The sequence below is a fragment of the Chrysemys picta genome, chromosome 5 (genome assembly GCF_011386835.1).
Source record: "Chrysemys picta bellii isolate R12L10 chromosome 5, ASM1138683v2, whole genome shotgun sequence".
Lineage (NCBI taxonomy): Eukaryota > Metazoa > Chordata > Testudines > Emydidae > Chrysemys > Chrysemys picta.
In genome coordinates this window covers 90694477-90975903 of record NC_088795.1, presented here as the reverse complement: position 1 = coordinate 90975903, position 281427 = coordinate 90694477, and the positions used below count along the sequence as shown (strand labels likewise).

Genomic DNA, 281427 nt, shown 5'->3' with positions numbered 1-281427 from the left:
GGAGGGGGGGCCACAGGCATGGCGGGATCAAGGCATACCCCCCTACACACACATTTGGACCCTCTCTTTAACGGATTTTTTTTCCATGAAAAACCACCCCAAGCTGTGTTTGTGCAGGGTGGCACACAACGCCCTTCGTGTGCTCTGCTGTGCAAGCTCTGCCTGTTTTGTTGAGGGTCGTTTGTATTTGGTTAAAGTACTGTATTTTGCATTGTAGGATGTTGCATTTGGAATGGAGTATTTTGGTTAAAATGACAATTTTTTAAGAAATAGGACCCGGTTAACCCAAAATAAGTGGGTTAGATTTGCACCCAAGTAACTAACGATGGGAATGAAAATCAATGTAGTTATGTGGGTTCCAGTTTCTGGGCAACCAAGACGTAAAACAACTGGGGGAGAGGTATGGAAAATAAGGCAAAATTCTGGTGTCAGATGCATCCATTTATGTTATTTCTAAAGCACTGACCCCTGCAGTAGCTACGCGACTCTTGCCTTCCATTCTTCCCTACAGAGAATGGAAAAGCAGCACGGGGGAGTTAAGATCTTTAGCCCCCCAATTCAGGAAGCTACTTAAGCATGTGCCTAACTCTAAGTATTGTCTTGTGTCCTGCCAAAATTTGTGGGAAAGGCACCTGCTCTCAGGGCCGGCTTTAGGAAGTGTGGGGCCCAATTCGAACATTTTCGGCGAGGCCCCGGCAGGGATGACTAAAAAAAAAAAAAAAACCCTTTCATTTCTTCCATGTATTATTTACTTTCCATAATTATATAAATAATAAAATTATATATTATGTACATTGCGTCATATATGCTGTTGATCGGTTATTAATGAGCTCCGTTTCACATGTGTGGGTCCCTGCCACTCTCTAGGGGTGTGCTAGGGTGACCAGATGTTCCGATTTTATAGGGACAGTCCCAATTTTTGGGTCTTTTTCTTATATAGGATCCTATTACCCCCCACCCCCTGTCCCAATTTTTCACACTTGCTGTCTGGTCACCCTGTTGTGCACATGTGTGGATCCCAGCTGCTCCCTGCCCCCCTTAATGAAGCAGGTGTGCAGGGTTACTGCCCTGGGAACTGCAGGGCACCACTGGACATGGGGCTGGCTGGAGGCAGGGCAGGGGCTGACTGGAGGTAGGGTCTGGCTGCAGGCAGGGCAAGGGGTGGGGGACTGGCTGGAGACAGGGGTGTGTGGGGCGGGCTGGCTTCAAGCAGGGCCACAGGGGGGTGCGGCATGGGTTGGCAGGGCTGGAGACAGAGGAGTGCGGGACTGGCTGGCTTCAGGCAGGGGGGTGCGGCAGTGGTTCGCTGGGGACAGGGCAGGGGGTGCGGCAGGACTGGCTGCAGGCAGGGAAGGGGGTGCAGGGCTGGTGTGGGCAGGGGTGTGCCTCTACCGCCCCAGCCCTTTAAATAGCCGCAGGAGCCCAGGGGAAGTGGCGGGGCTCCGGCGGCTATTTAAAGGGCCGAGGCAGTAGAGGCAGCGGGAGCCACAGACTTTTTAAATAGCCCCCAGAGCCCCGCAGCCCTACCCCAGGACTCCAGCAGTGGGGCTCTGGTGGCAATTTAAAGGGCCTGGGCCCTTTAAATTGCCCCCTGGGGAAGCTGGGCCATCCCGGTACGGCGCACTGCTCTTGCTGGTACGCCGTACCGGGACTTGGGCGCGTGGCCCTCTTAGGCGCGGGGCCCGATTCAGGGGAATTGGTTGAATTGGCCTAAAGCCGGCCCTGCCTGCTCTAACATGTTTTTTTCACACTTGTGCACTTCTAAAAGGACTAAAGGGATTTATCTCAAGAATCACCTTTGAGAAGAGAGCAGTGGTGGTCAATTTCATCTCTAAAGTTTATGGTGCAGAAACGTTTTAATTAGAACAATTAGGAGGATGGAAGTTCTGCTTCATGAAAAAGTTCAAGATTTTGAAGTGTGGCTTCATTCCAAACTAGAGGGAAAACACAATTTTGAAATTCTGGGTGAAGAAAAAGTATACAAAATGTTTCCAGTTGATTAGAATCTTTCATTTAAATGTTGACTTTTTAAAGTCAATTTAAATGTTGACTTTTAAAAAAAATACATTTTATGGTGTATTATAACATTTTTTTCTTCCAAATAAAAATTCTGGTGAAATTGGACTGATTTTGTGAAGCATTTTGACTTCCGTGGAATATGGTTCTGTCACAGTTTATCTGACCAGCTCTAGTTTTAAGCAACTAAAAATAGATTTTCAAAATGGAAACCATTTTAACAACTTCAATGAAATGATAGATTATTAAATATAACACATGCAAATTGCAGTGTTTGTGGATTAAAATCACATTGATTCTGGTCTGCAAGGTTTTCCCTGAAACGTCACTTCTTATCCTGTATATACTCTTATTTATTATCTGTGATGCTCATCCATATTGCAGACTTCCAGTAGAACTTCAGGGTGAGATTTTCAAAAGCACTCACTGTTAACCTAACTCTGCTCCCATCAAAGTAAATGAGAGTTTTAACTTGTGCACAGGGACATACAAGGAACTTTCCTTCTCCCCAGCTCTTGTATGTTGGGGAGTACGGGGTTGATCAATCATGCCTCTAAGGGAACATGATGCTGGGAAGGGGAGGAGATGGCAAGGCTACAGCACACAGCAAGGCTGATGTATCTGGGGTCATAATCTAAAGGATGAAACAAATTACTCACCTCACCACCTGCATGCATGCATGGAAAGATTGTGTTCCAGTGAGTTGCACCTCCTGGGATGGCACAGCTTCACACTGTTCCCTATTCAGGGCAGTGTCTTCAAATCCACAATCTTGCCCTAAATTTCTGGAATTTTCTATCAGTCCTTAATACTTTATGTGTGAAATCTTGTTTGTTTCTATTGCAACATTGTATAATGCTTAAGCAATGACAGAATTGTGGACAATATACATGAGCTAGGTACCCTCAAATAGATCATACTGTTATGTTTTATTGAGAAATTCTAACTGCTGATTATTTGACAGGTGAGGAACAGTAAATGATGGAGTAAGGCTGCTTGATAAGAGTTGGTTATACTGTGAAACAAAGAGCTGATTATACCTGCAACAACAATTTCATCAAGTGTCCAATCTTCGCCCTTAGTACCAGTCACTCTGCCCTACCTGTGGCAGATTAGGTATGTCACTAATTGTCCTCTACCGCCCGGAAGAGCCTCAGAAGCCATAAAACCTGTATTCTTTGATCAATCTACCAACCACTGTACTAAAACAATACAAAATTCTCTGTCATAGCAGTCCTTTTCCTGTTCCCACTGGAGCCAATGACAAAGCTCTCACTCACTTCATTGGAAACAGAATTGGGTCCAGTGTCAATAGACTATCAGTCATCAGAGCATTAAATTAAGTGAATCTGTATTTTAAATATCATATTACTGTGTTTATCTTTGCTTAATGAAAAGTGTTTGTTTTAAATCAATATAGATCATGACTGTGTTTCTGTCCTGGTTTCTGTTAAGAAGTCAGACTTGCCATTTCAAAGAGATTAGCCTAAATTAGTAGGCATCATCTCTGCAAAATATGTCCTTAATCTTTAATTTTGGTCCAAATTAATGAATCAGTGTCCTGTGGTTTGGTCAAAGGAAGGATTTAATTTACTACGTATGTTGTTAATTAATACACATGTTAAATATTGAATGCACCATACAGCAATATAAACAAATCTGATGTTGACATAGCTATGACTCTTCCAGACATATTAAACAATGCTACAAAATGTTTTAAGAAACTTGACCTAAAGCTTGAATTAAACTCAATCTTTTGTTTGAAAAAGATATTATTTGATAACTGAGTTTCATCTGATATCTGTTTTAACATTATAATCTAAAATCTTAAGAGCATATTAAATGAGATTTCTACAATGAGGACAAAATTCTCCAGTAGGATGAGCCACCCACTCATCTCTCCATTTCCTATGGATCTGCAGTAGAACCTTTATTAATCTTCCTATGCCTAACACTTGATTTGTGTGTTGCCTCCCAAATCTTCAATCCCAGCCCCAGGTTTGGTTAACAGTTGAATTCTATGGATGAGAAAGATCAATAATAATTAAACATGAAATCTGGTTTGTACCCTGAAGTAATGCTGCTGTCCAAACAATGGTCCTCCTCTCCCCCCCCCCCACTTCTTTTCTGAATTCTCATGAGGTGAATTCTTCCAGTATTTCTGGGGACAGAAAATGTCAAAAGTTGATTACTCAGAAAAAGTTCCATCCACAAATTTTAGCCTATATATTCTTACTAATTTTAAAGAACATCAATGCATTATTGTTCTTTCCTGATGGCAAAGTAATGTGAATAGGTTTGGGGGAAAAGGATAATCATTCTGGTCATGTCACCAGAGAGCAAATACAATTAATAATGAAAAGGCATGTTACCATTAGGCCAAATCTGAAGTCTGCACTGAGACGAAATTTCTACAGAAGTCAATGGGAGTCTTACAGAATAAGCATAGTAAGCCAAGCTCCACTCTGGGTTTTCAGTGTGCTGTAGCAGAGTTCACAAGGGATATTACTGCATATCAAGTTTGTGTGCTGTAAATTCACACGTCGGCTTGCAAAGCGGTAACTTGCCATATAAAAAGCCCCAAATATTTAGAAATTCACCCTTAGTTTTCATAAAGCTTTCATAGTTGATGATGATTAACTTTGTCCTGAAAAACTATAACAGTAATTTGCATAATTGCAAGTAATACAACATCCTTAATAGGAGGAGGAGAAAATATGGCATGCTGTATCTGTTCTTGTTTGGGTTAATTGCTTGATGAAATTGATGTTACCCAGCTTGCAGGAATAAGGCACATCCTTATTAAAAGGATATTTCCAGTTTAGGATGTTTTGGAGTTCATTCCTTTCTGTGCTCTGATGACTGTAATTAGTTTCACTGGAATATTTGCATTCTTCCTATTGTTGATTGACTAAACACTAATTATGGCTAATGGAGAGGAAATCAAACAGCTGAGGATGTAAGGCACCATTGTTTCTGTCACCAAAAGAGTCAAGGTCAAGGGATCCATCTCTGAATCTATCTAGCTTTAGTGTACATATAAGGAGCCTGTAAGAATTCAGTCCATGCTAGTGGTTCTGTCACTTCATTTGTACTCATATAGTAGGGAATTATTACACCCATACTGGAACGTAAACACAAAGAAGTGGTATCTACACTTGGGATTATTTTACCAAAAAATTCCCATCATTGCTACCACCAGTCCAGCTACAGCAATAGTAACAACAGCAGGGGGCAATGGTGGAGACCAGCCTCCAGTGACATTAGCTCCATGCCTAATCCTTCAAGAGCAGGTCTACACTCCATGATGCTTAAAACACAGACACCCTGTCTACACTAGAATTCCTACACAATTTTGGGGAAATAAATCTAGGCTAGGCAAGGCCGTGATGGTCAGTCAATCCCTACTCAGAAGACAGTTGGGTCTGATGTACTTTCTTAATATCTTACTGACAGCATACTCATAGTAAGAGTATGAAGGGGCCAGAGGCAGAACCATGAAGTTCACCAGAGGGTTGGATATGAACAATCAGCATCTCTGATTGAGCTTTTGTTGCAACCCAAACTGACTCCAGTTTGACAAAAGCCTTTAGTTGCATCTCCTTATAAGCAATACATTCAAAACCAAAGTACAGACAATGCAGGGTACAATACTTCCTAAGTTTCCCTAAAACAGTGGTTCTCAAACTTTTGTACTGGTGACCCCTTTCACACAGCAAGCCTCTGAGTGCGACTCCCACCCCTTATAAATTAAAACCACTTTTTAACATATTTAACACCATTATAAATGCTGGAGGCAAAGCGGGGTTTGGAGTGGAGGCTGACTGCTCACAAACCCCATGTAATAACCTCATGACCCCCTGAGAGGTTCTGACCCCCAGTTCGAGAACACCTGTCCTAAAACATCCTACCCTTGATCTGATCAACAGAACTCCTCACCCTTCCTTCTGAGAGTAGTATCCTTAAATGTGTGGAGCTTGGATACACCCTACAGTTTCTAATTAGCTCCTAACTAGGAGTGCCTCCCTGAGCTGATTTGGAATCCTGGCTGGAAATTAACCCTGTGACAGCTGTTGTCTGATCCAGTGAGGTCTACTTCTGGGAACACTGGCATGGGGTGCACCAGACATTCAGGGATGTTTCCAGGTACTTCCATAAGAAAGATGTGGTTAAACCCACAGGTAGGTGAAATAAATCTGTGTAACAATATACACGATGAGCCAAATTCAGCCAGCTTATAAATGGGTACAATTCTTCTAAAGTCAGTGGATTTATAATCACTAAAGAGCTGTATTTGACCCATTGTGCACATCTGAATCCGACATCCTCTATCCACAGAACATGTACAGCATGGGCACTGTCCACCCGTGTCCCTCAATCCAATCTTGAGGGGACCCTTTAGACTGAAGGAGGTCATAGAGTCACAGAACTGGAAGGGACCTTGAGAGGTCATCTAGTCCAGTCCCCTGCACTCATGGCAGGATTAAGTATTACCTAGACCATTCCTGACAGGTGTTTGTCTAATCTGCTATTAAAAATCTCCAATGATGGCAATTCCACAACCTCCCTAGGCAATTTATTACACTGCTTAACCACCCTGACAGTTAGGAAGTTTTTCCTAATGTCCAACCTAAACCGCCCTTACTGCGATTTAAGCCCTTGCTTCTTGTACTATCCTCAGTGGTTAAGAAAAACAATTTTTCTCCCTCCTCCTTGTAACAGCCTTTTATGTACTTGAAAACTGTTATCATGTCCCCTCTCTTTTCCAGACGTCTCTTTTACAGACTAAACAAACCCAGTTTTTTTCAATCTTCCCTCATAGGTCATGTTTTCTAGGCCTTTAATCATTTTTGTTGCTCTTCTCTGGACTTTCTCCAATTTGTCCACATCCTTCCTGAAATGTGGCACCCAGAACTGGACACAATACTCCAGTTGAGGCCTAATCAGCGTGGAGTAGAGCAGAAGAATTGCTTCTCATGTCTTGCTTACAACACTCCTGCTACTACATCCCAGAATGATGTTCGCATTTTTTTGCAACAGTGTTACACTGTTGATTCATATTTAGCTTGTGGTCCACTATGACCCCCATATCCCTTTCCACAATACTCCTTCTGTGGCAGTCATTTCTCATTTTGTATGTGTGCAACTGATTGTTCCTTCCTAAATGGAGAACTTCACATTTGTCCTTACTGAATTTCATCCTATTTACTTCAGACCATTTCTCCAGTTTGTCCAGATCATTTTGAATTTTAATCCAATCCTCCCAGCTTGGTATCGTCTGCAAACTTTATAAGTGTACTCTCTATGCCAGTATCTAAATCATTGATGAAGATATTGAACAGAACCAGACCCAGAACTGATTCCTGCAGGACCCCACTTGTTTTGCCCTTCCAGTGTGACTGTGAACCACTGATAATTACTCTCTGGGAATGGTTTTCCAACCAGTTATGCACCCATCCTTACAGTAGCTCCATCAAAGTTGCATTTCTCTAGTTTGTTTATGAAAAGGTCATGCAAGACAGTATCAGAAGCTTTACTAAAGTCAAGATATACCACATCTACTGCTTCCCATTTATCCACAAGGCTTGTTACCCTGTCAAAGAAAGCTATCAGGTTGGTTTGACACAATTTGTTTTTGACAAATCCATGCTGACTGTTACTTATCACCTTATTATCTTCTAGATGTTTGCAAATTGATTGCTTAATTATTTGCTCCATTATCCTTCTGGGCACAGTAATTCCCTGAGTTGTCCTTATTTCCCTTTTTATAGATTGGCACTATATTTGCCCTTTTCCAGTCTTCTGGAATCTCCCCCATCTTCCATGACTTTTCAAAGATAATAGCTAATGGCTCAGATATCTCCTCAGTCAGCTCCTTGAGTATTCTAGGATGCATTTCATCAGGCCCTGGTGACTTGAAGACATCTAATTTGTCTAAGTAATTTTTAACTTGTTCTTTCCCTATTTTACCCTCTTCTGATCCTACCTCATTTTCACTGGCATTCACAATGTTAGACATCCAATCACCACCAGCCTTCTTGGTGAAAACCAAAACAAGTCATTAAGCACCTCTGCCATTTCCACATTTTATGTTATTATTTCCCCCTCTCCCCCCATTGAGTAATGGGCCCACCCTGTCCTTGGTCTTCCTCTTGCTTCCAATGTATTTGTAGAATGTTTTCTTGTTAACCTTAATGTCTCTAGTTAGTTTGATCTCATTTTGAGCCTTAGGAAATTAATCACTGACCTCTTTGCTGAGACTACAAAAAGAGTGCCATTTCCTAGTGGCTGATTTTATGAAGAAGATACCTGTGCAATAGGACTAAACTGAAAACCACTAAAATGACTTTATAGAGGCCACTAAGCAGTTTCAGTCACTATTTCCTGGGTGGATTTAAATCAATCATTTAAAAGTGAAAAGCTTTGCATCCCATTAATAATCCCTTGAACCATCCCAATGGCAATATACAAAAACCTGTAGGAGAACACTTCAACCTCCCTGGCCACACAATAGCAGATGTAAAGGTTGCCATCTTACAGCAAAAAAACTTCAGGACCAGACTCCAAAGAGAAACTGCTGAGCTCCAATTCATTTGCAAATTTGACACCATCAGATCAGGATTAAACAAAGACTGTGAATGGCTATCCAACTACAGAAACAGTTTCTCCTCCCTTGGTGTTCACACCTCAATTGCTAGCAGAGCAACTCATCCTCCCTGATTGAACTAACCTCGTTATCTCCACACTGATATATACCTGCCTCTGGAGATTTCCATTACTTGCATCTGAAGAAGTGAGGTTCTTACCCACGAAAGCTTATGCTCCCAGTACTTCTGTTAGTCTCAAAGGTGCCACAGGACCCTCTGTTGCTTTTTACAGATTCAGACTAACACGGCTACCCCTCTGATACTTGAACCATCCCGTCCATCAAAAGCAATCACCATCTTTAGAGCAGGCAGACTTCATGAGAAATATACTCAATAAAAATATATAATTTTCATAGCCTGGCATTCAGTTTAAAAGTAGAATTGGTCATGGACCATAAACTTTTCTCACCCCATTGATACCATGCAATGCTTCAGTTTTCCCCCAACATTCCTCATTAATTCCACATGCCAAACAGGACATGGAACAGAATGATTGATTTGCTTTATGAAGTTCTGATGATAAAAACAAAAAGTTGTAAATATATTCAGCCAGAGAAAGATAATGAACATCTACAATCATTTATGAATCAGGTGTGGTCTGATGAAATGTATGAAAAATAGCTAATATTCCAAAATACTGAAATCTCTCAGACACAGCCTGCAGAGGAAAGAAACATACTGTGGTCTAACACAATCCAAGGCACATCAGCAGCAGTGAGCCTTTAAAAAGATTAGTGACTAGCTTTGCCCTGGAGAAACAAGTGGTTAAGCACACTGTCAGTGACTAATGCATAATTAATAAAATAATAACAATCTCAAATTGATCTGTAGTTTTCAGACTTTATAACTAAGAAGATGTTAAGCAGGAAAAGAAAAGAAATTCAGAAGTGTGACCATTCAGTCTATAAAGAACTGTCCTGTCTTCCAGATGATCATGAGTTTGGAACTTCAGAGTTGGAACTAAAGAGAACTTTAGAACTACTATTTCCCTTTGGAAAAGAAATAAATGATAAAGAGAATTCTTGTCTATTTTACTCACAATACATGCACAAATCTTGTTCACCAGGAACAAACCTGGCACACAAGAAATTCTGCTTTCAGAACTCTAGAACATTTTTGGCAAAAGGCAAAAGTCTGCCACCCCCATTGACTTAATTGAAAGCTACAACTGTAACTGAATTTGATGCACTGTCTAAGAGCAGAGATCTTATTGAAATTGGTAAGTAAGGTAAAATGCAATCCTGCCCCTTGGTTTTTAACCTCTACTTCAGATAGTGCTCAATCCTGAAAGATGCTGAGCACTCTGGCCTCCATCCAGCAAAGCACTTAAACACATGCTTAACTTTAAACATGAGTACTCCTACTAACTTCAATGGAACTACTCGCAAGTTTAAATGCTTTTTATAACACTCAGAACCTTGCAGGATTGAATCCATAGAGAGGCTCCATACCCAGCAGGGGGAATGACCCACCTGCAGTTCCCAAAACTACAACTGGAGCACATGACAAGGATAGGACAAACAAGGAGTATTTGGACAGAAACAATTAAAATGTCACTGGAGTTGAAGACGATTGATTTTTGGAGTCTGAGTTTTGAATGAGCTAACAGTTGGTGTTACAAAATTGCTACTGCAGATTTGTAAATAAACATAGGCTGTGCTGGATTTGCTTTTTAATAACCACTTGTGTGAAAAAGTATTTGAATTAGGCCTGATCTGCACTAGGAAATTAGGGTGGTATAACTATGTTGCTCAGGGGTGTGAAAAATTTACACCTCGAGCAACACAGTTAAACCAACCAAACCCCACTTGAGGTCAATGGGAGAATTAGGTAGGCAGTGCTAGATCGATGGGAAAATTCTGTTAACCTAGCTACCACCTCTCAGGAAGGTGGATTATCTACGCTGATGAAAGAACTCCTTTCGTTGGCATAAGTAGTGTCTTCACTGAAGTGCTACAGCGACGCAGTTGCACCGCTGCAGCACTTTAAGTGTAGACCAGCTCTTATTGCTTAGATTGTAGTTTGCAGTGTTGTAGCTGTGTTGGTCCCAGGATATTAGAGAGACAAAGTGAGTCAGGTAATATATTTTATTGGACTAACTTCTGTGGGTGAAAGACCCAGAGCTCTTCTTCTATCTGGGAAAGGTACTGAGAGTATCACAGATAAATACAAGGTGGAACAGATTGTTTAGCGTAAGTAGTTAACACATCTGGTGCACTAAATGTCCTAATGACAACTATGGGGGTGAAACAAGACAAATCACTACACTCTTGAATGAACTCGTGGAGAAAAATGATAAAAGGAAAATGCACCATATCACCCCTGGGCGAACACTTTTCTCAAAGTGTTGCACCTTGTATTTAGCTGTGACACGCAGGTTACATCTACTGTGATTAAAAAAAACCTGCAGCCCCATGTCTCAGAGACCAGGTCAATTGATTTAGGCTCCTGGGGCTTGGGCAAAGGTGCTAAAAATTGCAGTGCAGACATTGGGGCTTGGGCTGGAGCCTGGGCTTTGAAATCCAGGCCCCTCATGATGTTTCAGACACTGGGCTCCAGCCCAAGCCCAAATGTCTACACTACAATTTTTAGCCCTGAAGTCTGAACCCCGTGAGCCCAAGTCAGCTGACCTGGGCCAGCCATCACCATGCCGTGGGACTTTTGTTGTAGTGTAGATGTACCCTCTGTGTACCTTTCCCAGACTTGAAGAAGAGTGCTATGTAAGCTTGAAAACTTGTCTCTTTCACCAAGAGACGTTGGTCCATTAAAATATATTTTTTCACCACCTTATCTTGCTTAGAGTGTAAGCTTTTGGGGGTATGGACCATCTTTCCATTAGAGTGTCTAGCACAATGGAATCTTGATCCTTGTTGGATTCAAGGTGTAACACAACACCCACAGACTCCGGATGTCGGTGGGCGGGATTGAACCTGGGGCCTCTGTAGCTTAGTGCATGAGCCTCTACAGTGTAAGCTAAAAGTCAACTGGCTGTTAGCTAAGGCTGTAGAGCAGACTTATTTAACTCTCTCTAAGTGGTCTTGGTTCCACTAGGTGGGACAGAACATCACACCCAGGAGGTGTGTGGGTTAAAGGCACTATCACAATACAAATAAATAAATAATATTTCATCAGGAAACTATGACAATATTGCACATAAATAATAAATGTTCCCAATCTTCTTTATGTGTCTAAATGACTGATGCTTTTGTGGAACACACGAAGAACAATGTGTTATACACACTTGCCTGGGATTGCAGTATCTGTTAACTGTGTTTGCCACTATTCCTAGAGGTGTGATGCAATTGATTATTTTAGTGTGCAAACAATTATATTTTGACAAGAGAAGTGCAATGAAAGTTAAAGGTGTTAAAGAAAAGCTGCTATTGTTAACGTCAACGCCTGCCGAAACTCAGTGAAGCAAAAATCAATAGTTGCCAAATGGAAAAAGTCAAAATCAGTGGGAAAGAAAATTTTATTTTCAGACTTCTACGGCTGTTTTACAAAACAAACAAACAAACAAACAAACAAAAACAACCCGGAGAGTAGGGGGGAAATGAAAAATATAAAATACTTGACAGCTTATTTTTTAAATAAAGAAAAAACTCCAGGGCAGAAATGGTACTTTTCAATGTCTTTTAGTGCTATATTCTTTTCTATCCAGTAAATAGCATAAATGTTGATATTACCTAGGGAGTTTTAATGTATTTTCTAAATAAAGTGCAAAAGTTTTCACTTTCTTTTCATAAAAGCAAGCATAGTTAATGACAGCAGTGCATAAATATCTTCTAGAAACTGAGAACTGTCTACACATCAGATCCCACACAGAAGCTGCATTATAAAAGAGAAACAATCTTAACAATACATCATTCAGAGGTTTACTTTTTTACCTTAAATTTGCTACACACATGAGCTGCAGCAAAATAATCTGCATTAGAATGCACACTCTCCGTCAGTCCACAGTATTGTAGTGTCATGGCTCCCAACCTTTTCAATCAGCTGCACCAGTTTGCCAGGCTATGGGCCTAATTTTCCAAGATGCTGACTGCCATTCAGGGTCGCCAACACCCCTATAGGCTCAGGCCCTACTACCTCTACTATATTAGTTAGTGGTTGCCACCTCCCATTCAATTAGACCAGATCCTGCACCATTTAAGTCAACGGGTGTTTTTCTTATTAACATCAATGGGAGAAAGATCAGGGTTTTACTGTGCTCCTAAACACAATAGATCATTGGTATCATAACAGACAAGTTTGGAGTGGCTTAAGCTGCACTGCTGGTTAGAATATGGAAAACTGAATACTAGGTGGGAAGAAGCAGTATTCAGAGACTCAGCATTAGGGGCGCAAAGCTGCAGGCTTTACTCAGGTAGCTACCAATGGACTTTTCATGGAAGCCATGCTTGAGTAAAGATATCAGGTTCAAGGTTAGGGAGAAACAGAGAATAGCAGTCCCAAATGGTACTATGAGCCATATATCAGTGGCTAAAAACCAGTGGTGGTATCATTGGACTTTTATAAATCTTGTCTCTTTCACTAGAGTGACAGGGTACCAACTGATTATTTGCTGTAAACCCAATGAGCAGCCATTTTCTTGCTGAAGAACAGTAAAGGTGACATCGCTGAGTTGCTGCAGTCAGATAAAACTGAGAAATAAATAACCAGTAAAGAGGAAGAGAAATATTTTGTATGTGGATAAACGATTCAAGAACAGGACAGCCATGAAAATCATGACAGATTCTTTTCTGTGTTTCTCAAAATGCAATTAAAAATTTAAGATATGTCAACAAAATTTCATTTTTTCTGTCAGGTACAGCATAATAATATCACATCTTATGTGGAAAAAAAATCACTCTGACCTTCACCAATATGAATATCCTGCCTACGTTATTTTCCATTTGCAATGTCTTTTTGATGTAACATTACTTTCGTCTCACACAAGATGACGGTACAGAAAGTTAAATAATCTGTTTAAGAAAACAGATTTACTTATAATTTCAGTTATTATTAAAGTTGCTAGAGTTTGTTTCTTTCAGTGACTAACAACAATTAAGGAGGACTGCAAAAAAAGAAAGAATAAATGAATGACATATTCATATTAGGCAGTAGGATAGATGAAATGCAGGATAGTGCATATTTAGAAATACAGGCTAAATTACTTTTTAAATGGGATCAGAACTGATCTCCCAAAGAAAAGAACTAGATGGCATTGTTTATCATACAATAATGATGCATTACATAAGGGACAGAATATATTATAGGGTCAAATTGTTTCTCTTATGCTTGAAAATCCACAGGAGGGTATTTTCCCATGAAACTGTCCACAAAGATTCCCTGGCAGGGGGTACTCCAGCAGCATACTATTAGAGGAGGTCAGATTTTGCCTCCCCATGAGAAAGGCCATCTGGCCTGCCCCACACACTGATACCAAGACCAGGCTTACTTTTAGAATTGCAAACTAGACCTGGGCTTAGTATCTGATTTTTTCAACGTATTTTTACAAAGTAGCATGTTGCAGTCTTCACCCCTGTCTGCATCTCATGCAGTAATTTGCATAGTAATGTAAGATACTACACACTCAGAATGGAAGCATTTTATACCTTCTTTTTACTGAGGTAAACGTCCATACAAAATGCAGGGCAACTTGAATTAGACCCATATACTTCAAATTATCATGCCACACATTTTTCTTTCTACAGGTGATGTGAATGAATGACATGTGAGTGAAGTTGATTAAAATGGGGGAGTCGTTGCACTGGGACAATCCCATTCTCTCAGTTGCTAAAGCTTGGCCCAGTGGCACAAAGATTGTTACAACTGGAGATTTCTTTAGCTGCAGTGGATTGCCATGACTTCCGTAGTGCCCCAGCATGCCTTTCACCTTCTACAATATGTTGCTGCACTGCTTTTCAAGCCGTTGGACTAATATATGGTCTCTTCTGCCTTGACTACCAGAACAGTCTTTGTATGCTTGGGAAGGCAATCCCTAAATCACTGTCAGTTTCCACACTTCTGGTTCTCCTCACTTGGTTTAGCCCATCTGCCGAGGCGGTTTACCGGGATGTGGCCGCTGTCACATACTTACCGCTACATGGAGCCACACGTGACAGATGGATGTACAGTGAGGACCAGAGAGGAAAAGAACCACTCTGGGAGTGTGGCAGTTCAAATCACTCAAAGGTACTACCTCTCCCATACACCGCCTTTCTACAGATACCACCAGTGAAATCTAGCCATCTCTAGGGTGAAAGTCATTGTTATTTTTCTGAGCCATATAATCCAAAAGAATGACCTGAAAATTTCAGTCAGGAAAAGTTCCAACTAATACATACAACAAGAATCTATTTAGAATTACTAAAGGGCTGAAAAACAACAGTGCACTTTCTAGGGCTATTAGGAAGGAAAGTTTCCTTAAGTTTGAATCACCATGTAACATTAACACGAAGGTTGAAAATACTATAGAGGTTAAAAGAATAACACTAGGTGACACATAGTCATGTTTTTTTGTCCCCTTGGGCAATTTTCCAATAATGTTCAGAAAGTGAATAGCCATTACACTGTCATAAGCTACTGAGGGTAGATGCTTTTTTGCTTTGCTTTTGCTGTATTTCTTTTCCACTCATTGCATATTGTCACTGACAGATCAGCTGCATCTCATTACCTCAAGGATTCAGGCTTCATAACAGTACTAAAGAAAGTGAACACCCTGAAATGTTATGACCTTTTCCAAGCGAGAAAAAATGCCACAGAAAAAAAGAAAGGAAAAAGAATTGAAGAAAACAAAAAGAAAGCAAAACACAGGATTACAATGATTTAAAGGAAGTTTTATTTTACAATATATGCTCACATAACAATTATATAGACGTTAATAAGCCTACATAAAATTCAGTGCATAAATGGCTACCTGAATATGTACAGATGTATAACAGAAAAGTTTACAAGTCAGTTCAGGGGGAAAATATACAAACACAACCTAATCGCTAACAAAACACATACTTGAGAACTTGAATATACCAAGGAAAAGAAATGTGCATCCCATTACAAGTACTAAAATCCTACAGACTATATTCAATGTAGCCAGACAGAAGGAAAAACAGAAACACAGGGTTTTTCAGTACCTTTAGCACAAAGACCTTTCTAAAGCATATTTTAAAACATTTAGTTAGATTGGCATCAGCCCCTTAAGAAATTTTTAAAAATACATATTAGTTGCAGTTCCACAGGCCTGATTCTCTGCTCTATTACCTCTGTTACTGGTGAAATTCCATTGAAATTAATGAATCTACACTGGCATAAAGCTGGTATAACAGAGTGGAGGATCAGTCTTCATTGTGTACTGTCTCTGTTTTAGAAGTTTTTAATTTATATAAAAATATAAAGATTAGAAAGTTTTTCTATTTTCATAACTCATGTACAGTATGAAAGCTCCTAAAATCCAGTCAGATGTGATGAACACCCTGGATTCAGGAGTTCAAGCCACTAAAAGGGTTCCTGACTTTTAACAGTATAAAGGAGAAAAATGGGCCAGATCCTGAGCTGGTGTAAATCAGGGCTGCTCCACTAAGGAATGACTTCAGTGGAGCTACCCTGATTTACACCAGCTCAGGATGTGGCCCAAGGAATTCAGAGACTATCCTAAAATCTAGTGGCTCGTGAGTTTGGCTTTATTACGCTACTGAACATCACACAAAAACTTTTGACCCTAATTCTTTTCTTAGTTACTCTGGAGTTAGTGGGATTACAATGGTATAAAAGACAAAACAATTGGCTCCTTGCTAAGTTAGTTTTCACTTGCTAAATATCACAATAGTTAAAAAACATGAATGGGCTGTAGTCTCAGTGTGATTACCTACGCAACTATCAAGTCTCATTAATGTATTGTTAATTTGGAAATTTAACAAGTTAATTAGTATATGCTGAACTATTATAGTTCTTGTAATGATCTTGGGATTCATTAAATAACAAACCAGTGAGTGAGAAAGGAATAAAATTTTAATAAAACAAAGTGGAGAGCTTCTATAGCGAGCTGCTGCACACAGCCCTGTGGTGTCCCCAACCCCCTTTATAGATTTGGGTAAGGGTTAGGCAGGAAAGGGCTCAGAGCATTGTGGGAACAGGGCTGGTGGACTATTGAACTTGTGACATTGTACAAGTCCTTTACCCCTGTCCACACTACAAACACGCATAGGTACAGGGCCATGCCATAGCCCAAGGCATTTTCATCCCCACACCTCTCAGGCATGCAGGCATTCTTGACCCATATACACTTTTTGAAACCTGTGTTTCTGGGGTTTAGAACGGGAGGGGGGGGGGGAGCCTGGCACAACCATGTGAATGGACCTGTGTCCAATCGCTAGTGTAGACATAGCCTATGACACTCTTGTACAATATTGCCTAGTCATAGTCAAAACACCTCACTCACCTACATCTGATTGGTCACCCAGTGACATTCTTGTCATCTGTGGCAGCTGAAACAAACAAACAAAGCTAGTTCAATTTTCTGGAACAAGTCATTTTCACCCCTCACTAAACAGAGCAAGCTTGCATAGTAAAGAAGACCCACTAAATTCTACTTTAAAACTTGATATCTTTTTGCCATATCTGAGCGGTCTGACTACCAGCACTTGAGGAAGGCCTGTTAGAGTTTTCATTATTGAAAGTCATATCTAATATATATTTACGTCTCCCTGTTGGGTTTGTTCACTGCCAATATGCATATAAGGGCAAAGGCCCTGAACTTTGTTCCACTAAACATTAAATAAGCCTAAACCCACTTCTTTTTCTTTTTTAAAGAGAACATAAAAGTTAACCCTCTTGAGCGTTACACTGGGTTGAGTACACCCACTCCTTTTCCTCACTGAACTTATCTTTTGAAGAAAGACTGTGGGGCACTTTCCCTCCTTCTTAATAGATTAAGTAATTTTAACTTTATTATTTGCACTAAGAAAGGCAATGAGGAAAAGAAATACAAATATCTAAACCTGTGTACACTTCCCTCCTCACTTTGAGCAGAGCTTAAAGTCACCAATATATTATTTGAGAAGGTGACTTAAAGCCTGGTGCATTTACGTTACAACTATCCTGGCAACAAATTCAGATTTGTACAGCTAAGCACAGAAACCAGTCTACAACGTGCAAATGCACAAACATCTGCATCTATCTTCATATATTTCTTTATGTATACAATGTACTACTTCCTCTCTTTTATTATTAGGCCTTCAGTTGAGTATTATTGATATTTGTATCATTCAGTTGGGTTTGTGCTTTGTCCCCTGTATCTTGCTCCTCTTGATTTTAAGATTTCTCCTGATGGTTTCCAGCAGCAGAAGACAGCTCTATCGCTACTACTACTTTACTCATGGACTCTAATAATTTGTCAGGATTGATGAACATTACATTGCTTTTCTCCCAGGTTATTTGAAAGGGGGCTGGGTATGTTCTGACATTTTACAACCTTATCATTAAGGATCTGACTGCCACTGCTAATAATTCTCTCTTGCACTGCACTGGAGCAGAATAGTCCTGGAAAAACAAAACTTTGCCTTTATTATGTTCTTTCTTTTTGATGGCTGTTACTGCTAATTTCATTTGGTTGTTCCCATAGTTGTGGGCACAGATGTATATAATATCTTTTAAATAGAATAGCTATTGCCTAGCTAAATGCCTTCCTAGATCTTTGTCTATTTTTTCTAACACAAAGCTGAGTTGAATGTAATGTGTTTTCATGATGTGGAGCATAAAATTCATTTCACACTCTACTGTATTTTTTTTTTCTGGTGCCTGATCAAATCTGCTTGGAGGAAAGCTCAAATCAACTTCTAAGTTCAAGATGAAAAAAGGCTAGTAATAAATCCTCTGAGCTCTCCTCTCTGGTATGTATATGAGCTTTCGGTCTGACTATTGGATAGACACTCAGGCTTCAATTAAACCTTAACTAAGATGAGTATTATAAGGGAACTTGACAGCTCTGGGGATTATTGGTTCTAAGATACTGAGGCTTTCACTTCTAAGTGACAGGTTCAAATTAAATTTAAGATGGTAGTGACTAAAAGTTGTTGTCATCTGACATAAGCTTAAGTGAAAGAGTAAATGAGCTATTGGTTTCAGACTAGTTGCTAGTAGACAGGTGTCCTCATATCCTATAGTAATCTTTGGGTCTAACCCAGTTCCCATCAAAGTCACCGGCAAAATTCATTGAATTCAATGATCCAGAATCCAGTTCCTTTTTAGGTATCCCACACAGAAAAATAAAACGATTTGGTAAACATGGAGGCCAAACAAAACAAAAGTTGTTTGTCCTTCCAGGTAAGGATTGAAGCACAGAGGGGAAAAAGTGTGGGGAAATTTTCACTGCTGCTACTCACACTGTTCCTGTTCTGTGAACAGAGGATACAGTTTCCATTACTGTCTGTCTAGCATCCTCATGGTCTCACTTTTGTAAGTTCAACACATATTGCATACACACAAGTGAGGAATAATCCTGTATTTATTTACATAGCCAATACACCTGTTGTTACCCTTGCATTAATATGTCTGTACATTACTGTACAAAAAGAAATTAGCTGGTCTTAATCATGGCCACAAACAGGCTTCAAAGCTCAGACACAAGTGAGGTGAATGGAATGGGAGAGGAGGGTGTTCCTACCTTTGCTGCTGTATTCAGCTTTGACATGTTCCCGCAGAACGTTTCAACATTGGCGAATTGGCTTTTTCCAACAGAACAGGGTTCTGTCCAAAAATATCCAACCAGCTCTGCTTTGAATGGCTAAATGTCTAATTGTGCCAGGTACAAGAAAAAAGTACAGCAACATAGATAACAAAAAGAACACTGAGCATCTATCTGTAGAATTTTGCAGAACGCAACAAAAATTGCAAAGGGACGCTGAAGTCTTGGGATCTATTTTTTTTCTTGTGCCCAGGATTTTTTTTGTTAGTCCCTGATAGCAAAGGCAGGTTTGGGGGTTAGTTTAGGTAGGGTTGCTTCCTGTTGTGTGTGGTGGTAGTTTTTGTTTGTTTTCTTTTAGGATTTTGCTGTGTGCATCCCTATGAGGCAGTTACAATCAACCTCATATAAATTGTCCCAGAAACATCCTGCTAAGAAGCAACCCCATGGCGTGTTAAACTGGGCATGAAGCCTGTGGAGTGAAGTCACAAAGTGGTGGGCTTCATTAGAGGAGCCTGAAAGAATTTTCAGAAAATTATCAGCAGGCCAGGTCCTAGGTGTGGTAGAACACGAAGAAAACAACATTTTAATTTTTGTTTCCAGCCTCTATCCAGCATCAACAAAGTAGGTCGGTCAATGGTTACAGGGCTAGAAGCAACTTTGACCCCTCTCTAATCTCTCTGGATGCACCCTTTCAGGTTCTCTGATCTGCCAAGACTTTTCTGGTTTATAATTATTCCTCTTAGGTCCTAATTATTCAAACTGTGGATGAGCAAACTGAAGGATATATATATATATGGCTAGGTCTACACTACCCGCCTGAATCGGCAGGTAGAAATCGACCTCTCGGGGATCGAATTATCGCGTCCCGTCGGGACACGACAATCGATCCCCGAATCGACACTCTTACTCCACCAGCGGAGGTGGGAGTAAGCGCCGTCGACAGGAAGCCGCAGAGGTCGATTTTGCCGCCGTCCTCACAGCGGGGTAAGTTGGCTGCGATACGTCGAATTCAGCTACGCTATTCACGTAGCTGAATTTGCGTATCTTAAATCGACTCCCCCCTGTAGTGTAGATGTAGCCTATGAGAAATATAAGGTGCTCATGCTCTTATCCTGAAACATTTATACAATTTTACATCACTGGTTAGTCCTTGAGGCTTTCAACCCTATAAACTGTCATTATAATTCATGGAGTTTAAGGCCAGAAGGGACCCTCAGATCCTCTAGAATGACCTCCTGAATATCACAGACCATTCAGCTTCACCCAGCTGCCCCTATATTAAGCCCAAAGACTAGTTAGACCAAAACATTCCAGCCCTTAGGAAACTAAACTATGTGCTCCAGGCAGAGAACAAGAGAGAGCCAGGGGCCACCAATTCCTGAGGCCCCTGCAGTGGCAGGGAAGTGATTAAGTGAGATATGGCCAGATGATTCCAGCAAGCAAACCAGAACCTCTGCTGCAGAAGGCAAAAGCACCACAAGGTCCTTACTGAAAACCCAGTCTCTTAGGGTCTGTCTACACTATGAAATTAGGTTGATTTTTAGAAATCGATTTTATACAGTCAATTGTGTATGTCCCCACTAAGCGCATTAATTCGGCGGAATGCATCCTCACTACCGTGGCTAGCATCGACTCCCGGAGCGGTGAGTCTGCCCATTGGAATTCTGGGTTAAGCTCCCAATGCCTGATGGGGCAAAAACATTGTTGCGGGTGGTTTTGGGTATATGTTGTCAGTCTCCCCTCTCTCCCTCCCTCCCTCTATAAAAGCAACTGCAGACAATCATTTCATGCCTTTTTTTCTGGGTTACCCATGCAGACGCCATAGCATGGCAAGCATGGAGCCTGCTCAGCTCACCGCTGCTGTTGCGAGCATTGTAAACACCTCGCACTTTATACTTCAGTATGTGCAGAACCTGGCTAAGAGACAGCAGCACAAGGACGATTGTGAGGAAGACCTGGACACAGACGTTCCTGAAAGCACGGGATGTGGCAATTGGGACATCATGGCGGCAGTGGGGCTGGTTGATACAGTGGAAAGCTGATTCTGGGCCTGGCAAACAAGCACAGACTGGTGGGACCGCATAGTGTTGCGGGTATGGGATGATTCCCATTGGCTGCGAAACTTTCGCATGCGTAAGGCCACTTTCCTGGAACTCTGTGAGTTCATAGAATCATAGAATCATTGAATAGCAGGGTTGGGACCTCAGGAGGTCATCTAGTCCAACCCCCTGCTCAAAGCAGGACCAATTCCCAACTAAATCATCCCAGCCAGGGCTTTGTCAAGCCTGACCTTAAAAACCTCTAAGGAAGGAGATTCCACCACCTCCCTAGGTAACCCATTCCAGTGCTTCACCCCCTCCTAGTGAAAAAGTTTTTCCTAATATCCAACCCAAACCTCCCCCACTGCAACTTGAGACCATTACTCCTTGTTCTGTCATGAGGTACCACTGAGACAGTCTAGATCCATCCTCTTTGGAACCCCCTTTCAGGTAGTTGAAAGCAGCTATCAAATCCCCCCTCATTCTTCTCTTCTGCATACTAAATAATCCCAGTTCCCTCAGCCTCTCCTCATAAGTCATGTGCTCCAGCCCCCTAATCATTTTTGTTGCCCTCCACTGGACTCTTTCCAATTTTTCCACATCCTTCTTGTAGTGTGGAGCCCAAAACTGGACACAGTACTCCAGATGAGGCCTCACCAATGCCAAATAGAGGGGAACAATCACCTCCCTCGATCTGCTGGCAATGCTCCTATTTATACAGCCCAAAATGCCATTAGCCTTCTTGGCAATAAGGGCAGACTGTTGACTCATATCCAGCTTCTCGTCCACTGTAACCCCTAGGTCATTTTCTGCAGAACTGATTCCTAGCCATTCGGTCCCTAGTCTGTTACAGTGAATGGGATTCTTCCGTCCTAAGTGCAGGACTCTGCACTTGTCCTTGTTGAACCTCATCAGGTTTCTTTTGGCCCAATCCTCTAATTTGTCTAGGTCCCTCTGTATCCTATATCCCTACCCTCCAGCATATTTACCACTCCTCTGGATTCTCCTTCTTCCCTTTTTTAAAGCTGGGCACTATATTTGCCTTTTTTCTAATTGTCCGGGACCTCCCCTGATCACCACGAGTTTTCAAAGATAATGGCCAATGGCTCTGCAATCAGATCAGCCAACTCCCTCAGCACCCTTGGATATGTTGCATCTGGACCCATGGACTTGTGCATGTGTCAGTTTTCTATAACTTATTCTTTTCCTTAACCTATTCTTTCACCACTGAGGGCTGCTCACCTTTTCCCCATATTGTGCTGCCCAGTGCAGCAGTCTGGAAGCTGACCTTGTCTGTGAAGACGGAGGGAAAAAAAGCATTGGGTACTTCAGCTTTTTCCACATCATCATGTCACTAGGTTGCCTCCTCCATTCAGTAAGGGTCCCACACTTTTCCTGACCACCTTCTTGTTGCTAGCAAACCTGTAGAAACCCTTCTTGTTATCCTTCACATACCTTGCTAGCTGCAACTCCAATTGTGCTTTGGCCTTCCTGATTACATCCCTGCATGCTCAAGCAATATTTTTATACTCCTCCCTGGTCATCTGTCCAAGTTTCCACTTCTTGTAAGCTTCCTTTTTGTGTTTAAGCTCACCAGAGATTTCTCTGTTAAACCAAGCTTGTCACCTGCCATATTTGCTATTCTTTCTGCACATGGAGATGGTTTGTTCCTGTGCCCTCAATAAGGCTTCTTTAAAATACAGCCAACATTCCTGGACTCCTTTCCCCCTCATATTAGCCTCTCAGGGGATCATGCCTGTCAGTTCCCTGAAGGAGTCAAAGTCTGCTTTTCTGAAGTCCAGGGTCTGTATTCTGCTACTCTTTCTTCCTTTTGTCAGGATCCTAAACTCAACCATCTCATGATCACTGCTGCCCAGGTTGCCACCCACTACTTCCCCTACCAATTTTTCCCTGTTTGTGAGCAACAGGTCAAGAGGAGCTCGGCCCCTACCATTATGTTAAACCATTTTGTTTGAGGAATGTACGTTAAGATTTTTTCAGTATTTATCTTGGGGAGCTCAGACACTTCCTTCATAAATCTGGACACAAAATTATTTATGTGTTCCATCAAGATCTCATGTGACTTCCATACCTGGAGAAACACTTAGTAGGCCAATAATCTGGAGAGAGCTCTCTCTTCCCCCAATTTGTCAAAAGATGGACTAGAATGGGACAATCAAAAGAATTCAAGGCTGTATGGAGGAACTAAGAAGAAACTTAGTGTCTCACTCTATTGTCTGCTCTTCTGGGCAAGCTGTAGTTTTCAGGCCTCTGGGACCCGGTTCCTTCCAGACCTACAAGAGAACTACTCCTTCTTCGAAAGCAGCCAGCCCCAGTATCCTTCTTCCTTCCTTTTATTTCTTGTACCTCTCCTTTTTATTTCCTCCAGCTGGAAGACCCTCCTTCCCGCCTTGACACTTGGGGCAGAGGTTGTTGGGTATGTGGGATTAAGAACTGTATCCTTAAGAGTTTTAGCTTCCCAGACAGGAAGTGTGGGGAAGAGATGCTGTAAAAGCAGTTAGAACTATGTTACTAAGGCTTGGTCTACACTACCCCCCTAATTCGAACTAAGGTACGCAACTTCAGCTACGTGAATAACGTAGCTGAAGTCGAAGTACCTTAGTTCGAACTTACCTTGGTCCACACTCGGCAGGCAGGCTCCCCCGTCGACTCCGCGGTACTCCTCTCGCCGAGCTGGAGTACCGCAGTCGACGGCGAGCACTTCCGGGTTCGACTTATCGCGTCCAGACTAGACGCGATAAGTCGAACCCAGAAGTTCGATTGCCAGCCGCCGAACTAGCGGGTAAGTGTAGCCAAGGCCTAAGTAAAGAGGATCTCTAGTAATACCAAAGTGATTCCTGAACACTGTGTATTACCAGGAATAAGTAGAAATTAAAGAAAATAACCTGAGTGGAAGAACAGCGCAGCTACAAGCTACACCAGAGCTGAAACTCTCTGGAGATGGGGAAGACAACGGTGTCTGCAAGCAATGGGTGCCAGTGACAAGGAAGATAATCAGAAGGCAGTCTGACAATACCTGTGTGATGAGGTGTTGAAATGCGTTAAAGTGGCCAGGCAGGCCAGTTAGCTCCACCTGGAGTGCACTTGGAGGAGGAACCGGGGAGCATGCCACTAATTAGAAGTAGTCTCAGCTGGGTAGAAACAGGCGGGGCCTATATAAAGCCCAGGAGCAGTGAGCTATAAGAGGGCTGCAAGAAGGCAGAGAATTAGGCTGTAGTTAGTCCTGAGTGGAGGGATTTGGGAGATTAGCAAATCCAGAGAGGGGGGAAGCCTAGGGAAACAGGAGCAAGGGATAGGACCGCGCAGAGACTTTGTCGGCTTGTTATAGGGTCCCTGGGCTGAAACTTTAGGGAAGTGGCTGGGCTGAAACTTTAGGGAAGTGGCAAGGGTGTTGGAGATGCTGGCCAGACAGTGGGTCTGGAAGGACTTTAAATTCTCTGGAAGGGGATGACCTTAGTGACCTGGCTGGAGAGCCAAGCCATGAAGAGGAGACTGCAGATCTGAGACTGAACGCGGCTCCAGAGCAAGACTGGAGGGGGAAGATACCAGCGGAGGGAGAGAGCAAGCCTGGTGGAGCTAATTCTCAGGATGGCCAGCAGGAGGCACTGCTAGTGGTGAGTGAACCCTGTGACAAGCTGATTCTGACACACTTGACATGTTTAAGAGGTTTTTTTAGTTAACTCAGGCAGAGGATGTTAACTAAGAAACTGCATTGAAATTTGGGTTTAGACTTGTAACCGCTAGTCCACATTATTCCCAATCAAATCAGTTGGGGGAAAATGATAAAGCAGCAACTGAAAAAGATTGCAGAGTCAGCCTCTGACCCATACTTAACATTGTTTGGTGCCATCCTGTCATTTATAAAACATGGTTTGTTTCCTGCAGAAGTCTTCTTTAAACTGAAAACTAGAATCCCTGTAATGGTAGAAGCTACTGTCAGAGGAAATGGGGATTTGTAGAAGTGTAAAGAAACAGATACAGCTAAACAAAAGTAGTAATGTGATTTGGGATCCTGGGAGCTACCCCCATTTCATGAACACTATGCAGTGCACATCTATAGTGGAAATCGGTGGTTGCAAAAAGCAATGGTGTCACCTGGGGGTGCGCCACAATTTCATGAAGTTATCACTCCAATAGATGTATACTGAGGAGGAATATGCGGCACCTTCTTGAGCGTCAGGAAGGATGGGAGATATGGAGCACTGTGTTTGCCGTTTTGCCTGAGGAGGGCTTGGGGAACAACCACAGCAGGTCAAGACAACCAAGCCCCAGGCCATAACACTGCCAGAGCAAATGGACTCACTGCCCACTGACAGTAGTACTGATATTTCAAAGGAGACCCACAAGTTCATGCAACAATGCAAGACTCCTCAGAGATTAAACAAACATTGTTAGTAAATTTAGTTAACAGGCTGGTTATAAGTATTTAGAATTGTGTGTTATATAAATGATGTTTAAGTGTTATTGTTATTAAGTTTTGGCTGGGAAAGAAAGATGTGGTATTGGGAACTGAATCTTTACAGGGTATAGCTTCCCAGATAGGAAGCGTGGGAGAGGGGCACCGCAGAAGTCCATGATTTGTTATGCGGGGCAGTTGGTAGTGAATAAAGAGGATCTCTTGGGCCCAGGGTGACTTCTGAGTGCCAGAGAGAGGTGCTGAGAGTAGCTCCTGTCCGCAAACCACACCCCTAACGCCTTCTTTCTTTGGCTGAGTGTAGGATTTGTACATGTGGATTTTGCTCACCCTCAAAAGTACAGCAGTTCTTTGGGATAGAAATCAAAGAGATCACACATATTTAAGATGATATTGGCTCATAACAGCATCACTTCTGTATCCAGATGCAAGTATTTGTCTCCCAGTTGCTAATCTGAAATTTGCTCTTAACGCTGAGATAGTAAAGGTCAATTTAGAGCCCTACTTCACATCACAAGCCTCAGGATCTAATCTTTTAAATAGTGAACACAACATTTTGTAATGTTCCTCTCATTGTATATAGATTTTTTTAATACCACACCTTTCTACTCCAGTCAGGCTAAGAGATTTAAGAAGTGTCTGAGTGTTGCACTAAAGTAACAGCTGCAGGCTAAGCATCAAAGCTTCAAGTTGTTTTCTTATATAAAACAGTTCAAAAGCTCAGACCTGCCAGGAGAAGAGATGTCAAACAAACAGTTGACTTTTGGGATCAGTTGAGTCCAGAGGCATTATGTTGTTGTGGTCTGTTTTTTTTTTTTTATTTTTTTTTTTTAAGTTTCTTTGTTTGTCTGACTTAGGTGGTGCACAAATAATTAGATAACTATGTGCCTACAGAGGTATAACAAACTTAAACCTTGTCTTGTCTACCATTGTTCAAGAAATGCCCATGAGAAATCTAAGATACTGAGTGAGTGATAAAGTTGATGGAAAACCTTAGCCTAGTATTTCAGATTACTGGGCACACTTATTTCTAAGGTTATTGGTTCTTTTAGAAAGCTTGTTCTCAGTAGGCAAAATTAATCTCATATAATGCCTTTGCAGTGAGTCGCAATACACCAGGGATGAATTTGGACCAATATGTGTTTAAACCGTTATAGAAGAATTAGTAGTATTTATGGCAGGAACCCATTGCAAATCCATTAAAAGTTACTTATGAAAATAGTTTGCAACAACAGAAAGCTGCTGTAGTGTGAGTTGTAGGAAACTGCAGGACTAGAACCTGGAACTACAGGGGTGTGGGGCTGCCACACTTCTATATCACTACTGGAGGTCTAGGTTGGACATTAGGAAAAAGTTCTTAACTGTCAGGGTGGTTAAACACTGGAATAAATTGCTTAGGGAGGTTGTGGAATCTCCATCTCTGGAGATATTTAAGAGTAGGTTAGATAAACGTCTATCAGGGATGGTCTAGACAGTATTTGGTCCTGCCATGCGGGCAGGGGACTGGACTCTATGACCTCTCGAGGTCCCTTCCAGTCCTAGAATCTATGAATCTATGGAGGTTCAAGTCAGGTTTCTCCTGAAGAAGCCTGTGATGCTAGACATTACAGGAAGTCCCACCCAGTTAAGCCTGAGTGGCAGCCCTCCACAGCTCACTGACTGATTGGCTCATGTAAGTATATAAACCAAGAAGCCAGCATGGTGAGCTGTCTGAGCAATGATGTAGACAGTTTGTTTACTTCTGCCCAAGAACTTACCTTGCTGTGAACCCTAGACTACACTTCTGACCCCAGTTCATTTCTGACTCCACTATTTGCCTATTGTCTGTAACTTGGTACCTGACCCTGACTTCCTGGTATCCTGATCTGGCTTGACACTGACTCTGCAACTTACCTCCTACCTGCCGCTTTGTGCCTGACTCTGATTTCCTGGTGCCCTTACCCATCCTGGGCCTAATCCTGCTACTTGTCTCTTGCCTGCAACTTGGTAACTGACTGGTGCACACAGTCCACCCATGGCCTGGCCCTGACAGTTTGGATGTATGTGGCTTGTGTTCTCTGAGACAGAGAACTTATCAAGGTATTGCGGGGAGGAGAGAACACTGGGAGACATCATTAATGTGGGTAGAAAGATGTGTTACCTGAGTTACACAAAACTTAAGCTTTTTGTGACTGATTCATTTTACCTGCTACACCTTTACTAAGTCATCACTGGTAGATAAAGATCTTGCAGAAACTAGTATTTTTAATTATCTTATTGGTGAAAGACTAGGGAAGACGTGTACAGCTGTCATTAGTGTCACTAATACTTGAAACTATCTGCAGGGTGAGAGCTACACTGGATAACAACAGGAATCACTGATTGAGATCTGTGTAACTAAAATGACAGAGTAAAGGTGTGCACATGCAACAGTACAAGACCTGGCACCTGTCCCAAGAATTCTTGAGGCCAGCTTCTAATAGGTTAGAGAACCTTCAATTATCAGTGTAATTCCAACTTTTTCCTTCCCAGGGAACAATGATAGGATCTGGTGGTGTTACCAGGGGCAGCTCCAGGCACCAGCGCAGCAAGTGCTTGCCTGGGGCGGCGTGCCAGTCATCATGAGGGTGGCAGTCAGGCAGCCTTCAGCGGCATGCCTGCGGGAGATCCACTGGTCCCGTGGCTTCGGCGGCAATTTGGCGGCAGGTACGCCGAAGGCGCGGGACTGACAGATCACCCGCAGAAACGCTGCTGAATCCGCGTGACCAGTGGACCGCCCGCAGGCGTGCCGCCGAAGGCCACCTGACTGCCATGCTTGGGGTGGCAAAAAACAGAGCCACCCCTGGTGTTACCCCAGAATTTGATCAAGCAAATTGCAACCATATTGTGTGCATTCACATTTTGATATAGAAGTTTATTATGACTAAGATTGTTAGGAATGTTTTGTTAAGTAGCTTATTGAAGTTAAGAGAAGTGATGACCAAATAGGGTGTCACTATGAGCTATGTGTTTTGTAAAAGTTAATTATAAAAAGACTTGATAATGGAGTGTATTTTGGAGCAGATCTCTGAAGCTGTCCTGAGAGACTTTTTCCTGACCCCTAATCCCTGCAGGGGAAGTGACCAGCATCACCAACCTGCTGCTAATTATTCAATACCATCTCAGATTCTAGGTAATTATTTGGGATGTTCTAAACCTATTGCTCATGTCTCTGTGAGCTTAAATCTAATAAATTGCCATTTTAGATAAGAGCATGCTTACTTGTATCAGTCTGTCATCAGCTGGAAGCACTGTGTTCCCATTGATTTATTCCTGACACCACCTGAAGTGAAGTATCAGAGGGGTAGCCGTGTTAGTCTGAATCTGTAAAAAGCAACAGAGGGTCCTGTGGCACCTTTGAGACTAACAGAAGTACTGGGAGCATAAGCTTTCGTGGGTAAGAACCTCACTTCTTCAGATGCAAGTCTGAAGTGAAACAGTTAAGTTACCACTGCTTTGGGTTCTGAAAACCCCGGGCTAACAGTGGAAGAATCATGCACAATTAATAATCTAAGGCTATATTCTGATCTCAGTTTTCAATTCAATGGATTTAACCTGGATTTACACTCGCTTATTTTAGTGACCACTCTCATTTACCCAAGTATGACTTTGGGCTTGATTCTTGTTTGCATTGATTGAGGCCACTGTATGCTACCAGAGCAAAGGGCCCTTAAATTACATTCATGTTCACTTTATGCTCACTTTGAGGTCACTTTGCAGTGTCAGAGGAGTGTAAAGGGCTCTTATTGCAAATAAAAACCAGGTTGTTACAAGCCTAGAAGGAAGTTAGACTGGAACATGAGCACTATAGCACACCCATCATAGTGCAGTATTTGCTGGACTAGCACAGAGCCTTGCTCGATGTTTTTCTAAAACTACAAACCTACAAGACCTTTTGTATGGTGTGAATGCTCAGTTGTATTTGGAGGATTGAAAAGAGTGTTTGTACTAAGCCCAGAGCCTGTGATACTTAGCTTTTATGTAGTCCTTAGTCAAGCAAAATTCCACTGCTTTTATAAAGCTGTAAAGACTTCATGATTTGATCCAGTGACTTATTTGGGAAGTGCAGATGCTTGGTGCCCATCAGGATTTAGCCTAACAATACACTTCAGTGGAATTTCTGAGTGAATAATAAACTCAGTGAAGACTTTAGGTTTTGTCCCAATTGTTTTGACTAAATGAATTTTTTTAAATACCATTCTTGGGCCTGATCCTGTGAGGTGCTGAACTCTCACTTCTCCCATCATCACAGGAAAATCTCACTGAGTCTCCAAATTTTCACTTGTTCGCTTACTGAAATATATATATACACATATATTTTTAATGGGAGAAGGTTGTGAACAGGCCCACTGACAGCAATTCCGGGCCCCAGGGCAGAACAGTCAATGGGCCCCCATGCACACACAAGCTGTGCCCACGTGGATGCAGTCTACCTGACATTTGGGCGGTGCTGCACCTGCGCTGGCTGGTACCCAGCAAGCTCTTCCGGAATGGTGAGAGCTTCTACATGCCTGCCCGGTGGGGTTTCCAACTGTCTAATTATGCAAATCCAAAGACCCTTGTCCTACCCCCTCTCTCAGTCCCCACCCCTGCTAACTCCATCCCCCCACCTCTGTTCCTCGCTCTCCCCCACCCTCACTCACTTTCACCAAGCTGGGGCAGGGGGTTGGGGCATGGGAGGAGGTGCAGGACAGGCTCTGGGAGGTAGTTTGGGTGCGGGGGTGGGCTGGGCTCTGGGAGGGAGTTTGGGTGCGGGCTCTAGGCTGGGCTAGGGGTGCGGGAGAGGGTCAGTGATTACCTCAGGTGGCTCCCGAAAGCAACCGGCACACCCCTCTGGCAGTGGCTTCTAGGCAGGGGGCCCAGGGGGTCTCTGCATGTCACTGCCTGCAGGCACCACCCCCGCAGCTCCCATTGGCTGCCATTCCCGGTGAATGGGAGCTCTGGAGTCGTTGCTGGGGCCAGGGGCAGCGCACAGAGACCCCCTGCTCCTCCCCAGGGGCCATAGGGCTGTTCTGGCCTCTTCTGAGAGCGGCCCAGAGTGAGGGCGGGCAGGAAGCCTGCCTTAGCTCTGCTGCATGACTGGGGGCTCCTGGGCCCTTTTAAATCACCCAGGCCCCTGCACAATTGCCCCCTTTGCCCCCCCCCCCTTGTTGGCAGGCCTGGTTGTGAATCTGTTAAATCCTTTACATTATCACTTTTCCTATGCTCAAGGGAATTTTTTGATTTTGTTTCCTGTGGTTTGTGTACACATGAGTCACATCCACCTATGTCACCTTAAATCCCATGGTAAAGAAAGATTACACTGCTCCTCCAATTAGTGCATCCTCTCCTGTAGTTATGAGGGAGGATACAAAAAGTGCTCCATCCTCTGATCTTAGAAGCCCAAACATGGAAGGCAGAGAAGAGACTTATCTTGTTTCATGGCTGACTCAGAAGAAACTTTTACTTCAAGTCTGCAGCTTCATGATGTGGAGTGAAGGAATCTAGATACTGAACTTTGTAGTCAACATTAGTACACAAATCCAAACTACTCCAGCTCACCCATTCCTAGCTGCAAGTTTATAGCCAATATCTTGTCCACTTTCACCGTTTAAAATGGGATGTCTCTTCTGCTTTCCACATATCTTCCAATTATATGCTAGATAGAGTAGTGGAAGTGCATAGTGTGTCACAATTTCCAGACAAGACTGAATTATTTAATTGTCCAATTTAAACTAACTGGACTCAATATAAATGAAATTAACATGATAAAACGTATAAGGCAGATAAATAGCAATTGTGTTGAATATCTGGTCACCATTAGCCTTTTAGTGAAAACGGAAGCAAAATAGGCATTAAACACCTCAGCCTTCTTGATGTCAGTTACTAGCTCTCCTTTCCCTCTGTGTAGAGGATCTACACTTTCCTTTGTGTTTCTCTTGCTCCTAATGTATTTAAAGAACCTCTTTTTATTGCCTTTAATGTCTCTTGCTAGATGGGATATTTTGTACCTTAGCCTTTCTGATTTTTGTCCTTTCATCCTTGTGCTAGTCTTTTTGTACTCATCCATAGCTTTGTTTCCACTTTTTGTAAGATTCCTTTTTAATTTTCAGGTCATTAAAGAGTTCCTGAGGGAGTCATATTGGCCTTTTACTATTCTTCCTATTGTTCCTACTTCACATCATGATAGTTTGCAGTTGCACCTTTAATATTGTTTCTTTGAGAAACTGCCAGAAAATGCTGAGAGAAATGCCACTACACTTTCTCCATGGGCTGATGCGCTCTACAAAACTACATTACTGTGGATGAACAATGAAACAACACACATGGTACATCAAGCTCACAATAACAAACTATATCTGTGCAGGCACTGAAATAACTAGACATAATGTAATTATTTGTTTTTTTCTCTCTTCAGCCCACAGTTCACTGCCTCTGTGCACCCTCTCTAAGAAAGGTGGCAAACAACTACCTCAGCAGCTGCCAGCTAGCAGGGATATGGTTTGCTTATCTACCTGTAGGTGTGCGTGTGTGGGGGAAACTACTTTTCTTGCTTGTGTAACACTTCTGGCAGTTAGAGCTGGCAATAACAAGGGTCAGGTTCAATATCTAGGGGTTCCTTTTCAACAATACAACACAAAACCAGCTCGAGCCCCCACCTAGTGACCTGGGATACCTACACACCACCCCTGGGCGTCTCTGAGTGGCAATACTTCCCCTCTCACAAGCACCGCATCTCAGTGTAGCAAAAACTTTTAACTCAGCATTAATTTGGTAAAACATTGTAACTGGGGTTCATAAACAAACCCTGAGCAAAAGACCCACCCGAGCAAGTTGGGCAGTGTCCTTTTCCCCTCACGTTCTTAAGTCAGCAATAAAAAAGTCCCTTTAATGTGCCTGTCCCTTCTCTGCACCCCACTCCAGTTGCTGTCCTTGGTCAATGCAGCACCAGAGTTCAGAGAGTCATCTGCAGAGTTCACCTCTTTCCACCCAGGGTTGGGCGGGGGGGGGGGAGGGAGAGAATAAGGAGGCACCTTACATGCTCTGCTGCTCAGACAATCGCTCACCGCCCTACCAGCCAGTTGCTGCTCCTCTCTGTGGGGCCCTGCTGGCCACTCACCAAGATTCTGCAGCACCCATCACTTAACACAGCTCTTAGTGATTTCAGCTGTTAGTGGGGAAGTCTCATTGCTACTGCACACTGGGCAGTCTCTTGCACCAGAGACACTGTCTTAAAAGTATGAGTGATTTCAGCTCTTCAGTGTGTAACAAGACTTTCAACTGAGTCTAAATTAGCACTTTTATTATACTGTGGGGAGAGGAAGGGTGACATGGTATCTAGGACCCTTAAACAGTACCTACACCACCAGGTACAAGTACCTATACCAACTCTCTCTCCACTTATTGGGCTTTTGAACCCATATTCCCTGCCTAGCGCATGCCATTCAGTTGAGGGTGAGTCCCTCCACCAGGGTATGCCAGGTACAGTTCTGCTGCCCTGGATTCACACAACAAGGATAACAACCCCTTATTACTCCTGGCCCAATAACAAAGAGACTGGGGATCCAACACCAGCCACAAGTGATCATTTGGGCAAGCAATCCCATCATGCTGAGCACCTAGGCAGGGTGGATGTGCCCATGCAAACAAGATCAAGTCCTTTTCCACAGCTCACCTCTAGATGTCAGGGGAGAGCTCATTCAGACTCAGTTTACACTTGTTTGATGCTTTCATTGTGCCATGAACTGGAAAGTAACTGCATCACTGAGCCAAATGGATTCTTCTGTTTATTTTCCCCAGTTTTATATCACTCTGTGAGATGCTCCCAAGCATACAGATACATGTGAATGTTTCTTAGCAGCTGTTTGTAAGTCCCCTACACTCAGATGTATGTCTAAAGAAGAATTTGTCCTAAAACAGAATTTTCTATCAAATAAGAAACTAAATAAATTTGAAGAAAAAAAATACAGTCATCAACATTATACTGAGGAAATGGTATCCCTACCAGTGGGAATTAAAATTAGTTATCCCAGAATCCTTAGTTTTCAGCTGTTCAGCAGTCCAGATTGGACAGTGACAGTGAAATCATGCTTTGTGAACATAGCTTTCGCTAGCATTTAAACTGCTTTCAGTTTTGACTCAGGGAGAACGAGTATTGAACATGGATTTCAGCAAGTCAGTTTCCTAATGTGGAGCAGACTCTTGAATACATTGCTGTAAAGAAAGGCACAATTCATAGGCATATGCAAGGGTAGTTACTGTGTTTGATTTTAAAAGAAAGATTAGTGGTAATTAAACATTACAATCCTAAATACACCTATCAAACAAAATGAACCTGGATAAGTTGGTTGTACCTGTCAGACATAAGATGGACATAAAAACATACAGCAGCCCTGAAGCATCTCCCCTGACAGAGATTAGTAGAATAGGTCCCTTTGGAGAACGCCAAGTAGGTAAAGAAGCTTAGCGGTAAAATCCTGGCCCCATGGGCAAAACTCTTACTGATCTCAATTGGGTCAGGATTTCACTTTACAAGTCTTCAGTAAATCTTCAGCCTTCCCTTTAGGGTACGTTGGGATGCTTGAACTGCTAAAATGATGGCTGCCAAAGTAGGGGAAAGGTGAGAATAAGAAGTCAAACTAAAGAATACTTCAATTGTTAGAAAGTTATATGTTTATAAAATTGTAATCCTATTAGTATAGGCTCTATCAATTCTACAGGTAGCTGTACTCCTAAGGATCAAATAAACATACAGTAACTTTGTAATGGTCATTTTGCACTGACATTAGTATATATAATTAGAAATAACAATGAATACGAGTTCTAGTCATTCAGAATAGGCATAATTAAACTTGTCCAAGAATTTATAATGTCTAAAGGCCTTCAGCTGGGAAGAGATCAGGATTGTGGGACTTTCCTGAGCAATTTCCATTTACAGAAGTACTTACATTTTAGCAGTACTTCACTCAGAGTGTTTGTGAGTCTGAGCATGCCCAGTGGAATTCAAATCAATTCAGAATGACTGGAGTGTGTCAATTTTGTGGAAGTTATAGAAGTGACACTCAGGACATGATCTAATTTAAAAATTAACATTAAAAAAGTAACACTTCAACCCTAAAACAGGCCTAAAGAGTAAGATTCACTGTCATGAAATTATGCCCTCCAAAAGGGGAAATTGCAATCTACAGTGATCAATCAACCTGGGTGAACAAGATGAGGGCATTATCCACTTGATGTTCTGAGACATTTGCTACAACTGGTGTGTGCCACTGGAATCTATTTGGAAGCAAGAGAGAGGGTGGCTGGCTCCACCTACCTAGTATGTTGCCATCTGAATTTGCTACTGTACCCTGTCCACAGTGAAAACAAAACACTTTTACCTCTTCATGCCCCTTTTTGTTTGCCACCAGACTACAGCTGTAAACTAACAATCCTGGTGATTTTCTTGCTTTCAAGAATATGGTGTTATTTTTATTTTTAACAGCTACCCTTACATTTGTTTAACATACCATCTCTGAGCAATATCTGCAAGTGGGGAAGGATGGGCTCTCAGAGGACTAGGAGACAGGACTTCCTGAGTTCTAAACCTAGCTGTGACATTGACTCCTTCTGTGGCCTTTGGAAAGTCACCTAACCTTTTGGCCGGTTTTCCCCATTTATAAAATGGGGATAATATATACTTGCCTACCTTCCTCACAGGACAATGTAAGGGATAATTAGTTAATATTTGTAACATATTACAATTATTATTACTATGAAAATACTATTGTACAACCCCATTTACATGAAGGTTTGGAGGACATCCAAAATCTTCAGAGGAGTGAGCAAATGTGTGTGGTGAGAAAGATTTTCAGTTATGGGGTCTTTAGGCTAATATGGTTTCACTATCTAAGTAGTACATTATTAAGAATAACATTTAAAATGAAAATAAACCCTTTTGGTTCCCTCGAAAGTAACTATTGCATAGCAATTGTAAAGAAAATAAAAACACTGAACAAGCAACACAACCTCTACATTAGTCCATTTACAATAATCATGGAATAATGTTTCATTACAACTGAGTTCTGCTGCCATTGAGGCTAATGGGAGTTTTTCTATTGACCTCAATGGGTGCATAACTAGGTCCCCAGTGGCTCACTGAAGGCTTGGCAGTTCATGCTACGATGCTTCAGGCATAGGGTTGGCAGGTGTATGGTTTTCGACCAAAACGCCTGGCCGAAAAAGCCAGGTCAGCTGGGCCGGCAAAAGTCCGGTCAGCGGCACAGCGGGGCTAAGGCAGGCTCCTTGCCTACTCTGGTTCCATGCAGCTCCCGGAAGTAGCGGCATGTCCCCCATCCAGCTCCTAGGCTTGGGGGAAGCCAGCCAGGACTGGCTCTAGGCACCAGCAAACCAAGCATGTGCTTGGGGTGGCACAATTCCAGAGGCGGCATTCTGGGAGATTTTTTTTTTTTTTTGCTTTGGCAGTTGTGCTCGGAGGTTTTTTTGTTTTGTTTTGCTTGGGGCGGCAAAAAACCTAGAGCCGGACCTGCACCAACGGCCTTGGTACGCTACCCCCGCCCCCAGCACCGGCTTCAGAGCTTCCATTGGCTGGGAACCGCAGCCAGTGGGAGCTGCGGGGGTGGTGCCTGAGGGACCAGAGGGGGGACATGCCACTGCTTCCAGGAGCTGCCTGAGGTAAACACCGCCCGGAGCCTGCACCCTGACTCCCTCTTGTGCCTAAACACCCTGCCCCAACCCTGATCCCCCTTCTACCCTGTGAGCCCTTCGATCCCATCCTGGAGCACCCTCCTACAGCCCAAACCCTCAGCCCCACCCCAGAGTCTGCAACACCAGCTGGAACCCTCACATCCCCTTCCACCTTAACCCTCTGCCCCAGCCCAGTGCCCCCTCCTGCACCCCAAATCCCTCATTCCCAGCCCCATGCTAGAGCCCTCACCTTCCCACACCCGTGCCCCTGCCCCAGCCCTGATCCCCCTCCCACCCTCCAAACCCCTCGGTCCCAGCCCGGACCACCCTCCTACACCTCAAACCCCTCAGCCCCAGACCCACCCCACAGTCTGCACCCCCAGCCTGGAGCTCCCTCCTGCACCCTGAACCCCTCATTTCTGGCCCCACCCCAGAGCTGCACTCCCAACCAGAGCCCTCACCCCATCCCACACCCCAACCCCCTGAGCTAGCGTGGTGAAAATAAGCGAGTGAGTGAGGATGGGAAGAGCGAGAGACGGGGGGGGGGGGGTGGGGGGATGAAGTGAGTGGAGGCGGGGCCTTGGAGAAGGGGCAGGGCCTCGGAGGAGGGTTGAGGCACGATGTTTGGTTTTGTGTGGGTAGAAAGTTGGCAACCCTATTCAGGCACCATTGCTATCCAACTGAACCGAGAATGAATTTACAGTGCAGTATTTGAATGTGCTTTAGTTAAACAAGATGTACTGTATAGAAATATAAAAAGCTACAATAGGGGGGTTTATAAAGGGCTGTTCAAGGCCCTCTATATTCCTTAAGGCCTTAAGAGGAGCCTAAGTGTTTATGAGGCTGTTGTTTGAGCCCTGAGCATTTGGATAAGTTCCTCTGTCTGATTTAGCAACAGTGTAAAAACTAATGTGAGTTCAGTTAAATACTCCCATGAAGTGTAAAGGGAACAGAAAGCTACGCAGACATGCAGGGCTATGATTGGAACAGTGAGAACAAGGCCTTGTTTTCACCCATTTACTGTGTCTTATACTACAACTATTGCAAATAATGGCCCAATCTTGCAAATTCCTTACTCTTGTGAATTCTCTCAGTGAAGTCATTCTGTTATTGCACAGGATGCTTTGTCATCTGCTTTGGCAGAGGAAAACAGCTCTTAGTTTTTGCTCCTCAGGGCCTAATGCAGTCCTTACAGATGTGAATGAGCCTCTCTCATACAAGCAGAATCCTGCTAAAGTCAGTGAAGTACTTGCATGAGCAAGATTGGCTGGATCAGAGCAAGGTCCTGTACTAACCTTGGTTAGGAATTAACATGACTGTAAATGGTAAGAGGGAGAAGGGAGGAATTGGCTGCTTCAATTTAAAATTCACATTAGCATTAAGAGTGACAGATAAAGAATCAGAAAAAACACAGTGAGGCAAATTCTTCCATGGGACACTTCCACCTACTTCATTCAATTTGGCTGCCTCCTTTATGCCAGAGTAGAGACAACAAAATATTGTTATATCAAAGTAAGTTGCATCAGTTCTTGTAGTCACATTCCTAATCACTGTTAGGAGTGAAAGTAGCTTCCATGGAAATCCTCTATCATTTATCTAAAATGTGTTATTTTTCCAGTTCAACTAGATCAGTATGGGTCAGATTGTCCCTCTACTTCCAAGAGCAGAGAGGACCTACATCTAGAGAATAAGGGGGAGTGCAAGCTGTGTCGTATTGTCCCACCCTTCTCCAATCCCCGCTCTGCAGGCATCTGGTTCCGTGATTAGAAATTGGTTGGTTAGGGGCAGGAGGAAATGGCTCCAACAGCAATGCCTACTGTTTGTGACATCCTTTGAGGAATACCCCCTGTAAGAGAAAGCGAACCCAGCAACCGCTGCCCTACACAGTCTGGGCCACTGCACATGAATCCCACATCAATCATCCATGAATACAGTCAGTCTTTTTATGTGAGTAAATTGAGAGGCATTTGGCTTACTGACTTCAATGAGAGATGTGTGACAGTCAGAACCTCAAAGAGGAGGATCAGCTAAAATTACAATTGACCAAAATTTCATGAGAGGGAGATTGACACAGAGCTATATACAGTTGTAATTTTAAATGTGCTCCATATAGCATGTAATAGGAATCTGAAACACCTACACTTGTGCCTATGTATTTACAGAATATTAAACAAGATTAATGTACACACAAGCAGAGCATACAATAACTATTAAAAGCCATCACGGTACTTATTGTGTACAAATGCTTCTCTTAAATGTTAATTATGGATCTAAATAGAAAGAACAATTGGTAAAGGCAGAAGTAAGTTATTGCTACTAGAATTCATGAATAAAGTGACTAGAAATTGAGTCATAAGGGACAATAACCAAGACAAAACAATCCCCATTATTTTTGGTTTCATTTCTCAGACAGAAGCTGGAGTTAAAATGACTGTAAAGAATTCCAATTTTTGTCTATAGAAAGATCCCTCTTTTTTCATGCTGATTGTGGCTCAATGCTGCCAAGTTTGAGTTGACAACTCATCTCTGTTTATTGCCTTCAGTCTTGGTATGACTAGTGGGGCCATAATCAGCAATCCGTATCTTAGATGTCTGTATACTAATGCGACAAGTATGGGGAATAAGCATGAAGAACTTGAAATGCTGGTAAATAAACACAACTATGACATAGTTGGCATCACAGAGACCTGGTAGGATAATACACATGACTGGAATATTGGTATAGAAGGGTACACTTGCTCAGGAAGGACAGGCAGTGAAAAATGGGAGGAGGTGTTGCTTTGTATATTAAAAAAGTATACACTTGGACTGAGATTGAGATGGAAATAGGAGACAGACTAGTTGAAAGTCTCTGGGTAAGGATAAAAGGGGTAAAAAACAAGTGTGATGTTATGATAAGGGTCTACTACAGACCACCTAACCAGGAAGAAGAGGTGGATGAGGCTTTTTAAAAAAAAAAAAAAATCACCCAAAGCACAGTACTTGGTGGTGATGGGAGACTTCAACTACTCTGACATCTGTTGGGAAAATAACACAGCAGGGCACAGATTATCCAATAAGTTCTTGGAATGTATTGGAGACAATTTTTTATTTCAGAAGCTGGAGAAAGCTACTAGGGGAGAGGCTGTTCTAGATTTGATTTTGACAAATAGGGAGGAACTGGTTGAGAATTTGGAAATGGAAGGCAGTTTGTGTGAAACTGATCATGAAATGATAAGAGTTCATGATTCTAAGGAATGGTAGGAGGGAGAACAGCAAAATAAAGACAGTGGATTTCAAGAAGGTGGACTTTAGCAAACTCAGGGAGTTGGTAGGTAAGATCCCGTGGGAAGCAAGTCTAAGGGGAAAAACAATTGAAGACAGTTGGCAGTTTTTCAAAGAGACATTATTAAGGGCACAAGAGCAACTATCCCACTGCATAGGAAAGATAGGAAGTATGGCAAGAGACCACTCTGGCTTAACCAGGAGATCTTCAATGATCTAAAAATCAAAAGAGTCCTACAAAAAGTGGAAACAAGGTCAAATTACAAAGGATGAATATAAACAAATAACACAAGTATGTAGGAACAAAATTAGAAAGGCCAAGGCACAAAACAAGATCAAACTAGCTAGAGATATAAAGGGTAACAAGAAAACATTCTACAAATACATTAGAAGCAAGAGGAAGACCAAAGACAGGGTAGGCCCGTTACTCAATGAGGTGGGGGGTGGGAAATAATAACAGAAAATGTGGAAATGGCAGAGGTGCTTAATGACTTCTTTGTTTCGGTTTTCACCAAGAAGGTTGGTGGTGATTGGACGTCTAACATAGTGAATACCAATGAAAAGGCTAAAATAGGGAAAGAACAAGTTAAAAATTGGGCTGCATTAATAGGAGCACTGCCAGCAGATCAAGGGAAGTGATTATTCCCCTCTATTTGGCACTGGTGAGGCCACATCTGGAGTATTGTGTCCAGTTTTGGGGCCCCCACTACAGAAAGGACATGGACAAATTGGAGAGAGTCCAGCAGAGGACAACAAAAATGATTAGGGGGCTGGGGCACATGACATATGAGAAGAGGCTGAGGGAACTGGGCTTATTTAGTGTGCAGAAAAGAAGAGTGAAGGGGGATTTGATAACAGCCTTCAACTACTTGAAGGGGGGTTCCAAAGAGAATGGAGCTAGGCTGTACTCAGTGGTGGCAGTGACAGAACAAGGAGCAATGGTCTCAAGTTGCAGTGGGGGAGGTCTAGGTTGGATATTAGGAAAAAACAATTTTACTAAGAGGGTGGTGAAGCACTGGAATGGGTTACCTAGGGAGGTGGTAGAATCTCCATCCTTAGAGGTTTTTAAGGCCCGGCTTGACAAAGCCCTGACTGGAATGATGTAGTTGGGGTTAATCCTGCTCTGAGCAGGGGGTTGGACTAGATGACCTGCTGAGGTCTCTTCCAACCCTAGTCTTCTATGATTCTATGGTTCAATAAGACTCTGGATGCTCTAACTGTTCAATATCATTGCTCCACCAGTGGAACCAGCTTGTTCAGCCCTCCTTTTTGATATCCAGAATGTTCCTCAGTCATCTACTAGCTTCTTTCCCTTAGCTCCCAAATAATGTCATGGCATGTAATCATACACTCCTCTTTCCAAGTGAAGCTCAACATAGAGTGGCTCACCACAATGTGGAATTCCTCTTCTAGGAAGGAAGTAATATAGCATTTACTAGATGGGCCCATGGCTTGCTGTGATGGGGTGAAATCTCCTCCACCTCCAGTAATGATCAAGAAAGGGTTAAAAAGACCCAGTTAGTCACATTCACTTCACCTGGAAGCAGACAGGAAGGCTGTCTCCTGTGAAGGGCTGAAGTGCTAGAGATTGTTGGAGTGTAGAGGCCTCAGCAGGACTTTCATTGGGCAGGACAGTGCTCAGAACCAGAGCTGGGGAAATGCAGTGAAACCCCAGGAAAGGGTTGAACAGATAGCCCAGAAGATTAAATTGATTCTTCAGGACTACACCTAGACATTTGGTTACCCCTGAAGGGATTTGAACTAACCACTTCTCAGCCAGAGGGCTGAGTGGCATGCAAAGACAACCAGATTGCAGGGTGCACCAGAGATGAAAACCTCTGTAATATTGCAGTGTAAGACAAATGGGTGCACTTGCAGTGAGCACAGGTCATTACACTTGCTCATGAGGATGATTGAGTGTGATGGGATATTCAAATCACAAACTGGGCTGGGATAGGAAAGGGTTAATAGTCTTCTCTGCAGAGTGGTGCTGCAGTTGGTGCTGCTGTGCAACATCTGTCATAAGTGTCAAGTCTGAAGGGATGAAATAAGCAGAGGTGGAAGAAGGGAGGCTATTTGCCATGGTAGAAGGAGGAGGTCTCTGGTAGTCCTAGGAAGGACTGGATCCTAGAGCCCTGAGAACTACAGTAGGGCTGGAAGACAGTGAAAGAGCAATAGGGCTTCCCTGAGGGGAAGAAGAATAGTCTGTAGCCTGAGTTTATCTCCACTGTACATGGAATAACTGGCCAAGTTTCCTACAACAACTGGGAAAGTCTGAGGACCAGATGTACATGCTGTTTTTCCTGAGATAAGTTCACACATTTGAAATCCCAGAGAATGGGAGAGACTTTCCGGGTCAAAGGAAAGCCTGGGAATGGACGAGAGGGATCACACTGATTCTTGTGTGTCTACAGCTAGCCCCAGTCTATACCCAGCCCCTGGAACTGACCTTTTGTTGAATGCTCAGATTATCATTTGATAAAATAGGTTTCTCCTTTAAAACTCCTCTGTGGCATGTTTTCCTTTCGGCTTCTGCTGTGGCTTTTCTTTCAAACACCACAGTTACCATTGGGCTGGAGAGATCAGTGTGTAGCTGCTAACAAAAGGTCCATCAAAGTATTATTTGGAATCACTAAGGCTATTTGTGGGGTAGTGGAAGAGGATATAACCTAATATCCATATCTAATTTTGGGAGGTGGACTGAGTAAAACGTAGAAAGTCATCTGAATTGGAGTCAAACTTTTTTGCCATTCTCTTCCATGTATCCTACTGCCTCAGTAATGAATACAAAGACTTTATAGGGAACACATTGCTTCATCTTCTGTAAAAATGTAAAAGGAGCTCTGGTCACTCACACTCTCTTTCTCTCTCTCTTCCTTCCTGGAGATACAAAACCCATTCAGGTGAGGGAGACATTCTACAACTTGACACAGAGATAACCAGCGGTTTGATCTTGCCATGTGCGATTGTTCAGGTATCTAAACTATACTGTGAAAGAGAGGTTGAGAGCCTGCTTAGCAGGGCTGTCTATGCTGTCAAGGCAAGTGAATATTTTGCTTATCTTTTATTTCAGGATTTCTTCTCTCCTACTGTAATTTGCCAGGATTTGAATTATGACAACGTGACCAAGGGCTTGGCCACTGTTAGTGAGGGACAGTGAGTAACTGACACACTCTGGGCCTGATCGACTCCCATGGAAGACAATGGAGGGGAATGACAAATTGCAATTTCCATCCAATAGTAATGCAGCAAGCAAGATGGTATGCACTGCCCATGGCATTGAGAATTGACTGGCCAAAAGGAAAGAAGGCTGATGGTGTTGCTATTTGTGCCCTTTATAGTTAATAGTCAGCATTATAGCTATGTGAGTTTTCCCTTTATGTTCTCAGTATAGTCTTGAGGAAACAGTTCCATGAACTTCCCAAAGATCATGTGGCTGATGAGGACTTTTGAGAATACTTAGCTCAAGCTTTTGTTTAGCTAGAAAAACTCATTAATTTATAAAATGTGAATTGTGGTAGAGGATGGGGAGGGAGGAACACTGCTGTGAACTATATTTTGCAAAGGGTGGTGAACTCAGATTTATTTCACAAACCCAACAGAACAGACAGAGGGTTGGAAAATCTTCAGGTGTTGCCCATCTTTAGCCTGCTTATATTAATTACTGAAGGCAATCTCAACTCACGAACAAGCTGAGTTAACTGCTAAGTGAGTTAGGATACTAGGATAATTGTACCTTCATATCTAAGAGTTTAAATAACAATATTTGAGTTATTATTGGGGTGTGAAAGTCCACTGACGTCAGTGAAGTTGCACTGTCCTCACTAAGAGAATTCAACCATTGGTTTAAATTCACACATGGTGTAAGAGGGTGCATCCTCGATTATTTCCGCTAAGTCACACCTACTTACATCAGATCTGAATTGAGCTCATGGTCTTTAATAACAGAGAACCTTGTGAACAAGGAGTTGAGAGCTTTGGCATCTTACTAAATGATATCTGTTCATATTGTATCATCATGTCAGATAGAACCTATCCTGATTGAAGTCCTTGAAACCTAAGCCACATGATCAGACACACGCCAAGGATAGGGGGAAAAGCAGTTGCTCTGGTTTGAAGAGACTGTTAAAGTAAACTGGACTTTACTGATTCTTGCAATTTTATTTTTTTGTTGGCTGAGAACACTGGCAGTTTGTACTAAGAGTTGCAGCATCTTTGTGAATAAATTAGGGTATTTACTATTTATGAGCCATCTATAGTCAATGTTATATATACAGGGGCAACTATAGGTATATTTTGTACATAAAATAGAGTAGTATAATTTTGTGGACACACATCTCTGCTAACAGATACATTGCTTAGATTACTAATAAAAAGATCACTATCAGCTCTGCTATGCTGTGGTATCTTAGATATCTCAGTGATTTCCTGATATTTCAGTGTGGTAGCAGTTGCCAGTTGTTCATTTGTTTTAAAATGGTAGTTCCCGAGTTGTGTGAAGTCATGACAGTAACATCTGTGCTGATAAAATAAGCAGACCTGAAAAGAGGAAGCAATTCTGCATTACTAGAATGAGCTTTCCACTACGCCTGCAAACCTGTTTCTTTCTCTCTTCTCCAGTCAAAGTCTCTAAAGAGATTATCAGTGATAAACAGATATTAATTTCCACAGGGTTTCATGTTATTTCCAATAAGCTTTAGTGAAAGCAAAGCTACAGGGGGAAAATACCTCTCTTGTGTAGAAGAGATTTCCAAAATAGCCATAGAAGTACAAACATATGTATCACTGTCACACTTTGGCTTTTTGTGGAATTTGTAATATCAATCATGGACCTAAATGGAATAACCATTTTAAGCATGGTTTGAATGCCTTTCCTTTATAATATTAATAACCCATTTACATTTTTAACAATTTAAGTTGTTCTATTCGGCATGGTAGGATACTAAAGAATATCTCAGATTTATAGTCTTGACTCCACAGACTAATATTCATCCCTTTTTTGATACTTTGCTTTTTTGGCACAACTGGTAAATATTTAACAATATACTGGCTAAGGGGTTGTATTGTATGATGCAATTTATTTTCCCTTCACACTGCTTATATGGCTTTTTTGTTGTGCTCTGTGTAGATACTACATACACAAATGTACAGTATTAATTTGTCAAAGTTCCTGATGTCTGGCAAGAGCTGGTGGAGCAGATGTGCATAAATAATTTGGGAACATCCACACTGGACAGCTATAACAAAGCAGGCCTCATTAGTCTTTAAATAATATTTACTGACCCTCTGTGAAAGGCCTGGAAAACCTACAGCAAGTTTTCTCAGAGCCAGAAGCATTATAAGGAAAACACAGCAATGATTTGTCCTTATTACACCCAGTCCTGACCCAGAGTGGCCTTTTCTGACAGCAAGCGCAGAGATATTTTTCAGACAGCATTAAAAACCCAAAACTCCTCTCTTTAATTGATACCATTTGTTTTTAACCTTATGCCTCTTCTGGAACATGGACAATCAAAATCCACCAGGCTTGTGTTGCATCTTTTGCATGGGGAAAGAGCATATTTTAGCTTCCAGGACTATCCCGCCCCATCACTTTCTCTCCATACTACACTCCCTTTTAAGAGATAAAGTAAAAAACCCCAAGTCTGTCCTGTTTGAAATCTTTACCCTCTCTTAACAAACAAAGTAAGTTGAGGTGTCTCTTACACTTCCTTTCCTGGTCTCCACTGCCTTATTTCCCTCATGTCAATCCCTTTTATGGCCCCTTTCCCTTTCCTTATCTTTCTGTTTAGTGAACACCCTCCTAACTAAACCCCACTCAAAGAACTAAAAATAATTGTGGAACTAATGTAATATTTCCAAACCATCTGCCTATTTGTAAGTTCTTTCCCTTTCCCCTACCCTCTGTCTGTCTTGTCTATTTTAATTGTAAAGTCTTAGGGGCAGAGATGGTCTATTGTTCGATATTAGTAAATGCATACTGCAATGGAGTCTCATTCTCAATATGCCCATCGGCACTATAAGTAGAGCCCCACCAATTTCACGGCCCTAACAAACATGTTACGGACCGTGAAATTAGCCCTGCCTCGTGAAATCTGATCTCCCCCTTGCTGCTGGGAGTGCCCCAGCCGGGGGCTCCTAGCTGCAAGTCGCCGCCAGGCTGGGGAGAGACAGGACTTGTTCTTCCCCTGAAAGGCTGGGGGTGGGGAGAAGGAGATCAGACCCACCTCTGAGTACCTTTTAGGTTGGAACCATCTCAGTGACAACACTATGAAATGTCAGATGTAAACATTTGAAAATGTGAAATTGACCAATTCTAAAACCCTCTGGCTGTGAAACTGATCAAAACGGACCATGAGTTTGGTAGGACCCTACCTATAAATAAATAATAATGAAATTGGGAGTAGCAGATTCAATAAGATCTCAAGGAAAATAGTAAATATTTCAATCTTCATCCTCCTTATATTGCTAGAACACATGTAAGCTCTGTGACCTGAAGCCCTCGGGGAGCTCTCTGCTCCCACCTGTCGGTGAACAGGGAGAATGACCACAGAGCTGCTTCATCTGCATAAGTGATTTTACCCAGAATGCATTCTGTAAGTGAACAGCAGATGAGGAAGAGGGAAGTGATGTTTTAAAAGGATATTTGCCTATCGGACATTCACATGGGCAGGTGGGGAACAAAATTAATCAACTGCCGGAGTTAGTGTGTGTGTATGTATGGTGACAACTCCCTGTCATTTGCAGGCTCTGAACTAGAGGCAACTGCAGGCCCTATGCTTGGGAGCCCACATCTACTGCTCCCTTTGTGTTCTTTCATGTCTTCTCCTTGCCTTGGCCTTCAGGTTAGGTCAGGCATACAGGGGAAGCAAGTTGCACTATCCTACAAGGTGGTACAAGCTCAAAACTCCCCTAGCACCTTAGAAGGAATTGTTCTTCCCCACATTTCCCTGGGACAGGGTATCTTCATACTATCCCTTATTCAAGGCAGTACCTAAGTGACAATCTAATGCTTACTGTCTAAACGTTATTTATATACGAAATAATTGCTAGTGTAGAAATTACTGGAATTTCTAGACTATTAGGAGAACATATACAGGATCAGTGGCATTTCTAATCTACATAGTTCCATGTAGAGTCCCCATGCTTCACATCTGCCCAGCAAGCCATAGTATTATCTGTCCATGTGTCTGCCCAAGGGGCTGCTGGTAGAATGTGGCATAGAACTGGCATTGCTGACTCTATCCAGCCAGGGATTCTCTCACACTAGGTGAATCCCCAGCTGTGAAAGCAATACAAAGAAATTTCATCACAGGCCAATTTGGTCTTGAGAGCTGGGGCATTTCCACAGATCCATTATTTTGAAGTTTGTTATAAATACAGTACAGATACATTTCCACATGAGAGAATAAATACAAACTTTGCTTTGAAACATTAACCTACACATTTGTCAGATGCAAGATTACACCTCTCCACATGGCAGCAGTTAGAAGTTGTAGGGCTAAAACCTGCTACCACAGGGCCACTGATACCTCTGCATCAACACAAGAGGGTGAGGCTGGATTCCTGTGGGAGGATGCTGTGAAGCTGGGCTCAGCAGAAAGTACCATCCAGCAGGACTGGAGTGGTGGCCTCAGACAGGTCCCTGATTGGCCAATACCAATGTATAAACCAGGAAGTCATGAAGGGGAGCTGTCTGAGGAACAATATAACTGCCTGCCTCTGCTGCAGACCATGCTTGTGAGACACCCTAGATTCTGGCTTCTGACCGTGCCTGCCTCCTGATGCCTGGCACTTGGTTTTCCCTTTGGCCTACTGGGACTCTGACCTCCTGGTACCTGACTCCCGACTCTTGCTCCAACCACTAGGTCTGACCACCTACATCCTGGTTGTGACAGCAGCAGTCTATTTGACTCCAAGTGTACAAAACATTTAGCCACACCTGGGAAGTTTCATACTGTAAAAAAATTTTAACTTGAGGTCTTAAGGACTCCTGATCCATATTTCATCTCAGAGTTCTCTCTGGATAGGGCAAGTAATTAAAATGGAATAGAAATTAGACAATTAATTTTATGATAAAAATGTACAGAATTTGCCATCTTACAAATACGATCCCACACTGGAGATTGTAAATAACTTATGCCACATTCAGACTTTTTTTTAATATTGTAGAAATCTTCTAAAATTTTGATGATGAAATGAATTGAGACTTACATGTAGAATAATGTGTAATAAAATCTCCTCCCCTGTGGACTTGGGGAAGACTTGATGTACTGTATGAGAGGGCATTTCAGAGATAGAGCACCTTCTGGACAGCCTGGGATGTTTTATGAGATCTTACCACTTTCCCTCATCTTACTTTTTCTGTCATAGACGAGTCCAATAAATCATTCCCACTAAAATATGGGAAGTCTAGTGCTTTTGGTGCTAAATCACTGACATCAGAAAGTGAAAGCAATTCTCATGTTGCAATGACATTGGTCTGACCAACTATCAAAACTGATTTTGAAGTGTTCAGAAACCTTTTCATCTCTTTCTATAATTTTTCTTGTATATTTGTATTTCAACTTCTCCTCAGGCTTTAGAGGCTAATTGAATTCTATCATCTCTAATCCTCTTTTGAAACCTACTTTGTTCCCTATCAGTATATACATTTAAGAAGAAAATGTTAACAAGAACTCTGTAATGCAGCTGCTTTACTTCACTCTGCTATTTCACTAAATAATAATATAATGCAAGTAAATAAATCAAGGAGACAGACATCGCCAATTGGTGTATATCACAGATTAATGGGCCTAATGTTTATATTTAATTTCACTGAATTGTTCAAAGGAGGCAATTATTTTTCCCAGCATCTTGTCTTGAGGAAACTGGACTAAGAGTAATAAGAGGTCAACTAAAAGAAGAACAGGAGGACTTGTGGCACCTTAGAGACTAACAAATTTATTAGAGCATAAGCTTTCGTGGACTACAGCCCACTTCTTCGGATGCATATAGAATGGAACATAAGGTCCATAAGAGGTCAACTAACATTTACCAAAAACACTATAACTTATGATCCAGGAAGGAGAAGCCACCAGCTGGAATCTTGTATGTGAAAGAAATATTGGTGGAAGGCCTTTAAGGACTCAAGAATAGCTTCTGAGGGTAGATGGGGAGAACTTTACTAACCACTTATCTAATGTGAAAGAACAGATAATTATGCAGTAACTATGAAATTGTAAGCTCCTAAAAGGGCAGAATTTGTAGAATAATTTAATTCCTAGAGATTGGGGGATAGCTTGTGTGTATCCAAACCAGTGAAGGAATGTAATGGGTGACAGAACTAAGACCACCAGTCAGAAATGGGGTCCAAAGAAAGGATAACTGTTAATGTAGAGGAGGAAAGGTTATTGATACTAAATTGCAACATTCATACACTCTGATTTTAATATTGGGGACTAAAATTTAAAACTTTTGATAAACCTTTTGAAAAACTTCAAAGCAATAAGAATTCGATGACTTACCAGCCCTGGACGTTTCCCATTTAAACATTAATTAGGGGTGAGTAATTGACCTATTTTTGTGTGTGGAGGGAGCTTCTCTACGACTTTAATAGTTCACAGATTTTTATTTTCCATTGCAGTGATATAAATCACCCACGCATTACATAAAGTTGAAGCCGGTGACAGCTAAGATTTACACACGAATTGATATTTGGTCCGAAATGTGTACTGTATCCCAAGGTATTTAACAGTAGATCAAGTTTTTTCCAAAAAAACTATTTTTTCATAAGTTAGTTCTACAGAAATATAGCATAAAGTAGAAGTAAGTGAAGGGTTGCATAAACATACATGTATACAAAGGTATCCTGATGTCACATGCTTGACCAACGTATAGATGTAATTTTGCTGAGTGACTGAGATTTAATCAGGTGTGTCCATGTAGCATCAGACTAGCTATACAAGAGGTGTGGAATATATCCACTGGGTATGGTCAGAGGCACTGTGGAGACACCCTAAGAACAGCCAGATTCAGGGAGAAAGCTTAGCTTTTTTTGCTATAGTTTGTGTTGCCAATGAAGTCAAACTCCAAGAACGGACTGAGTTTGGGCTATATACAGTATGTGTATTCAATTGGGAGCAGTGTGGAAATTTCATCTTCTTACAGTAACATGAGTATTACATCAGATTTATACAGTAGAACCTCAGTTATGAACATCTCTGGAATGGTAACTCTGAAATGTTTGTAACTCTGAACAAAATGTTAGGGTTGTTCTTTCAAAAGTTTACAACTCAACATTGACTTAATACAGCTTTGAAACTTTACTATGCAGAAGAAAAATGCTGCTTTTGCCCATATTAATTTAAATGAAACAAGCACAGAAACAGTCTCCTTACCTTGTCAATTTTTTAAAAAAACTTTCCCTTTATTTTTTTTAGCAATTTACAGTTAACACAGTAATGTACTAGATTTGCTTTGTGTGTGTATGTGCGCGCGCATGGGAGGTGTCTCTGCTGCTGTCTGAGCGCGTACTTCCGGTTCCAAATGAGGTGTGTTGTTGACCGGCCAATTCATAATGCTGAAGTTCTGTATGTGTATAACATGCCTACACAGATGAACCATGTATTCAATAGATTTCATATCTATATTCTATTGAGTGTATGGTTCATCTGTATACAGGTATATACACGCTCATACTGCTTGCACAAGGGCAAGTTTTATATAAGCTTTAAATATTTAAATTACACTGACCACCAACAAAATATATATATTTTCTTTCACATGGGAAATTAAAGAAGCTAAAAAACTAGATTTGGACATCAAATCTGAAGATAAATGGCTGTTATTCAATATCATTGACCTGACTGATCTGGATGATTTAGTTGGTGTCGGTCCTGCTTTGAACAGGGAATTGTACTAGATGACCTCCTGAGGTCTCTTCCAACCCTAATATTCTATGATTCTATGACTGAAATTGGGCTACTTAGCTGTCACCCACTGGTGCTTAGCACATTAAAACTGTGATGACAAATGCAAGGAAAATCCAATATTGCAGGAGCCCTTCTACATACCCCAGCAGAAAATGCAACACCAAGAGAAAAATCAGAGGCAAAAGAACCTTGATAGTGAAACTGAAGTTAAAGGGAATGAATAGGATGGTTTGGTTGCTCCAAAGGAGATGGGAACCTTAGAAACTTCTGACTGATAGCAAGCCTCCTTTACATCAGTATCCACAACTGCCACATTGCATTCACCTCCCTCTCCAAAGAAAGGATTCTTGAGAAACTGTACAATAACGGTGTACTCTTGGGCACAGTGTGAGAGACTACATTATCTCACCACATAGGAGGGTGACTTGGATTGAAGGCTTCCAGAACCTGAAAAACCAGGAAACCAAGCGATCTTTGCTTTTTCCATATATCTTTCATTCTATGGGACTGTCCAAAAATACCCAAAACAAAAACAACAAAATATGAAATGCTGATGTTATGATTTCTTTATGGTTTTATGCCATGTACCTGTGTATACTTTTTTGGTACATTGTATCTGATTAAATCTTAGAGCTATAAAGGTCAATAGTTAGCAGAGGTACCTAGCACAGAACTTTGTAACTACCTGGGTCACTAAAGACTCAAGGGAAAAAACAAATGTGTATACATAGTGAGGATAATTGCTGTAATGATGTAGCTTGCAGCTAAGTTTTGGTATCAGATTAATTCAAAACAGTAATATGGAAAGACCAAATGACTTACTCAGTACTGCACATGGTTATATTTTGTTATTAAACTTGCATCCTAGGAGGCTGTAAGGGACAAATAGCACTCACTAGATAAAGCAGGGTTACAATCAATGCACTGTGAGGATACATTGTCATTCTTGACACTTTTATGGATTTCTTTAGAGTGCAAAAAAAAATGGGTGGTAGAAAACATACTCTGGTCTGATTCTGATCTTACTGAACACTAACAATGCCACAGAATTCAGTGGAGTTACACTAGGGTAACACCAGCATGAGATCAGAATCAGGCCCTTTATGTTAATTTGCCAATATAGTATACAATATTTATGGTTCAATAATTATATACAAAGTACATTCATTTCATAAATGTCAGCAGCCAGTGTGTGTTAAATATTTCTGTTAGCTCCCCTGACCTTTGCCTTCCTTCTTCACCTCCCAGCTCAGACTGCATCTTTAATGTTCTGTTGTGACTCATCTTAGAACTCTGCTTGCTAGCTGGGTGCTATTGTATTTGAGTTTGCCTAATAAGAGTATGACATACTGAGTTTAAACAAATGTGTATGTTGAGCTTACATGCATAAGACATGACCAGTATCATCATTTATTTAATTAAATAAATCAAAGCTTTTTAAAAGGTTGCCTGGTACTTGCCATTATAATTAAGGTTACATTGGGATGTCGTATAAATCTCTACTGCCCCACGCTGATACTGTCTGAAAAATTCTCCTTTAGGGCTGAAATTTTCTATGCCTCTTCTCAGGCCAGAGGTAAATGGGTTTGGAAAGTTAGAGGAAGTTCCCTTTAGAGGTATCTAAATGATTAGAGAGTGATATGTCATGGGAGGACGTGGTAGTGACTGTTTAGTTAAGATTGCCTAACCCATCATAACCATCTATTTTCAGTTGTTTATAGCTTTAATGTACTCTAATAATTCAGGCTGAAGTGTTAATGGAAGTAGTGACATAGTTTCAATTATTCCAGACCTTCATCAGTGTAGCTAAGAGCAGACTCTGCCCTGGAGTCTATTGGATAATACAGCTGAAAATAACAAGGGAGAGGAGGAGAGTTATATTTGTATAAAAGTCTGAAAAAGTCATCCTGGAGTATTTCTGCTTCCAGCTCTTCCCTCATGCAGCCAGAAGTTCTCCTACAGTTGCTCAAAAAAAACCTTACAGAGAATCAACAGCACAACCTTAAAGAGCTACACTAAATGATTCCAGCAGAGAAGAGTTCAAGCTATAGCTGTATCAGTGTCAAACATTGTCCTCATGAGCTCTCTATGCTTCAGTGTTATCCAGCAGCCTCTCTCCTGCTTCAGCATCCTGGAAGACATATATTTTGCATTCACTGTGAGCCCTCCACTTGCCATTATTAGTATGCAAAGGCTGCTTCGCCTTTATTATGAAATCTTTTCTTTGCTGGTTGCAAAGCACATCTGTTTGCTCACATGCCTCGGACCAACATCATGGCAAATTGTAATTACAATCATTATTGTAACATTTCCCCCATCTTCTCTCCTGCAGCCAATACTCAAGCTTTGTCCCGGAGGATAAAAAGCCTCATCATTGTTGCTCACAATACCAGGGCTCCCACCATCAAGTCTGTTTGACCATTGATCAGTCTTCATTTTTCAAATGGAATCATTTTCTGCCAACACATACACAGAAGCACAGCAAAAGGGTGGGGGGTTGTCTTATTTCTGTCGTATCTTAAATCCATTTTGCTTTTTTTAACAAAAATGGACTGCTTTGTAATAACTATTCTGAAGTCATACCATAAAGCCCCGTCTTAGTTTTGTCTGAGTAAAAACTATCCTAAGCTTATACAAGAGTTTTGCCTAAGCAAAGACTTAAGATCCTGAAATATGGTTTGATCTTTTATGAGTTATGTACATGACTAACTTCATAAACTGTGTCTTTAAAATAGGATTAACTGTATGCTGCAAGATGCATGCCTTATTTGTAGTAAACATTCTACTTCTAGTTAATAGTGACTGTAACTCATAAAACTCTTATCCTCTCACTGTCAGTGTATTTTGATGCATGTTTAAAGCTCCTACAATGTTAATATTCATTACTTAGTACATACCGGCAAAAAATATCTAAGTTATAAGCCACTTCAAACAGGACCCTGTAAAGCCAGGGATGTAGGTACTGGTAGGGCATGGCAACATATGACTTTTCATTTCTTGGAAGTAACATTTCCTATGGCAACTGGAATTGATTTTATTCTTCCTCAAGCCTTTTACTCAGTCCAAGTGCATAGAAACATGTGTAGCCTGGAAGATTATGGGTTCAACTGCACCTGGCTTTTTGCAGGTGCAAACATGGGAGGTGAGGAGAAGGCCCAAGGAGCCACCTCCCCCATCTTACGCCACTGTTCAGAGAGCACAGTCACTCCCTTATGTTTAACAGAGACAGAATCCCCTGAGGTGTTAGGGAGAGACAAGGAAAGGGCAAAGAGAGTCACATAGGGGGTGGGGATCCCTATAGAGCAGGCAGCAGCATTGGCACTATGCAGGGTGTGGAAGACAGGTGCTCTTGCCATATCCTGGCAGAGTGATTGAGACAGTACTTCCCATGCTCTCCTAGACGTATTATGGCTCACACGATGCATACTGCCTCCAGGAGCATTGCCCCCTGCTGAAGGCTGTACTTTAAAGGCACTTGGGTATTTCTAGGGCATGTTGTGCAGAGTCCTTTACTCCAAGTTGTCCAAGGTAACACAAGTCCAACTCAGTCTGTGACATGAAATTGCTTGTAAAAGTTAAAGGCAGACACTGAATTAATCCAAACAAAAATGTCTGCTGATACCACCCAAGATTGTTAAGATTGTGTTTGGCAAACAAAATAAGAATGGAATCAGAAATGAATGGGCCAAACTTGGTGTGTTCAAACAGGGTTCAAAAAATAACTAGATAAATTCATGGCGTATAGGTCCATCAATTGCTATTATCAGAATGGGCAGGGATGGTGTCCCTAGCCTCTGTTTGCCAGAAGCTGGGAATGGGCAACAGGATGGATCACTTGATGATTACCTGTTCTGTTTGTTCTCTCTGGGGCACCTGACGTTGGCCACTTTTGGAAGACAGGATACTGGGCTAGATGGACCTTTGGTCTGATCCAGTATGGCTGTTCTTATGTGTGTTGAAATTAGGCCTAATTGATGGGTAAAATAATGAGATGGACTATTTCACCCATCATCCCCTTTTGGGGTCTGTAACAGGGTTCACTCACCACTCTGGTGCCTCCTCCAGCCGATATGGAAATTAGCTCTGGCAGCCAGTGCACCATGCTCTGGTGGTGGTCTTCCTGTCACCTCTTCTGCTCCTGGAAGCATGTCCCTCCAAGGACCATAGTGTCCTCTTTAGTGACACAGCCCTCCAGCCATGCCACACTCTGTGTTCCCCCCCTTCTGGGGGATGTCTCTGCAATCCCTGTCCAGCCACTTTACTCAGTGGTGACTGCATTATACTGTCTAGCCATATCTGCAGTGGCAAGGGGAGGACCTGGGCCCACCCACTACTCTGGGTCACAGCCCAGGGACCCTATAGAAGGCTGCTTCTTGCTGCACCCCCTTTGACTCCTCAGTAGATTTCCCTGGGCCACTTCCCCACTGCCCTACAACCCTCTTTGCCCTTGCCTCAGGGCCTCAGCCTGCAGCCAACCAGGAGCTGCCTTTAGCTCCAAGTCTCTGCCTGCCGCACTGCTCTGTCAAGGGTGCTAGCTGCCTTCAGCCTACAAGGCAATCAGTCCTCCTCCCTCCCCAAGCTCCAGGATATGACTAAAGCTGCTCTGCCCTGCAGCTCTTCTTATAGAGGCCTGCCAGGCCCTGATTGGCTGCTCCCCTCAGCCCTTCTCTAATTGGCTGCTTCTTGTGCAGCCTCTCTATGGCTCTATTAACCCTTTAGAGCCCAGTGTGGGGTAGATGCCCCATCACAGGGTCCTTTAAAGAGAGACTTTGTGGAGAATCAAAATGACCAGGCAATGGGTAGACTGAAAGGAGTATTTCCTGGATCCTTGAGATCCACCATGATACTACTGGGCCTTTGTCATGCTGAACCAGAAAGGCATCCTGACCAGACTGAGCCAGAGAGAAGGAATTCATGACATCACCACTGCCACTGGCTTTGGCTAGAACCATAACACGGCCTGGGATATGAAACTTTAGTTCCTGCTGCTGCCCCCACTCATTTATCCCATGGAAATTAACGAAACAAGCACCTGTCAAAGTATCTGATTTAGCTACAGTGTGAGTGAAAGGTAGTGTCTGGCAGGGTGATTAATACTTTGCATTTGTAGGCCACCTTCTATTCAAGGATCTCAGTGGCCTTCACATACACTAATGACTTCAATGGACTTAAGTTTTACTCATCTGCAATATTGAGAATACTGAAGATACATTCAGTGACTTAAGGTGAATTTGGTGAAGGAGAGAAGATTAATTTATCAATGGAACATCCAGGAACAGATGTTGAAGGCAGTTGCACATGTGAGACCAAATACATTAGGAGCAGTTAGGGGTGAGGAGGTAGAATTCAAAGTCATCTGTAGAGAAGTGGTAATTGGAGCCACGAGAACAGATGAGATAGTATAGGGATAAAGCAAGAGGGAGAAGAAGGGACCAGGAACAGACCCTGGAGACACTGAAATTGAGAGGGGAAGAAGTGGAACTACCAAGGGAGACACTGAAGCAGCAGGCCAAGAGGTAGGAAGGGAACCAGTAAGCATGGAATAGTGAAAACCCAGGGAGAAGAGTGTGTGTTAAGGAAGCTGCACTGGTGAAGGATGACATAGTGCAGTGTTCTTCAATTGGCAGATTCAGCCCACGAGTGCCTTCCATTTGGCCTACCATGCATCAACTGTTTCTTCGTGCTCCCTGCTGGGGGCTCCGCTGTAAGGGTAGCCCTGCTACCTAGCTCCAGCTGCACCCCAGGCTCCCAGCTGCTCTGGCCTCTTAAAGGCAGCCCCCTTCCCTTACTGGCTGCAGAGCATCCTCTGAGCTGACAGGTACTGGGTCCAGGTACTGGGGATGCTCAGAGGTGGTCAGCACAGGGATGCTGCAGCTAAAACTGGGAAAGTGAGCATAGGGCTAAAGCTGCTAGGAGTCTAGGGCAGAGCTGGAGTTCTGGCCAAGATATGGACACCACCTTATCCAGGCTGCAAGAAAATATAACTGGACACTGCTGACATAGTGGTTAGCATTACTGTGCACCACTGAAGTAACTGTGTATGCTTCCTCCAGTGTCTGCATCAGCTGCTACTGCCAGACCTCATGACTCAGTCTCCACCACCGAGGGGAGCGAGAGAGGGGATGGCTCACACTGCTGTCCTCCTTCCACACCCCCTCACTCTGCCTGGTTCTGTTGTTCTTCCTGTTCCACTATGAAATTTGCTGGAGTCACCATGCCCCACAATTCCTGTCCTTCTGCCCCGAGTCCTGTGACTGTTACTGCTCTACAATGCTTCACCTTTTCCTGGGTGTCCTTCCCCAACCTCTCCACACTGCTGCTCCTCTTCAACCCCAATATCCTCCCCTGCCCCCTCAGTCCTGCTCACTGCTCTCAGGAGTCCTCTGGTTTACTGGTTGCAAGAATGGCCCCTGGTGGGACAAGGTCCTGGGAGATGCCCTTCTGCCCAACCCCAGGCTTGAGAGGCAGCCAGACCCCATTTTCCCTGCCCCAGCCCTCCTGGGTAACAACCACTCCCAATACCTCCTCCTGTCCTCCCTTCAGCCTCCAACAGCTGCTGCTTCTTCTCCTCCTCTACCACTTCCCTCCCCTTGAATGAAAGCCTTTCAGGAGGGAATCAGATCTGGCTCTCCTGCATATCCCTTGGTCTCTGTCCTAGAGCTACAGAGCAGCTGCAGGCCTTCCTGACTCAGCAACCATCTTGCACTTCTCATCAAAGTCCCCAGCTGACCCTTTGAGGCTCCATGAGGGGGAATGAGACAGCATAACTGGGAGGCGGGTAATTAGGCAGGGAAGCATCTGGGCAAAGGCTAGAGACATCAGTTAGAGGGAGTCTCTTGAGGAGAAAGAAAATTCCCGAGCAGTAGAGTTCTCAGATCTCTGAACTAGGCAAGAGCTGTGTGCCTAGGATAAGAAGCCTGATTCAGGCAGGAGACATGCTCCTGATGCAGGGAGATTGAGCTAGGCAGAATCTGTGCTCCTGAGACTGGAAGCCTGAGCTAAACAGAAACTGTGCTTCCAGGGCAGGAATCTGGGTTAAGCAGAAAGTAAGTTCCTAGGGTAGAGAGCCTAAGGGGGATGCTGGAAACAGAGAGCTTCTTGGGGAACCTACCAGACCAGGGAGCCTGGAAAAAATAATTCAGTCCAGGGGAGTGCTCTAGTGGGAGAGTCACGGTGGGCAGACAGCCCAGAGGCCCCTGCCTAGTATTTGGGGTGGCCCCTGTGAGAGACCTCCATGGACCCCAATGTCAGAGGGAGACTCCACCCAGGGAGCATCAGGAGCCTTGAGGTGAGAACAACCAGATGAAGTACCTGGCTGGAGGTGACTACTAAACTCAAGACAGGTACAGACAGACTGGGACTGACTGAGTCCCTCAGCCAGAAAGCTGAGATAGAACAGTGTCCTGTATGCCTGTGGGGGACACTGTTAAATAAAGAGAGATCCTCCAGGAAGGGTGCTCTTTAATACCAAAAGCTGGTCCGCACTTGTTCGTGTTCTGCATAAAGAGAAATCAAGGCACGACTTATCTGCAGGGCCATGCCTAATTGCATGGGCATGTGCTGCTGTATGCTGTCATGTTTGAAATTTCATCCATAGCTATAGTACTCATAAAGTAGACTTATCTTATTCCAGTCATGATACCGTAGGGTTTTCTGAGTAGTGAGACTAATTTTAAAAATTATATCAAGTCTCAAGAGGCATCGTCTATTTCTAGAGCCACATTGTAAAAGAATTAGACTCCTTAAGTCTGTTTCTTCAAGTGGCTCTTTAAAGGGCTCAGTGGAAAAAAATAATTTGGCTTTATTTAGTTCTCTCTTCTTTAGTTTTGCTGTTCTATTTAGAGGGACATTAGAGTATCTTGAATGTGACTTTTCTTTTTGGCCTGGCTCTTACAATGGCTTTGCATAAATACTAAATCTGTTTATCAATGCTCTATGACTGTGAAACACTTGGAAAAATAAATCTGACTTGCTAACCCCAATAGTGCACGTTTTGTTATATCAAATGTGACTGGAGAGTAGCTTCTGGTGGCTATACATTGTAAAGAGTCAGTTTCACTTGCCTTTTTCATGGAGCAAAGGCACATTATAGATTCATTGTGAAGAAAACTGAATTTCACTCTTCCCTTGGTCTGTCCTTCTTTTCATAGGAAAGTCTGTTTTGCTCTATTCTGGTCTCCAGGGTTGCAGCAAATTGCTCTTCGTTTTAAAGGAGAAAACCAGAAGTTTCATGTATTTCTTAATCAATGAACAGTGTGTATGTGTGTCTCTAGCTTATAGCCCCGGGGCTACTTGTCACCTTTGAAGCTCAAAACTGGCCCTTGAGGGTAACTGTGTTTAGAAGAAGACTTTAATGCATTATTGCCAACTCCCAGCGTTCAAAATGATGAGCTGGGGCCCCCAGAAGTCATAGTACTGGCTTAAAATCATGAAACTTAAAAAAAAATTATTTACCCTCACATTGTCAAGCTTTTCTCTGCAACCATTAGGCCTAGAAACCTGCACTGGGTTTTAATGAATGCTAAGATTCTTGCATGTTCACAGGACTTCAGGAGCCAGGGCTTTAAGAAACACTCCAAATATCACAAGAGTTGGCAGTACTGATTATGACTTGAAATGTGTTCCTTGAGCCAGGCTCTGTGATTTTAAATCAGGCTCTATGTCACCCCCAGCTGGGGTTTACCAGCTCCTGTAGCTCTGGACTCATCCTCTAGCTCTCTTCCCCCCCCCCCCCCCCACACACACTCAAAAGGACACAAACTATAATGTATGCAGTGTTGTTGTAGCCATTTGGTCCCAGGATAATAGAGAGAGAAGGTGGGTGAGATAATATCTTTGATTAGACCAACTTCTGGTGGTGAGAGAAAAGCTTTCAAGCTTACACAGGTTCCACTCTTCTTCAGGTCTGGGAAATGTATCCATAGCTAAATACATGTTGGAACAGATTGTTTAGCATAAGCAGCTTGCACATTTCAAGGCATCATTCAAGGTGAAGTGGCCTGTTAACACCTCTCCGGTCATGGTGGGGAAGGAAAAGGGGGCATTAATGAGTTATAGACTGTTGTAATAAGCCATAAATCCAGTGTGTCTATTCAATCCATAGCTTTTAGTGTCTAACAAAGTTATGACTTTACACTCCCAGACTTGTCTTTTGAAGGTGTTGTGCAAGTTTCCTTTGAGGATGAGCACCGAAAGGTCAGATATAGTGTGATCACTTTGTGAAAAGTGTTCACTCCCCGGTGATAAAGTGTTTTTGTCTTTTAGAATTTTTCTGTGAATTCAAGAGTGTCGCGAGTGTCTGTTTTCCCCCACATAGTTATTGGGGCATTTAGTGCACAGGATGAGGTACACCACATGTTGATAGTTATGTGTAGGACTCGTGGATCTTGGACAGGTGTGTTATGAGGGGTGTTGATTGTTAGGGGAGATTTTGACAGCCCAGCAAAATGCCTAGGCCACTGCCAGTGCTGGAGTATTGATTATTATGCTTATTTCCAAAAGCAGCTGTAAGGCCTTTGTAGCAGCCTTAGCATAACTCAGCAGGCCAGGAGGGGCGGGGGAGTGACCACGAGAACTGAGCATGATCCTGTGCCATCCTATCTTGCTACTTTCAAACTGGTGAAGTATGTGGTTTTGGAAAGACTGGAAATTTGTCTATATTTGACTTCTGGTGTATGTGTGTCAGGGCCCAGGAGACTGGGGACTTTCCAAAAACACATCTGTATAACTAATAGTTTGAAACTTCTTGCTTAACAAACCGTTTGCTCAGTGATTATTGGTGATTGACAAGCTGTGACACTGAGCATAAAAAGGGAAAGAGATCTGAGTGATTTGGATTTGACCTTCTGTATATCTCTTGGAATCTCCAGCGAGAGGCAGATAGCTGGCCCCTTGAACCTTATCGTTTGACCATGTGAGGCCCTTCCAGACCACGGGTAACTATTGTTTAGTGGTGCTGTAATACTTTTGCATATCTGTGTGTGCTAGAAATCTAATAAAACAGTAATTTTGGATAAAAGCACTTTGGGTTTGTGCCAATCTTAAATCAATGGGGACACAGCCCATCTGTCTGATTTAATTTCCTATACCACCTTGCAAAGAATAAAGTTACCAAGAGTTTTGGGTTGAGAGAACCCTGGATAATATTGAGCAGTGCTAGGGTTACCATATCTAATAAATAAAAAAAGAGAACCCTCCACGGGCACTGGCCCCGCCCATTTCCCCACCCCTAGCCCTGCCCCAACTCTGCCCCTTCCCCGCCCTAACTCCGCCCCCTCTTCCCTCCCACTCCCAGCCACGGGGAAAGGGCTGTCCGAGGCTACCGGCTTCACGGTTTGCCGGGCATCCCCCAGACCCTGCGCCCCCAGCCGGCGCTTCCCCAGCACAGCTGGAGCCCGGGAGGGGAAGTGCCCAGCCGGGGGCGCAGGGTCTGGAGGCTGCCCGGCAAACCGTGAAGCCGGTAGCGCTCGGGCTTTGGGCAGCCCCTATGCCTCCGGACCCTGCGCCCCCAGCTGGGCACTTCCCCTCCCAGGCTCCGGCGGCGCAGGGTCTGGAGGCACGGGGGCTGCCCGAAGCTGGTAGCGCTCAGGCAGCCCGGCTCTGAAACAGAGCCGAAGAGTCGGGGAGGAGCAGAGCCGCCGTGGCTGGAGGCTCTGCTCCTCCCCTGACTCTTTGGCTCTGTTTAAGAGCCGAGCTGCCTGAGCGCTACCGGCTTTGGGCAGCCCCCATGCCTCCGGACCCTGCGCCGCCTGAGCCCGGGAGGGGAAGTGCCCGGCCGGCGCCTGGGGTCCGGAGGCAAGGGGGCTGCCTGAAGCCCATAGCGCTCGGGCAGCTCGGCTCTTAAACAGAGCCGAAGAGTCAGGGGAGGAGCAGAGCCGCCATTTTCCCAGACATGTTCGGCTTTTTGGCAATTCCCCCTGGACGGGGGTTTGACTGCCGAAAAGCCGAACATGTTCGGGAAAAAGAGGACGTATGGTAACCCTAAGCAGTGCAGATATGTCTACAGGTTTTGCATCTGTTCTGGCAGGGTGTGGTGCTGCTTGGAGTTGGTGGGTCCTGGTCTGTGGGGATCTTGCTTCTGATGGTGTTTAGGGATTGTTTGAAGGCCAGCAGAGGGGATTCAGAAAAGGATTCCTTTCAGGATGTGGTCCTCATTGAGTTTGGGTTGTAATTATTTGATCATAAACCATATGGATTCCAGTGTGGGGTGCTAGGTGACAACTAGAGGCGCGTCGGCAAAGGGGGTTTTATTTCTGTATTTTCTTGGGATATTTGGGTGGTCTGTTCCACCATGCAATCTACCTCTCTGGTGGAATGTTCTTATCTAGTGAAAGCAGGTTTACATGTGTTAAGATGTATATCCCAGACTTTCTCCTCAGAGCATATTCTCTGGTATCTGAATGCCTGGCTGTAGAGAACAGATTTCTCAGTGTGTTTGGGGTGGTTACTGGGTCTGTGAAGGTAGGTGTGGTGATCTATGGGTTTCATGTATATAGTTGTCTGTAAGGTTCCATTGTTGAAGCTGATTGAGTGTCCAGGAAGCTGATGCTAGCATGGGATTGTTCTAATGAGAGTTAAATGAATGGTGGCAGTGATTGAAGTTATGGTGGAAATCTAAGGAAGTTTAGGTCATCTGTCCAGAGCATGAAAATTCAGGAAGTTGATGCTAGTGTGAGGATGAAAAAAAACCCATCTTCTAGGCAGATGACCTAAACTCCCTTATAGATTTCCACCACAACTTCAACCCCTGCCACCCATCCATTAAACTCTCCCTAGAACACTCCCACTCCCACTAGGCAGGCCCTGGTTTTATACCAGAGAGTCCTCTTCTTGGCTGGTTTGTCCCCCATCCAGTACTAGGACAAAATTGGACATGATTGGACAAAATTGGATAGATGGGGGACCCCATTTTGAATAGTGAGCCACTCTGCCCCCACTGCTGTGACATGATACACACGCTGCATTCGAGATTATACTGGTAGGGACAGGGCAGGGCACTCTTGACAATAGCATTGTAGCAGGGTGGTCACCCGCTCCTGCCTGGGGAGGGTTAAAGCCAGCCCTGCAGAGGGCTGGGGCTGTGGAAAGAAAGAGCTGGGCTGATTGGGGGAAGCAGCTGCAAGCTGGGCCACGCCCCAGTCAGAGCCCAGCTGGCCCTATAAAGGCTTGAGCCAGGGGGCAAGGAGACAGTCTCTCTCTGCACTCAGAGAGAGAAGGGCCTGGCTGCAGGGAGCTGAGATAGAGTACCTGGGTGGAGCAGGGCTGGGGAAAGGCTGAGGAGCTGGGGAGCTCTGGCCTGGAAAGCCCCAGGCTGTGGCCTAGTAGAAGGCCAAGGGGTACTTGGGGTTGCAGAGGGCAACCCAGGGGTAGGCCAAGGCAGCAGGTCCAAACCCACCCTTGCCAGTGATGAGTAGGCTGATACTGCAGTCTGCCCTGGGCATGGGGCTAGATGAAGACTGGTAGTAGCCTGATACTGAGGCAAGGTGGGGATAGTGGGTGGGGGTTCCCCTGTGAGGGGGAGACCCAATTAAAGGGGCACCAAGGTCCTGGGAGGGACACGGGGGCCAGTAGCAGTAAGGTGGATCACCGGCCTGCAGAGGGGGCTCCAGGCTGGATTGAGCTAATTCCCAGGATAACCAGCAGGAGGCGTAGCAGGGGTGAGTCCAACACTGTTACAAGCATCCCCCGTGATATTGCACACACTGTGCATACAAGGTGACACTGGCAGGGGTGGGCCCATGCTATTCCCAAAAGTGCCAGAATATATATAAATAATATAGAATACTGGTAAATTTGCAGATGAGACAAAGCTGGGGTGGGGTTGCCAATACTTTGGAGGATAAAGTTTAAAATTTACAGGGATCTTGATAAATTGGAGAACTGAACTATAGACAACAAAATGAAATTCACCGAAGACAAATGTAAGATCCTGCACTTAGGAAAGAAAAAACAAATGCACAAATACAGAATGGGGCAAAACTGGCTTGACAGCAGCACTGCTGAGAAGTCTCTGGGAGTTGTGGTGAATCATAACCTCTGCATAAGTCAGCAATGCGCTGCTGCTGCAAAAAAAGCAAATCACGGGAGGTGATAGTACTGCTCTACTCAGCGCTGGTTAGGCCTCAGTTGGAGTACTGTGTCCAAATTTGGTCACCAATGTATAGAAAGGATGTAGCAAAACTGGAAAGGATGCAGAGGCAAGGAACAAAGATGATCAAAGGGATGGAATGCAAGCCATCTGAGCAAAGGTTGAAGGAACTGGGTATGTTTCATTTGGAAAAGAGTAGATTAAGGGGGGATATGATAGTGGTTTTCAAATACAGAAAGGCTGCCATAAAAAAAAATGGAGGAAAAAACTGTTCTCTCTTGCCACAGAGGGCAAGACAAGAGGCAATGAGTTCAAACTACAGCACAGCAGATTTAGATTAATTTCAGGAAAAATTTCCTAACTGTAAGAATAGGACAATGGAACAGGCTGTCTCGGGAGGTTGTGGAAGCTCCTTCACTGGAGGTTTTCAAAAGGAGGCTGGATAGCCATCTGTCTTGAATGGTTTAGACACAACAAATCGTGTATCTTGGCAGGGGGTTAGACTAGATGATCCTTGCGGTCCCTTCAAACCTTATGAGTCTATGATTCTAAGTTGGTTACAAATAAAGTACCATTCATGTCTCAAATGTTTGTGATGGGCAAGTCTGCAGCTGGGCCCACTGGGTAAAAGGTTTGCAGTGCAATAACGTCCTGCAGGGCTGTAAGAGTTTGATCTAAAATATCCCTGATAAGAAAAGGGAGGGTTTTAATGTGAATGGAGCTTCCCCAACTGCAGTGAAGCTATTGAAGGAATTGTTTTTTTCCAAGTCCCTACCCACTACAGGCAAATATCAGCTTGAAAGGCTACTACTCCACTATAATGAAAGCCCTAATGGATTACAGAGCCCAACTCCTGGATAGTTGCATCAACTTCCCTGGAAAAGCACATGACAGAGGTTTTCAAGAGCTCTGGCTTGTACGAGAAGGGACAGAAATGAAAACTTTTTTCTTCTTTCCCTACACAACATAGCTACTAACAGAGAACCCATGAGGAATGGGAGTGATGGTGAGGGTAAGCATTGGAGCTGGTGAGGATGGGAACATGAGACAGTGTCATTACAGAAAGATTGGGATTCAGAAGAAAGAAGAGGGGGAAGATGGTAGGAGGCAACTGGTGGAGGCAGTGTTAGCTCATGTTTAATGCTTGTACAACTAGAATTGTTGGGAGAAAAACTCTTAACAAGGAAGCAACTGCCCCACTTTCCAGTTCACAGTTGAGAAAGCTCCTAATGCTATAGAGAAACAAACAGCAAGATAAGGATATGCCCTGGGATTGCATGTGCGGGCGTTGTTGAGAGGAGTTGTGCTGCTGGATCAGGAAAACAGCAGAGTGGAAGTAGGAGAGAGCTGACTTGTAGTGGACATCGTCTTAATAGTCATGGGACTCTCTCCATAGTGTCAGAGTGAAACAAACAGAAGTTGGGGGTAAGGCAGGGTTGGTGAGATGGTCCTTTCAGGGAGAGGAGTGAAAGAGTCAGGTCGATGAAGAACATTATTTTCCCTCTTTAACAGGGGTGATGGGAGGCTAAATTCATTGATGACTGTCAGTCATTCAGCTACTACAAGGATGGGGCCAAAGAAAAGCCAATAAGTAAATTCTATCCCCTTCTCCCCCTCAAATAAGTCCTCCAATAATAGCAAGGAACATCAGACTTGACACTGCTGGGGGAGTGAACACAGATTTCAGGCTTTGTGTGTAAGACAGTAGAAAAAAAATGCACAAGTCCAGGCTGATTTTCTCTATTAACATCACAACACAGGCTGAGAGTTAAGTGCCAGAACTCTGTTTCTGCTGGGTCTCTTTAAACCCTGCTTTCAAGATAATGAGCTCCAGCTAATAACACTTAACTGACTATTGGATTTCTTCAACATGCACTTCAGCAAAACAGTAAATGCTTCATGGGGGAGAGGGCACTGCAGAAATAAACAGCTTCTTATGCATCAGTCACAGCTAAACTGAAAACACTCAAGTGCACTTTGTTTCAAGGCTTACCTCTGAAGAGACGGGACTCCTGTCAAATTCATGGGGAGCACGCAAGGAGCAAGGTTCCGTGTCTGTCAGAAACTCATTGTTCAGTGCCATGTTCTGACACTTTTCAAACCAATTACACAGCCTAATTTCTGGAATACATGACATGCTGAAACTGTTAATCCCTTTTTCATTGCCTCTGACTACCCTTTGGCTTATTTGTCATGTGTCCGAATCACAAATTAATCATTTGGAAAAGCACAAGACAAAGCAGCCTGAATGAGCAGGAGAATGCTTTAATGGAACCTCATTTGGTGGCCTCACTGCTGGCATTCTAGAGAAATGGAAATTTGCTCTCTCCCCCTGAGATGCTTACACGATTGATCAGTCTGGACAACATGAATGCATGTTATTTTCCTAAGGATTTGTGGGATGTCCTTCAAATATTTTTTTAAACTTTCTTTAAAACTTAAACTTTCTTGCTCCTGAACTCCCTTTTAACTTCAGACCCAATGACCATGAAAGCTTAATTTATACTCAGGCTGGTATTTATTATATCATTACTATAATCAGATGTGTTTGACTACAATGGAAAGCTCTAATGGCACTGAAGTGTTGTATCTCTTTGGGGATAGACATCTTCTCTGTAAAGTTGCTAGGAAGTGGTCACATCCGTGGCTATTGGTACTGGCTAACATTGCGCCAGCAAGTATCCAACGAGATGTTGGACAATTAGAGAGTACATAAAGATCATGGCAAATACCACACTACTGCTCCTCCGTGACCTAGAATACCCCCCTCGTCACTGACTAAAATAAAGAGAATCCTTCTGGTCTCATGACACAGCCCTCTTTGTAGAAGAAAAGGATGTTTGCAGAAGATAGTCTGAAGCCTTCGTCAGCTGCCAGCGTACCAAAACAAAAACTCTGCAAGTCCCAGGCTTCTTCTCCACATGGCATATATGGACAGCTCTTAACTTGTACCCGCACTCAACATGGAAGATGTATATACTTACTCCATAGATGGAAAGTGAGGAAATCAATGAACTGCAACTCTAGTGTGGTGCTCTGGGCTGGATAAGAGACCTTAAGATCCACCTCTAGTCACACCGTTGTGTTTACTATTCCGCTATTGCCATACAAAAAAAGAAGGTGGCACTGGTCGCACCTGTGGCTCAGCACAAATAAGAAATAAGTAACTGCAGTTTTCTAGTTAAAGCAAGGGTATGAGTCCAATGTCTCTACAAGTGTATGCTCAAAGCTATCGAGGAGTTCCCCGTTGGATCATGTCATGGTTCACATTTATCCCTGGTAAAAAACTCCATTGATTTAGTTGAAGTTATACAAGGCATCCATGTAGCACAATATGTTTAAATAATCCCTCTTCATAATTTCAGTATGCTGAACAGTAAAGTGAGTGCAAGTGTTAATGGTTCTCTCATTGTTCTACTTCTTGGTTACTCAAATTAGGAAGCATTTAAATCTATCTGTTGCAAGAGCTCCACCGTGTACAAATACAAATCTGCAAAATCTGCCAAAATCCTTCAATACGCAGTTCAGCCAGAGACAGAGCTACCTCTTCCACTTTCCAGCTCTAAGAATGTCTTCTCAGGAGAAGTGACTGAGAGTTTGGCCTGTTTTCATTTGTTGTAACTTCTTTTCTTGAGTCACTGCCAGTTCCAATAACTTTCAGCTTTCTTCCCATGTGAAATGCTTGTTTCTGGTATTCCCCCCCCCGTTCTCCCCTTCTTTTGCTCCATATTCACCAAAAAGGCAATAGTAAAGTTTCCCAGCAACATGCACTTGTTTTGTTGCAAGAACTCCCTGCCATTGGTAAGGTATTTTAATATCTTTACAGTAATGCAGACATGCTGGGACGAAATTCACCGTTTCTGCTCCTGAATAACCCACCGAAAATTTCTACTAGTTTCAGCGCAACATTTCTGATCAAAATTCTGATTCATTTGAAATGCACCACACACTTCAGTGAGCGAGACTCACCTCAGAGTGTGATGGCAATGGAGCTGAGCCCCTGCTTTTTTAGGACTGCTTCACTGAGCCCATGAAACTGAAACACAAATTGTCGGACAATTCTCGTTGAGGTGACGTCTCAGCATGGAAAGTCAGAGCCCAGAAGAAGAATGTTTGAGTGAGTGAAGACGGGGCTGTAATACACTTGAATTACAGGCTTAAAAACAGCAAATCAATAGAACAATTGTAAACTGCCTTGCCTCTGGTAAACAGCAAATATGCAGAGACACCCCCTATGTAGTTCACAACTACACAAAACATCAGCTGGGCATGTTAGGAATTATACATTTTTTAAAAACCTATACAATAAAACTAAAATCATTGTGTTACCTTGCTTAAGTGCACATATTTTGGTGAGGAAAGTTACACAGTCCTCTATCTATCAAGTGAGGCAAAACTAGTACCAGGAAACAGGGCCGGCTCTGGCTTTTTGGCCGCCCCAAGCAAAAAAACCCCCCAAAAACGGGGCGGCCAGAATGGCAAAGCAAAAAAAAAAACACTTGCGGCGCGGCCGGAGCCCAGGTGCAGGGGGACTCCCTGTGCTGCAGATGTCCCCCTAGCGGGGGGGAGGGGGAGGGAGCGGAGTGGGGAGAGAGAGAAGGGGGGTGGACAGGGCTTCAGCGGGGAGCTGCCATGCGGCCCCACCACCTGCCGGGAGGGCTCTGCGCTGCTCCAGTGGGTTGGGAGGGAAGGACGCAGGCTGCCCTGCCGGGCTTGCTGCAGGGCACTCCCGTCCTCTGCGCCGCCGCCCCCTACAGGGCGGCTGGAGCGGAACACCACCACCAAAAAAAAAAAAAAAAAAGCGGCCGTGCCGCCCTAGGTTTGGGTGCAATGCCGCCTCCTACAAGCTGCCACCCCAAGCACCAGTTTGCTTGGCTGGTGCCTGGAGCCGGCCCTGCCAGGAAAAAGGTAATTCCACAAGTTTCTAGTTCTCATGGTTTTCCTTCCATTAAAAATGTCCACTGAACTGAGAAAATAAAAGCATTTTTCACAAACAAGTTCCTAAGTCATGTACAAGGATAATAAACCTTAATATTGGGCACTCTTATATTGACTTCTACCTGGACAGGTCACAGTAATTTACAAAAATTAGTGAACTAAGCCTGACAAAGCTCTTGTGAAGTAGGTAAGTGATGGTTTTCCCATTTACAGATGAGGAAACTGAGTCTTAAAGAAGGTGACATACCCGAACGCACACAGTAAATTGTAGAGTCATGATTAGGACCTAGAACTCATGACTCTGAGTCCTGCTTTTTAGCTGCTAGGCAGTGTGTCCTCTCAGAAAAGTACAGTATAGTCAGCTTGAATGTTCTAAACAGAGGGACAAGAGTACACTCAAGATCCCAAGCTAGCCTCATAACATCCAAACACTCTCCTGTCCCCAGGGCCACCCGGGGGGGGGGGGGGGAGGGGCGGGGAAGTGGGGCAATTTGCCCCAGGCCCCGGGCTCCACAGGGGCCCCACCAAGCACTGGCCGAGAATCCCTTTCCTGGCTAGAGGCACCTTTTTAATTTTTACTCACCCAGCGGCGCTCCGGGTTTTCGGCAGCACGGGGTCCTTCAGCTCGCTCCGGGACTTCAGTGGCACTTCGGCGGCAGGGGGTCCTTCAGTGCCACGGAAGTCCCGGAGTGAGGTGAAGGACCTCCCACCGCTGAAGTGCCGCCCGGTGAGTACAAGCGCCGCAGCAGGTGGCACCTTTTTTTATGTCCGTTCCCCTGCTTTGCCCCAGGCCCCCTGAATCCTCTGGGCGGCCCTGCCCGTCCCTATTCCTGGCACAATAAGAACATAAGACCGGCCATACTGGGTCAGACCAAAGGTCCATCAAGACCAGTATCCTGTCCTCTGACAGTGGCCAATGGCAGGTGCCCTAAAGGGAATAAACAGACAGGTTATCATCAAGTGATCCATGCCCTGTCACCCAATCCCAGCTTCTGGCAAACAGAGGCTAGGGACACCATTCTTTCCCATCCTGGCTAATAGCCATTGATGGACCTATCCTCCATGAATCTATCTAGCTCCCTTTTGAACCCCATTATAGTATTGGCCTGCACAACACCCTCTGGCAAGAAGTTCCAAAGGTTCACAGTGCGTTGTGTGAAAAAATACTTCTTTGTGTTTGTTTTAAACCTGCTCCTATTAATTTCATTTGGTGACCCCTTGTTCTTGTATTATGAGAAGGAGTAAATAACACTTCTTTATTTACTTTCTCTATACCACTCATGATTTTATAGACCTCTATCATATCCCCCTTTAGTCGCCTCTTTTCCAAGCTGAAAAGTCCCAGTCTTATTAATCTCTCCTCATATGGAAGCCATTCTATACCCCTAATCATTTTTGTTGCTCTTTTCTGAACCTTTTCCAATTCCATAGATCTTTTTTGAGATGGGGCAGCCACATCTGCACGCAGTATTCAAGGTGTGCATGTACCATGGATTTATATAGAGGCAATATGGTATTTTCTGTCTTATTATCTACCCCTTTCTTAATGATTCCCAACATTCTGTTCGCTTTTTTGACTGCTGCTGCACATTGAGTGGATGATTTCAGAGAACTATCCACAATGACTCCAAGATCTTTCTTGAGTGGTAACAGCTAATTTAGACCCCATCATTGTATATGTATAGTTAGGATTATGTTTTCCAATATGCATTACTTGCATTTATCAACATTAAATTTCATCTGCCATTTTCTTGCCCAGTCACCCAGTTTTGTGAGATCCTTTTGTAACTCTTCGCAGTCTGCCTGGGACTTAACTATCTTGAGTAATTTTGTATCATCTGCAAATTTTACCACCTCACTGCTTACCCCTTTTTCCAAATCGTTTATGAATATGTTAAATAGGACTGGGCCCAGTACAGGTCCCTGAGGGACACCACTATTTACCTCTCTCCATTCTGAAAACTGACCATTTATTCCTACCCTTTGTTTCCTATCTTTTAACCAGTTACCAATCCATGAGAGAACCTTTCCTCTTATCCCATGACTGCTTATTTTGCTTAAGAGCCTTTGGTGAGGGACCTTGTCAAAGGCTTTTTGAAAATCTAAATACACTATATCCACAGGACCTCCTTTGTCCACATGCTTGTTGACCCCCTCAAAGAATCCTAGTAGATTGGTGAGGCATCATTTCCCTTTACAAAAACCATGTTGACTATTTCCCAACAAATTATGTTCATCTATGTGTCTGACAATTTTGTTCTTTACAATAGTTTCAACCAATTTGCCCGGTACTGAAGTCAGGCTTACTGGCCTGTAGTTGCCAGGTCACCTCTGGAGCCCTTTTAAAAAATTGGCATCACATTAGCTAGAGTCATTTGGTACAGAAGCTGATTTAAATGATAGGTTACAGATGACAGTTAGTCCTGCAATTTCACATTTGAGTTCCTTCAGAGCTCTTGGGTGAATACCATCAGGTCCTGGAGACTTATTACTGTTTAGTTTATCAATTTGTTCCAAAACCTCCTCTAATGACACCTCAATTGGGGACAGTTCCTCAGATCTGTCACCCAGAAAGAATTGCTCAGGTCTGGGAATCTCCCTCACATCCTCCACAGTGAAGACCAATGCAAAGAATTCATTTAGTTTCTCCGCAATGGTCTTATCGTCTTTGAGTGCTCCTTAGCATCTCGATCATCCAGTGGCCCCACTGGTTGTTTAACACGCTTTCTGCGTCTGATGTATTTTAAAAAAAAATTTGCTATTACTTTTGGAGTCTTTGGCTAGCTGTTCTTCAAATTCTTTTTTTGGTCTTTCTAATTATATTTTTACACTTCATTTGCCAGAGTTTATGCTCTTTTCTATTTTCCTTCTTAGGATTTATCTTCCACTTTTTAAAGGATGCCTTTTTGCCTCTCACTGTTTCTTTTACTTAGTTGTTTAACCACGGTGGCTCTTTTTTGGTTCTCTTACTATGTTTTTTAAATTGGGGTATATATTTAAGTTGAGCCTCTATTATGGTGTCTTTAAAAAGTTTCCATGCAGCTTGCAGGGATTTCACTTTTGGTACCGTATCTTTTAATTTCTGTTTCACTAACCTCCTCACTTTTGTGTAGTCCCCCTTTCTGAAATTAAATGATACAGTGTTGGACCGCTGTGGAATTTTCCTCATCACAGGGATGTTAAATTTGATTATATTATGGTCACCATTACCAAGCGGTCCAGCTATATTCACATTCACCTCTTGGACCTGATCCTGTGCTCCACTTAGGACTAAATCAAGAATTGCCTCTCCTCTTGTGTGTTCCAGGACTAGCTGCTCCAAGATGCAATCATTTAAGGTGTCAAGAAACTTTATCTCAGCATCCCTTCCTGAAGTGATATGTACTCAGTTAATATGGGGATAGTTGAAATCCCCCATTATTATTATTGAGTTTTTTATTTTAATAGCCTCTCTAATCTCCCTGAGCATTTCAGAGTCACTAATACCATCCTGGTCAGGTGGTCTGTAATATAGCCCTACTGCTATGTTCTTATTTTTCAAGCATGGAATTACTATCCATAGAGATTCTATAGTACAATTTAGTTCATTTAAGATTTTTACTTCATTTGATTCTACGCTGTCTTTCACATATAGTGCCACTCCCCCACCAGCACGACCTGTTCTGTCCTTCCGATATATTTTGTACCCTGATATTACTGTGTCCCATTGATTATCCTCATTCCGCCAGGTTTCTGTGATGCCTATTATAGCAATATCCTCATTTAATACCAGGCACTCTAGTTCATCCATCTTTATTATTTAGACTTTTAGCATTGGTATATAAGCATTTTAAAAACTTGTCATTTTTTGGCTGTCCCCTATTGCATAGTGTAATTGAATCGGACTTTTTTTCATTTGTCCTCTTCTCATCAGATTCTCACATTATTTTATCATTTTCCATCCTCTCCTCCTTATTAGGACATAGGGAATCTCCATTTATAGATCCTCCCCTAAGGGATGTCCGAACCACATGCTCCTCCGCACCTGTCGGCTTTCCCCCAGCCCTTAGTTTAAAAACTGTTCTACGACCTTTTTAATTTTAAGCGCCAGCAATCTGGTTCCGTTTTGGTTTAGGTGGAGCCCATCCTTCCTGTATAGGCTCCCCCTCTCCCAAAAGCTTCCCCAGTTCCTAATAAATCTAAACCCCTCCTCCCTATACCATCGTCTCACCCACATATTAAGACCCTGCAGTTCTGCCTGTCTAACTGGCCCTGCGTGTAGAACTGGAAGCATTTCAGAGAATGCTACCATGGAGGTCCTGGACTTCAATCTCTTACCTAGCAGCCTAAATTTGGCCTCCAGGACCTCTCTCCTATCCTTCCCCATGTCTACATGTACCACGACCACTGGCTCCTCCCCAGCACTACACTAAACACTGCCTCTAGTGCTCCTTTTTATACTTTAACACTTCGCTATGTGGCCTCTCACACAAAGTAAAGTAAAAAGCAACCAGCATGTGCTGGCTTCATCTTATCTGTTTCAGACCATCCACTGGGCAATTAGTAATTGAAGAGAATTAGCCTTCACTTATCACTGGGTATATTTTCGCTGGTTCTATTTGCAAATCTCTGGAACTTGTCACTTATTCAATTTTGGCCCATCTTTCCCCAGATGGTATCTACTAGGAAGTTAACACTTCCTTTGCCAAGGGTTCTGCTTGTGTATGACCACCAGCAAAAGTACATTTATTCCATACACAACCCACAGAGACTATTAATAGCACTCAACAGACGTATCACATTTCATATCTTTGAAGCAGTGTACAAAGGCTACATAATCACCTCACAACCTTGTGAGGTGATTAAATACGATTATACTTTCCGGTGCAGATGGGGAAGCTGAGGCAGAGGAGCAAAGAAACTTGCCCACAGCATCATTAGAAGACCCAGGATTAGAACTTTTGTTCTCCAGACTCTTAACCCTATGCTCATCCCTTCACACCTTGCTGCCGCCCTAAAGTACTAAATACACTGTTATACTTCCTTGTCTGGGATGGTTGTTTCTTGCAGTGGGGCACACACACAATGCTACAAGCCCTTAAAAGTACAAGGCCTGTGTATAGTCATTCATCTCTTTCTGCTATGTTTTACTGCCCATAAAATCTTTATAATTTAACTTGTGATAATTCAGTAATAATTTCAATTATGCATAATTTATTCTTAATTTAATAGTTACCTCTCTAGACAAAATCCATATTAAAACATTTCGTGTATTAAACTTGTATTTTAAAACTGTCATGTGCTAATTTGTTGAGAAGATCTGCTATACTTCATAATGCATTAAATTAGTTTTTAATCCAAATAAACCTACTCTGAGATCATGATATACATTTCTTTTTATCTTGACTATAGGGTATGCAAGCACACAATTTTAAACAAATCCTGGTCCATATGGACATGTTCTTTTATTGTATATGTACAATGTCATTAAAATTTGAGATGCAGCATCTTAATCCAGTCTCATCCTACTGCAATGATAGATCACTAAAGTACAGAAAAAAATCAAGTTGTTTGCCTCCGAGTATGGAGAACTTGGGGTTTCTCTGCAATCTGTCACAAAAAATAACCCTCTCTAGTGGTTTGATGTAATGTATTAACTTTGTTTTACTACAGCTATCTTCATTTCCAAAAGGAATAATACATCAACAATTATGTAGTGTGCTCCCACATCTCAACAGTTTCTGATCCAAAGAACTCACAATGGAAAGTTTTGATCCTGCAAGTTGTTCTGCATGGGTGGACCCCTGCACTTATGCTGACCCCTATTGATGTCAATGGGGCTCTGCAACAGCAGAGATGTCCAGCTGTACAGAGCAGATAGCAGGATCAGGACCTAGGACACCCAAACCCTTAACTCAGAAGGTATGAGATCCAGAACTTCAGATACTTGATATTGGCTTACTCTTCTTCCAAGAAGCTAAACCAAACTTCCAGATCTGAGCAGCCCTGAATTCTGGGAAATTTGAGATCCAGATTAAAATGTAGTGGCTATGGCTCTAACAATAAGTTTTTACTTTGTAAGCCAGTGAGAAAAATGCAGAGTGGTTGCTACCAGGGACATAGTAGGACAGATCTTCAGGTTCAGACCCTATGTCTGGAAAAGGCACTGGTGCTTTTAAATGCTGCTAATAAAGATCTAATGGGGGGTCCACAGAAAATGAAACCATTAGGCCTAGAAGAGTAGCAGGAGGCCCAAATGGATGTTGATGTTCTAGGCTGCCGCCTTCCAGCACTTTACAGTCCTGCCCTAGTGAGCCAACACAGAGTTGGCAGGCTGTTGGCACCTGTGGGAGAAGAGGCTTGCCAAAGGTGGAAACAAGCCTCAAGGAGACACAAGGTCACAGGGCAGGTCTAACTCCAATTTCCCTTCGTATGGGGAGGAGGATTAAAAGTGCAGCAGGCAGCAATATAACCTGCTCTGGCCTGCCCTACTAGAAATACTCAGCTTGCCTGCAGGCTAGCTACATCTTCTTCCCCTCAGTCCAAAGGTTCTGGAACGGCATTTTCCAAATCTATTTCTCATTTTTCTTATTTCTCATTTTTTACAAATAATTGTTAGTTCCCTCTTACAGTGTCTAGCTCCTACAATTCAGCACATTCATTGCATTCATTAACATCACATAGAAATTCCCTACTTACTGCCCCCTTCCTTGCTTAGCAATCTCTGCAGCCTTAACATTTTTTCCTGAGTTTCAACAGTAGAATGGTCCAATCTCTTCCCTTCGCTCCTATTCATGCAAAATTATTTCATTCAATGAGGTGTGCATAGCATCTCAGTCAGGCCAGCCTTTGGTTCATTCCATTATGTGTTTGTATATAGCATATATGGATATAGTATATATTCTTTTGACATGTACAGTGTCTATTAATAATTCTCTAGGTTCAATCCACTGAAATTCATATACAATAACAGGATCTCTCATCCCCAACTAAAACCCTCTTCTCTCAAGAAAAACCAGAGCATATACAGTAGATGTGTCTTGCAGTATGCCCAGATGGTCAATGCACTCATATTTGTTGGACCTGTGGGAAAAAGCAAATTCTGAAGTCTAGAGGGCTCCATTTTGACTATCCTTCCCCAAACACCTGGGTTCATAGAGATGGTGAACTTGAGCAGTCCAGTAGATCTCAGTTGGCATGGTATTACACCAAGTGGCTGCTTCCCCAAACCATCATTCATACAAGTAGTTGCCATCAGTGGGACTATTCACATAAGAAAATGTTTGCAGGATGGAGCCCAAAAAGAGAGGTCACTTAGCTACTCAGGGGCAGATCTCCAACTGGTGTGAATTGTCATAGCTCTTCAGCAATGGAACTATGACAATTTACACCAGTTGCGAAGCTTCCTTTGTCACCCCAGGTTTAAATTGTAATGGGTTTTATAGAACAAATCTAACACTTTGGAATGCACCTGGAAACCTACTGGCAGCAAGTGCAGCCTCTAGAGTTGCAATATGCCTTCTGTGCACACTGCTGCTGAGTAAGTGGACAGATGCATTTTGCACATGCTAAAGTTTGTACTGGTCAAGCATAGGTCCAAATTAAAAATGGTGCAATAATCTAGTCTGGAATGACAAGGCAGGGAAAATTTACATTACACTTGCAAGCACAGATGAAGAAGGCACTCTTGCTTATGCACCTATTTAGAAATTGAGAAGCAGTTGTAGGTACAATAGGGCTCCTTTAGTGTATATATGAATATATCTATGGCTGTGGACACATGTATAGATATATGGTATATAATTAACACCTGGATTTTTTTAATCAATCTGGAATGATAAAATATGGTAATTAATGTCAGTAATAATATCTGTGCTATTCTCCTGTAAGAGAGCTCACAGCATCATTGACATCAAACAGCAGCTACAACTAGCCAACCTGGCAGCTAACTGATCTGACACTTCCTGTTGGGAAGAGGAACAATCATCTTCCCCAATGTTTTGTGCAAGGAGCTGCTGCTTGCCCAGGGAGCTATCACAACCTGTTAGCGAGAGGGGTTGGACTGGACAGCTACACTTGGGCAGGAGACACAGTTGGCTTGCAGGGTCTCACAGTCTTCAGCACGTATCACTAAGTCATTAGTGGCTCCCTTTGTATACTCCACTTATCGCATCCACGACAACTGCAAACAAAAAGGGGCTCAACACTGACCCTCTGATGCAGGCCAACATTTACTGGAAATTCTCTATTGTAGCCCCATTAGTTTTGACTCTGGTAGTCTTTCCATCATACATATCCTGGATCAGACAGACATATCCTTCATATCCTCTCCATCACAAACTTCACCAAACTAGCTCTCTTGGTATATCACAATCATATGCCTTCTTCAGGTCCTCACAGCCCATATTCAGTTGCCATCTCTCTTCTCTGAACTTCTCCCATGAGGATTCATAGTGCAAATATGGCGTAAACTGTGCTCCTTCCTAGCACAAATCCATACTGACCCTTCCAAATTTCAACCATTCCATGGAGACAATTTTCAATAATTTTCTTCCATAGTTTCATAGCATGACATTAGCTAAATCAGGCAATAATTAGCACAAAGTGTAATATCCCCTTTGTGTTTGAAAATGGGCACCACAAAGCTTTTACACCATTCATTTGGCATTTTCCTTTTCTAAGAATGTCATTGAACAAACTTGTAAGATATTTGATCCCTCCCTTCCCAATAGCTTCATCACAGCTATGGGTAGTTCATTTGGCCCAGATGCTTTCTCCTTTTTCATTTTCCTAAGTACCTCCGCCACCTCTTCCATGCAATCTATCATGCCCTGGTTTGGCTTACATGTTCTTACTTCCCCCTGGGATTCTCCTCACTCATCATTCTTTCAAAATAATCACTTCAAACTTTGTTGACTGATTCACCATTTGTTTGCAATATACCATATTCATTTCTAATATAAGCAAATAATTATTTGTGATTTCTTATATTGTTAAAAAGAAATTGATTTGGACTTGTGTCCTTGTGATGCAGTTTACAGACCCCACACTAAACCAGACAAAGGAAAAGAGCAGTACTGGGCTATGGAGGCACAACTCCTCAGCAGCTGGAGGGCATGCTCCAGATGGAGGGATAGTTTAAAAGGGCACTGATAGCCCAAGGGAAGGAGCTACAGACTGCACCAGGAAGTGAGGCTAACACTAGGAGTTGTGAGGAAAAAAGGGAAGAAGGAGAATCTGGAGAACTACAGACTGGTAAGCCTCACCTTAGTCCCTGGAAAAATCATGGAGTAGGTCCTCAAGGAATCCATTTTGAAGCACGTGGAGGAGAGGAAGGTGATCAGGAACAGTCAACATGGATTCACCAAGGGCATGTCATGCCTGACCAACCTGATTGCCTTCTATGATGCGATAACTGGCTCTGTGGATATGGGGAAAGTGGTGGACGTGATATACCTTGACTTTAGCAAAGCTTTTGATACGGTCTCCCACAGTATTCCTGCCAGCAAGTGAAAAAAGTATGGGTTGGATGAATGGACTATCACGTGGACAGAAAGCCGGCTAGATCGTTGGGCTCAACGGGTAGTGATCAACAGCTCAATGTCTAGTTGGCAGCCGGTATCAAGCAGAGTGCCCCAAGGGTTGGTCCTGGAGCCAGTTTTTTTCAACATCTTCATTAATGATCTGGATGATGGGATGGATTGCACCCTCAGCAAATTCACAGATGACACTAAGCTGGGGGGAGAGGTAAATACTCTGGAGGGTAGGGATAGGGTCCATAGTGACCTAGAAAAATCGGAGGATTGTGCCAAAAGAAAACTGATGAGGTTCAACAAGGACAAGTGCAGAGTCTTGCACTTAGGCTGGAAGAATCCCATGCACTTCTACAGGCTTGGGACTGACTGGCTAAGCGACAGTTCTACAGAAAAGGACCTAGGGATTACAGTGGACAAGAAGCTGGATATGAGTCAACAGTGTGCCCTTGTTGCCAAGAAGGCTAACAGCATATTGGGCTGCATTAGTAGGAGCATTGCCAGCAGATCGAGGGAAGTGATTATTCTCCTCTATTCAACACTGGTGAGACCACATCTGGAGTACTGAGTCCAGGTTTGGGCCCCCCACTACAGAAAGGATGTGGACAAATTGGAGAGTCCAGCAGAGGACAACGAAAATGATTAGGGGGCTGGAACACATGACTTATGAGGAAAGGCTGAGGAAACTGGGTTTATTTAGTCTGCAGAAGAGAAGAGTGAGGGGGGATTTGATAGCAGCCTTCAACTACCTGAAGGGGGGTTCCAAAGAGGATGGAGCTCGTCTCTTCTCAGTGGTGGCAGATGACAGAACAAGGAGCAATGGTCTCAAATTGCAGTGGGGGAGGTCTAGGTTGGATATTAGGAAAAACTAGTTCACTAGGAGGGTGGTGAAGCACTGGAAAGCATTACCTAGGGAGGTGGTGGAATCTCCATCCTTAGACCTTCTGAAGTCTCTTCCAACCCTAATGTTCTATGAGAAGAATAGCAATAGCACTGTTAAGGCTACTCTTGAAGTAGTGATCCTGATTCCTCCCACCTCTTTGGGAGTTTGAAATACACAAGAGAGTGTGAGAAACAAGACATTGTCCCACTGGCAGACTACGTGGATACTCCTAAATCTATGACCAAGCCCCAAACGGAGGAGCCCCACCCCAGTTGGAAGCTACCTGAGGGGAATATAACTTGGAGTGGACCAATGAGTGGTCCAGACACTGTAACATCTCTGGATTGGGACTCAGTGGAGTGGGCGTCCCTGCATCCCCTTACCTTGGTCCCCTACACACATCCACTGTGACAGAACCCTAAGGGATGTGGAAGGGGCATTCAGGGATTGAGGCCCACCACATACCATCCAGTTGGGGCCTTCCTTAGAACAATCTGGAAAGAACTGGGAAGCCACTGCCTGACCACTAGGTTAGCTAGCTATCAGACTGACTCGCTACAGTTCTCCACGGGTATAAGATATGAGATAGCTTTCCCTTTTCTAGAGTGTGTGTGTTTGCCGACACCAAGTCCAGTGCCAGACATAATTAAATACGCTGTTGGCATAATTAAACCACCCCCCCAAGGAGCGGCGGTAGCTATGTCAGTGGGAGATGCTCTCCCACAGACAAAGCGCTGTCCACACTGGCGCTTTTATCAGTGAAACTTATGTCAGTCACGGATGTGTTTTTTTAATACCCTGACCGTCAAAAATGCTAGTATAGACAAAGCCCCAGTTAGGGCATCTCCTGGGAGGTGGGAGACCCAAGTTCCAGTCCCTACTGCACAGCAGTCACAGAGGGTATTTGAATCTGAGTCTCTCATATCCTGGCTGGGTGCTTTAACCACTCCAATATATAGTATAAGGTGGCTAGCATGTTCCAGGGTGCAGACTAGTGAGGGGCTGAGTCACCACCTGCCCTGCAACCTTGGGTACCTCACAATGCTTTTGCTGCTGTAGGCCCCTACCTGGACTGCTCATTAACAGCCATACAGCACACAGGTCACACCCTGAGTGTCTGAGTATAGCTGCAGCCTGCCAGCTCCACTCCAGTCACACTGTGGCTTTCACCAGCCTTGGTTACTACTTGCAGGGTGGACTCCCAGTGCACTCCCAGTTCCAAGTTTCCCCCAAAACATGTTCTGCGTGGTCCAGCCCTCTCCTGGACAGTTCAGATGTTAGTAGTCCATTGCCCCTGTAAGGGGTCAGGATACAACACTTTGATACTTCAACTGGAGTTACCAAACAATTCAGTTTAAACACAACACTGCATTAGTTTTGATTAAAAAATAAAACAAGTTTATTTAATTACAAAGAGATAGATTTTAAGTGAGTGCAAGCATAAGGTATTAAAGTCAGAAATGATTACAAGGGAAATAAAAATAAAATGCTTTCTAGTAACTAAAATTTAACAAACTAAACTTGGTTCAAGGTAAAACCTTTACCACATGTTCCCAGCAACAGGGCTGACCAAATTCTCAGGTCAGAACCCCTCCAAAAGTGGTTCCTTTGTCGTCTTAAGTGAAGGGCGGGGGAAGAAAACCTGGGGTGTTTTTCCACTCACTTTTATAGTCCAGTTGCCCTTTGAAATGCATTTTTGTGAGGGTTACCCTTAGATAAAGTTTCTTCCCACTCTGAGGACAGTGATATAGAGGCTCATGGTGAAAGAGGTTCCTTCTTGTTGTTTGCTAAAATGCAGATCGATCGGTTCCCGCCTGCCTTTGTTGCTAAAGAATGGCCACTTGACTGGTGATTGCCAATCAACTTTGATGACACCTGGCTAGAGGCATCAGCTTGTCCTTTGTCTTTAAGAAACACATTTACCCCCTCCCCAGACTTGTCTGGTAAACGCATTTCAGGAGCTAGTGAACAGGGGCCCACAAACAGGGATGTTTGAGGCAGGAAGGAGATCCCCTTGCTGAATGAACAAGGTGCGAGTACTAATCTTGGGATGTTCTTATTTCTCTTTCGGGTCAATTGGGATTGTGTGTCTGGGGAGGGTTTGAGCCTTTGTTGCCTGGATCATCCTTGATCATCTTTGATCAGCCTCAATCAGCCTTGTGATCACCCTTCCCCTGTGTGATTAACGAGGGGGTAGGGCTGACCTAGGAGAAAAGGCCTTAAAAGCCAGGGGCTAAGTGACCAAGGGGTGCTAGAGAGGGAGTTTGTGGGAGGGAGACGTAATATAATTGCTATGGTTAGGAAGGCTGCATCACCAGTGCCAATGCTGCTCCTGTCTTCTCCACCTGCGCCTGTATCCAGAACCTAACCATGGATGAACCTAACCATGGATGCCTCTACCCAGATCCTGGTGTGGATTTGCAGAGACTGTGGCCTGCATTTCCCACTGACAGAAAGCCAGGCTGGGGGGACCATCCAGTGCAAAAGGTGCCTGCTGGTAGAATCTTTCAGGAAGCAGGTGGGAGAGCTACAGGAGGAGGTGGCTAGGCTGAGGGGCATCCATGCCCACGAGGAATTCCTTGAGTATTCACATGGAGACATCCAAGGCTGAGGAAGCTATCCAGCTACAGAGGACTGCTGTCACACTACCAGGGGAGGAGGATATGGCTCTGTCACAGGGAGGACACTGGCTGCTGGTTACTTCTGGCAGCAGGCAGTGCTCCACCCCTACTCCCAACCCACCCACCATGGTGACACCTGGGAGGGAGGTGCCCTGGCAACAAGCAATGAGGAATCACCTTCAATGGTGGTGGAGGAGAAGCCATGTACCGCCAAAGCTGGGAGGATCACAGCCACCACTCCCAGGAGGAAACGTAGGGTAGTGGTGGTTGGTGACTCTCTTCTGAGGGGAACGGAGACACCCATGTGTTGCCCTGACATGACATTCCGGGAGGATGCTGCCTGCCAGGGACACATATCCAGGACGTTACGGAGGGATTGTCAAGGATCATCCAGCCCTCTGACTACTACCCCTTGATAGTCATCTATGAGAGCACTAATGATACTGCAAGGTATGACCCTCAGCAGATCAGAAGTGACTACATGGCTCTGGGAGTAAGGGTGAAAGAGTTGGGAGTGCAGGTGGTGTTCTCTTTGATCCTTCTGGTCAAGGGTAGGGGCCCTGGCAGAGACAGTTGCCTCCTGGACGTGAATGCCTGGCTGTGAGGATGGTGTCACCAGGAGGGCTTTGGCTTCCTTGGCTTCCTTCCATGTGATGCTGTTTCAGGAAGAAGGACTGCTATGCAGAGATGGAGTCCACCTTTCGAGGAAGGGGAAGCGCATATTTGGATAGAGACTGGCTAACCTAGTGAGGAGGGATTTAAACTAAGTTCAAAGGGGGCAGATGACCAAAGCCCACAGGTAAGTCAAAAACATGGAAACCTGGGAGAAGAGTTGGAATTTGGGGGGAACATGGGCTGTTATAGCAGGGATAAGGGAGAGACAAGACAGAACTGGGGGGGAAATCAAATCAGTATCTTAGATTAGTATACTAATGCGAGAAGTATGGGGAATAAGCGGGAAGAACTCAAAATGCTAGTAAATAAACACAACTATGACATAGTTGGCATCACAGGATAATACGAATGACTAGAATATTGGTATACAAGGGTACAGCTTGAAACTGAGGTTGAGATGGAAATAGGAGACAGACTTGTTGAAAATCTCTGGGTAAGGATAAAAGGGGTGAAAAACATGGGTGATGTCATGGTAGGGGTCTACTACAGACCACCTCTCCAGGAAGAAGAGGTGGATGAGGCTTTTTTTTAGTTGCACACATACAAAACAGGAAATGACTGCCTAGGAAGGAGTACTGCAGAAAGGGATCGGGGGGGTCAGAGTGGGCCACAAACTAAATATGAGTCAACAGTGTATAGAATCATAGAATATGAGGGTTGGAAGGGACCTCAAGAGGTCATCTAGTCCAACCCCCTGCTCAAAGCAGGACCAATCCCCAGCTAAATCATCCCAGCCAGGGCTTTGTCAAGCCGAGCCTTAAAAACCTCCAAGGAAGGAGACTCCACCACCTCCTTAGGTAACGCATTCCAGTGCGTCACCACAAATTGGAGAGAGTCCAGAGAAGAGCAACAAAAATGATTAAAGATCTAGAAAACATGACCTATGAAGGCAGATTGAAAAAATTGGGTTATTTAGTCTGGAAAAGAGAAGACTGAGAGGGGACATGATAACCGTTTTCAAGTACATAAAAGGTTGTTGTAAGGAGAAGGGAGAAAAATTGTTGTTCTTAACCTCTGAGGATAGGACAAGAAACAATGGGCTTAAATTGCAGCAAGGGAGGTTTAGGTTGGACATTTGGAAAAACTTCCTAACTGTCAGGGTGGTTAAGCACTGGAATAAATTGCCTAGGGAGGTTGTGGAATCTCCATCATTGGAGATTTTTAAGAGCGGGCTAGACAAACACCTGTCAGGGATGGTCTAGATAATACTTAGTCCTGCCATGAGTGCAGGGGACTGGACTAGATGACCTCTCGAGGTCCCTTCCAGTCCTATGATAATTTCAGTTTTTGTTCATAACTTTACACACAACGTTGCTACTTACATTTCACCATATTATTGATCACTGAGCTATTAGTTTCCAAATGATACCTCACAAGGCATATTTTGTACAAATAATATTACATTAGTGTGTAGGATGTGAATACAGGGGTGCATCTGGTCACAGGGAACCACCTCCTCATCAGTTTTTCTTCAAAAAGGACTAACTTGGTTTATGTTCCTAATTTCAAGAGAAGATTCACAGTTGTGAATCCCAAGTGGAGGTGGTATCTTCCTCCAGCCCAGAGTTAGAGCTTGTTTACACTACAAATGCTTTGCTGGTATAGCTACATCACGTAGCCAAAAGGAGTTTTTCTGTCAACATAACTATACTGCCATCCCAAAGACATTAGCTATGTGAACAGAAGCACTCATATGGTGGCATAACTGCGTCCATGTTGGGGGTTTGCTGGCATAGCTATGTTGGCAGTGGGGTGTGATTTTTCACAACTTTGACTGTGGTACCTATGTCAATAAAACTATGTAGTGTAAACCTGGCCTCTTTGAAGTGCAGGGCTTAGGCCACCCCCTTCCCTTAGCATCTCCAACTGGTTAGCTTAGGCAGTTCTCTGCTTTGTGTACTGGCTTCTGTGAATCCTGTTTTTATGCACCTAATGCTCCCAGTGCCTTGTGTGGGGAGCCTGGGCACCTCACTCGGGGTTGAGAATTCCCCTTGATAGCAAGGCCTCTAGAAGTTAGATGCTCAGCCTAAGTCCCCCTTGAGAATACCAGTCTATGTTAATATGCATGCATGCCCTGGATTTTCTGTAGCAGTAGATGAACAGTTCTGCAATTCTGCACTATGCTTAGGTTTCCTAACCTATTCATATGAAGTCGTGAGGCTAGATCACAGGACCTTGTGGTGTGCACTCCCTGATTGCCGAACTGCTCCATAACCAATTCTTCTAGCATTTGTTGCTAGGCATCCTGTTTGCTTTTTCTTTTGTAGACTCACATTGGGCGGAAGGCTTTAGGTATGTATATTAAGTTATCAACTCACTACCTTGATATTTGCACATATCTCCATTCAGTAACTGTCCTTTCCCTCATTTTTCTAGCCCAGGAAAACAGTTGCTCGTATTAGAATACAAGCAAACATCTCTATATATGATATTAATAAATACAATCAATTATTTCACTGATTGTAAGATAAAAATTAAAAGAAAAACAAGACTAGATAAAGAGCATTTGGTTTTTTTTATAGATGCTAGTGATTTTGCTCTAATCCTCTTTTCAGAAGAAGTTGCAACCAAAATTACCAGCAGTGAGTTTCCGGATGGAGATAATTTGCTCACAAGGGAATGCCTCATGGAAGCAGTTTTGTATGGTCCATAACACTGAGTGAATGGACAGCATAGGCAAGGCTGTTCTCTGAGAAACCTTGGAGTAATAATAGTCTCAGATCCAGAACTTCTCGGTTTCTTTTCTGAGGAAATCCAATAATTCTATACAGGGCCAGTGGAAGCAGGCGGCTAAAACCTGCCTATTGCTTGGGGGAGAGAAAGCAGGTCAGAAAAATGTCACTAATGTAATCAATGTTCAGTTGCAAAACTTTCTAATTGTTTGTTTTAGAGATGTGATTGGGGAGCAGTGAAGGGATAGATGAGTGGACATTTTATAGCTGAGTAGTATCTTTTCCTAAGTTTAGGGCGGCGGGGGGAATTCAACATTTCATATCTTTCAATAGATGTATGCTGTATTCTCCTTCTGTGAATGTAATAGTGAAACTTATCTTAAATGGTAATTAAAATAATTGTGAAAAAACAAACTTGTGAGTCGCATTATGCTGCTCCATCACTGTAATAGGGCACTCACCTCTGGATCACCTCCAAGCAGCAGGGTGTGGTACTATAGTCCTTTTCTCACCCCTGGTCCCCCTAGAGGCTACCAATCAATCTTGGCAGGGTCTTCGGTGGTTTGACTCTCCAGCCAAATCACAAAGTCCAAATGAACCTCTTCCAGAGTATTGAGTTAAATCAACATACAATCTATTTGCCCTCACTAGGGTCTTCAGCCCTGACTCTGGGCCCTTTAAACACAGCACTTTGTTCAGGCAGCTCCCAACTAAGCCCTGTCCCCTCATTTATGCCTGATTTATGCCACTTTACCTGTGGCCAGTAGGGGAACCCAGGCCCAACCACCACACCAGGTTCCAACCTAGGGACCCTAAAACATCAGCCACATACTTGATTCAGTTTATTGCTGCTATTTCCCTGGGCCTCTTCCTGCATTTAGCTTCACCCTTATCTCAGGGTTAAGGTTCTCAGGTCCCCTTTCACCCTACAAACCCAGCTATGCAAAATGCAGCCAGAAAACAACCATTAGCTAACCCTCAAGCATCTTTGGCCAGAGACAAGCACCCTCCCTCATCTCTCTGTTCCCACGCAGCAACTGAACCGTTAAGGCCCTGCCGCCCCTTTTATCTGGGCTCTGATTGGCTGTCATTAGCCCTGTTAGCCCCTTGAAAGACAGGTCTCTCTAGTTTCTAAGATGGTTGCCTCAGGGAGGCCTCTTTATGCAGGCCTGGAGGACCCACTTTTGCTGCTCTTTTCCTCCCATTTTGCTGCTTCCTGGGGTGGGGAGTAGTAGGGCTGTGGGGCCTCCAATAGGTAGCTGCAAAGGCCAGGTACACCCTCTTACAATCACTTTTTCACAAATAGATTTTCAAAATTTCTAGCACAGGCGTCCACAAGGGATCAAGTGACAGAGGGGGACAGTGATTTAGCAGAGCTTCTCTGGTGTTAAGGTAGTAACAAAGGTTCTGATTTTGATCCCTTTTTGTAACTTTAAGACAAAGAAAAAACTTCTCATGCTTTTACATTTCAGGCTAAGTCTCATTGACAATGTGAACATTTTCTGAGAATGTTGAATAAACTATATACACACTTATTGGGATTAAACATGTTTTAAATGACTTCATTTAGGGATAAAAGTAGGTATCAATGTATTCAAGGGAGGGCTGCATTATTAACTATTAATTTAATCACTTTTAAGGTTTGTTTTTTAAACGTGATAGATACCTAGTTGTCACCCAAGTGCTTTTCTTGGAACTAAATGTTTTGATTTTGCAATATATTTCTGAGGATGTCCCCATGGAAATTCTTATTTAAGTTCTCCACTCTCTGTTAGGAGGATAACTTAAGTAAAGTGTGGGGAACAAATTCAGCCCTAATTTAAAGTGGGTACCTAACATCAGGGCTAAATTTGTCCCTTCTTACTAAGATATTTTTCCCTTTTTTTCCTTTTAAAATCAGGACAGTTGCTCTTCCTGGAGACCTGCTGTTTCTGAAGGGATGGCATTTACCCCACTTCCCTTGATTTCCTCTGCTTCTGTCTCTTCCCTCCTTTTCTGAGTTCACTTTTGAGCAAGCATCATGCTGTCAGGAGCACTGAGGGAAGGTGCACAATAATGACTGTTGCTACACCCTCCAACAGTACAGTGTTTGGCTAGCTCTATTGACTGAGATGGAAGGGAAGCCACCCTATGGAGTTTCTATTTCTCCATTTGACCACTGAGCCAGGTGCAATTGTGGTCCTTTGCTCTCCTGTCACACAAGGTGAGGACAAGCTCCTTACATCCTTCTCTTGCCCTTCTGCACACTGTCACAGGGCTAGGCACAGAGATTATTAGCTCTACTAGGCCTTTTTGCAGTCGCCATACACTGGGTCTTTCCTTTGCACAAGAAATGCTATAGAAAGAGCAGAAGACAGGCCTGCAAAGGCATTGCAGAGATAAAAATAATCCCCACAAGGCTGAATATACAGAAAGCTGCAGATTGAGGAGATTTACTGGCAGCTCTGCATACTGTATATAACACTCGATATGTGCAAAGCACTATATAAATGTTCAGTAATTTATCTTCACAACATTTCTGTGAAATAGATTGTTATGCCCACTTTACAAATAGGGATACTGAGACAAGGAAGTGAAATGATTTGCTTAAGACCATGCAGTGAATTAATAGCAAGCTCGAACTCAGGACTTTAACTCCCAACTCTGTAGTCTGAATCATTCCTTCCTATGACAACAATGGAAAGAAGAAATATAAAGCATATACCTCTAAATGCAGGACTCCTTGTTTTAGTCTACTAACATTAATATCGGCCTCAGCTCTACCTCTTCTATTGTTCCATCCATTCCCCATCATGGTTAACTGGCAACGCACGGTATTTGATTGTCTGCTCCCCTGATTTTTGTTTACAAGAGGCTTATCAATGTTTTTATAATGGCATCCGTCTAACATGAGTTTTTACAGTGTAGAAGAAGACTAAAATCTCCATTACAGTGTGTTGGCTGTTTTGTTTCCACTGTGGCCACAGAAATGATACTCAGATAATGACTGTGGCCAGACCAATGAGACTGGTGACAGACCTGGAGTAGTGGTGGAGAAGGTAGGAACTTCGACATACTATTTAAAAGAGAAATGTAGGACAAATACAGGTGATTTTTAGGCTCTGATCTTCGAGGGCAACAACTCCCATTGGAGTCTTTGTTGGCTCTTAGGATCAGGCCTATTGAACAGAAACATTTGCAGTTCTATACAATGGAACAAACTTTATTTAAAAGGCATGTAACGTGTGCATTATCCTATGTGTATGTAGTCATGGACAGTACATATTTTCCCATTAGCCACATGCTTGAGAATCATCATTATCTCATTCACTAACAGAAGAAGTATCTGGCCATAAGGCAGCTACTATAGACATCTTTTAAAAAGAAAAGCGAGCTGAAGTTGGCATAGCTTGTCTCTCAAGCTGTTGTCCAATAAGCTTGGCCTTGTAGGTATTCCAAGCTTGGTGCCTAGCATAGTTCTCCATAATTATGCTCTCTGAGGGGTAGCTTTTCACCAGCTCGAGAGCCATCTTTCTCGACTTGACAGGTGCTTTGTCTAGAAAAAGTTTTTTGGGAATGAAAATGCACTCCGCTCCTTCACTGATCTGTGGGAGAGAAAAAACAAAAAAACAAAAACAGAGAATAACTGTGTTGGTTTCTAGGCAGTACTAAAACTTCATACTGTTCTCTCTTCCTATATCTGCACTGTAAATTATTAATTACAAATAGGTTTATAAATGCATCTTCATTTATTACAGTTTCAGAGTAGCAGCTGTGTTAGTCTGTATCCACAAAAAGAACAGGAGTACTTGTGGCACCTTAGAGACTAACAAATTTATTAGAGCATAAGCTTTCGTGGACTACAGCCCACTTCTTCGGAAGCATATAGAGTGAAACATATATTGAGGAGATATATATACACACATACAGAGAGCATGAACAGGTGGGAGTTGTGTTCTGTATTTACATTATGTATCACATTAAGAATTCTTTCAAAATCAGTTCAGAAAGTTGATAAAGACAACATGTAAGAGTTGCCCATCCATTATGTTTTATTTCTGTAGCTCACAGATGGAAAAGACCAAAAACTCTATTATCCAAAATAATATCTTTTCCTCATTTAAAAAAGGTTGGGTTTATTTTTTATCTTAAGGATAATGAAATCTGAGTTCACATTTATGAATTTAGTGATAGTTTAAACTAGGATTAAATAGAATTATCATACTGTGTTCTGCACAGAGAGTGATGCTGATTCGGTTAGAGCAATTGCTTGGATTTAAAATGATAGCAGCGAAATAAATACATTCTCTTTAGTTTTTAAGGGAAATTTGTCAGTTTTCAGGCCAAACCAGATTTGCTAAGTCAAATTTATATAGGGCTTATGGACAATGACTGCAACCTTAACAATGGAAAGAATATCATCCCTCAAAAACAAATGTCATACTTAGCATGTGTGTAACACTTTTTTAAAGCTCTCGTAGCAGGGTGGCCTGCCCCCATAAGGGTCAGATTGTTAACTAATCAGATGCAGCTGAGAAGAGGACAGCTGTTCCCAAAGGGCATCTGGATTAAACCAGGAGTCTTTCTTTTCTAGGATTTGTCCCCCATTCAATACTCAGATAAAACTGGACGTGGTTTTGTCTGATATCAGATGCCATTCTGAAGAGCGCATTGCTCCGTCCCAGCCACTGTGACTTCACATGCATCGTGCATCTGAGGTCACACTGGTTGGGGCAGGGCAGTGCGCTCTAAAATAACACCCTGTTTGACATGCTCTTAAAAATGGCTCTTAAAAATGGCCCAAGCCTGAAAGTCTACACTACAATCAAACAACCCCTTAGCCTGAGCCAAGTCAGCTGGCATCGGCCAGCTGTGACTGTGCAATTGAAGTGTAGACATACCCTTACAGCTTTACAGCTAAGACATACCCTTAAAACTCTATTCAGTTTTAACTAAGGGCTTGTCTACCCTGTGCCTCAGTGTGGAATATTGGAGGTGTGGGTAGGGTGACCAGATGTCCTGTTTTTAAAGGGACAGTCCCGTTTTTTGGGACTTTTTCTTATATAGGCGCCTATTACCCCTCACCCCCTGTCCTATTTTTTCACAGTTGCTATCTGGTAACCCTAGGTGTGGGGTAAATTGCAAAGTGCATTAAAGTGTTGCATTGTAACTGCCCTGCGTGGACAGTCCTGGCACGAATGAAGAGGTTCCTAGTTATTGGTAACATACTCTTTGAAACAGGGCTATGAATTAGGCACCTCTTTGTTCATGCCAGCAATGTACACAATAGGTAGTTACACCCAACACTCTGATGCTCTCTATAGTTTACACACACAACTCCACAGTCCACACTGCAGTATAAGGTGAGAGACAACAGATGAATTCAACAGCAGAGAAGGGGAGCACAAGCAAACAATGAAACAATACTGGTCAGCATGGTAAGCCAGTCACATAACTTCTATCTTGACACTAAATGTTTTTTATATTCTTAATGGAAAATGTCACTTTCTGTACTTTTCATTTTTATCTAATGTTAATCTCATAACACCACTGCCCTCACAAGCAAACATTCCTTATTTCTAATTTATTATCCATTTATTTCATTATTATTAAAAGCACTTAACATTTTTATCGCTATCATCTCTCTCTAAACCTATCATGTATATCTATTTATATATGTTCATGAAATTAAAAAATCTGATATTCTTTTATAATGGAACAGAATCTCTATTTTCCCAGAAAATGAATGCTTCTGAATAGCCTTTCAGTATGTCTATAACCATAATCTATTGGTTGGATTTTCAGAGGTGTTCCTAGTAAAGTCATTGGGAGTTGTATGTGCTCAACATCTTTGAAAATCTGGCCATATGTTCAATGTATGATTTAATGGCAGCATCCATAAAACATTGAGAAAGAGTCCCATATTTACTAGATTCATGAAAAGTTGAGCTCTTTAAAACATTGTCTTTGCTTCATTATTAATTAGCAAACAAGTACCCCAAGTACTCATTTGCTTAACAACATACTGATAAATAATCACAAGTAAACTCCTGACTGTGGCATAATAAAAGAAATTTGCTCATCACATAAAACTCTACTAGTTCCAGACTGTAAGACTCTTAATACAATTTTGTGGGTTTATAGAAATGTACTGGAGAAACCAATAAAAAAATTACTGGGACAAAAATGATGGTTTAAGAAGACAACAAGCAAGTATCCTTGATCTGCTGGTACAAGTCAAGCCCTGATTCTACAGCATGAATCATTAGTTGTCTCTGTACTGGTGTGTATGTACAACAGTACAAGGCTCTGAAGAGAAAGCAGAAATGTCAACACTTGCCAAATAGGATGCAAACTGAGCAGTTAAAATCATCCCTACCTCTCCGACTCCTAGTCCCTACTTCAGTACTCAATCTATTTTCTTTATAGTTGTTCTTTCCCAATTCATAATAGCTTGAAGAAATGACATTTCTTTGTGTTTAAGCTTTGAGTTTATTGAGCAGCTCTTAGGCCAATAAGGAGAGAAGTATCTGTGGTTCTTTCTTCAGTACACGGCTCATTATTACCAAACAAGCTTATCTGTTAATGATGAGCAGTGTACTGAAGGAAGAACCTGATCAGGCCTGACATACTTACTACACCTAACAAACTGTTGTCATGATATATATCCAACAGGTGGCATGATATAATTCATTTGAAAACTCATTGATCATTAATATTTTTGCATGTAGGTATAGGGTATGTACAAAGAGTTATGGATATGTGCTAGAATTATATTCTTAAAATGTTTTTGGCAAGCAATGCTTCAGCCAGTCTGCCCTAGACAAAGGAATGAGTATTTGTCTGTCTGACTTGCCTGGTTGTCAGGCAGAGACAATGAAGGCACATTTACATAGAAGGTAAACAAAGCCATCAATCTAGTGAGCGGAGGAGATAGCCTCTAGTCTATAGACAGAGAATCTGAACCTCAAAAGATAAGTAATTGAATCAACTGATTGTATACAATATTACTGTATTATAAAAGGGTATCAAGTAAGGATTTTTATGAAAGCAAATGATACACTGGTGATTAATATCATTGTGAAATGTATGTATTAACACTACATGAATACTCAGTGATAATATGCTTTAAAGTCTGTGACCAAACACAGGGAGAAACAGGTTTTCCCCTAGACAGGAGGAAAGGCAGCTATTTACCTATCCCCAGTGAAAATAAGCAAAGTGTGACCAAAAACAATGGAAGCCCCATTTACATAAAAATCAGCATGGGGATGGGAAATCCACAGGAAGGAAAGGACAGCATGAGGTAATCCTAAATCTGGGGACAAAACAGTGAGTTTGTGAAGATATTAGGAAAGAGAAGGAGCCATCTTGACTCCATCACTAGACAGACACAAGGGGCCAGAGCTCTGGCAAGCCTAGAAAAATGGGTCCTTCAACCAAGGAGGTTGAAGTCTCTGGGACTGGAAGACTGATGGGGAAACTACCTTGAACAAAGATTGTAAGTTGCTGAAGTTAAGTCTTAGTAACTGGAAAGCACTTTCCACTTTTATTTGCTTGTAACCAATTCTGACTTTATCCCTTATACTTGAACTCACTTAAAATCCACTCTCTTTCTGTTAGTAAACTTGTTTTACTTTTAATCTAAACTAATCCAGTGTTTGTGTTTGAATTGAAATGATTATTAAATCCAGTTAAAGCAACACATTGCTGTTTTTGTCTCTTTAAAAGAGCAATGGACCTTACTACTTCTCTAAATGTTCCAGGAGAGGACTGGACATTTCAGGGCAGACAGTTATGGGGAAACCTGGGACTGTGTGTGTGTGGGGGTCACTAGGCTAGTAGTAACCAAGGCTGGTGGACTTCAGTGTGTGGCTGTTATGTAACAAGCAGGCTGCTAGAGTCAGAGCTGCTGAACTAGGGCTGCTTAACACACAGACACTCAGTGCATGCTTGTCTGCTGGCTGGGAGTGTCCAGACAGGAAGCAACAGCAGCAGAGTGTTTTAAGGCACTCAGGATTACAGGACAAGCAGTGAAACAACCTTTCACTGGTCTGGGTTGCACCCCAAAATGTGACACTTGGTCAATGATGATCAAACTACCGAAAATTGCACACAGATGTTGTTGGGAGGCTTTGAGAGTATTTTAGCTGTAATGCAATCTTTGTGAACTCAAGAGATGCAATGTGCAGCTTGTTTTTGAAAACCACTGAATAGCTGAGACAGTTGCTTTTTGGAATAACATCCACTTGTTAAACTAGTATGATAGGCCCCATCTAAACGGCTATAACAACTGTGTTGTGACTACCATGCTTAAATGTGGTTTAAACTCCATTATAATCTAAGCAGGTCAGACTAGTTTCACCAGACGGTGTGGATGTAGCTAAAATTCTGTTTTAACCATTTAACAATCATGCTTTATCCCAGGTAGAGACCTAGGATAGAGTGTATTCTTTTTGAAGTGGTTTGGTCTCATCCAGATGTGTTTGCCAAAATATACTGAAATCCAGTTTGGCCAAGATCAAGTTTATATCCTTCTTGAGTATGGCTTGTGTAGAGAGGGCTTTTTTCTCTTTCTTTTCCCCATGTCTTTTATTAAGTGGGATATAATGGTGTATAAATTGCAAACTATATTCAGGAATATGTTGGAGAACAAGAGCTGTCACAGGTAACCACAAGCCATAGCTTTGTCTATTTCAGTGACCATTGATGCAGGTAATGGAGAGGATGAGGACTATTGTCACCAATTTCTTCTTTCCCAACCCAGTCACAGCTTTCTTCTTCACATCTGCATAATCACAAAGAGGGAGAGAGCCCCGGGGTGAAGACTACAGAGCACATAAACAATCCAAGCTAATTTCCTTGAGAGTTTCTTCTTCTTTTAGTTTTCAGGCTCATTTTTCTTATAAAAAGAAACAGGAACATTCAGACTAAGAACAAGTCCTATTGGGTGAATGGCAATTACCACACAAGCTTTACTGTGACAGGCTCACAATTACTGGAAATGCCTATTTTTTTATATTTATTTTGGAACTGAATATGGTCTCAGCCCAAACTACAGCAATTTAAGTTCAGACTGCTAACATTTTTCTATATACACATTTTCTAAATTCAGTGCAAAATGGCTGCTGCCTCTGTTTAAATAATATGTTCAGTTGGTTAAAAATGCAACCTAAATAAATAAATAAATAAAAGCAAAAACATTTTACCACCCTCCCTTCCAATCTTCTTACCAAGCTGAACTGAAGGCTACAAAACTTGTCCATTGTTTCTGCCAAACCCTACAATGATAAAGAACTTTTTTAAAAAGTTAACATGATTCAGTACAGGGACAAACTATATGACTTTTTTTCTAAGTGGAAACCATTGCAATTTAATACAGTGCAAGAAAAGTATAAGCCAAATGATGTACTCTCTGATGGAATATCTGCTCCAGTGCAGTGCAAAATTTCAATTTTTAAAAGTTGTTTTCTTCTCCTTGGTAATCCCTGGGGATAAGTGACCCCCCTCCTTGCTTTCAGAGGAAGGAGAGTCACAGCGATATTTCAGTGTGGGAAATACAGACTATAATTCAGGAAAGCACTAATGCATACACTTTACTTTTAAACAGTGCTTTAAGCCCATTGACTTCTTAAATGGGAATTCTCTTTTACTTGAAGTGAAGCATATACTTAAGTGCTTCTGAATCTGGGCCTATGTATGTTATGGGCATATATCAGAAAAAAACCATATAGAGGTGAATGATCTATGGACTGATTTACAAGTGACCATTAAAATAATTTTTAAATATCCTGTTTGTTTGTTTTTGGTGGGGTCGGATAGGACAAACTGCTAAACACCAACATAAAGTAATTTTCACATGACTCTAGATTTTATGTAGAGGAGAAACTTGTACCCAGGGACTAGCCAATGTGGTCTCTGCCCTCCCTGTAGCTTAAGCACTACACAAAGGTTGTTGTCAGTGCTAGACTCCCAAAAGTATGCAAGGAGGAGCCATGGAGTGTTCAAAACATGACCATTCATTTCTGCCACTGTTGCCTCATTGCTGTACTCTGATATGAAAAGTTCTCAGGACAATTGTAGATTAACAGAAGTTTTTTCTTATGCCATTCACAGCAGATACTGTGTCTTACCACCTATCCTCTATCACTGTAGTTTTCAGAGTACTATGGGTAGAAATTAAGAGTGAAGAATATGTCACACTTAATTACCTCTTTGCCTGGAATGTGTATGGAATGTGAACTTTTAAAAATATGTTTTAAACATTTATTTAAGTTAAAAAGAGTTTTGAAAATATTTTGCTAAAGCACCCAGTGACTTTTGGTATGGGTTGCCCAAATTCTAAATGTATTATTGGTATAAAAGCTCAGAGTAAAGGAGGGAATGTCCTGGAGTCAGGACTCCTGGGTTCTGTTCCCAGTTCTGTCAATGACTCATTGTGTCACATTGGGAAGGACAACTTCACAACAGATTTAATCACAGAAACTCACAAAAATGCCACCTTGTTCCAGCGCCCTTATCTTCAGGAACTGAGAAGCTGATGTAGCCACCTGCAGAGAGAAGACTACATGAAACACTGATGACCATTAACTGGAAAGAGGTAAAACCAGAGGTAAAATAGGAGAATGCTTGACAAAACATCTGAGATCTCTTTACACCGTTAAAGATTGTATATTGTCAGTATTCTTTAGATGCTGCAATCCAAAAGCATTGCTGTTAGTTACACCAGAATATTAAATCTAGGGTTACTGATATGTATGCCTATATTTTAAATATGTCGTATTTTGAAACAGTGTGGGCCAGATCCCCTGCATGTGTAAATGGGCATAGCTCTGTTAGCTGCATTGGAGCCACGCTGATTTACACCAGCTGAGCAGGGTCCTGTCTGTAGAGTGTATATGGTACAAACTATTTCCTTTATAGTACAAGGTAATCACCAGAGAAATTGATTTCTGTCTGAGAATCTAAGAACCACTACAGACAATTTCACAATCACACCAGTATTTAAACCCAATCTTTATAAATCCACACATCAGTGTTACTTTTACAAGCAGAAACCATCAATAGTATGTTTTAAATCATTTGGAAAATGACAGCTAGTATTACGACTGCTTTCAGCTCAAAAGACATATTCTTAAAACTAAACCATTGGGCATGTGACTTTCAAAGCAGTAGGAGTAGCAATGTCAAGTTCTGAAGTATTCTATCAAGTTACAGCAAACTATTCTTCTGGCACAGATTTATACAATGTTTTTTAAAAAAATATCAATTACAAAACTAGCAAAATTTCCAAAATTTAATTATAGGATATTCTAGTAAGTAGGGTAAGGAAAGGAACCTAGAGAGAGGAAACATTGTTTTATAGCCTAGACCATAACCATGCCTCTAAACCCTGTGGAAGTCTTGGGCCCCATTTTTGCAAAGACTGTAAGCACACATGTAACCCCATTGACGTCAATGAGGCTGCTCGCATATACAAAATTAAGCACACGCTTAAATATTTGGAACTGTGCTCTAACAGTGTCAAGAAACAACTGTACTGTGATCAGGTCACTCAGGAAGGCTGTGCTTGTAATGCAGATGGGGCTTACACTAGAAATCGTGTTAGAAGTTTAGTATCAGGTAATAAAAAAAAGGGAGAAATTATAAATGCAAAAATGGGATAGCAATTTGCCAATAGTAGTTATTTAAATATCGGGTGAAGGAAAGTTAGTAAGCAAATAAAATAAATAAATAAATCCTATCTTCTAGAACTGGAAGGGACCTTGAAAGGTCATCAAGTCCAGCCCCCTGCCTTCACTAGCAGGACCAAGTACTGATTTTGCCCCAGATCCCTAAGTGGCCCCCTCAAGTGGGTTTAGCAGGCCAATGCTCAAACCACTGAGCTATCCCTCCCTCCTAAAATTTAAATCCCCAAATTGTGCCCTCAAGGATTGAACTCACAAGCCTGGGTTTAGCAGGCCAAGGCTCAAACCACTGAGCTATCCCACCCCCCACCCCCCATCTCTGGTCTGGGAACAAGCAAAGATTTAGATTTGACTAAATTGGTGCAACAAATCCTAAGGAGAAAATATCATTACAATGTAATTAGAGATTGAGGAGGAAAATTACGTGCATTTGTTTTAATCATCATAAGTAATAGAAAGGAAATATCTTGGGAATGAAAGATTACCGAAAAACATATTGGTTGTTCTTGTGGGAGAAGATTACAGTGCAGTAACTGACCAGACCTACAGCTCCATGATAAACATTGGCATCACTTTTTAAACCTGGTCTGGGAACAAGATAATAAACTGGACTAACTGAATGATCAGTATTAATGTTTGCAGGGGTGCAGTATTAAAAGAAGAAAATATGAAACCGTTAAAATACTTTATGAATGTAGAGACTGGTATTAGAGACAGATATTAAGGAATAGGTAGTGTTATAGAATATATCCTGTAGGATATTAAGAATTTAGGTCCAATTCTATACAACTCTTAAGCATTTGCTTGAAATTAAGTCCTTGAAATTAACATTAAGCCTATCATTATTAAACAATGCACTTAAGTATGTGGCTAAAATTAAGCATGCACTTATGGGAATTGCTGAATCAGGGCTCCTGGGATTAACAAATCATTTGTTTTGTAAATAAAATTATTTTGACATTGTGATGTGTGTTAATTTTTTGCCCACCCTTATTCTGTTGGTGATACCCTATCAGGTAAGATCACAGGAAAAGCGATATGAAATATGCTATGTTCTTTCCATCATTCCCCAAAGTTTGTCCCACACAGGAGATAATTCAGAAAAATGTCACAGCAACAGCCAATTGTAGGCTTGCACAATTATGTCATCGTCAGAAACAGACCTTTCTCCTCTCTCCAAGAATGCTACGTCTGGGAATGAGAAGGTTCAAAGTAGTGAATAGTTGTAATACCAGTTTGGAGGTGAGCATGGTAAAATCCCTGGTTGCTCCAATCCAAACCTAGCTATATCCAAAGCCCACTGATTTGAAATCAATGGAATGACTTCCATTGACTTCAGTGGGCTTTGGAACTGACTCTATGGGCTCAATCCTGTGAGGTACTGAGCACTCTAGCCCCAATCCAGCAAGAATTTAAGCATCAAGGGGGCCAATACATGCTTAAGGTTAAGCATATGCTTAAGTGCTTTGCTGAATTGGACCAGAGTGCTCAGCACCTGAAGATCTGAGCCTTACATGAAAATAATTCAAATTCTTTATTAAAACAGAGTCAAACATTATTCTGCTAAACTAAAGAGCACTAGACTCTAAATTAGATAATTGATCTTTTAGCTATTAGTATGTCCCTATTCCAAATGAATATTTTTAGTTTTACTGTATATTTTGTCATCCAATCACAAACCATCATTTCTGTTTAGCCCTTGTGAGATAAAATAACAAAATGTGACCTAGTGTAACAACAAACCGTACTGCAATGAAAGAGAGAAAGCTAGAGGAAAAAGAACATCTTCTTAATACTTGATAGTCAGAACACATTTAGTATAGTTTATATTTTTTCAGTTTGAACTCTCTCATAGGTAGGTTTTTAGATGTACCTTAATATATATCCATAAGCCAGAGGTTTTTCTACTTCTGCCTTATTCATTATGACTTATTTCTTATCAGACAGGAAAACAGAAAGCCTTTTAGATATAACAACCATTGTCAAATAAAATAACTATACTATTTTAATTATTATGATTCCTTTATGCAGTTACACAGAACAATAAACTGACAGACAGCACAATTCACCAGCCTAGACTATAACAACATATGTCTACTTAATTTTCAGAAGTATTACTAGTAAGATCAATAAGATACATCAAAAGAGTAATATTATCACAGTTCTTGGGAATGGTTTGACCTGAAAACAGCACCTTAAAAAATAAATTATCGTAACATTTAAAACTATTTTTCCCCACTAAATGCCACAGTATTTTCTTATATTACTGGACATGGCAAAGTGATGTAATAAATAAAATAGAAACCAATCTGGTCAAATTATTCCTGTATTCATACTGATAAAGACCAATAATTTGACAACACAGAATGATTAGTATCTTACCTACGCTACAGAAAGAAGATAGTTAAATTGTGGGATTAACCCACAGCCCTCAAATTGGGGTAGTACTCTGAGGGGCACAAGGCCTTCAGGAGTTCCCAAAAAGTGCAGCCTCTCTGAAATGTACTTACCTCCATGCCTGGCCAGCTGCGTGCAAGCCACATGACTCCACTTCCTCCCCACACCCTTTGCACTGATGATTGAAGTTAGAAGTACCATAACAATGCTTCTGAGATTTTTTTTTAACTGCCTTAGAAATTGCACAACTTTTATAAGTAAACATTTTTTTCCAAATAAGAAAAAACCCTATTTTTCAACATAACAAACAAAAATAAAATAGAGATTTTACTTCAGAAATTCAGAAATTTATTTTCAGGAATGACTTAGAAAAACTGGCTGTAGACTAGGTTGGGAATTTTCAGTCATAATCATAACACTAATTTGAATTTGAGGACCACAAAACAGCTTTCATAGAATCATAGAATATGAGGGTTGGAAGGGACCTCAGGAGGTCATCTACTCCAACCCCCTGCTCAAAGCAGGATCAATCCCCAACTAAATCATCCCAGCCAGGGCTTTGTCAAGCCTGACCTTAAAAACCTCTAAGGAAGGAGATTTCACCACCTCCCTAGGTAACCCATTCCAGTGCTTCACCACCCTCCTAGTGAAAAAGTTTTTCCTAATATCCAACTGAAACCACCCCCACTGCAGCTTGAGACCATTACTCCTTGTTCTGTCATCTGCTACCACTGAGAACAGTCTAGATCCATCCTCTTTGGAACCCCCTTTCAGGTAGTTGAAGGCTGCTATCAAATCCCCGCTCATTCTTCTCTTCTGCAGACTAAACAATCTCAGTTCCCTCAGCCTCTCCTCATAAGTCATGTGCTCCAGCCTCCTAATCATTTTTGTTGCCCTCTGCTGGACTCTTTCCAATTTTTCCAGATCCTTCTTGTAGTGTGGGGCCCAAAACTGGACACAGTACTCCAGATGAGGCCTCGCCAATGTCGAATAGAGGGGAATGATCACGTCCCTCGATCTGCTGGCAATGCCCCTACTTATACAGCTCAAAATGCTGTTAGTCTTCTTGGCAACAAGGGCACACTGTTGACCCATATCCAGCTTCTCATCCACTGTAACCCCTAGGTCCTTCTTTGCAGAACTGCTGCCTAGCTATTTGGTCCCTAGTCTGTAGCAGTGCATGGGATTCTTCTGTCCTAAGTGCAGGACTCTGCACTTGTCCTTGTTGAACCTCATCAGATTTCTTTTGGCACAATCCTCTGATTTTTCTAGGTCCCTCTGTATCCTATCCCTATCCTCCAGCGTATCTACCACTCCTCCCAGTTTAGTGTCATCTGCAAACTTGCTGAGGGTGCAGTCCACACCGTCCTCCAGATCATTAATGAAGATATTGAACAAAACTGGCCCCAGGACCGACCCTTGGGGCACTCCGCTTGATACCGGCTGCCAACTAGACATGGAGCCATTGATCAGTACCCGTTGAGCCCGATGATCTAGCCAGCTTTCTATCCACCTTATAGTCCATTCATCCAGCCCGTACTTCTTTAACTTGCTGGCAAGAATATTGTAGGAGACCGTATCAAAAGCTTTGCTAAAGTCAAGGAATAACACGTCCACTGCTTTCCCCTCATCCACAGAGCCAGTTATCTCATCATAGAAGGCAATTAGGTTAGTCAGGCATGACATGCCCTTGGTGAATCCATGCTGACTGTTCCTGATCACTTTTCTCTCCTCTAAGTGCTTCAGAATTGATTCCTTGAGGACCTGCTCCATTATTTTTCCAGGGACTGAGGTGAGGCTGACTGGCCTGTAGTTCCCTGGATCTTTTTTAAAGATGGGCACTACATTATCCTTTTTCTAGTCATCCGAGACCTCCCCCGATCGCCATGAGTTTTCAAAGATAATGGCCAATGGCTCCGCAATCACATCTGCCAACTCCTTTAGCACCCTCGGATGCAGCGCATCCGGCCCCATGGACTTGTGCTCGTCCAGCTTTTCTAACTAGTCCTGAACCACTTCTTTCTCCATAGAGGACTGGTCACCTCCTCCCCATGCTGTGCTGCTATTTATGACTTAGTAAATTATATAATTGGGCACTGCCTACTGAAATTAATCAGAAACTGTTTAACTAAAATCCTTAAAATTTTTAAAAATATTCAGATGGCTACCAAAATATTTGAATTCCTACTTTAATCTCATTTAGAAGATTCGTGGGTCTCAGACATAAGATTTGAGTCAGTGTCACTCAATCTTATGTTGCCCTCAATTACTGGGACTTTTGATTATTTTTCAAAAGTGGGGTTGTTTCATTTGAGGGCTTACATGACACTGAAGTAGGGCATAGGCTCTAGGATGGCCCTCTGCTTGGGGTGAATTTCACCAAGTATTAAGCAACAAAGAGTCCTGTGGCACCTTATAGACTAACAGATGTATTGGAGCATAAGCTTTCGTGGGTGAATACCCACTTCGTGAGACATTGCTTTTTACAGATCCAGACTAACACGGCTACCCCTCTGATACTTGACACCAAGTATTAACAATCTCTTTTTGACTGGAAACCACTTTGTAGGACCTCCAGTGAAACTTGGTTAGTAAAAAAGAAAAATCAAGTACACATTATGGCAGGGTGACTAATGTTCTGTGAAGCCCATCAGACTTCTTCCCTACGTAAAGTTAGGCCATGTCTAGAGCAGAGACCTTACAGCAGCAGGTCTGCGCTGCTGTAATGTCTCCTGCGTAGCTGCTCTATGCCAATGGGAGAGAGGTCTCCTGTCGGCAGAATTAAACCACATCCAGGGGCGTGCGCAGTGGGGGCAAGCCGGGGCACAGCCCCTCCAGTAATCATCTCTGCCATTGTCCGCAGCTTCTACCCTGGCCCTCACCCCAGGATTCCCTCCCCAAGCCCGTCCTCCTCTTTTCTGCCACAGTGGAAGTCGGGCTGAGCATGGCTGGAGATGCGCCTGGGAAGGGCACTGCAGCTAGCACTCCGGCTGAGCCCCATTAGATGGCACCTGGAGCAGGGAAGCTGGGCTGGCAGCACAGTTCTGCCAGAGGGGGCACGGCAAGCTTGCTGAGCCCCATCTCTTCCTCGCCTGCAGCCTCTAGTAAGTGTTTGGAGCCGGGGACAATGGGGGAAGGGAGGCAGCAGGGTGCTGGGGGGATGGGTGAGGAGCCCGAGGAGGCAGTGGGAGCCAGGGGGTGGGGGAGGCAGCAGGGCCCAGGGGCATTGGGTAGAGGGCCGGTGTTTAAAGTGCCCCCCCCAAAAGTAGTCAAATTTAAATCCCTGCGCATGCCCCTTACCCCCAAGGAGCAGCAGTAGCTATGTCAGCAAGAGAGCGTCTCCTGTCAACATAGCACCGTCCATCCCGGTGCGTCTGTCGGTGAAACTTATGGCAGTCAGGGGGGTGTTTTTTCACACCCCTGACTGACAAAAGTGTTACCGACAAAAGTGCTAGTGTAGACATAGCCTTAGACATGTGCTTAAGTCTTTGCAGGGTTGGGGCCCATGTAACTGCCTGGGACAGTTCAGTTAAAAATTAAGTGCAAAGTTAGAAGTAAGAGATGTAAACATTTTTTATTTACTTAGCCATAAATTAATCAAAATCTTTTTCATGTATGTATACATTGCAAATAGGGTTCGGTTACTCGGACTAGTAAACTATGCTTATTGCAGGCACAGATTTCACAGGGTGGGATTTAAAGGATGCCTTGTAATGATTCTCTGTACTGGCTTGTGCACCATTGCCTATGAAAGGTTGTTAAAAGATCTGTTAAGAATTATGGGTCAAAGTATGATAAACATTAAGTCATAAATTGAAATACAGATGGTTACAGGATGATGGTAATAAAGCAAATATTTGAATGTAACTTGCAATGTGCATAATGGATCAAGATATTATGCTTATATGTGATTAATCCAGTGATCAAGGTCTGACTTACGTGAGAATATCCACATGAATAAAGTTAGGCATAGTCTTAAATCTTTGCAGGATTGGGCCCCATGACTGGCACTTACTAAGATCCTGTATTATAGGTTCCTAGTTTCAAGATTGATAACAAAATTATCTTCTCAGTATAGAACAGAATTAGACCCCAATCCCACAAAGACTTTTGCACATGTTTAACCTTACATACTTTTGTGAGTAGCCTCACTGAAGCCATTGATAGTGCGTAAAATTAAGTACATGCATAGGTCTTTGCAGGATCAAGGTCTTCAATAGGATTCCTACTTTTTGATAAAACTTTAGTTGTTGTATCAAATTTAATTATAATTTCTTGATAAATTTGCACATGCCAAGTTAAATAAAGATGTTTATCTTTCTTACTATCATATAGCCATCTTTAGTTCTTTTATTTCTTTTAAAGGTTTTCTTAACCAAAATAAAACAAAGATTTAGAAGAAGTCTTAAATTCATTTCACAACAGAGAATCAAAGTAAATTTTTAAGTTTGGTATATTCATTTATTTTAATTCTATGTTGAAAACTTATTATTCTCACTTTCTCATTTAATGTTAAAAAAAAAAAACAGATTCAAGAGAAAAATGCAATATTTTACATGCCTTTTGTTTCCTGCCACCTCTCTTCGTCTCGGCAACTTTTTCACCTACTCCTGAAAAAAAGAAACTCACAATCATAAATTACAAGAAACCTAAAGATATTAGAAAGATGAAGAATATGAAATTTAGAAATAACCTCTAAAGCTCCTAGGTATCTAAAGGTTTCAGGGTAGCAGCCGTGTTAGTCTGTATCCTCAAAAAGAACAGGAGTACTTGTGGCACCTTAGAGACTAACAAATTTACCACAAGTACTCCTGTTCTTTTTTAGGTATCTAAAGTGTAGCATAGTAACATATACAGTTTGGCCAGAGGCTCAAAATAAAAACTAATAGTTAAAAATATATATATTTAAGAAGCACCAAGTCAGAGCTGTAAATGGTTTTTCGCTTGTTTGTTGTTTTGGTTTTGTTTTGGATTTTTGTAGAAAATGCTGTTAAGTGATCATCAACAAAAACACAATGAGAAGCTCCATTTGTATTAATAGTGTCATTCTTGCTACATTGCTACAGTACAGTATATTGAAACTTGTTTATATATAGTATTCTTGCTATATAAATGGTTAGAGCAAAGGCTTCAACTACTTTACCAACATATCATCCCAAAGAAGACTACAATTTGACTGCTAAAAGAAATATTTTAAGAGGCAATCAGATACCCTAGTGAGGAGCAAGTGTAAGAACCAGATTATAACAGAATAGAGACAACTCATGATTTTTAAATTCCCTTATTTTCATAGATTCTGTGGGTGAATTATTTGTGAATTAGGGATTTTTCAGAATAATTGTTTTAAACTGCACAGAGTAGAAAACTAGCTATCACTATTTTTGTACAAAGAAATATTTTAAAATACAGAAAAGTACATCTACAAAAGGTAGATGACAGCTCCAGTGGCAGAAAAGAAAATTATAATATGCAGGGATAGAATGAGGATTTTTACTTTCACTATTTCCACAGTTCCACACTTTTGACTTAGATTTGCTAAATTATTATATATAATTTATAAAATCCTACTTATTTTTTATCAGTTTGTCTGCAACTGTGTGGTAGATATAAGGAAAACCATTTCTAACTCGGAACTTCTCAATATGCTTTTCAACACTGTATGTGCTTTCTGACACACTTGTCACTTCAGACCATGCTTACCTTCTATTAGATTTGAATGTAGTGCCTCATTACCTTTCTGTTCCAGGTCACCAAAGGCTTTTCTGTCCCTGAGCGAATAACATAATACTGCAGCTGTCTATTAAATCAATTAAGGAAGACGTTAAAGGAACAAGTTGCTTAAAATACAGGTTCATTTGTTTTAGGAAAGTATCCGTCTTCTTAATTAACTTTGCCACTATATTTAATTAACTAGGGTTTAATGACAGTTGGTAAGTGATAAATTAATTAACTTAGGAAATGATTCATTTTCTCTGCCTTTTTATAATATACTTGTAATAAAATCAAGTGTGGCATGAGTAATCCAATTAAAAGCACACTGTCATTTCATGCTATGTAATATTACAATCTGAATGCCAGGATAAAGTCAGTATATTAAAGCAGAAATGAGTGAATTATGCTATATAATGACGTGAGTAAGGTATAGGAAAAGAAGAATATTTTATTTTTCTTTTCACAAATTCTGTACTTGCTCGGTTCTGAACAGCAGACTTCTTACTGTTAAAGTATTTTTGCACACTCAACATTATCAAAATGCACGCTTACCACCTTACAATATTTTAAAGATATTATTTGATTATGATTATTTGTTAGTAATTATTCACAACCTGCCTTTCATTTATGTGCACACTGTTGGTGCTATCCAAATAAACAAACAAAAACCAAGCATACTAGGACCAGCCCAGCCCTGCTCCCATTATCTTCAGTTCTACCAGCTTAGGCACAAAGGCCCAGATTCACAAAAGTACTTAGTTGCCTAACTCCCCACTATAGGTGCTTACGTCCAAGATGTAGGCACCAGTCAGACCCTCAAAACCCTTTCTTGGCTGCTACCTAGGCCTGTAGGTACCTAAAATTCCCCAGCACCTAAATTCTCTCTGTTAAAATTTCTGCCACTCAGCATGTGCACAATGCCTATCTCATGCTTAAGCCCCAGCCTGATCTTCAGACCAGGTAAATATAGGTCGGGCAATGCTTATCTCGCCTGTGGGGTCCAATCCAGTGGGTGTGCTGAGAGCATGCCTATGGGATCAGGCACCACCCAAAAATCCAGCTGGAGGAAGAGATGCCGCCTTTATAATTTTTAGCCCACTACTTAGAGCACTTATCCAGGATATGGGTTCAATTCCCCCCTCTGCCTAATCCTCTAGAGAAAAGATTTGAACAAAGGTTTCCCACCTCTGAGAAGTGTGCCCAAACAGTTGGCTATGGGATATTCTGATGTGGTCTCTCTCCATCTCTCCTGTTGTCCCTGTTCCACTTTGGATAAGTACTTAAATAGTCATTGAAGCAGGGGGATTAAACCCTGGGTCTCTCCCTCTCAGGTGAGTGCCCTAACCTCCAGGATATAGAATCATTCTTATTCTCTCTCTCAATGACTATGTAAGTGGGGGAAGTAGAAAAGTTCTGTCAACAGGTATCTATGTTCAAGGGCTTTCACGATCCTCTTTTCCGGCTGTTGCATCTTGAACTTAAGGAATAAACTATAACAGACGATCCTCTTCACTGGTACATGAAGAGTTTAAAAGCTTCTGCAAATCTGCACCATAGGAAGGGGATGTTCCCACCCTCCTAAGAAATGACCCAGAAAAGGAAAATTCTAAACTAAGAGGTAGAAATGGTGTCCTACTTGAGGTCTTGGTCTTCTGGGCATCTGGGTAAGAGGAGTTCTCTGAGCAGCTGAATAAAGAGATCCTAAAATGAAATCAAATATATGACTTTTGTAACAGCAATTTGAGATATTAACATAACAGATATTATAATAAATCCTTGAAACTACATCATTACAAAAGTCAGGGTGACTTAATTTTCTTTTATTTTATTAATTTAATTCCCAGTCTAGAGAGAGAATTTGACAACTCACACATTGTAATTTGTAGGACTTAATTTGATGTTGTTTGCTGGCCTCAATATAATTTTGTTTTAATGAAAAATGGAGATTTAACAAATAAAAACAAGAAGAAAATAAAAGTAACTCAAGTCACTTACATTAGTGTTAGCATGCAAATTATAGCAGTAAGCTTTGACATCACTTTCTTTCCTTCCATTAGCAGATCTGCTAATTTAAGACAGCATATGCAAAGGATGCCCTCACTTCCAGATACATGGCCCTAGGCCATCTAGCTGGCTCATTAAGAAGTTGGGGGGTTAATTAAAATTTGAAGTATGGCCACCAGTTTTCACTTTAGAATTCTATAGTCCCTCCCTGTTCTGTTGCACCATTAAGGTAACAACCAACTCTATTCCTAGACTTAAAAGATGTTCCTTAGTGGATAGCCTACAAATGCTTGATACTGTGACACCACATGTATTTCCCCCTCCCATCTTCCAACTCCTTGTGGGTGCTTCAAACCCAGCAACCAAGATGTAAGTGTGCTACTAAACATGAGCCCCCCAAATGTTACCACAATAGACATTGTGGAATAGACCAATATATTCTGAATGTTTAGACTTTTTAAAATAACCTAAAATATAATGTTTCCAGACTATATTGTGCATTGTTGTAATTGCCAAGTGTGGAATTTTCAAAAGCACTTACATGTCTTAGAAACACAAGTCAGTGAGACTTGTAGTCCTAAACAGTTTAGGCTCATCTGAAAATCCCACCCCATATTCAGAGCATTTACATATAGAAAGAGATTATAATATTCAGAACTGCTGGTTATCTAGCCTCCAAATGAGGGTTAAAGTATTTTACACTGCTACCTACCATGACAAAGACACTTACTTTCCCAAAGTCTTCTAGTCAAATCCTTCTTTTCTTTTAATGATGATATTGTGATAAAATTATCACAAAGAGAAGAAAAATTCTGCATTTCATTGGAGTGTGCATATATTCTCTCTTGATCCAGTTGTGTCACTACCAGACATCGACCCTGGAAATGTATGGAGATTTTAATTAGATGGAAATATATTTAGAGATGTTTGTGTTATTCTACATTGCCTAAATTGTCACCATTACTCTGTTCCATGTCTGACCTACAATTTTATTTTAACAATGTGCAGAATAAAATGTGCAGATTAAACCATCATACTGATACTAATTGACTGATTTAATATGATTTTCTGTGATAGAAGCTTTTGAAGAAGCAAATTCATCTACCAAGAATAAAGGGATACATTTTCAAAACATTGCACAAGGTTTCCACTGTATGATTCTCACTTAAGTTTAAATGTTATGGTAATAATGGGGGTTGTTATACAATATCTATCTGAACTGTTGGAAAATTTACTTCCCCTAAATTACTCAGGTAGCGTGTCTGATTCCTTCACAAGTGAGTTTTGCTTGCAAAGAATATAAGTTTTGTCAAACTTTCTAAAGCAACTCCAAGCAAGAATGTGTTCCAAAAAAGTTCACACTGTAAAGGTAACTAAAATGCATTGTCTGTTCTACTAAGCACTAAAACTTATCTTTGACTGTTCAAATTAAACATAAGGCAGCTTTTTCAAAATATCTTTCAGTTGTCTGAAACTATGTTAATAAAGGCCCCAATTCAGGAGAGCATTTAAACATAGTAATAAGTGAGCTATGGGATAACCACTTAATTATACCTGTGACCCTAGACACACAACCTATTCAAACACTGCGCTCCAGTAAAAAATGTTCACATCTGTGGAATACAGCACTTTGGGAAAAAAATTCACTTGATGCAAAGGGTAAATGTGTAAATCACATTACTGTTAATACAAGTTGCATTTGCAAATTCCCATAATTTGATATAAGAACACATCTCCTGAATATTTCCTAACAAAGTAATTTAATTATATAACTATTGGGGCAAGAATAACAGTCCATACAAGTTTTATTAAACCTTTTAAAAGGTTTTTCCAGCATTTCAAACATAATTACTTTTGCCATTATTTATAAAAACAACAATCCCCAAATGAGTTTCTCCTAATTTTGGTCACCATAGTTCTTGCAGTTTATATCAGGCTTTATAAACCATCCGTGGGTCCTACCTTGCTTCCCCAAACCCAGGGGGAAAATTTAACTGCTTTCCAAGTCAGGAAAATTATTTAAATACATATATATTCCATGGTATATATAAAAGCACACCAATAAATTTTAAATAAAAAGTCTTGATGGACAAGTTCTTACTTTCCACAAGGAATACACATGACCAATTTATAAAATAGGATATGAATTCCCCAGCCATAATTAGGATCAGATTTATAGTTTTCACATAATTCAAAGCTCTGTTTCAAGTCCTGATCAGCTTTTGTATGTGTTTTTTCTCTAAACTTCCAGTTTAGCAATGAACCATAGAAAAGGTGATGCAATTAACATACTAAAAATTAATTGGGTGACACTCAGACAGCAGCATGAAAAACAGTTTGCAGCATATGAGCATTTTTTTAGACTGCATTCATATTTCCTCATTTATGAATGAATCAAAATATGTAGAAAAACAAGCCTTTAGAAGGAAAAAAAGAGAGCCAGATTGCATCCCTTGATGCTCTGCACACAGGAGACCCTCCCTTCAAGGACTTCTCCTTGCCTAGCTGATGGGGCAGGAATGCTGTTTCCATGATACCATCCCCACACATTCGTCCCATGCAGACATAGGCGCCGACTCCATGGGTGCTCCGGGGCTGGAACACCCACAGGGAAAAATTAGTGGGTGCTCTACACCCACCGGCAGCCAAGCTCCCCTCCCCCCCCACCTCCTCCTCTTCCCCTGAGCGCACCGTGTCCTCGCTCCTCCGCTTACCTCCCAGTGCTTACCGCTGCCAAACAGCTGTTTGGTGGCGTAGCAAGCTCCGGGAGGGAGGGAGGAGGAGCGGGAACACGGCGCGCTCAGGGGAGGAGGTGGGGAAGAGGCGGGGCCAGGGTGGGAATTTGGGGAAGGAGGGGTATAGGGGCAGGGAGGGGGCGGAGTTGGGGTGGGGATGGAGTTGGAGTGGGGACTTTGGGGAAGGGGTTGGAATGGGGGTGGGGCAGGGGTGGAACCGGGGCAGGACTGGGGGCAGAGCATCCACCAGCGCGAATAGAAGTTGGCGCCCATGCATGCAGATTCCCCTTCACTGGACTCTGTGGTCTATAGAGAGGAAGAGATGGGTGAGCTGTAGGGATGCAACCTGCGCAGAATTTAGAAGGCTATTTAGAAGGCCTTTCCACGGAGACCCTTCTGCACTATGGAGGCCTCCTTTAAAGAGAGTTCCAGTGGCAAAAGCTGGCAGATAGAAGGAAGGAAAAAAACACAGTGGGCTAGAGGGTGTTCACAGGGTCTCCATATGGGCAGAGGCAGAGCAGAGGCAGATTATGGTTTTGTGGGACCCTGGGCAAGAGCAAGTGGGGGCCCCTCCCCACCCCTTTCGCCTGCATTCCCCCTCCCCGTGCTCCTGCCAGGGAAATGGGGTCGGAGTACAGGGGCTTGCCCCGCTCAACCCAGAATTCCTGCCGGGGACCCCATGGGAGCGCCAGGTGGGCTGGCAGAGTAGGTTGGGACATGGGGTGCCCATTTTTACAGGGACCCCCAATTGGCCGGGGCTCCTGGGCATGAGCCACATTGGCTAATCCGCCACTAGGGCAGACCTGACCTCAAGTGGATCTTGGGGAATGCACATACTATATTCTGGGGCATGTGGGGTGGGGGAGTTAACCTCTTTACCCCAGTGCAATAGTGTGAGGGAAACTCCACAAGATGAACTTCACATACTATTCTGGCCTCCTTCCTCTCTACCACTGGTGTGTTTTCCTGCAAGATGGGCAATTTGGCCTTTAATTCTTAAAGATTTATTGTCATGATTTGTAAACTAAATAATACTTGGAATGTGTATGGTGCTTTGTATTTTCAAAGCACTGTACAGACATTAGCTAACCCTCATAACACCTCCATGAGGCAGCTAAGTATTATTATCCCCATTTCACTAAAGCTGAGACAGAAAGGCTAAATGACATGCACAAAGCCATGAAGTGAGTCAGTGACAGAGCCTGTCTCCCAAGCCTATGCTCATTCTGCCAGACTACACTGCCTCAGAATTCTGGGGATGAAGAAAGGACTGATCTGCTAATAACATATATAGAAATACAAATGTTAAATAGTGTTCCATAAACATGCAATCCTTTTAGGACAAGTCATTATAAACTACTCTGTGAAACCATATCCAAGATTTGAAACCTGAGAATATCATTTTCATGTTCTAGATATTTTTACAAGACTTTAACTGCTTGATTCAAACATGAATATTCTGGGCCAGGTTTTCAGCTTCTGTTTTCATAGACTCATAGAATCATAGAAAATCAGGGTTGGAAGGGACCTTAGGAGGTCATCTAGTCCAACCCCCTGCTCAAAGCAGGATCAATCCCCAACTAAATCATCCCAGCCAGGGCTTTGTCAAGCCCGACCTTAAAAACCTCTAAGGAAGGAGATTTCACCACCTCTCTAGGTAACCCATTCCAGTGCTTCACCACCCTCCTAGTGAAAAAGTTTTTCCTAATATCCAACTGAAACCTCCCCGACTGCAACTTGAGACCATTACTCCTTGTTCTGTCATCTGCTACCACTGAGAACAGTCTAGATCCATCCTCTTTGGAATCGCCTTTCAGGTAGTTGAAAACAGCTATCAAATTCCCCCTCATTCTTCTCTTCTGCAGACTAAACAATCCCAGTTCCCTCAGCCTCTCCTCATAAGTCATGTGCTCCAGCCCCCTAATCATTTTTGTTGCCCTCCGCTGGACTCTTTCCAATTTTTCCAGATCCTTCTTGTAGTGTGGGGCCTAAAACTGGACACAGTACTCCAGATGAGGCCTCACCAATGTCAAATAGAGGGGAACAATCACCTCCCTCGATCTGCTGGCAATGCTCCTATTTATACAGCCCAAAATGCCGTTAACCTTCTTGGCAACAAGGACACACTGTTGACTCATATCAGCTTCTCGTCCACTGTTACCCTGTGAGTGCATAAAACCAATACAGGCTAAAAATGTGGCCCAATATGACTTGAGGTAGATTTATTCCTAACTGTAATGACTGAAAAATATCTCAGACATGTAATGGATTGATAACATCTTTCAAAGCACTGTTACAGAAAAATGGGATCCCCATGCTACCTCAGAATAGAATGAATTTACAGTATGTTCCTGATCCTGAGGTCCTTTCTCAGGCAAAACTTCCCATTGTAGTCAAAGAAAGGAAAGTCACTGAGAAGCTATTGTCTGAATGAGGAACGCAGGGTCAGACCCACAATGAAAACTAAAAAATGCAAATAGCTCCCTATTGGCTGTATTCAGAGATTACATCCTCCCATGAGGCTAGCACAAGTTTTCACATGCATCATTCTCACAAAGTTTTCTTATATTCAATTTTATTCCTTACTGTGACCTACAGTTATCTGAGCTTTTACAGCAGGAATTATAGGACGTCAATTTCTGCCATATGATGTGTTTTTAACATACTTACCGATTTTACAACTACTAAGAAGTAAGAGTTTAAACTTTCTGGGACAACAGTTGTTCCTGTCCTGAAGACAATAGAAAAATGGAATAGATGTCAGTGTGTCTACAAACTCCTTCCACAGATATTCTGAAACAAAAGGATCAGTGATGCCAATATCCAAAACGTTCTCATAGCAATTGAATACCATGTAAGTGGACAGTGCTGGAGCTCTGGAAACAATCCAGACGCTTCAGTGGTTTTAGAATGTTTACACAAATACTTTAGTTTCCCTTGTGGTAAAACTTAACGCTCATGAGTAGAAAAATACTGCTGTTCCCCTTTTTGCAACAGTATTAGAAGTTATGTGTTATATGTTCTAGTTATGTAGGAAACTGCAGTTTTTAGGAGCAGATTCTCCATTCACTTAGCTCAGGAGTAGCTCCACTGAAGTCAGTGGGCAGCATTCTATTCCTAGTTACACCAATGTAAATCCAGAGTAATACTATGATATCTATCTTATTATTAATGTTTATACTGGTGAAGTATGAAGTCCACACAAATACAATCAAATGTCTACAAAATAGATCAAAACAAACATTTCTTGAGTTATTAAAAAAGGGCTACATTTGCACCTGCTATAAAATAGCCTAACTACATATTACAGGGAAAGTATTCTCTATTCTTATTAAATTTTGTTGCATTTCCCTAACAACCACCTGTAAAATCTCTGTAGAGAGCAGTGGACAAGAAAGTCTATTTCTTCTGCTGGCCATGAAGAGAATAATGTGAGTTTCCTGTAGAGAAAGGAAAAGAGATATTAGAATTGTTAATAAACTCCTTCTCTACTTCTGAAACTCTCAGATTAAATTCTACTTTGTCCTGAATTAGAAATAAATTACTGTATTTAACTGAGCTCTAGGAACTACTGTAATAAAACAGTAAGTAATAATAATGAAAACTGTACTTTGTTGAACAACAAAAAACATTTAAAAATCTGTACAATAGCTTCTTCCAGTGCCTACATTTACTCAGCCCATCCATTTAAACATACCAATATGTATTTTGAGGTTTTTCTTTTACAGGTGAGGAAGGGAGAAAGAGGTCATTTGTACTGTTTGCTTTTTAATTACTAGGGAGGCAATCACACACTAGAGATATAATGAGGTCCATATAAGAACCCATAGAGAAAGACATTGCCTATAGGCACCACCTCCGCAGCTCCCATTGGCTGCAGTTCCCAGCCAATGGGAGCTGCGAAGCCAGCGCTCTGGGCGGAGGCAGTGCGCAGAGCTGCCTGGCCATGCCTCTGCCTAGCAGCTGAGAGAGGGGAATGTCGTCGCTTCCTGAGCCTGCCTCACCCCGTCCTGTGCCCCAACCCCCTCCCACACCCAAACTCTGCTGCTGGGGGGAGGGGAGGTGCGGAGCCAGGTAAGAGTCTGCCGGCCCTGCCAACCCCCCCGACGCCAGCACCGGCGGGGTCCCAGGCCGCACGCCACCTCCCATGCCCCCCCAGCACCAGCGGGGTCCCGGGCCACACGCCGCCTTCCATGGCTCCCAGCACCAGCGGGGGTCCTGTGCCACACACTGCCACCCGCCCCCAACCCCTCTAGCACCAGCAGGGGTCCCAGGCCACGTGCCACCGCCTGCCCCCTCCCCAGCATCTGGGCTGCCCTCCCCCTGCACACATGGTGCCCCCAGGCAGCCCACCCTCCACGTTTTAGTCACTGGTATTTTTAGTAAAAGTCATGGACAGGTCATGGGCCTCGAATTTTTGTTTACAGCCCATGACCTGTCCGTGACTTTTACTAAAAATACTAAAAAATATAATGATTTCCAAAGGCAGCAATAAAATATCAGGGCATATTTCAGTGGCTCATCAAAATGCAAAAGAGGAAGAGGGAGTTATAACTGCAGTATCATACCCACAAATCTACAGTATACAAGGTTTGCTAGAAAGAAGTGCTTTACAGCTGAATCACTAAGATCACATGAGATACTTTTAAGGACTAGAGGCAGAGGCCTGAATTCTGATTTATACTAGTGCCTCTTTACACACAGCCTAAATTTGTATAGCCAGAGTGATGCAAAGGGGCCTTAGCATAAATAAGAATCAGACCCAGAGTGTTTTCCCCACTATGGAACTCACTTTCTCAGCCCCTAAGTATTTATCTTAAATGTGCTGCACAAGGCAAATAGCTTTGATCAAGCATTTGTTCAACTACAGATCAACTACAAGGAACTTCTTCTCATGATGCAGGCTGTATGTTGTGGGAAACTGAATTTAATGTGTTGGTTTTAAATATATCATATGGCCAGTAGCCAGACTGATTGGTGCACAGAATTAAATAAATGAAACAAGGTAACCTTTAACTGGAACTTTTAAATTCTATCCCAAGGTATCTTTCACTGTATAAACAACATCTATTTTTCAATTTTACCAATTTTTTTATACTTAGCATTTATAAATGTGTCAGAACAAAATACTATCAGTTTTCCATGTGACTGATGGATTTCCAGCCAGGCTGCAGTGCCTGGAAATTATACGTTCATAGGATAAATTTAAAGAGATCTGCAGAGGAAGGATCAATGTTCTCATAAGGTGCCTGATTCAATTTTTTAAAATGTCCAGAAGCCATTAAAAATTTAATTTTTCAGGGCTTCTGTCATGAGAAACCCAGACATATTTTTGTTTTAAATTAAATTGGACCCAGGGAAAGGAAGAAAATCTCCCTAAAAAGACTAGGCTGTTATGGAATAATGATAGAAATGACCTGATAAATGATTTATGAATTCTAATTTCATTATACATCTGCTGCTTAACTAAATAAAATTGCATTATAATGCATAGAGATGACAATTCAATCTGATAATCATCCTGGTGTCATTCTTCACAAATGATTTCATACTCAACACACATACAGCATGTTCTACAATAAAGGAACACAATGGCACCCACTACATTAAACAGACATACCCTTGAATTTCCTCAAGGGCTCACTGATATAGTAACTGTTATTATTTGTATTAACACAGCACCTAGGAGCCCCAGTTATTCACGTGGACCCCATTGTGCTAGGCATTATACGAACACAGAACAAAAAGACAGTGCCTGCCCCTGAAGAACTTAAATTGTAAGTATAAGACAAGACAGGGAACAACGGATAGATACAGACGGACAGGGTGCATATGTATTGAAATACTGTAGGATGAGCATAAAAATTTCAGTGATGTTTAAAAAGAATCTCCACCCCACACAACATGAGGCAATCTTCAAAGGGGAACCAGACCATACAATGGAGAATTTATAATACTCTTTGGTGACACTTGTTAATACTTTGACTAGACAGAGTTTTCAAGGAAGGGTTAAGAAATGGTGCTTACTTGTCTTATTTCTGATTATATTTGTTGTATTGCTGTCAGACTATAATTTAGGCTCGGCTCGTGAGTAGCCTGTGTACGTGAGGGTGATGGGAAGGAAGCCTGTAAGAAGCCTTATTACACCCTGACGCAACGCCTTCTCACAATTTCACTCCTTGCATGGTCCACAAGAGGGTGAGAAGGCTCCTGGAAGTAGACACTGCACACATTGGTGGGAGTTTGCAGCTCTTTGTACTCAGGACTGAGCCCTGAGATAGAAACAGCACAAAGAAACAGCAAAATGAACAGAAAAATAGGCAGGGATTTAAAATAGTAGATAGGAAAATCATATAAGAAGGTGCACACGCTGTGGCAATCAGAAAGCACAGATGAAACTAAAAAAACCAAAAACATATGGCCAGACTAGGCAAGACAGTAAAAAAGGAAAATCGGAAAAACAAAACTCTTTTCTTTGGAAGAAGTTTTGGTGACATTAGTGTGATACACTGAAAATAACTTGAGATATTTCACTATATCTAAAAAATCTGGAGACTGTGCACAATATTCAATATATTTTTAAAAACTCTCTGGGCTGAAGTTTGTCACATCCCACCCCAAAATATAATTAATATAAAATATTAGTGGGTTCTTATACTTTTGGAAATCTACAATTGATATGATAAAAATATATGTAATAAATCAATATTTTTGTGAAGAGGACAAATGATAATGAATCATGTGCTTTTGGGGCCAGACTCAAAGCCCAACTTGAAATTAGTAGAAAACCTCCCATTGACTTCAATAAGCATGTCACAGTGATTGTTACCATGCAGATTTTAGGAGAATTTATGGTATGCTCAAGTAATCAGTTTCTTTTCAAGTAAACTGTGATGCTTGCCCTTGATTGGAGATTAGAATATGGTTATTATTATGCTTGTACATGATAAATGAAAGATTTTAAGTATTCCTTGATGTGACACATAAAGGCTTTGTGGCATTTGAAGTGAAAAATAGGCTTCTTTAAATTTACTAAATATGAATTTCCATGATAGATCGCACCATCCAAACAAGACATTTTGGTTTAAAAGTAAATTAAACATTTCAAAAGTTGTTAAAGCTGCACTTATATGTTAAACATACATTTCAATGCATTTACATATCAGATATGGCAAATATTATGTTTATCAAGTAAAAAAATGTAAAAGATGTATTACTTAATAGTGGAAGGACTGTAAAGACCTTAATATTATAAGCTTGTATATGAACCTAAATTAACTAGCAAATTTAGATAAATGAATACTGAAATAAATTTAAGGTGATACCCTTTTTGTGAACTGCATTAGAATCTTGTTTCTGTGACCATTTACCATGTTCTGTTGATCTTTTGAACAGTCATTTATAGATAAAGCTCATTTTTTGTTTTAAACATAAAAATGTAAAACAAAAACACTCTGCCTCTTCTCATATAACTCCATCAAATGGGTTCGTTTAAAAAAAGTAGGGGGGAAAAGCTGCAAAAAATTTCACATGCACACACAAATTATGAGGAAAGGTTCCACAAATGCAGATTAAAGGCTCAAATTCTTTTATTACCTCACTCAGTTATGAGTAAGTATTATTGCTGAGGACATGGGTAATTCACAGGCAATCCCAAAAGACTACTAAGAGAAACACTTATGGTGTGAGTAATGCTGATACCCAGTGGTATACAATGAAAAATGCGTAGGATAACAAAGGAAGAGGAAGTAAGTGATGGTTTGTCAAGAGAAAGGAAGAGACGATCTGAAAAAGTAAAATGAAAAACATGGCTAAGAATTTGACTATAACATATTTTGTTGAGTAATTATACAAATGTTTTCCCATTATGATTGATTGTCCCAATAGAACCACATATGAGAGAGGCAATAATGGATCAAATGGAGTTCCTGAAGACAACAGATTTACATTAACAATGAATTTAGCTCAGTCAGATTAATTCAAGATGAGATTTCAGCCTTAATTCTGCACTTAAGATATATGAAAAAAAATCCATTTTACAGAAATTCAAGGATCAGGTGGAGGGAGTATGGATATTTACTTGAATACAGACATTGTCTCAGGACATAAATGGGATAAAATGCTCAATTATGGAGAATTTTTTCACCTGTGATCCACAAGTGCTTGTCAAATTTGGAGCCAAGGGGGAATAACCCCCCAGACCTCTGAAGAACTGAGCAGAGACTATTCCTTAGGTGCTCAGATAAGAGGACGGGTGGCTATATAAAACACTTAAAGGGTATGTTTTCACCGCAGAGTTAGCCTGGGCTCTAGCCTAGGTGTCACCCAACCTCCTTTCCATACACTTCTAACCCAAGCATGAGAGTGCTTTAACCCCGAGCTACAGGCCCGGCTGAGGGTATAGGTTTGAGCTCAGGTTTCACTCCAGCTCTGTCTGGCAACCTATTTACAATGCCGTGTATATGCAGGCTAATCAAGCCTGGGTTCTGTTAGTCTTCCAGTCCTATTCCACAATTCCACCTGGGTTGTACATTCTTGTCTATGTCCTTTCTTCTGCACTGAACTTACTTTTACTGGATCAGCATTTTAACCCCATGTTTGCCAGCTCATTTTCTGAAGCATTTCCACAGCATTTGAACAGATGCCATCCAAGAAATCCTCCTTTCTGTGCTGCCCATTAGCCAGAGGCTGATGCCAGCCTTCTGGTAAAACTGTGGTGTGATATCAGTAAAACTCAAATTTAGGGAAAGTGTCCCCAAAATGATAATTTTATATTCAGTTGACAGGAAAGAAAGAGAGGCAGAAAAGCCAGTCAGGTACATAGATTCATAGATTCATAGATTATAGGACTGGAAGGAACCTCGAGAGGTCATCGAGTCCAGTCCCCTGCCCGCATGGCAGGACCAAATACTGTCTAGACCATCCCTGATAGACATTTATCTAACCTACTCTTAAATATCTCCAGAGACGGAGATTCCACAACCTCCCTAGGCAATTTGTTCCAGTGTTTAACCACCCTGACAGTTAGGAACTTTTTCCTAATGTCCAACCTAGACCTCCCTTGCTGCAGTTTAAACCCATTGTTTCTGGTTCTATCCTTAGAGGCTAAGGTGAACAAGTTCTCTCCCTCCTCCTTATGACACCCTTTTAGATACCTGTAAACTGCTATCATGTCCCCTCTCAGTCTTCTCTTTTCCAAACTAAACAAACCCAATTCTTTCAGCCTTCCTTCATAGGTCATGTTCTCAAGACCTTTAATCATTCTTGTTGCTCTTCTTTGGACCCTTTCCAATTTCTCCACATCTTTTTTAAAATGCGGCGCCCAGAACTGGACACAATACTCCAGCTGAGGCCTAACCAGAGCGGAGTAGAGCGGAAGAATGACTTCTCGTGTCTTGCTCACAACACACCTGTTAATACATCCCAGAATCATGTTTGCTTTTTTTGCAACAGCATCACACTGTTGACTCATATTTAGCTTGTGGTCCACTATAACCCCTAGATCCCTTTCTGCCGTACTCCTACCTAGACAGTCTTTTCCCATTCTGTATGTGTGAAATTGATTTTTCCTTCCTAAGTGGAGCACTTTGCATTTGTCTTTGTTAAACTTCATCCTGTTTAACTCAGACCATTTCTCCAATTTGTCCAGATCATTTTGAATTATGACCCTGTCCTCCAAAGTAGTTGCAATCCCTCCCAATTTGGTATCATCCGCAAACTTAATAAGCGTACTTTCTATGCCAATATCTAAGTCGTTGATGAAGATATTGAACAGAGCCGGTCCCAAAACAGACCCCTGCGGTACCCCACTCGTTACGCCTTTCCAGCAGGATTGGGAACCATTAATAACAACTCTCTGAATACGGTTATCCAGCCAGTTATGCACCCACCTTATAGTAGTCCCATCTAAATTGTATTTGCCTAGTTTATCGATAAGAATATCATGCGAGACCGTATCAAATGCCTTACTAAAGTCTAGGTATACCACATCCACCGCTTCACCCTTATCCACAAGGCTCGTTATCCTATCAAAGAAAGCTATCAGATTGGTTTGACATGATTTGTTCTTCACAAATCCATGCTGGCTGTTCCCTATCACCTTACCACCTTCCAAGTGTTTGCAGATGATTTCCTTAATTACTTGCTCCATTATCTTCCCTGGCACAGAAGTTAAACTAACTGGTCTGTAGTTTCCTGGGTTGTTTTTATTTCCCTTTTTATAGATGGGCACTATATTTGCCCTTTTCCAGTCTTCTGGAATCTCTCCCGTCTCCCATGACTTTCCAAAGATAATAGCTAGAGGCTCAGATACCTCCTCTATTAGCTCCTTGAGTATTCTAGGATGCATTTCATCAGGCCCGGGTGACTTGCAGGCATCTAACTTTTCTAAGTGATTTTTAACTTGTTCTTTTTTTATTTTATCCGCTAAACCTACCCCCTTCCCATTAGTATTCACTATGTTAGGCATTCCTTCAGACTTCTCGGTGAAGACCGAAACAAAGAAGTCATTAAGCATCTCTGCCATTTCCAAGTTTCCTGTTACTGTTTCTCCCTCTTCACTAAGCAGTGGGCCTACCCTGTCTTTGGTCTTCCTCTTGCTTCTAATGTATTGATAAAAAGTACATTAAAAATAAATTTCCAGTCTATATTCCCTAATGGTATTCTCATTAAAAGTTATTGCTTCCAAACACTGTCGGCTTTTGCCTTCAGAACTGTCTGTGCTAATAAAGAGTAAGTCCAGCTGGAAGTTATTTACATAAAGTATTGTTCTCACATCACTACCATGGACAGCAGTTCCTGCTTGGGATGGGGGGAGGGGGAAGGGCGACTCCTTCGAATGAATTCATAGAGCAGCCCAGTTTCATGCACCACTAAGAACCACGGGCTGTCTCACCAGAAATCCATTCAAGTACACAGGCCAGTACAGCACTACTGTGGACTCTGTAATACAGGTCTGGCACAGGTAGGAATTTGCAATGGGGATGTTCCACCCCTGCTGGGCTAGTCCTGGCTAACTTTGCAGAGAAGACGTACTCTAAGATAGACTCAAGTGGGTGTATCTTACATGACTGGATTCCTATTAAGAAGGGGAGGGTTAGGGTTAGTCCTCATTATCTTTGTTTCTCCAAGGAAACACTCTTTAACAGTGAGTAGTATGAGTCCCTCTACCAGACAACAAGAAGGAAAAAATATGGTCAATCACTACCATTTAAAGATCCAGTCAATCCACTTCTTTCTTAGTAGTAATACAATCAAGTATTAATATCATCTCAAGTCCATTTAATACAAATGTTTTTTTCCATGTAACAAATAATTTAGCAGATGCATCTGCTTCAGATCTGTCCATCACAATGTATTCCCCAGGAATCCATCATAATAATACCTGAGCACTAATTTATATTACATGATTGATGATCAATTGACATTAAGTGATTTCCTGTTTAATGTCAATAAAAAAATCATTAGCTGATCTAAACAGAACTTCATGTCAATAATTTTATATGATGCCAAAAATATGCAAGCGATGATCTGCTAGAAGAAGGAGGATTTTATTTTTTCCTTTGTTTCCCAGGGGGAAAAAATTGGAAAATTCCACTTAATGGAAAATATACTACTGGCAAACTGTTATAATAAGGCCTTATTGTGCAACCATGGGAGCTGAGAACAAGTCAGAGCATAGAGTTTGGGAAAATTCAGTGACAGACACACAAAAATATGCATCCTTGAGGTCTATGGAGTAAAGGAAATCCTCCAGGAACCAGAAGAGCAGAATGGAATGGAGGATTTCCAGCTGGAAATAAATCCAGCAAATTCAATTTCTCAAGTGGTTTAAGTCCAGGATGGGCCAAAATCTTTCCAACTTGTTTGGGACCAAAACAGACTAGGACCAACAAATCTCCAGTCTTTCTCCTCCAAAGAGATTATCACTATAGACTTTAGGAAGCCCCAGGCTGGAATTTCCAGTGAGGACTTGCCTATGAGAGATTTCCAGGGATTGTCTATGAGAAAAATTTATAAACCAGGCTGTTTCTCTAAATATAAAAGGAATTCAACAAGGGACAGATTCTAGATGTTTCCTTGTGTAATCTCCTCTCAAGCCCAGATATCTGAACAAACACCCGGCAAACTGTAAGCAAACTAGTAGGGGCTGTCCTTCAAAAGGTGTTTGGGGAGACTAAGAGGAAATTAATCATATCTGTGAGGCTTTTAATGAGTCTTATAAGGTTACCCCAGGCTTAAAAGAGCCTCTGCAAAAAGATGAAAAAGTGCTGTGACAGGAGAAGATTGTGGGCCTGAGTGAGAAGGACCTACAGCGCTGAAGAAGAAGATATGCAAGAGAGAACTCTTTGGCTACCTTCTCTAGGTCTTCTCCAAATAGCACTTCTCTGAAGGAGAAAGCTGCTCTAACAAGGCAGTAGCCCTTTAAGAGCCAAGCTGAATCTGGTGCAGCTACTCTGTTCATCCAGGTCCCTTTAAGACAAGCTGTTCCATGGCTGAAAGCCACAAGAGAGGGCATGTGATGTGACAGAGAGCAGGAGACTGAGAGCAGGTGCCACAAACCAAGTTCTGGATATATCTTCTTCTTTGCTGAAGTCTGATAAATATATTTGGAACCTATTCTAATGGAAATTGTCAGTGTCTCTGTTACAAAAAGCAAGGCTGCTGGATTTGCCTAAGAATGCATTGATACATCCTTGGCTCAGGAAGATCTCTCTTCACATTGACAATATGGCTAAGATTATTGAAAAGATTGCAATAAGACAATCCCACAGCATTTAGATAGTTCAGATTTCCTAGAACCTTGCCATTCTGAATGCCAGCACTGAGCTGGATGCACTGGTTGACAATCTCCTACTGGCCATTAATGAGGATCAGATGTTCATACTAATATTACTAGATTTATCCATTGCACTTAATACTACTGATTATAAAGTGTTGTTGACCCATCCCCAGACCTCCAGGAGGAGTGCACGGTGTTGCCCTTAAATGGCTCCCTTCTTTTCTCTCATATTTTGAAGAATGTCACATTGGGGTGTTGCTATTCTTCCCCCAGGGTACTCTCATGTGGAGTTCTACAGGGTCCCATCATGTCCCACCTCCTATTAAAAATATATGTGGGGCTATAGGCAGGGATAGTGATAACATGTAATTGTGATGCCTTCAGTACACACACAAGACCCATCTGTTTCCTTCTCTTCTGAGCCAAATGATACAGTTGTGTACCTTTAGCCAGTGCCTGGATGAACATGAGTATGGGTGAGAGTGAGTGGACTAAGGCTCACCGAGTGGTCTTATCCTAAACTTACTGATGTCAATAAGAGTCTTTCCATTGATTTTAACATGCTTTGGAGAAGATCTTCAATTTACATTATACAGAGAGAATATTGATGGGTTAGGGAATATGGTGAGGATTATGTCTGTTTGAGGCTATTTGTATTTACAATTTGAGAGCCTGGTTAGATTCCCAGTTGTTGAATAGGTAGGATAACTTTCTTTTATTTGCATCAGGCTAGGAAACAGCAACCTTTTCTTTTGGATGTGGACTTCACTATGATTCATGTCCTCATTGCGTAAGATTAGACTACTGTAATGTGCTCTATTTGTGACTACATCTTAAATCCACTAGGTTCTGAATACGGTGCATAATGCAGCAGCACACAATTTGCTGTGTATAATTTGATACAATTGCTGTCCTCAATTTATATACACTCATATCAGCAGGTAGTCTGGTGGCAATATGCAGAACCCCAGAAGATTTAAGAATGTTATTGCCTTGTGAAATCACATGCCACTGCTAGGAATATACAGAAATTTGTCCCATTTTTCTAATGATTGTGGATGGTGGTCCCTTACTTACATGATCATTTTCCTCAGAGGAATTCCTTATGCTCAGCCCCTCACAAAATGAAACACAGCAGTGTATTTTCCCTGCCTGAATTATTTCATTAGCTATTGGATAGCACCATCTGGTGGTCATTTTTCTATCTGTAATATAGAATTGTATTTTTCTTAAATAAATTTATAATAAGCCAGAATTAGAGCTTTATTTGTTGAGAGGTGTGTGATCTAGTAGTTTGATCACAGGCTTTCCCAGGTTCTAATCTGAACAGACACTAATTGCCACTATAGGGGCAGGGAGGGGGCGGAGTTGGGGTGGGGATGGAGTTGGAGTGGGGACTTTGGGGAAGGGGTTGGAATGGGGGTGGGGCAGGGGTGGAACCGGGGCAGGACCGGGGGCAGAGCATCCACCAGCGCGAATAGAAGTTGGCTACTTAACACTGCTACTTATCTCCTCTCACACTGTTGTTGAGAAGATTAGACAGTAGGTTAAATTCTACTCTCAGTCTCATTAGCGTTAATTCAAAGTAACTCAATTGACTTAAAATAGCAGGATTTGGCCCAATGTCAATAAAGTACTATGGACATGAAGACTGCTCTTTGAATGTTAATTACTGAAGGCATAATAGTTATCATTTTTGGAAACCTTTAACAGCTACGTTACATCCCATGATGAGCTCAGAGCCTGAGACAAATAGGGGAAAAAAGCTCCCCACCAAAGGTGTTAGTGTTACTTGAATAATATACTGTAAGTCACAACCATGTAATGCTCAGCTCAGCAACCATAATCGATATCATGGAAGTGTTTCTACTCATCTGTGATGGAATGCCACAGCTTGGGAGTGCAAACCCACCTGACATATTTTCAGTAGAAACCCAGTCATGCAACATACATTTGTTTCTCATCATGAAGTATGTGGCAGGTGGAACTGCTCTTTAGCACCCCTTGTGGGCAAACCTGCTTTGTAACACCCCTTGTGTGTGGCCTATGCTGTAAGGGGGCGTCAGTCTCTCAACAATTAAATAACAAAATAAACTCAGGATTTGACTCTCTGTGTCTTTAAGTAAAGAAACAAAAACCTTAAATATAAGTCCTTTGTCCCAGTGCTTGAAGGCAAGGCCCATACCTGGACCTCAGTTTCTCAGCTAGAACTAAGAACCTCCTCCTTTTTTCCAGTTTCCCCCCAGCTCAACCACTGAGATGAGAGCAAGCAAGCAAGTCTTATTAACTGGCTTGCTGACTCTTGATTGGTCAGTATGTCCTCCAGGTCTTTCTAGGCCTCTGGAGGACTGTCTTGTTGGTAGCCCAGTTTGAGTGGATTTTCCTTAAGTGGGGATGTCAGGGCACCGATGCCTCCAGTAGGGGGGTAGAGAAGGCCTGACAGACCCTGTCACAGACTACAACAGGAAACCAGCTGCCAAGTCAGTGGCTTTTTATTTTGGAAAAACAAACAAAAACCACTTGCCATAGTTTTAGATTCTTCATTCATAGCTCCAAGGAAAAGTGCCTCCAGTTCATCTTCTCATTTAAACTTTTAAAAAGCCATTATAGTTAGACAGGCTGATGCAATGACTATGCATGAGAAGACTTGTAGCTAATTAACCATGTTTATGTCTTCCTGAGTAAAAGTAAGGAAAAGCAAGATACACTGGAGATGAAAGCCTCGCAAAGCATTCTATGGCAGTAGTCCCTTGGGTCTGAACACCAGCTGACAATGAAATAGATTCTGGCTCTAAGAGCACCATCAGCCATGCAAACCATCCAGACATCTGATTTTTTTTTTTTTTGGTTGTTGTTGTTTTTTGCAGTTAATTTTATAATGTTGGGGTGGGGATGGGGGAGGGAGGGGAATAGGGAGGTTTCAGTACCACTACTGGTGCAAAATTAAAGACTCAAAGTGTAAGTAATTTATCATCACTCTCACTTGTTGCATTACAGAGCTCTGTAGACAAGACATTTGACCTCACCACAAACCATTAGCAGCACTGACTACATGCATGTAAGCACCCTGCGGGTCAGCTTCAGGATTAGAAATGGGTCAGTAACAGCAGCAACTTGATACAAATTTTCTCTCTTTCTGTCTCTCCTCACTTACAATACAAAAAAGAAAAATATTCCAAGACAGCAATTATAGCACTTCTACTGCAAAATTTCATGAGCGCAACACTGAGTTAAATGTACATTGTTTATTTTATTGTATCTTTCAAAACAAAAAATATTACTTGCCCAAATATTTTGCAAAAAATTAAAATAATTAAAAGTATTAATTATTTAAACAATTCTAGTATTATAAACCATTGCAAAAAAGTGCTGCCATGTTACAGTTCTTATAAAAGAGGGAAAATATTTAAGAAAAACCTCAAATATGGCAGAAAAATCCAATAGATGAATTTTCACATCACATTTCGAAATATAACCATAACAATGCTTCATATTTGACCTCAGCAAACCTTGATTATAAACCTAATCACAGAGATACATTATGTACCTTAAGTCTTGAAGCAAAAATAACTTAAAAATATGATAATGCACTATTAAATGCCACAGAGATGATTAGTTTACTGTCTTAGAGAGTCATGGTTCAATTCGTAGTCTTGCCAAAATATCAGTTTTCTGAACTCCAACAAGCATGAAAAGAGGTCAGCCATACTGTATAGAGAAGGAAGTTCTAGAAAAGGAACTTTATTATGGCAATTGCCAGGAAATAAAATTACTGGATAACTGTATGGACACATTCTGATGTGTTCAGAGATTTCATAATTCTTTTGTACCAACAACTGCACAATGTGGACAAGGCCTTGGGGAGACATTGGTTGGCAAGGAGCTGAGCTCAGGATCCACCTCACACCATTATCCCCCTGCTGGGGCAGGGGCCCCTCATGCACATGCACATGTTCCAACCAGTGGTGGTACTGGCTACTATGCTGGGTATGGTGTGAGGAGACGGATCCCAGTCTCTCCTCCATACCAGCTGGTGCTGCAGTGCCTTCCCTTAGCAGGGCCAGGGCTTCTAATCACTGAGTTGTTAGCACCGGCCACCCATCTTCCTGCCAGTCAGACAGGAATCAGTGTCGGCAGCCTGGCCCGGAGCACAGCACAAAGTGAGCTGGGCCCCAAACCCTGCCCCATGCCAAGCCAGCTGGCACCATAGGGTTCATCTATGCATGAACTGGCTCTCGTTCCTCATCCAGGTGGCATTCGTCAACCCGGCTGCCACCACCTACCAGCCCCCCTCCACTTCCTGGGATGGAACCAGCCTGCTAGCCTCACACAAGCAGCTATAGCAGGGGTGGGCAAAATTTTTAGCCTGTGGGCCACATCTGGGTATGGAAATTGTAGGGCAGGCCATGAATGCTCACGAAATTGGGGTAGAGGTGTAGGAAGGGGTGAGGGCCCTGGCTGGGGGTGTGGCCTCTGGGGTGGTGCCAGAAATGAGGAGTTTAGGGAGCGCAAGGGGGCTCCAGGCTGGGGCTGGGGGTTGGGGTATGGGAGGGATGAAGGCTCCGGCTGGAGGTGCAGGCTCTGGGGTGGGGCTAGGCATAACCCAAGATAGCTTCCCCCAAAGGAAGGAGAAACATCGGGGGAGGGGGAGTCTCCCGAAGAAGTCCCCCCTCAAAAAAACCTGCCAATATGGATAAAAACTAGAAAGAGCTAAATGGCAAAACCTAAAACCAACAATAGTTAAACAAGAACAGCTATTCCCTAAGGTAAACTAGCTAAGAAGAGGCACTGCAAAACACTCTGTCTCAGGCCAAGGCTGTTGAAAACGAACGGATGGCAGTTTGTCCAACAGGGCAATGTATATCCTTGTTACAGGGCACAAGGATAGCTAGGGTGCATGTGTAGGCTGAATGGGCACTGTTACCAAACGTTTCCAATCAAAGGCACATGGGGCATATGCGCACCCAAAAATGGAGCACCTATAGGGACATTACTTGAAGAAGAATGATACAAGGAGGGGGGAGAACAAATAAAAAAAGCATAATTTATTCTGGAAAAAATTGGAAAATAAAACAGTAATGTCCTCAAACAAACACATTTTGGAAAGACTGGTCACACACTACTGCCTACAAAATGAGCATCTGACAGATAAAGCAGCTCATATTACCAAAAATACATTCAAAGCAATAGACCAGAAGTGGTCCACGGACCACCAGTGGTCCGCAAGCTCCATTCAGGTATTCCGCGGATAGTTCCCTATAAGGTGCACACCTGGGCGGCCGCACATGAGAGAATGAAGGACCACCCACCTAATTAGTGAAGCCGCGCAGGAGTGGCTCCACTAATTAGATGCCTGGACCCTGGAGAAGACGCGCATGTACGGTGAAGTTGTGGCCTGGGGGGGAATAAGGGGTAGGTGGGAGTGGGCAGTGGGGTGAGAAAAGGGGGTGGGGGGAATTTGAGACGTGCAGGGCTGCGGCAGTCAGAGAAAGAGGCAACTTTTTCCAGCGCCAGGGCTGCGGCTGCAGTAGGGGAGAAAGGGAAAGACCCCCCCGCTTCCCAGCCCTAGCTCAGGGGCTACCGCGGCAGGAGAGAGAGGGCACATCCATTGCATTAGAAAGGTAACACTACTGATATTAAATTATGAGTTGTGGGCTTTTATTTGTAGAACAAAAAAACATTTATTATTATTAAGGGTTTTTTTTAAATAGTGCTTTTATCCAAAGCGCTTTACAATAATTAGCTAACGGTACAAACAACATTTGGAAAGATCATTAAGTGTTCTGCTGAGACCATCAGCAATTTTCAAGTGGTCCGTGAAAAAATTTTTTTGAGAACCACTGCAATAGACAAAGCCAAAAGATATTTATTTTGGAAAGAAATTAAAAACAAATGTTTTCAAACAATGGAGGGGCCTACTTAATAAAACCTTCCAGAATTTCAGTTTGGAGCCAGCATTTTATATTCAGTCAAATGAGTTGAAACTGCTGAACATTCTCTGTGTTGCCAAACCAGCATTTGCCATACAATTTCGCAAAGTGTACAATACTAATAGCTAGCCTCTATACAAGCAAGACTATATTGAAGGGTCTAGCAGGGGCCTAGTAATGACAATATGAAAAGACGGCAGATAAATGATGTTGCTAATGCATAGTCCCTCATGCAATTAGTCAAAGTAAATGGTGATTCAAACAGTAGTTTAAGTTACACACATGGGTGGAAGTGGGTCAGAAAGCAGGCATGGGTAGGAACAACTGATATTCAAATATGGCCAATTTTGCACACTCGGTGAATGCCTGATTAGTGCAGGATAGATTGCTTTATCATTTAAACCCATTAAGGCCAGGTCTACATAGAAAATTGCACCAGTTTAACTAAAGGTGTGATGTTAAGGTGATTTAGTTAAGCCAATGAAAAACCACGTCTGAACATTCTTAATTCAATTTACAACTAGCTTATATTGGTTTAGCTTGGGTTAACAAATTTATAGGCACAAGCTAAACCAAAATAATTATCTTAAAACCAATACACGTGTAACTACACAGGGGTTTGTACAAGTTTAACTAAATCAATTATAATCCAACTCTAATTAAACTGATGCAACTTGTGTTTTTGATGATCCACATGTACCTCAGTTTAAATCACCCAGGAATCTGGTTCTATGTCTCATGGAGTAGGCATCAATAGCATTCCTTTCTTGCTTTCTTTTAATGTATACTGGTACAACTGAGCTCAGACTCTGACCCAGAAAGTACAAATAAAATAGATAAATGATAAAAGGATCGAAAGGGAGTAGAATGAGTATAGCAAGAAATAGGTATAACAGGAAAAGCAGCTAACAGGAAGATGTAAAATGGTCTATTTTTACATTCCCCTTCTAGCTGATTTTCTTGCTATATCCCTCTTTGTGCTTCTGATGTGTAAAATACATTCATTTTACATATCCACTGAATACCAAATTGGTGCAGGTTACATTATATTATCACTAAGTTATACCCATTTTACAGCCCATTTACACTCTACATGTAACTTGAGTCACCAATCAATTTATCCCAGACACTTCCATGAGAGTAGTGCCAGCTTACACCAGAGATAAATTTGTCTCAATATGTGGATGGATCCATACGAATATTTATCGGCACCCTCCTGTCTGTCATTTAAGGCCTGGTCCAAAGCCCACGGGAGTCAGTGGAAAGACTCAAATTAACTCCAATACACTTTAGATCAGATTCAATTCATATAAATGCCAACAGGGAAAAAAAGGCTAAAATACATAGTGTTTTATGAAACTCTCATGACACCGTTGAATTGAGTCAGATACAATTGAATTCTAGACATCCCCACTACTTTATCTCCAATACCCAACATTTAGGGAAAGAAATTTTACCTTAGAAAGTTACATGTTGCATGGAATTGTTCATGTAGTAAATCTGCAAGAATACAATCAAAATCCTACAATAAAAGAGAGAGAAATGTACATCTGAACACAATATGCAATTGGAAACAAAGTATCAGTATCCATTAAACTAGATACAAACTGATGACCAGTTTCGGAAAGTCTTAATTAACAAATATTTTCTTGTTTGAAGATCTTGATTTTGCAAAAGGTTATGTCTATACAAGGGGAGTGCTTTACTAGTATAGGAATACCAGTATATTTCACCAGCAAAGCCTCCTATTGTGGATACAGTTCTACAGGCAAAGCTGTATTTTGCACAATGTAATAGAACCATCTCACAAACATGCAACACACTCTGTGTACCAGTAAAACCACAGTTTGCCCTAAGTGCGTCTACACTATAGACTTCTGCCAGCACAGCTATGTCAGTCAGGGATCACCTCTCAGCATCCCTGACCAACGCTGCTGTGCTGACAGATGTCTGTAGTGTAGACCTAGCTGTAGGGCCAGAATTTTAAAAGTACCATTATGAGCTGGGTGAAACCTTGTTATAGGTTGCGTTAAAACCTTGTTCATAGTGATGTGTGAATGAGATCCCCATGTAAGATAGTTGTAAGATACGGCTAAGGGGCCATACCTAAAACAAAGCCTAATAGAGTCTGCCAGAAACTAGTGCCAGGTGGGTGGAGGGTCTGACTGATTATTTTGATCAGGTGGGTGTATGGGAGAACACACAAACTGAGGTGAGGACAGACAAAAACAGAGACAGAGGCACAGGCAAAAAGTAAGAAAGCCAAACAGTAGCCTGTAAGCATAGTGTTTCCCTGGAAAAAGCTAGAAGGAGAGTTTTTCAGTGTGTTGGCTAACGGGGTTTGGAGCTGTAAACAAAAAAACTGCTCCTTTTGTTCTTGGTTCCTTCTGTGTTCAGAAACACAGGAGTTTGTACTTTTTTTTGTAAATAAACAAAACTGTATTACAGAAATACCTATCACTAATTTCTACTCCCAACTAGAACATCCCCAAGGCCCCAAAATGTACTGTCCACTTGGGTTGAAAAAGGGCAACAGTATTTAGGCACCTAAAGATGCAGTTGGAGTCCTAATGGGATTTTCAAAATCACCTATCTGCATTTTTAGGCACCTAAATACCTTAACAATTCTGGCCTTTAGGCACATGATTAATCTTGTTCACTCTGAGTAATCCAAATTTCAACAGGACTATTCAGAGTGGTCAAAAATAATCATATGCCTAAATCTTCGCAGGATCAGTCTAAAAGGCCAGAGCACACAGCATAAGGACAAGACAAGACATATACTTTTTTTATGCTGTTTTCAGTATGCTGAAGATTTTGGCATCTGGGGGGAATGAAGGCAATTTGGGATTGTGGGATAATTACATTAGATGTATATTTCTGTTTAAATCACTGGAATTGAAACACAATATTAAAGAGATTAGGTAGATAGAGATAATATATTTTATTGGACCAACTTCTGTTGGTGGAAGGTACAATCTTTCAAGCTACCACAGAGAAGCAGAGCTCTGTGTAGTTTGAAAGCTTGTACCTTTCACTAACAGAAGTTGATCCAATAAAAGATATTACCGCACCCCCTTGTCTCTTTCATATCCTGGGACCAACACAGTTACAACACCCACCACTACAAACAAACAGACAATATTGACATTTAAGTATAATTCTTATGTTCCAGAAATCAACCATTGAGATGAATGGGGCAGTTCACACCTCTTAGGCTTTTATTGTAGACTCTCTTCAGACTCACAAATACAGTATTGCATCAGTTTACACACTTCACATTTTCAAGGTGCTAGAAAGATTTTGAAAACAAATGAAAACTTAGGGGATTTTTAGCACAAGTCTGCTGAAAAAGACAGGTAACACGTGTGTTCTGCAGCTGCATAATACATAGGGTCGTACATAAAGCTACCGTACATAAGTGAATATATATATGATCTTTCTGTGCATCTCACGGTGCATTTTGCATTATCTGTCTATTTAGATTATAAACTCCTCAGGAAGAATTGTCTCTTGTTCAGCAGTCAGTGCTTAACAATAATAAACAATATAAATAATACAGAAAAGGAAATCTCAGTAAATCCTCTTAGAACCACATTTGTTAAGTGTATATATTTTTTTAAAATCCTATGGAATGCAAAGAGTCAATTACAAGTGGTGGAATGAAAAAATGCATTATTGTAACACATAGTTCTTATATGATGCTTTACATTTTCAAATGCTATATAAACATTCAGATCCCCAGACTCCCCTAAATCCAAGGGTCTTGAAATGACATGAGTCTGCACTCAGAAACTTTTCTCTTCATTCTTCTGCTGGGGCCATGGGAGGTTGCACTGCAACAGAAATGGCAAAGGGAGTGACCCACACATCTAATGAGATCTCAAGAGAGCCACCAGAGGCCTGGGTCATCTCCTTAGATGCCCTGGCTCTTTGTTACCTGTAGCCCACTGACAGCATGAATCTGATGTTACTTTAGGCTCTGCCAAACAGCATGGCTTCTTAACTTTCCTTCAGGTCTTGAGAGGATCAGAATGTGGATGGGGAACATACTGAAGATAATGCTGATTGAATCAACATTAACTTGTGCTAGTTTGCCCATCCATGTGTTTAAGGGTGGCACAATGAAGTTGTGCATGAAAACCACCTCCAAAACTTGCTCCCTCCTATTTCATCCCTCACCCACAGAGCCACAAATCATTAGATTGACAACATTTCGCTTAATGGCCTTTGTATCAAATACATTTAAATGAGAGATGTGGTCTACGCACAAGAGTAAAAGTTCATCTACATACAAAGGGGATCCCAAACAACTAAAATGGTTTTAATTCACACATTTATTTATGTCAGTTCAAGTCTGTGTGTGGACAAACTGATTCCGGAATAAGACCACCCTTTTCAATTTATATTATGTCATTTTTGTAAATTTTATTCTGGACTATGGCTGTCCACAACAGACTTGCACCAACATAACTGAAGGTGTGGATTAAAACATGATTTGGTTCCCAATCATGCATAAACTAACCGTCCATGCTCGGAATTTCTAAACTCAAACTCTGTCTCTGACTCTAGTTTTCTCTATAACCTTGGGAAAGTCAGTTCACCTTTGTCTTAGCTTCTCCATCTGTATAATGGAGCTAATAATTACCTGCCAGAAGGGTATTGTGAATATTAATTAATTTATGTAAAATGCATCGAAAATGAAAAATGCTACATTATATTTAGGACAGATGCATGGGACTGTATATTCAGACTCCATAATCCAACAAGGCCACAAAATGCAGCATTGTGTCACATTGTAAGTTGTGGCCAACCACAGCATTGATCCTTGTCCACCTGGTTTGTTCTTCCATTCACTAATTTGCTCCGTTTAAAAAAAAAAAAAAACAGGTGAAAGTACTATACACTGTAACTAAAAAACCCAAAAATAAATATTTGACTTAAAGACCAAGTGGAAACTAAATTTTTACTTCTGCCAACCTCAGTCTGTTTGCCAGGTACCAAGGCATGTGTTTGGTAAGATACAATTCTTTACTTTTAAAATGTGCCATAAATTCTATTAGAGAAAGCATAAATAATTAAAGTGAATGCCTGGAAACTGGCACCAGCTACCGGCATGATGACTCAACCTCTTGGAGCTCCATTCATTATATTCAGCTACAAAAGCTAGAAGTTATAAAATATGCATGAATAAATTCTATTAAGTATTAACACACTACTTCTTTAAATGTTCATTCTGACCCAGGTGGTACTGATACAGATTATCTCTTCTCAGGCATCTTTTTACTTAAAATAACCCAAGATTATTGTGCTGCCTCTAAGGATTAAACAAATTAGTGTCTCAAAAATGTATTATAGGACTCTCCCACTTTCCGAGGCATAAAATATAGTTAATGCAAAGTTTGCTCTCTGGCATTAATTGTTACACTGATTACGAAATGCTGGACTTGACTGTATAGATTATCTTCATCTTTCTCCTTTAATTTTAAACATTTTGAACCAGAGTCTTCAGTCTGCTAAATTCAGTCTTATGCAGACCAAACTGAACTACATGTGGCAAGAGATTTGCACTGAAGAATTCCCCCTTTAAAGGAGGAATCTTCATAGGCACAAAAAGCTGGCAGAGGCAGCTCTGCGACCTGACTCTATTTTAGGATTTTAGCAGTATCCGAGTACTTTCCACCTAAAATCAATAGTAATTGCAAAGACCCTAGTCAACTCCATAGAGTGTCCGGCGCTTCTCCTTTTTCAGGGTAAAAACTCTGCTTGAGGTAAGGATTTTGTTTTTATTTTTTTAGATTTCATTAATCTATGTCTTGTTTTAAGTTGACTTCTTAGAGGAAAAAAATCCAGACATTAAAGGAAATTGATGCTTTCATGTAACTGGTCTGTATAGGTTATATAATAGGCCAAGATTTTCAATTTTGAAAATCTGTGCCATACTTAATCACTGCTACCAAGGTTTAAAAGGACCCAGTTTTTCTTTATTTTGAAAACAAATACATTTTGAAAACTTTCTCAAATATGCTGTCAGTTTATACATTGCAATTATTGTCCCAAACCTCCAGACCACTTCTCACCTTAGATGTCTCATAACAAATCTTTTATTAGCCCTTACCCTATTGGTTACAGCTTTTTTCCTTTGATGACAGCTGACATTTGTCTTTGTCTCTCCTATCACAAAATTGCCACAAATATGGGTATTTAATGCAATACAAGAGTATTATCACTTTGTTAATACATCTGTGACTCAATGGTTGCCAGCATATTTCAGGTAATATGAGTCTTGTTCGGGTGTATAACAGGGTTCAAAAAAGAACTAGATAAGTTCATGGAGGATAGGTCCATCAATGGCTATTAGCCAGGATGGACAGGGATGGTGTCCCTAGCCTCTGTTTGCCAGAAGCTGGGAATGGGCAACAGGGGATGGATCACTTGGTGATTTCCTGTTCTGTTCATTCCCTCTGGGGAACCTAGCATTGGCCACTGTCGGAAGACAGGATACTGGGCTAGATGGACCATTGGTCTGACCCAGTATGGCCATTCTTATGTACACTGTTTACCATGTGTTATTCTTTTTACACTTTAATTTTTTTTCTCCAAAAACCAAATAAAGGGCCCAAGCCTGCAAGTCACTGAGTGAACCTGCCTGCAAGGTCCTGAGCACTCTCAATCCCCATAAAAAGTAATGAGTTAAAGGTGATGACTATCTCGCTGAGGGTATTCAAAATGAGATGCGGGAGGAAGGGAGGGAAATTTATCTCCTGGGGGCACTCCCACTTTTATAAAACCATACGAACAACTCTTCTTACAGCTAATAACATAATCAAAGTCATATCCCTATTTTGTGCACAATCATTCACTTCTTTTGGTAACCGCAGCAAAAGCCTTGCATCCCACTTAATGTCAAGTAATTTTAATAAAATTATGTTTGCCATAACTCAAAGTCTTTGGATCCAAGTACCTTACCACAACACTTCCAGCAAAGACGGGAACTATTTAAAGTGTGGTTACAGTCAGAAAAGTGGCTTTATAACAATGACACCGTCTTATCTCACAGTACTGATCCCTTTATATAATCATACCACACTTGATTATTGGCAAAAATAAGATTTTTGTTATTGTTTACTACTCAAAATAGCACCCTATAACCCCCATGTTCATCATTCATATATGGTTGTGATATTTCATACAAAGCATGCCATGTAAGATATCATATGAAAGGTCATGATCTGCTGAAACCCGTTGTTCTGTACAAATATTAGTGTGTATGAAGTTATGAGATTTTGCTGTATGGTTGTTACTGAAATATGTTATAAGTTTGCTAGTGACATACAACGAAGGCAAACCACTCCTCAATGACCATTAATCAGCAGGGGAGTTGTAATCAAGAGATTTGCAATTCAATGAGGGCTGCCCAAGCACCACGCAATAGGGACTACTGAACTCTATGACTCAGTTGCACAAGACCACACCAGGGGGATTGTATCAAAGGGGTAGTCGTGTTAGTCTGGATCTGTAAAAGCAGCAAAGAGTCCTGTGGCACCTTATAGACTAACAGACGTATAGGAGCATGAGCTTTCGTGTGTGAATACCCACTTCTTCGGATGTGAATACCCACTTCTTGTTCATCCCTGTGACTCAGCAAAGCCCCCCAGGACATGCCTGGGCTAGAGTCTTCTAGGCATATGGACTAAGGATATAAAATAGGGGACAGTGTCATCATGCTTTTGCCTTTCTCCTCCCCTACCTATGCTGGAAGCAACAAGAATGCTGGGAAAACAGAAAACTTCAACTGAGGAGACAGGTCCAGGCTAAGGGAGAATCCTGTGTATTAAGAACTATAATATCCAGAGGGGTGAGAAAATTGCTTGATCTAAATACTGTCTAGTGTAATAAGGTATAAGATTTAGATTGTGAGCTTATCTTTTTTTCTTTTAATTTCTCTCTCTGACCTTTTATGCCTACCACTTATAATCACTTAAAATCTATCTTTCTGTAGTTAATAAATCTGTTTTATATTTTACATAAAATATTTTCCTTGAAGTGCTTGGGAAATCTCAGCTCAGGTTACAAAGGCTAGTATATGTTCTTTCCACATCGAGGGAGGGGCGGACTGGGTAATAAACTTACACTGGTCAGGCTTCTGACCAGGGCAAGATGGTACAGCTCTGGGGTGTAAGGCTGGGGAGCTGGGGGAAATTGGCTGATGCCTTTCTCTGTGTGATTTGTGAGTGGCTCTGGGAACATTCATGCAATCTAGCTGGGTGTGGGGCTCTATATGCTGTTATGCTTAGTGATAACAGTGCACGGAGGGGTTTGTTGCTTGTCACTAGCAAAGCATTGCAAGAGACAGCCCAGACGGGTACAGCAGTACCGCAGTTCCAGGTTGCACCCCAGGGATTCCATCACATTAGGACAACAGAACTAATACAGCCCTGGAAGAGTGAGTCATATTTTTTCTGACTCCAACTTCTTCAATACAATTTTTAACTATAGGCATGTTTACACTACAATCTTAAATTGACCTTGGTTAGGTCAATTTGCAGCCACCACAGTAATTACAGGGGAACCAAGAGGGCGGGAGGGACAGCCAGGCTTCCTGCTGGGAGAAGGGACCCCAGCGGGCAGCAGGGCTGCCAGTGGGAGTGGAAAGTCCGAGTGGCAGCACAAGCAGTGAGTCTGGGTAGCAGACCAGCTTGGAGCAGAGAGCCGGCAGCAGCCCTGCTGGGGAGCCAAGCCTTCTCAATTTCAGGGCTCCAGTGGAGCCCTGAAATTAACAAAAGACAGCCAACAGCCCATGTAAGTAACACAGTGTCTACATTGACACTGTGTCACTCTAACTACACCGACATAAGCCCTATGCCTCTCATGGAGGTGAGTTTTGATATCAGTGTAGTAGGGCACTTACTTCAGCAGGAGCAAGACTGTTGTGTGTACGCTGACATAGTTAGGTCAACATAAGCTGCCTTATGTTGACCTAACTATGTAGTGTATTTCCAGTTGAAGAACCTTTATTATAAAATGCATTCACCAATTACACTTGAATTATAGTTTGTACACCCTGGTAGGGGCAGGTTTAATGGCAAGGATGTATGTTCCAGAAAGAATGAAGTTTGATGTTCAGATTCTTAGGTGAGTTTGTATGGCTGGCAGTTAGAATAAACTGTAAACTAAACCAGATTCTGCCATCCAAATTTACTGTGAGTAGTATTTTATTCCAAGAGTAATCCCATTAGAGTCACTAGCGAGGTACTACTCAAAGTGCGTTACAGTTGCAGAATCAGGCCTATAATAATATTAGCACTGAGATAAAAACATGAGACCAACAAATGCCATTTTTAGTCTCTCTTCAGTGTAGAATTACAGTTTAAACCCATATGATATAGTTTTTGATTAGTTATATGGCATCTGTGACCATTAATTTTTAGTTAAGTGCCTTTAAATGATGCTGCATCTGAACATAATAAAATCCACAGAAGATTGACCTATTCCCTGACCAGGGCCGGCTCCAGGCACCAGCCTTGCAAGCATGTGCTTGGGGCGGCACCTGGAGGGGGGCGGTGCTCAGGGTTGGGTTTTTTGGGGTTTTTTTTAAACATACTGGGGCTGTTGGGGTGCCCGGCGGCGCTCCGGCCCGAGAGCGGGGCCGCGACTGGGCTCGCCACCCTCCCCCGGCGCTCCGACCGACCCGGGAGAGCAGAGCCGCGGCCGGACTCTCCGCCCTCCTCCCGGCGCTCCGGCTGGTCGGGGAGAGCGGGGCCCCGGCTGGGCTCGCCGCCCTCCCCCCAGCGCTTCGGCCACCGGGGAGAGCGGAGCCGCGGCGGGCTCACCGCCCTCCCCCCGGCTCGCCGCCCTCCCCCCCGGTGCTCAGCGCCCTCCCCTGCCACGCTCCCCGGTGGGAGGCTTTTTTGCCTGGGGCGGCAAAAAAGCCAGAGCCGGCCCTGTCCCTGACAATGTCTCCATACAGTTCTGAGGTAACAAGATATATTTTTCCACTACAATATTAGAAATATGAAAACTGGTACTTAAAAGTATCATTCTAAAAGACTAGATAGCTTAGAAAATTGATAAGTTCTGGAGGCTTTTAACTAAGTCTCCATCTTAAATACTGCCCAAATTAAGAGAGACTAAAACCTGTTACCAGCTGATGGTTGTTGGGTGATGTATAGGTGGCATCCCCTTGTGGCCCATCAGGGCACAATTTTCCAACTTCACGTTCCCGAAAGTTAGATGTCACTCCTCGCAGATCCAGTGCCATGGATTGGAGTCCTACCCTTTCTCGGATGTTACAAAACAAAAATGAAAACAGTGAACTAAAACTCAGGGTTCTCTCAGGATTTGTCGGCTAGATCCTGCCCTTCTGCTCTAGGCTTGTCTCCATGCAACTAGTCCCTTCTTGTCCGTCTTCCTGGGCCTAGTCGTCCCATCCACCCAATGGCTCATCTAGGTAGCAAACTGTCTTAGAACATGTCTACACTGCAATTAAAAACCTGTGTCAGCTGACTCAGGCTCCCGGAGCTCAGGGTAAGGGGCTGTTTAATTGTAGTTTAGACATTCAGGCTCAGTCTGGAGCCCGGGCTCTGGGACACCTCAGGCTCTTGGCTGGAATCAAGGCTTCCCTTGGCAAGCAAGTAGCAGAGCTCTGCTCCCCTTTCTGAATATTTTTGGCAAGTAGTAGTGGGGTGGGGTAAGCTAGGTCCACAAGTTCTCTTCAACCCCTTGATGCCAGTGTGGGGCCTATCTGGCCCATCACAGGTGACCTATGTGAAATGAGTTGGTGAACACAGTCCATTTATTAGCTGACAATATCAACAGTCACAAAGTTATAACTGCACAAATTGGCATCTTTGTTAGCTGTCTCAATTAGGGATGCAATTCATTTTTGCCTCATTTCAAATCCATTTAAACATTGAAATTCAGACTGTTTAAAGAGTTACTGGGCTCATGTTTCATTTGGGACACTAAACTGAAATGACAGGTTTGATAAATGCAAATACCACAAAATCATATACATTAGCTACACAAGAGTTACATCTAGATATAGGGTGAAATCCTGTGAATTTGTTTCTAGTTATGGAAATCTGAGCAAAGTTCAAGTACATTATACAATGTAAAATACCTCTTTCACACAGGAACAAGATGCAACTGCACTATAAATTAAGGGTAATATTTTCAAAAGCTCCTGCATGATTAAGAAGCGTAAGTCCCACTTTCACTTCCCACTTAGGCACCTGAGGCCAGATTTTCAAAGGTATATAGGCACCTAAAGATGAAAATAATAATACCCTAACTCTTTACAAAGCACTTTGCATCATTAGATCTCAAAACACTTTACAAAGGAGATCAGTATGATTATCCCTATTTTACAGATGGGGAAACTGAGTCATGCAGAGGTGAATTGACTCTGCCATGGTCACACAAGTGAGTGTCAGATCTGGGAATAAAAGCCAACCCTCAAGAGTCCCAATCCAGTGCTCCAGCCACTGTTCCACGCAGTGGTACCTAAACTGCATAGTATCCAGAAAAAAATACATAATATTGACATAAATAGTTCTATGATTCTGCTATCATTCAAGTAACAGAATTGTCTGATAAATTATCTACGCTCTGTAGTACATATACTTAACTACAGTGGAGCTATTTTTCATACACACTTTGGGACAGATTCAACTTCCATTAAAGTTAGGGGGAAAAGACTTCCATCTGTTTCAATGGAGGGTGAGGGGCTTCAGGACCTTTAACTGCAATATATCTACAATATATTATTAGTAGTAGAAATCACATATATCGCACAGTCAAATTATAGACATATTCTCTATCCTACATTACATTAAATCTAAAACAAGACAAAACAATAAAAAATACCTACCCTCCCCCGTCCACAATACATATTTATTTAACTAGATTCTGACATGTTCCTCTGACCCATTTTCAACAAACATGACTGTGTTGCATACTACAGCATTTCCTCCAGCCCAATGGTACATCAGCTATGTTTGCTGCATCCTCTCGCTTTTGTTTTTCACTTGCCTTCTAGGCAACTAAAATGGCAACAATTGTATACAAATCAATCTGAGGCGGTATATGAAAAAAAGGTGGCTACCTATGAGAAGGTATTCATATCTTTAACGTTGCCAAAATGAATGGCAGAGGCAAGACTTGAAGCCAGTTCTGGCTCTAACCAAAGTTGGGATACTATTTATAGCTGTCTTGACTGAGTTACTGGCTGAGAAATCTTTGGATGATCAGACATACTTTAACTTCTCCACATGGAGTTAGTGCCATATGACCCATATGGACAAGAGAATTCATAGCAGTCTGGAGGTTGGCCCACAGCACTGATCACGACACTCTGGTGGAACTATTTGGAGTGGGAAAGTCCAGTGTCAATGCAATTGTTTTTGGATATATTAATTAATTAATTAATGGAGATATCCCATCTCCTAGAACTGGAAGGGACCTTGAAAGGTCATCAAGTCCAGCCCCCTGCCTTCACTAGCAGGACCAAGTACTGATTTTGCCCCAGATCCCCAAGTGGCCCCCTCAAGGATTGAACTCACAACCCTGGGTTTAGCAGGCCAATGCTCAAACCACTGAGCTATCCCTCCCCCAGTAAGGCCTGCTGTGACTGCATGATCACCATTGCTAAAGTACTAGAGAAGCCTGTCCATGTTTTTTGTTTTCGCTCTACTGTTTATTTGCAGTTCCAGAGGTGATAAAATGAAAGCATTTAAGAAGAGCCTCCCCCACTATGCCTCTCTAAGGCCCAAGAGCTGATAAGGCTTTTAAAGTATCTTTTTATTTCTTTATTCCATTATTCAATTTCCCTAGGTAGACGGATTCTTATGGAGTTTAATCTTCAACCTCTTGCAATATAAAGCAGAGAACCAGAGGCACTGCTGAGTCAAAGATATTAATAATACATAAAAAGATAGATGGGCAGCTCTATATTTCTGTATGTGACTGGCAGGCACTCTGTTTTGAAGGGAACCTGCAAAGTCAAAATATGCATAAATGACTTCACATAAGGTGAAGAAGAGAGGGTGAAACATTCTTTTTAAATGGCTAGACTATTGTTGACTGACATGAATTTATAGACATATTAGCCATAGTGCAAAAGTGATAAACACGTTATTATAAAATCCCAGATGGCATTTTCCCTGGCAAAAAAACATGCTGTACCCAGGCCATTCCACTTCTGACTTTAGTCCAAAGCATACTCATCTTTTGTTAAATTAGGCTCTTTAATAAAGTTTATTACATCATCATATGACCAAATTTTCAGTGATCACACTGTAGCCTCTATAAACTCTGAATCAGTCTCTCTTGTGGGGCTAGTACAAATGAAAACACCAGTTAATGTGTTTCAATTTTTAAAAATGGTGTATAAACTCCTCTTGTAACTTTAAAACTATGTCTCCATGGTGAGGAATTGCAGAGTAGCTTGAAAAAGAGCTCAGTGGCTTGGGGGAAATGATCGTCATCCCAACTGGAGTATGCAGCACACAAGTTTCTTCAACCCCAAGGCGGGAGTAATGGGCTATTTCAAAAGTATTTTTAAGTGCGGGGTGGAGATCCAGAGAGGTGGGAAAATGAACTGTCTACTCTCAGTGAAAGGTGTTCTCAGTGTCATTGTGTACTCCCCACTATTTTCAGAGTGAGAGAGGCATCTCTGTCCACAGAGACTTTCTAACTAACATTTAGCCAGACAACCCAGAAAGAACTCACCCTTCCTACCTTAAGGACATGGGAGGGAGGATCATTTGCTTTCATTCCCATTACCCCAATTGCTATTTACAATGATCAGACTGGGCGGACATTTTTACTCCTGTGAATGGAGCAGTCTCAAATGGCTGGGAAATGCCTGAACTAGTACATAATTTCACCTGGGAGGTGGGTACTTCCACCCCTTTGAACCAATAACAGTCCAGCTCTTTGACAGCTTGGGGCTAACCCCTGGAGGTAATTTGGGCTAAATAAGTATGATATCCCCAAAAAACAAATTCAAAGCATGGAAATGCCAAGTTGCAAGACATTTCTTACCCATTCCTTAATGCTCAAATAATGTATTTCAACTGACAGTGACAGACATGCAATTTCACAAGAAGCTCCCTTCTGCCTCCAACAGGTAAGTTACATATTAATCTCCTTCATAGAGTAACAAAAAACTGTAATTACAACCTCAGTGACATAAGCAAATATTTGCTGCTGACAGATGTACACAGGTAAAGTACACAGTTTGTGTTATGTGTTTGTGTGGAAATCAGAGGTCATAATTTGTGTGCTTATCCTTGTGTAGCTGTGCAATGAAACCTATTTTAGTAGACCATGGGGAGAGAGCAACACTTATTTGAACATCCTGTCTCTCATACTCCAGAGACTCAGGACTTGCCTGACCTCACCCCAGATGAGCAAGGGTAACACACCTTCTTGAAAGCTTTAAGAGCAGTTTAACCCAGGAAGTGTAAACAGATATATGGAAAACTGGGTTTTGTGTGGAACTCTGAAGAGAGACTGTGGATACAGATTAGACACTCCAAATTACAGCTGCAGCACCCCTCCGCTTGAAGTGGATTTAATTATAGACAGGGTTTACTGTTTGGTTCAATGGCTCTCAGCACCCCAACTATACAAATTGTTCTAACACCCCTGGAAGGCTGATGATGACTGTTTTTGAGAAGAACAAAATATCCATTTTCAAAAGCAGCCCTATCATACTGAAGCACATTTCTAAAAAGAGAATGAAACTAGTGGCAGTGGAATACAACAATTGTGCTGCTTCTAAGGGTATGTGTACACTATGAAATTAGGTTGATTTTATAGAAGTCAATCTTTAGAAAGCGATTTTATACAGTCGATCGTGTATGTCCCCACTAAGCACAGTAGGTCGGCGGAGTGCGTCCTCATCTAGCTGGTTAGCATCTACTCACGGAGTGGTGCACTGTGGGTAGCTATCCCACAGTCCTCAATGCCCACTAGAATTCTGGGTTAAGCTCCCAATGCCTGATGGGGCAAAAATGTTGTCGCGGGTGGTTTTGGGTACGTGTTGTCAGTCTCCCCTCCCTTCCTCCCTCCTTGAAAGCAACGGCAAACAATAATTTCGCGCCTTTTTTCCTGGGTTACCATGCAGACACCATAGCACGGCAATTATGGAGCCCGCTCAGCTCAGCGCTGCTGTTGTGAGCATTGTAAACACCTCGTGCATTATCCTGCAGTATGTGCAGAGCCTGGCTAGGAGCCGCCAGCACGAGGACAATTGTGAGGAGGACATGGACACAGACGTTCCTGAAAGCACAGGATGTGGCAATTGGGACATCATGGCGGCAGTGGGGCAGGTTGATACAGTGGAACGCAAACAAGCACAGACTGTGGGACCGCATAGTGTTGCGGGTATGGGATGATTCCCAGTGGCTGCGAAACTTTCGCATGCATAAGGCCATTTTCATGGAACTTTGTGAGTTGCTTTCCCCGGCCCTGAAGCGTGGGAATACCAAGATGAGACCTGCCCTGACAGATGAGAAGTGAGTGGCGATAGCCCTGTGGAAGCTTGCAACGCCTGACTGCTACCAGTCAGACAGGAATCAATTTGGAGTGGGCAAATCTACCGTGGGGGCTGCTGTGATCCAAGTAGCCAAGGCAATCAGTAACCTTCTACTAACAAGGGTAGTGACTCTGGGAAATGTGCAGGTCATAGTGGATGGCTTTGCTGCAATGGGGTTCCCTAACTGTGGTGGGGCGATGGACAGAACACATATACCAGTACATAAACTGCAAAGGGTACTTCTCAATGGTGCTGCAAGCACTGGTGGATCACAAGGGACGTTTCACCAACATTAACGTGGGATGGTCATGAAAGGTGCATGACACGCGCAAGTTCGAAAAGCTGCAACAAGGGACTTTCTTCCCAGACCAGAAAATTACCATTGGGGATGTTGAAATGCCAATAGTTATCCTTGGGGACACAGCCTACCCCTTGCTCCCATGGCTCATGAAGCCATACACAGGCAGCCTGGACAATAGTAAGGAGAAGTTCAACTATAGGCTGAGCAAGTGCAGAATGGTGGTAGAATGTGCCTTTGGACGTTTAAAAGCCCGCTGGCGCTGTTTGCTGATTAGGTTAGACCTCAGCGCAACCAATATTCCCATTGTTATTGCTGCTTGCTGTGTGCTCCATAATATCTGTGAGAGTAATGGGGAGACATTTATGGCAGGGTGAGGCAAATCGCCTGGCAGCCAATTTTGAACAGCCAGACACCAGGACTATTAGAAGAGCACAGATAGGCGCGCTGCGCATCAGATACGCTTTGAAAAACAGTTTCATGACTGGCCAGGCTATGGTGTGACAGTTGTGTTTCTCCTTGATGCAAAACCGCCCCCTTTGTTGAATGTACTTCCCTGTAAGCCAATCTCCCTCCCCACATTGACCACAGCTGGCAAAGGAAATAAAGTCCCTATTGTTTTGAATCCATTCATTCTTTATTTATTAAAAAAGAAGTGAGATCACTGACAAAGTAGCCCGGGTGGAGTGCGGGAGGAGGGAAGGACAAGGTCACATTGCTTATTGAAGCCACACTACATATCAAAGCTGTTTGAATGACAGCCTGCTGTTGCTTGGGCTATCCTCTGGAGTTGAGTGGCTGGGTGCCTGGAGCCTCCCCCCTGTGTTCTTGGGCGTCGGGGTGAGGGGGATATGGAACTTGGCAAGGAGGGCAGGCGGTTACACAATGGCTGCAGTGGGGGTCTGTGCTCTAGTTGCCTTTCCTGCAGCTCCACCAGATGCCTGATCATGTCCGTTTGCTCCCTCATTAGCCTCAGCATCTCCTCTTGCGTGTTCTGATCACACTCACTGTATGCTTTCCTGGCCTCTGTCACCGAATGCCTCCATACATTCAGCTGTGTTCTATCAGTGCAGGAGGACTGCACGAGCTTGGAAAACATGTCATCACAAGTGTGTTTTTTTCGCCTTCTAATCTGCAATAACCTCAGGGACGGAGTTGATACGGGGAGCATAGAAACATTTGCACCTGCAGGAGGGATAAAAAGGGAGAGTAAAATTTAAGAAGATACATTTCTGAGAACAAAAGGGAGACTCTTTCACAGTGAATCAAGCAATTCACAGCAGACAGCACATGTGCTTTAGGTACAAAGTTACATTTTGTCTTTTATATTGAGTGCCTGCCAGTATGGTGACACATCAAACACGGCGGGGCAACAGAATTCGGTTTCCAGGCAGCCATGGTAAGTCAAAGGGTACGTGGGGTTGGCTTCTTCCGCCTTCATAACATGTGGCAATGGTTTAAAACTGCAGCACCCTCCTTTCCCATAGCAAGCAATCCCAGTTGGATTTGCCGTTTAAAATGAGGGGCTGTGATTTTGGGGTGGATGTGCAGCACACCCCTCCCCCCACCGCATAGCTATTCTCCAGGATGATCCCTTTTAGCCAAGCACAACAGCCCAGCATGAATGGGGTCCTTTTACTGTTCCCTTACAAATATTCCCTTATTTCAACCAGTTGACCATGAATGATATCACTCTTCTGAGGCTGACACAGAAAGATAAAGACCGAATGTTGCATGAATGCGACCAAAACCCAGGACCATTCGCTGCCATGCTTTGTGCGGCAATGATTCCAGACTACTTGCTACTGGCTTGGTGTGGCAAAGTGTCCTACCGTGGAGGAAGAAATAAGGCAGCCCTCCCCAGAAACCTTCTGCAAAGGTTTTCAGAGTACCTCCATGAGAGCTTCATGGAGATGTCCCTGGAGGATTCCTGCTCCATCCCCAGACATGTTTATAGATTTTTCCAGTAGCTGTACTAGCCACGAATGCATCCCAATTCTTCAGGGCAAATCAAACATTAAACACAATTGCTTTTAACCCCTGTAGTGTAGTTACAAATGTGAACTCACCAGAGGTGCTTTCTCCGCCTTCAGGGTCCGGGAACCTGCCTGGGGAGGGTATTGGCTCCAGGGTGATAAAAAGGTCCTGGCTGCCGGGGAGAATGGATTCTCCGCTTGCCTGCTGTGCATTCTCCTCCTCTTCCTCATCCACAAAATCCTTCTCCATGTTGCGTGAGACTTCCCCCTTGTAGATGTCCACGGACAGTGGTGGAGTAGTGGTAGGGTACTGTGACAGGTTGGATCACAGAAACCCCCTTGGGAGCTGCCACCCGATGTGCCAAGACTACCTCTGCTCCTATTTTCCCTGCCAGCTCAGGACTCCAGCACCCTGTCTTGCTGAGCCAGACACTCCCATCTGCTTCAACCCAGACCCAGGGTCTGAAAGATGCAGGTTTGCCTGAAAGCAGCTAACAGAGGTGTCCTTGTCTTTAGCACTCAGATGCCCAACTTCCAATGGGGTCTAAACCCAAATAAATCCATTTTACCCTGTTTAAAGCTTATGCAGGGTAAACTCATAAATTGTTTGCCCTCTATAACACTGATAGAAAGATATGCACAGTTATTTGCTCCCCCAGGTATTAATACATACTCTGAGTTAATTAATAAGTAAAAAGTGATTTTATTAAATACAGAAAGTAGGATTTAAGTGGTTCCAAGTAGTAACAGACAGAACAAAGTAAGTCACCAAGCAAAATAAAATAAAATGTGCAAATTTATGTCTAATCAAAGGGAATACAGATAATCTCACCCTCAGAGATGCTTCAGTAAGTTTTTTCCTCAGACTGGACACCTTCCAGGTCTGGGCACAATTCTTTCCCCTGGTACAGCTTGTGATCCAGCTCAGGTGGTAGCTAGGGGATACTTCATGATGGCTCCTCTCCTCTCTTGTTCTGTTCCACCCCTTTATATATCTTTTGCATAAGGCAGGAACCCTTTGTCTCTCTGGGCTTCCACCCCCCCCCCCCTCACTGGAAAAGCACTAGATTAAAGATGGATTCCAGTTCAGGTGACATGATCACATGTCACTGCAAGACTTCATTACCCACTTGCCAGCACACACATATACAGGAAGACTTACAGGTAAAACACACCTATTTGCAGACAATGGTCCTAGTTAATGGGAGTCATCAAGATACCAAACCACCATTAATGGCCCACACTTTACATAATTACAATAGGCCCTCAGAGTTATATGTTATATTTTTAGTTTCAGGTACAAGAGTGATACAGTTATACAAATAGGATGATCACACTCAGTAGATTATAAGCTTTGTAATGATACCTTACAAGAGACCTTTTGCATGAAGCATATCCCAGTTACATTATATTCACTTATTATCATATTTTTATAAAACCATATAGACTGCACAACGTCACAGCGTCCCCCCCCCTCCCCAGAATGGAATACAGCTGATCATAGAAGCTGTGTGTCACTGGTGTAGCCTCTCTCCACCATGCCCTGTGCGATTTTGGCATATCTATTAGCATTTCTTCTGCTGGATCGGAGTTCTGCCTGCACAGATTCTTTTCCCCATACAGCAATCAGATCCAGTATCTCCCGATGGCTTCATGCTGGAGCTCGTTTGTGAATCTGGGACTGCATGGTCACCTGTTCTGCTGAGCTCGCCACGCTGACCAAACAGGAAATGAAATTCAAAAGTTCCTGGGGCTTTTCCTGTGTACCTGGCTAGTGCATTGGAGTTGAAAGTGCCGTACAGAGCGGTCACATTGGAGCACTCTGGGATAGCTCCTGGAGGTAAATACCATCGAATTGCACAATGCTGTGTCTGCACTACCCCAAATTTGACCCAAGAAGATTGATTTTAGCGCTACTCCCCTTGTTGGGGAGGAGTAAAGCAGTAGATTTTAAGAGCCCTTTAGGTTGACGGAACAGGGTTCGTTATGTAGCTGCATTGCTTATAAAATTAACCTAAGATGGCTAAATTCGACCTAACCTCGTAGTATAGACCAGCCCTAAATGAACTGAAACAACAGCAGTTGATAAAATGCTAATTCCATTCATGAATACAATGAAAAAGTCTAGCAGAAGAAATACTATTGTATTGACATAACTTTTATACCATTTGCTTAACACTTGGGAAAGGAGGAAGCCTTCCAGACGCAAAAATATGAACACTTTTTCTTCTCATATAGGAAACTAAATCGTTGTGCCTGTAAATTGCTGCTAAAACTTCACTGATGAGCATGTAATAACACTGTTTGGGGCACTACATATACATAACAGCACCTACTGTTTACCTATTGTTTACATGTCTCCATTAGCACTCAGGTCATTGGATTAACAGAGCTCTCTCTTTCCTTTTCTATTTTATAAATAATACAATAGTCAAAAAGAGAAAACCACATCCAGGGCATGATTTTATTTATGGTGTATTTTTACAGTATAGCAGTACTATTTTATTACATTAGCTAGTCTCACAATTGTTGCAGGTGATCAGATTCCTAGGGCTTCTGTTGAGTTATTAAAAAAAGTGATCACATTAAACCAAGAAGATCTCTGTGTGCTAAAACATTCAGGATATTTCCTCTAACATTTTCAAATTGAAATGCATCACACTTGCATAGCTCTACTATTATTAGGAGCAGGAGAATATCAGCCTGATTTATCTGGCAAATATCGAGTATTGACTTTTATATAATGAGTATTGACAAAGATGTCTGGAAAAAAAATCTAACCTTTTTACATACATCCAGAACCATTATTTGCTTCTGTGAGTGTAAAACACCACATCACGGTCTTTCTTTTCTCTCTGCTCTTTTTCCAGGCCATGCTGGTAACCACACCAACACCCAAAAGCACTTTTGGGCTAGAGTCTAATGCCACAAAGCTTCCTACAGATAATCTATAATGTTCCAGAACAGCCAATGAGTTCCCCTATTCCCCCACCCTCACCAGAGACAAATCTAGGCTGTTACTCAAAGTTCCCTAGAGAGGGACTAAGCAATAAACTCCACAACCTGGCACATCAAGATAGATAAACTATTGTCATCATTACATCAGGAATTCATGGCCTAAACAGCTTTAGAAAGCCACTTAACGAGACTTCTAGCATTAGGCAATCACCTTGTGAATTAAGACTTACTGCTTCACAAGATTTACCTTGTAAATATTTTTGAAATAAAAAGAGACCCAGAACCAGCAATAAAAAATATTTTTTATTTATAATCCATCTTCTAAAAACATTGAAAAATTTCAGCTTCAGCCCAAGAGGCTTATATGCCAAATTGTGATACAGCTGCCAATATAAATGTGATCAGATGGCTTTTCTGCTGTAACATTAGCAGTTGATGCATCACTGCATCGTATTGTTAGATATGACTCTCAGAGGGGTTCTAATTGAAAATATAAAGAAACCACTGTAACTAGGCACACTATATATTTCCTAAAAAATAATACTTTGTAGCAGCTTACCTCAGGTGCCTTTTTTCTTCATCACAATACTTTGGCTACTGGAACACTGTACCTGCATTATGTTTAACATCTAATGGAATCATTTTAAATTACCCTAATACTGTTGATTATACCTTCTCAGTTCAGTCCTTGTAAAGAATTTGCACAACAATTTACTAATGAAATTAAATATCAGAACATTAATTGTTCAGAGATTAATTTTTAAATGCCCATTTTTGTCTTCAAAGATGTGAAATGTATTAAAAGTATTTTAGGAGAGAATAAATTCAATTAAAGAAACCACTTCTTTTGCCCTTCATTTTTTTCCCAGTACCTCTTTGTTTATCACTAGAAGTTCCACATCGGATTTACATATAATGGAAGCAGATCGGTTTGTATTAGTCAGAAGACAGATTTCCTGCAAAAACAAAAACAAGAAGCATAATTCTTCTTTCAACTGTACAGTTTACTTTTATAATAAAACACTTAAGATTGCATAGAGGATTGCACAACTTTTCATTAAAGGTATAAAGATAAATTAATAATAGTAAACTGGGTAAACACACAGTCCTACAAGGAACTGAGTTCCTTCTACTTCCATTGACTATAATATATTGTTTTATCCTATCTGCCCCTTGCAATTAATATCAAATGCACTCTGCTCAAGGGGACACATTTTAAAAAGCTTGAAAATTCTAAAGTAAATTTTGGGAAAATAAAATTATTGCAGGTAAAGAAATCAGAGGGCTTTCTAAATGTAAAGTACCTTCTAAATGGGCATCTAATTTCAAAAGGCCAAATGCTGCCTTCTGTGAAAGATGCATACTTGTACTTTGGGGCAAAATCCAGCCTAATGTTTTTAGGGTGCAAAACTAAAAAGAGTTACCATCATTTTTATTGTATGAGGAACAAACTCCTTTAAAATGAAAATAGATTTAATCACACATGTTCATTTTCCTTCTATCCTGTTAGTCATTAGGAATTTTCTCATGTTGCATTGCTACTAGACAATCTATTGGGCCCGTCAAATTCATTTTTATTAACAAATGTCTAAGGGCCTGATTGTCCCTTACTGAAGGTAGAGGCTAAAGAGAAGGAAGGTAATTTATATAAGATTTCTTCCAAACATTCCTACATGCTGTTTCTGGTCTCCAGTGACAGCCTGTCTCACTTCCCTCTGCTCTCCCTGCCCCCCAAACAAACGAAACACGAAAGCCTGGATCAATGGAATGTACTGTGGTGTGGGGGTAATAATAGGACCTGGAGACAAGTTCTCTCTTCTTCCCACCTCCTTGTCCATGCCCCACATCTGCCCCAACTTGTCCCTTTTTCCTGCACAGATCACAGGATTCATGGAGCACTTCCACAGGGAGGGCATGTTGCTGCAGGGTGTTCTCCACAAGGGGTATGGTCAGGTATAAGTTATTCAATATTCTAATACGATTTAACAAAAGCTAAAAGTAACCATGATATACATTTTGTCTGACATTCAACTTAGCAGAAATTTTTACCACATTATTTTTAATTTTCTAAATGTTATTAAAAACTTAACAAAAGAGACTAAGGTAATTAGGTATCCAGATTCCACTGACTTTCCTTTTGTGTCTTTGGAAATATCCCCTTTAAACATTTTAAAGCATAGTTTCATTCAAATAATATTAAAATTTGAAATGAAAATATTTACCCCTATGAAGTCTCCTTCTTCAGCTTCACATAATATTTCAGAGGTGAAAGTTTGGGCTTTGAAATTTGCACCACCCCATATGACTTTTAGCTTTCCAGATAGTATTAAGTAACATTCACTTGGAACATGCCCTTGCCTTATAACTATGGTTCCAGCTTCACACCTAGAAAGAGAATTAAAATCCCAAAGATAAAAGTTATGTAATGTTGACAATAAACAATGACTGCAATATGCAAAATGTAAACAGCAAGATACAGACATCAGAACGTATCCTAGTAGACTGGATGAAAATTATTCCATAATTAACATGACACACTGAAAAAAGTATAACTTTAATAACAGACTAACTTGATATTATGTCAGGAGGAGAACAAAGCTGTAGAACCTCAGCTGGTACATGCGCTTAATCTGCACATGCTATTACCATGATTGCATAATTATCATGAGTGTGCACGTCCTGAAATCCCGACTGGTCATCTGAGTGCACATTTCCTGCAACTGGATTCCTAAGTCCATCAGTCATGCATGTAAATTAAACACAAAAATGGCATATACTTTTGCACATAAACTGTGCACACAGCATTCTAAAAGTCTGATCCTTTGATGCCAAGATACTTATCAGCAAGGATCCCTGATAAACCTTAAAGGAATTCTATCAGAGTAGTTACAACACATGATTTAGCTTGTGTTGAGACCATCTAATTTAAAGTTTTTCCCTTCAGAAATCTCAACATGTATTTATTTTGTAAAAAGGATCCTTCTAGTATTAGATATACAGCTTACTGGTATATTAATTTTAAATATATTACATATTATATTTCACATATCATGGAAAACATCAACCATTAATTAGTGGTTGATTTGTTTAAGTTTCAGGATACAATAAGGATCAACCTGCAAAACAGAGAGTGGAATTCCTAAAAGATGACATCACTATAGCATAAGGTGGTTTTCTTGCACACCCACGGTAGTTACCTATCACTATAAAACGCTTAACTCTCTGTTCATGAAAAGTACTATTTAAGTGCCAAGTAGCAAACAGTAATGACTATGATATGTTACATACATGAAAGAAATCAAAAGGTTCTTCTTCTCCTGAACCACAGAAGCCACTAAATAGTTATCAGTGCAGCTACTCTTTACTGTCAACTACCTAACTGGTCAGACTGCCGTCACCAAAGCTCAGACTCTAATGCAGTTGTTCTTAACCTGTTTACCATTGTGGGTCACATCCAATACTACCTGTATGGCCCTGAGGATGTCACATGTGTGCTGATGGGGCCGCAGATGGAGAACCACTGCCTAATGTATTCAGCTGTGAAGAGCTTCCATCCTAGTTCACTGGACAAAAACATAACTAAACCCAGAACCAGAGCTGATGTCACCAATAACAAAATAACACAATGGAACAAAGTTACTCGCCAGCCTACTTTGTCAAAACATTAGCTAATTGCGCTAACAAAGACGTGAAAGCAGTCAAAGTCAGGAAAACCGAATTCTATTCCCAGCTGTAGCAGACTTTTTCTATGTGAAATCAGGTGAATCACTTCACCTGTTTTTGCCCTAATTTTCTCATCTGTCCAAAATAGATATTAGTTACCCACCTCACAGACTTGTGGTAAAGCTAAATGCATGATGCTAAGACAACTTTATACCACCTCGCCGTGTAAAGTGGCCTTACAGTGGTTGTAAACATAATTTACACCCTGTTTAAGGACCCTTTACGCTGGCACAGCAGCATAAAATAGCCTTAGTGAAATGAGAATGAGACTCATTAGTGTTTATAATGCATTTTGAGATGTTAGGTTGTAAAGTGCTATATAAGCAAAACATATCACTTATTATGATGCAATGGTAGGTGCGCTATGAGTAAGGCTGCCTTACAAAGCTCAATTTTAACAGAAGCTTTACATTATTTTGTAAAAATCTCATTGAAATAGCAAAAAAAGAAAAAAAAAGCATAGAATATAAAGTTTGAGTTCTATCTGGATTTTTTCATGGTGGTTTGATGAAAAATGAATTGACAGAATGAATAATAGCAGTTCCAAATCACCTCTTCTGGTGATTTTTTTGTCATTGATTGTCTCACTTTCTTTGTACCCCTTTTGCACTTTAGTCCTTTGGCATCATTGTGGCTTCTTGTGTGCTGATTCCTGGAGTATGTTATGCATAGGTAGTGTTTATCTATAGAGTGTTATATACCTTTTTAGTCATAATGGAAAATATGTGCACTGACGCAAACCCACCATACTTAATTTGACAACAAATCTGCTGCAGGCAAATGAGAGAGAAAGAGACTCCCCAAATACACTTGAAGCATAAGGAAAAGTTTCTTGAGCTGGCAAAGAGGAGGCCACGTGTTCAAATCCCACCTTTGCTAAATGTTGTTTAAATTCCCATGCATTTTACTACCCTGATTATTGATTACAATCCCGAACCTCAGTCTACAAGACAGTTAAGGAAGAGCTCAACACTCCCCCACATTTTTAAAATAAATTAGCAAAGAGTTTATACAAGATCACTACAGGCCTAAAACTCTAACATGAGAAACCACAATCTTATCCAGTACATCACACTGCATTTTAAAGGGAATAAATCCAACTATCCTATCTCTAACCACTGTAAACCCACACTCCCTTCCAAGAGCTAGGTATAGAATCCAAGATTCCTAATCACCAATATTTTATTGCTGACCAGTAAATAATTAAGAAAATATGTTTCAAGACCTCTGCAGGGGTTAGTCTAGAGATATGCCTACAGCTCAAATAGTAAGAGCCTACATTAGGGATCTGAAGATCAAGAGATTCAGATCAGCAATAGTATTTATGTGGGGTGATGGTATGTTTATGAGAGTTTCACAAATGGAAAAAGACCACTTTTTGCACTTTAACAATGATATCTTAAATTATGGCATTAATCACCAGAATACACGTTTCACATTTCAGTCATTTGCTAAACAGTTCACTTTTGGAACCCCTAGTCAGTGTGTGTATATGTCCTGCTATGCCCAATCCATAATGGATGTAAACCTGTGACAGCTCTCTACTTGTGAGCCTCACTGCTTAGCACATTATAAAAACTTATGCTTTTAGCTCTGGGGTTTATCATTTCAGTCCCTGATGTTGGCCAGGATGTCAGCTATCAGAGTTGCAGATGTCCCACACTGGTATATTTAAAGGTGGAAAAGAGGGCTGTCGATTAATCACAGTTAACTCATGTCATAACTATAAAGGGAAGGGTAACAGTTCTCCTGTGTACAGTACTATAAAATCCCTCCTCGCCAGAGACTCCAAAATCCTTTTACCTGTAAAGGGTTAAAAAGCTCAGGTAACCTGGCTGACACCTGACCCAAAGGACCAATAAGGGGACAAGATACTTTCAAATCTTGGGGGGGGGGGGGGGGGGGGCGGAAGGCTTTTGTTTGTGATCTTTGTTTGGGAAGTTGTTCGCTCTTGGGACTAAGAGGGACCAGACATCAATCCAGGCTCTCCACATCTTTCTGAACAAGTCTCTCGTATTTCAAACTTGTAAGTAAACAGCCAGGCAAGGCATGTTAGTTTACCTTTGTTTTCTCAACTTGTAAATGTACCTTTTACTAGGGTGTTTACCTCTGTTTGCTGTAACTTTGAACCTTAGGCTAGAGGGGGGTCCTTTGGGCTCTTTAAATTTGATTACCCTGTAAAGTTATTTTCCATCCTGATTTTACAGAGATGATTTTTACCTTTTCTTTAATTAAAAGCCTTCTTTTTAAGAACCTGATTGATTTTCCTTGTTTTTAGATCCAAGGGGGTTGGACCTGTATTCACCAGGGAATTGGTGAAGAGTCTCTCAAGGCTACCCAGGGAAGGGAATTAGCATCAAAAGTGGTGGCAGCAGACCAGATCTAAGCTGGTAGTTAAGCTTAGAAGTTTCATGCAGACCCCCACATTTGTACCCTAAAGTTCAAAGTGGGGAAGCAGCCTTAACAACTCACACGATTAACTCAAAAATATTAATCGCAATTTAAAAAATGTATCATGATTAATCGCACTATTAAACAATAGAATACCAATTGAAAATTATTAAAATATTTTTGGATGTTTTTCTACATTTTCAAATATAGCGATTTCAATTACAACACAGAATACAACTTGTACAGTGCTCACTTTATATTACTTTTGATTATAAATATTTGCACTGTAAAAATGATAAACAAAAGAAATAGTATTTTTCAATTCACCACATAAGAATTGTAGTGCAATCTCTTTATCATGAAAGTGCAACTTACAAATGTAGGGTTTTTTTTGTTACATAACTGCACTCAAAAACAAAACAATGTAAAACTTTAGAGCCTACAAGTCCACTCAGTCCTACTTCTTGTTCGGCCAATCGCTAAGAGAAATAAGTTTGTTTATATTTACGGGAGATAATATTGCCCACTTCTTAATTACAATGTCACCTGAAAGTGAGAACAGGCATTCGCATGGCACCGTTGTAGCTGGCATTGCAAGATATTTACATGCCAAATGCGCTAAAGATTCATATGCCTCTTCATGCTTTGGCCATCGTTCCAGAGGACATGCTTCCATGCTGATGATGCTCGTTAAAAAAATAATGCGTTAATTAAATTTGTGACTGAACTCCTTGGGGGAGAATTGTATGTCTCCTGATCTGTTTTACCCACATTCTGCCATATAATTCATGTTATAGCAGTCTCGGATGATGATCCAGCACATGTTGTCCATTTTAAGATCACAGCAGATTTGATAAAACGCAAAGAAGGTACCAATGTGAGATTTCTAAGGATAAATATAGCACTCGACCCAAGGTTTAAGAATCTGAAGTGGGATGAGGTGTGGAGATTGCTTCCAAAATCTGAGAGGGATGCGGTGTGGAGATTGCTTTAAGAAATCTTAAAAAGCAACACTCCAGTGCAGAAACTACAGAACCCGAACCACCAAAAAAGAAAATCAACCTTCTGCTGGTGGAATCTGACTAGGATGATGAAAATGAACATGCATTGCTCTGCTCTGCTTTGGATCATTATCCGTCATTAGCATGAACGCATGTCTTCTGGAATGGTGGTTGAAGCATGAAGGGACATATGACTCTTTAGCGCATCTGGCATATAAATATCTTGCAATGCTGGCTACAAGAGTGCCATGCGAATGCCTGTTCTCACTTTCAGGTGACATTGTAAACAAGACGTGGGCATCATTATCTCCTGCAAATTGTAACCAAACTTGTTTGTCTGAGCGATTGGCTGAAGTAGGACTGAGTGGATTTGTAGGTTCTAAAGTTTTACATTATTTTATTTTTGAATACAGTTATTTTTTGTACATAATTCTACATGTGTAAGTTCAACTTTCATTATAAAGAGATTGCACTACAGTACCTGTATTAGATTAATTGAAATATACTATTTCTTTTGTTTTTTACAGTGCAAATATTTGTAATCAAAAATAAATATAAAGTGAGCACTGTACACTTTGTATTTTGTGTTGTAATTGAAATCAATATATTTGAAAATGTAGAAAACATCCAAAAATTTTTAAATACATGGTATTATATTATTGTTTAACAGTGCGATTAATTTTTTTCATCACTTGACAGCCCTAGTTGAAAGGTTTGCTTCATAGTGGCAGGAAAGAGGGAGAACAATAGGCAGATCTACTGATGTAACATGTTGTTGCTCTGGGCTATAGCAAAGCTATTTCTATGCCAACTTTATTAAATTTGGAACTGTAATGCAAAAACTCAACTCTCTTCTATATCAATTTTATCAACAGCAGTTCATCTGGATGTCACACATTCCATGCAAGAGGGAAGTTATTGTGCTCTATCACTGCTGAGGTCGCTGTTAAAGCTCTGCAAATTTGATGAAGCTGGGGTGCTTATTCCGTTTGGATATCTGTTGGAGATGGAAGTAAAAGCATTATGGATTGCTGGAATGTGTTAATCAAGAGAGTTGTAGGCCACAGGAAGGCAGAAAGAAATGCACAAGTCACAATGCTTAACTTATTTCCACTCTTTTAAGGTTGTGGGTGGGTGGGGTATGTCCTGCCACAGCCTTAACTGTCACTAAATGTAGAGTTTGTTTGCTAATTTGCATATTCCTTTTGAACAAAACAGCATGCTCTCACGTTTCTGATATAGGACAGCATGTAAGAAGAACATATTTATAATCTGAAAATGTACATGCTGAAGTTGCATGGGTGGAGGGATTTGTTCTCAAATGTTAATGCTGTTCAAACAAACGAGTAGATTTTATAGACAGGATTAATATTGTCTTGGGGGGGTGGGAGCACAAAAGAGGTCTTAAGATATCTCGGAGTCTTTATATTGTTCCATAGTATATTTCATATCAAAAGGTCCAGTTTCTGCACTGCAAGAACCTGCCTTTCCCAAAAGCCAGCTATATCCACACATCAGTGTGATATTGAGTTCATTACAGGATACAAGGGGGCCAAGACATTGAAAGGTAAGGTGGTTTTCTGGGGCGGGGACAGGCAGGTGGGAGCCAGGACTTACTGCAGGAAGTGGTTTAATTGCTTGGATCCTGGGGAGACCTTTTAATTTAAATAGTTATGTCTTTATTTTTGTATTTTCTTGGGAGAAGCCTTTTGTATTGGCACACTGATGATCTTGCATTCCAACTGGATTTTTAGATCTCAATATGGAAGCTCTCCATTTCAGGACTGTGGTCCAAATCACCAAATACCAGAGAAGTATTATATAGCTCTGTGTGATGGGGTCACTCGCCCTGCACTGGCTGGGGAAGGGTTAACCCTACAATGTGGGTTGAGGAAGCCACGCCCACTTTACTCTACTGGGCATGCTCCAGGTGCACTGGTATAAAAGGGAGCAGCTTGCCTCAGTTAGGGTGGACTGCTGTGGAGGAAGGATGTGCACTGCCCATTCCAACCAAGGCTAGATGGAAGCCCTGGACGGTAGGAGCTGCGGATGCCACAGCCCAGGCAGACGCCAAGGCAACTCCGGAGGCCATGCAGGGTTTGGAGGTGCCAGAGAAAGGGCAGACCAGAGAATCTAAAGGTAACAAGGATGCCAAGACCACAGCAGCAGGACGATGGCAGAAAGCAGCCCAGGGAAATCAGATGACAAACCGGAGAGTGAGCTGAAGCCTTGAGTCACTGTGTTTTGGTCGGAGCCTTTCCCCGCTGACTCAGTGGCCTATGCTATAGCCACTAACAGGGCTTTGGGTTGGGGTCTGGTGGAGAGGGGGAGGGCCTGGACCCCCCTGCTGGGGGTGCAACCCCTCCCCCTGTGTCTGGCAGTGCTGGCTAGGCCTTACTGCCCTGCTCACAAGGGCGAAGCTATTGACCCTGGCTGCTAGGCCTTATTGTTCTGCGAAAAGGGGCGAAGTTATTGACTTGGGCCACTAGGCCTTGCTGCCCTGCAAAAAGGGGGGTGATTGACTGACATTAGCCCCTAAGCCTTACTGCCCAGTTGTAAAGGGTGAATTTATGGACTCTGCCCACTAGGCTGCACCACCCTGCTGATAAGGGTAAGCATATAGACTCGAGCTGGGAGGGACATAGAAGGAAGGTACATATACTTCCTTCCCCCATCCCCCACCATATTGCCTATGAGAAGCGGGCACACTCGCCCTGCACAGGATGGGGTTTCCCCCAACCGTGTCACACGCTGCTTGTCAATATTTTATTTTAATGGGGTGAGTGTTTCTGAAGTATGATTAATATTTAATTCAAAGAGTTACAGTTTTGTTGAAAAATGTGCATATTCTGACCTAGGTTTCTGAAGGAAACAGTAGCATTCTTGTCTCTTACTTACTCTTGGTAGACTACAGCGTGGCAAAGTTGGAGCTGTGTTTTATTAGGTAAACACTGAAATGTTCTGTTCTTCTTCAAACATGTTTGTATCTTGAGGGGAAAAAAAAGACAGCACACTTTAATTTAGTAACAGGCTCAGATAACACACGAAAGAAATTGTAAACTACACTGTGGTCAGGACTGAGTGAGCCCCTGTGTGTGTGCCCAGGCAGAGGAAGAGGGTGGAAGAATCTTCCATTTCCTTGGCCCTTGTGTAGGATCCAGGCACAACAGCAGTGCTTGAGCTCTGTGCAAGACTAGTACTGCTGTTGGCTTCCATGGCCCTGTCCCATTTTCCACACCAGCCAGTACAGAGGAGTGGATGATTTTCCCTCCTTGCAGGTTGTAGAGTAGCCACGCTTTCCTTACCCTCACAACAGCACCAAGAAGCACTGGGCCTACTTCAGGTACCACACCTCCCAAGGCTTCCACTAGAACAGCTGGCCTCCATCCCAGCTCCAGTTGAGGGCTTTGAGAGCCAAATTCCATACTCACTGGGGGCTCCAAGCACCACTACATTTAGTGGGAGACTTGAGCTGTGTGCATATATATTCAGGACCAAATTTGCAACTGAGAGGATACTGCTAACAGAAAGTCATCTTAACCCCTTTAAAGTAGGATCTTGTTCATAAGGAACAAAGGAAAATGGTACTTTGTTTTGCATCGTGCTTCTTCCTAATACATTGGGCTTTCTCTATATTTTAAGATTTTTCCCAGAACGTAAGGGATTCTGTGTTGTGAATGTCATGATTTAGTAACCACATTATTGTATTACTATTACCATTTCCTTTCCCCACCTGTCTGTTGTCTCAGAATGTGACTCTACTCTCCAGCTTGGCTGATAGACATGGGGCCAAGTTCTGCCCTTAGTTATTCTTTATTTACACCACTAGTACCTCCACAAAAGTCAACAGAGTTGCTCTGGATTTACACTGCTGTAGCTGAGAGCAGCGTTTGGCCCCATGATGTTACTCCAGACTTAATTAAAGGGTGCCACATGCACATATCGTGGTATAGAATTTGGCACTAAGAACGTTTGCTGCACGTCAGAATCTCACTTTCAGCAGCACAACCAGTTAATTTGCCTGAATTAGAATATTTTTCATCTGTATAGCTTTTAACAAATTTGCTATTTTTTTTTTTACATTCTGAGATCCAGCAAGTTATATTATGATAAATGAGATTTCTGGGATAGGACCATTTAATATACAAATTTGAAAGTTTCTAGCTAGGTCAAGTCTGGAAGAGAACCATGTAAGGGTGGATTGCCTGCGGATCCCTGGAACAGGAATTCAAATTCAAAAGTTCCAGTACTCAAGCAGTTATAGTAGCTGGTAGTGAATCCGAGAGAAGCAGAAAAGCAGCAGTAGATGGACACTTCACAGCTGGATTTTGCTGGTTAGCAGCATACTGGTAGAAGACCAAATTTAGGCTCAAGGGAGAAGGAAAGGTGAGCCAATACCTCTCATATCAGGAGGGCTAGAGGAGGCAACAAACCTCTTGACTGATTGCTGCTACCCACACACCTAATGCTGTTGCAGCAGGATAATGCAAGTAAGAGGGGCACTATAGACTTGTCTCTCCCCTCAGTCTTTCAAGTCATGTCATAGCGTGGGGAAGGAGGATAAGAGACCAGGCCATGCTGATGCTCACCACACTGCCTTGTGACAGTTTATGAAGTACCCCATTAGTAATGAAATTCACTCCATTTGGTACCTTACGGAGAAGACAGACTGCCAGCTTTGATACTGGTTTGATAGAAAAGCGTCAGGGGTCGTGAAGTGGGAAAATTGAGCAAAGACCAGTCTGTTCAGGATGGACTTGGCAGGGCAGGACTGGGCTGCCTGTGTAGGAGGAAGATCCTGGTGAGGTTGTTGCCATCAATGGGAAGTAGAACTGAGGGACAGATGGCTGTCAGTGTAGGCAGATGGAGGAAAGGGTCTGTCTGAGAAGACTCAAAAAATAAGGGGGATGTTGAAATTTTGGTGGATCCAGGAGCTTAAATCCATCCCTAAGGCCAAGTCTCATTCTAAAGCATCCCTAAGGCCATTGCTATTGCTAAAATCCCACACAATGAACTGGAAGACACTACAGATCCATGGTCAACCAGTTAATGGGGTTTAAATCATTAGCAGATTTATCAAATTTAGAAAAATGTTTTATTTTTATTATACTGTGAGTAATAAGTGGCTGGCAATGACTCAGATCTGAAGTGTGTTATGTGAAAGGACTCCTAGCTTCTCAGTAACATCCACACAACTCACATAATGCAGTCTTTCAAAAGGGGAACAACTTTTGTCAATATTTGTCAGGCGCTTTAGAATGACCCTTCTGTTTACATAAAAACTTTTTATATTGGAACAATTAAACAAAAATCTGACCTCTAAAAGGTCATAGTTAACAAAATGAAATGTAGGTTTCTTTGTCCATTAGTATGTGAGACATAATTACCCAATTTACTTAGGGATACTAAAATTTAAAGTGTATAAAAACATTATCCTTCCCATGCCCACACCCAGTTTCTAAGGGGGGAGGGAGGGAAGGCTATAATCCTATACATGTTCTCTGAAGTATGATCGAAGTGTTAACAACTACATTTTCAGAAAAGTATTTGGTATAATGTGGATATTCATCACCCTAGTATGTAAACTGTTTTCATAGTTCTTTAACTAATTACTTTACCCTATATACAGTGGAACCCCGCTATAACGCGATCATTGGGGTCCAAAAAATTCAATCGCGGTAAATGCGGGGTCGCGTTATAGCGGGTTTCACTGTACTTGTGTTCAGTTTGCAGCAGAGTGTGCGCCCTGGCTAGTGGGAGGGAGGTAGCTGGGGGGAGAGAGAGAAGGGCCGGCTTTAGGCCGATTCGTCCCGGCGGCGGTCGTCTTCGGGGGCCCCGCTCCCCTGGCCAGAGTGCCGGCCAGAGTGCAGCAGTCCTGCGACGCCGGCCGGAGCACAGCAGCCCCACTCTCCCGGCCGGAGCACGACAGCCTCGCAGCCCCGCGACGCCAGCCGGATGCTGGCCGGAGTGGGGCAGCCGCGACCCCGGCCGGACCTCCGGCCAGACCGCGGCAGCCGCCGGGATGGGCTGGAGCCGGCCCTGCCAGGGACAGAGGTGAGAACCCCAGGGGCCCGCCGGGGCTGCAGGGAGAGTCGCTCCTGCTGCAGCCGCCGGGGCATGGATCCCAAACACCCCGCGCGCGCTGCAGCCGCCGGGGCCAGACTCGCCCCGCGTTATAACCGAATTCGTGGTATCGCGGGGTGCGTTATAGCGGGATTCCCCTGTATTTGGTATAAAAGGAAAAATCCACTGCAAAATTTCAATATTATTCATAATGCAGTCACACTTTTCTCTCTTTATTGTTCATTGAGATATGTAGGTAAAGAGAAACACACTTTATTCTTTATTTACCCTGGATAGTTCTGTGACTGGCAAGATCACACAAAATCAGTACAAACTGGAATATGGAACATTCCCTAAGGAGCAAATTCTACCCCCTTATTCATGGTAGTGAAGAGTTCCCTTGTAGCAAAACTGGTGTGGTTCCATGTCCCAGTGCACAAGCAGCACTTTGGGGAGGAGTGAAGGGGAATGGACACCATGCAGGGCAGTTGCCTCCCTCCCCCCACAATGTAGCACAGCACTTTAATTAGCTCTGGTAAAATCTGATGGGCAGTGTTTTCACACAGTGATGTCTATGGTGGGGTATCTAAATCCATATTATTAGATACCTAGCTTTAGGCATCCTAGTTTGGAAATGCAGTCCTGATGCTTTTTGGAGTTTGCATTAATGTGGTAAGTGTTAAGTATTTTTAAGAGATAATTCAACAAGTTAAACAGATGAGCTGACAATTTGTGTCAGCTGACTGACATCATAGCAGCTAGAGGCTCTTTTGAGTCCATCAAAACTGCAGTCTCCTTGGATGCAGAGAACACCTTTGAAAGATGGTTTACCTTTTACATGCTTGCTAAACTGACTGCCAAATCCAAATTTATCTCCTACATTAAACTTCTTTGTATGAATCCCTCTTCCAGGGTTGTCACCCAGGGCATTACATTAGAACCATTCCCACTTCACAGGGGTACAAGACAGGGGTTTTTCCCTTTCCCCTTTGCTGTTTGACCTAGCCCTAGAACCTTTAGCTACTGCTATCTATACAAGTCAACATATACATGGCATCAGGATAGGCCAAAGAGAGCACAAGATCAGGTTTAGATACAAGAATAAAATCATCATCAGCATAAAGCATGAAGATTTTGTTCCTAGCCTATTAAATTTTATTAATGCATTTGGACGCCTCTCAGCTGTAAAAACAATTGAGAAAAAAACTGGAAATTCTGGGTATAATTAAACAAGCTCATAGGGGAATCTATGATCATTGGAATATTAATCGGCAACCCAAACAGATGAAATATTTAGGGAAAATCATCCCCAATGAGATGGAGAATCTGGTCAAAATTAATTTAGAGCCTATTTTAGCTCAGATAGTGAGAGTTTGGGGCATATGGAGACCCCTTGCTCTTATCCTTTCAGACAAAATAATATCAAAATGAATGCGTGCTTCCCTGAACATGGTGTATCCTGAAAGGTCTCCCAGTTTCTATTTCAGTGGGTAGGAGGACAAGACTGGCTTCGTTTAAACTGCAACTCTCAACCAAATTGGGAGGCTTCCAACTTGCAGAATTATCATACAGACTTAGCAGCAGCCAGGCAGCCCAGAACATAACAGAGCAGACCACTGCCTGGGCTTGTGGTGGAACAGGAGTTGATCCATCACCTTCCATTGGCAGGAATGTTGGGTTCAGCCTACTACCATTCTGATTGTAAAATGTCCCCTACAATGTTGGCTACCAGACAAACATGGCCAGTTTGGCTAGAAAATGTAAATTCCACCCCTTCTCACTCATGGATGCTATACTCTGGGGCAACCCAGTGCAGAAAATGATCAAGAAACCATTATTGTGGAGAGAGTGTATGGATAAGGGGACAGTTTGGATCTCTTAATTGAGGATCAGTTTCTCACATTCCAAGCACTCCAAAACCAATACAACCTACCTGGTGTAGCTGCCTGACATTACCAGCAACTTAGGCAGCTCTTGAAGGACATATTTGGTCCTGATGCGCTGGGAACACCAGAGACTTTTGAATAGTTGTTGATATGGAGAGAGCTCCAGAGGTTCACCCGATCATCTGTAGCTTGTTATGACTCTGGGGTCCAAAAGACACTCCCTAATTTAGATTGCCTGTGCCAGGCCCAGAACAAAGATTGGCATATATCCTTGAACCCTAGCCTGTGAGGAAGTGCCTTACAAAAAATTAAACCTCTTCTATTGATCTACGATTAAGGCTGATCCTGCAGAAAACATGATTTCATTCACTCTGGTCCCCGCATAGGTTTGGGCGCGTGGGCCTTACCAAACCAAAGTGCTGCTGGAGATGTAGAGCTCCCGAAGCCACCCTGGCTCTCCTGTTTTGGGACTGTCCCAAGATACAGGCCTTTTGGCTAGAAGTAGGCAGGAGGATTAATATAATCCTGGATACTTCCTTAAAAATGCCTTCTCAGAGCTGTGATACATCCCATCACCTTGGAAATTCTGCAACTCACAGAAAGCTTGGGTCTCTAGAGCAGCGCTTGTAGCCAAAAGGCTCAGATTGAAGAACAGATTGCCTCTAGGGATGGGAGACTGGCACAGAGGATTGGATGACCTGGAAGCTAAAGAGCGCATAACATTTTGGAGAAGATGTTTACAAGAACATCCAGCAAATTTGAAAAGATTTGGTCTGACATTTTAGAAATCTTTGATTCCGAGCAGATGGAAACTGAAATGTTGCTCTCCTTTTTCCTCCACTCCTTTCCTTTCCCTCCCTTTACTTTTTTGTTCTTTTTGTCCTTTTTCCTTCCCTCCCCTTATTTGATACCAATCACCCAACCTACTTTACTACTTTTGAAGTAGGAAGTGGATCTGATTAGCTGAGTTTACCTTCATAAGTTTAATAGTATAGAATTTTTGCATAATCAAGTATACCCATATGGGTCAAGTTTCTCCATGGCACCCACATACACTGCTAACATAGTGTGTCTACATTGTAGGCCTGTGATCTGCTATCCTTTAACACCACAATAGAAATAGCTGGATGGAGTTCCCCTCAAGATCTGGAAACTGAAATCAGACAGATTAGCCCTCAAATATTCAAGACTGAATAGATCAGAGTAGTAATCGGTTTCAGGTGAAGCAGTCTAAAAATTCAGTGCAATCACTAATTTTGCATGCTGTACTAGCAGTTCTCTTCTTTTTAAAGTATATTTCCATGAGTTAAATGTTTATCTACGAAAATAAAATGACATAAGAAAGTCATCACTGTGCCCTAGTATCACTGGAGTAATTATTTATCAAATAAAGTGCTTTATTTTCCTTACCTGCCTGAGATCTTGCTGGCTTCTTTCTTTAGGGCAAATATACAACAGACGTTTCAGCTTTTCAAAATCTCCCCTCTACAACAAAAGTAAAAATGTAAACATTAGTCTATGTATTCCTGTTGACTGTATTCTACTTGTCCCTATGGACACTGAGTGTACTTTAAACAGAACAAAGGTTTCTACAGTAGTCATGGGTATCTGTTTGAGTTGTGTGTTTATTTTGGTTTTATTTTTGTTCCACAAATATAGTCTAACATTTCCAAGACACTCACTCATTAATAAACATAATTCATACATACTGTAAAACTCTTATAAGGAACTAATTTTATTTGAATGCACTGAAATATGCAAACAACAATTCTAGCAATAGCTAGATTGTTCTGTGAAGAATTTGGCTGGGACTTTCCACCTACTTCATTGTGAGTTTGTCATAAGTATGTTCCACTCTGACCATTCTAATCCCACTGAAATGACGGGGGGTGGGGAAGGGGGTTGAACATGTTGACAACATTCTTCTCCCCGCCCCCATCTTTTTGAGGTAATCATAATCTATCTTAAAATACTTGTGATAAATATTTTTAGTTATCTTAAATGAGTTTTAGTGTACTCAGATAAGTTTTAAGATTATACAGGAATAAATAACTAATTTTAATTAGATAAAATATATACAAGGTTAGTTGTAGAATAATCGTTGATGTTGAATAAGAGATCACTTCCAAGATGTGTCTGTCTCTTCAGGTGAAATATTGCCCACTGTATTACTGGACTCTTTCCAACATATCTAGACAGAAAGCAGAGAATTCAAAAAAATTTTCTTAAATAAATGAAAAAAATCATTCTAAGGCCTTAAACATTTACGCATCTGCTTAATTTTAAACGTTCTGTTACTTTGATCGGACTATTCATTTGGTTAATAGTAACTTGATAGAGCCCTAAAAGATCAAGGAAATAAGAGCCCATGTTTGCCATTACATGTACATTCCTAGAACATTTATAGACACCCTACATGTATAAGATATGCCAACATGAATTTTCTGATTTTTTTTCTAAAATGTTTTTGTATTTTGTATTTGTGGTGAGAGCTCCCCCATCCTGTTGCAATATTCACCATATATGCTGGGTTGTTAGTCTAGCCGGAGCACTGAAATTATTTTTTAATTATCATTACTTGGCTGTCATCCATTTGGAATATATTGCAAAAACTGAATAAAGGGCTGCATTAACCCAAGTTAGGGGCATTCTTGAGATCAAAACTGACAAATGTGGGGACAAGTATTTCCTGATGGACTTGATCATCATTATAAGTGATGTGTTTTACTTTGCAAGATGATCTCGTGTTGTCTGAGGTTTTGCAAAAGCTATAAAGTGCTATGCTGAAATGAAAAACAGAGGTGGCTCTTCTAGCCAATTATCCTTAGGAAAAGGCAAATATAAAGGTGACAAATTTAAACACTTCTGGATCTCTAGAGTAAAACTAGTAGAAAAATCAGATCTATATGCTTGAAGCTATACATGTAGCCTGATGAAGCTGGCATCCAGCATCAATCATTAATGTGTTTCAATATTTTGTCTTCACACTGTGGCCTAGTAATAAAAAATGTATTGCCCATTCATTGCAATATACAATTGACATATTGCTAAATCACTTACACAGATACTGAGAGAGTAGGGAAAGGAAGGTGATCTGTATCAGTGATTTCCCTCTGAAGTCCCATTTAAATACCAACAAATTAACAAGACAGTGCACATGCATGTTTAACAAAGCTTTTTATGACCAGGCCACCTGACCTTCAGGATGTATTGTTCTGATGGAAATATTGTTCTCACTGTCTCAACTTCTGCAATGCTATGTTTCCCCCAAGCAATATAATCAAAACAAGCCTATGCGTGTGTACAAAAGGGCATTCCAGGACTCAGTGCATATATGAGCAAATGGCCCAAGTGTACAGCCTTTCCAGCTCCACATTCTCTAATGGCTTGAAGAGCGGGAACCAAGAAAAAACATATTCATGGGCAAAGTCACAGTTATTGCTAAACATCAACAGGCAGCACTAGTGAAGGCTTAGGGTATGTTTACACTACGGGATTAATCCGAATGTATATAATTCGAATTTGGGAAACAGATTGTATAAAGTTGAAATGTATGCGGCCACACTAAGCACATTAATTCGGCGGTGTGCGTCCAAGTACCAGGGCTAGCGTCGATTTCTGCAGCGTTGCACTCTGGGTAGCTATCCCATAGCTATCCCATAGTTCCCGCAGTCTCCCGCGACCATTGGAATTCTGGGTTGAGATCCCAGTGCCTGATGGGACAAAAAACATCGTCGCAGGTGGTTCTGGGTACAGCCTCACCTCCTCCCTCACTCCCTCACTCCCTGCATGAAAGCAACGGACAGCAGACAACCATTTCGCGCCTTTTTTCCTGGGTGAACACTGCAGACTCCATACCACGGCAAGCATGGAGCCCGCTCAGCTCAAGACAGCAGTCATGAACATTGTAAACACCTCACGCGTTCTCGTGGAGTTTATGCTGAGCCAGGACCAGAAAAACGAGGCGAGGAGGCAGCGGCGGCGGCAGCGCAGCGACAAGCATGATGAGGACATAGACATGCACACGGACACAGAATTCTGTGAAACCACGGGCCCCGGTGCTTTGGAGATCATGTTGTTAATGGGGCAGGTTCTATCCATGGAACGCCGATTCTGGGCAAGGGAAACAAGCACAGACTGGTGGGACCGCATAGTGTTGCAGGTCTGGGACGATTCCCAGTGGCTGTGGAACTTTCGCATGCGTAAGGGCACTTTCATGGAACTTTGTGACTTGCTGTCCCCTGCCCTGAAACGCCAGAATACCAAGATGAGAGCAGCCCCCACAGTTGAGAAGCGCGTGGCGATAGCCCTGTGGAAGCTTGCAACGCCAGACAGCTACCGGTCAGTCGGGAATCAATTTGGAGTGGGCAAATCTATGGTGGGGGCTGCTGTGATGCAAGTAGCCAAAGCAATCACTCAGGTGCTGCTACGAAAGTTAGTGACTCTGGGAAATGTGCAGGCCATAGTGGATGGCTTTGCTGCAATGGGATTCCCTAACTGTGGTGGGGCGATAGATGGAACCCATATCCCTATCTTGGCACCGGAGCACCAAGCCACCGAGTACATAAACCGCAAGGTGTACTTTTCAATGGTGCTGCAAGCACTTGTGGATCACAAGGGATGTTTCACCAACATCAACGCGGGCTGGGCGGGAAGGGTTCATGACGCTCGCGTCTTCAGGAACACTACTCTGTTTAAAGGGCTGCAGCAATGGACTTACTTTCCGGACCAGAAAATAACCATTGGGGATGTTGAAATGCCAATAGTTATTCTTGGGGACCCAGCCTACCCCTTAATGCCATGGCTCATGAAGCCATACATAGGCAGCCTGGACAGGAGTCAGGAGCTGTTTAACTACAGGCTAAGCAAGTGCAGAATGGTGGTAGAATGTGCATTTGGCCATTTAAAAGGTCGCTGGCGTTCATTATTGACTCGCTCTGACCTCAGCCAAAGAAATCTCCCCATTGTTATTTCTGCTTGCTGCGTGCTCCACAATCTCTGTGAAAGTAAGGGGGAGACCTTTATGGTGGGGTGGGAGGCTGAGGCAAATCGCCTGGCTGCTGATTACGCGCAGCCAGACACCAGGGCGATTAGAAGAGCATACCAGGAAGCGCTGTGCATCAGAGAAGCTTTGAAAACCAGTTTCATGACTGGCCAGGCTACAGTGTGAAATATCTGTTTGTTTCTCCTTCACGAAAACCTGCCCCCTTTATTGACTCATTTTCTGTAAGGAACCCACCCTCCCCCTTCCCCCAGCTTGCTTTCAAACCAAATAAAGTCACTATCATTTAAAAATCATTTATTCTTTATTAATAGATTAGAAAAAGAGGGAGGGAACCCGGGTGGGATTTGGGAGGAGGATCGGTGGGAAGGAAAAGGCCACTAAAAAAAGGTTAAAAAAATGACAGCCTTTTGCTTGGGCTGTCCACTGGGGTGGAATGGGAAGGTGTATGGAGCCTCCCCCCCCCCCCGCGTTCTTACACGTCTGGGTGGGGAGGATATGGAACATGGGGAGGGGGGTACAGGGGCTGTAGCAGCAGTCTGTTTTCCTGCAGCCGTTCCTGAAGCTCCACCAGACGCCGGACCATGTCTGTTTGCTCACGCAGCAGCCCCAGCGTTGCATCCTGCCTCCTCTGATCTTCCTGCCGCCACCTCTCATCTCGAGCGTCCCTCCTGTCCTCACGTTGGTCCCTCCTGTCCTCACGTTGGTCCCTCATGTCCTCACGTTGGTCCCTCCTGTCCTCACGTTCACTGGCTTCTTTCCTATACTTTGAAACCGTTTCCTTCCACTCATTCAGATGAGCTCTGTCACTGCGGCTGGATTCCATAATTTCTGCAAACATCTCGTCTCGCGTCTTCTTCTTACGACGCCTTATCTGTGATAGCCTTCGGGATGGAGGAGGGAGGCTTGAGGAATTTGCAGCTGCTGTAGGGAGGGGAAAAAAGAGAGAATTGTTTAAAAAGATACATTTTGCAGAACAATGCTTATACTCTTTCACGGTGACCAACACTATTCACATTACATAGCACATGTGATTTCTGTGCAAGGTCGCATTTTGCCTCTTAATACTGAGTGCCTGTGGCTTTGCTGCTAGAGATCACAGGTCCGGGCAACAGAATTCGGCTTGCATGCGGCCATGGTAAGCCATTGTCTTATGGCTTCTGCGCCCTCCTTTCCCACATACCAAGCAAAGCCCATAGAGTGCTGCGGTTTTTCTGTTAACATTCAGCAGCAGCAGAAAACAAACTAACCACCCCCCCCTCCCGCCATGAATTCTCTGGGATGATCGCTGTATCCCTCCCCCCACTGCGTGGCTGGTATCAGGGAAGATCCCTGCAGGAACCAAACTAACACACACACCCCCCGCCGCCCCCCTCCCGCCATAAATTCTCTGGGATGATCACGGTACCCCTCCCCCCACCGCGTGGCTGGTAACAGGGAAGATCCCTGCTAGCCAAACGCGAAAAGCTCAGGGCCAATTTCCCATCTGCGCTTGGCTAACTGCAGGGAAGGATTTATTTTCAGCCACAGGCAAACAGCCAGTAGGAATGGCCACCTCTGTCCCCTTAATTAAGTTCCCGTATTTCAACCAGGTTACCATGAGTGATATCACCCTCCTGAGGATTACACAACAAGATAAAGAATGGATGTTGCTTGAATGCCAGCAAACACCGGGACCATACGCTGCCAGGCTTTGTCAGGCAATGATACCAGATTACTTGCTGCAAGCATGGCGTGGTCAAGTGTCCTACCATGGAGGACGGAATAAGGATGCACTGCCCAGAAACCTTGTGGCAAGGCTTTTGGAGTACCTCCAGGAGAGCTTCATGGAGATGTCCCTGGAGGATTTCCGCTCCATCCCCAGACACGTTAACAGACTTTTCCAGTAGCTGAACTGACCGCGAATGCATCCCAAGTCCTCAGGGCAAAGTAATCATTAAAAACCGTTTGCTTTTAAAACAAGTTTTATATTTTAAAAGGTAAACTCACCTGAGATCCCTTCCATGGGGTCAGGGTCTTGGATACTGGCTTGGGAGAGTTGGGAGGGTACTTCAGTCAGGCTGAGAAAAAGATCCTGGCTGTTGGGGAGAACGGAGTGCTGTGTGCTCTCTGCAAGCTCATCCTCCTCCTCCTCCTCTCCCCCATCGGCAGAATCCTCGGGTGTAGCTGATGAGACTATCCCCGACCCGGAATCCACGATCACAGGTGGGGTAGTGGTGGCGGCCCCCCCTAGAATTGCATGCAGCTCGGCGTAGAAGCAGCATGTCCGCGGCTCTGACCCAGAGCGACCGTTTGCCTCCTTTGTTTTTTGATAGGCTTGTCTGAGCTCCTTGACTTTCACGCGGCACTGATCTGAGTCCCTATTGTGGCCTCTCTCCATCATGCCCTTGGAGATTTTTTCAAAAGTTTTGGCATTTCGTCTTTTAGAACGAAGTTCTGCTAGCACTGAATCCTCTCCCCATATAGCGATCAGATCCAGTACCTCCCTCACGGTCCATGCTGGTGCTCTTTTTCGATTATCGGCCTGCATGGTTACCTGTGCTGATGAGCTATCTGTGGTCACCTGTCCTCTCCACGCTGGGCAAACAGGAAATGAAATTCAAATGTTCGCGGGGCTTTTCCTGTCTACCTGGCCAGTGCATCCGAGTTTAGATTGCTGTCCAGAGCGGTCACAATGATGCACTGTGGGATAGCTCCCGGAGGCCAATACCATCAAATTGCGGCCACACTATCCCTAATTCGAAATGTTAAAATCGATTTTGCCGCTACTCCGCTCGTCGGGGTGGAGTACAGAAATTGATTTAAAGGGCCCTTTATTTCGAAATAAATGGCGTCGTTGTGTGGACGGTTGCAGGGTAAATTCGAATTAACGCTGATAAAACCGAATTAAAGTCGTAGTGTAGACCAGGCCTTAGACTAATTCCACTCTATATGATCAGATCTAGATTTTAAACCAGATGGATGGGCACTGTCCACAATATTATTTAGATCTTAGTATTTTGAATTTAAAATAAATTATGTGGTCTCACATTCCCAGATTAGAGACAGAAATTACATTTTAATTTATATTAAAACTCAACCTCTAAAATTAAGTGAGAGTTGGATGCACTAAAACCCAAGAGAATGAAAATTATAAACCCTGGCACAATCATCCAAACTAGAACAAGCAGAATGCAGAGAAATGTCCCTTGACCACCCTAGGCATCAACAGTACTTCATTTTAATTTTCTTGAGAGAAAAGGCTCACAGCTCCAATAACCAAATTTGAAGTTTTAGCTGCCACTGAACAAATAACCATTATTATTTTCATTTATGTGTATTACCGTAGTGCCTGGGAGCCTTAATAAAAGGACCAGGAACCCATTGTGCCAGGCACTGTACAAACAAAGAACAAAAAGACACTCCCTGCCCTAAAGAGCTTACAGCCTAAGTATAAGACAAGCAATAACAGACTGATGCAGACAAACAAGAGGAGGGAGTACAAGGAAACAATGAGACAATATTGGTCTGCATGACAGGCAGTGATCTCAACTTGCCAGCTGCCCTTTAATTTCTTTGTATGCAGGGTTGTTGTAGTGAAGTTGGTCCCAGGATATCAGAGAGACTAGGCTGGTGAGATAATATTTTATGACACCAACTTCTGGAAGTGAAAGAAACAAGGTTTCAAGCTTACATAGGACTTTTCTTCAGGTCTTCTTTAGATCTGAGGAGCTCTGTGTAAACTCAAAAGCCTGTCTCTATCATGAATAGAAGTTGGTCTCATCCACCTTGTATTTCTACGTTTTTTGTAAGCATCAGAAAAAGGAGAGTTCTAAGAAGGGATTTGAAGGAGGACAATGAGGTAGCTCAAAAACAAAATGTTTGTTGAGCCTAGTCTTTCTTTCAGAAAAGAGGGTGCAACTGTGGGTTTGCTAAATAAAATGAGAAAATACTTTAACACTGCAGGGTTTGTTTCCATGGAAGAAAAGTAATTACAGGATAATTAACAGAGATGCTAATATAGAGCTGTTGGATACCTGCTGAAGTCTCTATATACTCCTGGGGGAAATCTGCACCTCTGCACAGACGCAGAATTTATGTCCCCTGCAGATTTCTTTGCTTCCCCACAGAAAAATGACTTTCTGATAGAGAAGCAAAGGGAAGCCACGAGCAGTCATATGACCCTCCCCAGCAGTATGTTTTGGGTGCCCATGGCAGCTGGCAGAGAAGTAAATCACTGTGGGGTACGGGGCAGGACAGGAGAAGACTTAGCTGGTGGCTCTTACCTTGTGCTGGGCTCAGCTGCTAGTCCCGGCTGGGCTGGAGAGGACGGGACTTCCTCTTCCCCTGCACGGCATCTGGGGCTGTGTCAGACCCACCCCCAGATTTCTCCCCCAGCTGTAAAAAGCTCTGCAAACTCTCCCCACCCCCACATGCTTCCTGCACCTGTCACTCCTCAGCTGCAGGGGGAGGGATCCCTGTACAGGGAGCTGCTCCCCCACCCACCCAACCTCTGTGCATCCAGACCCCCTTATACTCAGACCCTCCCGCCAAGCTTTACCTGCACCCCCCAGATGGGCCCCATTCCCCCTGCACCTGGACCACCCCAAGCCACACGTACCCAGAACCCTACCCTACTGAGCCCCAACCAGCTGCACATGGATCCCTACCCCACTCTCCCAGCATCTGGAACCTCCCATTGAGTCCCCCACACCCAGACCCGCCCCCCCCCGCTGAGCCCCAACCACCTTCACCTGTATCCCCCTGCAGAGTCCCATTACCATTGCACCCAGAACTCCCCAACAAGCCCCTGTGCATCCAGATCTCTTCTCACACCCAGATCCCTCCACTGAGCTGCCTGCACCCAGAATGCCCTACACAGAACCCTCTCAACCCACACCCGGATCCCCCCCACACTAAGCCCCTTCACACTTGGATCCTGCCTTGCTAAACCTGCCTGCCCACACCTGGCATGGAGGGGCAGGGCTCTGGGGTGTTTCTGGGGCAGGCCCACTCCTTGCCCTGTCAGGGTTGGGTGCAGCCTAACCGCTGAGTCCATGTCCACTGTGCAGCTCCTCCCCAGATCTCCCACCTCTGTGCACATTTATTTAACAAATAAAATTTGCAGAATTTTAAAATAATGTGCAGAATTTTTAATTTTTTGGCACAGAATGCCCTCAGGAGTATCTATAGAAGTAAGTTTTAAAAGACACTGCCAAATAGTTTAGTCCTGAGTCTCAGTTCCTGGATATGGTCATAGTGGAGAATCTCTTCCTAAAGCTCAAGTATCAGAGGGGTAGCCGTGTTAGTCTGAATCTGTAAAAAGCAACAGAGGGTCCTGTGGCACCTTTGAGACTAACAGAAGTACTGGGAGCATAAGCTTTCGTGGGTAAGAACCTCACTTCTTCAGATGCAAGTCAGATGCATTGCATCTGAAGAAGTGAGGTTCTTACCCACGAAAGCTTATGCTCCCAGTACTTCTGTTAGTCTCAAAGGTGCCACAGGACCCTCTGTTGCTTTTTCCTAAAGCTCAGTATCTTTGTGAATGTCTCAGCAGCAGAGTGCTGCATTTTTTAGGGGAAAGTGATTTTAAAATTGGTGGTGGGTAGTAGTGGGGCAGAACTTGACAACAGCAATGATTTTTGTTATTCTGACAGACACGATCAGCCCACGGCAGCTACTCTAGGTACTGCTATTACTAATTAAATGCCAGCAATATCTGTCTGTATACAGTGGGTGCTAATAACAGAGATAAGCGCAGCCACTCCTGGCCACCTTCTGCCAGGCGCTTTTACACAGCGCTGCCCGTGTCCTGCAGCCCCTTTCCCGCTCTAGGATGTATTCAGAGGCCAGTCCTGCTGCTGTTGACGTCAATGGCCTGGGGGAGTTGGCTGAGCTGCCCTGGGGGAAAGGGGTCCTGGAGGCTGAGCAGATACAGGGCAGGGCAGTGTTTTCTCCAGGAACTGAAGTTGGGGGGGGGGGGCGATTTGAATTTACATGAGGGGGGGGCATAAGGGTGAAGGTGGGCTGTATGGCACCATAGTAAAAACTGAAAAATGTTTCATGACCATTTTATTAGATTTAACTCATGTTTTAAAATCATCACACAAATTGAAGTTGGCTACTCAAGCCTTCTATGAAGCACTACACCTACATCCTTCTTGGTTTCTTGTTATAATTTTGCACAACTCTCTTAATGCACTTCTTGAATGCAATGTGTTCATCTTTGGTGGCTTCTCATATGTCTGGTACTTCTATTCCTTCAATTGATATGCTCATTAGTTCATTCACATGATCAGGCAGAAGGCGACTTCTTTCAGAACACAAAATTCTATTCAATGAGTAAAAAGAACGTTCAGCTGTAGCTGTTGTGACTGGGAGTAGCAAGAGATGAATTCCTACTTCTTTCATCCCAGGAAACATAGCACAAAGATTGTGTCGAGCCACTAGTGATAATAAAAAGGAAATTGAAGTCAAATCTTCATTCATTCATCGTATGACATTCCAGTCTGCTTTAAATTCTCTATTCTGTCCTGAGCACATGGCAGCCCCATTGTTGGTAGTGCCTCACTCCATTCAACTGTCGGTGTTTTATAGGACAGGGATCTGTAAAAACTACATAGAGGTTGAGTAGAATCTAGAAGTTGCTGATGTAAATTTTTAAGAATCAAGTCTGTGTACTTTTTCAGTTGTCTTAAACATTTCTTGTCCTCTTTACTTAAGGATTCAATATAAATGCCTTCATTATTCAACTTCTGGACTGAAGTCTTTGTTTCTTCCAGTACATTTTCAATGGATAGCTCTCTGATCCAAATGTAGCTTCTATTGCTGGACAAAGATCTACTACTGTTGTAGCAGATGCCTGTATGGCATTGTTTAATGACTCAAGTGGCTTCAACAATAGACTTACAACAGAGAGAATGGCAATAGTCTTCTCTAAATGTAGTACCAAAAGTAATCCACCAGCCTCACTACTTAGATCCATCCCATCTTGGTAGAGACTTTCCAAAGCCAGTAATAATAGCTGGAGTAATTTTAATTCCAACTTGCCTGGAATTCTCAAGCCAAGTCTCCTGTTTTCTACTCACTTCTTGTACTATTGGAGACTTGACATGCTATTGGTGGTAAATTCCGAAAGGGAGTGTCCTGTGGCGGTTTTGGACTAAGTCATTCCCGTCAGTATACCTTGTCACATTGATTTAGGAATCATTGTCAATTAATTCCTTACCACCCTTAATCATTTAATTCCTCTTGATTTTGTAGGGAGACTGCCTGGTGAAATAATTGTCAAGGGGAAATCTGGAGATTGTGGCTTTAGAGAAGAATGGGTCCAGTACTTTTCTCAGCCAGTGCATCTTGGGAGGAGGGGGAAATGCTTGTGGAAGTGTCTGAGGACCACAAAGAACTGTCTTGGACCTAAATATCCAGACTGTCTGCAGATGCGGAAAAGAACACTGTATCAGTAGTTTACACTGAATTTGCGTGCGGGACGTGGCGTTGTCGAAAGTGGTTCTCACTTACACAGGCCTTGTGCTCCCTCTCTCTGTTTCAGGCATCATGAAGCACAAGTGGAGAAGAAGGAAGTATCAGGAAAGCCACACACAGAGGAGAAAAGAAGATGGAGGAAAAGGAAAGGAACTCTGGGCAAAGTAAGCTCCCTCAAATCAGGCCTCAGGTCATGTAATTAGACTGTATGGGAATCTCGAGCCTTTTAATACCTTGAGCAGCATGACCGCCCTGTAAGCTGGGTCCCAGTCTGTGCCATTGTGTCCTTTTGACATTCTGCTGCGTTATCTGGCTAGTGTGAGCGACTGCCCTGTAATCAGGGTGCCAGTCACCTCCCACTATCTTTGGAGGGGCATTGAGTTCTTTGTTAAATTGAGCAATATGACCGCCCTGTAAATAGGGTCCGGGTCTCTACCCACTTGCTCATTTGGCTTTACACCGTGCTCTGCCCCACTAGTCAGTGTGACAACCCTGTAATTAGGGTCCATGTCACAAGTCTCTCTAGAATGGGACATATCGAGCTCTTTGGTATTTTGACAGCTTGACCTTCCTGGAATTCAGGTTATGGTCTCTCCTATTTGGCTAATGCCAGCGACCACCCTGTAACCAGGGTACAGGTTGCATTTCGCTTTTGAAATCTTGGGGATTAGAATCATTTACGTTACGTGGGCAGCTTGACCTCCCTGTAACTAGGGTTTGCGTCTCTGAGGCCCTTTGGGTCTCTTGGCCTCGTGCTGTCTTCACAACCTGCTGCCAACGACCGCCCTGTAATCAGGGATCGGATCTTTGCACTCTAGTCTCTTGGCATTAGGCCAAATGCAGCCACTGCCCTGAATGAGCACCCTGTAAACAGGGTACAGGTCTCATCAGCTACTATTTATGGTGCCCCCATGAGACTGTGTCCAGAGTTCCGGCCCTTCAAGCAGCGCTTCCAACTTGCCTGGAATTCTTCAGCCACGTCACTTCTTGCACTCTTGGAGACCTGACATGCTATTGGTGGTAAGTTCCGAAAGGGAGTGTCCTGTGGCGGTTTTGGACTAAGGCATTCCAGGCAGTATTCCTTGTCACATTGATTTAGGAATCCTTGTCAATTAATTCCTTACTGCCCTTAATCATTTAATTCCTCTTGATTTTGTAGGGAGACTGTCTGGTGAAATAATTGTCAAGGGGAAATCTGGAGATTGTGGCTTTAGAGGAGAATGGGTCCAGTACTTTTCTCAGCCAGTGCAGCTTGGGAGGAGGGGGATATGCTTGTGGAAGTGTCTGAGGACCACAAAGAACTGTCTTGGACCTAAATATCCAGACTGTCTGCAGATGCGGAAAAGAACACTGTATCAGTAGTTTACACTGAATTTGCGTGTGGGACGTGGCGTTGTCGAAAGCGGTTCTCACTTACACACTCCTTGTGCTCCCTCTCTCTGTTTCAGGCATCATGAAGCACAAGTGGAGAAGCAGGAAGTGTCAGTACCAAGGTGTAACTGTGAATCTGAAATGCATAGTCCTTAAACACACAAGTTCTCTAGAATCATAGCTTCCTTTTAATAAATCATCATTTCCTACTGGAAGTGCAAAGATGTCACTTAGGGGAAGGTATATATTTGAATCCTCCACTCACCCCCATTAACTCTTCAAATAAAGTTAAGGTTCACAAAATTAACATTTACTCCAGGTAACGCCTAACTTGTGTATTGCTTACACATTTCTAAAAGGAAGCAAACAAAACTAAATGTTCTGGCAACTGGCAGTTACTTTCCGCACTTCACAACTTTCAAACACCTACTCTACTTAAACGGTCACACCAACCAAAGTGTACCACACATTCAATATTAACTTTGCACCTATTGTGTCAGAAGTTAGAGTGTTTTTAGTAGTTGTGTCCATTGGGGGAAGTGGCAATAGTGGTGTTTTAATAGTCTTTTACGCTTATTGAATTCAGAGGATGATGATGTGGATGTTTTAGGTAGGTATTTTTCTGTTAAGTCTTGGTATTTGGGTAGAGGTGCAGTATTTTGTGATTATGATTGTTTTTCTGGTATTGGTTTAGTGTGAATTGTTGGCAATTTTAGATGTTTTTGTATACGTACATTAGTAGATGTATTTAGAGGGCAAAGCTGAGGTTGCCTGTTTGGTGCAATTTGATTGGTGTGAAAGTTAATTTTGGGGTAGGTGTTTGAAAACACTGAGGTTTGAATTTTTAGCTCAACAGGGATGCGGGACCCACCTGGCTACCTCCGTTCTTACTGTCATTCCTAATTCCAAAATCTTGGATGAACGTGACCAGGCAGAATAAAGATATCTCCAGAGACTTTCAAGAGGGTAGCATTTCTGCAGCTTTAGGGGATCCCTTAAACCTTATTGAGCTTTTCAAAGTGTAATAATTTTGGAAAGCTTCTACTTCTGCCACTTAAGTGTTGAACAATGACTTGTAATAAAGGATTTACACTGGTAGTTAATTCTGTTCTGTATTAAGATGATTTTGCTAAAATCGCCACTTTATGATGTGTGAAATGAATTAACTAGCTCTGATTATATGTATTTGATAATAGTTTGATAATTACTCCATGTTAAATGCATGGATTGAATTTTGATTGTCATATCAGATTGCTTTGCTTTCTGTAACTCCTTATTTATGAATGTATTTATTACTATTTATGTAATTCAATTAATAAAATGTATACATTCAAGTATAGTCTCAGTTCTTTCTTTGGCTAAACAAAAAGGAATCTGATAAACTTGTGAAGAATTTTGGTATTGTTACGTTTAATTTAATTAACATCTTTTTACCCTTTTTATGCGGTCGTTGGAAGTAACTACCCTGTAGTGGTGCAAGTTTGATTTTTCTCTTGGATCACACGTTTTGGGCAGACTGCAGTGTGATCTTGAGGATAAAGATCGCACTGCCACTTAGGTGCATAAGGTTGCCCTTCTAGAGCTTTTAAGGTGCACAAGAATAGGCCTTTGTTTGGTTCCTTCACTGTTCACAGGCTTATAGATTGCTTGAGATCTGCAGGCCCTAGAGCTCACTTCCTGAGCACAATATATGATTGTGGCTATGATAAGATTGGACTAAAACTAGCAAGGTCCCCTGGTTTCTGCACCTTTCCCGTTCAGACATTTTTTTAAAAGTAGATTAATGTAATATTTTTATATTTAATTCAATCTCAAGTTTCTCAGAAATTTACTTTTACGGTGCACTAAATTTTCAATATGCGAATACATGTGAGATAGTGTGGTCTAGTGGTTAAGAGCACTGGCCTGGGATTCAGGCAGCCTGGTTTCTATTCCTGGCTCTGCTGCTGGGTCACTGGCTGTCCTTGGGTCACTTGGTGGTCACTTCACCTCCCTGTGCCAGTGTCCCCCTCCATTTAAAAAAAAGTGGGGAAGGGGAGATGATTGTACTGACCTCATTTGTAAAGAGTTTTGAGATCTACTGAAGAAAAGCACTAAACAGATTTTTTTTTTACTACAAATGAGATTCTATAGGGGTGGTAGAGAACTAGAGATTAACTTTGGTTGGGTACGTGAAGATATAATTCACTATGTAGGCATTAATTTTGCTAATGCTGTGAAGAAAACTGTCTTGTGAATAATGAATTGAAACAGCCTCTCTCTCTTTGCATTTGTTAATTCATTTCTCCTATACCAGATGCTTTTTGTTCCATTGAAATATGCATGGGAATGTGCTTTTTATTTATTACCCTTGCCCTATGATTTATTATTCAAAAGTGGGCAACTTGGAAAGCAAATACTCAATATTAGGTAATTGTTCGCCTGGTGTAGAAAAAGCACGTGAACAAAGTCTAAGTGTGCAGCAGCGGCAGTTACACTAGGGGAACTCCATGACTTCAATAGTCGTCTTTTCTCTGTTTACAGGCACTCTCGCCCCTTTCCCCCTTCACTTAAACCCAATTCAGAGGCAGCTGACAAGTCACAGGTGCACTGGCTTCTTCCTTCTTACAGGATGAATGGCACGCTATGAGAGACCTGAAACCTGATGGTATGATGATGAGAGCTCTAATTCAGCAAAGTACCATTCTAGCATACCTCAACCACGGTCATCATGCGTACCTGGAAAAAGAAAGATCTGCCAGGACTGACTATTCAATAGAATAGGTTGCTGCTAGTTAACCTGGTATAAAGTTGGCTAAACCTCTCAAAGACTGCGTTGGTGCGGGTTGCATTTCCACTGAATAATTACCATACATTCTGCCTATTTAAAAATTATCTTCCTTGCTCTTTGATTTGTCTCTGATGGTCTTATTGTTTAAAACTATTGTGTCGTGTTGCTCTCCACTGCTAATTAGCGGAGCTTGTTAGAAAAAAACAATTGCCAGAGTTTGCGCTTTTGTTGAAATTGAAACACACTGCAGGACTGTGTCAATTCTGACAGAATCCAGCAGAAACCAAGCATGTTTCCGATGGAACTTTGCCAGCCAGGCAGAATTCCATCAGAAACTTGCTTGGCTTCCTGACAGCTCAGCTGCCTGGCTCCTTGATAGACCATGTGGCACGCTGCTGGGGAAGCCGGGTTTCCAGGCTCCCAGCTCTTCAGCTGCCTGCCTGGTGGGCTGATGGGAAGCTGGGAGCCTAAAAGTTGCGGGACCCCCAGCTGCCAGGCTCATGACTCCTTGCCAGGTAGGACTCTTAGAGTCTCTGGCTCCAGGACAGCCCACCAGGTGTGCTACCGTGGAGCTAGGTCTTGTAAGGCTCCAAGGGTCTCCAGCTCTGGGGCAGCCTATAAGGCTGCTTTAGAGCTCAGTGGAGATCAGCAATTCCATTTCACAGAGAATTTCAAAATTTTTGAATATGATTCCAAATCAGAATAGAATTACCGTTCTCCCCCCAGCTCTTTCCGACTGTGATACTAGTGGAGCCTTGTAATGAATGCAGCCCTGTTTTACCGCTTCCCCCATCTTTCCCCCTGTTATCTTTCTCCTTTCATCCCCGTGGAAACAAATATTTCCCTTTCCTATATTCTTCCGGTGTGTGTGTGTGTGTGTGTGTTCACTCTGGGGGGTTTGGAACAGATGCCCCTGGGGTAGAAGGATCTTTCCTTGCTGCGTTCCTGCCCGGCCCTTTTCTTGGTCAGAGCTGCCTGCAGAGCAGACTCCATCTTGGCCATGAGGGCGCTAAAGTTACATAAACAAATCTACATATGTCCTCTGCAAACACTTATTCCCGACTATCTACTGGGATTATTATCGCTAAAGATTCAAACACACATACAAACCCTATATGTTCTATTTCTTCAGGGGGAATAAAGAACAGAATTTCCATGTAACTCTAGAATGGTTTAAAGTTAAAGGTACTGGGTTTTGACATTTGGTCTCTTGTAGATAGAATTGTAAAATTACAAGCTCTTTATTTTTGTGTACTATAAAACACATCCATATAATTAAATCAAGGTTGAAAGTGCTTTGCCTAGAAGATTAATTTAAACCTTTATGGATAAAAAGAAGAACCTCGAGGACTCAATATACTGATGTGTAGCTAGCACCTCAGCACATTTCAGTGTGCAGGTCATTTCCTTTCTGATGCCTGTGCAGGGGATGTCTCTTTACACTAGAAGCTTTTGCTGTATCTTTTGGCTATATTGGCCCAGCTCCTCCAAGGTACATAGCCATTATGGGAGTGAGGGGCCCAAACATCTTTGAGGATCTGGGTCGCTATCTCCTGGTTTTTCTTTCCTGTCAATGGAGTCGGGCTGTGCAAATGGGAAGTCACTGCCTAAGGCTGGGAGTGGCCCAACTCCTCCCTGGGCTGGTGGTGGGTTCTGCCAAAGAACCTGGGATGGCTCCGCGCTGCTGGGGATGAGGGAAGCCATGGTGGGCTTGGTGCTAAAGCCTGAGCAGCAGGGATGGGGCTAAGCTTGGCACAGTGTGGAAGCAGGTGCAGGCAGGCTCCATGCACTGCTGAGGGACAGCAGGGGATGGTTTGCTTCCCCCTGCCCCATAGAAAGAGGCCAGGGCAGGCTCAGTGCGGGGGCTGCCATGGGAAGCCTGACAGGTGAGATCCGCCCCTCGCGCCTCTTGAGGCAGCTCTGCGCATCGCTGCCCTGCCGCCACCATGGCACCAGGACTCCAAAACTTAGTCGCAGACACAAGGGCTGGACGGAGCCCACATGGGGCTCCACCAGGGGGCCGGGCTCAGACTGGGCGGGAATTGGTTCAAGAGGGAGGGCGTTCGGTGTGAGAGAGAGGCTGAGTCAGCTCGAGACTAGGCGAGACTTCAGGTTAGAGGACGGCGGGCACCGACTGTGAGGTGGGCCCGAGAAAACCTCTGAGACGGCACGATCCAGGGGCGGGGCTTAGGAGCAGAGGGCCACGTGCCCAGGCGGGGGCCCTGGTCTTAGAAATTCTGACACTGCTCCAGGCCCTCAGGGAAAGGGGGGCTCAATGGGGAGAAGCGGCACTAGGAGCTGCACACAGCCAGTAGAACCTTGCAGGAGGCCCCGCTACCCGGGGAATATCAGAATGGTTGGGACCAGATGAAGCAAGCACCTCAGAGGCGGGGGGCTCGGACCAGGCTTCCACATGGCGGCATGAGAGGGACTGCGGCTGAGGCTAAAAGTGGTGCAGGCACCGTGAAGAGGGCGGATGGGAAGCAGCGACAGGCACTGCCTGAGAAAGAGGAGTGGGTGGCCGGGTTGTGACGTGGCAGGAGGGGCAAAGGTGAGGCTGGAGCGCCACGACGAGATGGCGGGAAGCAGCTGGCTCTGGCGGGAAGTCTGAGGCGGCGGTAGACAGAATGTGGGTTGGGTGGGAAACTGCAACACGGGGCAGACAGAAGGTGCTGAGGTTGCTGCAGAGCAGGAAGGGGCGATGCTGAGAGAGCATTAGGAGGCTGGGGGCAAACCTACAGAAGGGGCACGAGCAGAGGGAAGGGTTGGGCTTGAGGCAGGAAGCACTGAGGTAACTCGAGGAGAGGGGTGAGGAGCATGTGATTGGCCACCAGAGGGTGGGGCTCCATCCAGGCACGGAGAGGTCAGGGCATAAAGAAGAGTTCAAGTTCAGGAGGGAAATGCTGATGTCGCACAAGGGGGCGAGGAACCGTGATTTGAGGCAGCAGGATGGGCAAAGAGATGTGGTGGCACGAGTTGGTGTACGGGGCTTGGGCTGAGGCAGAAAAGGTCTGAGGTTGATCAACGAGGTAGGGGGAAGGGCTGAAGTGATGCCAGAGGAGTGGGCTTGGCACCTGGGCGGGAAAGCCTGAGGTGACTCTGAAGGGGCTGGGTCGGAGCCTGGGCGGGAAAGGCTGAGGTGGCAGCGGAAGAGGAGCTTGGCTCCTGGGAGGGAAAGGATGAGGTGACACCACGGGAGGGGCTCAGAAATTAGGCAGGAATAGCTGGTGACTCTGAAGGGAGGGGCGGGGGTTGCAGACTGGGCGGGAAAACCTGAGGTGACGCTCAAGGGGGAGTGTCAGAGTCTGGGCAGGAAAGGCTGAGGTGACTCTAAAGTGGTGGGTGTCAGAGCCTGGGCGGGAAAGGCTGAGGTGACTCTGAAGTGGGGAGGTCAGAGCCTAGCCTGGAAAGGCTGAGGTGACTCTTAAGGGGCTGGGTCGGAGCCTGGGCGGGAAAGGCTGAGGTGATTCTTAAGGGGCTGGGTAGGAGCCTGGGCGGGAAAGGCTGAGGTGACTCTGAATGGGGTGGGTCGGAGCCTAGGCGGGAAAAGCAAAGGTGTCTCTGAAGCGGGGAGGTCAGAGCCTGGCCTGGAAAGGCTGAGGTGACTCTGAAGGGGCTGGGTCAGAGCCTGGCCTGGAAAGGCTGAGGTGACTCTGAAGGGGCTGGGTCAGAGCCTGAGCAGGAAAGGCTGAGGCGACTCTCAAGGGGCTGGGACGGGGACTGGGCGGGAAAGGCTGAGGTGACTCTGAAGGGGCTGGGTCGAGCCTGGGCGGGAAAGGCTGAGATGACTCTGAAGTGGGGTCGGAGCCAGTAGCATAGCTAGGGGGTGCAGGGGAAGCAACCGCTTCCCCTCAGCACATTTTCAAAAAGCGGCACCTTAGTTAGGGGTTACCATGGTGTCAGAGTTCGGGGCCCGCTCTGAAGCTTATCCTGCCGGGCCGGCGCTGGGCTCCTGCAGGCAAGGGGGGCCAGCACATCCGGAGGAACCTTGGGGTGGGGCAGTACTATCAGAGGAGCCATGGGGGGGGGTCACGGGGGCGGCACGGCACAGCCGGGGGAGCCATGGGGGTGGGGGAGCGGCACGGTGCAGCCGGAGGAGCTGGCCAAGTGGGGGGCACCTTTTTAATGTTTGTTCCCCCTGCTCTTAGAACCTAGCTACGCCACTGGTCGGAGCCTGGGCGGGAAAGGCTGAGGTGACTCTGAAGGGGTGGGTCAGAGCCAGGGTGGGAAAGGCTCAGATGACTCTGAAAGGGTGGGACGGAGCCGGAGCAGGAAAGGCTGTGGTGACTCTGAAGGGGGGTGAGGTCAGAGCATTGGCGGGAAAGGCTGAGGTGACTCTGAACAGGGTGGTCAGAGCATGGGCGGGAAAGGATGTGATTACTCTGAAGGGGGGGCGGGGTTGGAGCCTGGGAGGGAAAGACTGTGGTGACTCTGAAGGAGTGGGTCTGGACCTGGGCTGGAAAGGCTGAGGTGACTGAAGGAGTGGGTCAGAGCCTGGGCAGCAAAGGCTGAGGTGACTCTGAAGGGGCTGGGTCGGAGCCTGGGCGGGAAAGGCTGAGGTGGCAGCGGTAGAGGAGCTTGGCTCCTGGGACGGAAAGGGTGAGGTGACACCAGGGGAGGGGCTCAGATATTAGGCAGGAATAGCTGGTGACTCTGAAGGGAGGGGCGGGGGTTGGAGACTGGGCGGGAAAACTTGAGGTGATTCTCAAGGGGGAGTGTCAGAGCCTGGGCAGGAAAGGCTGAGGTGACTCTGAAGGGGGTGGGTCGGAGCCTGGGAGGGAAAGGCTGAGGTGACTCTGAAGTGGGGTCGGAGCAAGTAGCATAGCTAGGGGGTGTAGGGGAAGCAGCCGCTTCCCCTCAGCACATTTCCAAAAAGCGGCACCTTAGTTAGGGGTTACCATGGTGTCAGAGTTCGGGGCCCGCTCTGAAGCTTATCCTGCCGGGCCGGCGCTGGGCTCCTGCAGGCAATGGGGGCCAGCACAGCCGGAGGAGCCTTGGGGTGGGGCAGTACTGTCGGAGGAGCATTGGGGGGGGTCGCGGGGGCGGCACGGCACAGCCGGGGGAGCCATGGGGGTGGGGGAGCGGCGCGGTGCAGCCGGAGGAGCCAGCCAAGTGGGGGGCACCTTTTTAATGTTTGTTCCCCCTGCTCTTAGAACCTAGCTACGCCACTGGTCGGAGCCTGGGCGGGAAAGGCTGAGGTGACTCTGAAAGGGTGGGTCGGAGCCGGAGCAGGAAAGGCTGTGGTGACTCTGAAGGGGGGTGAGGTCAGAGCATTGGCGGGAAAGGCTGAGGTGACTCTGAACAGGGTGGTCAGAGCATGGGCGGGAAAGGATGTGATTACTCTGAAGGGGGGGCGGGGTTGGAGCCTGGGAGGGAAAGACTGTGGTGACTCTGAAGGAGTGGGTCGGGACCTGGGCTGGAAAGGCTGAGGTGACTCTGAAGGAGTGGGTCAGAGCCTGGGCGGGAAAGGCTGAGGTGACTCTGAAGGGGGTGGGTCGGAGCCTGGGCGGGAAAGGCTGAGGTGGCAGCGGAAGAGGAGCTTGGCTCCTGGGAGGGAAAGGGTGAGGTGACACCAGGGGAGGGGCTCAGATATTAGGCAGGAATAGCGGGTGACTCTGAAGGGAGGGGCGGGGGTTGGAGACTGGGCGGGAAAACTTGAGGTGATTCTCAAGGGGGAGTGTCAGAGTCTGGGCAGGAAAGGCTGAGGTGACTCTGAAGGGGGTGGGTCAGAGCCTGGGTGGTGTCGGAGAAAAACAGAGTTCTCACTATTTGTTTAGGTATAGCAAGTTAGATGCTTTATTAACTCTCACAATTGCGCAGAGGGAGAGACCTAAGCAGGTCTCTCAACAGGTAAACAATTACAGCAAGCATTTATACCTTTTGTTACAGACAATAATAAGCAACAGTTGCATTTTGTTTATACATAGGTCATTTTGATATTTTGTTTTGCTCACTAATGTAGACTTTTAGTCTACATTCCATATTATTTACACAAGGTCGCAGCAACTTCTTACACAGTTCTTTTCCACTTGCCTTACACATTCCTCGCTTCTACAAATTTTGCGTTATTAGGGTTACAGTTAGCCTAACTTTTGCTAACGAACTGTCATGCATTGCATTCCCTTTTTGTCAGTTCTTTTTCTGCTTTCACAGTGGGAAAGGCTGAGGTGATTCTGAAGGGGGTGGGTCGGAGCCTGGAAGGGAAAGGCTGAGGTGACTCTGAAGGGGCTGGGTCGGAGCCTGGGCGGGAAAGGCTGAGGTGACTCAGAAGTGGTGTCGGATCCTGGGCGGGAAAGCCTGAGGTGACTCTGAAGGGGGTGGGTCGGAGCCTGGGAGGGAAAGCCTGAGGTGACTCTGAAGGGGGTGGGTCGGAGCCTGGGAGGGAAAGGCTGAGGTGACTCTGAAGTGGGGTCGGAGCCTGGGCGGGAAAGGCTGAGGTGACTCTGAAGGGGCTGGGTCGAGCCTGGGTGGGAAAGGCTGAGATGACTCTGAAGTGGGGTCGGAGCCAGTAGCATAGCTAGGGGGTGCAGGGGAAGCAGCCGCTTCCCCTCAGCACATTTCCAAAAAGCGGCACCTTAGTTAGGGGTTACCATGGTGTCAGAGTTCGGGGCCCGCTCTGAAGCTTATCCTGCCTGACTGGCGCTGGGCTCCTGCAGGCAAGGGGGGCCAGCACAGCCGGAGGAGCCTTGGGGTGGGGCAGTACTGTCGGAGGAGCATTGGGGGGGGGGTCGCGGGGGCGGCACGGCACAGCCGGGGGAGCAGCGCGGTGCAGCCGGAGGAGCCAGCCAAGTGGGGGGCACCTTTTTAATGTTTGTTCCCCCTGCTCTTAGAACCTAGCTACGCCACTGGTCGGAGCCTGGGCGGGAAAGCCTGAGGTGACTCTGAAGGGGTGGGTCAGAGCCAGGGTGGGAAAGGCTCAGGTGACTCTGAAAGGGTGGGTCGGAGCCGGAGCAGGAAAGGCTGTGGTGACTCTGAACAGGGTGGTCAGAGCCTGGGCGGGAAAGGCTGTGATTACTCTGAAGAGGGGGAGGGGTTGGAGCCTGGGCGGGAAAGACTGTGGTGACTCTGAAGGAGTGGGTCGGGACATGGGTGGGAAAGGCTGAGGTGACTCTGAAGGGGGTGGGTCAGAGCCTGGGCGGGAAAGGCTGAGGTGGCAGCGGAAGAGGAGCTTGGCTCCTGGGAGGGAAAGGGTGAGGTGACACCAGGGGAGGGGCTCAGATATTAGGCAAGAATAGCGGGTGACTCTGAAGGGAGGGGCGGGGGTTGGAGACTGGGCGGGAAAACTTGAGGTGATTCTCAAGGGGGAGTGTCAGAGCCTGGGCAGGAAAGGCTGAGGTGACTCTGAAGGGGCTGGGTCGGAGCCTGGGTGGGAAAGGCTGAGGTTATTCTGAAGGGGGTGGGTCGGAGCCTGGAAGGGAAAGGCTGAGGTGACTCTGAAGGGGGTGGGTCGGAGCCTGGGCTGGAAAGGCTGAGGTGACTCTGAAGGGGCTGGGTCGGAGCCTGGGCGGGGAAGGCTGAGGTGACTCAGAAGTGGTGTCGGATCCTGGGCGGGAAAAGCTGAGGTGACTCTGAAGGGGGTGGGTGGGAGCCTGGGCGGGAAACGCTGAGGTGGCAGCGGAAGAGGATCTTGGCTCCTGGGAGGGAAAGGGTGAGGTGACACCAGGGGAGGGGCTCAGATATTAGGCAGGAATAGGTGGTGACTCTGAAGGGAGGGGCGGGGGTTGGAGACTGGGCGGGAAAACTTGAGGTGATTCTCAAGGGGGAGTGTCAGAGTCTGGGCAGGAAAGGATGAGGTGGCTCTGAAGGGGGTGGGTCAGAACCTGTGCTGGAAAGGCTGAGGTGACTCTGAAGGGGGTGGGTCAGAGCCTGGGCAGGAAAGGCTGAGGTGACTCTGAAGGGGCTGGGTCGGAGCCTGGGTGGGAAAGGCTGAGGTTATTCTGAAGGGGGTGGGTCGGAGCCTGGAAGGGAAAGGTTGAGGTGACTCTGAAGGGGGTGGGTCGGAGCCTGGGCTGGAAAGGCTGAGGTGACTCTGAAGGGGCTGGGTCGGAGCCTGGGCGGGGAAGGCTGAGGTGACTCAGAAGTGGTGTCGGATCCTGGGCGGGAAAAGCTGAGGTGACTCTGAAGGGGGTGGGTGGGAGCCTGGGCGGGAAACGCTGAGGTGGCAGCGGAAGAGGATCTTGGCTCCTGGGAGGGAAAGGGTGAGGTGACACCAGGGGAGGGGCTCAGATATTAGGCAGGAATAGGTGGTGACTCTGAAGGGAGGGGCGGGGGTTGGAGACTGGGCGGGAAAACTTGAGGTGATTCTCAAGGGGGAGTGTCAGAGTCTGGGCAGGAAAGGCTGAGGTGACTCTGAAGGGGGTGGGTCAGAACCTGGGCTGGAAAGGCTGAGGTGACTCTGAAGGGGGTGGGTCAGAGCCTGGGCGGGAAAGGCTGAGGTGACTCTGAAGGGGGTGGGATGGAGCCCAGGCGGGAAAGGCTGAGGTGACTCTGAAGGGGGTGGGATGGAGCCCAGGCGGGAAAGGCTGAGGTGATTCTGAAGGGGGTGGGTCGGAGCCTGGAAGGGAAAGGCTGACGCGACTCTGAAGCGGCTGGGTCGGAGCTTGGGCGGGAAAGGCTGAGGTGGCAGCGGAAGAGGAGCTTGGCTCCTGGGAGGGAAAGGGTGAGGTGGCACCAGAGGAGGGGCTCAGAAATTAGGCAGGAATAGCTGGTGACTCTGAAGGGAGGGGCGGGGCTTGGAGACTGGGCGGGAACACCTGAGGTGACTCTCAAGGGGGAGTGTCAGAGTCTGGGTAGGAAAGGCTGAGGTGACTCTGAAGGGGGTGGGTCGGAGCCTGGGCTGGAAAGGCTGAGGTGACTCTGAAGGGGCTGGATTGGAGCCTGGGCGGGAAAGGCTGTGATGACTCTGAAAGGGGGGTGGGGTTGGAGCCTGGGCGGGAAAGGCTGAGGTAACTCTGAGGGAGTGGGTCGGAACTTGGGCGGGAAAGGCTGAGGTGACTCTGAAGGGGGTGGGTCGGAGCCTGGGCTGGAAAGGCTGAGGTGACTCTGAAGGGGCTGGATTGGAGCCTGGGCGGGAAAGGCTGTGATGACTCTGAAAGGGGGGTGGGGTTGGAGCCTGGGAGGGAAAGACTGAGGTAACTCTGAGGGAGTGGGTCAGAGCCTGGGCCGGAAAGGCTGAGGTGACTGTGAAGATGTGGGTCGGAACTTGGGCCGGAATGGCTGAGGTGATGCGGGAGGAGGAGGAGCTCAGCGTGAAAGATTTGGTACTTTTCTGACTCAGGAGAGGAAAATCCTTATCTGAGAGTTGTGGAGTTGTTGTAAGGGTGTCTGACTAACACATGCCTCTGTGCTCCCTCTCTCTGGTTCTGGCAGCTTAAAACACAGTACACAAGAAGAAAGGTTGAGGAATGTCAAGCCAAGGGGAAGAAAGAAGAGAAGTCACTGAAGATGGAGGCAAAGGAAAGGCACTCTGGGCACAGTAAACTCCCTGTAATCAGGCCTCCAGTCATCTAATTACACTGTATGGGGATCTCGAGCCTTTTAATCCCTTGAACAGCATGACCCCCCTGTAAGCAGGGTTCAGGTCTTATGCCTTTTCCCTTTCTTTTTGGAAGGGAGGATGTTTGGTCAAGTTTAACACTGTGGGTCAAGTGACCTATTGCAAGGAGCTCTCTTTCTGTTCTGGGAAGTCCCCCTTTGTTTTGTATGTATGTGTATGTGAGTGCACGTGATACAAATGGATCTGAACATCTGCATTTATTTATTTATTTATTTATTTTGAGTTCTTTCAGTTAAATCACTGCAGTGCTTTTTCTTTATACTCCTCAGAACTGGAAAAAGAGCTGAATGTGTATTAATATATTTATCCTCCTCCTCCCCACAAAAGGGAAGAGTAAAAGCTCAGATATCATCTTTTAGTGCATAGGAGAATCTCTCCCCACTTCTGCTTTCCTAAGGTTGAGTTCCTATTAGTGGGCTGATGGCAGTGAATGGCCTTTAATGAGGATGATTCAGGTCAAAGGAAGTACAGCATCTCCTAGTACCTGGGCAACTTGACCACTCTGTATCGAAGGCTTTGGTCTCTACCCTTAATTCTTTTGAAAGCATGCCACATCAGCAGGTTGGTGGGAGGCCTGATTTTGTAATTAGGGGAGAGAACGAGTCTCTCTGTCTTCTGGAGGGGTATAAATTTCTGAGGAAACCTAAGAAGAATGACTGCCCTGAAATCTGGGTGCCGGTCTGTGCCATTGTGTCCTTTTCACATTCTGCTGTGTTATCTGGCTAGTGTGAGCGACTGCCCTGTAATCAGGGTGCCAGTCACCTCCCACTATCTTTGGAGGGGCATTGAGCTCTCTCTTAAACTGAGCAATGTGACGACCCTGTAACTAGGGTCCGAGTCTCTGCCCTCTTGCTCATTTGGCTTTACGCCGTGCTCTGCCCCATTAGTCAGCGTGACAACCCTGTAATTAGGGTCTATGTCACAAGTCTCTCTAGAATGGGACGTATCGAGCTCTTTGGTACTTTGACAGCTTGACCTTCCTGTAATTCAGGTTATGGTCTCTCCTATTTGGCTAATGCCAGCGACCACCCTGTAACAAGGGTACAGGTTGCATCTCGCTTTTGAAATCTGGGGGATTAGAATCATTTCCGTTATGTGGGCAGCTTGACCTCCCTGTAACTAGGGTTTGCGTCTCTGAGGCCCTTTGGGTCTCTTGGCCTCGTGCTGTCTTCACAGCCTGCTGCCAACGACCGCCCTGTAATCAGGGATCGGGTCTTTGCCCTCTAGTCTCTTGGCACTAGGCCAAATGCAACCACTGCCCTGAATGAGCACCCTGTAAACAGGGTACAGGTCTCATCAGCTACTATTTATGGTGCCCCCATGAGACTGTGTCCAGAGTTCCGGCCCTTCAAGCAGCGCTTCCAACTTGCCTGGAATTCTGCAGACACGTCTCCCGCTTTCTACTCACTTCTTGTACTCTTGGAGACCTGACATGCTATTGGTGGTAAGTTCCGAAAGGGAGTGTCCTGTGGCGGTTTTGGACTAAGGCATTCCAGGCAGTATTCCTTGTCACATTGATTTAGGAATCCTTGTCAATTAATTCCTTACCGCCCTTAATCATTTAATTCCTCTTGATTTTGTAGGGAGACTGCCTGGTGAAATAATTGTCAAGGGGAAATCTGGAGATTGTGGCTTTAGAGGAGAATGGGAGCAGTACTTTTCTCAGCCAGTGCAGCTTGGGAGGAGGGGAATATGCTTGTGGAAGTGTCTGAGGACCACAAAGAACTGTCTTGGACCTAAATATCCAGACTGTCTGCAGATGCGGAAAAGAACATTGTATCAGTAGTTTACACTGAATTTGCGTGCGGGACGTGGCGTTGTCGAAAGCGGTTCTCACTTACACGCCTTGTTCTCCTTCTCTCTGTTTCAGGCATCATGAAGCACAAGTGGAGAAGAAGGAAGTGTCAGGAAAGCCACACACAGAGAAGAAAAGAAGATGGAGGAAAAGGAAAGGAACTCTGGGCACAGTAAGCTCCCTCAAATCAGGCCTCAGGTCATGTAATTAGACTGTATGGGAATCTCGAGCCTTTTAATACCTTGAGCAGCGTGACCGCCCTGTAAGCTGGGTCCCGGTCTGTGCCATTGTGTCCTTTTGACATTCTGCTGCGTTATCTAGCTAGTGTGAGCGACTGCCCTGTAATCAGGGTGCCAGTCACCTCCCACTATCTTTGGAGGGGCATTGAGTTCTTTGTTAAATTGAGCAATATGACCGCCCTGTAAATAGGGTCCGGGTCTCTGCCCACTTGCTCATTTGGCTTTACGCCGTGCTCTGCCCCACTAGTCAGTGTGACAACCCTGTAATTAGGGTCCATGTCACAAGTCTCTCTAGAATGGGACATATCGAGCTCTTTGGTATTTTGACAGCTTGACCTTCCTGTAATTCAGGTTATGGTCTCTCCTATTTGGCTAATGCCAGCGACCACCCTGTAACCAGGGTACAGGTTGCATTTCGCTTCTGAAAATGGGAGCTTAGAATCATTTCCGTAACATGGGCAGCTTGACCTCCCTGTAACTAGGGTTTGCGTCTCCGAGGCCCTTTGGGTCTCGGTTAGCTGGTTAGTGAGTGTGACTGCCCTGTAATCAGGGTGCCAGTCACCTCCCCCTGTCCTTGGAGGGGCATTGAGCTCTTTGTTAAAGTGAGCAATGTGACCGCCCTGTAACTAGGGTCCGAGTCTCTGCCCTCTTGCTCATTTGGCTTTATGCCGTTCTCTGCCCCATTAGTCAGCGTGACAACCCTGTAATTAGGGTCTATGTCATAAGTCTCTCTCGAATGGGACATATCGAGCTCTTTGGTATTTTGACAGCTTGACCTTCCTGTAATTCAGGTTATGGTCTCTCCTATTTGGCTAATGCCAGCGACCACCCTGTAATCAGGGTACAGGTTGCATCTCGCTTTCGAAATCTGGGGGATTAGAATCATTTCCGTTACGTGGGCAGCTTGACCTCCCTGTAACTAGGGTTTGCGTCTCTGAGGCCCTTTGGGTCTCTTGGCCTCGTGCTGTATTCACAGCCTGCTGCCAACGACCGCCCTGTAATCAGGGATCGGGTCTTTGCCCTCTAGTCTCTTGGCACTAGGCCAAATGCAACCACTGCCCTGAATGAGCACCCTGTAAACAGGGTACAGGTCTCATCAGCTACTATTTATGGTGCCCCCATGAGACTGTGTCCAGAGTTCCGGCCCTTCAAGCAGCGCTTCCAACTTGCCTGGAATTCTGCAGACACGTCTCCCGCTTTCTACTCACTTCTTGTACTCTTGGAGACCTGACATCCTATTGGTGGTAAGTTCCGAAAGGGAGTGTCCTGTGGCGGTTTTGGACTAAGGCATTCCAGGCATTTGACAAGGCATTCCTTGTCACATTGATTTAGGAATCCTTGTCAATTAATTCCTTACCGCCCTTAATCATTTAATTCCTCTTGATTTTGTAGGGAGACTGCCTGGTGAAATAATTGTCAAGGGGAAATCTGGAGATTGTGGCTTTAGAGGAGAATGGGTCCAGTAGTTTTCTCAGCCAGTGCAGCTTGGGAGGAGGGGGATATGCTTGTGGAAGTGTCTGAGGACCACAAAGAACTGTCTTGGACCTAAATATCCAGACTGTCTGCAGATGCGGAAAAGAACACTGTATCAGTAGTTTACACTGAATTTGCGTGCGGGACGTGGCGTTGTCGAAAGCGGTTCTCACTTACACGCCTTGTGCTCCCTCTCTCTGTTTCAGGCATCATGAAGCACAAGTGGAGAAGAAGGAAGTGTCAGGAAAGCCACACACAGAGGAGAAAAGAAGATGGAGGAAAAGGAAAGGAACTCTGGGCACAGTAAGCTCCCTCAAATCAGGCCTCAGGTCATGTAATTAGACTGTATGGGAATCTCGAGCCTTTTAATACCTTGAGCAGCGTGACCGCCCTGTAAGCTGGGTCCCGGTCTGTGCCATTGTGTCCTTTTGACATTCTGCTGCGTTATCTAGCTAGTGTGAGCGACTGCCCTGTAATCAGGGTGCCAGTCACCTCCCACTATCTTTGGAGGGGCATTGAGTTCTTTGTTAAATTGAGCAATATGACCGCCCTGTAAATAGGGTCCGGGTCTCTGCCCACTTGCTCATTTGGCTTTACGCCGTGCTCTGCCCCACTAGTCAGTGTGACAACCCTGTAATTAGGGTCCATGTCACAAGTCTCTCTAGAATGGGACATATCGAGCTCTTTGGTATTTTGACAGCTTGACCTTCCTGTAATTCAGGTTATGGTCTCTCCTATTTGGCTAATGCCAGCGACCACCCTGTAACCAGGGTACAGGTTGCATTTCGCTTCTGAAAATGGGAGCTTAGAATCGTTTCCGTAACATGGGCAGCTTGACCTCCCTGTAACTAGGGTTTGCGTCTCCGAGGCCCTTTGGGTCTCGGTTAGCTGGTTAGTGAGTGTGACTGCCCTGTAATCAGGGTGCCAGTCACCTCCCCCTGTCCTTGGAGGGGCATTGAGCTCTTTGTTAAAGTGAGCAATGTGACCGCCCTGTAACTAGGGTCCGAGTCTCTGCCCTCTTGCTCATTTGGCTTTATGCCGTGCTCTGCCCCATTAGTCAGCGTGACAACCCTGTAATTAGGGTCTATGTCACAAGTCTCTCTAGAATGGGACATATCGAGCTCTTTGGTACTTTGACAGCTTGACCTTCCTGTAATTCAGGTTATGGTCTCTCCTATTTGGCTAATGCCAGCGACCACCCTGTAATCAGGGTACAGGTTGCATCTCGCTTTCGAAATCTGGGGGATTAGAATCATTTCCGTTACGTGGGCAGCTTGACCTCCCTGTAACTAGGGTTTGCGTCTCTGAGGCCCTTTGGGTCTCTTAGACTCGTGCTGTATTCACAGCCTGCTGCCAAAGACCGCCCTGTAATCAGGGATCGGGTCTTTGCCCTCTAGTCTCTTGGCACTAGGCCAAATGCAACCACTGCCCTGAATGAGCACCCTGTAAACAGGGTACAGGTCTCATCAGCTACTATTTATGGTGCCCCCATGAGACTGTGTCCAGAGTTCCGGCCCTTCAAGCAGCGCTTCCAACTTGCCTGGAATTCTGCAGACACGTCTCCCGCTTTCTACTCACTTCTTGTACTCTTGGAGATCTGACATGCTATTGGTGGTAAGTTCCGAAAGGGAGTGTCCTGTGGCGGTTTTGGACTAAGGCATTCCAGGCAGTATTCCTTGTCACATTGATTTAGGAATCCTTGTCAATTAATTCCTCACCGCCCTTAATCATTTAATTCGTCTTGATTTTGTAGGGAGACTGCCTGGTGAAATAATTGTCAAGGGGAAATCTGGAGATTGTGGCTTTAGAGGAGAATGGGTCCAGTAGTTTTCTCAGCAGTGCAGCTTGGGAGGAGGGGGATATGCTTGTGGAAGTGTCTGAGGACCACAAAGAACTGTCTTGGACCTAAATATCCAGACTGTCTGCAGATGCGGAAAAGAACACTGTATCAGTAGTTTACACTGAATTTGCGTGCGGGACGTGGCGTTGTCGAAAGCGGTTCTCACTTACACGCCTTGTGCTCCCTCTCTCTGTTTCAGGCATCATGAAGCACAAGTGGAGAAGAAGGAAGTGTCAGGAAAGCCACACACAGAGAAGAAAAGAAGATGGAGGAAAAGGAAAGGAACTCTGGGCACAGTAAGCTCCCTCAAATCAGGCCTCAGGTCATGTAATTAGACTGTATGGGAATCTCGAGCCTTTTAATACCTTGAGCAGCGTGACCGCCCTGTAAGCTGGGTCCCGGTCTGTGCCATTGTGTCCTTTTGACATTCTGCTGCGTTATCTGGCTAGTGTGAGCGACTGCCCTGTAATCAGGGTGCCAGTCACCTCCCACTATCTTTGGAGGGGCATTGAGTTCTTTGTTAAATTGAGCAATATGACCGCCCTGTAAGTAGGGTCCGGGTCTCTGCCCACTTGCTCATTTGGCTTTACGCCGTGCTCTGCCCCACTAGTCAGTGTGACAACCCTGTAATTAGGGTCCATGTCACAAATCTCTCTAGAATGGGACATATCGAGCTCTTTGGTATTTTGACAGCTTGACCTTCCTGTAATTCAGGTTATGGTCTCTCCTATTTGGCTAATGCCAGCGACCACCCTGTAACCAGGGTACAGGTTGCATTTCGCTTCTGAAAATGGGAGCTTAGAATCGTTTCCGTAACATGGGCAGCTTGACCTCCCTGTAACTAGGGTTTGCGTCTCCGAGGCCCTTTGGGTCTCGGTTAGCTGGTTAGTGAGTGTGACTGCCCTGTAATCAGGGTGCCAGTCACCTCCCCCTGTCCTTGGAGGGGCATTGAGCTCTTTGTTAAAGTGAGCAATGTGACCGCCCTGTAACTAGGGTCTGAGTCTCTGCCCTCTTGCTCATTTGGCTTTACGCCGTGCTCTGCCCCATTAGTCAGCGTGACACCCTGTCATTAGGGTCTATGTCACAAGTCTCTCTAGAATGGGACATATCGAGCTCTTTGGTACTTTGACAGCTTGACCTTCCTGTAATTCAGGTTATGGTCTCTCCTATTTGGCTAATGCCAGCGACCACCCTGTAACCAGGGTACAGGTTGCATTTCGCTTCTGAAAATGGGAGCTTAGAATCGTTTCCGTAACATGGGCAGCTTGACCTCCCTGTAACTAGGGTTTGCGTCTCTGAGGCCCTTTGGGTCTCTTGGCCTCGTGCTGTCTTCACAGCCTGCTGCCAACGACCGCCCTGTAATCAGGGATCGGGTCTTTGCCCTCTAGTCTCTTGGCACTAGGCCAAATGCAACCACTGCCCTGAATGAGCACCCTGTAAACAGGGTACAGGTCTCATCAGCTACTATTTATGGTGCCCCCATGAGACTGTGTCCAGAGTTCCGGCCCTTCAAGCAGCGCTTCCAACTTGCCTGGAATTCTGCAGACACGTCTCCCGCTTTCTACTCACTTCTTGTACTCTTGGAGATCTGACATGCTATTGGTGGTAAGTTCCGAAAGGGAGTGTCCTGTGGCGGTTTTGGACTAAGGCATTCCAGGCAGTATTCCTTGTCACATTGATTTAGGAATCCTTGTCAATTAATTCCTTACCGCCCTTAATCATTTAATTCCTCTTGATTTTGTAGGGAGACTGCCTGGTGAAATAATTGTCAAGGGGAAATCTGGAGATTGTGGCTTTAGAGGAGAATGGGTCCAGTAGTTTTCTCAGCCAGTGCAGCTTGGGAGGAGGGGGATATGCTTGTGGAAGTGTCTGAGGACCACAAAGAACTGTCTTGGACCTAAATATCCAGACTGTCTGCAGATGCGGAAAAGAACACTGTATCAGTAGTTTACACTGAATTTGCGTGCGGGACGTGGCGTTGTCGAAAGCGGTTCTCACTTACACGCCTTGTGCTCCCTCTCTCTGTTTCAGGCATCATGAAGCACAAGTGGAGAAGAAGGAAATGTCAGGAAAGCCACACACAGAGGAGAAAAGAAGATGGAGGAAAAGGAAAGGAACTCTGGGCACAGTAAGCTCCCTCAAATCAGGCCTCAGGTCATGTAATTAGACTGTATGGGAATCTCGAGCCTTTTAATACCTTGAGCAGCGTGACCGCCCTGTAAGCTGGGTCCCGGTCTGTGCCATTGTGTCCTTTTGACATTCTGCTGCGTTATCTGGCTAGTGTGAGCGACTGCCCTGTAATCAGGGTGCCAGTCACCTCCCACTATCTTTGGAGGGGCATTGAGTTCTTTGTTAAATTGAGCAATATGACCGCCCTGTAAGTAGGGTCCGGGTCTCTGCCCACTTGCTCATTTGGCTTTACGCCGTGCTCTGCCCCACTAGTCAGTGTGACAACCCTGTAATTAGGGTCCATGTCACAAATCTCTCTAGAATGGGACATATCGAGCTCTTTGGTATTTTGACAGCTTGACCTTCCTGTAATTCAGGTTATGGTCTCTCCTATTTGGCTAATGCCAGTGACCACCCTGTAACCAGGGTACAGGTTGCATTTCGCTTCTGAAAATGGGAGCTTAGAATCATTTCCGTAACATGGGCAGCTTGACCTCCCTGTAACTAGGGTTTGCGTCTCCGAGGCCCTTTGGGTCTCGGTTAGCTGGTTAGTGAGTGTGACTGCCCTGTAATCAGGGTGCCAGTCACCTCCCCCTGTCCTTGGAGGGGCATTGAGCTCTTTGTTAAAGTGAGCAATGTGACCGCCCTGTAACTAGGGTCCGAGTCTCTGCCCTCTTGCTCATTTGACTTTACGCCGTGCTCTGCCCCATTAGTCAGCGTGACAACCCTGTAATTAGGGTCTATGTCACAAGTCTCTCTAGAATGGGACATATCGAGCTCTTTGGTACTTTGATAGCTTGACCTTCCTGTAATTCAGGTTATGGTCTCTCCTATTTGGCTAATGCCAGCGACCACCCTGTAATCAGGGTACAGGTTGCATCTCGCTTTCGAAATCTGGGGGATTAGAATCATTTCCGTTACGTGGGCAGCTTGACCTCCCTGTAACTAGGGTTTGCGTCTCTGAGGCCCTTTGGGTCTCTTGGCCTCGTGCTGTCTTCACAGCCTGCTGCCAACGACCGCCCTGTAATCAGGGATCGGGTCTTTGCCCTCTAGTCTCTTGGCACTAGGCCAAATGCAACCACTGCCCTGAATGAGCACCCTGTAAACAGGGTACAGGTCTCATCAGCTACTATTTATGGTGCCCCCATGAGACTGTGTCCAGAGTTCCGGCCCTTCAAGCAGCGCTTCCAACTTGCCTGGAATTCTGCAGACACGTCTCCCGCTTTCTACTCACTTCTTGTACTCTTGGAGATCTGACATGCTATTGGTGGTAAGTTCCGAAAGGGAGTGTCCTGTGGCGGTTTTGGACTAAGGCATTCCAGGCATTTGACAAGGCATTCCTTGTCACATTGATTTAGGAATCCTTGTCAATTAATTCCTTACCGCCCTTAATCATTTAATTCCTCTTGATTTTGTAGGGAGACTGCCTGGTGAAATAATTGTCAAGGGGAAATCTGGAGATTGTGGCTTTAGAGGAGAATGGGTCCAGTAGTTTTCTCAGCCAGTGCAGCTTGGGAGGAGGGGGATATGCTTGTGGAAGTGTCTGAGGACCACAAAGAACTGTCTTGGACCTAAATATCCAGACTGTCTGCAGATGCGGAAAAGAACACTGTATCAGTAGTTTACACTGAATTTGCGTGCGGGACGTGGCGTTGTCGAAAGCGGTTCTCACTTACACGCCTTGTGCTCCCTCTCTCTGTTTCAGGCATCATGAAGCACAAGTGGAGAAGAAGGAAGTGTCAGGAAAGTCACACACAGAGAAGAAAAGAAGATGGAGGAAAAGGAAAGGAACTCTGGGCACAGTAAGCTCCCTCAAATCAGGCCTCAGGTCATGTAATTAGACTGTATGGGAATCTCGAGCCTTTTAATACCTTGAGCAGCGTGACCGCCCTGTAAGCTGGGTCCCGGTCTGTGCCATTGTGTCCTTTTGACATTCTGCTGCGTTATCTGGCTAGTGTGAGCGACTGCCCTGTAATCAGGGTGCCAGTCACCTCCCACTATCTTTGGAGGGGCATTGAGTTCTTTGTTAAATTGAGCAATATGACTGCCCTGTAAGTAGGGTCCGGGTCTCTGCCCACTTGCTCATTTGGCTTTACGCCGTGCTCTGCCCCACTAGTCAGTGTGACAACCCTGTAATTAGGGTCCATGTCACAAGACTCTCTAGAATGGGACATATCGAGCTCTTTGGTATTTTGACAGCTTGACCTTCCTGTAATTCAGGTTATGGTCTCTCCTATTTGGCTAATGCCAGCGACCACCCTGTAACCAGGGTACAGGTTGCATTTCGCTTCTGAAAATGGGAGCTTAGAATCGTTTCCGTAACATGGGCAGCTTGACCTCCCTGTAACTAGGGTTTGCGTCTCCGAGGCCCTTTGGGTCTCGGTTAGCTGGTTAGTGAGTGTGACTGCCCTGTAATCAGGGTGCCAGTCACCTCCCCCTGTCCTTGGAGGGGCATTGAGCTCTTTGTTAAAGTGAGCAATGTGACCGCCCTGTAACTAGGGTCCGAGTCTCTGCCCTCTTGCTCATTTGGCTTTACGCCGTGCTCTGCCCCATTAGTCAGCGTGACACCCTGTAATTAGGGTCTATGTCACAAGTCTCTCTCGAATGGGACATATCGAGCTCTTTGGTACTTTGACAGCTTGACCTTCCTGTAATTCAGGTTATGGTCTCTCCTATTTGGCTAATGCCAGCGACCACCCTGTAATCAGGGTACAGTTTGCATCTCGCTTTCGAAATCTGGGGGATTAGAATCATTTCCGTTACGTGGGCAGCTTGACCTCCCTGTAACTAGGGTTTGCGTCTCTGAGGCCCTTTGGGTCTCTTGGCCTCGTGCTGTCTTCACAGCCTGCTGCCAACGACCGCCCTGTAATCAGGGATCGGGTCTTTGCCCTCTAGTCTCTTGGCACTAGGCCAAATGCAACCACTGCCCTGAATGAGCACCCTGTAAACAGGGTACAGGTCTCATCAACTACTATTTATGGTGCCCCCATGAGACTGTGTCCAGAGTTCCGGCCCTTCAAGCAGCGCTTCCAACTTGCCTGGAATTCTGCAGACACGTCTCCCGCTTTCTACTCACTTCTTGTACTCTTGGAGATCTGACATGCTATTGGTGGTAAGTTCCGAAAGGGAGTGTCCTGTGGCGGTTTTGGACTAAGGCATTCCAGGCAGTATTCCTTGTCACATTGATTTAGGAATCCTTGTCAATTAATTCCTTACCGCCCTTAATCATTTAATTCCTCTTGATTTTGTAGGGAGACTGCCTGGTGAAATAATTGTCAAGGGGAAATCTGGAGATTGTGGCTTTAGAGGAGAATGGGTCCAGTAGTTTTCTCAGCCAGTGCAGCTTGGGAGGAGGGGGATATGCTTGTGGAAGTGTCTGAGGACCACAAAGAACTGTCTTGGACCTAAATATCCAGACTGTCTGCAGATGCGGAAAAGAACACTGTATCAGTAGTTTACACTGAATTTGCGTGCGGGACGTGGCGTTGTCGAAAGCGGTTCTCACTTACACGCCTTGTGCTCCCTCTCTCTGTTTCAGGCATCATGAAGCACAAGTGGAGAAGAAGGAAGTGTCAGGAAAGTCACACACAGAGAAGAAAAGAAGATGGAGGAAAAGGAAAGGAACTCTGGGCACAGTAAGCTCCCTCAAATCAGGCCTCAGGTCATGTAATTAGACTGTATGGGAATCTCGAGCCTTTTAATACCTTGAGCAGCGTGACCGCCCTGTAAGCTGGGTCCCGGTCTGTGCCATTGTGTCCTTTTGACATTCTGCTGCGTTATCTGGCTAGTGTGAGCGACTGCCCTGTAATCAGGGTGCCAGTCACCTCCCACTATCTTTGGAGGGGCATTGAGTTCTTTGTTAAATTGAGCAATATGACTGCCCTGTAAGTAGGGTCCGGGTCTCTGCCCACTTGCTCATTTGGCTTTACGCCGTGCTCTGCCCCACTAGTCAGTGTGACAACCCTGTAATTAGGGTCCATGTCACAAGACTCTCTAGAATGGGACATATCGAGCTCTTTGGTATTTTGACAGCTTGACCTTCCTGTAATTCAGGTTATGGTCTCTCCTATTTGGCTAATGCCAGCGACCACCCTGTAACCAGGGTACAGGTTGCATTTCGCTTCTGAAAATGGGAGCTTAGAATCGTTTCCGTAACATGGGCAGCTTGACCTCCCTGTAACTAGGGTTTGCGTCTCCGAGGCCCTTTGGGTCTCGGTTAGCTGGTTAGTGAGTGTGACTGCCCTGTAATCAGGGTGCCAGTCACCTCCCCCTGTCCTTGGAGGGGCATTGAGCTCTTTGTTAAAGTGAGCAATGTGACCGCCCTGTAACTAGGGTCCGAGTCTCTGCCCTCTTGCTCATTTGGCTTTACACCGTGCTCTGCCCCATTAGTCAGCGTGACACCCTGTAATTAGGGTCTATGTCACAAGTCTCTCTCGAATGGGACATATCGAGCTCTTTGGTACTTTGACAGCTTGACCTTCCTGTAATTCAGGTTATGGTCTCTCCTATTTGGCTAATGCCAGCGACCACCCTGTAATCAGGGTACAGGTTGCATCTCGCTTTCGAAATCTGGGGGATTAGAATCATTTCCGTTACGTGGGCAGCTTGACCTCCCTGTAACTAGGGTTTGCGTCTCTGAGGCCCTTTGGGTCTCTTGGCCTCGTGCTGTCTTCACAGCCTGCTGCCAACGACCGCCCCTGTAATCAGGGATCGGGTCTTTGCCCTCTAGTCTCTTGGCACTAGGCCAAATGCAACCACTGCCCTGAATGAGCACCCTGTAAACAGGGTACAGGTCTCATCAGCTACTATTTATGGTGCCCCCATGAGACTGTGTCCAGAGTTCCGGCCCTTCAAGCAGCGCTTCCAACTTGCCTGGAATTCTACAGACAGGTCTCCCGCTTTCTACTCACTTCTTGTACTCTTGGAGATCTGACATGCTATTGGTGGTAAGTTCCGAAAGGGAGTGTCCTGTGGCGGTTTTGGACTAAGGCATTCCAGGCAGTATTCCTTGTCACATTGATTTAGGAATCCTTGTCAATTAATTCCTTACCGCCCTTAATCATTTAATTCCTCTTGATTTTGTAGGGAGACTGCCTGGTGAAATAATTGTCAAGGGGAAATCTGGAGATTGTGGCTTTAGAGGAGAATGGGTCCAGTAGTTTTCTCAGCCAGTGCAGCTTGGGAGGAGGGGGATATGCTTGTGGAAGTGTCTGAGGACCACAAAGAACTGTCTTGGACCTAAATATCCAGACTGTCTGCAGATGCGGAAAAGAACACTGTATCAGTAGTTTACACTGAATTTGCGTGCGGGACGTGGCGTTGTCGAAAGCGGTTCTCACTTACACGCCTTGTGCTCCCTCTCTCTGTTTCAGGCATCATGAAGCACAAGTGGAGAAGAAGGAAGTGTCAGGAAAGCCACACACAGAGGAGAAAAGAAGATGGAGGAAAAGGAAAGGAACTCTGGGCACAGTAAGCTCCCTCAAATCAGGCCTCAGGTCATGTAATTAGACTGTATGGGAATCTCGAGCCTTTTAATACCTTGAGCAGCGTGACCGCCCTGTAAGCTGGCTGTAACTAGGGTTTGCGTCTCCGAGGCCCTTTGGGTCTCGGTTAGCTGGTTAGTGAGTGTGACTGCCCTGTAATCAGGGTGCCAGTCACCTCCCCCTGTCCTTGGAGGGGCATTGAGCTCTTTGTTAAAGTGAGCAATGTGACCGCCCTGTAACTAGGGTCCGAGTCTCTGCCCTCTTGCTCATTTGGCTTTACGCCGTGCTCTGCCCCATTAGTCAGCGTGACAACCCTGTAATTAGGGTCTATGTCACAAGTCTCTCTAGAATGGGACATATCGAGCTCTTTGGTACTTTGACAGCTTGACCTTCCTGTAATTCAGGTTATGGTCTCTCCTATTTGGCTAATGCCAGCGACCACCCTGTAATCAGGGTACGGGTTGCATCTCACTTTCGAAATCTGGGGGATTAGAATCATTTCCGTTACGTGGGCAGCTTGACCTCCCTGTAACTAGGGTTTGCGTCTCTGAGGCCCTTTGGGTCTCTTGGCCTCGTGCTGTCTTCACAGCCTGCTGCCAACGACCGCCCTGTAATCAGGGATCGGGTCTTTGCCCTCTAGTCTCTTGGCACTAGGCCAAATGCAACCACTGCCCTGAATGAGCACCCTGTAAACAGGGTACAGGTCTCATCAGCTACTATTTATGGTGCCCCCATGAGACTGTGTCCAGAGTTCCGGCCCTTCAAGCAGCGCTTCCAACTTGCCTGGAATTCTGCAGACACGTCTCCCGCTTTCTACTCACTTCTTGTACTCTTGGAGATCTGACATGCTATTGGTGGTAAGTTCCGAAAGGGAGTGTCCTGTGGCGGTTTTGGACTAAGGCATTCCAGGCAGTATTCCTTGTCACATTGATTTAGGAATCCTTGTCAATTAATTCCTTACCGCCCTTAATCATTTAATTCCTCTTGATTTTGTAGGGAGACTGCCTGGTGAAATAATTGTCAAGGGGAAATCTGGAGATTGTGGCTTTAGAGGAGAATGGGTCCAGTAGTTTTCTCAGCCAGTGCAGCTTGGGAGGAGGGGGATATGCTTGTGGAAGTGTCTGAGGACCACAAAGAACTGTCTTGGACCTAAATATCCAGACTGTCTGCAGATGCGGAAAAGAACACTGTATCAGTAGTTTACACTGAATTTGCGTGCGGGACGTGGCGTTGTCGAAAGCGGTTCTCACTTACACGCCTTGTGCTCCCTCTCTCTGTTTCAGGCATCATGAAGCACAAGTGGAGAAGAAGGAAGTGTCAGGAAAGCCACACACAGAGGAGAAAAGAAGATGGAGGAAAAGGAAAGGAACTCTGGGCACAGTAAGCTCCCTCAAATCAGGCCTCAGGTCATGTAATTAGACTGTATGGGAATCTCGAGCCTTTTAATACCTTGAGCAGCGTGACCGCCCTGTAAGCTGGGTCCCGGTCTGTGCCATTGTGTCCTTTTGACATTCTGCTGCGTTATCTGGCTAGTGTGAGCGACTGCCCTGTAATCAGGGTGCCAGTCACCTCCCACTATCTTTGGAGGGGCATTGAGTTCTTTGTTAAATTGAGCAATATGACCGCCCTATAAATAGGGTCCGGGTCTCTGCCCACTTGCTCATTTGGCTTTACGCCGTGCTCTGCCCCACTAGTCAGTGTGACAACCCTGTAATTAGGGTCCATGTCACAAGTCTCTCTAGAATGGGACATATCGAGCTCTTTGGTATTTTGACAGCTTGACCTTCCTGTAATTCAGGTTATGGTCTCTCCTATTTGGCTAATGCCAGCGACCACCCTGTAACCAGGGTACAGGTTGCATTTCGCTTCTGAAAATGGGAGCTTAGAATCGTTTCCGTAACATGGGCAGCTTGACCTCCCTGTAACTAGGGTTTGCGTCTCCGAGGCCCTTTGGGTCTCGGTTAGCTGGTTAGTGAGTGTGACTGCCCTGTAATCAGGGTGCCAGTCACCTCCCCCTGTCCTTGGAGGGGCATTGAGCTCTTTGTTAAAGTGAGCAATGTGACCGCCCTGTAACTAGGGTCCGAGTCTCTGCCCTCTTGCTCATTTGGCTTTACGCCGTGCTCTGCCCCATTAGTCAGCGTGACAACCCTGTAATTAGGGTCTATGTCACAAGTCTCTCTAGAATGGGACATATCGAGCTCTTTGGTACTTTGATAGCTTGACCTTCCTGTAATTCAGGTTATGGTCTCTCCTATTTGGCTAATGCCAGCGACCACCCTGTAATCAGGGTACAGGTTGCATCTCACTTTCGAAATCTGGGGGATTAGAATCATTTCCGTTACGTGGGCAGCTTGACCTCCCTGTAACTAGGGTTTGCGTCTCTGAGGCCCTTTGGGTCTCTTGGCCTCGTGCTGTCTTCACAGCCTGCTGCCAACGACCGCCCTGTAATCAGGGATCGGGTCTTTGCCCTCTAGTCTCTTGGCACTAGGCCAAATGCAACCACTGCCCTGAATGAGCACCCTGTAAACAGGGTACAGGTCTCATCAGCTACTATTTATGGTGCCCCCATGAGACTGTGTCCAGAGTTCCGGCCCTTCAAGCAGCGCTTCCAACTTGCCTGGAATTCTGCAGACACGTCTCCCGCTTTCTACTCACTTCTTGTACTCTTGGAGATCTGACATGCTATTGGTGGTAAGTTCCGAAAGGGAGTGTCCTGTGGCGGTTTTGGACTAAGGCATTCCAGGCAGTATTCCTTGTCACATTGATTTAGGAATCCTTGTCAATTAATTCCTTACCGCCCTTAATCATTTAATTCCTCTTGATTTTGTAGGGAGACTGCCTGGTGAAATAATTGTCAAGGGGAAATCTGGAGATTGTGGCTTTAGAGGAGAATGGGTCCAGTAGTTTTCTCAGCCAGTGCAGCTTGGGAGGAGGGGGATATGCTTGTGGAAGTGTCTGAGGACCGCAAAGAACTGTCTTGGACCTAAATATCCAGACTGTCTGCAGATGCGGAAAAGAACACTGTATCAGTAGTTTACACTGAATTTGCGTGCGGGACATGGCGTTGTCGAAAGCGGTTCTCACTTACACGCCTTGTGCTCCCTCTCTCTGTTTCAGGCATCATGAAGCACAAGTGGAGAAGAAGGAAGTGTCAGGAAAGCCACACACAGAGGAGAAAAGAAGATGGAGGAAAAGGAAAGGAACTCTGGGCACAGTAAGCTCCCTCAAATCAGGCCTCAGGTCATGTAATTAGACTGTATGGGAATCTCGAGCCTTTTAATACCTTGAGCAGCGTGACCGCCCTGTAAGCTGGGTCCCGGTCTGTGCCATTGTGTCCTTTTGACATTCTGCTGCGTTATCTGGCTAGTGTGAGCGACTGCCCTGTAATCAGGGTGCCAGTCACCTCCCACTATCTTTGGAGGGGCATTGAGTTCTTTGTTAAATTGAGCAATATGACCGCCCTATAAATAGGGTCCGGGTCTCTGCCCACTTGCTCATTTGGCTTTACGCCGTGCTCTGCCCCACTAGTCAGTGTGACAACCCTGTAATTAGGGTCCATGTCACAAGTCTCTCTAGAATGGGACATATCGAGCTCTTTGGTATTTTGACAGCTTGACCTTCCTGTAATTCAGGTTATGGTCTCTCCTATTTGGCTAATGCCAGCGACCACCCTGTAACCAGGGTACAGGTTGCATTTCGCCTCTGAAAATGGGAGCTTAGAATCGTTTCCGTAACATGGGCAGCTTGACCTCCCTGTAACTAGGGTTTGCGTCTCCGAGGCCCTTTGGGTCTCGGTTAGCTGGTTAGTGAGTGTGACTGCCCTGTAATCAGGGTGCCAGTCACCTCCCCCTGTCCTTGGAGGGGCATTGAGCTCTTTGTTAAAGTGAGCAATGTGACCGCCCTGTAACTAGGGTCCGAGTCTCTGCCCTCTTGCTCATTTGGCTTTACGCCGTGCTCTGCCCCATTAGTCAGCGTGACAACCCTGTAATTAGGGTCTATGTCACAAGTCTCTCTAGAATGGGACATATCGAGCTCTTTGGTACTTTGATAGCTTGACCTTCCTGTAATTCAGGTTATGGTCTCTCCTATTTGGCTAATGCCAGCGACCACCCTGTAATCAGGGTACAGGTTGCATCTCGCTTTCGAAATCTGGGGGATTAGAATCATTTCCGTTACGTGGGCAGCTTGACCTCCCTGTAACTAGGGTTTGCGTCTCTGAGGCCCTTTGGGTCTCTTGGCCTCGTGCTGTCTTCACAGCCTGCTGCCAACGACCGCCCTGTAATCAGGGATCGGGTCTTTGCCCTCTAGTCTCTTGGCACTAGGCCAAATGCAACCACTGCCCTGAATGAGCACCCTGTAAACAGGGTACAGGTCTCATCAGCTACTATTTATGGTGCCCCCATGAGACTGTGTCCAGAGTTCCGGCCCTTCAAGCAGCGTTTCCAACTTGCCTGGAATTCTGCAGACACGTCTCCCGCTTTCTACTCACTTCTTGTACTCTTGGAGATCTGACATGCTATTGGTGGTAAGTTCCGAAAGGGAGTGTCCTGTGGCGGTTTTGGACTAAGGCATTCCAGGCAGTATTCCTTGTCACATTGATTTAGGAATCCTTGTCAATTAATTCCTTACCGCCCTTAATCATTTAATTCCTCTTGATTTTGTAGGGAGACTGCCTGGTGAAATAATTGTCAAGGGGAAATCTGGAGATTGTGGCTTTAGAGGAGAATGGGTCCAGTAGTTTTCTCAGCCAGTGCAGCTTGGGAGGAGGGGGATATGCTTGTGGAAGTGTCTGAGGACCGCAAAGAACTGTCTTGGACCTAAATATCCAGACTGTCTGCAGATGCGGAAAAGAACACTGTATCAGTAGTTTACACTGAATTTGCGTGCGGGACATGGCGTTGTCGAAAGCGGTTCTCACTTACACGCCTTGTGCTCCCTCTCTCTGTTTCAGGCATCATGAAGCACAAGTGGAGAAGAAGGAAGTGTCAGGAAAGCCACACACAGAGGAGAAAAGAAGATGGAGGAAAAGGAAAGGAACTCTGGGCACAGTAAGCTCCCTCAAATCAGGCCTCAGGTCATGTAATTAGACTGTATGGGAATCTCGAGCCTTTTAATACCTTGAGCAGCGTGACCGCCCTGTAAGCTGGGTCCCGGTCTGTGCCATTGTGTCCTTTTGACATTCTGCTGCGTTATCTGGCTAGTGTGAGCGACTGCCCTGTAATCAGGGTGCCAGTCACCTCCCACTATCTTTGGAGGGGCATTGAGTTCTTTGTTAAATTGAGCAATATGACCGCCCTATAAATAGGGTCCGGGTCTCTGCCCACTTGCTCATTTGGCTTTACGCCGTGCTCTGCCCCACTAGTCAGTGTGACAACCCTGTAATTAGGGTCCATGTCACAAGTCTCTCTAGAATGGGACATATCGAGCTCTTTGGTATTTTGACAGCTTGACCTTCCTGTAATTCAGGTTATGGTCTCTCCTATTTGGCTAATGCCAGCGACCACCCTGTAACCAGGGTACAGGTTGCATTTCGCTTCTGAAAATGGGAGCTTAGAATCGTTTCCGTAACATGGGCAGCTTGACCTCCCTGTAACTAGGGTTTGCGTCTCCGAGGCCCTTTGGGTCTCGGTTAGCTGGTTAGTGAGTGTGACTGCCCTGTAATCAGGGTGCCAGTCACCTCCCCCTGTCCTTGGAGGGGCATTGAGCTCTTTGTTAAAGTGAGCAATGTGACCGCCCTGTAACTAGGGTCCGAGTCTCTGCCCTCTTGCTCATTTGGCTTTACGCCGTGCTCTGCCCCATTAGTCAGCGTGACAACCCTGTAATTAGGGTCTATGTCACAAGTCTCTCTAGAATGGGACATATCGAGCTCTTTGGTACTTTGATAGCTTGACCTTCCTGTAATTCAGGTTATGGTCTCTCCTATTTGGCTAATGCCAGCGACCACCCTGTAATCAGGGTACAGGTTGCATCTCGCTTTCGAAATCTGGGGGATTAGAATCATTTCCGTTACGTGGGCAGCTTGACCTCCCTGTAACTAGGGTTTGCGTCTCTGAGGCCCTTTGGGTCTCTTGGCCTCGTGCTGTCTTCACAGCCTGCTGCCAACGACCGCCCTGTAATCAGGGATCGGGTCTTTGCCCTCTAGTCTCTTGGCACTAGGCCAAATGCAACCACTGCCCTGAATGAGCACCCTGTAAACAGGGTACAGGTCTCATCAGCTACTATTTATGGTGCCCCCATGAGACTGTGTCCAGAGTTCCGGCCCTTCAAGCAGCGCTTCCAACTTGCCTGGAATTCTGCAGACACGTCTCCCGCTTTCTACTCACTTCTTGTACTCTTGGAGATCTGACATGCTATTGGTGGTAAGTTCCGAAAGGGAGTGTCCTGTGGCGGTTTTGGACTAAGGCATTCCAGGCAGTATTCCTTGTCACATTGATTTAGGAATCCTTGTCAATTAATTCCTTACCGCCCTTAATCATTTAATTCCTCTTGATTTTGTAGGGAGACTGCCTGGTGAAATAATTGTCAAGGGGAAATCTGCAGATTGTGGCTTTAGAGGAGAATGGGTCCAGTAGTTTTCTCAGCCAGTGCAGCTTGGGAGGAGGGGGATATGCTTGTGGAAGTGTCTGAGGACCGCAAAGAACTGTCTTGGACCTAAATATCCAGACTGTCTGCAGATGCGGAAAAGAACACTGTATCAGTAGTTTACACTGAATTTGCGTGCGGGACGTGGCGTTGTCGAAAGCGGTTCTCACTTACACGCCTTGTGCTCCCTCTCTCTGTTTCAGGCATCATGAAGCACAAGTGGAGAAGAAGGAAGTGTCAGGAAAGCCACACACAGAGGAGAAAAGAAGATGGAGGAAAAGGAAAGGAACTCTGGGCACAGTAAGCTCCCTCAAATCAGGCCTCAGGTCATGTAATTAGACTGTATGGGAATCTCGAGCCTTTTAATACCTTGAGCAGCGTGACCGCCCTGTAAGCTGGGTCCCGGTCTGTGCCATTGTGTCCTTTTGACATTCTGCTGCGTTATCTGGCTAGTGTGAGCGACTGCCCTGTAATCAGGGTGCCAGTCACCTCCCACTATCTTTGGAGGGGCATTGAGTTCTTTGTTAAATTGAGCAATATGACCGCCCTGTAAGTAGGGTCCGGGTCTCTGCCCACTTGCTCATTTGGCTTTACGCCGTGCTCTGCCCCACTAGTCAGTGTGACAACCCTGTAATTAGGGTCCATGTCACAAGTCTCTCTAGAATGGGACATATCGAGCTCTTTGGTATTTTGACAGCTTGACCTTCCTGTAATTCAGGTTATGGTCTCTCCTATTTGGCTAATGCCAGCGACCACCCTGTAACCAGGGTACAGGTTGCATTTCGCTTCTGAAAATGGGAGCTTAGAATCGTTTCCGTAACATGGGCAGCTTGACCTCCCTGTAACTAGGGTTTGCGTCTCCGAGGCCCTTTGGGTCTCGGTTAGCTGGTTAGTGAGTGTGACTGCCCTGTAATCAGGGTGCCAGTCACCTCCCCCTGTCCTTGGAGGGGCATTGAGCTCTTTGTTAAAGTGAGCAATGTGACCGCCCTGTAACTAGGGTCCGAGTCTCTGCCCTCTTGCTCATTTGGCTTTACGCCGTGCTCTGCCCCATTAGTCAGCGTGACAACCCTGTAATTAGGGTCTATGTCACAAGTCTCTCTAGAATGGGACATATCGAGCTCTTTGGTACTTTGATAGCTTGACCTTCCTGTAATTCAGGTTATGGTCTCTCCTATTTGGCTAATGCCAGCGACCACCCTGTAATCAGGGTACAGATTGCATCTCGCTTTCGAAATCTGGGGGATTAGAATCATTTCCGTTACGTGGGCAGCTTGACCTCCCTGTAACTAGGGTTTGCGTCTCTGAGGCCCTTTGGGTCTCTTGGCCTCGTGCTGTCTTCACAGCCTGCTGCCAACGACCGCCCTGTAATCAGGGATCGGGTCTTTGCCCTCTAGTCTCTTGGCACTAGGCCAAATGCAACCACTGCCCTGAATGAGCACCCTGTAAACAGGGTACAGGTCTCATCAGCTACTATTTATGGTGCCCCCATGAGACTGTGTCCAGAGTTCCGGCCCTTCAAGCAGCGCTTCCAACTTGCCTGGAATTCTGCAGACACGTCTCCCGCTTTCTACTCACTTCTTGTACTCTTGGAGATCTGACATGCTATTGGTGGTAAGTTCCGAAAGGGAGTGTCCTGTGGCGGTTTTGGACTAAGGCATTCCAGGCAGTATTCCTTGTCACATTGATTTAGGAATCCTTGTCAATTAATTCCTTACCGCCCTTAATCATTTAATTCCTCTTGATTTTGTAGGGAGACTGCCTGGTGAAATAATTGTCAAGGGGAAATCTGGAGATTGTGGCTTTAGAGGAGAATGGGTCCAGTAGTTTTCTCAGCCAGTGCAGCTTGGGAGGAGGGGGATATGCTTGTAGAAGTGTCTGAGGACCGCAAAGAACTGTCTTGGACCTAAATATCCAGACTGTCTGCAGATGCGGAAAAGAACACTGTATCAGTAGTTTACACTGAATTTGCGTGCGGGACGTGGCGTTGTCGAAAGCGGTTCTCACTTACACGCCTTGTGCTCCCTCTCTCTGTTTCAGGCATCATGAAGCACAAGTGGAGAAGAAGGAAGTGTCAGGAAAGCCACACACAGAGGAGAAAAGAAGATGGAGGAAAAGGAAAGGAACTCTGGGCACAGTAAGCTCCCTCAAATCAGGCCTCAGGTCATGTAATTAGACTGTATGGGAATCTCGAGCCTTTTAATACCTTGAGCAGCGTGACCGCCCTGTAAGCTGGGTCCCGGTCTGTGCCATTGTGTCCTTTTGACATTCTGCTGCGTTATCTGGCTAGTGTGAGCGACTGCCCTGTAATCAGGGTGCCAGTCACCTCCCACTATCTTTGGAGGGGCATTGAGTTCTTTGTTAAATTGAGCAATATGACCGCCCTGTAAGTAGGGTCCGGGTCTCTGCCCACTTGCTCATTTGGCTTTACGCCGTGCTCTGCCCCACTAGTCAGTGTGACAACCCTGTAATTAGGGTCCATGTCACAAGTCTCTCTAGAATGGGACATATCGAGCTCTTTGGTATTTTGACAGCTTGACCTTCCTGTAATTCAGGTTATGGTCTCTCCTATTTGGCTAATGCCAGCGACCACCCTGTAACCAGGGTACAGGTTGCATTTCGCTTCTGAAAATGGGAGCTTAGAATCGTTTCCGTAACATGGGCAGCTTGACCTCCCTGTAACTAGGGTTTGCGTCTCCGAGGCCCTTTGGGTCTCGGTTAGCTGGTTAGTGAGTGTGACTGCCCTGTAATCAGGGTGCCAGTCACCTCCCCCTGTCCTTGGAGGGGCATTGAGCTCTTTGTTAAAGTGAGCAATGTGACCGCCCTGTAACTAGGGTCCGAGTCTCTGCCCTCTTGCTCATTTGGCTTTACGCCGTGCTCTGCCCCATTAGTCAGCGTGACAACCCTGTAATTAGGGTCTATGTCACAAGTCTCTCTAGAATGGGACATATCGAGCTCTTTGGTACTTTGATAGCTTGACCTTCCTGTAATTCAGGTTATGGTCTCTCCTATTTGGCTAATGCCAGCGACCACCCTGTAATCAGGGTACAGATTGCATCTCGCTTTCGAAATCTGGGGGATTAGAATCATTTCCGTTACGTGGGCAGCTTGACCTCCCTGTAACTAGGGTTTGCGTCTCTGAGGCCCTTTGGGTCTCTTGGCCTCGTGCTGTCTTCACAGCCTGCTGCCAACGACCGCCCTGTAATCAGGGATCGGGTCTTTGCCCTCTAGTCTCTTGGCACTAGGCCAAATGCAACCACTGCCCTGAATGAGCACCCTGTAAACAGGGTACAGGTCTCATCAGCTACTATTTATGGTGCCCCCATGAGACTGTGTCCAGAGTTCCGGCCCTTCAAGCAGCGCTTCCAACTTGCCTGGAATTCTGCAGACACGTCTCCCGCTTTCTACTCACTTCTTGTACTCTTGGAGATCTGACATGCTATTGGTGGTAAGTTCCGAAAGGGAGTGTCCTGTGGCGGTTTTGGACTAAGGCATTCCAGGCAGTATTCCTTGTCACATTGATTTAGGAATCCTTGTCAATTAATTCCTTACCGCCCTTAATCATTTAATTCCTCTTGATTTTGTAGGGAGACTGCCTGGTGAAATAATTGTCAAGGGGAAATCTGGAGATTGTGGCTTTAGAGGAGAATGGGTCCAGTAGTTTTCTCAGCCAGTGCAGCTTGGGAGGAGGGGGATATGCTTGTAGAAGTGTCTGAGGACCGCAAAGAACTGTCTTGGACCTAAATATCCAGACTGTCTGCAGATGCGGAAAAGAACACTGTATCAGTAGTTTACACTGAATTTGCGTGCGGGACGTGGCGTTGTCGAAAGCGGTTCTCACTTACACGCCTTGTGCTCCCTCTCTCTGTTTCAGGCATCATGAAGCACAAGTGGAGAAGAAGGAAGTGTCAGGAAAGCCACACACAGAGGAGAAAAGAAGATGGAGGAAAAGGAAAGGAACTCTGGGCACAGTAAGCTCCCTCAAATCAGGCCTCAGGTCATGTAATTAGACTGTATGGGAATCTCGAGCCTTTTAATACCTTGAGCAGCGTGACCGCCCTGTAAGCTGGGTCCCGGTCTGTGCCATTGTGTCCTTTTGACATTCTGCTGCGTTATCTGGCTAGTGTGAGCGACTGCCCTGTAATCAGGGTGCCAGTCACCTCCCACTATCTTTGGAGGGGCATTGAGTTCTTTGTTAAATTGAGCAATATGACCGCCCTGTAAGTAGGGTCCGGGTCTCTGCCCACTTGCTCATTTGGCTTTACGCCGTGCTCTGCCCCACTAGTCAGTGTGACAACCCTGTAATTAGGGTCCATGTCACAAGTCTCTCTAGAATGGGACATATCGAGCTCTTTGGTATTTTGACAGCTTGACCTTCCTGTAATTCAGGTTATGGTCTCTCCTATTTGGCTAATGCCAGCGACCACCCTGTAACCAGGGTACAGGTTGCATTTCGCTTCTGAAAATGGGAGCTTAGAATCGTTTCCGTAACATGGGCAGCTTGACCTCCCTGTAACTAGGGTTTGCGTCTCCGAGGCCCTTTGGGTCTCGGTTAGCTGGTTAGTGAGTGTGACTGCCCTGTAATCAGGGTGCCAGTCACCTCCCCCTGTCCTTGGAGGGGCATTGAGCTCTTTGTTAAAGTGAGCAATGTGACCGCCCTGTAACTAGGGTCCGAGTCTCTGCCCTCTTGCTCATTTGGCTTTACGCCGTGCTCTGCCCCATTAGTCAGCGTGACAACCCTGTAATTAGGGTCTATGTCACAAGTCTCTCTAGAATGGGACATATCGAGCTCTTTGGTACTTTGATAGCTTGACCTTCCTGTAATTCAGGTTATGGTCTCTCCTATTTGGCTAATGCCAGCGACCACCCTGTAATCAGGGTACAGATTGCATCTCGCTTTCGAAATCTGGGGGATTAGAATCATTTCCGTTACGTGGGCAGCTTGACCTCCCTGTAACTAGGGTTTGCGTCTCTGAGGCCCTTTGGGTCTCTTGGCCTCGTGCTGTCTTCACAGCCTGCTGCCAACGACCGCCCTGTAATCAGGGATCGGGTCTTTGCCCTCTAGTCTCTTGGCACTAGGCCAAATGCAACCACTGCCCTGAATGAGCACCCTGTAAACAGGGTACAGGTCTCATCAGCTACTATTTATGGTGCCCCCATGAGACTGTGTCCAGAGTTCCGGCCCTTCAAGCAGCGCTTCCAACTTGCCTGGAATTCTGCAGACACGTCTCCCGCTTTCTACTCACTTCTTGTACTCTTGGAGATCTGACATGCTATTGGTGGTAAGTTCCGAAAGGGAGTGTCCTGTGGCGGTTTTGGACTAAGGCATTCCAGGCAGTATTCCTTGTCACATTGATTTAGGAATCCTTGTCAATTAATTCCTTACCGCCCTTAATCATTTAATTCCTCTTGATTTTGTAGGGAGACTGCCTGGTGAAATAATTGTCAAGGGGAAATCTGCAGATTGTGGCTTTAGAGGAGAATGGGTCCAGTAGTTTTCTCAGCCAGTGCAGCTTGGGAGGAGGGGGATATGCTTGTGGAAGTGTCTGAGGACCGCAAAGAACTGTCTTGGACCTAAATATCCAGACTGTCTGCAGATGCGGAAAAGAACACTGTATCAGTAGTTTACACTGAATTTGCGTGCGGGACGTGGCGTTGTCGAAAGCGGTTCTCACTTACACGCCTTGTGCTCCCTCTCTCTGTTTCAGGCATCATGAAGCACAAGTGGAGAAGAAGGAAGTGTCAGGAAAGCCACACACAGAGGAGAAAAGAAGATGGAGGAAAAGGAAAGGAACTCTGGGCACAGTAAGCTCCCTCAAATCAGGCCTCAGGTCATGTAATTAGACTGTATGGGAATCTCGAGCCTTTTAATACCTTGAGCAGCGTGACCGCCCTGTAAGCTGGGTCCCGGTCTGTGCCATTGTGTCCTTTTGACATTCTGCTGCGTTATCTGGCTAGTGTGAGCGACTGCCCTGTAATCAGGGTGCCAGTCACCTCCCACTATCTTTGGAGGGGCATTGAGTTCTTTGTTAAATTGAGCAATATGACCGCCCTGTAAGTAGGGTCCGGGTCTCTGCCCACTTGCTCATTTGGCTTTACGCCGTGCTCTGCCCCACTAGTCAGTGTGACAACCCTGTAATTAGGGTCCATGTCACAAGTCTCTCTAGAATGGGACATATCGAGCTCTTTGGTATTTTGACAGCTTGACCTTCCTGTAATTCAGGTTATGGTCTCTCCTATTTGGCTAATGCCAGCGACCACCCTGTAACCAGGGTACAGGTTGCATTTCGCTTCTGAAAATGGGAGCTTAGAATCGTTTCCGTAACATGGGCAGCTTGACCTCCCTGTAACTAGGGTTTGCGTCTCCGAGGCCCTTTGGGTCTCGGTTAGCTGGTTAGTGAGTGTGACTGCCCTGTAATCAGGGTGCCAGTCACCTCCCCCTGTCCTTGGAGGGGCATTGAGCTCTTTGTTAAAGTGAGCAATGTGACCGCCCTGTAACTAGGGTCCGAGTCTCTGCCCTCTTGCTCATTTGGCTTTACGCCGTGCTCTGCCCCATTAGTCAGCGTGACAACCCTGTAATTAGGGTCTATGTCACAAGTCTCTCTAGAATGGGACATATCGAGCTCTTTGGTACTTTGATAGCTTGACCTTCCTGTAATTCAGGTTATGGTCTCTCCTATTTGGCTAATGCCAGCGACCACCCTGTAATCAGGGTACAGATTGCATCTCGCTTTCGAAATCTGGGGGATTAGAATCATTTCCGTTACGTGGGCAGCTTGACCTCCCTGTAACTAGGGTTTGCGTCTCTGAGGCCCTTTGGGTCTCTTGGCCTCGTGCTGTCTTCACAGCCTGCTGCCAACGACCGCCCTGTAATCAGGGATCGGGTCTTTGCCCTCTAGTCTCTTGGCACTAGGCCAAATGCAACCACTGCCCTGAATGAGCACCCTGTAAACAGGGTACAGGTCTCATCAGCTACTATTTATGGTGCCCCCATGAGACTGTGTCCAGAGTTCCGGCCCTTCAAGCAGCGCTTCCAACTTGCCTGGAATTCTGCAGACACGTCTCCCGCTTTCTACTCACTTCTTGTACTCTTGGAGATCTGACATGCTATTGGTGGTAAGTTCCGAAAGGGAGTGTCCTGTGGCGGTTTTGGACTAAGGCATTCCAGGCAGTATTCCTTGTCACATTGATTTAGGAATCCTTGTCAATTAATTCCTTACCGCCCTTAATCATTTAATTCCTCTTGATTTTGTAGGGAGACTGCCTGGTGAAATAATTGTCAAGGGGAAATCTGGAGATTGTGGCTTTAGAGGAGAATGGGTCCAGTAGTTTTCTCAGCCAGTGCAGCTTGGGAGGAGGGGGATATGCTTGTAGAAGTGTCTGAGGACTGCAAAGAACTGTCTTGGACCTAAATATCCAGACTGTCTGCAGATGCGGAAAAGAACACTGTATCAGTAGTTTACACTGAATTTGCGTGCGGGACGTGGCGTTGTCGAAAGCGGTTCTCACTTACACGCCTTGTGCTCCCTCTCTCTGTTTCAGGCATCATGAAGCACAAGTGGAGAAGAAGGAAGTGTCAGGAAAGCCACACACAGAGGAGAAAAGAAGATGGAGGAAAAGGAAAGGAACTCTGGGCACAGTAAGCTCCCTCAAATCAGGCCTCAGGTCATGTAATTAGACTGTATGGGAATCTCGAGCCTTTTAATACCTTGAGCAGCGTGACCGCCCTGTAAGCTGGGTCCCGGTCTGTGCCATTGTGTCCTTTTGACATTCTGCTGCGTTATCTGGCTAGTGTGAGCGACTGCCCTGTAATCAGGGTGCCAGTCACCTCCCACTATCTTTGGAGGGGCATTGAGTTCTTTGTTAAATTGAGCAATATGACCGCCCTGTAAGTAGGGTCCGGGTCTCTGCCCACTTGCTCATTTGGCTTTACGCCGTGCTCTGCCCCACTAGTCAGTGTGACAACCCTGTAATTAGGGTCCATGTCACAAGTCTCTCTAGAATGGGACATATCGAGCTCTTTGGTATTTTGACAGCTTGACCTTCCTGTAATTCAGGTTATGGTCTCTCCTATTTGGCTAATGCCAGCGACCACCCTGTAACCAGGGTACAGGTTGCATTTCGCTTCTGAAAATGGGAGCTTAGAATCGTTTCCGTAACATGGGCAGCTTGACCTCCCTGTAACTAGGGTTTGCGTCTCCGAGGCCCTTTGGGTCTCGGTTAGCTGGTTAGTGAGTGTGACTGCCCTGTAATCAGGGTGCCAGTCACCTCCCCCTGTCCTTGGAGGGGCATTGAGCTCTTTGTTAAAGTGAGCAATGTGACCGCCCTGTAACTAGGGTCCGAGTCTCTGCCCTCTTGCTCATTTGGCTTTACGCCGTGCTCTGCCCCATTAGTCAGCGTGACAACCCTGTAATTAGGGTCTATGTCACAAGTCTCTCTAGAATGGGACATATCGAGCTCTTTGGTACTTTGATAGCTTGACCTTCCTGTAATTCAGGTTATGGTCTCTCCTATTTGGCTAATGCCAGCGACCACCCTGTAATCAGGGTACAGATTGCATCTCGCTTTCGAAATCTGGGGGATTAGAATCATTTCCGTTACGTGGGCAGCTTGACCTCCCTGTAACTAGGGTTTGCGTCTCTGAGGCCCTTTGGGTCTCTTGGCCTCGTGCTGTCTTCACAGCCTGCTGCCAACGACCGCCCTGTAATCAGGGATCGGGTCTTTGCCCTCTAGTCTCTTGGCACTAGGCCAAATGCAACCACTGCCCTGAATGAGCACCCTGTAAACAGGGTACAGGTCTCATCAGCTACTATTTATGGTGCCCCCATGAGACTGTGTCCAGAGTTCCGGCCCTTCAAGCAGCGCTTCCAACTTGCCTGGAATTCTGCAGACACGTCTCCCGCTTTCTACTCACTTCTTGTACTCTTGGAGATCTGACATGCTATTGGTGGTAAGTTCCGAAAGGGAGTGTCCTGTGGCGGTTTTGGACTAAGGCATTCCAGGCAGTATTCCTTGTCACATTGATTTAGGAATCCTTGTCAATTAATTCCTTACCGCCCTTAATCATTTAATTCCTCTTGATTTTGTAGGGAGACTGCCTGGTGAAATAATTGTCAAGGGGAAATCTGGAGATTGTGGCTTTAGAGGAGAATGGGTCCAGTAGTTTTCTCAGCCAGTGCAGCTTGGGAGGAGGGGGATATGCTTGTAGAAGTGTCTGAGGACTGCAAAGAACTGTCTTGGACCTAAATATCCAGACTGTCTGCAGATGCGGAAAAGAACACTGTATCAGTAGTTTACACTGAATTTGCGTGTGGGACGTGGCGTTGTCGAAAGCGGTTCTCACTTACACGCCTTGTGCTCCCTCTCTCTGTTTCAGGCATCATGAAGCACAAGTGGAGAAGAAGGAAGTGTCAGTACCAAGGTGTAACTGTGAATCTGAAATGCATAGTCCTTAAACACACAAGTTCTCTAGAATCATAGCTTCCTTTTAATAAAGCATCATTTCCTACTGGAAGTGCAAAGATGTCACTTAGGGGAAGGTATATATTTGAATCCTCCACTCACCCCCATTAACTCTTCAAATAAAGTTAAGGTTCACAAAATTAACATTTACTCCAGGTAACGCCTAACTTGTGTATTGCTTACACATTTCTAAAAGGAAGCAAACAAAACTAAATGTTCTGGCAACTGGCAATTACTTTCCGCACTTCACAACTTTCAAACACCTACTCTACTTAAACGGTCACACCAACCAAAGTGTACCAGACATTCAATATTAACTTTGCACCTATTGTGTCAGAAGTTAGATTGTTTTTAGTAGTTGTGTCCATTGGTGGAAGTGGCAATAGTGGTGTTTTAATAGTCTTTTACGCTTATTGAATACAGAGGATGATGATGTGGATGTTTTAGGTAGGTATTTTTCTGTTAAGTCTTGGTATTTGGGTAGAGATGCAGTATTTTGTGATTATGATTGTTTTTCTGGTATTGGTTTAGTGTGAATTGTTGGCAATTTTAGATGTTTTTGTATACGTACATTAGTAGATGTATTTAGAGGGCAAAGCTGAGGTTGCCTGTTTGGTGCAATTTGATTGGTGTGAAAGTTAATTTCGGGTAGGTGTTTGAAAGCACTGAGGTTTGAATTTTTAGCTCAACAGGGATGCGGGACCCACCTGGCTACCTCCGTTCTTACTGTCATTCCTAATTCCAAAATCTTGGATGAACGTGACCAGGCAGAATAAAGATATCTCCAGAGACTTTCAAGAGGGTAGCATTTCTGCAGCTTTAGGGGATCCCTTAAACCTTATTGAGCTTTTCAAAGTGTAATAATTTTGGAAAACTTCTACTTCTGCCACTTAAGTGTTGAACAATGACCTGTAATAAAGGATTTACACTGGTAGTTAATTCTGTTCTGTATTTAAGATGATTTTGCTAAAATCGCCACTTTATGATGTGTGAAATGAATTAACTAGCTCTGATTATATGTATTTGATAATAGTTTGATAACTACTCCATGTTAAATGCATGGATTGAATTTTGATTGTCATATCAGATTGCTTTGCTTTCTGTAACTCCTTATTTATTAATGTATTTATTACTATTTATGTAATTCAATTAATAAAATGTATACATTCAAGTATAGTCTCAGTTCTTTCTTTGGCTAAACAAAAAGGAATCTGATAAACTTGTGAAGAATTTTGGTATTGTTACGTTTAATTTAATTAACATCTTTTTACCCTTTTTATGCGGTCGTTGGAAGTAACTACCCTGTAGTGGTGCAAGTTTGATTTTTCTCTTGGATCACACGTTTTGGGCAGACTGCAGTGTGATCTTGAGGATGAAGATCGCACTGCCACTTAGGTGCATAAGGTTGCCCTCCTAGAGCTTCTAAGGTGCACAAGAATAGGCCTTTGTTTGGTTCCTTCACTGTTCACAGGCTTATAGATTGCTTGAGATCTGCAGGCCCTAGAGCTCACTTCCTGAGCACAATATATGATTGTGGCTATGATAAGATTGGACTAAAACTAGCAAGGTCCCCTGGTTTCTGCACCTTTCCCGTTCAGACATTTTTTTAAAAGTAGGTTAATGTAATATTTTTATATTTAATTCAATCTCAAGTTTCTCAGAAATTTACTTTTACGGTGCACTAAATTTTCAATATGCTAATACATGTGAGATAGTGTGGTCTAGTGGTTAAGAGCACTGGCCTGGGATTCAGGCAGCCTGGTTTCTATTCCTGGCTCTGCTGCTGGGTCACTGGCTGTCCTTGGGTCACTTGGTGGTCACTTCGCCTCCCTGTGCCAGTGTCCCCCTCCATTTAAAAAAAAGTGGGGAAGGGGAGATGACCTCATTTGTAAAGTGTTTTGAGACCTACTGAAGAAAAGCACTAAACAGATTTTTTTTTTTACTACAAATGAGATTCTATAGGGGTGGTAGAGAACTAGAGATTAACTTTGATAGGGTACGTGAAGATATAATTCACTATGTAGGCATTAATTTTGCTAATGCTGTGAAGAAAACTGTCTTGTGAATAATGAATTGAAACAGCCTCTCTCTTTGCATTTGTTAATTCATTTCTCCTATACCAGATGCTTTTTGTTCCATTGAAATATGCATGGGAATGTGCTTTTTATTTATTACCCTTGCCCTATGATTTATTATTCAAAAGTGGGCAACTTGGAAAGCAAATACTCAATATTAGGTAATTGTTCGCCTGGTGTAGAAAAAGCACGTGAACAAAGTCTAAGTGTACAGCAGCGGCAGTTACACTAGGGGAACTCCATGACTTCAATAGTCGTCTTTTCTCTGTTTACAGGCACTCTCGCCCCTTTCCCCCTTCACTTAAACCCAATTCAGAGCCAGCTGACAAGTCACAGGTGCACTGGCTTCTTCCTTCTTACAGGATGAATGGCACGCTATGAGAGACCTGAAACCTGATGGTATGATGATGAGAGCTCTAATTCAGCAACGTACCATTCTAGCATACCTCAACCCCGGTCATCATGCGTACCTGGAAAAAGAAAGATCTGCCAGGACTGACTATTCAATAGAATAGGTTGCTGCTAGCTAACCTGGTATAAAGTTGGCTAAACCTCTCAAAGACTGCGTTGGTGCGGGTTGCATTTCCACTGAATAATTACCATACATTCTGCCTATTTAAAAATTATCTTCCTTGCTCTTTGATTTGTCTCTGATGGTCTTATTGTTTAAAACTATTGTGTTGTGTTGCTCTCCACTGCTAATTAGCGGAGCTTGTTAGAAAAAAACAATTGCCAGAGTTTGCGCTTTTGTTGAAATTGAAACACACTGCAGGACTGTGTCAATTCTGACAGAATCCAGCAGAAACCAAGCATGTTTCCGATGGAACTTTGCCAGCCAGGCAGAATTCCATCAGAAACTTGCTTGGCTTCCTGACAGCTCAGCTGCCTGGCTCCTTGATAGACCATGTGGCACGCTGCTGGGGAAGCCGGGTTTCCAGGCTCCCAGCTCTTCAGCTGCCTGCCTGGTGGGCTGATGGGAAGCTGGGAGCCTAAAAGTTGCGGGACCCCCAGCTGCCAGGCTCGTGACTCCTCGCCAGGTAGGACTCTTAGAGTCCCTGGCTCCAGGACAGCCCACCAGGTGTGCTACCGTGGAGCTAGGTCTTGTAAGGCTCCAAGGGTCTCCAGCTCTGGGGCAGCCTATAAGGCTGCTTTAGAGCTCAGTGGAGATCAGCAATTCCATTTCACAGAGAATTTCAAAATTTTTGAATATGATTCCAAATCAGAATGAAATCTGATTTTGAAATAGCAAAATCCTCTACAAAATAGAATTACCGTTCTCCCCCCAGCTCTTTCCGACTGTGATACTAGTGGAGCCTTGTAATGAATGCAGCCCTGTTTTACCGCTTCCCCCATCTTTCCCCCTATTATCTTTCTCCTTTCATCCCCGTGGAAACAAATATTTCCCTTTCCTATATTCTTCCGGTGTGTGTGTGTGTGTGTGTGTGTGTGTGTGTGTGTTCACTCTGGAGGGTTTGGAACAGATGCCCCTGGGGTAGAAGGATCTTTCCTTGCTGCGTTCCTGCCCGGCCCTTTTCTTGGTCAGAGCTGCCTGCAGAGCAGACTCCATCTTGGCCATGAGGGCGCTAAAGTTACATAAACAAATCTACATATGTCCTCTGCAAACACTTATTCCCGACTATCTACTGGGATTATTATCGCTAAAGATTCAAACACACATACAAACCCTATATGTTCTATTTCTTCAGGGGGAATAAAGAACAGAATTTCCATGTAACTCTAGAATGGTTTAAAGTTAAAGGTACTGGGTTTTGACATTTGGTCTCTTGTAGATAGAATTGTAAAATTACAAGCTCTTTATTTTTGTGTACTATAAAACACATCCATATAATTAAATCAAGGTTGAAAGTGCTTTGCCTAGAAGATTAATTTAAACCTCTAGATAAAAAGAAGAACCTCGAGGACTCAATATACTGATGTGTAGCTAGCACCTCAGCACATTACAGTGTGCAGGTCATTTCCTTTCTGATGCCTGTGCAGGGGATGTCTCTTTACACTAGAAGCTTTTGCTGTATCTTTTGGCTATACTGGCCCAGCTCCTCCAAGGTACATAGCCATTATGGGAGTGAGGGGCCCAAACATCTTTGAGGATCTGGGTCGCTATCTCCTGGTTTTTCTTTCCTGTCAATGGAGTCGGGCTGTGCAAATGGGAAGTCACTGCCTAAGGCTGGGAGTGGCCCAACTCCTCCCTGGGCTGGTGGTGGGCTCTGCCAAAGAGCCTGGGGTGGCTCCGTGCTGGTGGGGATGAGGGAAGCCATGGTGGGCTTGGTGCTAAAGCCTGAGCAGCAGGGATGGGGCTAAGCTTGGCACAGTGTGGAAGCAGGTGCAGCCAGGCTCCATGCACTGCTGAGGGACAGCAGGGGATGGTTTGCTTCCCCCTGCCCCATAGAAAGAGGCCAGGGCAGGCTCAGTGCGGGGGCTGAGGCGGCACAATCCGGGGCGGGGCTTAGGAGCAGAGGGCCACGTACCCAGGCGGGGGCCTGGTCTTCAAAATTCTGACACTGCTCCAGGCCCTCAGGGAAATGGGGGCTCAATGGGGAGAAGCGGCACTAGGAGCTGCCCACAGCCAGTAGAACCTTGCAGGAGGCCCTGCTACCCCGGGAGCATCAGAATGGTTGGGACCAAATGAAGCAAGCACCTCAGAGGTGAAGGGTTCGGACCAGGCTTCCACATGGTGGCATGAGAGGGACACGCCAGTGTGGCCGCCCAATGCGCTCTGATTGGCCTCCAGGAGTATTCGGCAGTATCCCACAATGCCTGTTCTAGCCACTCTGCTCATCACTTCGAACTCTACTGCCCTGGCCTCAGGTGACCAACCGTCAGACCCGCCCTTTATTCCCTGGGAATTTTAAAAATCCCTTTCCTGTTTGCTCATCCAGGTGTGGAGTGCTATCAGCGAATCTTTCCAGGTGACCATGCCTCCACGCTCCAAACGAGCCCCAGCATGGAGCAATGGTGAGTTGCTGGACCTCATCAGTGTTTAGGGGGAGGAAGCTGTCCAGTCCCAGCTGCGCTCCAGCCGTAGAAATAACTATACCTTCAGGCAGATAACAAGGGCCATGATGGAAAGGGGTCCATGACCAGGACACACTGCAGTGCAGGATTAAAGTGAAGGAGCTACAGCATGCCTACCACAAAGCCCACGAGGCAAACCGCCGCTCCAATGCTGTCCCCATGACCTGCCATTTCTACAAGAGCTGGACGCGATACTTGGGGGTGACCTCACCTCCACTCCAAGCACCACCATGGACACTTCAGAGCGGGGGGAGGAGGAGGAAAGCATGAGTGAGGGTGCTGGGGCGGGGGGAGACACCCCGGAATCCCTGGAGGCATGCAGCCAGGAGCTCTTCTCAAGCCAGGAGGAAGGTAGCCAGTCGCAGCAGCCAGTACTTGGTGGAGGACAAACAGAAGAGCAGGTTCCCAGTAAGCGGCTTTTTTTTTTTTTCTGAAAAAAAAATTTTTCAGGAAGGAATTTTTTCGGTGTGGGCTCTTTGGGAGAGGAGGGTTAGGGCTGCATGCATGCCTAGATGCGGAATAGCGCATTGATGTGGTCTATCACATCGCGGTAATCGGCCTCGGTAATCTCTTTGAAAGTCTCATCCAGAATGTGGGCAATGCGCTTGCGCAGGTTTATTGGGAGAGCCACCGTGGTCCTTGTCCCAGTCACGGTAACGTGTCCACGCCACTGTGCCGCAAGGGGCAGGGGGACCATTGCTGCACACAGGCAAGCTTCATATGGGCCAGGGCAGAAGCCGCATTGCAGTAAAAGACCCTCCCTTGCTTCCCAGGTCACCCTCAGCAGCGAGATATCGTCCAGGATAAACTTCTGTGGAAAATGTTGGGACAGTGTTCCATGTAGGTGCCCCCTGCAGCTGTTGGCTCTCCCCAAGGCACAGAAACCCAGAGGACAGTACAGCCCTGAAACAATCAGTCCCCCCTTACTCACCATTTTAGGGCTCCCGTGGGTTATGTGTACTCTCTTTGGGATGGGAAAATTATGCTATTGTGTAGACTGTGTGTGCCCTCCTTAAGTGCGGGGGAATCATTACTCTGTCTGGTATAAACAACGCTGCCTCTGTTAAATGTTGCATTTTGCCTTTACAGACGCAACCTTGAGTTCTTAGCCGTCCGTGTTATCACCAGCTGAGAGACTGCAAAAACTCCAGAAGAGACCACGAAAAAGCAAAGAAGACATGCTGCGCAAAGTGATGCATCAATCTCTTACAGAGAATCAAAAAGCGCAGGAGTGGAGGGAGAGTGAAGCAGGATCTGCAAGGAAAACGCATCACACCGGAAGCAAAGCACGGATTGGCTGATAAGCAGCATGAAGCACCAAGCGGACTCTATCCAGGCGCTTGTAGCCATGCAGGCGGAGCACTAACGCGCCCGCCGCTCCACCCCCCGCAACCCTTGTCCCAAAACTCTTTCCCTTGTGCCCCCATGTTCCCTCCAACCCACTTTCCCCAACATCCGGGTTCTTACCGCCACCAGCTGCCTCCAACACCTGTATCTTCACCAACCAGCCCCGAGAACTACGACCCTTACCCTCTGCACTCAACCCCCATCACCATGCAGTATAGCCATCCTGAAGTGCAGCACTCATTGCACAGCACTCCAGACAGGACATACGCAAATCTATGATTGTACCATTCCCCACCCCACCCCCTTGCCCTTTCTGATTTCCAAACAGTTGTGTTTCTTTCATTCAATAAATGAATTTTCTGTTCAATAAATGGATTTTTTGGCTTTGAAAACATTCTTTATTATTGCATAAAGTAAAAGATACCTTAAAAGATACCTTAGCCCAGGAAAGAAAGAGGCACTGCAAATCAGCTTAGCGAACACAGATTCCTACTGACATTGTAATCACTGCACTTCACTCCTGTGCAGGGCACCAGACATTACTGCTGGTTTTCAGCCTCAAATTGCTCCCTCAAGGCATCCCTAATCCTTGCAGCCCTGTGCTGGCCCCTCTAATAGCCTTGCCCTCTGGCTGTGCAAATTCAGCCTCCAGGTGTGGAACATCGGAGGTCCATGCCTGACTGAATCTTTCACCCTTCCCTTCACAAATATTATGGAGGGTACAACACGCGGATATAACCAGGGGGATGCTGTTTTCGGCCAAGTCCAGCTTCCCATACAGAGATCACCAGCGGCCCTTTAAACGGCCAAAAGCACACTCCAGTCATTCGGCACTGGCCCAGCCTGTAGTTGAACCGTTCCTTGCTGCTGTCAAGGCTCCCTGTGTAGGGTTTCATGAGCCACGGCATTAACGGGTAAGCGGGGTCTCCAAGGATCACAATGAGCATTTCGACTTCCCCTACCATGATCTTCCACTCTGGGAAAAAAGTCCCGGCCTGCAGTTTCCTGAACAGGCCAGTGTTCCGAAAGATGCGTGCATCATGCACCTTTCCGGTCCAGCCTGCGTTAATGTCAATGAAACGCCCATGGTGATCCACAAGCGCCTGGAGAACCATAGAGAAATACCCCTTCCAATTAACATACTCGGATGCTAGGTGGGGTGGTGCCAGAATAGGAATATGCGTCCCATCTATCGCCCCTCCACAGTTAGGGAAACCCATTTGTGCAAAGCCATCCACAATGTCCTGCATGTTACCCGGAGTCACGGTTCTTCTGAGCAGGATGCGATTAATGGCCCTGCAAACTTGCATCAACACGATTCCAACTGTCGACTTTCCCACTCCAAACTGGTCCGCGACTGATCGGTAGCTGTCTGGAGTTGCCAACTTCCAGATTGCAATAGCCACCCGCTTCTCCACCGGCAGGGCAGCTCTCAATCTCGTGTCCTTGCGCCGCAGGGTGGGGGCGAGCTCCTCACACAGTCCCACGAAAGTGGCTTTTCTCATCCAAAAGTTCTGCAGCCACTGCTTGTCATCCCAGACTTGCATGACAATGTGATCCCACCACTCAGTGCTTGTTTCCCGAGCCCAAAAGTGGCGTTCCATGGTGCTGAGCATGTCCGTGAATGCCACAAGCAATTTTGTGTCGTACGCATTACACGACTCGCTATCATCGTCGGACTCCTCACTGTCACTTTGGATCTTAAGGAATAGCTCGACTGCCAAACGTGACGTGCTGGTGAGACTCATCAGCATACTCCTCAGCAGTTCGGGCTCCATTTCCCGCAGACCGAAACGGAACACAGATCGCGCTGCACAGAAACCATTGAAAGATGGAGCCAAATGTGGATGGAAACACAGGGATTGCTGGGATGCGAAGTGATGCATCATGGGGCGTTGGGACAGGACCCAGAAAGCCCCGCACCCCCCACCCCCTTCCCACAACCCACGGCGCCAGAATGGGAAGAGGTGCTCTGTGGGATAGCTGCCCATAATGCACCGCTCCCAATGCCGCTGGAAGTGCCGCAAATGTGGCCATGACAGTGCGCTGGCAGCTGTCAGTGTGGACAGACTGCAGCGCTTTCCCTACTCAGCTCTACGAAGACAAGTTTAACTCTCAGCGCTGTACAGCTGCAAGTGTAGTCAAGTCCTGAGACCTGATTATCAGTGATTTCAGCTGTAGTGGTCACTTAACAAAACAAAAGACTCTCTATGGAGCCTAATCAGCTCTGTCTTTAAACAGTAGAGAGGGGCAGGTCAAATAGTACTTGTGACTCAGGCAGACCATCAAGCAAAACACCTGGCTCCACCCTCTCTCAATGCCCTCAATCAGCACAGGCTAAGTACAGTTCTATTGCCCTTTCCTCATACAATAAGAATAAAAACATTTCATTACCCCCGCCCTCATTCAAGTGATTTGTAACCCAACCCCAGCCAAAATGTATCACTTGGGCAATGCAGCTCTGTTTGCTGGATACCTAGGTAGATTAGGTGTGAATGTAAATACAATCTGGTCCTGAAGCCTTTGCCCCCAGCCCCAGCTCATCACTAGCTGTCAGGGAGAGCTCATTTAGACTTTGCTTACAAATCATCATTTAAAATGATTAGGCTGGCCAACATCACCCAAATGAATGCACTGACATTGTTGTAAAAAACAACAGCTGTATAAGGAAGCTAGTCTGAACATAGGTTCCTACTTTTCAAATCTATTATACTTTTTCAGATACACGTATTTTATCATACACTGTATATGCTTTTAAAGTGTGTATTAGTTTCAATTTCAATTCAAATTTCCAAGCAATCACTAAATTAGCAACACTGCAGTAACTAAAAGTTCATAAAAGGGGGCGGGGGTCTAGGGAAATCCCTGGGGCAGGCCCGGCTGCTGGCCCTGGGACCCAGAGCGACTAGGAGCCCTGCCCCCCCAGGACCCTCCACCACCCGACCCCACGCACCTTTTCCGCCACAAGGTCAGTCCGCAGAGATGCGCCAGGGCTCGGGCCGCCCTGCGGAAGCGCCGCCCCGGCTCGCCAGCTCCCTGCGAGCGCCAGGCACAGCTGAGCCCAGCCGTCCCGCGCAGCGCACGGGCAGCGCCTCCCTGCCCCGGCCCGGAGGCCATAAGCGCCGCTTCCGTGCCGGTGTCTGGGCGGGCTCGGGCCCCCGCTCCGCGCCTGGCGGTGCCCGGCCACGCACTGGCTGTCCAGTCCCGTCCGGGCTGGGTTAGCTGCGGGCGTTGGGTTAGCACCTGGGAAACGCTCTACGCGCCTGTTAATTCATCACAAGCACCTCGGCCACGTTACACAGTGGCTGTGCTAGGGAACCACACCCCGCAGGCTTGCCACTCGCCTTCCCCGCCCCTGCCTGGCACTTTAATATCCCGCCTCTTACATACGGGAAACTGAGGCACGGAGAAGGAACCTGCCCAAGCTCCCCACCGAGTCAGTGCAGAGCAGGGAACAGAACCCAGCCAGCCTATCTCCTTGCCTTCAGCCTCAGCACCTGTGCTGCCCCAGCTGTCAAGATTTGGTTTGTATCATGTAGTCATATAAACCATGCTGGGCCTGCCCATACAGGCTCACTGCACAGATCAGTGTGAATGATCAAGACAAATTGCCAAAGTGAAGAGGTGTTTAGGTTCACAGGAGGAAATTGCTTCTAATTAGACCTTGAGTATGTCATCCCTAAGCACAGGTAGCTCCCTTTGACTTTGGTATGTGCAGGGAAAAGATTCCCATAAACTTCAATAGGAGTTGAATTGGATTTTAATATTAAAGAGTTTGAGTCTTATTTGGATAACACCATAAACATTCATGGCTCCATACAAAACTCAGGGAGTCTACTTCTATCTATCCCTCCAGCTTCTCCACACTGCCTTGCACCTTATATAGTCATCTACAGATATGCACAGTGGGTGTAAGACACTATCATTTTGATCGGTTTGCATTTTACATTCACTTTGCACAGAGATGTAAATGACTGCACAAAGAACAAAACAGTGGAGAATCAGGCCCCAAATCTTTCACCCAGCTTTGCTGGTGGTGATTATGATGATGGAAAGAAAAACAGTTGATCCTATTTTACTCACCTGTTAAAAAAAAAAAAAAAGGAGAGAAAACATACATATAGGAAAATACTAACTTTACACTTAGGAGCATTTCTCATCTGAGGATTTAAAAGCACTTTATAAACATTAATTAAGCCTCATGTTTCTTTTGTGATATGTGTGTGTGCTGCCCAACCCCAAAATACTAGCATCCCCCATACTCTGTATGTTACCCCTAATGACCAACAACTGACGCTTCAAATTTTCTGTATTGTTTATTTTTAAATATTTTCTAATAAAATTTTAAATCTGTAAGATGTGAGACTTTGGAGGCATGGAAATCTTCAAAGACTACTACACTGTATGATATGTGGAGCACTATGGACACACAGAATATCCTTTTGTATCAATAAGTGTTTATGTATCTATATATTCCTGTTTTGCTAAATGCATTTCCTGTGGAATCTGGAATCACTAGGAGTGTTTAATGCAGTGTCCCAATCCCAGATATGCAGTCTCATACACTAAGAAATTGTTAAATTTAAGAGCAATATACCCCCACTTGCCTTACTTATGTGAGTAGTCCTTTGAAGCTTAGACTTCTGGGGAAAGGGGCATTGACTGGTTTTAACTGTTTCAGGAGGCCTGGGAGAACAAAGCCTCCCAATCTGTGTAAAGAGTCATCCTCAACTGACTCAGGTTCCTCAAATGGGCCTGAGATTTTAACCATATGGAAGATGAGTGAGGTGTGGTAAGCTTAGTGTGTGTGATGTTTTTTTCTGAATGATTTTGTCCTAAATAAATCTACTATGCTTTCTGGAGGCTGGCTGGTCAATGGTAAACCCTGTCTTGGCCCATGGTAGGCAGCCAAACAGCTGGTGGTGGACTTAGGTTAGACCTGCTGGGATAAGAACAGTGAATTGCAAGGGAACTGCAACCCTAAAGCTCTGGTCTGCAGGGAAAGGAATGAAGGTCCCCACACAGAGAGGTGATGGCTAGAGGCCCAAAACCTAAGCAGGTATTCTTCAGGAAACCATGAAGGGAGCAAAGGTGCAGTTAACTCCAGAACCACAAAAGTATCATCCCCATTTTATGAGTTGTAGCCAATTAGCTTGTGTTTGGTAATATGTGATTTAGGAGTTGGGGATGAGGGGTTTATTAGGCTGTGGCTATACTCAAAACTTCAAAGCGCTGCTGCGGGAGCGCTCCTGCAGCAGTGCTTTGAAGTGCAAGTGTGGTCCCACGCCAGCGCTGGGGGAGAGCTCTCCCAGCGCTGCAGGTACTCCACCTCCAGGAGGGGATTAGTTTACAACGCTGGGAGTGGCTCCCAGCGCTAGGGCACTGTTTACACTGGCGCTTTACAGTACTGTAACTTGCTGCACTTAGGGGGATGTTTTTTCACACCCCTGAGCGAGAACGTTACAGCGCTGTAAAGCGCCAGTGTAGCCATAGCCTTAGTAATAGGGGGAATAATAGGTAAGAAATTAGTGGGAAAGCACTACAGGGAGGTAGAACTGACAGGCATGAATTAAAACAACAAGGAGTCTGGTGGCACCTTAAAGACTAACAGATTTATTTGGGCATAAGCTTTCGTGGGTAAAAACCTCACTTCTTCGGATGCACAGAGTGAAAGTTACAGATGCAGGCATTATATACTGACACATGGAGAGCAGGGGGTTACTTCGCAAGTGGAGAACTAGTGTTGACAGGGCCAATTCAATCAGGGTGGATGTAGTCCACTCCCAATAATGGATGAGGAGGTGTCAATTCCAGGAGAGGAAAAGCTGCTTCTGTAATGAGCCAGCCACTCCTAGTCCCTATTCAAGCCCAGATTAATGGTGTTCATGTGCAAATGAATTTTAGTTCTGCTGTTTCTCTTTGAAGTCGGTTTCTGAAGTTTTTTTGTTCAATGATAGTGACTTTTAAATCTGTAATAAAATGACCAGGGAGATTGAAGTGTTCACTTACTGGCTTATGTATGTTACCATTCCTGATGTCCAATTTGTGTCCATTTATTCTTTTGCGGAGGGACTGTCCGGTTTGGCCAATGTACATGGCAGAGGGCCATTGCTGGCACATAATGGCATATATAACATTAGTGGATGTGCAGGTGAATGAGCCCTTGATGGTGTGGCTGATGTGGTTGGGTCCTCTGATGGTGTTGCCAGAGTAGATATGGGGACAGACTAGGCAACGAGGTTTGCTACAGGGATTGGTTCCTGGGTTGGTGTTTCTGTGGTGTGGTGTGTAGTGTAGTTGCTGGTGAGTATTTGCTTCAGGTTGGGGGGTTGTGTGTAAGCGAGGACTGGCCTGCCTCCCAAGGTCTGTGAGAGTGAAGGATCATTTTCCAGGATAGCTTGCAGATTGTGGATAATGCGCTGGAGAGGTTTCAGCTGGGGGCTGTATGTGATGGCCAGTGGTGTTCTGTTATTGTCCTTGGTGGGCCTGTCCTGTAGTAGGTGATTTCTGGGTAGCCGTCTTGCTCTGTCAATCTGTTTCCTCACTTCCCCAGGTGGGTGTTGTAGTTTTACGAATGCTTGATAAAGATCTTTTAGGTGTTGGTCTCTGTCTGAGGGGTTGGAGCAAATTCGGTTGTATCTTAGGGCTTGGCTGTAGACAATGGATCGTGTGATGTGTCTTGGATGGAACCTGGAGGCATGTAGGTACGTATAGTGGTCAGTAGGTTTCTGGTATAGGGTGGTGTTTATGTGATCATCACTTATTTGCACTGTAGTGTCCAGGAAGTGGATCTCTTGTGTGGACTGGTCCAGGCTGAGGTTGATGGTGGGGTGGAAATTGTTGAAGTCCAGGTGGAATTCTTCAAGGGCCTCCTTTCCATGGGTCCATATGATGAAGATGTCATCAATGTAGCGCAAGTAGAGGAGGGGCACTAGGGACGAGAGCTGAGGAAGCTCAGAACAACGCTTAGCCCTGAAGCTAACAGCTCTCCCTAATATATTTCTAGTTTGTGCTGGGGTGTCCTTATTTTGCTCTATTGTGTAGCTTTCCTGTTAACTCTTCCCCCAGCCACCTATTCAGTTTGATTAGTACAGTCATACATGGAATTTTAATAACCTGCTATAGTTATACAATAACTACCTCACTGCCTTACAATACTCATATGGATGATCATCAGGTGGTTATTAATTAAGCATCTCTTGATGTGTCTCCCCAGCACACAGGCCCACTGATACCTTTTTGTTATAGGATATACTGATATACCCTGAGACTTATGAACATGCAGAGAGATTGCCACGTTTTTCCCTTATTTGTAATTCGACACCCCACAAATTTTGGTGTCCCAATTTTCAGAGGTTCAATCAATTCCTGTCTTACTCATTAACACCAGTCAATTAATCATAGTAGCAGCTTGTGGTTAATATATTGCGGACGTGTTATTTCAATGAAAATCCCCAACATATTTCAACTAGTCTTAATTGGTATCTTGCAGTTATTTTATTTCCCCAAACATCAGCACTTAACAAGGTTATATAGTAGTTAATTATTTGTCAACTTCTTTAATGCCAAAAGCCTTGTTTGGCTAAGCTAATATCTCACAGATCTAAAGGTCTTGTGTTTCAGCCCTATTTAATCTCAATATTTTATCTATAGGCTACATTAATACATGCCTGTCAAGTATCGGGGGTAGCCGTGTTAGTCTGTATCTACAAAAACAACAAGGAGTCTAGTGGCACCTTAAAGACTAACAGATTTATTTGGGCATAAGCTTTCGTGGGTAAAAACTTCACTTCTTCGGATGCATAGAGTGAAAGTTACAGATGCAGGCATTATATATTGACACATGGAGAACAGGGAGTTACTTCGCAAGTGGAGAACCAGTGTTGACAGGGCCAATTCAATCAGGGTGGATATAGTCCACTCCCAAAAATGGATGAGGAGGTGTCAATTCCAGGAGAGGAAAAGCTGCTTCTGTAATGAGCCAGCCACTCCCAGTCCCTATTCAAGCCTGGCTTCTTGCTCAAGCCTTGTTTTCCCAAAGCTAGGAGTCTGGACTAAAAAGCCAGAAGCTGTCTAAAGTGACAGGCTGATAGAGCCTTTGTGAGGGAGTCTAAAGAAGCTGGTCTTTCCTAGATCCGGGGAACGGTAAGCCTTAAGTGAAAAGTAAAATATGCATAGGTTGTTTCTATTGTTTAAGATGGTTTTCTCTGAAATGTTTTGGTGCTAAATAAATGATACTTTGCTTTAAGGAAATTGTTTGGTCACTGCTTACCATTGTCCTTGCTCTCAGAGGGAACAGAACTGCAAGGGCTGAGCCCAAGTCAGACCAGCTGAGGTAAACATGTTTAATACAAGAGGATTGTGACCAGGTCCTAGGTAGGAGTGGGAGAATCACATGATTCTACTCAGAGCCAGGTAACAGTTTGAGATCTGAGGAACGGTGTTCTCAGATCAGGAGGGGTCAGAAGTACTGTTCACCTGGTAACTGTAACACATTATTTTGAAATTGCAGCATAAGGGGCGCTATGCATAGATTCAGAGAGTTTTAAGGCCAAAAGGGACTACTAGCTCATTTAGTCAGAATACCTGTATATCACAGCCCATTACATTTCACCCATATACCCTCTATTGAGCCCAATAACTGGTGTTTGGCTAAAGTATATCATCCAGAAAGGCATGATAAACCTGTGAATTACTGGATAGAATAAAATGTATTTTAAGGCAGAAGTGTTAAATGTGTATTGATCTTCCATATACAATATAGTATATAACATTACACATTACCTCAGTTTATAGTTTCCTGATTCCTTATGAAACTTTAAAAAATGTATTGGATACCCAATACAACCTTATGGTTTTAAGAGTGTTTTGCCCCACATTCATGTATTGATTTAAAATATAACTCATGCATATTAATCTGAAGTTATTAACTATTTTCCATTAATAATCACTTTTCATGAGGGAAGAAAAAAGATACATGAACATCTTTTCTGTAGGGCTGTAGATAAAAATCATCGTTAAAAATTAGAGACTTGCTACTGGATTTCTAATAATGTGACCCATGGTAACTGCAAAAAACAAAAAACAAACAAACAAAAAAATCTGACAACAACCTATATTTGCCCAAAGAAAAATGTAAGCGGGGGGGGGGGGGGGAAGAGAGGGGAAGTTTTAGTTAATTTCATAAACAATGCTAATTTGCTTTGTTTATTTAACATAAGATTATTGGTCTTTCTTCTCTGTCATACTTTTTCTTTACTCTAATGAAAAGTGTCATAGAATTTGAGGTTTACACACAGCAGTTGGGACTCTGATCCTATATATATTTTTTAAGTGGGTGACTGAACCTAGGTTTCCATCCAGGACATCACCACTCACTTAGGTGCCTAAATAAGACATAGGACTCAGAGCCTAGCTTTAGGCACACATTTTTTTTAAATCTGTCTGAAAGACCACTGTGCAGAAAACTTCATGGAACTACATTTATCTACTTTAAAAGGAATAGAGTTGAGTTGACCATGCCACTATTTGATCCTGGTAATTATATAATGCTGCAATTCAGCAAAGCAGCCCTATTCAGCCAAGTACTTAAACATGTGTTAAAGTGTTTTGCTGAACTGGGACCTAAATTATTAACTTGGTTCACTCCAGTAAGGTCCCAATTCTGAAAAGATTTACATGCATAATGGGCTCAATTTGAGTTCAATGGGATTACTCATGTTTAAAGTTAAGCACATTTGTAAATCTTTGCAGAAGTGAGGCCTAGGCTATGCTCTACTCTAATAGATTCCATATACTTGCCACTATCTTGATTATTCTCTAAAACTGTTTGCATGTGGGAAGCAGAGTGGAAGGCTTTTCAAAATGGAAGTGCCACAATGATATATTTCTTCAGATGTAATAAAATTTTATGGTATATTTTGAGGAAAAATATAATAAGTTCTCATATAAAACTTGAATATATATACACACACACAGACCCCACAAAATACTTCTATAAAAAGGATAAGATTGATTTTTTTTTTAAACTCAGATGTTATGTCATAATATAGAAGTCCATCATGTTGTCTTTTAAAGTGTTCTGCTTTAACAGGACCGATGAGTTCCTGAGTCTGTCAGCATCCATAAACCTTTGTAATTTTTCCATCACTCTTAACAGGATATCAAAGGACAGATAGCTGAAAATTCTCTTAACCAGTTGATATCTCCTCTATAAAGTGTTCCCTATTTCTACTTCAGCAATGCATGAAACAAGTTAAAAATTACCCTGTTTAATTGTGATTTCACTGGTAAAGAATGAAACAATTTTACACCCTTTTCATTTCTTAGACTTTTCAATACATCTAAACTAGTTTATGCTAAACTACAGCTATTAATAATTAATTCAGATACTAACCACTTACCATTAAGTAGCCATATAATGGGTTAAGGGCTTCTAGAAATAGTGGGGAAAGGCATATGACTGAGAAAATGAGTCCATGAATAAATGAGAACGGAAAAGATTAAATTGTGACTACTCAGAAATAAGTAGTTTACTAAAGTTCTCTTAAAATTCGTTTGGAGGGCTGAGTTGAGTCAGCTCATGGGTTAATCAGTTTTTTTAAAGTAAAGATATCCAGCTTGTGCTCCAAAATCTAGCCTTTTAGTTAAAAGAAAGTAGGTCTCTAGCCCTTACAGCTGTGAAGAAAACTTTCAAAGTGTAAACTGATGCAGTGATGTTTGACTGCAGCTGCAGACAGTCTGAAACCAATAACTGTGAGAAGTAAAGCCTAATGAAGAGGACTTAAATGATAAAACGATTTATTACCCCCCTCTTTCAGTATTGAGGGATCCTTCATAGCTTAGAGAGATTCTTGAGAATTTCACAATTTTAATTCCTTCCTTTACCCCCAATAGCACTATCTTTCCAAGTAAGGAAAAACGGACAGAAATCTTCAGTCTCATTCAACACTACTTTCTAAGAACTTAGAACTTCTTCCATTAAATCAAGGGGAGTTTTTCCATTGCCTTCAATGAGAGCAGGATCAGGTCCTATATATGTAGGGATTTAATATTGAACAACAGAGGCACTCCATCCCATCTTGAGCTGTGTGCGCTCTCTGTCCTTGTCCAATTCAGGGAATAAGAGCCTGGCTGGAAGAACTGATTGTAGAACTCCTCCCTACCAGCACAGAATAATCAATCTCTAGACTATTGGCTTAGGCCAATGTTTATTTGTTTCAAAATTATTTGTTTCTTAAATTACTAGACTTTTAATGTATGTATTAAAAGTAATACAATAAGCATTGGAAAAATCTGTTTTTCTTTAGCCCAGAATGAATTACTGTTATTCACAGTGTATTTTGCTGCTCCATTAGGGCCTGATCCAAAATCCACTGAAGTCAATGGAAGTCTTTTCATTGGCTTAATGGTCTTTGGATCAAGATCCAAGCAATCAGTTAAATGTATATACTAATGGATATTAGTAAGTCCAAAAAAGCTATATGGACACATCAAATATCTTTTCTAAAGCTGATGAATTGCTTTTTCCCAGAACAGTACATCTGAGAAATCATAAAAGCTTAGTACTAGAGAGACAATGGTTTAATTCTTTTGGGGCTTGCACCTGCTCCAGTTAAAGTTAATGGGAGTTTTGCTGAACACAATTAACAAATATACACAAAGTCAGATAAGGTTTGCAAGGAAAAAATAAGGAAGAAAAGACAAAAGTAGTAGTTAATACTTGGCCACAGGGTTTAACATTCTCATCTTCTGTTTCCCTCATGTCTAGTAGCCAGACTAAGTAAAGCACAGTCAACGGGATTGTTGATTTTACTATAAGTTTTCACCCATTGCTGGCTGGTGATGAAAGTGAACTTTGCATGGGAGTAGGAAGTCCAGAGAGTCGGTTACATTCTGGGGCAGGGCATACTTATTCGGGCTGCTTCTGTAACTCACAACCGCTCTCCATTCCGAGATGTGCTGGTCAGACACTAGATATCTTCTTACTATACAGATGGCTGTCTTCCATTGCCCTGGAGCAGAAGATCACACTTCCATTTGCGGATCTTAAAAATAATAATGTTCTCCACAGGTTGCCCTGCCTGAAATGACTTAAAAACTAGAACTAGTGACTAGACTATAATATCAAGTTTAATGATATGTTATGACTAGGGCCCTACCAAATTCATGGTTCATTCTGGTCAATTTCAAGGCCATAGGATTTGAAAATTAGTCAGTTTCACATTTTCAGCAATTTATATCTGAAATTTCAGGGTGTTGTAACCATGGAGATCCTGACCCAAAAGGAGGTTCTGGAGAGGCACACAGCTGTTGTAGGGGGGGGGCTGTGGGATTGCCACCCTCACTTCTGTGCTGCCTTCAGAGCTGGGCTCGGAAGGCAACAGCCATGGAGCTTCCTGCAGCCAGAGGAGGCTCCTGGAGGTGGGTTCGATCTCCCCCATGCTGCTGAGAGTACCAGCCAGGGGCTCCTAGTTGCTAGTCCTGGCTGGGCTGGGGAAGGACAGGACTTCTTCCCCTGCACAGCTGCTCTCGGGTACCTCTTCTAGCAGAAAGCACCGTACACACCAAACCACACACTCACTTCCTGCCTGCATCCCTCCGCAGCTACAGGAGGAGGGGTCACTATACGGGGACTGTCCCCCCTTCCAGATGCAATTATTAGCTTGTTTCAATAAAATAAGGAAAGGTCATGTGAACTTAACAGGACTTATTGATTGACACTTTACATCAGCAAATAACACTCAGAGCTCAACTCCCTGATTGGTAGATATGGGCATCCGAGAATTGGTTTAGACAGAGCTCTCTCTGCATCCATGGAGTTCATTGGAACTGTCATACAGAACTGAGATAGCCATGCTAGGTGCGGGATTCTGCCTTCCACTGAGTTCCAAACTGAAGCACAGGCAAACTACTACAGTCTTCTTTCGTAATATTTTTGTAAGTAGGAATCTCCAGCCTACAGTTCTTGTCAAAACCATGAATTGCATTAAGCAAGGTAAAATCCACCATCAACAGGCGCATTTGTGCAGGGTCAAAAACACGCTCAGCTTTTAGGAACCTTGCTGCAGGTTGTTGAAATTTTTGAGCCGTTTTTGCTAGATCACTTGATTCTTCCCCATAGCAGTAGTGTTGTGTGAGCTTCTTTGCCATGCAAGAAAACACCTGCTGAACACCGGCATTTAACTCCACATTGTCAGGATGATTTTTGTTTGACTGTGCTTCAGCCCAGAACAGTACAACCATTACTTTATTGTAAGTTTGGTGGATTGTTACATGTCGAAATTAAAACCAAGTGATTAAGTCCATCAGTCCTCTGGCATTCTTGGCAATGAACTGAACTTCCTTGTTCAGCTGAGCATTGTTTAGAAGGGTTGAAAGTTCTGTTAAAACCTGCGTTTTTTCATCTCAGTGTCAGCTCTTCTGAGACGAACTCAGAGTAGTATTTCAGGTGAGCTGCATGGTATTATACTGTCCGAAACCAAAATTCCAATGAGTAATTACTGGCTCTGAGGGGAGTGCAATTTTTTGTTCCCCGATTTCTGTTGTGTTTGCAATATGCTGCCTGTATCAAAGTTTGCAGCTAGGGCAGTGTTTAAAAGTCTTTTTAATGTAGCTGACCAGTTTACCAAACTTGCATCTCCACAAATCACTGACAAGAAATTATATGTGCATTACATGTAATATGGACAGCATTTGGCATTCGACCTTAGAGAACAGATTTGAAAGATTGTGTCAAGAAAGTTCCATTGTCACTTACAAACCCAGATACTCCATCAAAGTCCGCACCATATTTTGAAATGGTTTTAATTATCTCTTGAGAAACTGTAGTGTAGTTAACAGCATCAAAGTAAACGCAGTCGGTGAACACTGTTAGCTTTCCTGTCTGTACCTCTTCGGCCTTGTCAGAAATAAAATCAAACAGAATGTGCAGTACATTTGTCTTGCTCATCTGTGGACTCATCTGAAATAATTACAAAAGACTCACGTGAGTTAATTTGAGACTTCATCTCCTCAAAATGCATAGTACACACCTTTGGAAGGTAGAGCTGTTGTAGCTTATTCGCACTTGGTAAGCAACCAGCATTTTGTACATTACGTGGAATGAATTCATGCAGCTTTGGGTAATCAAGTTTTTCCCATGGTATATTAGCACTTGCAAAGCATCCACAAGTTCCAGGCTAGCTGAATGCCGGGTCTCCTAACTCTCTATCGTCTTCTTAAAAGGAGATTAAATTAAATTTGTTTTTTAAACTTTTCCCAGCGATATGCTATCCGCAGCCTTCTTTCTGCTTCGATGGGTTTCTGAGTGTAAGTGGCACTGAACCATTGCCTCAAATGCATGATCCAACGAAACATTGCCGCTTGTACAAAATAGTTTGTCACCATTGGCATGCAGAATTTGACTTCCAAGTTCTTTCACACGATCCGCTGCAGTAATTATTGTAGAGGTTTGTGATTTCCTTTGGACACTCATTTTAAAGTCATTTCACTTGTCTTCTGGTAGGCTGCCAATTGAGATCATTATGCTACAAAACCACCCCAATGTCCATATGTACCAATCAGTGAGTTGAGCCCTGAATGTTATTTGCTGCTGTAAAGTGTCAATCAAAAACTCCTGTCAAGTTCTTGACCTCTCTTTTTATTTTTATTGAAACAAGCTAATAATTGCATCTGGAAGGGAGGGCAGCTCCCTGTACAGTGACTCCACCCCCCATGGCTGTGGAGCAATGGGGGCAGAAAGTGAGGGGGGGGGGAAAACGTGAGCAGCAGGTGAAGCTTCCCTTGGGGGAGGCTAGCCTCCTGCCACAGCTCTTCTGACTGAGGACCTGCTCCTGCTCGCTGCTCTCAGCCCTCCATGGCCCCAGCCATTGGGGGTGGGGGGAGAAATGAGAGCTGGGCCCCAGGTGGCCTCAGCTGGGACCGTGGTGAAGCTCTCTGCCCTGATTGGAGGGAGCTCCAAGCCCCAAACCCCTCCCCTATTCCACCCCTCCGGGAACCCCCTGTGGCTGCAGGAAGCTCCAGGGCTGCTATGCAGCCCCAGAGCTACCTGCAGCTAGAGAACGTACCTGGAAGTGGGTCTGATCTGCCCCACCCCCCAGCTCCTCAGAGCAGACGTGCAGGGGAAGAGGAAGTCCTGTCCCTCTCCAGCCCAGAGGGGACTAGCAGCAGGAGCCTGGGGCACAGTAGGAGCCCCCACCTGGGGCACCCCCAGCCCTACCCCTCCCTGCCAATATTCTAGCTTTCATGGGAGAGGTCTGATTTGAAGGTCTGTGAAATGTTTTTCACAGCCGTGAATTTGGTAGGGCCCTAGTAATGACAAAAGGGGACAGTAACTCAGTTTATAACAAGGTCAGTTGCTGGGAATATGTCCCAGTTTGTCCATGAAGATAGTCTCAATCTCCGGAGCACCCTGGCATCATGCATCCTGCTAGTGCATCCCATGTTAGTGTCTATGAATCTGCCCCCGTAGTTAACGAGGGCCTACATAACAATATAGTAGTATCTTTTGAAGTTTATGTCCTCATGTGCTCCTTGCAGAGGGAAAACTGTTGGCACATGAATCCCATCAATGGCCCTGCACAGTTTGTAAAGTCCATTCTCTCAAAGCCAGCAATTGTCAGGAACATTTGTAATGCCCACCACCTTGGGTACATCATCACAGTCCTGATAGCCTCACCAACCTCTGCCACAACACTGCCTGATAGTTGCTTTGCCAACTCCACGCCGGTTATTCACAAACCGGTAGCAGTCTGGGGTAGCAAGCTGCAGATGGCTATAGGTAAGGCCCTACTTGAATCGTGGGATGATTGTCAAATAATTGTGACTGAGTTGCAGGCAAGACATGGAAAAATCGCAAAAAAGTAGTAATGGTCTTTTATTAATTGTGGTAATTTGGAAAAGCCAGAGAAGACCTATTTGTTTAAGAATCCACTACTTGTTTTCCCAGGTCCATGTGATGATGTGATCCCACCAGTTTCTGCTTGTGGCCCTGCTTCAGAAGCACTGGCCTGCATGGGGGACTCTGCAGCTAAGGCAATAGGCATAAGCGGCATCAGCTAGTATGCACACCCCTCTGAGAAGTGCCTTTGAGAGGTCAAAAAGTGCCACTCAAATGTCCAACAGCATCTTGCAGATGCTCTGCCTGATTCCCAAAATAGGACAGAGCATGAGGTAGAGAAGTTCATCCTCCAGTTTAGGTCCATGCTGCTAGCTCCAGTTGCTGGGAGCATGCGGGCACAAAATGGCTCGGCTGGATGCATTCACAATCTAAAACCACTCAACAACCTTTTCAGTCCTGCAGAAGTTGACAGACAGACAAGTTCTCCCACAATCCACTGTGAATAAAGCCCTAGAGAGTCTACAACTGGATAAGGTGCTCGGATCTCTGGTATGTGATGGTATAGGCCCATAGAAACTGAAGTTCTGACTTGGGCCTCACAAACATGCATGGACCCATGTTTCCAATGCAGGGTGAATGCTCAAACATGGGCTTGGAAACACAGAGTCTGCAGGCATGGGTCACACAGACTCAGGCTTACTATGCGGTGTAGCCCCTAGACGCTCTAACTGCGCTAAAAATTGTGAATTGACTTTTTTCTTTTTAATATGTTGACAACTATGCATAGATTCCATCATAAGCAGCTAGGCTCCACTTCTACAGCAGAGAGTTACCCAATCCTGCCTGTTTTATATAAAGAGTCAGTTAAGCTGGAGGGGAAGAAAATAATTTTACTGAACATCCCTCAAAATCCTAAAGCCAATTTGGTCCATAGCAGTGTGATTATGATGGACAAAAGTTTATTAAGTAGAAGGCGGTGGCCAAAAAAAAAAAAAAAGTTTTGTAGGCATAGCTCCGTATGCTGAGGCTAGCTCTGAGATCAGTCCTATCAAAACTATCCTAGAACAATGGGGTACAAAACAAGAGAGCAAAATTCAGTGAGCAAGAATACTGGCTGTCTCTTAATAAAAGATCATATATAAAAATCCACCCAGTAAGCCTGTTAATATGGTCAAGGTAGTGTGCTTAATGCGGCATTTAAGAATTCATAAGAGTATGTCGCAGAAGTAATTTAATCCCTATGCTGATTTTTGATGTAAGAGGAGCTGCAAAGAAACTACTCAGTAGTATAACAGAATGGGGTCTTGTGAACTGGGACTGAGATGGCATGTTGCTTTTCACCACTGCTCAGAAGTACTGTAAATACATAAACAAAAATTTCATGAAAATTGTTTCAATGTTCCCCCCCCCCCTTTGGAAGGAAAATTGGGTGCAAGTGTTAAGCACTTTCTCCCTTTTGAAATGGTTCTCCTTCCCAAAAGAATTTCTAAATATAGAAAACTGTAATTTATATTTCAGTGTAGTGAATGTGCCTGAGAGGTTTCAATAAGCATGAAATAACACAGAACTGATTAATATTTTGCACAGAGCCTGAAAATTGGCCCAAGTGCACTGACATTTGCAAGTTTAGGCCTGGATCCTGCACCAAATTGCATGAGCAGACCAGCAGTGGTCTGCACTTACAGTGAGTTGCAGGCTCAGGGCCTTATCTAACTAGGCTTTTCTAATAAGTCTATTGGCATGATATTTAAGAACCAAAATAATAATACTTTCCACCCCAAGAAGACAAAGTGCTTCAAAATTCAATACATTAAATCTCACAACACAACTGTGAGGTAGGTATTATTGCTCTCATTTTGCAGCTGGAGAAACTAAGGCACCAAGACATTAAATGATTTAATAAAAAAAAGTTTTGCCTGGTCTTGAGTCAAACCCACAAATCCTTCCCTGAGATGCCAGGGGAGGAAGGATACTGCTGGAAATCCGTATTATATGCTTAGCTCTGTTGCTCCCCAAAGGGGCCCATGAGAAATGTGTGGCTTTACCCAAAACCAAGATTTTTTTTTTCCCTTCTTCAAATTTTCACTGAGTTTTGCTCAAGTGAAGCTTAAAGGAACAAGTCAGCCACAGTCACCAAGGTTTTCATTCTACCTGAAAACTGAACGTGAAATGGAGAGGGCACAAATCCAGGCAATCTGAAACTAAAAGGAAATTTGCTGTGCCTTCTTCCAAAAGCTTATGAGTTTAGCACGGCTCTAATAATAGAGCTGTTCAGATTGCTTTTTAAATATTTAATTATTTTGTTTTTATGGAGTTATATTTTAACTATACAGCACCCTGAATGCCTTGGCATTGAACCTGGGCATAATAAATAAATGAAGATTTTATATATATATTTGAAGCTTTTTTTGAAAGATCCATACACGTTTTTAAAAGGTAGTTTGTACCTATAAGCCCATGGTTTAAAAAAGTGTCAGAAAAATATTCCGGGCACATGGCACGGAGTGTGCACCATGTACTGTAGCTGAGTCAGACAAATAATAGTTTCTTAATGAGGACTCTGGCACTGACTATGAACCACTGAAACCTCTCATCATGACACTATAAATACTGATGGTGATGAACTGAAGTCTGAGGCAGCAGAAGCTTCAACACATCCTTGAAAGATGGATGGATGCAAAGGCTGGGCAGTAAGAGTGGGAGGATTGCAAGCTGTTTTTTCACATCATAGCTGCACGCTACAACACCTCTGAATTCGCAGGTTTAAAAAAAAAAAAAAAAAAAAAAAAAAAGGAGTCCAATCCAAAACACAGGTACAGTCAGAAAAGGGATAATAGGTACATCCGCAGAGTCAATTATTTTTTAAACTTTCCCTGAAGCTATGGGAAAGAAAGTATTGCCCTGGTCCACCCAGTGAGCATGTAAACAGCCTATCTGGGGGATCTTGCTGAATCCACACAGTGGATTTTGACTGATATTCTGTTTGGCCTATATGCTAGGGAAGTTCTGTGCATGCAAAGAGAACAGATAATCAAAGTAAAGTTTCACAATGCCAATCTGTTAGGAGAATTTTGTCAGTGTGCAAGACAGTGTATGAACAGATAAAAGTTACAAAGGCAGCTGCTAAGAAGTTCACTACACAAAATCTCACTGTGCAATATTGCATATTTATTATGCATTTGCAAGCCCCATATCTAATGGCTTAATTAATATCTCAGATATTTGAAATTCTGCCTGGCTGAGAACAAAGCCATGCAAATTGTCATCTCAGAGCATTTAAAAATATATATACAAACCGCTTCATTATTTGTATAGTGTCGAACATTTTTGAAACTCTTGACAAGATCTAAACTAAAAAACAGATTTTTTTAAGCTAAGTCCTTTTAATATTTTGAAATAAAAGCAATGTGTTTATTAATCTTCCTATCAATACCTTCTGCAGTCTTTATGCAGAAAAGACTGCCAGTGAAATAGGGGGACTTGAGTCCCTTCTCACAGTGGTGAGAATAAAGTAACTCCACTGAAGTCAGGTCAAGACAGTGCAATTATTTCTGAAAGCAGCATAGCTAAGGTATTTTCAGTTGTAAGTTATTAATTATTATTATATCCTCATCTCATAGTACCCACATTATGGCAGGAGCCATTTTGCGTTAATTCTGTGTAAATACCTAGAAAGCCATAGACAGAGACTCCCTTACCAAGAGGAGTTTACAGTCTAAGCACTAACCTGGCAGAGTCCGGGCATAGAACTGGCATAGCAATTATTCCAGTGTAGGGGCATCCTCAGCTGGTCAAGATCAAGTATTCATGGCTCTCTTACACCAACCCATCCCAGCAAAGGAGTCATGGCCAGGGAACTGAGCACCCTTATGCCTTGCTTATCCCCAGCTGCCCACACCAGCTGTAGGCATCTCTAAGTTATGTCAGGGTCTGGCCTAACATATGCTCTGGCCTAGGATCAGGGTGGCATAGAAGCCACCACCTTCGCACTCCTCCTAAACTATGCTGTGCTCCTCAGCTGTAACCGAGGATCTGGGTGTAAGAATTGTTTGTTCAAAATTAATCCAGTTTAATGTTTTGAATCAGTAGCATACCAGGAGACCAGGTCATGGGTGATGTGGCCTAGTGGTCACAGCAGGAGTCAGACCCAGAGTCAGAGTCCAAATGCCAGAGCCAAGGATCAAAGCAGAGTCAGAGCCAGCCAGGAATCAGAATCAAAGATCAGAACCAGATTATCTGGAGTCTGGGAGGGCAGGAGCAAGGCTAGTTCTGAGGCTGGAACAGGAGGACTAGAACAAGGCCAGGTGGAGGTCAGGGTCAATGCTAGGTACAGGGCAGAAGCAAGGCAAGCACCAGCAAACAGAGACTCCAGAGCATGTACATTGAACAGCCAGCCAGCAAGCTACTGCAGGGTTTAAGAACAGGCCTGCTAGCTTCCTCAGCCAATCAGGAGAGGCAGTTTGTCAGCAAGCCTAGCTAATATGGCCCAGCTTTTTAGGGCATCAGGAGACTGAGCAGGTGCAGCTGTCGGGCCTTACTCCTGATATCGCAGAAATATATCTGTAAACTTAAGACTCACAAATATATTTTAAAAAATGTGGAAGGAACAGATCAAACCTAAACCTTCCAATCCAGGAAGTTTTTGGAAAGTTTAGGGGACAATTTCCTGGTGCAAGTGCTGGAGGAACCAAGTAGGGGCAGAGCTCTTCTTGACCTGCTGCTCGCAAACAGGGAAGAATTAGTAGGGGAAGCAAAAGTGGATGGGAACCAGGGAGGCAGTGACCATGAGATGGTCGAGTTCAGGATCCTGGCACAAGGAAGAAAGGAGAGCAGCAGAATACGGATCCTGGACATCAGAAAAGCAGACTTTGACTCCCTCAGGGAACTGATGGGCAGGATCCTCTGGGAGAATAACATGAGGGGGAAAGGAGTCCAGGAGAGCTGGCTGTATTTTAAAGAATCCTTACTGAGGTTGCAGGAACAACCCATCCCGATGTGTAGAAAGAATAGTAAATATGGCAGGCGACCAGCTTGGCTTAACAGTGAAATCCTTGCTGATCTTAAACACAAAAAAGAAGCTTACAAGAAGTAGAAGAGTGGACAAATGACCAGGGAGGAGTATAAAACTATTGCTCAGGCATGCAGAAGTAAAATCAGGAAGGCCAAATCACACTTGGAGTTGCAGCTAGCAAGAGATGTTAGGAGTAACAAGGGTTTCTTCGGGTATGTTAGCAACAAGAAGGTCAAGGAAAGTGTGGGTCCCTTACTGAATGAGGGAGGCAACCTAATGACAGAGGACGTGGAAAAAGCTAATGTACTCAATGATTTTTTTGCCTCTGTCTTCACAAACAAGGTCAGCTCCCAGACTTCTGCACTGGGCAGCACGTGACCAGCCCTCTGTGGAGAAAAGTGGTTCAGGACTATTTAGAAAAGTTGGAGAACACAAGTCGATGCGGCTGGAGGCACTGCATCCGAGAATGCTAAAAGGAGTTGGTGGATGTGATTGAAGAGCCATTATCTTTGAAAACTCATGGCAATCGGGGGAGGTCCCGGATGACTGGAAAAAGGCTAATGTAGTGTCCAGCTTTAAAAAAGGGAAGAAGGAGGATCTGGGGAACTACAGGCCAGTCAGCCTCACCTCAGTCCCTGGAAAAAATCATGAAGTGGGTCCTCAAGGAATCAATTCTGAAGCATTTAAAGGAGAGGAAAGTGATCAGGAACAGTCAGCATGGATTCACCAAGGGCAAGTCATGTCTGACTAACCTAATTGCCTTCTGTGATGAGATAACTGGCTCTGTGGATTGGGGAAAGCAGTGGATGTGTTATTCCTTGACTTTAGCAAAGCTTTTGATACGGTCTCCCACAGTATTCTTGCTGGCAAGTTAAGGAAGTATGGGCTGGATGAATGGACTATAAGGTGGATAGAAAGCTGGCTAGATTGTCGGGCTCAATGGGTGGTGATCAATGGCTCCATGTCTAGTTTGCAGCTGGTATCAAGCGGAGTGCCCCAAGGGTCAGTCCTGAGGCCCGTTTTGTTCAATATCTTCATTAATGATCTGGAGGATGGCGTGGACTGCACCCTCAGCTAGTTTCCAGATGACACTAAACTGGGAGGAGTGGTAGATAAGCTGGAGGGTAGGGATAGGATACAGAGGGACCTAGACAAATTAGAGGATTGGGCCAAAAGAAATCTGATGAGGTTCAACAAGGACAAGTGCAGAGTCCTGCACTTAGGACAGAAGAATCTCATGCACTGCTACAGACTAGGGACCAAATGGCTAGGCAGCAGTTCTGCAAAGAAGGACCTAGGGGTTACAGTGGATGAGAAGCTGGATATGGGTCAACAGTGTGCCCTTGTTGCCAAGAAGACTAACGGCATTTTGGGCTGTATAAGTAGGGGCATTGCCAGCAGATTGAGGGACGTGATCATTCCCCTCTATTTGACATTGGTGAGGCCTCATCTGTAGTACTGTGTTCAGTTTTGGGCCCCACACTACAAGAAGATTGTGGAAAAATTGGAAAGAGTCCAGTGGAGGGCAACAAAAATGATTAGGGGGCTGGAGCACATGACTTATGAGGAGAGGCTGAGGGAACTGGGATTGTTTAGTCTGCAGAAGAGAAGAATGAGGGTGGATTTGATAGCTGCTTTCAACTACCTTAAAGGGGGTTCCAAAGAGGATGGATCTAGATTGCTCTCAGTGGTAGCAGATGACAGAACAAGGAGTAATGGTCTCAAGTTGCAGTGGGGGAGGTTTAGCTTGGATATTAGGAAAAACTTTTTCACTAGGAGGGTGGTGAAGCACTGGAATGGGTTTCCTAGGGAGGTGGTGGAATCTCCTTCCTTAGAGGTTTTTAAGGTCAGGCTTGACAAAGCCCTGGCTGGGATGATTTAGTTGGGGATTGGTCCTGCTTTGAGCAAGGGGTTGGACTAGATGACCTCCTGAGGTCCCTTCCAACCCTGATATTCTAGGATTCTAAACAATTCAAATGTTGTGGTTGTTTAGCCACATACTTACCCCATACTTAGGTAGTTTATTGTTAAAGCACACTGTTTTACACTAGCATAACTTCATTGGAGTAACTCCCAATTTACACCAGAGGAAGCAAGAGCAGAATTAGGCTCTGAGAATGTAAAAACCTATAAGTTAGTGACTACATCTTATTTCATGTCAGTGAATCACCAAGTATATCTATGATGCTATGGAATATTAGTAATAAAAACAAAACAATTTTTGGAAAAATAGTCTTCAGCTTCATAACTCACCTGCAAGATCCTCATTGCAGGAGTCCATAGGCCAGAGACAAAAATCAGTGGTATTACTATGGATTTATATCATACTAATTGAGATCACACTCTTGCATCTGAAGAAGTGAGGTTCTTACCCACGAAAGCTTATGCTCCCAATACTTCTGTTAGTCTCAAAGGTGCCACAGGACCCTCTGTTGCTTTTTACAGATTCAGACTAACACGGCTACCCCTCTGATACTCTGGTGTCATTTTTCCTTGCAATAGTTAGTGACATTAGAAACACAACAAACCCTGCCGAAGAGAGACGCTGTTGCAATCAACATTATTTTACAAACTAAAATTAAAGCTTCAGTGCACAGGGAAGAAGAGCTAAGCATCTCCCACCAGGCAACAAAGATGTGTTGACAAGAAGCAGCACCAACGTGATTCAGACAGTGAAAGAGGACAGTCACTTGGCAAGTTAAAAGTTTAAATGTGATCCATAAATATGACAGCTAAAGAACTGACTTCATTTAAGAAAAGAAGTAAATGCAAATGTTGCCATTGAGTTTTCAAAGTTGAAAAATGTTAGATTGTACCTATGGATGTTAATTTATGTACAAGGAAGAAGTGCGGGGGGGGGGGGGGAGAGGGGGGCGGAGATCCTTTGTAAGGAAATTATTTACTAAGGCAGTGAGATAAAAATTGGCTGTAAGTAGTGAAATGATTTGGGTGAGAATACAAGAAATTAAAAATAAATGAAGCGCTTAAATACCATGTTGATGGATGTGATATGAACACAGAAATAATTGCAATAGCCAGCTGCAACAGGCATCTAAGAATGGGAGAAAAATCAAAGATTGGAACAGTCTATTGCAAGTTTTGAAATTAAGGGATACTGTACTGCTGAGGAACCTTATGGAAACATCTGCTGGGTGACAAGCATAGTTAACCATAGGTTAGAAGCATATGTATTCTGCTTCCAAGGGAGTATTTAACACTTCAGAGGATGGCTTCCTCTTTCCCTCCCAAATGCATCTGGCCAATCCTGAATAGTGTTACATGAGGACAGGCAGATTCTTTCCCAGCTCAAGCAGGTAATCAGTTTATAGAAGCATGAGGTATAGCTATCTCATAATGGCAGATATTATTACTGGTCATAAAGCTGTCCAATCTCTTTAAAAGGTTTTGTTAACTATTTGACTTGATAGCCTCCTGAAGAAGTAGATTGTACAGATTGCCACGGCTGTATAAAGAACTGTAGCTTTTGTTTGATTGTAACGGTAGACCTTTTAGTTTGTTCAATTGTCCCGGCGACTCCCGCTGTTCTCAAGGACAACAGGATAGGGCAGACCTGGTCAGTTTGCAACATGCCTTCAGAGCTTTGCAAATCTCAAGTAAAACTCCCTGCTTCCAAATAAAAAATACTTTGCAATGTCTTCTCAGTAACACATTTCTCTGCATGCCACTTACCATACTGTGCAAAAGTAATGACTGAACAGCTTCATATAAGTTGTACCATTAAATGAGATCAAGTATCAGAGGGGTAGCCGTGTTAGTCTGAATCTGTAAAAAGTAACAGAGGGTCCTGTGGCACCTTTAAGACTAACAGAAGTATTGGGAGCATAAGCTTTCCTGGGTAAGAACCTCACTTCTTCAGATGCAAGTAATGGAAATCTCCAGAGGCAGGTATAAATCAGTATGGAGATAACGAGGTTAGTTCAATCAGGGAGGGTGAGGTGCTCTGCTAGCAGTTGAGGTGTGAACACCAAGGGAGGAGAAACTGCTTCTGTAGTTGGATAGCCATTCACAGTCTTTGTTTAATCCTGATCTGATGGTGTCAAATTTGCAAATGAACTGGAGCTCAGCAGTTTCTCTTTGGAGTCTGGTCCTGAAGTTTTTTTTGCTGTAAGATGGCTACCTTTACATCTGCTATTGTGTGGCCAGGGAGGTTGAAGTGTTCTCCTACAGGTTAGTCTTCAGCCTCTGTTTCTCATTTAATGTAAAAAGTGTTTCACACGTGCATATTACTGATGGGACAATAGAGCCGTTAGTTCATTAAAAGTAGATATTTTTTCATTGCTAGATCAGCAAAGCATCATATCGGAGCAAAACCATCTATTCAAATTGCTATTAAAAATCCATGACACCTTTAGATTGAAATAAGCCTACAAAGAAGTTTATAACCTCTGCAAACAGAGGTTGATAATGACAGATTTGTCACACTTTTTTTGGACATGAGATCTGATTTAATTTTGAAGACAAGGGAAGGAGGAGATGGGTGTGAGAACTTGAAAAGGTGTCTCATAAGACACCGCAGTGATTGCTGCAAACGCCTTGTGTGATAAGGAAGGGGTCAGTTTGGAGGATCAGATTGCCAAACAATAGGCCAGATTCACCCTGATGAAAATCTGGATTTGGACTAATGCTGAAGCTACTTTTCGGTCTGGAGCCAAGAGCTGGTTGGCACTTTGCTCTGAAGCAATGCACGCAGACCTGTGGGGAAAGTTAAGTGTTCGGCAGCCGCGCTACTGTAGGAGAGGAGGGAGGGAAAGGGTGGGTAGATAGCCCTGCTTCTGCCTTTCCTCTTGCCAGTGGTAATATTCTTAATGGAAGATGATCCCAATCAATACCTCCAGTCAGCTGTTAACTGATGGGTATAATGGAATCAAACCGAGGTCGTGGGTCTTTATTGAAGGTTTGATATTAAAAATGCCTGCGCAGGGTAACAGCCGGGGGGCTATATATGTCCGCAACACCCATACGCACGAGTATGCCCCCCCCACCACCAAACTCTGGACAAGCCGCAGAGAGTCAGTGCTGGGCGCGAGTGGCGGCAGGCGGCTGGGAAGTTGGAGGTTTGTCTGAGGCCTGATCGGGGTGTCTGCAGAGACCGAGACCCCCGGGCACCTGCTCGGGAGCCGCAAGAGACCCAGAGAGAGAGAGAGAGAGAGAGAGAGAGTCACCATCAGCCTCGCCTGCCGCGAAGGAAATGTCCTCGCTGGTGAAAGAGGACTTGCAAAAGAAGCTGTTTCACCCCCTGGGGCAGAGCCTGCGGGAGTTCATAGAGATCGAGTGCTCAGCCCACGACACGTTTTACCTCTGTGCCGCAGGTAACGCAGGGGCGGAGGGGGCAGGTGTATCGGTCTCTAGGAAGGAGCCCCGCGCTCTGCGAGCAAGCGGCGGGCTCGCCCTCTCCCACGCGCGTCCGGGCTGCGGGCTCCCAGCGAGCCTGCGAACGATGCTGGGTCCTGCTGCGGGCCCAGCTCGGGCCCTGATTTGCATTGGTCACTAGGTGCATTCCAACATCTGCATTGCACATCAGGCTCTTATATTGATGGCAACGGTGCCAGGCGCTGGAGGGGAACGTTTGCCCTAGTTTTGTGACTCAGGGGAGTCTCCCTGCAGCACGCTGGCTGGCAGCTGACCTTGCACCTTCCCGTTTCGCAGATCCTGGAATACTTGCATGTGGAATGTGCATGGTACTAGACTGATGAAGAACTATTTTGAAGTTGTATTCAAAGGGCTCTAATGCAAGCTCTTTCCCCGTGGCGGTCTGGACAACTGCCCTTAGAGCAGAGACTTGTCCCGTGGTGGGAATAGCAGGGTCGGTGGGAGGGGACGGCGGTGTACTGAACTCTTAGGAAGTGCTGCTCCTCTCAGAAAGGTTTTTAACTAATGATCCTGCGTCCAACTTAGGCTTTGGCCTAGTATAATTGAAACAAACGCAGGGCGCTTGTTTCGATATTAAACCAAGTGTAGATACAAGCAAAGAAGATGGCACAGAAGCCTCGTACGTGAGACCTTGTGGCTCTCTTCTTGGTGAAGTGTAACTGACAGCTACCTTTGCTCCGCTGCGCGCCAGACTCCTAACCTTAAACCCGAGGAGACGGGTGTCTGGGGCCTTGTTCCTTTATGTTGGCTGTTGACACGAATATAGCCTACATTTTACGATCGTGCCTGCGCCGCTGTCCATTGTCTGAAGGATCTTCCTTTGTTAAATGGAAGGCTTAAAGCGTCGCTTTCATTAATTCACAGTATGTGCAACAGATTATAATTGCATAGTAAGAAGGATCCGAGATTTCCACATGAGGATGTTTAGGAATAGCCTCTGGCCCAAGCACATTGTGTGTGGTAATAAAGCGAGTGACAGTATAGAACAGTAACTGGATAGCCCCTTAGCCACATGCGTTTTCCAAATGCATCGCTGAGAGTGGATAGAAACTGTTCACGCAGCGAGAAGAGAAGGGGGAGAGTAAAATTTGCCGCCCTGTGTTATAGCAGGGCATCGCCACTGAAATAAATAGTTTGAACAAGAAAAGGGTAAATCAGTGAAGAATTTGGTCCGATGATGTTGGGCAATAATATATATATATAGGGCTTGATCCCGCACGATTAAATGCGGGCATAACTCCCATTGACTTCAATGGGAATGTTGCCTGAATAAAAAGTAGCGGAGCCTATAATGCGAGCTTGTATTTGAAATAAGTGGCGAGCAACTAAACTGCAACACTTCCTCCCGCTGTAGTTAATGGCATTAAATGGGTTGGAATCTTTTGGGACAGGCCAGTATGTTGCCAGATTGCTGTCTCTGCTGTCAGTCTCAATCAAGCAGTTCCTTTGCAGTCTTAAAATGTGGACATGCATAAAGCAAGAGGAGTCTGAAACCATTAGCCTTGTCTGAAGTCTCTCTAGGTTTCTCATTTGTATCTAGTTCGGGGCATTTCCTTGTCTACAGCATGACACCTACTGCATTGCTCAGAATCCCTGCACTTTTGGAAAGTTGTAGCCAACATTTAGGAAGTTGAAAATAGGGTTGGAAAGGAGTATGCATTTTTTCCCTACTTCAGACCAGTTCTGAAAAGCACCAGATACATAGTTGTTTATAATACACAAAAATGAGATTGTGAATAGTTTAACATTTTGTATTGACTATTTGCAAGCATATTTTGTGTAGCTAATTGCCTTTAAAAGACTGCTATTTTATAATACTAATTGTATTTTTATAATAACCATAACATTCTTCAGTAAACATGTTCTCTTCCTCTTTTTTTAGTGTTTGCAGTCCCCATCCCCTCATTGTGTTTAAGTATAGTTTCTTGTTATTCATTGCCTGAAGTACATCTTTGTTTAAGCCAAGGGATTGTGAATGTTCATTACTATAATAAAGTAAGATTGTTCACTGTGGCATAACCTTATTACTAGAATATTTACAAAAAAATTCATTTCAAATGTGTCTGCTATATAACTTTGTCAATGCCTATTTAATAAATATCACCTAGTGAAATACATTTAGAAATCAATGAAATTGTATTGTTTATACCACTGAAAGCTGTTCAGAATTAGGGAATTTATAAATATGATTAGTAGGTAGAAGTGAATATTACTTTCTGCTCCCTTTTTGTTCTTGAGGTTCAAACCATGTGCTACATATGGGCTTCAGGAATTTTTGTGAAGGTTGATAGTTTGTACAACTATGACAAATATTTTTTAAAAAAATCAGATTAAAGTTATGTTATGGAACATTCAAAGGGAAAAAAAGAGAGCAAAAGCTCCTTCTGAAATATTTGAGTGTTGTTTCCACAGAATAAAAAGAACAAACCAGTGAAGAAATCATCTAAACAAATTCACCTAATGGAGAATCTCTGTAGACATAATGGAAAATATACTGAAATTTAAGAATGGAGAGTGAGTGTGCGTGCGCGCGCGCGTGTGTGTGTGAGAGAGAGAAACCCCCCCACTCTAACATAGTTGGGTAAGTGGTGGGCACAGAGTAAATCTGATCCTGAAAGTTGGTGAGCATCCTCCAATTCCTACTGTAGTCACTGAGAGTTCAAGTTGCTCAGCACCTTGCAGGATACAGTCCTTAATCCTGACCTAAACAGCTCTTTCTAATCCGGGAAGTTTCTTGAATAGAGCCTCCCAGTGATATCATATAAGGTCAGAATGGGTGATGGCTTTGTGCAGTATCCATAAGGGATTAGGAGCCTAAATTTGTTTTACTTTTTACTGACTTTTCTATTTTAAAAAATTCTGTGAACGCTGAAAACAGGTTGGTATTTTTGTGCATTTAGAAGATGTACAAATATCAGGCATGAAATCTTTTAAAACAAAATTGTTACTGTTTTAATATCCTTTAAATACAGACAAATGTTTTCTAATTCTTCACAAGTGACAAGTATATATCCTAGCAGCACAATTAGTGTAAGATCAAAACATTCTACCTAAAATCTTATCCTTTCAATAGTAGTCTCAATTTATTCTTCCTGGTTAACCTGTATTATGCCTGTCAATAGCTTGTAAGAAAGAAAATATTGTAAATAACCAAATATTTGCATAGATGCAAACAGAAACCTTTAGCAGACTATCCCATTTAAAGCTATACTACAATAAAACCACAATGCGGGTAGATAAATGCTGCTATTTCCATGCCATATTCCCAATATTGTCTCTCTTTACTTTCATAGTGGCAAATGGTAAAAGTCTGGAATTAGGATATTATATACTCCCCTACATTGAATCACTAATCAACCCAATTAGTGGCAAAACTGAAACGTAGAGATGTCTAGCCATTTTTAGCAACTGCGTTTTGATGTGGTTAGGAGGGATTGCAATGACATCTTAATATCATCCATTGGAAAATACAAGCATCCCCAAACTGCATCTCTTTTTCTTCTGTAAAACACCCCAGGAAACAATTTAAACAATCCAAGGCACTATAATGTGGCTCCTCTCCCCCAAGAAGAAATTTCAAACCTAAATTAAATGGGAAATCTGAGAAATGCTGATGTTATACAATTTGTCACGGGAATATGAGGAATAGGAACTTGGATAACCTAAATTACCAAAGAAGTGAGGACATTTTAGATGAGCTAGGACTTCACTATTTCTAGGGCTGTTTCTTAACACATGTTCTTCTCAGATGTCATATGATTTTAACTCCTAGTTGGAGTCTAGAGCCTAGCACTAGAAAAAAGCAGTAATTAGTTGGGTTTCCCAACAGACAGGGCCAGGAAGAAAAAAAAGCAAGCCACCCTGTTTTACTGTGCATTTGCAGGAAAAACTATATTCAGTGTATTTGTTGTTTTGGGTTTGTTTGTCTCTGTATTTCAGGATGAAATACGGGCTTAACCCAGTAAACCCTTGCACATGGGAGTAATCCCTCTTCTGTAAGTAGAGTTATACACTTTAGCAAGAATTTGCAAGATCAGGCCCTACACTTGTTTTTATTTTAAATCTGTTTCTATTATTTTTTTAAGTACAGTAAAATGATTGACAAAAAAGCATAAAACTTCCTCCACAGGGACTACCAATTTCTTACTAACAAGGCAGGGCAAAAGAAATTTGGATAGGAAGAAGTTATTGCCAGATGTCCAGGAATTCCATTTTAAAAACATGCTGTGCTTCTAGTACTGGTCTTCACCCTTTTTCTACAGCTTTCTACTCTCAGACCAGATCACTCCCCCAGAGGGTATGTGATGATGTCTAGTGATGAGGTCAGGCCGCAGCTGCAGGGGAAGAATGGTTTTGGAGTACTATGCTGAAGAAGCAGGCCATTAGGTCAGAGGTGTACCACTTCTCAGAAGGGTGCCAGAGTTACAACTCTTTGTATGAAGCCATAGACACCATCTGACAATTAAAAAATAAAATAAAATAAACCTACCTAATATAGGTGTTCAAATTCCAGTGTTCCCCCACTAATTCACATGCATAATCTACAATACTGATCTCCTTTTCAGTGCTTAATGCAATTAATTAATATTGATGAGGATTATGAAGAGTTTTTCTATCCTTCCTTCACTTACTCCCTATTAGCAGAAGATAATCACAGACAAGTTGGAACTTCAAGTACTATTTCTTAAATACTACATGTTATTTTTGTTTTGTATTATATTAATATTTTATAGGAAAACAGATCTTCCATTCATAGGACGTGTATTAATGTAAATGCACAGACTCAGAACTGATTTTGGTCACAGTCCATCAACTCAGTGGACCTTTGCATGTGCATGGTGCACAACTGAAGTAAGTAGGATTCCAGCCACATGAGGATCTACTTGCACAGATCTAAAGGCAGGATCAGGGCCTTAATGAGTGTATTCTTTAGTAAACCCAACAACAAAGCTTTCCCACAAACAAGATTAGTCTTTACAGGTTGGGTTAGGGTGAAAAAAAAGAATCTATTAAAAGCAAATAGAGTTTATGGGCTGCAAACATTGGGCTAAATTCTGCTCGCTGTGCAAACAAACCCATCAAGTTTCATATAGCTCTAGTTTTTAAACTATTGTTTAAAATGCAGCTTGATGAAGTATTTCATTTTCAGATATTTTGGAAAGCAATTGTCTGTTTGAGTAAACTAGTTTTTTGTCTTGCAGTGACTAAAGGTGGAGAAGTAGAAATATCTATGGTGAAACACTTTAGAATAGATCTGGATGAGAAATATGAAATGGCTGAAAAGTGGCTTTTGAAAGATCTGGAGATGATTGATGGAAAAGAAGCAGACGCTGTAAGTGCTGTATTTTATTGTAAGTTTCTATTAGCACAATGCATTTATGTTACAATTTGTGACAACAGATGAGGTGCAGTTCTACTAAGAAAGATTCTGTAAAAAAAAAAAAAAAAGTGGCATAATGGGGATACAGATTTCTCATTTGTCAGAGACTCCAGATCACATTTGCTCCGCTTACAATAATTTTTTTTTGTCAGCTCTGTAAACTCAGCTTAGATATGAGAGTCAAGATAGCCTATTTCTTGCTTGTATGTTATTGTAGAACTAGACAGGGCTGGCTCTAGGTTTTTTGCCGCTCCAAGCAAAAAGAATGGCTGGAATGCTGCCCCTAGAATTGTGCCACCCCAAGCACGTGCTTGCTTTGCTGGTGCCTACAGCCGGACCTCGTAATAGAGATTTTCCCAGTCACTTTTTGACCTCAGCTACACCAGTGTAAATCTGGAGTAGATCAGTAGATTAACATTGGTGTAACTAAAAGGAAAATTTAACTCAATGTCTTCAGTTGAGTTACTTACATATAATTGAGGGCAGGATATTTGAACTTGGAATAACCTGAGTAAAGATGAGGAAAATTCCAGAATTTCAACTTGCAGAACTTTATATAAAATTCTGCAAGGTGTGGGGACAAAATTATTCCTATCAGTGGAAGCAGCATCTGGGGATTCTGCCCCCTTAGCTCACAAATTCTGAGGTCCTCATGGCTCTCAGCAGATCTTCAGGATGCAAGAGCATCTGCCTACTGTGCTGCCAGGGAATCCCCAGACCATGCCTAGTCCCTGAACATTCCCAAGTGTTGCAGAGTGGAGAAGTAAGTGGCACAAATTTGTGTGCCCAGAAGGTAGCCTGCACCTATAGATATGGAGTGGGAACATGGACCTTTAACTAACAAATCTATTGATTTAATCTTGCTTTTTCAAAATTAAAAAAAACTAAATTAGTGTTTGTATACAAACTTGCACGGGTTTAACTAAATCACTTAAAGATTAAGTCCATGTGCACCTAAACAAGGCCTAAGACACTTAACTTTCAATGATTTACTCTTTTTAAATAGATGTAGTGACCACACACTATTTTATTACACTGGAGCTTTCCCATGAAAACCTCCACAGATATAATGAAAAAGAGGTGGACCCAAAGACATGGAGCTAGCAACTGCATTCCCATGAACTGCAATCTTGAAATATTTGGGACCAAATCTTGCTCACATTACTTGGTTCCTCTGAATGTTTTTCATGAGTAAAGTAAACAGGATGTATATATCTTTGATACTTATACAGCCCTCATCACTAATCTGAGCACCTGCAAGTCTTTTAATGTATTTATCTTCACAACACCCCAGTAAGTTGGGGAAGTACTATTATCCCCATTTTAAGATACAGAACTGAGGCACAGAGAAGCTAAGTGACTTGCCCAAGTTCACACACAAAGTGTATAGCAGACTAGGGAGATCCAGGTTTAATTTCCAAGTCTTAGCCTAGTGCCCTAATGACTGGACCTGCAGCTAAAGGATTCAAATCAGTAGTAATTCATGTGTAACTATGGAAGGGGCAAAATTGGCAGTAAAAACAGACATCAGAACAAACCCAGAGACAGAATTAAATTCAATTTTACAGAAGATGAAGGTGCATTGAGGAAAATACCTTATTGCATTTACAATACAAGATTTTAATAGATATTCAGCCAAATGAATATAATCCAAGTACAAATACTGCAATAAATTCTACATAAAAATGAATTCATGCAGAGTTCTCAAAGAAAAAAATCAGTGCAATTTTCTTCCAAGAAAAACAAATCTTGGTCTGAATCATTCACCCCCAAAAGATTGTCCCTCTTCACACCTCTCTCTCTCTTCAATGGAATGCTAAATTGTATTATACTGTTCAGCCACTAGATGGCTCTGTGTGAAATACAGTACTTCCTTTAAACAAACCTCAGCCATACCTGGCAGAGCATTAAGGGATCTTATGATGAACATATCTTAAAGGCAAGCTGTACAGCCAGTCCATATCTGATACAGAACATGACATGGTGTCAGGAGTAAAGAATAGAAACAGAAGGGAAAAGGCTACAAAGGTTGCAAACCGAAGAAACAAAGCAACAAAGGTTTCAGGATCTCATCAACGTACCACTCTTCAATGCCCTAGAGAACTTCAACTTCTATAAACCTTCAGAATGGAAAGACTGGAAATAATATTTTGCATGGCAACCAAGCTGAACCAAGAAACTGGAGATATACAGCTATTGTCTTTATTTTATGCTATGGGGAAGCAAGCAGAGCATATCTTTAAGTCCTTTGACTTCACTGAAAATAGTCAAAGATAACTATGAAAGGGTTCTGACTATGTTTGATGCATACTCTATACCTCATAGAAATGTTTATGAAAGAGCATGTTTTCACCAGGGAATTCAAGAACCAGGGGAAAATGTTGAATGTTTTATAAGAGCTCTGTGTACATTGTTTGAAAACTGATTTTAGGGAAGGCAAGACGTGAAAATATCAGACTGTAGTGGGGTGGCCACCACACTCCATGAGAAAAAGGGCTGGAACAAGCCAGAGAGGCTGCGCAGACCAGCAGCCGATCAGCAAAGGCCTATGGAGAGCCAGTCAGGACCGGGGTTGACCCCATATAAAGCCTGCCTAGCAAAGGAGACTAGCAAGGGGGAGGACTGGCTCCTGAGGTAAGGAGTCCTATCAGGGGGTAGCTGTGTTGGTCTGTATCCACAAAAAAAAAAAAAAACCAAGGAATCCAGTGGCACCTTAAAGACTAACAGATTTGGACATAAGTTTTCATGGGTAAAAAACCTCACTTCTTCAGATGCATGGAGTGAAAGTTAGATGCCTGCATCTGTAACTTTCACTCCATGCATCTGAAGAAGTGAGTTTTTTTTACCCACAAAAGCTTATGCCCAAATAAATCTGTTAGTCTTTAAGGTGCCACCGGACTCCTTGTTGTTTTTGAGTTAAGGAGATAGCACCTTGGACAGAGCAGTGCTGGGCAGGCTCAGGGGAGCAGAGGAGAGCTCTGGCCCAGTTACCTGCCAGGCTGCGGCCCCTGATAAAAAGGGTCGAGAAGGTGCACGGGGCCAAAGAGGAAGTGGCCCAGGGAAGATAGGCGGACAGGAGGGGAGAGAAGGAGGGCAGAGAGAGGCTGCTGCTACAGGGTCCCTGGGTCGGGACCCAGAGTAGTGGGTGGGCCTGGGTCTCTCCTTTCCCCCCCCCCCTTGCACTGCACCTGGCCACGGAGGAGTGTGGCCAAAATAGACTGCAACTTGCCCCTGAGGTGAGGGGCTAGACTTTGGGGTTGTGGCTGGCCACTGAGGCAGGTGCAAGCTAAAGGACTGATGTTAACTTCCCCTCCCCCCGGAAGGGGGTGAGACTGGAGTAGTGGGCACTGCCAGAGGGTAGTGTCCTGAAGCAGATGCCTCTGAGCAGGGAACAATGCAGGTCCCAAACCAGCAGAGCAGACAATGGGCGAGACACCACGCGCAGAAGGTGCTCCACGGCTGACAAGAGCTAATTCCTGGAGCAACGAGCAGGAGGCGCCAGCGGTGATGAGTCCTGACCCCATTACAGACTGGTAATTGGGTTAACAGATAAAAACCTTTCACAGCAGCTACAACTGCAGAGAGATTTAACCCTAGCCACAGTTATACAGATAGCAAAACAGTCAGAATTAGTCAAACAGAACAAAAGGCAGGAGCAACTTGAAAAGCCTGAAACTAGCCTAGACGCTATAACAGACACTTGAGTGTTAAGGCATCATAATAAAACCCCTGTGGCAAAGAGAGAGAACTCCCAATCTAAAAAGAATAAATTCCAGCCAACATGCACAAGGTATGTGTCACAGGGTCCACTCACACAGTGACACCTCCTGCTGGCCATCCTGGGGATTAGTTCTGCCAGGTGGTGCACTTTCTTCAGGTGGTGCCTATCCCATCGTCCTCTCCCTCTGCAGATCCACCTCACTCCAGGAACCGTGGCATCCTCATCATGACTCAGCCCTTCAGCCAGGTCACTAAGATCCTCACCTTCCAGGGAATTCAGAGTCTTTCCAGACCTGCTGTCTGTCTAGCATCTGCAATGCCCAGGCCACTCCCCAGTAGCTGGTAGGGGAACCCAGGCCTGCCCTCTACTTGGGTTCCAGTCCAGGGACCCTCAACCTCAGCAGTCCTGAGCTTTCCTCTCCTAGCCCTCACTGCACCTTCCCTAGACTGCTTCCAACCACTGGTCCCCCTTCTCTCTCTGGGTCTACCAGCTCCAAAACCCTTCTCCCTCTTGCCAGGAAATGACTGCATCCTACTCACTCTGCAGTCTCAAAACACTCCTCCCCATTTCCAGAGAGTGTCTGCCCTTTCTCAGCAGCCCCCACTGCTTACAATTTCCTATCTTTATAAGTCCAGCCCAGCTCAGACCTGGACTCCTTTACTCATTCACGGGATTACTTGGCCACCTGATTACCCTCAGCTGTGGCCTGTTGGATTAATTAACTTTCTTTGCCTTCATTAACATTTTCAGGGCAAGTGTGGGTTGAACACCCATCACAGTGTGGAAAAAGACATATCCCAAGAGATGATGTATTTCCAGCTGAGGCACATGGTGTAATAATTGTACAATATATGGACATGTCTGCGTCTGTTTGCTGCACCAAAGCAGTCAGGGAGTTGATTCATATTATAGACAATCAAAAGTAATTGTTTCTGGAATCTATCACTTGTGATGACAGAGCCTGCCTGGAGAGCAAAACTGAATATTCAGGGCAAGACTACTGACTTTAAAACTGACTCAGGAGTTGATGTCTCAGTCCTCTCAGAAGGGATGTACAATCACTTTAACCCCTCCCAGAGCTTAAGTTGCCAGACACAGCTCTGAGTAACCCTGGAGGTATTCTGAACTGCATGTACCAGTTCATCACAGAAACAGTTTACAAAGATAAAAGCTATGCATACATAGAAAATCAGGAGGTCATCTAGTCCAACCCCCTGCTCAAAGCAGGAGCAACCACAACTAAATCATCCCCACCAGGGCTTTGTCAAGCCAGGCTTTAAAAACCTCTAAGGATGGAGATTCCACCACCTTCCTAGGTAACATATTCCAGTGCTTCACCACTGGTGAAATAGTTTTTCCTAATATCCAACCTAGACTTCCCCCACTGCAACTTGAGACCATTGCTGCTTGTGCTGTCATCTGCCACCACTGAGAACAGCCGAGCTCTATCCTCTTTGGAACCCCCCCTTCAGGTAGTTGAAGGCTGCTATCAAATTCCCCCTCACTCTTCTCTTCTGCAGACTAAATAGCCCCATTTCCCTCAGCCTCTCCTCTTAAGTCATGTGTTCCAGCCCCCTAATCATTTTTGTTGCCCTCTGCTGGACTCCCTCCAATTTTTCCACATCCTTTCTTTAGTGGGGGAGCACAAAACTGGATGCAGTACTGCAGATGTAGCCTCACCAGTTCCGAATAGAGGGGAATAATCACTTCCCTCGATCTGCTGGCAATATTCCTACTAATGCAGCCCAATATGCCATTAGCCTTCTTGGCAACAAGGGCACACTGTTCATATCCAGCTTCTAATCCACTGTAATCTCCAGGTCCTTTTCTGCAGAACTGCCGTGTAGCCAGTCAGTCCCCTGCCTGTAGCAGTGCCTGGGATTCTTCCACCCTAAGTGCAGGACTCTGCACTTGTCCTTATTGAACCTTAGAGGTCTTTTGGCCCAATCCTCCAATTTGTCTAGGTCACTCTGGACCCTATCCGTATCCTCCAGCGTATCTACCTCTCCCCGCAGCTTAGTGTCATCTGCGAACTTGCAAAGGGTGCAATCCATCCCATCATCCAGATGATTAATGAAGATGTTGAACAAAACCAGCCCCAGACTGACCCCTGGGGCACTCTGCTTGGTACCGGCTGCCAACTAGACATTGAGCCGTTGAGCACTACCTGTTGAGCCAGACGATCTAGCCAGCTTTCTGTCCACCTTATAGTCCATTCATCCAATCCATCCTTTAACTTACTGGCAAGAATACTGTGAGAGACCATATCAAAAGCTTTGCTAAAGTCAAGGTATATGATGTCCATCGCTTTCCCCATATCCACAGAGCCAGTTATCTCATCACAGAAGGCAATCAGGTGGTCAGGCATGACTTGCCCTTGGGGAATCCATGTTGACTGTTCCTGATCACCTTCCTCTCCTCCAAGTGCTTCAAAAAGGATTCCTTGAGGACCTGCTCCATGATTTTTCCAGGGATTGAGGTGAGGCTGACCAGTCTGTAGTTCCCCAGATTCTCCTTCTTCCCTTTTTTTAAAGATGGGCACTCTGGTTGCCTTTTTCCAATTGTTCAGAGTGCCTAGGATCAAAGACCAACAACCTTCTCAGCTGCAATATGGCAGCCCTTATGGGCTAGTGAAAGAAATTGATGACGGATATGATAATAGGGGACTTTTGAAATGAGATCCAGTACAAATCCACAAAGACGACAATGCTGAACCATACAGTATATAAAACATACCTACCGAAGAGTCTCTTTGGAAGAGACTAGATGCAGATTTATGCAAAGTCAGAGGACATCAAAATCTGTTTGGAGTGGATTGTTTTTCCAGGTATATAGAAATAATGCACTTGAAAGAAATAACATGTCATAGTGTTACTGAGAAATTGAAAATTATCTTTTGATCACTTCTGTATTCTAGAAAAACTAATGACAGACAACAGACTACAATTCACTGCAGCAGAATGTAAGTCATTCTGAATGAAATATGATTTTGATCATATTATTAGCATCCCACATTGCCCACAAGCAAAAGGAGATGCTAAGAAAGCTGTACACACAGCCAAGAAAATCCTACAGCAGGAAGATCCATTCCTTGTTCTTCTGAGTAACAGAGCAATGCCAACAGCAGCTACTGGATACAGTCCAGCAAAACTCCTGATGGGAAGACAACTCAGGTTCTTTTCCAAAACTTGAACAGTAGTTCTATCTCCAACATGACCAGACATGAAGTAGCCCAATAGGATAAAAAGGCTAAAAAAAAAAAAAAAAGCTTATGAACACTTTTACAACATATCACTTGGTTAGAGAACTGCCAGATCTACCACCTGGCGACCATGTTTTTGTCAAATTAGATGGAGAAAAGGGATGGACAACTCCAGCTGCTGTAAAGAAATAATTCAGCACCACGATCATATGTGATTGAGACCAACAGTGGAGAGTTCAACAAAAACTGTCAACGTCTACAGTTTGTTCCTCAGAAAGAACAATGAGCTGAACAAACTCTACAAATGGCAGATGCAGAACATGAAGAACACTCAGATTCCAAACTGACCAGAGACAGTCATTGCAGCTAGCTAGATGACCGATTTGTTGTGTTTGGATCATGTAATTAGAAATTTAACACATTTCAGAGATATTTAACAGACTGATCCATACTGAACAAAGCGTGTGATAGTGTAAATATTGTAAATGGTGGGAATGTAGAACTTAAAGGGGGAGATGTAATGGAATGCTAAATTGTATTTTACTGTTCAGTCACTAGGGGTGTGTGTGTGTGTGTGTGTGTGTGTATGTAAAATACCTTATTTAAACAAATCTCAGCCATACCTGGCAAAGCCTGAAAGGATTTTATGATGAACACATCTGGAGTGTATATGCAAGCTGTGTAGCTCGTCCATGTCTGGTACAAGAACATGACACTCCGCTCATGCCCATGAGGGGGAAGGGTCAGTCACATCTCCCTTCCCATACTATGAGTACTTTATGCACTCTGTGTTTATGGTAAATCTGGGTGAATTAGGGTAGGGGGTGGACGACATGTCCAACCACTCCCAGCCCCTCCTGGCTCCATGCAGCTTAGGCCAAAAAAAATAACAGTTTAGGGCTGATTTATCTTTCCTCTCGTCACATCCCAGAGCTCCCACAGCCATGGCAGCCAGAAGGACTTGCTCATAGCATGGCTACACTGAACTGCACTCCCATAATGCAGTGATTGAGGGAGCTATCTGAGGGAATCCTCCCAGAGATTTCCTATTCCAGAACCTCCTCCCACAGGTTTTTTTTCATAGGAGGGTATGATCAAGGCCTGTCTTATTTCTGATGAAAAAACATTTAATCATAAAGTCATTAACATTAGGATAAATGTTGATAATAAACTACAGCTAATGACATTCACAAAGTTTAATTTAACAGGTTTAATTTTAAAGCCAGTGTTAGCATTAAGCAAGCAGAGGAGCCAGTAAACCTAGAAATCTGCAATATAGGCAAAGAAGACAATCAATACTCTTAATTTGATAGGGGAATTTATTTATAATAGGAGATAAGTGCTCTTCATACAGTACATTTTGGACAATATTACAGTCCTGTACATTTTAAAATTGTGTCTTATAATTGTCACAAGTTGTAGTGTGTTCATTTGGACAAATCCTGAAACCCGTGCTCACATCATTGAGAGTTATACCTGATTACAGACTGTTTTAGGGCATTCTTGGTAAAAATTTAAAAGAACCACCCCTGTAGGAATGTCTATGGATTGTGGAAATATTTCATGAATCCATTATAGTGAGATAAAGACTACAAGGTGGCTAAGCATAAAACAATAAATATTGCTGTTCCAGTGCCTATAAAGCTAGTAATTTCATTCTCTCAATTTTTTTTAGGATAATCCATATTTTGACATGCACTTTGAGAAGGTCTACAGTTGGGAAGCATATAGCTGTGCATCTAAATATGCCTTTGCTCGAACGTTAAACAAATTGAACTACATGTACCTTAAAAAGGACTTGAAGATTGTGAACTTCGATATAACCTACATAAATGATGATTCACTCTGGTCATCCAACAATGGGGACTGTTTAGTACTTATGAAGATATGCTTCTATGCTTCCAACCTTTTGTGTCTGTCCCTGTGTCCTATGCCATAAAGATGGATTTTATAACAATAAGGTGACTAGCTGGCTTCCAGTGCCAGATTCCAACAAATCTGATATAAAAGATAAGTGCTATGCAGTATTTGCTATTTAATTTTACATATCAACCAAAACCAGAAACCTCATTTTTATATAGATAATGAACTGTTTCTTTCAGTAAGATCCCAATCATGCAAACACTTACACACCAGCCTTCATAAAGGTAGTGCCACACGCAGCTGCAGTTACATGCAGGCTCTCTGTCCAGCCCCTGCAATGAACCAACAATGGAAAGGCTACAGCTAAGGCAACTCCCCAGGCATGCACCCCCTCTGGAGTATAAACGCAAAAATTATACCCTCTTGCACTGCACAGGGAACTATAAAGAGTAAGCTCATAAAGTTCACCCCCTCCCTCAATGTAGAGAGGAATATGCAATAGCCTTTACCCCTTGAGCTAAGATTCCCACACACTTCACTCCAACTCACTGGTTTAGATAAAGCAAAAACAAATTTATTAACTACAAAAGATAGATTTAAGGGATAGCAAACAGATCAAAGCAGATTACCTAGCATATAAACAAAAAACACAAACTAAGCCAAATATACTAGGTAGATTGGATATGAATTAGCAGATTCTCACTGTAAGAGATGATACAAGCAGGTTGCAGATTCTTAAGGGGCAAGCTGCACTTGCTTGGTTCCCAAACCAGTCTGTGGAAAAATATTGACATCCCAAGATGGAGTCCACAGACATGTGGTCTGGTCACATGTCCTTCTAGAGAGTCATAGCAGCCATTACTTGGAGGCTCTCTGTAGGATTCTCAGGAAGGTTCCCCAGGTGGGAGATAAGCTTCTCCTAAGGCCTATTCTTTCCTAATGGCCCATTGCCCTGAATAGGCCCTTCCCCACCCACTATCTAGACTGAAAGCATCTTGTCTAGTGGGCATTATCCAGGTGTAACTACATTTGAAATACAGATACATAGTCAATATTCATAACTTCAGATAAAAATGAAATATGCATAAAAATAGGATAATCATATTCAGCAATTCATAACTTTTCCAATTATACCTTACATGATTTATCTTGCATAAAATGCATCATAATTATGCTATAACCAATCATAATAATATCACTATGAAAAATATGGGATGCATTGTCACTGTGGGGAAGCATGTGTCTATTATACTTTTTTTACAGAGTGTCAAATACTTTTTCATTTTTAACTTCCATCACTTGTGCTACCCTCTTAACAATTTAAAGTTAATATTTCCTGATTAATTTTGCCTCTTTCTATTTGCCCCTTTTTGGAGCACAAGTGAATACAAATATATATATTTTGTTCACATCATTTTCTTTGAATCAACTTTGATGCTAACCTAGTTTTGGGAACACAGTTTAACATCCACACTTTCTTCAGCTCTGGAGCAACAGTGACACTGGATAGGAAAGGCTCTGAGTTCCTACAGAGTATTCTTTTCCAGGTTGGGTCTTGCTGAAATGCTCAGGGTCCAAATGACCATCATATTTGGGGGCAGAGACCTTGGGGATTTTTCACCTTTCTCTGCTATATGGGGCCTAGGTCACTTGCAGGTTTCTACTGGAATAAATGTTGAATTCTCTGTAACTTTAAATCTTTAAAGAGGACTTCAGTAATTCAGCCAGAAATTATGGGTCTATTACAGGAGTGGGTGAGTGAGGTTTTGTGGCTTGCAATGGCTCTAACAATTTCTCAGCATATTTTCAGTATGTTACTTAAATGCATATTAATGCCTTTGATTAAATGTAACAATTTAAATAATTGGGTTGCTTTTTAAAAAGCGTTCAGCATTAGCCTACCTCTGCTTCCATTGAAGTCAGTTGTTTTACCATTGAGTTCAGCACTGGCCTAATTGCTCCCATTGAGTGCTTTTGGGAATCTCTCTCATAGTCAATTGTAAGAGGTCCGGACTCACCTCTGCAGCACCTCCTGCTGGTCATCCAGGGAATTAGCTCACCAGCCTCTGGAGCACCCTCTGCAGGCCAGTGATCTGCCTTGTCCTCTGCACTGGCCCCCCGTGTCCCTCCCAGGACCCCTGTGCCCCTTGCTCTGGGTGCTGCCCCCTGGCAATACCCATACATATGCTAGGTCTCCCCTCCCAGGGGAACCCCCACCCACTAACCCCACCTCACCTCAGGTGAAGGCCACTGCCAGTCACCAGGTAGCCCCCACTCTCTGGGGCAGACTGCAGTATAGGCCACTCATCATCAGCAAGGTTGGGTTCGGACCTGCTGCCTTGGCCTAGCCCTGGGCTGCCCTCTGCAATCCCCAGTACCCCTTGGCCTATTACCAGGCCGCAGCCTGGGGCTATCCAGGCTGGAGCTCCCAGCCCTGCTCCGCTCAGGTACACTATCTCTAGCTTGCTGCAGCCAGGCCCTTCTCTCTCTGTATTCAGAGAGAGACTCTTGAGCTCTTGGCTCCCAGGCTTCTTATACAGGCCAGCTGGGGCCTGATTGGGGCATGGCCCAGCTGTGGCTACTTCCCCAATCAGCCCAGTAGCTTTCCCCTTTGCCCCAGCCCTCTGCCAGGGCTGTTTTAAACCCCTCAGGCAGGAGCGGGGTAACCACCCTGCTACACAATATTAAGAACTGGATTGTAACCCTACAATTCAGCATCAGGAAAGGATAATTCATAGCTGTGTTGCCCCAGGAGCAAGGCCACAGGAGCAGAATCACAGGGTTTCTGCTTCCCCTTTGTTCCAGGCGAAGTAATCTGCAGCCGTCTTTTTGTTAGCCCTCCTGACCAGCATTTCCAAATTAATTTCAGAGAAATTAAATGCGAGGCCCTGGAGAGGGGGTTTGGCTCCCAGGGTGGGAGGCCCCTGAGTGCCACTGTATACTTTTCTAGTAATCAAACACATCTTTAGAAATACTATTGCCAATAGATAAGGTGGGATCTCTAATATATGACTATGGTTACTACATTAAATCTGTATTTTGTAAAAATAATTACACTCTGGATTCACTGATTCTTCCCACCAACTAAGAGCTAAAGTTTTACCAAATTAAATCTATATATAAGGTTGTTAATTTCAATTTATTTTAATCCTTTACTATTACTCTTATGCTGCTTTTGCAAACATATGGGGGAGTGGAAATCTTTATATTAAACTTTCATTACAAAGCGCACAGCTTTTGGGGTCTGGATGGGGAGGACTATGAAAACTGGCTCTTTTCTGAGAGCATCAGAGCCCCCAGAGAATTTCTGGTTTGAAATCTGGAGTGGGGAAGAAGGACTTGACGATGGAGGAAATACCCCAAACCTGTTATAGAATCTCCCAAACCTCAAGAGATCATCAAGTCCAGTTCCCTGTACTGATGAAGGACCAAGTAAACCTTGTTTGTCCAACCTCTTCTTCAAAACCTCAGTGATGGAGATTCCAAACTCCCTTAGAAGCCTATTCCAGATTTTAATTACCCTTGTAGTTAGAAGGTTTTTCTGAATATCTAACCTAGATCTCTCTTGCAGCAGATTAAGCCCATTGCTTCTTGCTCTACCTTAGCTGAACGTGAAGAACAATTGATCATTGTCCTCTTAATAACAGCCCTTAACATATTTGAAGACTATCAGGTTCCCCCCAACTCAGTCTTCTTTTTTCAAGACTAAACATGCCTTTTGTTCAAACTTTCCGCATCGGTCAGGTTTACTAAACCTTTATTATTTTTGTAGCTCTCTTTGAGACACTCTCCAATTTGTCTACATCTTTCCTAAAATGTTGATTCATATTCAATTTGTGATCCATTTTAACCCCAGATCCTTTTCAGCAGTACTATCATATTTAGTTCGTATTTTGTAGTTGTGCATCTGATTTTTTTCCTGCCTAAGTGTAGTATTTTGCACTTGTCTTTATTGAATTGCATCTTGTTGATTTCAGGCCAATTCTACAATTTGTCATAGTTGTTTTGAATTCTAATCCTGTCTTCCAGAGAGCTAGCAACCCCTCACAGCTTGATGTCATCCACACATTTTATAATCATATTCTCCATGCCATTCTCCAAGTTATTAATGAAAATATTGAATAGTACCAGACCCAGGACTGACCTCTGCAGGGCCCCACAATATATCCTCCCCCCCCCCCCCCGTTTGACAGAAAACCAATGATAACTACTCTTTCAACCATTTTTGCACCCACGTAATAGCAATTTCATCTAGACTTCATTTCCCTAGTTTTCTTATGAAACTGTCATGTGGGTTTGCGTTAAAAGCCCTACTAAAAATCAAGATATATCACGGCTATTGGTACTGCTTCCCACCGAACCACTAGACCAGTGAACCTTTCAAAAAAGGAAATTAGTTTTTTTTGGCATGTTTTGTTCTTGACAAATCCATGCTGGTTATTCCTTGTAATCTTACTATCCACTACGTGCTTACAAACTGATTCTTCAATCATTTGTTCCAGTATCTTTCTAGGTATTGAAGTTAGGCTGACTGCACTATAATTTCCCAGGTCTTCTTTGTTCTTCTTTTTAAAGATATGTACTATGTTGCTCTTCTCCAGCCCTCTAGGACCTCACCCATTCTCCATGAATTCTCTAAGATAATTGCTATCAGTTCCAAGATTGCTTCAGCTAGTTCCTTAAGTATCTGACAATTAATTTCATAAGTAGAGCCCTGCAAATCCGTGGATATCTGCTTCATATCCATTGACCATTTTTGCGGATAGTGGATTGGATGTGGATACAACCACGCAGGGCTCTACGCACCAGCTTCCAGCTCGGGCAGCCTGGAGGGTGCAGCACGCTCGGGGCTGGCGGCAGCAGCCAGTGGCTAGGGCTGGACGGCAGGTTGGAGTCGGGGCTGTCAAGCACCCGCTCGTCATGCTGCTTCCTATCCAACAGCTCAGGCCTCTCGGGCAGCACCAGAGTCCCCATCAGGGCACGGCCTGGCAGCACTGACTGCGCTCCCAATCCTGGGCCTGGCCCGATGGCTCCTGGGCAGCAGGGCCCACCCCCGGCCATGGGAATTGGAGCGGACGGTGCCCCAGTGCTCCACCCCTCCGCCCCACTGTGATGCAACATGCGCTGCTGCTGCTGTGTGCCGTCGCTTGCGAGCCCCTGGGAGCAGCATGTGATGTGAAGCCCCTTCCCTCCAGCATCTCCTTTGCGCTGCCTCTTCCCTGCAAAGCCCTGCTGCCCACTCCTTCCCTTCCCTCCCCCCCGTTGCTAGTCCTTGTGAGACGGCTTGCGGATGCGGATATATGTAAAAGATGGCTAGTGCAGGGCTGGGCAAATTACGCCCGCGAGCCATTTTAAGCCAGCCCTCGAGCTCCCACTGGGGAGCAGGATTTAGGGCTTGCCCTACTCCGGCGCTCCAGCTGGGGCACAGGGTTGGGGGCTGCTCCACATGGCTCCCAGAAGCAGTGCAATGGCCTGCCTCTGGCTCCTATGCACTCCAATGGCCCCACCCCAGTGGCCCTCTCTGGTGTTCCAATGGGAGCTGCAGGGGTGGTGCCTGCGGACAGGGCTGCACCTCTGCATAGGAGCCGGAGAAGGGATATGCTGCTGCTTCCGGGAGCGCTTGAGGTAAGTGCTGCTCGGAGCCTGCACCCCTGAGCCTCTCCCCATGCCCCAACCCCCTGCCCCAACCCTGATTCCCCTCCTGCCCTCCGAACTCCTCGGTCCCAGCCCAGAGCACCCTCCTACACCCCTTCCACCTGCAGTCCCCCCTTCCCCTCTCCTTCCGGTGCTCCTGCCGGGTAAATGGGGTCGGGACACTGGGCTTGCCCTGCTCTGCCTGCCCGATGCTCCAGCTGGGGAGCCGGGTCATGGGCAGAGTGGGTTGGGGTGCGGGGGCAGCCCAGTTCGTCGGGACCTCTGGTTGCTAATCCGCCAATGCTTATAATCATTAACTCTACCATTTCATGATCACTTTCACCTAAGATGCCTTCCACTTTCAAATTCCCAACCAATTCCTCCCTATTGGTCAAAATGAAATCTAGAACAGCCTCTACCGTAGTAGCTTTCTCCACCTTCTGAAATAAAAAATTAGTCCATGTTGCCACTTTTTGTACAATTCCTTTTTGATTTTCAGGTCATTAAAGAGCTCCTGATGGAGCTTTATTGGCTTCTTACTATTCTTCCTATCTTTCCTTCACATCAGAATAGTTGGTAGTTGTGTGTTTAATATTGTCTCCTTGAAAAACTGCCAGTTCTCCTGAACTCCTTTTTCCCTTACATTTTCTTCCCCTGGAACTTACCTACTAGTTCTCTGAGTTTGTTAAAGTCTGCTTTTTTGTTGCCCTTTGTCCTTATTCTGTTGCTCTCACTCCTTCTTTTTCTCAGAATCATGCAGTCTATCATTTCATAACCAATTTCACCCCAAATTGCTTTCAACTTCAGATTCGCAACCAATTCCTCCTGGTAAGAATCGAGACTAAAATGGCTGTCCCCCTGGCTTCCTCCACTTTCTGGAACAAAAACTTGTCCCCAATGTATTCCAAGAACTTATTGGAAATTTAGCTTTTGTGTTTAGCTTTATTACTTTTCCAACAGATGTCTGGATAGTTCAAATCCCCCATTACTACTGCTCTTGTTGTGGATATTTCTGTTATTTGTTCTAGAAATGCCTCATCTGCCTCCTTTCTCTGATTTGATGGCCTGTGGTAGACCCCTAACATGAGGTCACCCCTATTTTTTCTCCTTTTACCCAAAGACTTTTAACTGGTCTGCCTCTCACCTCCTTCTGAACCTCAGAACAAGCGTATATATTTTTGATCTGTAATGCTACATCTATATCCTTTTTTCCCCCTGCTGTTCCTTCCTAGACAAGCCATACCCCCCTGTACCAATATTCCAGTTATGAGATTTAACCAAAAATGACCATATTTCAGTGTCCCAATGAACTGAGATCCCAGCCCATCGATGTCCCTCTGCATCCAGCTCAACCTGCCACCCATAAGACCCAGCAATGAGCCCCCTGCAGGGGAAGGCATCAGGTACCTCCACTCCTCCTTCCTCCCTTGCATGTCCTGCTCTCCTCAGCTACTCTCCTCTCAAGGTGTCCCTGCCCAGCCCAAGTCTTTCACACATGCACAGAGACTCCCTCCACTAGGCCACACTCTCCACTCCTGCCTCATGCAGTAGCAACTCAGCATCATTCTAGTTTCATGTGCCAAGAGCAAATGGACCTGCTCAATGCTGAGCAGTGTGATACAAGATGGCAGCACCCATTGCCTTCCATTCCAGTGACAGCTGAAGCTCTTGCCCCAGTGAGCCACTGGGGTTCTCCTCCTGTGATGCCTCACCCCACTCCATCTCAGCCCTGGCCCTGCTGGATCACCTGCCCCAAGCTTCTTCGCCTGCACTGCAGGAGATAACATTATTAAATCATGAGTCAGGAGTTTTTTGGTTATAAATGGGATTTTCTTTAATGTGACAGGAAACTTGGTTAGTCTGTTGTTAGCTCAAATTATTTCTCTTTCTGTGATGAATCTGGTGCATGAGCCAGTGCACTGGTGGGGATGAAGTCAATTCCCAGTCTTCCCTACTCAGTCCCCATAAACTCTGTGGGATGGGGAGTAGCTGCCTGACAGTGGCCTCTCTTGTCTTCTGCCTGTGAAGGCTTTGGTGATGGAGGTAGCTCATGGAAGGCATAAGGAGGCTCCTTACACTCCCTTACTCTTCTGCACGGGTGCACATGAGGGCCCATGAATGACCCCTAAAAGAGAGGAAGCATGACTCTGAAGTTAAAGCACAGAACTGGGAGCTAAGATCTTGGTTCTAATACCCAGTTCTGACATTAACTTGGTTTGTGACAAGTCAATTATCTTCTCTGAGCTTCAGTATACCCTATCTGTAAAATGGAGATAGTAATACAGGGATGTTGTGAGGCTTACTTCATTAATATCTTTAAGCACTTTGAGATCCCTGGACTGAAGGAATCTATATATGTGCATTTTTAATTCAAGTGGAACAAAATCAAATAAAATAATAATTATTTATAACAGATTGTATAAAATGTACAGCTTTTGACTTTACTTTTTTAAATGCTTCCCACCTTCCTAACTGATATGAAGTCCTGCCCTTTGACTATACGCTAAGTACATAGTTAATTCTAGGGTCTAAGATGTATGTTATATACAAGGGTCCTTTTAACATGAATCTTCATTATAAGGCTACCCTTGAAAGTTCTCTAAGTCAATCTGATTCTAGATCATATGTGATCCACTGAAATCCATTACAAGCTTTCTCTTTATATTAGCTATCTAGCTGTATGCAGCTTTATAGAGAAGGAGCACTGTATTTATAAATACAATTTATAAAACTATGTTGATACTTTCAGCATCTACATGACATTGGGATAATCTAAACAAAGTATTGTATATCTCATACATTTATGAGCTAATTTGCCCACCACCCAAGCTGGACAAAACCCTCTCTAATAGCCAATAACTAAGGCAGTTGTTACATCTGATTTAAGTCAAGTCTTTTTTGGACTGTCTGTTATTCTATAGTTCATAATATTTTCTAGAATACTCACCAACTCTGTACTTTATAAGCAGAAGGACATGTTGTCTGGGTGGGCAAATTTCCATCATTAAGACTGTAGTCAATCAAAAAGGATTAAATACTTAATAATAAATACCATAGGACATTCCTTTTGAAGATACGTACAGGTAGCTGAATTTCTCACCAATGATTTTCTGCATTGTGCTGGAAACGGATTAGATGTAACTCTAGCTAAATTTGTATATAATGCTCAAAGATATTTAATGCACTGGGATGAACTGTTCATATCTTTCAACCACTGTACGGTTATATCTATCTCTGACTAAATAAGCTTGTATTGGATGTGAAATAATGCAATTAAAACCCATTTGACATGTAATTTGTTTCATGAGAGTATAATCCATCCCTAAGTATATGATCAGATCAAAAAGGAGGAAAGGTGAGACAAATGAGAATTTTCCATTTAAATTCCTTCAAAATTAACAATGATAAAAAATGCATGGGGGCCTGATCTAAGGCTCACTTAAATCAGTGGAAAGACTCCTATTTATTTCATTGGGCTTAGGTGAGGCCCCAAATAACAGGACACTCTGTATTGTCAGGCTGATATGGTGGCACTGTGAAAACTCTGTGTTCTGAGATGTAGGAGACTATCACTCTCTGGTTAGTAGAACACAATTATGCCATTGAGATACAGAATCAGATAAATTATAAATGGAAAAGACCTGACAGATCATCTAGTCCACTTTTCTACTAATGCAGAACTGTTCCCTAGAGTACATTTTCTGGTGCTTTAGACATACAATGTAGTTTAAAAGGTGACAGCTGGGGCTTCCACTAATTCCTGGTGAGACGATTCCAAAATCTAATAGGCAGAGAGACAGCAGTGACAGACACTTGCAGTAGGAATCTCTCAGAGTCACTGATCTACAGAAATGCATTTATATCATTCTTATAAAAGGCTTTTAGTGGTGAGAGAGGATAGAAAGGAGTTTAAAGGAGAAAAACACTGCTTCCCAAAATGAGAAGAGAGTTAGTGCCTTGGATCATATCTGGACAAACCTTTGAACATAGGAATTGCCATACCCAAGATCCATCATGTCCATCTCTGACACTAGTACCAGCTGCTTTAGAGGAAAATATAAGAATTCCACAGTAGCAGGAATATGTAAAACAAGAGACAGCGGGAAAGAGAGAATCACTCAGATGCATGGGAGGTAAAGAGGAAGAAAAGATTCTGCCACAAAATGTATTTTTTTAAATTTATTTTTTGTCATGAGAAATGTTCTTTTTTAATGTTTAAACTAATATTAGAACTGAGACTACATGGGAATGCCCACGTAACATTCATATATATCATATGTTATCTCTCCTCTCTCCATGCATTAATCATAGATTTCCTATCCACCTTAACACATACAAACTTTAAATATCAACAAGAAGCTTATATTGGGCCAGATCTTCAAATGATATAAATTGGTTTAGTTCCATTGAAGTCAGTTGCGCTATGCTAATTTACACCATGTAAGAATCTTCTTACTATATTTTAAAAAGGGTTATCTTAAGGGACACTGTCACGTTAAAGTTTTGCCACTGATTGCTGTGAAAACAGGATGGGGCTCCAAGTGTTTGTTTTAAATTTGACACAGTTTATAATACACTTTAGGGACTAGAAACAACATTTCCCACTACCAATTTAGTACTTTTCCATTCAGCAAATATTGATTTCCATTCTGTGCGTGCCTGCCTGTATTATTTTCATTGAACAAAACCCAGGAATTTAAATACAAAAATAATGTGGTGTACCAGAATAGATTTGAGTGCTGTTAAGCCAGCAAAGACCATCCAAATTACTGGGCCAAATTCTGCTCCCAGTAACATGGATGCAACTTATTTTGGTAGGTCTAATATAATTAGAGGCTATTGTGTTTTTCCTTTCATGACCAAGTGATGGAGTGGCACCTATAAAAGGCAAGCAAACAAAACTACATATTTAAAATCGAGAAGACTTTTCCCATCTGACTTTATGGTCATATAGGTCAAATTTAGGGTCTTAAAACCTCAGTTAATTTATCTCTTTAATTACACACTGAAAATACCAGCATACAAAGTGCTAATGTATTGTCTATTTTCAGTACCTCTTTGCATCCCATACACTCAAGCAGCATCCCTCCACATAAGAAACTGCTCTAGCTATAACAGGGATCTTATGAGATTGCAAATGGGAGAGGAGGTGGTCTCTGTATTCCTGAAACACTACAGATAGAGTGGTCAAAGTACGACATGTCAACACAATGAAAATCATAATGATTTCAGACTGGCATTGGAATTGCCAAAGTAACTTCACCATTATGTAAATCAACAGAATTCATTCCCTTTGGACAAAATCCTCTCCTCAGCTTCGGTGTGTGAAAAGGATGCTACAGCTCATGCTGTGGCATTGCCTAACAAAGTCCCCTTTTCACCTTTGGCTAGCCACACAGAAGACCAAATGTGGATTCTCCTTGAGGATTGGACTCCTCAGGATTCCCCTCCAGAGAGAGTGCAATCTGACCCATGAACATGGAATAATTCCCACCCATTCTCCTGGTGTGTTTATTGTTCAATAATGGCAGTGCAGGATAATGTCAGTTAGATAAGACATTGAAAATAAATGCATTAACCAATGTATTTAAAGTTTTAATTCTCTCTCTTCCCATTAACTTTTCAAACATGTTATAGCATGATGCTAGTGATTCTACAGTTTGTGCAGGAAAAATTATAGCAGAGGTTATAATTTCAACTCCTTATTTTTTATATAAAATGTTTTTCAGATTAAAATTTTCATCGAGTCAGTAGAAGAAGGATTTTCCTAGAAATTTTGAGGGAACTAAGTTAGCATTTAACTTAAAGACAGAAAAACAATTAGGTGAGATATTCCTTTCATGTTCAAAATGTTTGTATTTTTTGCTCTCTGGTAACTAAACTGTCTTTGTTTTTGAAATGAAACTAATATGGGGTTGCACCAGCTATTCCATAGTTCAGGTTGCCACTGAGTTTCCATGGTAAGCCCGATATTGCCATTCTCCACTCTAATATCCATAAAGGAATAATAGGCTAAAATCTGATAGTGCATGTCTTGGACTGAGGTAGAATATTTCTACCACATTTGAAGTGAATCGGACAATGGAAGAGTCCAAGTTGCCCTCACCAATCTTATTTCAGGTCCTTGTTCCCGTTGCACATGAGATTAGATTTATGTCATCCCACTTACCCTCCCAGTATGGCCCAGAGCTCTCCCCTTACTACTCTTCTTCCTGTCATCTGGATACTCCACCTCTATACATTTTCACAAAATAAATTAAAGACCTCCTCGTATCTTCTCCCAACATTAACTGAAGGTTGTACTGTGCCATTAAAGAACATAACGTCCCAAGGGGCAGAGTTAAAATTGGTATAGCAAGATGTAAGGGTCCCTCAGTCCACCTACAGAATGAGAGCATGGGTAGAGAGGTAAAAGTGTTGTGCATGCCTTAAAAGTGCTGTTGTTTTGTTTTTGTGGCAATAGAATTAAGAGTCTGAAGTTAGAAAAACTGGGAATTTTAAAAAATGATTATTTGAGTAATATACTGCTGAAGCTGCATGCAAATTCTATGCAATCTTTAACAAGCACTTTGTCCAGTCTGTTATAGATCCTACCAGAGACAGTTATATTTTGTGGTTAGAGTGAGAAATTATCAGATTGTAAATTTTCTTTTAACCTTGCCCCTCATGAATGATACATTATAGAAGATGTACACAGTATATTGTTTTATGAGTTACAAACGCAAGATATATCCACCTAGAAGCATATCCCTTGATACTGCTTCAATTGTTTCAGTCAATTAACAAACCAGTATACGAATGATGAGGTTGTAGTTTTACAATGTGGATTTTTAAGTTAAAGTCCACATGTATTGACAATTAGACCATCATAAGTCTCAAGGTACTTATCAAAGCTTAGCACAAAATGTTTATGGGTCATAGTCTCATCATATATCGCTAGGTTTCAGAGTAACAGCCGTGTTAGTCTGTATCCGCAAAAAGAACAGGAGTACTTGGGGCACCGTAGAGACTAACAAATTTATTAGAGCACAAGCTTTCGTGGACTACAGCCCACTTCTTCGGATGCATACAGAGTGGAATAAATAATGAGGAGATATATATACACACATACAGAGAGCATAAACAGGTGGGAGTTGTCTTACCAACTCTGAGAGGCCAATTAAGTAAGAAAAAAGAAACTTTTGAAGTGATAATCAAGATAGCCCAGTACAGACAGTTTGTTAAGAAGTGTGAGAATACTTACAAGGGGAGATAGATTCAATGTTTGTAATGGCTCAGCCATTCCCAGTCCTTATTCAATCCTGAGTTGATTGTGTCTAGTTTGCATATCAATTCCAGCTCAGCAGTCTCTCGTTGAAGTCTGTTTTTGAAGTTTTTCTGTTGTAATACAGCCACCCGCAGGTCTGTCATTGAATGACCAGACAGGTTAAAGTGTTCTCCCACTGGTTTTTGAGTATTATGATTCCTGATGTCAGATTTGTGTCCATTAATTCTTTTGCGTAGAGACTGTCCGGTTTGGCCAATGTACATGGCAGAGGGGCATTGTTGGCACATGATGGCATATATCACATTGGTAGATGTGCAGGTGAACGAGCCCCTGATGGTATGGCTGATGTGATTAGGTCCTATGATGATGTCACTTGAATAGATATGTGGACAGAGTTGGCATCGGGCTTTGTTACAAGGATAGGTTCCTGGGTCAGTGGTTTTGTTCAGTGATGTGTGGTTGCTGGTGAGTATTTGCTTTAGGTTGGGGGGTTGTCTGTAAGCGAGGACAGGTCTGTCTCCCAAGATCTGTGAGAGTAAAGGATCATCTTTCAGGATAGGTTGTAGATCTCTGATGATGCGCTGGAGAGGTTTTAGTTGGGGGCTGAAGGTGACAGCTAGTGGTGTTCTGTTATTTTCTTTGTAGGGCCTGTCTTGTAGGAGGTGACTTCTGGGTACTTGTCTGGCTCTGTCAATCTGTTTTTTCACTTCAGCAGGTGGGTACTGTAGTTTTAAGAATGCTTGATAGAGATCTTGTAGGTACTTGTCTCTATCTGAGGGATTGGAGCAAATTCAGTTATATCTTAGAGCTTGGCTGTAGACAATGGATCGTGTGGTATGTCCTGGATGGAAGCTGGAGGCATGTAGGTAAGTGTAGCGGTCAGTAGGTTTCCGGTATAGGGTGGTATTTATGTGACCATCGCTTATTAGCTAACCGCTAATAATGAATGAAAGACTTGCAGAGCTGTGAGAATATGATTCTATGTCCACTGGAGGTAGGACAAGAAATAATGGTTTTAATCTGCAGCAAGGGAGACTCGAGTTAGATATAAGGAAAAACTTTCTAACTCTCACTCTCAGGGTAGTTAAACTCTGGATTAAGCTTCCAAGGGAGGTTGTGGAATCCCCTGTCACTGGAGGTTTTTAAGAACAGGCTGGACAAACACCCGTCAGGGATATTCTAGGTTTACGTGGCCGTCCCTCAGCACAGGGGGCTGGATTTGATGACCTCTCAAGGTCTCTTCCAGCCCTTTATTTCTATGATTCTATGAGAATTTATGCAACCAATGCTAAATATGAATGAGGTTTATTGACCACAAAGAGACGGTCACTCACCGTACAGACCAAATTGCAATCACCTCATCAAAGGTGATGGGAGTTGCATACAAAAGTCTGAGGCAGAATTTGGACTACAGATGTAAGGGTGTAACCAGTTTACCGATAAGCTTGATGCTTATCAGTTTCAGTTAACGGTTAAACTCCGCCCAGGGTCCTGGCTGCTGTCCCGCTTGCCCGGGGTTCCTCTGGGCTGCCGGCCCCATGCCTGAGGTCCCAGCTGCTTCCCTGCTGCCGCCCAGCATCCCAGTGCACCTGGGGTCCATCCTGGCTGGGGCCCCGGCTGCCAGGGTCTGTCCTGGCTGCCAGCCCCGTGGCTGGGGTCCCGGCTGCCACCCTGCTGCCGCCCAGCATCCCGGCGCACCCGTGGTCCCTCTGGGCTGCCAGCCCCGTGGCCGGGGTCCATCCCAGCTGCCGGGACCCTGGGCACATTGGTATGCTGGGCAGCAGCAGAGCCCCAGATGCAGCAGCAGCAGCGGGGATCCCTGGGTGCAGTGGCAGCAGCAGAGCCCCGCCTAAAACATAACACCCCTCTACACCCCTAGTTTCCCTGGAAAACATTTAATCATTACACGGTTACTGTTTTTAAATGTTATTTAAATCCCTAATTTGGACATCATTTCTCATTGTAGCACTGTAATCCCATCAGATCTAATTAGCTATACATGCTTGAGTTGAGTCTGTCTTTGAAAGGTCAAAATCCGAATCCCATATGTTGCAGGTGTTAGTGATTCTGTGTCACATTTCCCCCTGAATTAGTACTGGTGCTAGAGTACACTGAGCTGCTGAAGATGCTTTTTGATTAGACGTAAAGCCAAAGTCCTGAACACATATGGTTATTAAAGTTTCTATGGTATTCTTTGCAAATGAAGGGGTTTTAATTTTGAAGTACTGAACAAATTCCAAATCAGGTAATTCCCTTGCAGTTTTAATGGGATATGGACTTCTTCTTCACTTCCTATCCTAAACTGTTGTGTAGAGTTGCAAAGTACTGATAAATAACTTCTGCTTT

General features: G+C 43.8%; 2 protein-coding genes across 3 annotated transcripts; one reads left to right on the top strand and one right to left on the bottom strand.

The window, feature by feature from the left end:
* Window positions 1–88229: 88229 nt before the first annotated feature.
* Window positions 88230–229099, bottom strand: LOC112059102 (cyclic nucleotide-binding domain-containing protein 2-like). 2 transcript variants are annotated; one of them, XM_042841902.2, is made up of 16 exons: window positions 228725–229099; window positions 166193–166304; window positions 165524–165598; window positions 159063–159151; window positions 151272–151434; window positions 149922–150005; window positions 129731–129795; window positions 112925–113002; window positions 112233–112293; window positions 107558–107705; window positions 106460–106524; window positions 104812–104908; window positions 103672–103721; window positions 95518–95577; window positions 94261–94308; window positions 88230–88632 (listed from the first exon to the last, which is right to left on the bottom strand). In XM_042841902.2, the coding sequence occupies exons 1-16, from the start codon at window positions 228886–228888 to the stop codon at window positions 88405–88407; spliced, it is 1587 nt and encodes a 528-aa protein (XP_042697836.2). In that variant the 5' UTR covers window positions 228889–229099; the 3' UTR covers window positions 88230–88404. The 2 variants fall into 2 exon arrangements, with proteins under 2 accessions (XP_042697836.2, XP_042697837.2); XM_042841903.2 differs by having other exon boundaries at window positions 104845–104908.
* Window positions 229100–251629: 22530 nt separating this feature from the next.
* Window positions 251630–268629, top strand: EXOC1L (exocyst complex component 1 like). The gene is made up of 3 exons (XM_024102736.3): window positions 251630–251953; window positions 257216–257346; window positions 265993–268629. The coding sequence occupies exons 1-3, from the start codon at window positions 251833–251835 to the stop codon at window positions 266254–266256; spliced, it is 516 nt and encodes a 171-aa protein (XP_023958504.1). The 5' UTR covers window positions 251630–251832; the 3' UTR covers window positions 266257–268629.
* Window positions 268630–281427: the final 12798 nt, after the last annotated feature.

Excerpts from the sequence above, each read along its gene's own strand:
- LOC112059102 (XM_042841902.2), bottom strand. The coding sequence starts at position 228,888 with ATGGCCTCCGGGCCGGGGCAGGGAGGCGCTGCCCGTGCGCTGCGCGGG. Across the intron at positions 150,006-151,271 it reads AAGAAGGAGACTTCATAGGG|GAAATCTGTCTTCTGACTAA; the intron begins GTAAATATTTTC and ends TTGTTTTTGCAG. Across the intron at positions 129,796-149,921 it reads TTCTAGTGATAAACAAAGAG|GATTTTGATTGTATTCTTGC; the intron begins GTACTGGGAAAA and ends CTTTTATTGTAG.
- EXOC1L (XM_024102736.3), top strand. The coding sequence starts at position 251,833 with ATGTCCTCGCTGGTGAAAGAGGACTTGCAAAAGAAGCTGTTTCACCCC. Across the intron at positions 251,954-257,215 it reads GTTTTACCTCTGTGCCGCAG|TGACTAAAGGTGGAGAAGTA; the intron begins GTAACGCAGGGG and ends TTTGTCTTGCAG. Across the intron at positions 257,347-265,992 it reads ATGGAAAAGAAGCAGACGCT|GATAATCCATATTTTGACAT; the intron begins GTAAGTGCTGTA and ends AATTTTTTTTAG.